Here is a 280,581-nt window from a genome sequence, read left to right as displayed (position 1 = left end):
TTTTACCGGGAGACCTGGGGGAACGCTGGGTGGTGGTAAATTTGTGTGAGCCCGGTGATGCCACTACTTTCCCACCCCAAAATGTGTGAAAAAATTGATTTTTTGAGCAAAAAATGAGGTTTGCAGGGGATTCTGGGTAAGGAAACGTTGGGGGATCCACGCAAGCCATACCTCCCTGGAAGCCGCCGGGTGTCTAGTTTTCAAAAATGCCTGGGTTTGGTAGGTTTCCCTAGATGGCCGCCGCGCACCGGGCCAAAAACCAAAGTGACCCCCCTTGCAAAACCAGGTGGTTTGGCGATAGGCCATCTTGATGTCGCCTCACTACGTTTGGGGCCCTTGCCTGCCGCGGGTACTTGGGCCTCCCACACAAGTGAGGCACCATTTTTACCGGGAGACCTGGGGGAACGCTGGGTGGTGGTAAATTTGTGTGAGCCCGGTGATGCCACTACTTTCCCACCCCAAAATGTGTGAAAAAAGTGATTTTTTGAGCAAAAATTGAGGTTTGCAGGGGATTCTGGGTAAGGAAACGTTGGGGGATCCACGCAAGCCATACCTCCCTGGAAGCCGCCGGGTGTCTAGTTTTCAAAAATGCCTGGGTTTGGTAGGTTTCCCTAGATGGCCGCCGCGCACCGGGCCAAAAACCAAAGTGACCCCCCTTGCAAAACCAGGTGGTTTGGCGATAGGCCATCTTGATGTCGCCTCACTACGTTTGGGGCCCTTGCCTGCCGCGGGTACTTGGGCCTCCCACACAAGTGAGGCACCATTTTTACCGGGAGACCTGGGGGAACGCTGGGTGGTGGTAAATTTGTGTGAGCCCGGTGATGCCACTACTTTCCCACCCCAAAATGTGTGAAAAAAGTGATTTTTTGAGCAAAAAATGAGGTTTGCAGGGGATTCTGGGTAAGGAAACGTTGGGGGATCCACGCAAGCCATACCTCCCTGGAAGCCGCCGGGTGTCTAGTTTTCAAAAATGCCTGGGTTTGCTAGGTTTCCCTAGATGGCCGCCGCGCACCGGGCCAAAAACCAAAGTGACCCCCCTTGCAAAACCAGGTGGTTTGGCGATAGGCCATCTTGATGGCGCCTCACTACGTTTGGGGCCCTTGCCTGCCGCGGGTACTTGGGCCTCCCACACAAGTGAGGCACCATTTTTACCGGGAGACCTGGGGGAACGCTCAGTGGTGGTAAATTTGTGTGAGCCCGGTGATGCCACTACTTTCCCACCCCAAAATGTGTGAAAAAAGTGATTTTTTGAGCAAAAATTGAGGTTTGCAGGGGATTCTGGGTAAGGAAACGTTGGGGGATCCACGCAAGCCATACCTCCCTGGAAGCCGCCGGGTGTCTAGTTTTCAAAAATGCCTGGGTTTGGTAGGTTTCCCTAGATGGCCGCCGCGCACCGGGCCAAAAACCAAAGTGACCCCCCTTGCAAAACCAGGTGGTTTGGCGATAGGCCATCTTGATGTCGCCTCACTACGTTTGGGGCCCTTGCCTGCCGCGGGTACTTGGGCCTCCCACACAAGTGAGGCACCATTTTTACCAGGAGACCTGGGGGAACGCTGGGTGGTGGTAAATTTGTGTGAGCCCGGTGATGCCACTACTTTCCCACCCCAAAATGTGTGAAAAAAGTGATTTTTTGAGCAAAAATTGAAGTTTGCAGGGGATTCTGGGTAAGGAAACGTTGGGGGATCCACGCAAGCCATACCTCCCTGGAAGCCGCCGGGTGTCTAGTTTTCAAAAATGCCTGGGTTTGGTAGGTTTCCCTAGATGGCCGCCGCGCACCGGGCCAAAAACCAAAGTGACCCCCCTTGCAAAACCAGGTGGTTTGGCGATAGGCCATCTTGATGTCGCCTCACTACGTTTGGGGCCCTTGCCTGCCGCGGGTACTTGGGCCTCCCACACAAGTGAGGCACCATTTTTACCGGGAGACCTGGGGGAACGCTGGGTGGTGGTAAATTTGTGTGAGCCCGGTGATGCCACTACTTTCCCACCCCAAAATGTGTGAAAAAAGTGATTTTTTGGGCAAAAAATGAGGATTGCAGGGGATTCTGGGTAAGGAAACGTTGGGGGATCCACGCAAGCCATACCTCCCTGGAAGCCGCCGGGTGTCTAGTTTTCAGAAATGCGTGGGTTGGAAAGGTTTCCCTAGATGGCCGCCGAGCCCTGGGCAAAAAACCAAAGTAACCCCCCTTGCAAAACCAGATTACCGATTGTTACTACAGCGTGAGAATTTAGGAATAATACTGCAAAGAAAATGTGGCAGACAATTTGAGGTTTACAGGACAATGGGGATAAAAAATATTTTTCAAATCACTAGAGAGACATCACCATGAACTCCCAAGGGTTTTCGACAATATCTACAGTTGGTGGGTTATTCTTACATGGAAAGTGTACCTTGGCAGAGAAACAAAAGACAAAGATTCCTGCACAACCATCTATTCCTCAAACACACACACATACTGGTTGGATTTGGCACGAGGGCGAGTCATGGTTCAGTGTATTAAATTTTATTAACAAGAGATTTCACAAAAATGAAATGCACTGTCAATAATTAAATTCACAAAAAACCAAACCAATGACTTGCAGCTCGTGAGCTGTAAAGCCACGTCAAGGCACCAACCGCTTTACAGGCCATTCACACACCTTTCATACGTGATACAAACAAGACCATTCGCACCACCAGGTACAAAAGCAACACAGTACAAAAATCACCAAAAAGGGACAAGGTACACCCTGCTTCAGAAAGACAAATATTACTGCACAGTCATCTAACACGCAAGCACACACACATACTGGTTGGATTTGGCACGAGGGTGAGTGATGGTTCAGTAGATAAAATTGTATTACCAAGTGATTTCACAAAACATGAAATGCACTGGTAATAATTGAAAGGGCAAGAAACTGAACCATTGACTCACAGCTCGTGAGCTGTAAAGCCACGACAAGGCACCAACCTCTTTACAGGCCATTCATACACCTTTCATACGTGTGAGACATACAAAACCATTCACACCGCCAGCCGCGGGCCCATCACATAACAAAACTCACACCAGCACACAGCGCCATTCAAGGGCCCATCACTTTCACACGCCCACAATCCAGACACAGCAACTACACAGACTGAAGGATTGCGTGGAGTGGCACTCAGCTAGCAGTGTGTGTAGTGACCAGCAGAAAGTCACTACTCACACACAGCCAGCCAAGCACCAGTCGACACACACCGCTAGCCAAACGCCAGTCCACGCACACCGCTAGCCAAGCGCCAGTCCAGGCACACCGCCATCCAATCGCCAGTCCAGGCACACCGGCAGCCAATCGCCAATCCACCTACACCGCCAGCCAAGCTCCAGTCCACGGACACCACCAGACAAGCACCATTCCACGCACACCGCCAGCCAAGCTCCAGTCCACACACACCACCAGACAAGCTCCAGTCCACGGACACCACCAGCCAAGCTCCAGTCCACGGACACCACCAGCCAAACACCAGTCCGCACACACCACCAGTCCACACACACCGCCAGCCAAGTACCAGTCCACGCACACCGCCAGCCAAGCACCATTCCACGCACACCACCAGCCAAGCACCATTCCACGCACACCGCCAGCCAAGCACCATTCCACGCACACCACCAGCCACGCACCAGTCCACGCACACCGCCAGCCAAGCACCATTCCACGCACACCACCAGCCACGCACCAGTCCACGCACACCGCCAGTCCATGCACACCGCCAGTCCACGCACACCGTCAGCCAAGCACCATTCCACGCACACCACCAACCAAGTGCCAGTCCACACACACCAACAGCCAAGCGCAAGCCTACACACACCGCCATCACATTTTGGATTTTTTTAGAAAAAAATAAAAACACAAACAAATTGCAAATAGATACAAATCTTCTAACAGAAAATCAGCAACTAAATACATTGCACTAACACCAACCTTGAAACAGAATCATATTTTCCAAAGAATACAGACCAGGCAGTTCACTTTACCACTCATGAATCTTCCCAGAAGTTTTTACGCGTGTGGTACGCTCGGAAACAAGCAGAGAGACACAGTGCAGGATGAGAGGGACAATCGGGGCAGTACATACGACTCTCCTTCCGCAAACCTCTTCGCCAACAGACTCTACATCTCCTACTGGGAAAATCTTTTGCGGGTGTGGGAGGAATGTGATCTGGAAAGTGGCGTTCTTTCAATCTAGCAACATCCTCCACCAGTCCAACTCTAGGAACACTTGCCTGTTCCACTACAACAAGGCTGCCTATTACAGACTCCTGAAACTTAGCAAAAGTCATCTTTGACTCAGGGCAAGAATCCTGGAACACAACAAAAGCATTAAACATTGCCAAGTGGAAAAGGTGGATAGCCAACTTCTTGTACCAAATGTAAGCCTTACGAAGAGCAGTGTAAGGTTCCAACCTCTGATCTACTCTGTCAACACCACCCATGTACCTATTATAGTCTAAAACACATACAGGTTTGCGCGCTTCAGCGACCTGACCCCAAACAGTCACAGGTGCAGTGCTTTCATCATGGATGGAAGTCAGCATGTAGACATCTCTCCTGTCTGTAAACTTCACAGCAAGAAGCTCCTGGCAACGCAACGCACTGCACTGTCCCCGCACAAGCTTTTGACAAACAAGTTCTTTCGGAAAACCTTTACGGTTACAGCGGACTGTGCCACAAGCAAAAGTGTCCACTTTGGCCAATTCCCTGAACAACCGTACACCAGTGTAGAAGTTATCTACATATAAATGGTGGCCTTTGTTAAAAAATCCTCTACCAAGTTCCCAAACAATTTTCTCAGTCACTCCAAAAGTGGACGGACAACCAGGGAGGTTAAACCTAGATTCCTTACCGGTGTACACCCTGAAATTAGAGACATATCCAGTCCTACTGTCACACAGCATATACAGCTTTATTCCATAGCGTGCCCTCTTACTAGGAATGTATTGCCTAAAAACCAAGCGGCCCTTGAACAACACCAAAGACTCATCCACTGCAATTTCTCTACCAGGGGCATAAATCTCAGAAAATCGATCAACAAAGTGATCAAGGACAGGCCTAATCTTAAAAAGACGGTCACAATCAGGGTGATCTCGTGGCAACGCTAAACCATTATCAACAAAGTGCATCATCCGAAGCAGAAGCAAATACCTGTCACGACTCATGACTGCCGGAAAAATAGACGTTGCCATCAAGGGACTGCTAGACCAATATGAAGCCAATGATGGCTTCCTTAGCAAGCCCATCAAAAAAGTTAAACCCAAGAACTTCTTCATCTCTTCAACATTTGTGGGAGTCCACCGGGTAGCTCTAGAGTGTGGCTTAAGACTGGCACTGTTGTCCCTCAAAAACTGTTCGGCATACAAATTAGTCTGCTCAACAATCTCTGCCAAAAACACATCGTCCATAAACAACTGAAAAAAATTTACAGGCAAAAAGTTCTCGGTATTCACTCTAGACCCTGGAACACCAGTAAACTCAGGAAATTCCGGCTGCACCATGCCAGGGGCAACCCAGAGGTCATCACTTTCAACGGGAAGACTTGCAGCCCCAGCCTGCAGCCCAGATGTCTCTTGCCGCACTACACCAACGGAAAGGCTTGCAGCCCCAGCCTGCAGCCCAGATGCCTCTTGCCGCACTACACCAACGGGAAGCCTTGCAGTCCCAGCCTGCAGCCCAGATGTCTCTTGCCGCACTACACCAACGGGAAGCCTTGCAGCCGCAGGCTGCAGCCCAGATGCCTCTTGCCGCACTATCGGCACATCAGTCTCCTCCTCTAACACAGGCACTTCATCCGCACTAAGAGTATCTTCATCATCCGATGACCCCATACGGAGAGAAAACTCACTGCCAGAATCGTCCCCTGCCCCCTCTCCCTCAGAAGCAGAGTCAGTCTCTGACCCAATATCAGAGGAAGACTCAAACAGCAAACCAACAACCTGCTGAGCAGTCATCCTGCGGCTAGCCATTATACCTACTAAGATAGAAGACTGCACAAACAAGTCAACAACAACCAACAATGTGCAAACCAAGTAAGTAAAGAAATGTGTACCTTATATCAATAAGATCAATGTACTCAAAAACTATACAATCCAAAATCAAAAGAGACAGCTGCACTCACCAGAAACAAACTCTGCAGTGACACAGCAAAGACCAACGATATCAAACTAGAAAGAAGAAAAAAAAACAAATTACTCACAAGACAACAAAATACACATCGTGCACCAATGCAAAAAGTTTTTGAAAGTCAAAAACCAAACATACTGCTATTATTACACCATTGTCAAAAAAAAACAGGCAGAGAAATCAAACACATTTGCATTGTACAAAAAAACAGTCTCTTACCAAACTACACAAACAGCAAAACCACCAGAACCAAAACGTCAACGTGAACAGAAGAAAAGCCTTCACCTAGAACAAAAAAGTAAACAAAAAAAACATTACAATTGGAAATCACAAAAAATATAACAATAAACATTATAACATGCCATGTCACTACCCAAATGGTCAATCGGTTTGTGTGCCAGGTCAGGCAGAAAACAGCAGGAAAAAAAAGGCTATTCAGTCCCGGGGCAGGTGAGCCAAATACATATAACAAATTGCACCCTGGAAGCGAGGGGTCACTTCTATTTCTAATTGAACTAATTCCCTGGTGTCTAGTGGGCTTTTCTGCCCCCAATGGGAGCAGAAACGGCAAAAAAATAAAACCGATCTGCCCACAGAGGGGGCAGAAAAGTCTTCAAAACATTTAGGGGCCCAAGGAAGCGACCCTTGCCCAAGGGGTCGCTTCCTACAATAATATTTATATCCCTGGTGTCTAGTGGGCTTTTCTGCCCCCCCCCTAGGAGCAGAAACGGACAGAAAGATGACCAATCTGCCCCCAGGGGGGGCAGAAAAGTATTCTAAATAATTAGGCCGCAAAGGAAGCGACCCTTGCCCAAGGGGTCGCTTCCTACATAAAGAAAAAGACATCCCTGGTGTCTAGTGGGCTTTTCTGCCCCCCCTGGGGGCAGAAACGGGCAGAAAGACGACCGATCTGCCCCCAGGGGGGGCAGAAAAGTCTTCAAATTATTGGGCCCCCCAAGGAAGCGACCCTTGCCTAAGGGGTCGCTTCCTACATAGCATAAACGACATCCCTGGTGTCTAGTGGGCTTTTCTGCCCCCCCTGGGGGCAGAAACGCGCAGAAAGCGGACCGATCTGCCCCCAGGGGGGGCAGAAAAGACTTCCAAAAATTTTGCCCCCAAGGAAGCGACCCTTGCCTAAGGGGTCGCTTCCTACATAGTAAAAACGACATCCCTGGTGTCTAGTGGGCTTTTCTGCCCCCCCTGGGGGCAGAAACGCGCAGAAAGCGGACCGATCTGCCCCCAGGGGGGGCAGAAAAGACTTCGCCAAATTTTTATCCCCAAGGAAGCGACCCTTGCCTAAGGGGTCGCTTCCCAAATTCGAAATACCAAATCCCTGGTGTCTAGTGGGGCATCCCTACTCCACGATCGCGACGCTGTGCGCGATCGTGGAGCAGGAATGCCTTGTATTGAGACATCGGGGGAGAGGAAATACTCTTTCCTCTCCCCCGATGCCTCAATACTACAGATTTCACCGCCGCGGCCCCCACCGGACTACAAAAACCTACCTCTGCTCCCTTGGACGCGCTGGAAGAAATGGATTCCAGCGCGTCCAACGCTTCCTGATGACGCCGGCGCGCGCTGTGCGCGCTGACGTCATCAGAAAGCGTGGGGGGGCTCGGGGGGGCTCGGGGGTGGCAGCGGAAGCTCTTCCGCTGCCACCCCCGTAAAGGGGGTGAAGATCGCTGCACAAGGGGGGGAGCGCCAGCGCTTCCCCCGGGGGCTGTCCTCATGACGGAACGGTTCCGTCATGAGCACAGCCCAACCGATGCTCATGACGGAACCGTTCCGTCATGAGCATCGAAGGGGTTAAATTGTAGAGGTCTTCAAGTCCATCTATTTTTTTTAAAATAATTTGGAAGTCATCTGTATAGTTGTAATGGGTAGGGTTGAATGATGTAATCATGTTTGGCAAGGAAGTTAGGTAGATGTTGAATAATAGAGGGGATATGATGGACCTCTTTGGGACGCAGGTGTTGTGTGTGAGAACCTGATATGAAAGGTGGTACCAACTAGTGGCGGCCGGCACAGGTAAGAGCAATGGGACGGGGGCCCGGCGGGGTGGGGAGGAAGTCGACAGACGACGGGTTAAAATGAAATAAATAAATAAAACCACTTACATTGCGCTCGCCACATCGCTGACTCCGGCGAGAGCAACGTGAGTGGTTTTATGTTTTTTTTAAATTGAATTTTAACTAACCCTTCCTCTGTCAACTCCCCCCCCCCCCCCCCCACCCAGCCCCTCCGCTCTTAGCTGGCTGTCACTTGTACCAACACTAGTTCACTATCACAGCTAAAAAGCAAAGAATTTAATGGGCACTCCATTCATGCCTTTTGTTGGAAACTGGGTTACTGGTTGAGGGGTTGAGACCCTACTCAAGCAGGAAACATGCCTTAGACCTGACAGCCTTACGGTGCTCCCCCCAACTTTCTGCTTACATCCTCCACTTTTCTGGTCTTGTGTTTGCTGGCCTTGGGACTCTGAGCACTTTACCCCTGCTAACCCGTGCTAAAGTACATGTGCTCTCTCCCTAAAACATGGTGACATTGGCCCATACCCGATTGGCATATTTAAATTCCTTATAAGACCCTAGTAAAGTGCACTACATGTGCCCAAGGCCTGTAAATTAAATGCTAAATAGTGGTCCTGCAGCACTGCTTGTGCCACCCACATAAGTAGTTCCTTAACCATGTCACTGGCATTCCACTTTAGAGCCTGTGTGTGCAGTTACACACTGCTATGTCGACCTAGGAAGTAAACCCTCTTGCCAGGCCTACACATTCCCTTTTTATACATATAGGTAAACCATAAGGTAGGCCCTGTATGATCAACAGGGCAGAGTGCGTTGTATTTAAAAGGCATGACATGTACTTTTAAACTTTACATGTCTTGGTAGAGAAAAACTCCCAATTCCATTTATCACTACTGCAAGGCACATCGCTCGCATAGGTTAACATTGGGATTACGTTATTACATCATATGAGTGTGATTTCCAATTGGGACAACATTTATACTTCAAGTTTGGTGTCCCTGGACTCCCAATTTAAAATCACAACTTAAGGTGAAGTTGGATGTTTAGTTGCAAATCTAAAGATGCCTCTTTTAGAAAGTGTGCCTTTTCCTTAAACTCTTCTGTGCCCTCTGCCGGTCTCCACTACACTTCTGTGGTGGGTGTGAGCTGGGCTTTGTGCTTTCCCTTTAGACAGCCACCAACCTTTGCTAATTTTTTACACTTTTTCTGGGTTTACTGCTTAAGGAATAGTTCAGTGAGTAAATTATAAAAACATTACAACAACTGCCTTTAACAGTACTTCCCGGATAGCCTTCTTTCCATCTCGCAGTGGATGTTTAACAAACAAATAAAGTTGAGCACCTTCAATGGATCAGTCTATGTCTGGATGGCCTCTATCAATACATAGTCTAACTCCCCTAGTACCCAGGCCAGAAATCATGGGATGACTTTTTTACTTCCATTAAACTCCAATCCTTACATTACTTAAATTGCCACATCTTATTTTTTGGTTTTCAAAACTTAGTACATATCCTCTATCACTTTCTTATTCCCTCAACAGAAATTGATATTCAAGCTATCATATCATCAAGGATTAACTATGAAAATGCCATCTATCTTGGCAACATACTCTTTCCATATGCTACACCTCATTCAAAGTACTACTGCCACATTGGTCGTTAGACTCCTAGCTAGACATCATTTCTCCACACATATCTTCATTGGCATCTAGCATCTAACAGGATTCTTTACAAGTCTTTTTGTCGGCCATAAAGTAATTCATAACTCTCAGTCACATTGAAAATCATTCTGTCTTCCACAAATGCCTGAAAACGTGGCTTTTCACTCTATAGTAATTGCCTCAAGGACGTTCGAATGTCATTCATGCTGGGTGCCACAAACTTGAAATAGTGGCCATTAAGTCTTTAACCCTTTACTGATTGCTTCACAGACACTAGAATATTCTGAACACTGGGCTGCCTTCCGAGGTTGCGGCATACTTTTTATGATCTCTACATTCATACAGGCTATCTTCATTTGTGTATGATGTGTTTCACATGAGCATAAGGGGCTAAGGTACCCACCTTATTTCCATGTTTTAGCCCTATAAAAACCCTCTTAATACGGGCATAAAACTGTTTAAAGTATGTCACTTTTGGGGCCATCCACTGCACAGTCTACCACACCCAGAACACCCTCACAATCATCAGCACAAAAGGGAATCCATCTTTCATTTAAAGCCAAATGCAAAGCATACAGAAGACTATTCTGAGTATGCACATAAATCAGGTTAGGTTTCACCTTCTCATTGTGGATCACTAGTGACATATATATTTGTAATTTTTTCAGATGTGGAAACATTCTGGCAACGCTTCAGAGCCTTTTGCATAATCCGAAAGATTGATAAAAGATTGTGGTTCATAATACATAGATTGCATCCTTACTGTAGAACAGAAGAATCCATTCTGCTTCTGTGAGATGCCACTGAGGCAACGGATCACTGACAGAATATCGAGGATGAAAATATCGACCTGCCAAAATATCGAGGAAAAAATATAGAATGCCAAAATATAGAATCCCTATCTACAAACAGGTAAGTACAAAAATATCGAATCCAAAATATCGTTGTAAAAAATATAGTTAGTCAAAATATCGAATTTTTTAAATGTCTTAAAAGTAATGTAAAATTAATGAAATAATACATATAATTAACTAAAACATACTTAAAAATACTTACATAACTTTAAAATAATAAATAATTAATGTAAGTTTAAAAAAACCATACATTTGTATTTTTTAATACATATATATATATTAACGTAATATTAATAAAAAATATTTTTAGCGTAGGATAGCGTAAGGGTGAAATGTACTATTCCCACTCCAGTGAGTGCAACAGTAGGGAAAGTGTTGGATAGCGGGAGGGTAAAAATTTCTATTCCCACTCCAGAGAGTGCAACAGTAGGGAAAGCGTTGGATAGCAGGAGGGTAAAAATTACTATTCCCACTCCAGAAAGTGCAACAGTAGGGAAAGCGTTGGATAGCGGGAGGGTAAATATTACTATTCCCACTCCAGAGAGTGCAACAGTAGGGAAAGCGTTGGATAGCGGGAGGGTAAAAACTACTATTCCCACTCCAGAGAGTGCAACAGTAGGGAAAGCGTTGGATAGCGGGAGGGTAAAAATTACTATTCCCACTCCAGTGAGTGCAACAGTAGGGAAAGTAATGAATTAATATTTTAATAAAAATAAATTATCAACACCAATAAAAAAGTTATTTAAATGAATTACCAATTACAAAATATTTAATAATTGATTAATTATAAATACCAATAAATATTATCTATTATAAATTAATTACCTATTAATAATTAATTAACAAACAATTAATTTTCATTACCAAAAATTATTTAAATAATAAAATACCAATAATAATTAATTGACAGTAAATTATCAATACACAATTATTTTCAATAATTAATTAATTACAATTAAATTACTTCCCACCCTATTCCCCTATAAACCCACAACTCGCTACGAATAATAAATTAATACAATTAACATAATTATCAATTAATCAATTAATTACCAATTAATACAAATTAATTACCAATCAATAATTAATTAACAATAAATTAATTATCAATACCAATAAATAAAAATAAATATTTACTTAATTACAATTAAATTACTTCCTACTCTATTCCGCTAAATACCCACATCCCGCTACAGAACTAAAACGCAAAATTAAATTAAAAATAATTAACAATTCCTAAAAATTACTATTTAATTTACTAGAATTAAATTACTTCCCACCCTATTCCCCTATAAACCCACTACAGAATTAAATTAAGCAAAAATTAAATAACATAAAATTCATTGATTTAAAAAAAATTAAACATACATTACAAAAACTAAAATCAACTTTTAACACATATACTAACATACAAAACACTTTAAAAAATTCGATGTTATAAAAAATTCGATAAATTTTAATGCCTATATTATGTACTTCGATATTTTGACAGTCGATATTACTTACCTGAATTTCGATATTATTAACCACTATATTATGTCCATTCAATATTTTGTCCATTCTATATTTTGTACTCGATATTATGTCCATTCTATATATTTTCTTCGATATTGAATCCAGTTACCGGGGCAACAGCAAGACATTATTTAAAAAACATAAAAAGTTGAATAGTACAGTTTACTTATCTGGAATTTGTTGTGACAGCTATAATGTACTGAGTTCCATCCTTGGAGGCTATGTGACTACAAAGGTGCCGATTACGATCCGGTAAAAATTTTCCCCGTACGACTCGTATCCGGTCTTTTTACCGTACGAATCGTACAAGTGCCGTACAAACTGCCAATCACGATTCGAATGGTAAAAAGTCCATACGAACTGCATTGGGAATTATTCCCCACACGTCCTCGGGTCGGAAAATGTGTCCGACACGTCCTCGGACGATTTACCGTACAAATGTGAAAAGTGAAGTCCGACCGAGGAATCACGATCCATCCCGTGCATCCGATGTTACAACCGTATGGAAAAAACACCGTCCGCACCGAACTCCCATAGCAACCATGGAGACGTGCCCGCATACGCGCCCAACACTCCCCCCAGCCCCCTAACGTCCGAGACGTACCCCCCGTGTATGTACACCCCCACCCGTGTATGTACACCCGTGTACGTGTCGTACCCCCCGTGTATGTACACCCGTGTACGTGTCGTACCCCCGTGTATGTACACCCGTGTACGTGTCGTACCCCCCGTGTATGTACACCCCTGTACGTGTCCTACCCCCGTGTATGTACACCCCTGTACGTGTCGTACCCCCCCTGCATGTACACCCCTGTACGTGTCCTACCCCCCCTGCATGTACACCCCTGTACGTGTCGTACCCCCCGTGTATGTACACCCCTGTACGTGTCGTACCCCCGTGTATGTACACCCGTGTACGTGTCGTACCCCCCGTGTATGTACACCCCTGTACGTGTCGTACCCCCGTGTATGTACACCCCTGTACGTGTCCTACCCCCCGTGTATGTACACCCCTGTACGTGTCCTACCCCTGTGTATGTACACCCCTGTACGTGTCATACCCCCGTGTATGTACACCCCTGTACGTGTCGTACCCCCCCTGCATGTACACCCCTGTACGTGTCCTACCCCCCCCTGCATGTACACCCCTGTACGTGTCGTACCCCCCGTGTATGTACACCCCTGTACGTGTCATACCCCCGTGTATGCACACCCCTGTACGTGTCGTACCCCCGTGTATGTACACCCCTGTACGTGTCGTACCCCCGTGTATGTACACCCCTGTACGTGTCCTACCCCCGTGTATGTACACCCCTGTACGTGTCGTACCCCCGTGTATGTACACCCCTGTACGTGTCGTACCCCCGTGTATGTACACCCCTGTACGTGTCGTACCCCCGTGTATGTACACCCCTGTACGTGTCGTACCCCCGTGTATGTACACCCCTGTACGTGTCCTACCCCCCCGCATGTACACCCCTGTATGTGTCGTACCCCCGTGTATGTACACCCCTGTACGTGTCGTACCCCCCGTGTATGTACACCCCTGTACGTGTCGTACCCCCGTGTATGTACACCCCTGTACGTGTCGTACCCCCGTGTATGTACACCCCTGTACGTGTCCTTCCCCCCTGCATGTACACCCCTGTATGTGTCCTACCCCCGTGTATGTACACCCCTGTACGTGTCCTACCCCCATGTATGTACACCCCTGTACGTGTCCTACCCCCGTGTATGTACACCTGTGTACGTGTCGTACCCCCGTGTATGTACACCCCTGTACGTGTCGTACCCCCGTGTATGTACACCCCTGTACGTGTCATACCCCCGTGTATGTACACCCCTGTACGTGTCCTACCCCCGTGTATGTACACCCCTGTACGTGTCATACCCCCCGTGTATGTACACCCCTGTACGTGTCGTACCCCCGTGTATGTACACCCCTGTACGTGTCGTACCCCCGTGTATGTACACCCCTGTACGTGTCGTACCCCCCGTGTATGTACACCCCTGTACGTGTCCTACCCCCCTGCATGTACACCCCTGTACGTGTATGTACACCCCTGTATGTCTCGTACCCCCGTGTATGTACACCCCTGTACGTGTCATACCCCCCGTGTATGTACACCCCTGTACGTGTCGTACCCCCACCTGTGTATGTGCACCCCTGTACATCAGAGTCGTACCCCCATCCGTGTATGTACACCCGTGTACGTCAGAGTCGCACCCCCACCACAACCTCCTAAGTACGGTGCGCACCCCAGGCCCCAACATCACAACCGCATGTACGAGTCGTACCAAGCCACACACAAGGACAGCACTGTACAACAAAATGGCCCATGTACACCCCGTACACACGCTAAAAACGCACGTACACAACCAGGACAAAACAAAACGACACAAGAATACACCAATCGAATGGCACAAAGCCACTAAACATGTCCAACAACCACTAAAACAACACATTCACTGACCTGCAACTGCCAAAAACAAACAGAGGCCCAAAACACCACCACTCCTTATAACACACCCACCCAAACTTCAAACACAGCCACACCCATCAATAGACCAATAAAAAGGGCCCACACACACAAACCATGAGCCTTTGCAACAGACTCGCTGCTGCCAGACTCCACAGACAACCCACAGCATCTGTCGCGATTACTCGACGAGGACCTGGGAACTACAACACCCAGAACACTCGGGGGCAAGGAGGAGGAACCCGCGTTCTACCAGGAAGTAGAAAAGGCCGCCTCGCCCACTAGGGGGCGCTTGACAATCTTTTCCTTGCTGTGCAGAGCCTCGTCTAAGAAGCTCGTTTCCCGGACGCCGCAGTATCCCCGAGCAGAATTACCCCGACAAGAAGCAGGTGGAGGAAACGGACCAGTGGTCGGACTTCTCCCTCCCCCTGACTCCAAGTTTCACCCAGCGCCGAGGCGCATAACCTCGGAGCAGAGCCTTGCTCCTTTCACCGCTCCCGTTGTGAGGAAACAGCGGGTGAGCGATACGCATCAGTCGAGATGCGGAACGCGCCTCCCGGGTGAGGCGTGAGGCTATCGTTTGGTTTACTGAAGTTTCCCCCTTTTGAACCCACGGTAAAGCTGTGTCGGAAACAGCTTGCGTTACTGTGGTTCATTCAGTTCCTCTGGACCAACTTATTTTACTCCTCAGAGGCGCGAGACAAGACGCTGGATTGTAGGGGGTTAAAGAACCCTCCCTTGTCCTCGCTCCTCGTCTACACCGCCGATCCATACCCACTCAAAGGGCACAGGAGCAGCGCAACTTCCTCGCCCTTGTGTAACCCGAAATTTGGCAGAAGCGGAAGACGCTCAATCCTTGCGGAATCACAGTGAGTCCATGGGCAGAGGGTGGGGGCTGGAGGAGGATAGGCTGAGACTCTCACCCTTTAACACCTTTCCCTTTCTCCTCCCTAGGGCTCTACCTGGGACACCCGTGTAGGACCTGTTGAGTGCCCCCCTGTCAATCCTCTCTCCTTCTCAAACTTCCTGTCCCCCTGTTTTCCCCCGTTGGTTCCCGTGCACTGAGTGGGCCTACTCGTCGCAGTGGGCGGGAGCTGAAGAGGGAAGGAAGGGATCAGCAACAATATATCCTCGTTCCTGCTGGCTGGCTCAGGTTAGTGGGTTGTGTACATACTCCCTCTGACACTCAGACCTAACGTGACAGCACCATACTACAAGCTTTACCACACCTTACACTTGCACACCTTCACACAACCACCTTCACAAACACCCCCTCATCACATTCACACACACACACACACCTGCACAACCACACCCACAACCTTCCACACCCCCCCCCCCATCCACCCCCACACCCCTCACCATGCCCACTAACAAGAATCCAAAGTTCAGTAACCAAGAGTTGGAGGTCCTTGTCGATGAAATCCTCAGAGTCGAGCCACACCTCTTTGGAACATTGGTCAGACAGACCAGCATGTCAGAAAAAACCGCCATGTGGCAGACCATCGTCGATGCTGTGAATGCTGTTGCGGACACCAGAAAGAGCAAGCAGGAATGCCAAGCCAGGTGGTACGATCTGCGGAGGAGGGTCCGAGCCAAGATGACGGATGAACACAACCAGGCCAACGTCACTGGAGGAGGGCCGTCCCGCAGACCCGTACACTACCATCCCTGGGAGGAGAGGGTGATGGGCATACTGCCGGTGGAGGCAGTCGAAGGATTAGGAGGACTCCGAGACCCGGGTGAGTACACAAACAACGCACCTCACATGGGGGGAACCTCATCCACAACCAAACTCACAAACAGGCACGCAACCACCCCAAGCTATCGCATGACTCAACCACACTCCATGAACACGCACATGCCACTGGCGCCACCATGCCCCATGCACCCAGCTGGACAATGTCAAGTCACAGGCCACAGAAGACACCAACACATGACACGATAAGCCGGATGGCGGGAGGGTGGGCCCCAAAAATCACATAGTGCAACTCAGAAGCAGACAACAATGCCCTCTGCCCATATGGCCTAGGTCACAGCCAGACAAACAGTGTGTGTCCACACAGGAAAGACTCGCCAGCAAATGGCGGATGCCTTGCATTAACACATGGGGGTGAAGGCACTGTTTTGCACATGACAGCAGCTAATGAACAGCCAACACTGTGAAAGAGTGGCAGCACACACCACCACAGCAGCAGCGCAGACACAGACACTACACCCAATGGGTGCCTTGAGATCAGAAACAAACTCACATCAACAAGCCAAGGGCCATTCAAAGATCTGCTAACAGTGTGTGCCCAGGAAGCTGGGCTGAGGTGACAGAGGGTGACACACAGAGGGAGGGAGAGGGGGACAGAGGGAGGGAGACACAGGGAGACGGACAGAGGGAGGAGGCTGACACACAGAGGGAGAGGGGGACAGAGAGGGAGGGAGAGGGGGACACAGAGGGAGGGAGACACAGGGAGACGGACAGAGGGAGGAGGCTGACACACAGAGGGAGGGAGAGGGGGACAGAGAGGGAGGGAGAGGGGGACACAGAGGGAGGGAGACACAGGGAGACGGACAGAGGGAGGAGGCTGACACACAGAGGGAGGGAGAGGGGGACACAGAGGGAGGGAGAGGGGGACACAGAGGGAGGGAGACGGACAGAGGGAGTAGGCTGACACACAGAGGGAGGGAGAGGGGGACACAGAGGGAGGGAGACACAGGGAGACGGACAGAGGGAGGAGGCTGACACACAGAGGGAGGGAGAGGGGGACACAGAGGGAGGGAGAGGGGGACACAGAGGGAGGGAGACACAGGGAGACGGACAGAGGGAGGAGGCTGACACACAGAGGGAGGGAGAGGGGGACACAGAGGGAGGGAGACACAGGGAGAGCAAATCAGCCTTGTGGTGTGTGGGAATGTCTGCTCGTCAGCAGGTGGACTGCGTGCATGTAGACAAGGGTGGCCAGTGCCAGAACCCCCCCTCTCCTCCATGGCAAAACACAGGGCCATGTCACAACCTGTGCACGAGCACAACAACAGCTACCTGCATTATCTAAGTGTGTGGAACCACTCCATATGCCCACGTACAGTGCAACAAGGAAGGCGCCAATGCATGGCTCGCCACACCTGCCCACTCCACTGCTGACTGCAGTCACACTTGACGCAGCAAGTAAGACTGTGCCACACATAGTTAAAGGCGCCAAAGTGGTGCCCAAGGGACACACCCATGCACAAGTGCACTGTGAGTGGAATGCAAGACAGATCCTAATTCCCAGAGGAAATGTTCCAACTTTGAAACTGATGAAACATGGATGTTGCATGGAACAAAATTAACATTGTCTCTCTCACACACAGGTCAACCTCGTGGTTCACCCCCCAACACTGGGGGGGAAGACTCACAGGACCCGGCTCTGCGGGAGGCCGATCCCACCGGCAGTGACGACTCTCACCACTCTGTGGACGACCCCGACCAACCTGGCCCCTCTGGTGTCCAACGACCTGCAGCACCTGCGTCAGGTACAACGGGGCCAACCACCACCCCCACTCCTGCCACATCCCAGGAGACACCCAGGATCCCTGCCCCACCACCACAAAGCAGCCAGGCTGGCCAGGAGGGACACGGTGTCCCGGGCACCCAGGAGGAGGCAGGCGACAACGCCAATGCCACCCCTCAGGGGTCCCGGAGACCCGATGTGCCCACAAGGGCAGGCCAGGTGCAAGTGGGCAGGGGTGGTGGGAGTGGAGGACGGCGGAGGCGCCAGCCTGACCAGTTGGCTGGGGATCCGGTATATTCCCATGTCCGAAACATCCTGGACACATACCGGCAGGACACCACGGGCATGGCCCAGGTTGTGTCCGTCCTCGAGGGGATCATGACCCAGCAGGCCCAGCAACATGCGGAGCTACATGCCTGTCTACTGCAACACCAACGGAGGATGGAGGACGGACAGGCTGAGCTCGTGACGGTGTACACAGGAATTCACAATACACTCCGTCGGATGGCCGACAACATGGGCAACCCTCCCTGTGCCAGAAGGCGTAGAACATCACCACCCACAGGGAGGGACCAGGAGGAGGAGGAAACATCCGATGGAGCATCCCAAACATCGTCGCGGCCTGCTTCTGAGGGTCCCCGCAGGAGGCCGGGTCGTCCACGGAAAGGACCGTGAGGGTCGGCGCTACATCACCATCTCCCAGGACAACTGGCCTGGCACCTGGCCTGTTAAATGGTAGCGGCAGTCGTAGTCGATAACCTTTCAAGTATTGCCCGGCGGTAATCGCCTCTTATACCATTCGATGCTAAACCAACAAAGAGTCAGGCGCTGGAGACTGGAAGGCAGGAAACAAGGTTTTATTCTCTCCGGAGGAGAACACATCAGGTCAGACAGCAAGGTATCGTAATGAGGTGCTCTAACCACATCTCTGAGGCCTGGCCTCTTATACACAGGTTTATGACTTTATTGCAGGCTTATCATACATGGCACATTCTTGAGGTCGCTTTGATACATGAAAGAACATCCTCAGAATCCCCACTTCAAGCTCGTTCCCACACATATCTACAGTGGAAGCCCCCACCCCACCCACAGTGGGAGATGGCTATCACACAGCTGGACATTCCGCCAATTCCCGGGGGTGTGTGCGACCGGTCGGGTCTCAGGGGGTGGGGGGGGGGGGGCCTTGATCTGCTGTAATCCCTTGGATGTGGGGTGTTTCCTTTACAGTAGGGGCAATAAACTGCATCCGCAGGGTTGGGTGATGGCCTGGGATCGGTTCGGACAATCGGGCGCGGAGGAAGGGGGTTATCAGAAAGGATGTATGACCATGTATGGGATGAAAAGGAAGTGTTGGTCAGGCACGGGGTGCGATTCCATGGCAGGGTTGCGCAGAAGGAGAGGTTTTACAGCCCATGTACGAGAGAGCGGGGGTGGCCAGCGCGCGGGGGATGTTCGCAGCGCCTGAGGGGTGCGCTGGTGATCGGTAATGAGCGGGGAGAGAGAGTGGGGTGCCTAAAATGGCTGTCGTACGTTTCCGGTGCGTGGCGCTGGGGAGAGGCAAGATGGCGCAGATAATGTTCAGTTGTAAACTAAATTTCCACAGTCCCACTGGAGCAACAGCATCACAGCATCAAGAGACATTCTCTGCCACATGGCCTTGCTGGTCACTGTCTGACAAATGTTGACAAAGACTGTGGCATGGACTCTGAGGATTTCCAATGGCAAGGACACCAACTCCCCCACTGAACTTTGGATTCCAAACTCCCGGAAAGCCCCTCACGTCATACCCCCCCCACCCCCCCCCACCCCCCCACAAAAATAAAAAGTCACACCATGAAGAGAAGATGCCTGCTGGTTGCATTATTACCTTACATGTGTATTGTAAAGTCTAAACATGCCTGAGTTCTCTTTTGACTTCAACCATCCACACCCTGGGGCCTGAGTCTGGCACAGGACACACGGGTCACAGTGTATTAGGCAAGACAGACATGGAGCACCATACACACCCGTGATGGGCCCAACCAGCTGAGGGGGTGGCCGCACAACCGTGCTGACAGACACATTGAGTACAGCAACAGTCATGCGCAGAGGTCAGGGATCCTGTCCAGTGTCCTGGGGGGCACCCAGGTATGTGTAGACAGGTGGCAGAACCATGTCCTGCAAGCTTGAGTCCGGTGGATGCAGAGAATGGGGGCCTGCCCAACGTTGGATGCATGGGGATGGCACATGTCACAATACCCACACAGTCATGGACATCATGCACAATACACACTCTCATCCCACACACACAGCTTGCATCTTGCTACTCGACACATAGACACATAGCCACTATCACGGAAAACCATGCCAGACATGCCGGATGCACCGTGGCAACACACCAGCATTGACTGAGAAGAGGCACTTTGGAGGCATAGGGACTCCTTTATTAGTCATGCATTCCGGAATGCAGAGGCAACTTGAAGTACACATGAACACTTCATGTGGAGTAACATGTGGGTCCAACACTGGCACCGCCCTTCTGCAGCACAAATGCGTGATAGCCATGGAACTGGCACACAATTGTCGGCTAACAGCTAAACACCCACAGCTGCTCACGGAGAGACTGCCATACACCATAGATCCGCTGATGTAGAAGTCCCACACCATGTCAAGCCAATGCAAACCGTATGTGTCCGAGGGCAGTGTTACACACATTGATGCCATAATCACAATCCACTATCCCATCACGGATGACTGTCAACAAGTCAGACCATCTATTCAGGTGTACACAGCTGCATGTCATGTGTACCCTGGTGATGCAACATGTCTGCAGAGGAACCAAACATCCACAGGGGCAGTGTGCCTACATCGTGAACAACTGCCACACCCAATACACCCCTGATGCATCCCTTACCCTAAGGAGACTTCCAAACTTGTCCGTGCGTGTAACGCTGAGTCAGCACACGATGACGTGTCCATGAGGAATAGCAGTGCCACAACAATGCAAGCAGCAGACGGCATGCGCAAGTACCTGGGGAAGAGAGACACACAAGAAGTCAGCCACAAAAAGCACAGCCACTTGCATGTGCATTTACTCGACACATGTATGGATGACAACATGCTAGGTCACAATTATGACTTGCGAAATACAACCATCACTGGCTCCATCACTCCAGTGACACATCCACACACACCTCTGACTCACGTGGCATACATGCAGATGGACACTCACATCGCAACACATGCCACACGGGGACCAATGCGTGCACACTCAGACACTGGTACTCACCACTAAGCAAAGAAGTCGCGTATGAGCCGAGTCCGGATGTCCTCTTGCGGCTCAACATCACTAGCCCCATTGCCAAGCCCTTTGTCCTCCACGGGTGGATGGTCCTCGTCATCTTGATCCAGGATGAGTGGCACAGCTTTCTCAACTGCCATGTTGTGCAGCATGCAGCAGACCATGAAGATTTTGCAGACCTTCGCAGGGGCATATGGGAGGGCGCCGCCGGTCTTGTGTAGGCACCTGAATCGGCTCTTCAGCAGGCCAAATGTCCTCTCTATCACTCGCCTTGTCCGGCCATGGGCGGTGTTGTAGCGGAGCTGGGCCGGCGTGATGGGGTTGCGGAGAGGTGTGATCAGCCATGGCATGTTGGGATAGCCAGCGTCCCTTACATGGGAAGCACATGAACATCGTTAGAACTGGAGAAGCGGTCGTGCCGGTGGTCTACGCAAAATACAGGACAGACAGACTGTACCCACCAACAACACATGCTCGTTCGTTGCGCAGCTGCGTCATCATTTCAGGCACCCTGCTACGCCTCATGATGTAGGCATCGTGTGCTGATCCTGGAAAACGAGCACAGACATGTGAAATCACCATGTTGGATAGACACACCACAAGGGCATTGATGGAGTGGTAGTGCTTGCGATTCCGGTACGCTACCTCCTGTGCCTGTGGTGGTACCAAAGCAACATGTGTCCCATCTATGGACCCAATGACATGGGGCATCCCTCCCAGGGCATAGAATCCACACTTGACCCCAGTCAACATTTCAGGGGTTGGGAAATGGATGAAGTCATCCAGGTGAATCAACATGGCCTTCAAGAAATCATGCAGCGCACGGCAGAACATGCTCTGGGACATGCCACCAACATGAGCTATGGTATTTTGAAAGGTACCCGTGGCTAGAAAATGTAGGGCTGCCATTACCTTCAGCTTGGGTGTCAGTGCCGTAGGATACCTGTGCAGCGGTTGCAGGTGTGGTGCCAGTCTCGCCGTCAACTCCAGAATCAACCGTTGGGGGAAGCGGTAGCACCGGATACGATCATTCTCCCGCATGGCAGCCAAGTCCGGAATTGCTCGGGCAAGAGGCAGCGCTCTGCAGTAATTTGGAAGTGACAAGGAAGAGTGAGTGCACCACAACAACAAATAATTTGTACTGAGCACATGTTAATCTGTCTATACACATATGCTACATACAGAGTCAGGTATGTGCCACATGCCCGGGACACGTATGGCTGCCAGGTGACACTCCTACCAAGAGCCAGCTACACACGGAGATTGAGAACCTCCACATGCCATGGCATGGGATTAGCTGTGTCCCAGTGCAAGTGAACAGCCAGACGCAAGACAGGAGTGACACCCACCCACACATCAGCAGAAGTAGGATGCCGATTGCAGAGACTGGTTGCGGAACACTAGAGCCACAGGTCACATGACATTACACTAGGACAGCCCACACACCTTGCCATGAAGGTGCACATGTCATGACTCACCACACATTCATAGAGAGGATGCAGACATGTCCTAGTTACGCTACTCCGTGTCCCATGCATACATACGCACCTCACATCCGATACCACATGTGGCATGGTGTGCGGAACAGTGTGCAATGTCAATCTACACACAGACACATGTTGGTTGCTGCAACAGCTGCAGCTTTTGAGGGTGCTCCAACATCAACCTAATGGGAAACCCCCACACATACATGACATAGTCACATCGTGCACCGTGGTTAGTGACAACTCAGGTGTGGTAACCCCTGTACCGGGCATCACGGGACACTTCCGTGTGTTGGTGTCCGTGCCATGCCAGTGTCGGTCATCCCAAGTGTGCAGTACGACATGCACACATGTCCAAGGAGTCAAGGGCATGCCTGGCACACATTGCACCGTCACACATAACATCTGTACACATCTCATCATACATCTGGTGCCTTCTCGACTCAGGAGTAATGTGCCACATCACAGCCTGTCACACCTGTGCCCCACACATGTAGTACTGCACAGAAAATGCCTTGATGTCCATCCATGGACAAGTATGTCCGCCCTATTCCTTCCTGTGTGCTGCCTGTCACCACAGTGATGCGTGAAAACCGCCGTACTGCTGCTATGAGGGCCTGTGTACGTTCCCATATCACTATGGGAGTGCTGCCGTATGTGTACCCATAGTGAAAGTGAGCGTACAGGCGTGTGTACGGTCCGTACCACTATGGGTGTCCTCGCGTATGCGTACTCGTACTGGTACGGCCCGTACACACGCCTGTACGTTCACTATCACTATGGGTGTCCTCGCGTATGCGTACCCATAGTGAAAGTGAGCGTACAGGCGTGTGTACGGGCCGTACCACTATGGGTGTCCTCGCGTATGCGTACTCGTACTGGTACGGCCCGTACACACGCCTGTACGCACACTATCACTACGAGTACGCGTACGCGAGGAAACCCATAGTGATAGTGAACGTACGCACGCGTGTACGGGCCGTTGCTATGCATTTGGGGTGCCCTAGGGGCCCGGAACGCACCGTACCTGTGGGTGAAGCTCAATTTTACATAGGGGACACATGAGGGACAAGTATTAAAGCCTACATGCATGCAGGTTGTCATGGAGACCAAGTTTCAAGTTTGAATTTGTTCTGGAAGGTGCACAGCAGAAGTCAGTTGGAATGAATCTACTTTGTTGCAATGTGTTTGTGGGGTTGACATCATGCTGAAGAAAAAAACACAATGAGAACCCACTGACTGTGCTAGGTTTGAAGGGATTGGAGCAAACATAGGATGCAAATGTGAGTGACCAATCACTCTATACTCCTGTGCATGAAACAGGCCAGCAAGGCAGATATAAGGCAGCAAGGTCCCATGAGGGAGCACTTGCCTGCACATATTTCCTATCTAACACACTGCTGCTGCTCGTGATTCCCTGGAACCATGTCAAGGTCTGTGGAGAGGTCACAGCCATTCACCCTGGAGGAGAACCTGGCATTGCTGGATGTGATCCTCCCACAGTACCCCCTGCTGTATGGCCGACCAGGGTATCAGGTGAGTGCAGAGCTACTAGCACAGACTGTGTCCCTTCTTTTGTGACAGTGACTTCTGCCATTGTGTCCAGGTGTGACACACATGCTATGTACTGTAGTGGGGGTCCCAGGGGGGGGGAATGCCTGATGTCTCCCAGCAGTGCCCAGAGACAGGAGGGGTGGGTGCAGAGTCCTCCCAGCAGTGCCCAGACATAGGAGGGGTGTGTGCAGAGTCCTCCCAGCAGTGCCCAGACATAGGAGGGGTGTGTGCAGAGTCCTCCCAGCAGTGCCCAGAGACAGGAGGGGTGGGTGCAGAGTCCTCCCAGCAGTGCCCAGACATAGGAGGGGTGTGTGCAGAGTCCTCCCAGCAGTGCCCAGAGACAGGAGGGGTGGGTGCAGAGTCCTCCCAGCAGTGCCCAGAGACAGGAGGGGTGGGTGTGATGCACAGTGTGAGCCTTGATAATTGATTGTGTATTTGCCCTCATTCCACCTGTGTACTTTCACTGGCACGTACTGCTTTTGCCCTTTCCCTGAGGAGTATGTCCCTATGGCAAAGGTGCAATGCGTTGGCTGCATGACATCCCTTGTTGTAACCAGCTAATTTGTTCCCATTTGTGTCTCTGTGACATGTTGCAGATGTATTGATGTAGTGTCACTTGTTCATCCTCACAGGTAGGCGCCTCTGCCAAGGAGCAGATCTGGCTGACCGCCGTCAGTGCCGTGAGGGGTGCGGATGGTCGGAGGCGGAGCCTGTCCCAGATGAGGAAACGCTGGCAGGATATCCGGTGCTGGATGCGGAGGATCGCACGGGTCCTGCTGGGGGACTCACCTGAGAGCCATAAGAACCGCGGGCGCCGCCGTCTCTCCCACATCCACAAGCGTGTGCTGGCGGTGGTATTTCCAGACTTGGACAGGCGCTTACAGGAGATGCAGCAGCAGGAAGGGGGTAGGTACATGTGTGTTTGTTGTGTTTCACCAGCATTTGTAAGTGCACTGTTCCATGGATGTACTACCAGGGTTTAATGGTGCTGTGCAGATCCTGTTACCCACAGTATTGCAGTGCTCTCCTGCCTCCCTTCCCCTCCTTGCAATGTTTTCCCTGGTCTGTGTGACGTCACTCCGTCACAAGGTTATGTAGCCTGGCACCTTCTCCGCGTGTACAATGCCTGCAGCATCATGTGTGGGGGTGGTGTGTAACATGTTTTGGGACCTTGCCTATGCCCTGTCCAGTTCTGGTCTTGTGGGTTCCATGTCAGTTGGCACTAATGCTGAGTCCAGACATGGGAGTTAGTCTCTCAAGTGTGAGGCCTTACAGCACGCATGTCCTATGTGGTGGCCTGTGACATGATGTGCATGAGTGTGCGGTACGCATAGTGCGGGGATGGTAGCGTGTGTTGCAGTCATTCCCATTCAGGAGCATGGAGTTGTGTGGCCACCACTGTCCCCAGGGGCATATTTTCCTAGGTATCATGTGTGTAGTCCGAATATGTTGACAATCTCTGTGTCTACAGCATAGGTTGTGCTCTGTGCCATTGTCCCCTGGCCAAATGTATATTGACGTGAAATGTAGTACAAGTGTCCACTGTACAGACTGACCTGATTTTCCTTGTTCATACTCACGGTGGACATTGCCTGTGTGTCTTGTTACAATCATCTGATGATGCTCATTTGTACATGATTATTTGGACAGGCGCACCTTGGGTATTTTGTGTGCAACCTTGATTTGTTGCATCCCATGTGTATTTCACCCAGACTAAGGGATGTAAGTGCTTCCTGTGTCTCCAAATAATAGTCTCATGTAGGGGGTGGGTGGTGCGGGCATGGCCTTCATGTCACAACCTGATATCTCCTTGCTAGGACTGGCCAGTGTGTGATGTTGCTCTGGACATGCACTCAAGGTGCAGTGGGCCAGTCATGGTGGGCATGTTTTCAGTTTAACCTATGCTGCATGTGCCTCTTGTTCCTGGATATGGTCCCTGCTCATCCATATTTCCTGCCACGCTGTGTGGTGCAGATGCAGTGCTGGATTGTCCCCAGGGCCGTGCTCCTCAGTCAAAATTCAATTCCATCTCATTTGCTATTGTGTCATGTTCTCCATAGTTTTTCGGTGGCATGGTGGGTCAAACAACTGTGTCTTGCATGCCCTACATATGTACCTTGTTTTGTAGATGTAACTCTTCTTTTGTTTCAGGCTATGCACTGTGACCTATGTAGATTGGACTCATGTGACATATGTATACAGGTGTATGATTAATTTCTGTCTCTTCACCCTGCCCACAGCATCGTCGGGGGACACGGAGGGAGACATGGGCACAGACGGATCAGAGGGACCGAGCACCAGTGCCAGCGGTGACATCGGGGCTGGCACATCAAGTGGGACAGAGGCGGAGGAGAGTGAACCCGGGGACCTGTCGACTGGCACAACAGAGTATGAAGCTGACGGGTCCGAGGATGATCTCTCCGAGTGGGCGGCGGCTGCACCAGCAGCTGACAGCGGCACTACATCTCGCCCCGCCCCCTCTATTGCCATCAGCCGCCTCCCACTTGCCCGTGTCCCTTCCCAGCGTGCCCGGTCACCACATGTCTCCTTCCTGCCAGGCACCGCACCCCCTGCCCCTGTCTCCACTGCTGCCGCCAATGCCGAGTCTGTGGACATCCAGCGGCAGTTGCAGGTTGGTCAGGCTGCGATCCTTAATGTCCTCCATGGCCACAGCCAAGTGCTGCACAACATGGGGCATACTTGGAGGGCATTCATTCATCACAGGCTGACCAACGCAGCTTGCTGAGGTCGATAGACTCGACACTGACTGCAGCAGTGGGTCTCCTGCAGCGCTACGTCCCACCCCCTACCCCTGCCCCATCCACACTTCCCACTCCCATGCCTGTCCCACGTACACCCAGACGTCAGCATGCACCCAACACAACACACACAGGCACCACACCAGCAGGGAAGGTCCACCGCACACCTCCTGACACGCACACACAGGGTGAAGTAGGCACACCCACTGGGTTGGGGGGCAAACGTGTAACACGCAGCCAGAGTGGGAGTCCGCATTCCACCCAATCCACTCCCTCCAAATCCCCTCCCCTCAGCTCTCCTGGCCACATCTCCCCCAAAGACTCCTTCATGGCCGCTCTGTCCCTGAGCCCCACAGTGACACCACCACGCAAGCGGTCAAGGAAGTCCTCGGTCAGGGTGGTTGATTCCCCCCCCTGTCTACACCCTCCCCCAGTGGCGCTGCGACCCATCCCTCTGACCCCCCCCCCCCCCTCCTTGGGGCCTGTGGTTCCTTCGGGTGCAGGGGATTCCCTGGAGGACCTTGCTAAGGTGTGCAGCGAGATCCTGGCCTCCGCCTTTGGCCCTGCCCCACCCCCTGTGGTGGAGTCCTCCATCCCTGCACCCACGACGCCTACCCTTCACCCTCCTGTCCCTGCGGTGCCTGTTTCTTCCCCCCCCACATGATGCCCTCACCCCTGTGGAAGACGACGGAATGTAACTGTGCAGGCAAGCTAGGGGACACGCATCCCACTGTGTCCCCCGTTCCAACTGTGACTTCTGGACTGCCCAATGGGCTTTGTAAATATTGAACTTTCTACGAACATACAAATTTTGATCATGCTGATTAAAGCCATTTTTGTTTCCTTTGAACACTACTGCTTTTCTGATATTGCTGTTGGTGGGGCTGCTACATGATTTTGGGTGGTGATCATGTGTTGGTTGTGTGGGAAATGTAGTAGTGTGCGGGTCATGGGGGGGACCCTGGGATATGTGTGCCATCACACGGTGTTAGGTAGGTTTCTGTGTTCATGTAAGCAGTTGCTGCATGGCGAAATTGTCCAAAGGTGTATTCCTTCCTCTGTGTACCCTGACATCTTCCCTGCAGGGTGTTCCCAATATTTCGCGCTGAGCTGTGTGTACATTAGCTGGGTGTGTGACAGACTCCTTCTACTTTGCACATGCATGCTGAGCGATGTCTTCACCTGGATCATTCGTGGCATTCTTGGTAGTCATTGTACTTGTGTATGTGGACTATTGACATGACTTCATGTGTACATGTTTTCTTTTCTGCGCTATGCATGCGTATACTCCCAGCCTCGCACACATGTGGTACATGTACTGCAGGGTCTTTGTGCACCTGACTGAACTTTGTGGGCATGGTATCTGTGGCTACTCCACCCTTTGCGTTCCATGGGCACTGCTGTGAGTGATAGGCACCCACCCCTCCTATGTCTGGGCACTGCTGGGAGGACTCTGCACCCACCACTCCTGTGTCTGGGCACTGCTGGGAGTGATAGGCACCCACCCCTCCTATGTCTGGGCACTGCTGGGCGTGATAGGCACCCACCCCTCATGTCTCTGGGCACTGCTGGGAGGACTCTGCACCCACCCCTCCTGTGTCCGGGCACTGCTGGGAGGACTCTGCACCCACCCCTCCTATGTCTGGGCACTGCTGGGAGTGATAGGCACCCACCCCTCCTATGTCTGGGCACTGCTGGGAGGACTCTACACCCACCCCTCCTGTGTCTGGGCACTGCTGGGAGGACTCTGCACCCACCCCTCCTGTGTCTGGGCACTGCTGGGAGGACTCTACACCCACCCCTCCTGTGTCTGGGCACTGCTGGGAGGACTCTGCACCCACCCCTCCTGTGTCTGGGCACTGCTGGGACGACTCTGCACACACCCCTCCTATGTCTGGGCACTGCTGGGAGGACTCTGCATCCACCCCTCCTGTGTCTGGGCACTGCTGGGAGGACTCTGCACCCACCCCTCCTGTCTCTGGGCACTGCTGGGAGGACTCTGCACCCACCCCTTCTGTGTCTGGGCACTGCTGGGAGGACTCTGCACCCACCCCTCCTGTGTCTGGGCACTGCTGGGAGGACTCTGCACCCACCCCTCCTGTCTCTGGGCACTGCTGGGAGGACTCTGCACCCACCCCTCCTATGTCTGGGCACTGCTGGGAGTGATAGGCACCCACCCCTCCTATGTCTGGGCACTGCTGGGAGTGATAGGCACCCACCCCTCCTATGTCTGGGCACTGCTGGGAGGACTCTGCACCCACCCCTCCTATGTCTGGGCACTGCTGGGAGTGATAGGCACCCACCCCTCCTATGTCTGGGCACTGCTGGGAGGACTCTGCACCCACCCCTCCTATGTCTGGGCACTGCTGGGAGGACTCTGCTACCCACCCCTCCTATGTCTGGGCACTGCTGGGAGTGATAGGCACCCACCCCTCCTATGTCTGGGCACTGCTGGGAGGACTCTGCACCCACCCCTCCTATGTCTGGGCACTGCTGGGAGTGATAGGCACCCACCCCTCCTATGTCTGGGCACTGCTGGGAGGACTCTGCACCCACCCCTCCTATGTCTGGGCACTGCTGGGAGTGATGGGCACCCACCCCTCCTATGTCTGGGTACTGCTGGAGGACTCTGCACCCACCCCTCCTATGTCTGGGAACTGCTGGGAGGACTCTGCACACCCCCCTCCTGTCTCTGGGCACTGCTGGGAGGACTCTGCACCCACCCCTCCTATGTCTGGGCACTGCTGGGAGTGATAGGCACCCACCCCTCCTATGTCTGGGCACTGCTGGGAGGACTCTGCACCCACCCCTCCTATGTCTGGGCACTGCTGGGAGGACTCTGCACACACCCCTCCTGTCTCTGGGCACTGCTGGGAGGACTCTGCACACACCCCTCCTATTTAACAATATGTACGCTTTGTCCATACACGTGTGTGGGTTCGCTCCATGGGGGTACGGGTCGTACTTACACTGTTGGGGTGGGAGTACGCTCCATACGTCCGCGGGTGAGGGTACGTGTCGTACTTACACTGTCGGGGTGGGGGGTACGCTCCATGCATACGCGGGTGGGGGGACGTGTCGTTCGTACTATGTTGGCATGGGGGGTACGCTCCTTGCATACACGGGTGAGGGTACGGGTCGTACATACACTGTTGGGGTGGGGGTACGCTCCATACGTACGCGGGTGAGGGTACGGGTCGTACATACACTGTTGGGGTGGGGGTACGCTCCATACGTATGCGGGTGAGGGTACGGGTCGTACTTACACTGTTGGGGAGGGGGTACGCTCCATACGTACGTGGGTGGGGGGACGTGTCGTACTTACACTGTTGGCATGGGGGGTACGCTCCTTGCATACGCGGGTGGGGGGACGTGTCGTACTTACACTGTTGGCATGGGGGGTACGCTCCTTGCATACGCGGGTGGGGGGACGTGTCGTACTTACACTGTTGGGGTGGGGGTACGCACCATTCGTACGCGGGTGAGGGTACGGGTCGTACTTACACTGTTGGGGTGGGGGTACGCTCCATACGTACGCGTGTGAGGGTACGGGTCGTACTTACACTGTTGGGGTGGGGGTACGCTCCATACGTACGCGGGGGAGGGTATGGGTTGTACTTACACTGTTGGGGTGGGGGTACGCTCCATACGTACGCGGGTGAGGGTACGGGTCGTACTTACACTGTTGGGGTGGGGGTATGCTCCATACGTACGCGGGTGGGGGGACGTGTCGTACTTACACTGTTGGCATGGGGGGTACGCTCCATGCATACGGGGTGGGGGTACAGTCCGTACATATCCGTCCCCACGCTATGTGATGCTTGTGCAGCCCGTACCCAGGCCTTTGCCACGTGGGTACGAGCCGTCCCGCCATTGTTGGGGTGACGTAGGTGTGGGCGTGGTACGACTCGTACCCACGCTCTTAAAGCGTGGGTACGGGACGTACCTGTCTGGTTGTGTTGCCGGTTCGCGTCGTCAAGAACTTCCGTTGTGGCGGTCGCTGGCTTAGCTGGACACGCCCCCACCCCCTCGTAGTGACCAGGGCCTGAGGGTCAAGTATGTCCAGGGCATGTGTGCTGTGTGACTATGGTGGGGGTTTTGTGGCCTGCCCTGGACCTGCCACCCCCTCCCCCTTTCCCCCCCTCCCTTTGTTGTTCTGATCTTCTGCGGCGTCTGCGTCGTAACCTGTAGAGGAGGTCGACTGCTATGAGGGCCGGGATGACACGTAGGTTCGGGTCCATGTCTGTCCGTCGCGTACGGGTACTCCTTGTTCGCGTCGTCCTGTCTGTCCGTCGCGTACTGGTACTCCTTGTTCGCGTCGTCCTGTCTGTCTGTCGCGTACTGGTACTCCTTGTTCGCGTCGTCCTGTCTGTCCGTCGCGTACTGGTACTCCTTGTTCGCGTCGTCCTGATTTCCCAGCAGTTTTTGGCAGCCGGAAAATATTCACCGTGCGGGATGACGTCGGTGCGAATCGTAATTCCTGGTTCGTGAATGGCAGGCTGCGTGCGTCCCGACGTCAGGTCGGCGCTTTCCCGGATCGCATTTGTATGTTTATTTTCGTCGGTCGGGGTTTTGTACGATTCGTACGGAAATGGTGTTTCCGTGCTAATCGTAATTCCATGTTGGTATATTTTGACGACCGGGTACGCGTCGGACGGAGAATATGCTCCGTCCGACGGTTCGTACCCGGTTTTTACAGGATCGTAATCGGCACCAAAATATCTAGAAAGCTTGAGGACAACTTTAGGCTCTGCACTGTAAGCTTTTAGTGATTAGGGATAGATGTTTCTTAGGGGAGTAACATGATATGCATATTAAAGAGCCATATGAAAATACTGCAACTACTAAATGAAGAACAGCCTACATCAGCCAGGGAACATTCATTTTATGTGCATTTCCTGAGTTTTATGCAACTGTAATATGGAGTATTTAATAAAGAGTAGTGCCAAATGCAGCTCCTCATTCATTCTGTAGGACACATAATAATGGAGCAGGGTGATTTCTCTTGAGTTGTTTCAGATACTGGGTGCAAATCCTATCAAGGTTCTGCATAAAGTGGAAGCCTTGCAGTTTCCACCGACGGCAGTAAACACATAAGATCAGATGACCGCAGAAGCATACGTAGTGAATACGTATTAAATAGGTATTCACTACATATGCTCCTGCAGCCATCTTCTGTGTTTACTTCTGGCCTCTGTGAGGTCAGGGCACCTTCGGAAAGCTTCCCAAAAGACCCTTTAAGAGTCAGCTGTAAGCGCTTTCACAGCTGACTTTTAAACGGGGCTTTTGAGAAGCTTCCTGTTTGACAGAGACAGATCGAGGCGACAGATAGAGGCAGAGAGATAGATAGAGGCAGAGAGACAGATAGATGCACAGAGACAGATAGAGGCAGAGACAGATAGAGGCAGAGACAGGAACAGACTGACAGAGGCAGAGGCAGATAGAGGCAGGGACAGACTGACAGAGGCAGATAGAGACAGACCGATACAGACAGCGAGAGAGACAGAGATAAAGGCAGGGACAGATAGAGGCAGGGACAGATAGAGGCAGGGACAGACAGAGACAGATAGAGGCAGAGAGATAGAGACAGACAGAGATAGAGACTGGGACAGACAGAGACAGGGACATGCAGAGACAGATAGAGGCGGAGACAGGGACAGGGACAGACAGATAGAGGCAGAGACAGACAGAGACAGGGAGACAGAGGGAGACAGAGACAGATAGAGGCTGAGACAGGGAGAGGCAGAGAGACAGAGAGTCGGAGAGGGAGATGGAGACGGAGGGAGACAGAGGGAGCGAGAGGGAGACAGAGAGAGAGGGAGACAGAGAGAGGGAGACAGTGGGAGACAATCAATCAATCAATCAAGGACATTTATAGAGCGCACTACTTACCCGTTGGGTCTCAAGGCGCTTAGGGGGGGGGGGGTGCCGTTACTGCTCGAACAGCCAGGTCTTGAGCTTCTTCCTGAAGGAGAGGTGGTCTTGGGTCAGGCGCAGGTCGGCCGGGAGGGAGTTCCAGGTCTTGGCAGCCAGGTAGGAGAAGGACCTTCCTCCTGTTGTCGCTCTACGGATGCGTGGGACGGTGGCGAGTGCGCGGCTGGCTGAACGGAGGTGGCGTTTGGGAGCGTAGAAGTTGATTCGGTTGTTGAGGTAGCTCGGGCCTTGGTCGTGTAGGGCTTTGTGTGCGTGGGTGAGGAGACGGAAGGTGATTCTTTTGTTGACGGGGAGCCAATGCAGGTCTCTCAGGTGTCCGGAGATGTGGCTGTTTCGTGGGATGTTGAGGATGAGTCTGGCTGAGGCGTTCTGGATCCGCTGGAGTCTCTTCTGGAGCTTGGCGGTGGTTCCGGCGTAGAGGGCGTTGCCGTAGTCCAGTCGGCTGGTGACGAGGGCCTGGGTGACGGTCTTCCTAGTCTCCGTGGGGATCCACCAGAAGATCTTCCGTAGCATGCGCAGGATGTTGAAGCACGCCGAGGAGACGGCGTTGACTTGTCTGGTCATGGAGAGGGAGGAGTCCTTGATGAAGCCCAGGTTGCGTGTGTGGTTTGTCGGTTTGGGTGCGGTGCCCAGGGCGGGGGGCCACCAGGAGTTGTCCCAGGCGGTGGGTGTGGAGCCCAGGATGAGGACCTCCGTCTTGTCTGAGTTCAGTTTCAGGCGGCTGGTCGTCATCCACTCGGCTACCTCCTTCATCCCTTCGTGCAGGTTGGCTCTGGCGGCGGCGGGGTCGTTGGTCAGGGAGAGGATCAGCTGGGTGTCGTCGGCGTAGGAGATTATGTTGAGGTTGTGTTGGTGTGCGATGGCCGCGAGGGGGCTCATGTAGACGTTGAAGAGGGTAGGGCTCAATGAGGATCCTTGAGGGACGCCGCAGATGACTTCGGTGGCCTATGACTTGTACGGTGGCAGGCGGACTCTGTGTTCTTCCGTCGAGGAAGGAGACGATCCATTCCAGTGCCTTCTCCTGGACTCCGACGTTGCTGAGGCGTTGCACTAGGGTGCGGTGGCAGACAGTGTCGAAGGCCGCGGAGAGGTCTAGGAGGATGAGGGCCGCTGTTTCTCCGTTGTCCAACAGGGCTCGGATGTCGTCGGTGGCGGCGATGAGGGCAGTCTCGGTGCTGTGGTTGGCTCGGAAGCCAGACTGCGAGGGGTCGAGGGATCCGTTTGTCTCGAGGAAGGCGGCCAGCTGTTTGTTGACGGTCTTCTCGATGACTTTGGCTGGAAACGGGAGTAGCGAGATGGGGCGGTAGTTCTTGAGTTCGGTGGGGTCTGCTGTAGGTTTCTTGAGTAGAGCGCTGAGTTCGGCGTGCTTCCAGCTCTCGGGGAAGGTGGCAGTGTCAAAGGAGGTGTTGATAATGTCCCGCAGGTGGGGTGCGATGACAGCGTCGGCCTTGTTGAAGACGTGGTGAGGGCAGGGGTCAGTCGGAGATCCGGAGTGGACGGAGTTCATCATGCGGGCGGTGTCTTCGGTGCTGATCGGAGTCCAGGCGCGGAGGGTGGTGGTGGGGGGCGTTGGTGCGGTCGTGGCGTGCGTCGGATGGGTGCTGAAGCTGTTGTGTATGTCCGCGATCTTGTTGTGGAAGTAGGAGGCGAGGGAGTTGCAGAGGTCTTGCGAAGGGGTGATGTCGTTGTTTCCGGCATTGGGGTTGGAGAGCTCTTTCACGATGTTGAAGAGTTCCTTGCAGTTGTGTGCGTTGTTGTCCAGCCGGTCCTTGAATGCAGTTTTCTTGGCGGCGCAGATCAGTTGGTGGTACTTCCGGGTGGCGAGTTTGAGGGCGGTCATGTTGTCCGGTGTAGGTTCCTTTCTCCAGACTTTCTTGAGGGCTCGGCAGTTCTTCTTGGAGCTCTTGAGTTCGTCGGTGAACCATGGGGCTTTCTTGCTGCCGGGTCTGCTGGGCGGGGTCCTCAGAGGGGCGAGTTCGTCCGCGCAGTTGCTGATCCACTTCGTGAGGTTGTCGGCGGCCTGGCTGGGGTTCGCTGAGCTGGCAGGAGGGTGCTGGCTCAGGGAAGCGGCGAGCTGGTCGGCTGTGATCTTGTTCCAGTTTCTTCTAGCAACCTGTTGCTGGTGGTGGTGGATCGTCGTTCTTCTGAAGGTGAAGTGGACGCAGCTGTGGTCCGTCCAGTGGAGTTCTGTGGCGTGGCTGAAGGCGATGTCTTTGCTGGATGAGAAGACGGCGTCGAGTGTGTGTCCGGCGAGGTGGGTGGGGGTGTTCACCAGTTGTTTGAGTCCAAGGTTGGCGAGGTTGTCGAGCAGGGTGCTGGTGTTGTGGTCGTTGTTGTTCTCCAGGTGGAAGTTGAGGTCCCCCAGGAGGATGTAGTCAGCGGAGGGGAGGGCATGCGGGCTGACGAAGTCGGCGATGTCCTCGCTGAATTGAGTGCGTGGTCCCGGGGGTCGGTATATCAGGGTGCCTCTGAGGGTGGTCTTCGGGTAGGTGTGGATCTGGAAGTGCAGGTGTTCGGCGGTTGTGAGGGTGTTGTCGGTGCTAGTCGTGATTCGGATGGTGTTCTTGTGGATGATGGCGATGCCTCCTCCCATCTGGTTGGCGGTGCGGTCTCTCCGAGTGATCTTGTAGCCCTCTGGGATGGCGATGGCGATGTCGGGCGCTGAAGAGGCGTTCATCCAGGTCTCCGTGATGAAGGCAACGTCAGGGGATGTGGCGTCTAGGAGGTTCCAGAGTTCGATGGCGTGTCTGTGGACGGAGCGGGTGTTGAGCAGGACGCACTTGAGGTGGTTGCTGCTGGTGTTCGGCTTGGCAGGTGCTGGTGCCGGGCAGGTCCGGATGCAGGTGAACTTGCAGGCGTGGCAGCTGAAGGGTCCGTGGGTGTGCTTCGGAGTAGCTCGGTAGCATCCCTGGGTCCCGCCGGTGTTGAGTGCGATGAGTGTAGCGGCGTCGTAGGACTGTCGGGTCGTCTTCCGTCGGTGGGGTCCAGGGGTCCTGGCACTGGGCGCGGTCCAGGCGCGGACGGGCGCAGACGGGCTTGCCTTTGGCGCGCCTTCGGCGCACAATCGGCGCGCCCGCTGCGCGTGACCGCTGCGCGTTCGCACGGTCGCCATATATGGCGAAGTGCGCGGGGAGGCGGAGCAGCTTGGAGGCGGGAGCGGGGAGGGTACAGAAGGCAAAAAGGGGCAGGGTTAGCGGCGGTGGCGGGAAGCGGGGAGGGAGGACGAACGGCAGCAAATAAACCGGCAAAACAGGAAGGAAATTACAATAACTAGAAAACAGGCAATACAAAAAGACAAAAACAATTTAAACACAGCAAAAACAACAGGGGCAGGACAGGCGAGCACGGACCACGCCGCTCGGGGGCAGGGGGCGTGGTCACGCGGCGGCAGCGAGGCAGTCAGGCAGGGAAGGCACACGCAGCAGCTGGTGGCCGTGCGGCGCGGGGGTGTCCCAGAACTAGGTCACACTCACCTGCGTCGCACGGTCGCCATATATGGCCAAGTGCGCGGGGGGCGGAGCAGCTGGGAGGCGGGAGCGGGGAGGGTACAGAAGGCAAAAAGGGGCGGGGTTAGCGGCGGTGGCGGGAAGCGGGGAGGGAGGACGAACGGCAGCAAATAAACCGGCAAAACAGGAAGGAAATTACAATAACTAGAAAACAGGCAATACAAAAAGACAAAAACAATTTAAACACAGCAAAAACAACAGGGGCAGGACAGGCGAGCATGGACCACGCCGCTCGGGGGCAGGGGGCGTGGTCACGCGGCGGCAGCGAGGCAGTCAGGGAGACAGGGAGATGGAGGGAGACAGACAGAGGGAGGGAGACAGAAGGAGAGAGATAGAAGGAGACAGACAGAGACACAGGGAGGGAGGGAGACGGTGGGAGGGAGAGAGAGAGAGGGAGACAGAGGGAGAGAGAGAGACTGAGAGAGGGAGACCGAGAGGGAGACAGAGAGGGAGGGAGACAGCGGGAGACAGAGAGGGAGACAGATGGAGACACAGAGGGAGACAGAGAGAGAGGGAGACAGAGAGGGAGAGAGGGAGGGTGACAGAGAGGGAGACGGGGGAGATAGACAGAGGGAGACAGAGGGAGGGAGACATACAGAGAGAGACCGAGAGAAGGAGATAGAGGGAGGGAGAGGGAGACAGGCAGAGGGAGACGTAGAGAGAGGAAGGGAGACGGAGAGGGAGACAGGGGGAGACAGAGGGAGACAGAGGGAGGGAGACAGACAGAGAGAGACAGAGGGGAGGAGATAGAGGGAGGGAGAGTCAGACAGAGGGAGACAGACAGAGGGAGGGAAACAGAGAGGGAGACGGGGGAGACAGACAGAGGGAGACAGAGGGAGGGAGACATACAGAGAGAGACACAGAGAAGGAGATAGAGGGAGGGAGAGGGAGACAGGCAGAGGGAGACGTAGAGAGAGGAAGAGAGAGACAGAGGGAGTCAGAGAGGGAGACGGGGAGACAGAGAGGGAGACAGGGGGAGACAGAGGGAGACAGACAGAGAGAGACAGAGGGGAGGAGATAGAGGGAGGGAGAGACAGACAGAGGGAGACAGACAGAGGGAGGGAGACAGAGGGAGGGAGACAGAGGGAGGGAAACAGAGGGAGAGAGAGAGGGAGACAGACTGAGGGAGACAGACTGAGGGAGACAGACTGAGGGAGACAGACTGAGGGAGACAGAATGAGGGAGACAGAGGGAGGAGGGCGACACAGAGGAAGGGAGTCCGAGAGAGGGAGACAGAGGGAGGGAGACAGAGAGATAAAGAGGGAGACAGAGGGAGGGAGGCAGAGAGAGAGGCAGACTGACAGAGGGAGACAGGACGTATGACAGAGGGAGACACAGAAAGGGAGAGGGAGAGAAGGAGGTAGAGCGAGAGAGGGAGAGAGAGAGAGAGAGAGAGAGAGATATGTGTATGCCGGGTCTGGTGGCTCAGTGGACGAATGCGTCCGCTGCAGGGGCCTGTGTTCAACCTCATGGTCACAGTTTTTTTACCCCCTAGCCCTGCCCCCCTTCCCACTGACCCCGCCTACACTGGTGCAGCCCTCGGCCACAAACCACACTGTAATTTGGCCTCCGAGAGAAAGTTTGTGAGCACCCATGGTATAGATGGAGGGGCCTATTAATAAAGGTGTTTTATTTTGAAGTAAATAAAGTAGTCCTGTTGTAAAGTTTTAGGTACTGTTACTGTTCCTTTGGCCAGCAAAAAAAATTAAAATGGGAATATTCAGGAAATATTTATATACAATAAAATGAGTGCAAATACAAGAAAGGACTGTGCTCTCTTTGTATTTCTACGAAAACGTAGTTGGAAATTTCGGGGACAATTCACGAAGGCATGCATGAGTATTTAAAAGAGTAGTGATGCAGTACAATCTCCCATACTCTTAAACACTTTTTACAATGAGCCCAACAGTATGTTTTTTACTGAGGTCTATTCACAAAGGCATTCTGTGGAACATAAAGTAGTTCTCCTGTAGTACTCTTTTACAAACTCACATGCATTGTCCCCAAATCATTTAGAATGCTAAAAAAATGGGAATATTCAGAGAATATTCATATACAACAATAGAAGTAGAAAGTACTTTGCCCTCTTCGGACATTTACTATCAAGGAGTAGGACATTTAATGGATATTCACAATTGCATGTAGAAGTACACAAAAGAGTATTCTTAGATGCTTTTGCGAATTGACCCCATTGAGTTTATTTTTTAGATAACTCAGCATTCTTAATTTCAATGTTTTAAAGATACTGCATGCTGATCTGAAAATTCAGCAACTTCCTAGGGGTAGCCATGTGAGTTGTTTCAGCACCAGAGTTATATGGTCATATTTGTTTGTGCCAGAGATCATTGTGCTGTCACATGTAGAGTAGCTTTGATAGGGCAGTTTATCTAGAAGGGATATGACCAGCGACTGGAAGGCTTGCTTGAGATCATCCTTTGAGATGAACATATAAACAGATTTAAGTAGTCTGTTGCAAGTGGGTGTCTTTTGCCATAGTTTTAACATGTAGGTCTGGATTCAAATTAGATAGAGTGAATCCAGAAAAAAATGGCATCATTATCGCTGGGCACTGACGTCATTTTGAACAATATTCCTGCCATGACAAAACTTTGTGGTTAATGATGAGCACTTCTTTTCTGAAGGATTTCAGTTTAAGTTTCCACCTAATTAGCCAGTCAAGTAATAGTCTAAGGCAATGGTTGATTAATTGGTGCAATTTGCATTGCTCAAAGATATAGATGTGTGTCTTCCATGATGGCTTGGTGGTACAAGATACACAGTGAGTTTAGGAATCATCCCAGAAGCTCAAGATGCACAGTGAAGTGGATGGGATCCAGGAGCAATCCATGCGGGATGCCACAGAGTAGAGAGGTACTCCAAGAGATCATCATTTACTTTGTTCACTTAGAATTGTTCTGCAAGCTATATCTTGAAGCATTGTTAGACCCTCTCACCTAATTCAAATCTGCATTAAGTTAAATATTTGATCACTAGACTCAAATACCATTAAGCGGTGTAAATAACGGGGGAGGTAGTTTCATCTTTATCTGGTCTCCAAACAAGGCTATTCATAATGTTGAATATAGGAGGTTCCATACTGTGAACTTCATGAAAGCCCGATTATGGACGGTGTAGGATTTTCCTTCTATATTGATTAACATTTTGGGGTCCACATTTCAAAAAGGATTTTAATATAAAATGAAGGCAGAACCTTTCCCAGAGTGGGTCTTACGATACCTTTTTTCAGAGATGTGTGTATTGATTATCATTTGATTGTTGTTTTACAATTTCACTTGTTCAAATCCTACCCCGTTTCCCCTCTAACACATTTGGGACACATCCATGCTATAAAAACCTGCATAAATAAATACATAAAGTCTCACTTGGGTACAAGGAATGAGCAGGATAACGTTTCTAACTTTGGAAGTACAAGGTCCAAAATAGAGTGTGAGAGTTTACAGGAATTAATAATTCATTCTATTGAATTAAGGATAGGCGGGATATAAAGAAGATACAGCTCTTTGTTGGCACTTTGGGGTTGAGATTATTGCCATCAGAGTGGGTTAACAGAGCGAGCAGTAGTGACAATCTTTTCTATTATGTCATGTAGTTTGTACCTTTCCATGTCTTGTACAACTTTCATTTGATAGTGATAGATTGTTGAGACTGGTGGGTGTTCCTTGATAAATTCAAGTAGATTTATGTGTATGTCAATGGCTGATTTATTTTGATCCTCTAGGTGTTGTGAGTATGTTAGCCTGGAATATTGGTCTATGGTCTTTTAGGTACTGAAACAGGGATGCTTTCTTCATTTATGTTCCAGGGAGTATATTGTGTGCCTCTGACGATCATTCTTTGGCCCTTATTTTAGTTCAATTATTTTCTGGGAAGCAAGGTTATCCATACTTGCAAGACTGAGGAGTGTAGGGACCAAGTAATTAAGATATACATGCATGTTCAATGAAAGCAAGTATTGACGCTCTAACTATCATGTGCAAGGATGCTGAAGTGATGATTTGGGGAATTTCTAACCTAAGCATATTTTGGTTTACATTGCATTTGGGTGATATTTTGTGGTGCACATGGAAAACAGATTTTGAAGATAATTAGACCAGTTTGCTGGAATGGGATTTTTGAATTGATACAGTTAGGCACAGAACAAATAAGCTTATACCCCTTATAATTGGTGGAGATTGTTGTCAATGAGGAAAGAGGCTAGGACATGATTTTGATTAAATTGTCAGTCTTGTTGTTCCAATGAAGTGTTAAGCCTCCTATTACTAGGCTCCAGTTCGATGTCAACAATTGTTTATTCATGTATTCAAGCAAATCCTCAATAAATACTTTGTTGTTTGATATTGTTCGAGATGGTGGTAAATATGTTTGCATTGATGTGGAAGACTGGACCATTCCATTCCTATTGTTATTGTTTTCCATTGTTATAAAATGCAGTTTGCAATACTCAGAATTAAATAAGACAACTTGAAGCTTTCTGTTCTGTTATATTTTAAGGTCATTTGGAATTGGACAGAAAGGAACTTCACGAGAGAGCCTGGGTAGTGCAAAACAGGTCAGCTTTAATCATTTGTTTTTTTTAAGTAAGATGCCTCAGAGTTTGCTGTGGGAGAATGGTGTTTGTCAAGGAGACATTTTCAGACAAACCAAGATGGTGCATATAGCCAGGTCTCTGAGGGCAAAGAAAAAGTGACAGAGATCTCACATCATTCCGTATAGGCTGTACATATTTGGAGGAGTGGCATTTGAAAGACAACAGACCTGTCAGATAACCCACATGGAATATGAGAGGTCTGCACAGTTACAGACTTCCCAAATCAATACACACACAAATGGCAATTATATTACAGTGAGGTTATTATACTCTAAGCGATTGTAGAAAATGTGGAATAGAATTATCATGGTACTGATGTAAATATTAGCAAATGCAAACAAAGTCAAAGTAAAAAGAATGAAACGTTAGTGAGTACCCAAGCCTGCATTTACCCTCAAATCTGGCGAGCTACATAAAACTTTCCCCCACACCTTAGTACAGCCCTTAAGTCTGGCCCCTGGATTAACACTGGGAAATATGTGTATGATGGGCACAGCTCCCAGGCATGTCAATGACCTCTCCTATCTCATATAGAGACTGCGTTACACAGTGTGCTGAATATGGTGGTTCCTGTTAAGGATGGAGCAGCAACTTGTTTGTGGGTTCAGGTGCCTAGTATCTAACTGTTATGTGAGAGAGCTAGTAATACCCTGGTTGGTAGCCTAGAGACCTGTTTCTGAGCAAGCTGATATAGCAACCACTTATGGTGGAGAGTTCTTGCAGGATCTCAGGTTAGAAGGCATTAATTTACTGCATGTTATTAGTTATTACCTATTACTATTTTTGTCCCTGTTGACAATCATCTTGATTCTTTTCTGTGAGAAAGCATTGTGATAGTTGCATTTAATCATGATGACATCATGCACACAACAAATACCATTAGGCTTCGGAGACTTAAATCTGCTAGGTAGGTGGTGGTAAGAACTATACAGTACAACATGAGTAATCGCGCATCATGTAGGGTTGGCATAACGAGGAAAGAAATCCCTCCCGGGGGTGGTGGCGGCAGACTGAAAACAAACCACAAGGAGGGTATATTATTTCTGTCATCTGTTAATTGTGAGTCTGTTAATTTTATTGGTATCTGGATTTTATTTATTCATTGTATGCAGTAGTGGCACTACTTCAAAGAGAATGCCTCTAAAGGACAGAGTGGTGTAGATACTGTTTAATGTTTAAAAACCCATAGTTTTATTTAAAGATTCAAGACCTGATTCACAAAGGTAAAAAACTTTCATGGAAGTTTACTATTTGTTGGTATTAAAAAACTACGAGTTTAATTTTACTAATAGTAATTTTAAGGCTGTGGACGCCTATCTTTTTATGTGCAGAGTCTTCTCATGAACACCAAATAAATTTAAACAAAAGTATAAGCCCTAAGTCAATTATTGCCCTGGTGAACAGATATGTAGAAACAATCTTACCACTTTTTAAAATAGATGTATTTACATAATATCTTCTGAAAGGGAGACATAGAATTTAGATCTGGCCGATATAGACTTGTATTAATTTTACTCTTAGGACATGTGCATATAACAAGTGTTGCACAGAGTAACCTCTCCCAACACCAGCATCTTCTCCCATAAGGAACCACCATTTATGTTGTTGTTTTCAAGCGTGAAACAGCACACAATTTGTATGGGTGAGGATGCATAATTGCTCCATAAACACTGTCGAGTCTGGCAGCCGTCACCCCCTCGGGAAGCTGAAACGTAAAGGTCCGGAGCAGGCTGGTGAAGAAGATGAAGAGTTCTATCCTCGCCAGCTTTTCTCCCAAACACACGCGATGCCCTGTGAGAGTGAAAAAGCAGTATACAGTTAGCTTGATCCACAGTTTAAAAAACAGAAGACGTAATGCAACCAAATTGCTACCTGCTGAAAAAGGCAAGAACGCCTCCCTTGTGACAAATTTCCCTTCCGGGTCGAGGAAATGGCTTGGATTGAATTGTTGGGGAGTCTCCCAGTAATCGGGATCATACAGAACAGAGGTTAGGTTGGTTAAAATAACAGTGCCCTGAAAAGAAAGACATATGTTTATCAGCTGAATCCCACTCCCAGAAGATTTCATGACATCATCCTACTAAATTGGTGTTCTCTTTGGTAAACTCATATCCACATTAAACCCTTCATATATGTCTCTTTCCCGCTTTACTTATTTTCTTCGTGACTTTCTCCCATACTATCATGTTGATAAAACAGAGACAGTGGATAGAAAGCGACTTTATCTGTAAGTTACTCTACATCTCAAGCTCCCTTCGTTATTTAAAAGTTCTGGACTATCCCAGCCCTCAGAAATGGTAATAAATAGTATGTTACAAATGACACATAAACATGCATAATACTATATATATTTTCACTGAAGAAAACTGAAGGTTAAAGTGACGTGATAGTTGCACAGTATAATAGTATCTTACTTTATATTTAAAAACCTTAGATATTCACTTAAAAACACAGTTTAAGGTAAGTTATAGTTAAATGAAAATATCAGTTAAGACATAACATTTTAAGGTAACAAAACAACTAACATTCACCAGTGACAGCTATCTCATGTAATTATAACTCGTGCCCTAAAGTAACTATAACTCGCTCAATTGCCATGCACAGTGTTGTTATCAATGATGATATTTCCAATGCCATTAGGGATGCAGTCATTGAACTTGTCATGAGTGATGTAATATGTGAGAAAAATATATGAGGGTACAAACCATGCATGGCAAGTGTGTGTGTTCAGTTAAAGATACACTCACCTAACTATAACATCCCTTTAACCTTTGGATTTTTTGTGAATTTCTTTTTTTCAGTGAATTTCAAAGTTTTAAAACAATGGAAAGTAAGAAATTATTACAATTTCTAAGTAAAATGTCACATAAAACCTTTGTTTTTTCCAGTTAATTTTTTTTTTTTTAGAGTAAAGTAAGATGTCCACTGCAATGCCTTGGCCGCAAGGTCTGGCTTCTGACCATGCCCTCCAGCCAAACCACCTGAAACCCTGCCATGCAAGGCCTTCGGTTGTACTTGGCCTCGTTTTTTGCACTCAACCCTGCTCTTTTTATTTTATTACTCTACAGATCTGTGGATCCACTACAAAGCTCCAAAAGGCCATGCCAGGCCTACAGTGGATCTATGGCCCCCATCAAAAACATTTTTAAAAAATGTGACCCTGGAAAGTTCCTCTGGGATTCCCCTCCCCACATGACCCAGGTGTTAGGGTACCCCTAACTTGCCCTCTTATATGTTACTTCGTTTTGTATGACTCAGGGACTGAGCCCCAAAGTCATATGCTGGCAGCCACAACTTTTCCTTTAAGTTGCAGCCAGCCAATCACAATGCATACTTAAGCTTGTCGATCCACAGCCGTGGCTCTAAGGTGGAACAGCTGTGTGAAATATACATATATTTAGAGCATTCATTACTCAAAAACTACTGAACGGATTTGCAGCAAATCAAAAAATCAAGAACTAGCTTTTCTGCCAAATTTGGTGTTCTTTTGTTCACCGTTTTTGTAGTATTGCTGATCAATTTTCCTATGGAAAATTGCATGGGAAAAATATATTTTGGGACCACTCCTTTTTCTCAGCTCCGTTGACGAATCACCCTGAAACTTTCCGGTATGAAGCTGAGGTGGATGAGACTTTCTTTTGGAAAGTTTCTTGAAGATCCGTCAAACAGCACCAAAGTTATAAGAAAACTAAAAGATTCCAGTTCCCAAGGAAACATGGTACTAACTACAACTACGCAGTGGGAACCTCCATTTGGTAACACACAGACACACACACACGCAGGCACGCACGCACGCACACACACACATATATATAAATACACACACACTTAAGCAAGCAAACACAAGACAGTTTGTGTTTTGCTGTGACATTTTTAAAGGTGCTATCCTTGGAAATGGGTGCAAGTGCACATGAAATAATTGCCAACCAAATGGGCTTGTAATAAAACATTACATTGATTTTGAAAGGTCTGGTCAACACACAACGGGATCATAGTACTGAGTTTGCAAAATGTAAATTCGAGCCCAGGAAGGGTCTTGGTGTCAAGATTAGATAGAGAGTTAGGTAGACAAGATGACCCCCTCATGAGCCTTATCTGCTGTGAAATTATGTGCATATTGAACAGCCAACTGAGCAAAAAATATGCACATTACTCTTTCTTCATGATGCGCATGGAGGTAGATCATTCAGTGCTATTTGTGTAACATGTGCTGGCCATCTTTTACATTTACTCAACCTTTTCAATCTGGTAGCCTTGGACAGGGGCCTCCTTCACACACACTCGTGGTACGCCCACAGCTGAAATGCTGCTGTAACGTTGAATCTCGTGGATAACAGCATTGGTGTACAGAAGCTTTTCCCGATCTGCATACAAGATCACAGAAGAGGATCCAAAAACAGCATCCAGTTCCTTCTGGACTCTGTCTGAAGAGAAACTTTAATGTTTCAGGCCACACAGAAAGCAAGAGGTTTGCAGAAAGCACAAAAACATTGGTATCAGATAACAAAGAGCCACTGAGGGAAGTCAACAGTTAATTCCTGTACATTCAGACCACCTAAATCTGAAGATTTTGTGAACATTTATTTGTCGCCCTAATTAAACCTTATGCAATACATAAGGAAGAATTGAACCATAGAGGGAAACCATTTTGTCAAAGGTCGTACCAACTGAAGAAGTTGCATGGATAGGGAATATTCTTCACTTTATGCAGGGAATACTACATATGGAGGAGAACCCATGAATGGACATCCTCCACCATAAACATGCTATGGCCCACACCTGCATTGGGATCACTGAGCAATGTCAATTTTGTACACATGGCAGTGGCCATCTTTGTCTAGAGTTTTTGTGAAGACTACAACGCTAGATGAATACACTAGTTTTAAGCTTCCTCCTACTTAGGTAATCTTTTAAGAACTTCGGGAGGAATTTGCCCTCAAATAACAAAGAACTGGTCGTGCCCTGCTAGACATGGAAAGCCTTTTGCTAGCTTCTTTCATGTAACCTTTCTCTGAAAATTGCAACTAAGCAATCGGAAACGCTTTGTTTTGAGCCATACTAAGGTAAACAGATCTTATGGAAACTGATCCTAATCAATGCAAAAATGCATAATCATGTTTTTAACTATTCTTATTTAGACTGCATTGCTGCAGCTTGTAATTGGTTTTATATAAAACAATGTGACACCTACTCAGTTATATTTGTGCAATATAAAAGTGAAAAGACCACATGAATAATAAATATGCAACCTGTGGATCCTCCTCCGGATTTAGCATTTCCTCCTGAAATTAAAGACATTTTCAATGCCAAATCAGGCTTCTAGGCCATTCATTTTGTGTCTTACTGCAAAGAAAATACAGCCGGAAGGAAGCTACCACTCTGACTAGAGTATCAATTCACTGCCAGATAATAAATTATAAATTGTGTTTCACCGCTGGTGGTGTGAAATTACCACTGGTGGTGTGCACCATCAACTGCACATACCATTTAGGGTCAAAAGAAAGCCAATAATATACAATATTTGCTTTGCTGGCACTGTTTCAAGCTAACCACAATATAAAAACTATTACCAGCAAAAAAGATGTAAAGTGCATGGCCAGGTGTAGCAACAGAAAATACTTCTCTATTGTCACGTAGGTATTTGGGCTTGCATCTATTCAACACTTTGAGTAACAGCAACGGGGTGCTAGCTTATTTTGTACCATATGACAGGTGAATTGTTTGGAGGCAAATAATATTTTCATGCATTTTCTGTTATAGCGCAGGTTTGCAAAGAGAAGTATTACACCATCATAGGACATGACTGAATATTGCGCTCTTATGTGAAGATGATTAATCTTTAATAAAAAACATAAGGACATTGACTACTTGGCTTTTCCTGTCCTCTGTTAGAATAGCTTTAGGTACTGGATGCAGGAAGTGGAATTAATGTTTCTACTAGTGGGCGTCCATGTGACAGGAAGTAGTGTTGTATGTTTTAGCACATTTGCTGCTGCCAGTGTGGGTCTTTACTAGAAGACAGGATCCATGGCTTGGGCAGCTAGACTGCAAAAAAACCTGAAAAGCCATCTTTTAAAAGTTTATCTAGACCAGTGACATATCCTGGGTCTTGGGCTTAACATTGTTTAACGATGAGACACCTTACATTTGTCTCTAGTCCAGGAGGTGCTGGAGCCGTCTAGTTTTATAGTGTATATTCTTAATTTAGTTCTAAGTGAAATCAAGTACTGTTTCTTTTTTTTAAAGTGAAAACATTGATTTATGAAGTTATATTAGGTCCTTTGCTGAGTTCCTAAACTTTCAATATCTCTGAGTAAACAGTGAACTGCCTCACTACCCTTGATGTCAAGTACTAAGGGTGTGTACTTGATGCTCAGTTTGAGTTAGGTTTGCCACCTGACCGTTGTTTAACCTGCGAGACCAGTATTTTAATGTCCAGGTCGGTACATAAATTAGCAAAATCGCCAAAAGCTGAGATTTGTTTCCCATATCAGTACATACTATAAACAGTAAGTATAACATAAAAACAGAATGAGCTCTGGCTGATAAGTAAAGTAAAAAAAGGCCGAAAAGCCAAGTTGAAAATGAATATAGGCAACTCTGTTTAAAGATCTATTTTAAGTATCTGGTCCGAGCCTTTGCAGAATGATAAAACGTGAACAAATGGCTGGTATTTTTCCCTGGGAAAGTTGGCAACCCTACTTGAGTCCAGTGGTAAGATGGTCCCACGACACCAGAGGAATTGCCACAACTGGAGTGTAGTTACCCGTCCTTCCAGCATTACCTTATAAACTGTAATAGATGTGCAATGCTATTGCCCACTGGCCCAGAAAAAAAACAGCCCAGCCTCTGTCCAATTCAAAGTACTTCGTGATCTGGTACAACAAGCCCCAACGTCTGCATTGTTGCTTGCCAATCACAAAAGAGGAATAGCACATCGAGCAAAGTGTGCCACCAACAGCACCGATGGTACGAAGAACCATAAGGTGCTTTGGATTCTCTACTCTTACGATAGCTGTGCATCCTAAAATAATGGCACAACAGCATCTGAAGTGGGTTGGTGTGCATTGCTGTTTTCAGTGAGAAAACAAGCAGTTTAGCTGCTGTGGTATGCACCTTGCCTTTGCCTACAGGTGTTCTACATTATGTATTTTTTTAGGTTTCACCAGGTGCTTGTGAAGTCTATCGTTAATATAACTCTTAAAAGTGGCTTACATCCCGCCCTTGCTTTTCACTGGTTCCTGTGCTTGTCACTTACTTTTCCTCCATTTCTATTGGCTGTAGCATACTATTTCCTGTTGTTGCTCGTGTGTTTCTCTTATCAGTCTCCCGAGGCCCAAGTACTGTTTAGATCCACTTTGCTGGAACTTCTTGGCAGCACCTCTGCGTGCTTCGAGCAGCACACTCACCAGTCCCCCTGGGGCTGAAGCAGGGACCCATTCTAGCGCTCCCTTATTAGCAACTCCTGAAGCACCAATTTTTTTCATGTTCTCATGCGGTGTGCTGATTTAAAACAGTGTCATAACGACCTGGGCTTTAGGTTTAGCCTGCACAGCCCTTATGCTGAGCTCCTTTGGTTTTTCCTCCGCCCTTTACCTAATCTCCCCATAGCTGCACCCATTTCAAGCATACTTGTCAGATGCATTTTTTTTTCCTTGTCCTTCCTGCTTTATAGTACCACCATTAACAGCACAATACATTGCCTTTCTAAATAAACAAGTCATAACACTTTAACAGAGTTTCAGCCCTCCCATTGCTTAACATTTGTTGGCTTCAATGTCTCTCTTATTTGCTGCCTTCTAATTGGCCGTGTGTCCCAGCTTCGCTTCCTCTTCTTTTGGCTGGAGCATAGACCAAGTAGCGATTGCTTTAGCTTAATTGCTGTCCTTCCACTGGCCATTCAAAGCTCTGTTTTACTGTTCCACCCACCCATCAAACAAGTCCTTTTTCCCTTTGAAATGAATGCCCATGCTGTATAACCACCTGTAAGCTGTGCTGCATGGCTAAAAGTAATGTTACAGAAAAAAGACTATGGTGCATCCAGCGTTAATGCACTTTTGGAAAAAAAAGCACATTTGCCCTGGCTGTGTTATAGCGCTTTCCTAAATTAGTTTTAGCATTACTGTAAATCATCTGTGCTGCTATACAGCATGGCTTCAATGCACAGCTAAATCTTACCTTGGATGTCAGGGTGGGCCACCATGTAGAGGAGGGCCCAATAAAGAGCAGTGGTGGTGGTCTCTGATCCTGCCAAGAAGAGGTCACCCACCACCTGGACTATGCTTTCCTCATCAAATGTAGACTGAGGGTCCACACTGGTCTAGAAGGAGAAATATTAAACAGAAATATTTTGATGAGTCACATGTAAAAGATCATATGCTGATGGTCCTATATAATTTATTTGAACATTTCAATAGTACTGCTGTAGTTACTTGATAATTTCTCATGGGGTGGCGTACAGTGGTGTGGAGTGGCGTAAAGTGAAGGAGATTAGAGTGGAGAAGAGTGGCACAGAGTGGAGTAGTGTAGAGTGGCTTGGAGTGGCATTGAGTAGGGTAGAGTGACAGAGAGTGCAGTAACATAGAGTGGAGTGTTGGAAAGTAGAGTGCAGTGGCGTGGAGTGCAGTTGTGCAGTGCTTAATTTGTGCTGGAGCTTTCCGGTGCTTAGCACCGGCACTTATTACTCAGGGCCGGGTCTATGAAATACCTGCCAATTCATATGATGATTGTCTCTCATTTTAGACCTTTATAACCGTGACAACAACCCCCCTGATGTTTCTCACCTGTGCGTAAACTTTTAAAAATTCGATGCTGCGCCGAGGTTGCCCTGAGACACAGACGCACACCACCAGAAACTGCGTGGGGCACTGCCTCAGCGTAACAGCCTGGCGACAGGTCCCGCAAACATAGTAGTGCAGTGCTAGTGCGTTACAAATGACCACTCACGCTTGCAAAACAAAATTAGCCCTCCCTCATTGGCGTTGAATCGAAAAGTCAGGTGTCCTGACTTGGACCAATGCAGACTGTAGCTACACTTTTCCCCGCCCCAGCATACTGCGCAGCTGCAGCTCAGTTGATCACAGCAAGCAGTGGTACGTACTCGGGACTCCTGAAGCTGCAGCAGGCCTCACGCTTCGAATTAATTAAAGGCAATGTTATGCCAGTAAGTATTGGTTTTGTAACACACTGCTAATAGTGTAAAGTAATGGAGCGTAAAATGTACCATGACTATTTTCTGTGAGATCACACGGTGGCAACGTGGGTCATGCTCACTGTATAAAACTCGTTAAAATCACATTCTCATTTGTGTGGGAAAAAGCAGTGACAGTGTGCGCGACCGCTGCGCCACAAACTTTTTAAACTTCGAAGCCTCCCCACAGCTTCCCGCCTTATCATGAGGCACACACACAAACTGCCTGTGACCAACCTGCCCCACGTCTTGGCTTTGGGCTCTATTCTTGCATAGCCACCTGGCCTGGAGGAGTTCAGTCTTTATTCTCTCATAGGCGCCAGGCCCCGTGTCAGGGAGCCTGGGCTCTATTCCTTCATAATCGCACAGCCCGGTGTCTAGTGCCCGGGCTCTGGTCCCTCATAGACGCCTGGCAGTTTTTTTAAAGTCAAGGCTCTGCCCTCTCATAACCCCTCCGGCTTCGAGGCTGGGCTTCGGCCTCCATTCCAGCGAAGGTGCCACGCCAGTGACTGCAGCCCGGGCTCTGGTCTCACAGAGCCGCAAGGTAACTAGGTTCGCACATAGCCGCCCAGGCCTGGTCTCCTACAGCCGCCGGGTCCAGCCCTATGATGTAGGGCTCTGTTCACCCACATCCGCCCAGCCCCCACCCGAGAACCGAGAGTCCGGAGAGCAGAGATGTAGCTCTCATTAGCAGGGGCAGTAAGTGCAGTGGCACCAGGACACAGAGGCCTGCGGGGCCTACCTGAGCCATTATTGCTGTGCTGTATAATTGAAACTGCAGCCAGGGCCCCCATTTCCATCCTTGCACGAGGGTCCATGACGCACTGGCCACGCCACTGCTCATTAGTGCAACAGGTGTAGGCACCCAGGTTCAAGAACGAAGGAGGGTATTTCTCTGTATATATGGTTGTATTTTACTATTGGGCACCTTCCCCGCTTCCTTTAAGGACCATTCCACGTCGCTGCACCACTGCTGGCGAGGGCTGCTGGCTGCCACAGCTTGAAGGAGACGGGTTAATGAGGGGCGGGAGCTCCCTTGTGGGGCACCTGTGAAAACAACCTCCGTCATGGGAGGCAACCGGGCCTATCTGTAGCAATCTGTCCTTCCCGGGGCAAGCATGGGTAAGAAGACACACTAACTCCCTCCCCCACCCGCCCAGGGGGCACTTAGTGGGACCAGAGTCAGAGCAGAAGGGAAAGGAATCGGCATTCAGCAGCGTCATGTGAAGCCGTGGGTGGTTGGGGGGCATTCTGTGGCGGGCCAGTGGTGCACAGATTTGACACCAAGCTGCTCGAAGCAGCACAGTCCTGTGAGGTTGTTACCCTGTCCAAAAAGTGTGACATCGTGTGCCAAAGAGCATCTTGTAGGCTGCAGTACACCCAATTTATGCAGCACAACGTTGATTAAATTATGCGACAAGAAATGGCAAATGACGCTGCATTGTGCGGCAGTGCCCACAATTTTATGTATAACTACCTGACTACCAGCTGAAATTTAATTAGAGGCAGTGAGACACCCTTGGACAATTATTAGGAAGCTGTTTTATTCACTGATGTGATGTGCCATGCTGTGAAGGACCCGCAAGACAGTCAAATGGCAGCACAGAAGGCGGTAGTAACGTAAGAGGGAGTTTGGCTGGTACGTTCCCCTTCTTAGGTTACTGTATCACTGCATCTTATGAAAATAACTAGAATCTGCAATTTTCATCTGCGATGAACCAGAGAACGGTGGCAGATTCGGAATCCCTCCATCTGTCCAAAAATAATTTAGATCTCTCTTTCTCCACACTGTGTGCACCTGGCTCAGTGAATATTTGCAACAGGCAGTCTACACATGCCTGCACAGGGCCAGCAGTATGGCAGAGTGACCATCACCATAGCACTGGGCGTTGACTTTGGGGGTTGGGGGTGCCATTTTCTCAAATATATGATGGAGTTAAAAGCACCTGCTACAGTGTTCCTTGCCTCCAGCAATTTTCTGGCAAAAATAAAAATGTTAATATAACTGGTGATTAATGGAGCTGATGGACAGAGAATCGAGCTTTGTCTAGTGGAAGTTTACTTTTGACTCATCATAAGGTAGCACAGAGGGTTTATGCTTCACAGCATGTGCACCATGCAGATCACAATGCACGTGTAACAAATAGTTCAGTGGGATACTGTTCTTGTGGGGGAGATCCGTTTATTACTTTCAGTCTATAAGTTTAAATACTAATATAGAATATTAAGCTACTACGTCTACCTGTCACCAAGAGCTGCATGTAGAAATGCATGTGAGAGGGTGCATTAAGGAGATGTGGGTGGGGGACAATAGAGTAAGTGGTGGAGCCAGAGGTGGAAGTGGGTGGAGCTGAGGAAGTGGGTGTGGCCTCCCCCCAAAAATGTGAACACCTGCACTTAATATTTTACAAATTAAGCACTGCAGTTGTGTAGAGTAGAGGAGAGTGGTGTAGATTGCAGTAGTGTAGAGTGCAGTGGCGTACAGTGGTGCACAGTAAAGGAAAGGATATATAGTGCATGGGGTAGACTGAAGTGGTGTAGAGTGGAGTGGATTACAGTGGAGTAGAGTGGAGTGGAGTAGAGTGTTGTGGAGTGGCAGAGTAGAGTGGCATAGAATAGAGTGGCGTAGAGTTAAGTGGGGTGGACTTAAATACATGAGGTAGACTGAAGTGGGGTACAATATAGTGGCACTAAGTAGAGCGGCATAGAGGAGCATCGAGTGGAGTAGACTGGAGTAGGATAGTGACAGAGCGGCACTGTGTGGAGTTGAGTGGCAAAGCATAGAGTAGAGTGGCAAAGATTGGAGTGCTATAGAGTGGAATGCCATAGAGTGATGTGGAGTGGCATAGATTAGAGTGGAGTGGCATAGAGTACAGTGGAGTGGCTTAGAGTGCAGTGGCATACAGTATAGTGGCATAGATTAGAGTGCAGTGGCGTAGAGTGGAGTGGCATGGAGTACACTGGTGCAGAGTAAAGCAGAATGGCGTACAGTGCAGCGCTGTAGAGTCATGTAGAGTGGTGTATAGTGCTCTGGGGTAGAGTGGAGTGGACTGGAGTAGAGTAGAGTGGACTGGAGTAGAGTAGAGTGCTGTACAGTAAAGTGGAGAAGAGTGACGTAGAGGGGAGTGGAGTACAATGGCTTGGAGCAGTGAAGAATAGAGTGCCTGGTGTAGAATGGCATAGAGTAGGCTGATGTACAGTGAAGTAGGGTACAGTGAAGTAGGGTAGAGTAGAGTGGCATAGAATGCAGTGGCACAGAGAAGAGTGTACAGCGATGTAGAATGCAGTGGCATAGAGTGCAGTGGAATCGAGTTGAGTGGTGAAAGGTAGAGTAGAGTGGCATACAGTGCCAATGCTATACAGTGCAGAGTAGAGTAGCGTATAGTGCACTGGGGTAGAGTGCAGTGGAGTAGAGTGCAGTACAGTAAAGTGGGGTAGAGTGGCGTGGAGTGGAGTGGAGTACAGCGGCTTGGAGTGGCATGGAGTGGAGTGGAGTGGCGTAGAGTAGACTGGCTTAGAGTGAAGTGCGGTACAGTAGAGTGGAGTAGAGTTGAGTGGAGTAGAGTGGCATAGAGGTCAGTGGCGCACAATAGAGTGCAATGACATAGCGTGCAGTGGAGTAGAGTGGCTTGGAGTGGAATAGAGAAAGTGACATTGAATACAGTGGGGTAAAGTAAAGTGGCATTGAGTGGGGTGGGGTAGAGTGGCATAGAGTGGCACTGTGTGGAGGGAGTGGCATCTCATAGAGTAGAGTGGCATAGAGTGGAGTGGGATAGAGTGGGGTGGCATGGAGTGGCATAGAGTAGAGTGAAGTGACATAGAGTTGAATGGACCTCCATAGAGTGTAGTGGCATAGACTGCACTGGCGTACAGTAGAGTGGTGCAGAGTACAGTGCAATGGTTTGGAGTGCAGTAGCATAGAGTAGAGTGGTGCAGAGTAAAGTAGAGTGGAATTCAATGCAGTGGTGTATAGTTGTGTGGCATAGCGTGGTGCAGAGTACAGTAGAGTGGCATATAATGTAGTAGGGTAGAGTGCAGTGGAGCAGAGTGGTGCAGAGTACAGTTGAGTGGCCTAGACTGCAGTGGCATAGAGTAGAGTGGTGTACAGTAAAGTGGCATAGAGTAGAGTGGTATAAAGTAGAGTGACGCAGAGTGCAGTAGCGTAGGGTAGAGTGCAATGGTGTAGAGTAGAGTGCTGCATAGGGCAGTAGTGTAGAGTGTAGTGGCATAGAGTAGAATGGTGCAGAACAGAGTAGAGTGGGTTAGAGTGCAGTATCTTAGAGTAGAGTGGTGCAGAGTAGAGTGGCATAGAGTGCAGTGGAATACAGTGTAGTGGTATAGTATTATGGAGTGGCGTAGAGTGGTGCAGAGTAGAGTGGCTTGGAGTGGCATAGAGTAGAGCGGTGTAGAGTGAAGTGGGGTAGAGTTAAGAAGGCTATAGTACCATGGCACAATTTAGTGTGTCGTAGACCTTTGACGTGAATAAGGTAGGGGTTGCTCTATTTTGGAAAATCCACCCATGCTCTTCCTCTCATGTCAGGAGTGTGAATTTTGTCAACTGCGCTCACCAACTAGGGATTTATAGACCCATGTTAGAATGAGAAAAGTAGAACTACAAGTTCCAAAATGCTTAGTGCTGTTATCAGTCATCATGATAGCCCACAGGGAGGTTACAGATATGCCTCTGCTCCACCTGTCTTGCAGCTTACCTTCTCTTCAGTCTCTAAAAGTGGTATTTACTTAGCCCACTTTAGGGATAGTTTGGTACAGACACCGCTATGGAAGGAAAATGCGATATTGAGCAGCACAATTTGCCATCATAAAAAAGAATGTAATAATTGTTTATGAGCAGAAAGAGTAGTTTGTCTGAAAACGTTGCCAAGTAGGATGACACTAGTTAGCTTTTTTTTGTTTAGATGCATTCAACACTTGCCACTTATGCCAGGGTGTCTGTTGGGTCCCACCTTTTGAATCTGCAGCCAGTTCCCCAGACTGTACTGGTGGTGTAATGCTAAATGATGGGCTCACCTGCAGAAAGCTGTGGGGAGCCCCTGAGACTCATGCATCTTGCATAGGACTTAGGTTCACCTGGAACTCTGAAGGGTGGCCCACTCCCTGCTCCTTAGGGGCTGCAGGGCCCCTATCACTCCCCAAGGTGTACATTTAATAAAACATGGCAACGCAATGTTGTTCACTGTTGTTGGTGATGTGCTCCACATGTAGTGTCCTGCTGCACTGGATGACGTGATGTGGGCTTTCATTAACAATCGTATTATGTTTTTGTCATTAGGGGGCACCATTTTCTCTATTATCCACTACTTGCTCCTCGGCCTAAGCGCAGCACCTGCTAGTGGGGAAGAGTGGCATTACCACTTGCAGCAAAAAAGCAGGGAAAAGTTCAATCGACCACCAGTTCTTAAAATTAATAGTAAATCTCTAAGGAGGAGAAGAGCTTCTTTACAGCTATCACAATACATATTTACATTACAGGTGCACGTCCCTGCTATTCCCATTGCTAGCAAAATAGATAATGGAAACAATACTATTGATCAACACTACAACAAACTGTAAAGAAGTTAATTTAGTGGTTCTGCTGCTAACAGAGAAGGAAACAGGATAATTCTGATATTACCAGTAGAAATGACTCAGTTGAGGGAGGTGAGAATGAGCAGAACTCCTTACCTTGGATAGCTGAGTCAGGTACAAATCAATGAAATCACGGGGTGCATCCTCCACCATGGTCTCCTGATGCATATTGATTTCCTGACGAATATACTTGTGTGTCTGTTTCCAGGCCTTCAGCGCCGTCTGGTGAGGGCCTGGTACACGACGCATCAATCCTGGGGCAAAATCATAGAGCTACGGCAGGGAGAGACAGATTGACACATATGGTTAGGAGCCGAGCTTTGTGAATTTTTAATTATGAATGCTATTGAATAATCTGCCATCTATAAGAACACTTAGGGATGTATGACATAAAGTATCTTGGGGCTCAAGGGTCTTTTGCATCCGCTTTTCTACCCTTGGAGCACTTTGTTATCACTGAATTATGGATAGGGCTCCCGGTTTTATGGTATTTATTTTCTTGACATTTCCGTCTGTATTTATCCATATTTATTTTTTTGCTAATTTTATCTGTATGTATCCATTTTTATTTCGGGTTTTGTGAGACAAATGAAGGAAAAATAGTACATTTCCACATTTATTTAAAAGATAAATGTAAGCTCTTATCTGAATGTATCACAGATTTCAATAATATAAATCCGACCGATTATAAATCAATGTACATATATGAAAATATGAACATTTTAGTATCAACATACTGAAGTTAAAGCCTCATAACAATAATGTATTTATTTGTTAACAGCTTACCTGTCAATCTACACAGCTATTGGCCTGACAGTCATGTCTGACAATATTTAGAATCACTCAGAAAAGAAACTAATTTCCGTGTTTATCCACATTTACATATAAAAACAGGAAAATAAATGGTTTTCTGTCTGTATTTATCTGTAAAAATCAGTGAAAACGGAAAACAAGGAGCCTTAATTATGAATCAAGTAAAGTACAAAAAATACACAAGCGAGATCCGAAGGGGATGTTTCCTTATATGCTTTGGTGTGACCCTTGCAAATTACAGAAACCCTCTGCTTCAGTGCCATATTACAAAGGGGATGGGGAGTCGGAGGCAAATAAGTTGCGGGGAAGCACACTGATTTTGCACCACATATGAGGTGCCATGCACTATGGACATCCACAAGGGTGCTTTCTGAGTATGGGTAACAAGGGTTCTATGCAATCTCTCAGCCATTCCCCCAGAGATGGGTAAAGACACACACACCTGCCTGTTGCGGCATCCCTCTCCCCTTGAAACCTAGTGAGGTCTGCACTAGTGCACACTATTAAGGGCGTGCCGCAGCGCAGGTCAAGAATGTGAGCCAATATGTAAGATGGCTGGTTGTATGACACAATATCGACCACCCAAATATTGATTTACCACAATATCACCCAAAAATATAATTGAACAAACCATCATCATACAGACAAACAAGACATACACAAATGCATCTGACAAAACTATAGCCATAAAAAATATTTGAAATACCATATCAAAAAGAGAAATATAGGAAAATAAATGTTATCATTAAGTATATACTAATATTTGACTATTCCAACAGCATTGACTACAAAAATATTGCTTAAATAATTAAAAAGGTTTAAACCTTTTAATTATGAACAGATAATTACCAAAATAACCAAACAGAAACAAAACTTTTTAAAAATATTACACATATGAAATAAAGACAAAATAAAATATAAATTATATTTAAAACCGTATTAACTCACTAAAGAACTACAAAAAATATAAATTTTACTAATGTAGCACATAAAAATAAAATGAAACGAATAAACTAACATAAATACAAACAACAATCACTAAACAAATAACAGAAATTTGTACAAACTTTAAATAATATTAACACATATAAATATACGTTATTGTTACACATGATCTTTAATGAGCATCCACCAAACAAGGAACAAACTGCCAAAAAAATAAGACTAAACTTAAACCTAAAACTATGTAATGAACAGATCTCTTAATTTTTTTTTAAAATAATATAAAAAGGGAGGAAAATGTACATAAACCTTGCAGCAAACATTCTACACCGGAACAAAGCCGACGTTCTGCTGGATTCTACATTCAGATTCAAGGAGCTACCCTACACAAAATTTAAATTCCACACACAAAAGTAAGTAAAATAAACCAAGTAACTAAAAATGTGATTTAACTCATTGTCTAACTCTTAAGGTAAAATAAACCACAAAAAAATCTTCCTGTTTTATCGCAAATCTGTAGCTGCCATTTCAACATTACAAACAAAAATGCTGGCCTGCCCTGCAAAAACACCAACTTTCAAAATGATTTGACTAGCAAGCTGAAAGAGTAAATACACATATTTGTTTTAAAAAAAAACCTCAAAACCTTAAAACTAACAAATAAAACAAAGAACCAAACATCCCTAAAACCAACACAACTATTGTTTTAAACACAAAAGTAAAATGAACTTTCTACATGAAACAGACAAACAAGCTCTACCTGACTCTCACCTCAGCAGAAATTAACAGAATAAAAAAGGTAGCACATTAAAAGGACAGCAACCATGTAAACATGAAATGTGAACAGTAAAATGCATATCAAATTGTTAACTTTAAATGTACTACATTTTAATCATCCATTAATATATTCTTCTAACATTGGCAGATATAATGTCAGACATAGCGATGTACATCACCTGCCAGAAACTCAAAAAATCATTAGTACGCATAGGATATGCAAAGAAGCCATGAGAGCACAACATCCAAAACATACTTTGGAGATGTACAAAATACTATGGTAATGCTTGTGATGGAAAAGCCACAATTAGGAATAATGTCGTAATTAACGTTGAAGAGCAAAACCACCCCCCAAATAGAACAGAGATAGAAGTTTGTTGCAAGAAAAATAAGCTCATAAATGTTCCTGAGCACACAATTTGGCAACCTCCAGGCATTCCCAATTTAAAAAGATTAATGGCATACACCAAAAAGGCCACAGAAGAAACCTCTTCTGCTCCCAAATGATACCAGGTCATATCTTTTTCTGAAAACCTAACCACTACATATACTGAAAAACCCTTTCTCCTGGACAATAATACAAATAATGACAGGAGAATAATCATACATGCAACAGCTCTCCCTGCAGCCTGCACAACATGGTGGATTACATCAGTAGTACCCAAGCTCTCCATTCCTTTAAATAGACCAGAGTTCAGAATCTTCAAAATTCCATAACTCGGTCTGTTGAGCCGATTTTTTTGATCTTGGGCTTACTTTGCGCCTGTCCTTTACATGGAGCATTTTATGGGGAGCTGGTTTTGCTGCACCAGGTCCCAGCCCTGGAGAGACCCTTCTACTACTGTCGGTCAAGGGCATTAGGTGGCTTCTCATTCCAGCCGTCTGATTCTGGTGTCATTGCCATCCAGATCCAGGGTCTTCATCTCTATCTCTTCCTGGTGCAGGGGTTTATAAGTGTGGGTGGAAAGTTCTAGATGCCAGGCACCCCTGACCAATCCTAGGATGCCACATTATCTCTCCACGCCTGTGCTAAACATCCTGCACATCATTTTGGGACAATCCAATAAAGCAGCATCAACTTTTCAATATAAATAGGGCCTGCGAGGGCCTCAGCTCCAACACTAGCAGCCAATACTGCCAGCTACCTTTCCATCAAAGCGTCAAAGGGGGGCTACCTCCTGTGTTGGCTCCTAATGTCTTGGCTTCCTCCTTGGTTCAGTGGACTAGGGCTGCCCCACCCTAGGTGCAGTGTGACAACTAATTATCAGATTCTGATATTCCTCTCCAACCCACCCTTCTCAGAAACTGAGTCAATCACAGATAATCCCTCTCTTTGTGTGGGGAGGCCTTTGTTCCCCCTGATGGGGAACAGAGTAAATAACGTGGCCCAGCAGGGGAATAAAAGTCCCGGAAACTGATTATGAAATGAGCTAAAGAAATGTGATTATTCTTGGCGACCCATAGGATGTACACATATATCATTAGAACTTACATATTCAAACTCAGCATGCATGTTTGTCCCAGTTCGACACCTCAGAGAACTGTGTAGGCCTCAGTGGACCAAAACAGCACATTTCACCTATTTGTGTGAAACAGTGAAGCACTAGAGATGTTCGAGTAAACCATAATGGCCTGCTGTGAATGCCCACTAATATAAGGCTAGTCCAGGTCAGCACCTAATCTGTCAGATTCCCTTCTGCACCAGGCTATCTGTGCACAATTACCAGGATGCGCATGACAGTAATCTCACATGTGCAGCGAGCACACTGGCCCAAATACATGTGCACAAATGTTAATCTGAAACCACCCCAGTACCCCATATCCTACCTGTGTGTCACACACTCCTTGCCACAAGTATTAAAACAAGTATTAAAAGTCCATCTCATCAGCATGTTTGTACAAATAATGTTCCAATGCTTAAACAGGATATGTTGTATTACTGTAAATGTCGTCATTGTTTTGTGTGCTTTAATACTCGTGCCAGTAAGGGGCTTCACTATGTGACTCATTTGTTTGTGCTGACTCTGATGACTCATTCTTTGATTGCCGTTGGCAGCAGGTGTCTGTTCTGGAACATGCTCAAATCAACTGCTGACCCTGATAACCTATTTGTTCTAACTCTGGTGACTCAATTGTAGTTTCCCATTAGCTGCAAGTGTGTTGTGTGGAACATGCTCAAATGACCTGCTGACCCTGAGGACTCATCTATTTGTGCTGACTTTGATGTCTTGATTACTAGGCAAAGGCGATATATACTACCACAACAAACCACTATATTAGTCTGCACCAACTACCCCTAGCTACATCGCTTTTACCCTCAAACCCCCAAATAATAACTTCAAAGTTGTCTTACCGTATCCGGAGACAAGCAACAAGGAACCATGACTGACAGGGAATGAAATCAGTTTACAATGATGTTAATAGACTAAAATATATAAGTAGTGATACAAAAAATGGCTGCTAAATGAAAATAAAAAAAGACTACGTTGTAATACAAATATATGAAATTTTAAAGAAATTCATGAATATATAAATATGTATGCGTTGTTAATTTTATTTTGAAGTATTTACAATTATGTAAAATATAATAAAGGTTTTACAATGTTTTGGTAAAATATATATATAATAACTAACAGTACTATTGAATCTATTTTCACAATATATTTATTAAAGTATATACATTCAGAAAATGTTTCGCTTTATGTGTTTAAACAAAAATGTATATGTTGAAGAAAAAATTTAAAGTGTGTGAAACAACATGTAACAATCTCAAAGGTGTTGGGCGCTGAAGACATCAGATTTACTATTCCCACTACAATCTAAACCACTTTGTTGAAGGTGCTGGGCACCTACATTGGACCAATTACTATTCCCACTCAAATGTAAACCACTTTGGGGAAGGTGTTGGAGACTGGAAGAGCTATATTTATTATTACCACTTTAATCTAAACCCCTTTGAGAAAAGTGTTGGGCATTGTAGGGGTTATACTTACTATTCCCACTCCCATATACACCACTTTGGGGAAGGTATGGGACACCTGTGTAATATTCTCACAGCATTCTGAACAACTTTATGGAAGGAGTTGGACACTAGAGGGGTGACGTATATTATTAGATTAAAATGATCTATTTCACTATTTCCACGACACTATAAACAAATTACAAAAAATGTCACCTAGTAAAAGGGTGATATTTGCTATAGTACCTCCAAGGTTAAATAATTTACAAAATTATTATTCGAATAAATTATATATACTAATCCAAATAAAAATGATTCATATTTTGGCAAAATATTATTTAAAAAAAAAAAGAAAATATAAATATAAAAACGAAAGAAATAATTTCTCAAACTAATTTATCTAATTTTAAAAATGATTTTACTTTTTTGTTTGTAAAATAAATTGGTATAATATTATGAGTAACCAATAATGCCAATTTGAAAATAGTACAAATCATTTACAAATTACTTCAATATAATTACATTAAAAAAACCTAAAGTTTCTCAAAAAAATACTTCTATAAAATATTGAAACATCCAAATAAAATACAACATTTAAAAACAAAATAAAAAATTGGAATCAAAACCAAATTGAAAACATACAAAAAACACAAAGACCTGGAGTGGGCGAGTGACTGATATGCTGCCTTAGTGGAATGTCTGAGATGCCTTAACTGGACCACTTATATTGATTGCCAAAGCCCATGTAGAACACGATAAACAAGAGAGACTACTAGCATGGCTTATACATCCAAAGCAATCAGGGATGACTTCACTTTCCACTCATGCTATACTTCATTCTATGAGGGTGTTAGGCTCACGACAATGGAAGACCTTAGTAACCTTTTCGATAATATAGCCCTTCCACACGTACCGGACATATACAAAAAAACACTTCAGTCCTCAATCTGAGAAGAAATCAGGAACGTAATTCTCTGTCTTCCCACAGGCCACACTCCATTGATTACGGTCTACCAACTGAATTTTATACAACATTTGCTCTCATCTCGGTTCCCAAATTCCACCAACTCTTTAACACTGCCAAACACCTAAGGGCCTTCCTGCCTGTTGTTTCTCTACTGAAACCTGGACGTGACCCATCGTGTCTATTATCATATAAACCAATCTTCCTTCTTTCTCCAGAAAGGTTATTGCAAGACCTAATCTGTTTGGAATGGAATGTGTTTATCCCAAGATGTAACACCTCTCTTAACATTAGACAGCTATATTCAATAATGGAGGAGGCGCCCCAGACATGTCTGATAGGAATGCCTGTCTCTTTACCTGTAACAGGCATTAACTAATTAATGTAGAGCCAAATGCTACAGGTCCTTTGACGTTTTGGATTCATCCCACAACTTCTAGGATGGACCCAATAAATGTATACTAACTACGCAGCCGGGGTAAAGACAGGACAACATATATCAGATCCTTTCGTAGGGACCGATTCACATAACTAATCTGAGACAAATACCTAAACTTGCTACTTTTGGTATTCACAGAATGCACTTACTACTTTTGGTTAAACTTACTAATTTTGATATTCACAGAAGGCATTTAGTAGTAGTAAACTAATTTACTACTACTAAACGCCTTCTGTGAATACCAAAAGTAGTAAGTTTAACCAAAAGTAGTAAGTGCATTCTGTGAATACCAAAAGTAGTAAGTTTAACCAAAAGTAGTCAGTGCATTCTGTGAATACCAAAAGTAGTAAGTATAGGATTTTGTCTCAGATTAGTTCTGTGAATCGGGCCCCCAGTGTCCAGGGGTACCCTTCAGGGATGCCCCCTGTCTTCTCTTCTAGTTGCTATAGCCTTTGAGCCTCTGGAAGCTAAGATGCAGGATCAAGTCAGAGAATGGGGCATACTCTTGTTCGACCGTGTGCACATCATCTTCCTCTATTGCGTTTGTATGATCCTTTGCTACCTGTTATAGAGGAATTCAGCGGCATATCAGGGCTGAACATCAATCATGATGAATCCCTTCTGTTTCTCTGTATGGAAAACCTCTGAGATTGAAACACCCAAATGGACACGGGAACCATACCGTGGCCCAAATACACATGCAAATACCTAGGCATTCAGATTTACCAAGAGCGATTGGATCTGCTACAGGGCAACCTAGGCAGGGTCATATGATCGTTGCGCTCTCAGATCTCGATTTGGACCTCCTTCCCGCTGTCCAAGGGGGGGGCGATTGCTGTCTTTAAAATGGTGATGCTACCCTGCCTTCTTTACTTTTTCACCAATCTCCCAGTTCTCGTCCCCCTCCCTGAAAATTTTGCAAACTTGATTCTCTGTTAATTGACTTTATGAGGGAAGGAGAGAAGACGGGAGGCGTTACCCAAATGAAAGCTTCCAACATCAGCAGGCGGCATGGGGGCATCATATTTTTCCCACAACTACCTGATGTCTGGGTTAGCTAAGGGAGACACAGGTACAGTTACGAGGGGGCTCGCCTCCACAGTATCCTACTACCTTGTGCAGTCCGTCAACGTTCCCATTCTCTTCACCTAAGCACAGCTCTGGGCTGTCTGAATCTGGGGTTTTAATGCTTTTTCCCACCATGCCAGTACTCTCCAGGTCTTTCCCTCCCTTTACCCATAGGACATTACATACTCACAGCCCGAACATTGTTGGCATTGGGAAAGCAGGGATTACCACACTACGGGATTTATTTTCTGACGGGAAGTGGGAAGCTCCTGAACATCCCAGAGCTACAAGAACAATGCAGCTGCTAATGGCACCTTTTTACTTTATGGCACCATTACATGAGCACTAACCACTCACTGGACTGTTAGACACAAGGAACCCAACACCAACCTTCCTCTCCATACGTTACATACCATAGGACACGCCACACGACTGGGATTCAGACTTACCCCTAGGTCATCTCAGAAATAAATGGGCGGTCTCCCTGGGAAAGACATTTAGCAACAGAGAATGGAAGAAATTCTAGAATATCACCATAAAGTCTTCAGGAATGCCCAATTTTACATGCATTCAATTTCCCATCTTGCACAAGCATACTGACCACAGATTATACACTTATACACCAGACTGCAATAGATACAAGACCTCGGTGCCATGTGTCTAAAGCCAAAGTGATTCACATGTTCTGGGCATGTCCAGCATTGCATTCATTCTGGGGATAGTGTTATTGGACATTACTCGCACTAACTACTGAGCGAACCGATATTTCCACTGTATCACACTGTCTGCTGGACCTGCTTTTTGGATTTAGATTAACTCTATTTATCAAATACCTGACACAATATACGAATAACATCGAGGGTACACAGGCACACACTTATGCACCAGGGGCGTAACACAGGCCCCTCAACATCCATTGCCATGGCAACACTGATCAGTGTGGGCCATCCAAAGCTGGATCCGCTGTGTTTTCCTGCCTGGACCACCAACCACATCATAGTGGGTACCAGGCAGGAGAAAAAGAAGAAGTGGAGGGAGAGCATTCTGAAGGACATAAGGGTCACTGATTTATCACTTTTCAAAAATAAATCACACTTTGGTGATTTATCTTAGGAAAATGGACATGGGTTTCTTCTTCGTGTGACTATTTAATGAGGGAGAAAGGAGCGCAGTCAAGCCTAATGAAATACATATTTCAAAATGGTGATCTATCTAGGAATTAGTGCTCAATGTTTGCAATCCATAATGAAGTCTTTTCCTGTGATGTCAGTTCCTGCTTGAATCATATGTTAAGGAGACATTAACAAGTGCTAGAGGCATAGCAATGGATTTGTTCCCTTATTCATCATGGCATTCAATACAGGTGCCACTATTTAGGTCCCTGAATTTTGCTCCGAGGAGCCCCTTTAGATTTTTCTGTGGATGCCTTTGTTTGGCTCTTTTTCTCTACCTTGATGACAGGAAGAGTTTGGTGCAGTGCTTACCGATTTTTGTATTACTCTTCATGCTCAATCAAGAGCTACATGATTGCAAAGGAGGATATTTGCCCTGTATGGCTTTTTCTTTCAAATGAGATCCTCTTCAGGGGACTCTCAATACTGTTCACTTGTATTAGTGCAGTGCACTATGGGTAATGGGAGGAGTCACCCTTTCTTTGGTCAAACAAGAAGGAAACTTGACATACATTCAGAGTTTAGTCCTTGACACTTGCAGGTTCTATCACTGCACTTGCAGCTATTCTCAAAGATTTGCAGGGGGAATTCTGCCTCATTATTACACAAGAAGCTGAATTGTTGCAAAGCCTTCAAAATAACCATTTGCAATGCAAAGAAGTAGTCTATTTGTCACAGCACAAATATAGGACTGAGTTGCACTGCACCGCTTTGCAAAAACAAAGCAAACAAACTGCACGTAAGATACCTTTTGCCTTTGCCAATGCTCATTTTTGCTCCTCAAATAGCTTGCGTGCAGGAAGAAACAGAGGCCATCTGGAATGATGTTTCTTGAAGCAAAATAAAAATCATTCAAAAATGGCAGCCATATATGCACATGCATACACTGCAGCTATATTGGATTTTTTTCTTTTGAAATATCATTCCAAGATGGCTGCCCTAAATGTGCGTACAGTGCAGCATCCATCTTTGAATGAGTTTCTGTAAAGTAGAAATAATCTGTACAGGATGGCTGCATGGACATGGCACATGCCAATAAATTAAAAGATAACGGATGTGTGGGATGCCAAGCAATTAGGTATGAGCAAGTGGACTAACAGCTGAATGAAGAGGTCAGTGTCACAAAAATAATATTTAAACAATGTAGAAAGCTTGAAGACAGTGGGGGTGGGGGGCAATTAGCAGAGTCACAAATGATGAAAAGCAAGTATCCGTAGTACAAAGCTGTTGAGCACTTGCAAAAAGACAATAAATAATAAAACGTCAGTGAGGTAAGTGATGCACTCCCATGGAGTGCTAGAAAAAATAAAATAGTCCCATTACGTCAGCAATGGAAGGATAAAACTTATCCAATCAAAAATGAAATAAAGTAATGTGCACCTGGTGTGAAAACTACATAAGAAAACAGAGGAAAGCCATTGAATGAGGAGAAGGGAACGGAGATAGACAAGAGAGCCATTCAATCAATAGTATGGGCCTGTTGCAGAGCAAACTCTGAGTATTGTAACGCTAAAGCTGTGTGCATGCAAATCCTAAAAAGAGAGAATCTAAAATGAAAAAACTGAATGAATGAATGAGTAGCCATTTGTGAAGCACGCAACTGCTTCACAAGAAGCATCCGGACGCCCTTTCCAGTTGGCAATCAGACACTTAAAGGAAAACAACTCTAAAAAAATGAAATTGAAGCATCTACTCCTAAAGTGGGTCAGTCTTGAATCACCATAAGCCTGGGGCCATATCTATGTGGCAGTATCTGCCACCAGGATCTCAGGGATTGGGCTCAAGTTCAGACTAGAGCAATACCTCAGTAAACCATCTTACTGCACCTTTATAAATTCATAGATATGTAAAGAAAGCTACAGATCAATGAGAACCTGACTAGATAATATTGCTTATCAGGGGAATTGATTCCTTATGCAAAGTTAGTATAGTGGTTTATTAAAGGTTGCCCAAGGAAGCCACGTAAGAATAACAGAATATGTATTTATTATACATAAATTGTACAGAATGGACCTAATCTTATGATCTGTGGAGGGTTTTACAAAGAATATCTCAAACATAAGCTGCTTTACACTGAACAGTTACATGTGTGGGTTGGTAATTAAAGAAAGGACCTGACAGAGAGAGGGGCAGGTAGAAACATGTAATTCAGACTCTACCGATATAGATCACTGTGCAGGTGGACTTTTACATACTACATATTTTGATCAAATGAAGTATGTTTATAATTTCAGGAACATGAAAATAAGATTATTTGCAGAGAATCACACAATGTTATTGGACATACACCAATGCCAGGATTAAATCTTTATTATCCAAGCTCCAAGATCTGCAGTTTAGCAGCTACACCACATTTCTGCTTGGTAAAGAAAGAAGATTAATAACAACTATCTAAAACCAAAGTAAGAAGGCATGACAAAACAGGTCTAACAAGTGATGTGGAAAACATGTCAGAAGAAAGTTTTGTTTCTAAACTGTCCATGTGACCTTTTTTTAAAGTAAGAGTAGATCCATTGCAATTGGTCCACAAAGGTGTCTGGACCCATGCAAGATTTTCAGGATATACTTGTGGAATACATTGATGTATAAATAAGAATCATGGACATGTCAATTATTGTCCTGTGTGTATACAGGGTTTGTTTAGAACAAACGTGGCCTAAAGGAAATTGAGAAATGTACCAGGTGAAAGCAAAGATGCAGCCAACCTGTGATTGGAGGGTTAGCTGGTATCTAAGAGTGAGAGGGAACTGTTACTGCATCATGATGTTGTATTGTTTTTTAAAGAAATGTGTCTGCAGGTGTGCCTGATGGATAGCGGGTGTTTTTTCAGATCCTGGGTGTGTAGATGGTGAAGTGCTTTTGCCGTTTTATTTCTTTTATGCCCTTCTTTGTATTTATTTTGATGATGTCCAGCTGCGGTTGTACTGAGAGCCACCGGAGATGGTGAGTCTGCCAGTCAGAAATGCAGGTGTGCTGGTCATGGTGGCTTTAAAGATGGTGTGGGCTGGGGCAAGCAGTGGGGTTCCATCAGGGTGGGACTGATATAGTCATATTTCTACAGGCCATTGATGCAGAGGAGGCCGGTGTGGAGTTTAAGAGGCTGTGAAACCATTGCCACCATCCAGATGCAAAAGTATGAAGGCTTAAACAGCTGTTCTGAAGTTACTTTCTGGGAGGAATGATTTCAGTTTCTTTAGTGATTCAGTAGCACTGACTTTGCAGGGGTTCAAAGAATTTTCCCCACCCATGAACCAATGTGAAGGGGTCACTGCCCCCCCGGAAATGAAAGGCCAACCCTGTAGTGCACATATTCATTGCCAACTTCTGGCGAAAACTCCAAGTTCCGCTTCTCCAGTCTATGCATTCACCTCCTACTGGACCACGAGAGATAAAGGACATTCCATGTATTTAGTATGAACATTCCTTCATGGTTCAGACATGATTGTTCTTATTTGTCTCCAGTCTGGAGGTGGTGTGATGGGTGGGCGGCACAAGCTAGGGCCATTACAGGCCTCGAGAAATCTACTCACCCACTTACAATGGCAAGTCAGATTTTATCTGGGCGAGCTGTTTTTAGGGCCTCCTGGCCCATTCTGGCGAGCTAACAAAGAACATGTGTTCTGTTCATTCAGAGAGTGAATGTGCTATAAAGATGTCTTTAAATATTTTATCTTGTCACATCTGCTCTGCGTTCAGAGAAAGGAGTCAAATGTCAGCTCGTCTTCTTTTAATTTGCTGCTTATTTGATCCTGGCTTTGGTGTTTACTTTTCTTTCTCTGACAGCAGAGTTATAATTTTGTAAAGTGAACTGTCTGACAAAGATGCTGTACGAAGAATGTGAAATGAAAGGGTGTAGGATGTCAGGTTGTATTCTAACACACATTTAAATAGCTTGTAAATGAACTGTAGAAACATTTCAAAATATATTTCAGTAGTTATGAAAGCATATTTTTCATTACTGCTTGATAAAAAAAGATTTTCTTAGGATGATAACAAATCAGTACACTTTACTTGGTGATGTGCAAATAAGAAATATTTTTGCTGAAACCCAGTTTCCACAGATTATTGCTTACACGCTATATTGTTTTTATCAGTAAGTATGCTTGTCTAGTGGGAAGGTTTGTGGCCATTCCAATGGAGAATGTGCTGCTTGTAAATGTCAGTGCACTACCATATAATTGTTTAGTAATATATTTATTAACAGTGAGTTTCTAAACATGAACTCAGAAACATTCCTGCCCCTGCCCCAAAGACAATGCTACTAGTGAACTAAGAGGCAAGTCAGGGGTCTTGTGTACCCTGTAAGTGGACTAAATTCTTATCATATATGGAGCAACATTTTAGTCTATTCAATCGAAAAGAGTTTTTTTTGTACAGCGGAAATGCTGCACTCACATATTTGAAGGTGCTGTCATTTATGATAATGAAGAAAAAAGGCAGCTCTGAAAAATACTTTTGCTGGGGATCATAGAAATTGAGACCGGCTTAGAGGTCAAGTACATGCCACTTAGATCGAGTAGATTATTCAAGTTACTGGACCTGCGGGTCTGGTAAAATTTTTAGGAGTTTTCTAGGCCTGCATCAGTAAAGATGTGTTTTCTGAAGAAATCTGTCAGATGCCTGGAGGCTGTAGCTGCACCAGGAGGCAAAACACTGGCTGGGGACACAGGAGATGTGCAGCCCAAGTTCTGTGTTTCCAGATTTGGATTTTGTGTCACAGCTAAGCATAATTTCTCCCATTTGTGCAAGAAATAAATGAATGCTGAGGGTGCTCATTTGTTTTGTAAGACTGACCCTTTTTTTATGCATATTGGTTCAAGACTTTTTGATTACATGGTTTTGGAAAATTGCCCTCGGGTCACTGCAGTCTTTTTGTCTTTTTCTGACCTCAACTTTGTTGGCTTTAGGACTCTGAGCACTTTACGATTGCTAACCAGTGCCAAAGTGCATGCGCTCTCTCCTCTAAACATTGTTTTATTAACTTATCCACAATCTGTATATTGGACTCTTTTAAAAAAAAATATCATTCCAAGATGGCTGCCCTGCATGTGCCTACAGTGCAGCATCCATCTTTGGATGAGTTTCTGTAAAGTAGAAGTAATCTTTACAGGATGGCTGCATGTACATGGCACATGCAAGTAAATGAAAAGATAACATATGTGTGGGATGCCAAGCAATTAGGGATGAGCAAGTGGACTAGCAGCTGAACGAAGATGTCAGTGTCACAAAAATATATATTTTTTAAATGTAGAAAACTTCAGGACTGTGGGGGGAGGGGCGTTTAGCACAGTCACAAATGATCAAAAGCAAGCCACCGTTGTACAAAGTTGTTGAGCCCTTGCAAAAAGAAAATAAATATATACAAAATAAAACGTCAGTGAGGTAAGTGATGCACTCCCATGGAAAGGTGAAAGAAAAACAAAACAAATAGTCCCATCACGTCAGCAATGGAAGGATAACGCTTATCCTATCAAAAATGAAATAGCAAAGTAATTAATGTGCTGCAGTTGTGGAAATGCAAAAACACTGGAATCAAGCTATCCTGGCTGAAGAGGGGTGAAACCCCGAAACCGGTCCTAGGATGCTTGTTTCCGGTCCAGGGAGGACCTGGCTTGGCAGTTCGGGCTGAACTGTTCCCATGAGGCACAGGGTCAAGACTGATTTGCATATGGCCAGGTCTAAACTGGGGTGGCATGGTGAGCAAAAGAATGATGGATTTAACCAAGATCTCTTGAATGGGGGTGAATGTCTTGATTTGTTCTGCATTCCGTACATCAATTGTGTGCCAGTTGTGGAAATAACACAAAAACACAGAGGAAAGCCATTGAATAAGGAGAAGGGAACTTAGCTAGACAACAGTCATTCAATCATGAGCACGGAGCTGACACATAGAAGCCTCTGTGTAATTTAACGCTAAAGCTGTGTGCATGCAAATCCTGAAAAGAGAGAATCTAAAATGAACAAATTCAATGAATAAATGAATGGCCATTTGTAACGTGTGCAACTGCTTCACAAGAAGCATCCAGACGCTCTTTCCATCTGCATGGGGCCATATCTATGACTAGAGCAATACCTCAATAAATCGTCTGACTCACCTTTATACATACATAGATATGTAAAGAAAGCTACATATCAATGAGAACCTGACTAGATAATATTGCTTATCAGGTGAATTGATTCCTGATGCAAAGTTAGTATAGTGGCTTATTAAAGGTTGCCCGAGGAGGCAACATAGAATGACAGAAAATCATCATCGAAGATTCTTTATCTGGTTTCATAACCATCAAAGTTACAAAACATCCATATGATACATATAATATATTTTGCTTCATTCCGTATCCTTGATGCATAAATACAATATAATAGATGATTAAAATCAAATCATAATACGTAATCCCGGCAGACCTCATGCAATGTAATTTCATTACTGTAATTTCAGTCGGAATATCAAAATAAACCCTCAAATAGATAATCTTATCTCTGCAATGCCTAAATTATTAATTAAAATTAACCCCAGGTTCCAAGATATATAAAACTTGTGATATGTTATACAGGGCAATGTTCGAAAAAGTGACTTTTAAAGATAATTGGCAGATAAATATTAGCTGTATAAACACAATTATATACATAATACATAAATACTTAAAATTGTTTCCACGGGACAAGCCATACACTAAAATGTTAAAACTTATAATGGTTTCAGAAACTTCTCCTGCTTTATACAAATATTAAACAAGAACCAACTCACAGAAAAACCAATCGGGCCAGATGTGTCAGTCGGTAATATTTGTTTCGCCTCTCTGAAATGTAGTGCCTCCAAGGATAAACAGATCAGGCGCAACCATTTTCTGTGCACACCACAGTATTTAGGACATGCAAACATAATATGGTCAAGAGCCGCAGAACTCATGCCACAAGCTGGACATGAATCGGACGAGAAATTTGTATTCCAATTTTTGCTGAGTGATCGAAGGGCCAAAGAGCCTGTTCTAAATCTAATAAACAAGCTCTCGGCCAACAGTGGTGTTATATTGCCCATATAGCTTTCAAAGCCAGGAGTAGGTTTAAATGCCAAGAACTGCTCGGTGAGGTGGCCCGAGTGCCCCTAGATATTATTTCATGCCACACTATGTTATGTTATGTTATTTATATTTATAAAGCGCACAGATGCCGCAGCCAAGTGGCGTCCCGGCGCTATAAAGGATCAGGTGACATAACACAAGACGCGTGGTACCCAGCCGCAAAAACCATTAAGCCAGAGGAAACAAAAATGTTTTCACAGCCTTTCTGAACGGCAGCAAATCAGGAATAGAACGAATACTAACAGGCAGTGTGTTCCAAAGGCTTGCTGCCAAAACACCAAATGAGCGGCCGCCCATCCTGGCTTTTCTGAAACGAGGGACATTAGCCAGAAATTGACCCGTTGATCGTAATGCTCTTGCAGGGGTATAGTAGGAGATGGTCTGAGCTAAAATGGGAGGAGAGGCAAACTTTAGGATTTTAAAAACCAGGCACAAGGCTTTGAACTTTATCCTTTATCCTCTGCCCGACAGGTAACCAATGAAGGTCCAGAATGGAACGCCTAGCTGAGCAGAATTTGGGCAAACCGACCAACATTCTGGCAGCCGCATTTTGCACACGCTGAAGGCGTGTAAGCTCTGCTTGGTTGGTGCCCAATAGAAGTGCACTGGCGTAATCCAATCTGGAAAGAATCATAGCTTGGACTATGAGTTGCCTAGTGGAGGCATCGAAAAATTTGAAGATGGGCCTAAGACTTTGAAGGGCACCAAAACAGGTACCAGCCACCTTTTTTGTATGAGGGGTAAATGATAGATTGGCATCAAGCCAGACCCCGAGGTTCTTTACCTGTGTCACCGGGATAGGGGCTTGGCCAAGCTCTGATGGCCACCAGTCGCCTTCCCAAAGATGAGCCTCTTTGCCCAAGACTAAGACTTCAGTCTTAGTGGCATTGAGTTGGAGGCGGTTATCCGTCCTCCAGCTTGCCACCTCCTTGAGGGCCCTCTGAAAATTGGAAGCATCCAACACAGTGTTCCCGTTTAGAGCAACCGCTAGCTGGGTGTCATCGGCGTAGGACACCATAGTTAGGCCCCATTTATTGGTGACCACAGTCTGCGGTTGCACATACAAATTAAACAGGGTCGGACTAAGTGCCGAACCCTGCGGGACTCCTTGGGAGATGTGGCGAGGAGTAGACTCATAGGGAGGTGTAAACACTTTAAAAGTGCGCTCAGCCAAAAATGAGCAAAACCAGTCTAGAGCTGCACCCTCCACTCCGGCTTCTCTTAACCGTTGAAGCAAAATCGGGTGGGAGACAGTGTCAAAGGCGGCACTGAGATCCAAAAGGATCAGTGCCGCTGTCTGTCCAGAGTCTAACATCCTCCGCAGGTGCTCAACCATAGCCAACAGAGCTGTCTCTGTGCTATGGCCAGCACGAAAGCCGTTCTGGGAGGGATCAAGAATGCCTGTATTTAGAAGGTGACCAGATAAAATATTATTGGCGTGAGCCTCAGCGATCTTAGAGATCCATGGAAGCAGAGAAATGGGCCGATAATGTTCTGGTTTTGTTGGATCTAGAGTAGGCTTTTTTAATATCGGCATAACCGTGGCTTGCTTCCATTTTATGGGTACCGTCCTAGATGTGAAAGATAACCTGATGAGATTATAAAGAGACGGGAAACAGATCTCGGCGGATTCCCTAAATTGTGCAGGTCTCAGAGGGTCCGCCGGAGAGCCCGATTTGACTTTCACAACTAAGGATTCAAACTCTTCCTGGGATGGCACAGGAATCACTGACAATGGACTGGAAATGACATGCATAGATCCTATGTTGTTATTAGATGTAATAAGAGGAGGAAAAGACCTATAGATCGCGTCCACTTTCTCCACAAAAAAAGATGCTAACTCTTCACAGTGGGCCAAAGAGCCATTCCCCATCACTGCGACTTTCTTATTGGGCAGATCTTTAAAAACCTTAAAGATTAGTTTAGTAGGGTTAGAACTGTTCTTAAATTCTAAGGAATAAAATGAGGCCCGTGCTTTACAGATAGCTCGGTGATACAGCTTAATGCTGGCCTGATATCCCTGTTTAAGAATGGGATCATATGCCTTGCGCCAAGCTCTTTCTGCCCTCTTACAGGCGACCTTAAGGAGCCTAAGGGAGTCGTCATACCATGGGCTTGAGTGGCCCGGCCGGATCTTACTCCAACCCGCTGGTATTAAAGTGTCTAATGCTTGGGTCAACCACTCGCAAAAGTGGTCATACCCGGAGGCGACGTCTGTAGGGAGTTCTGAAAGATGTTGTAGCAAAAGGTGGTGGAAATCTTCCAGATTCATATTCCTCCAAGGGCGTTTAAAAACGACGGGTATAGTACTTTTAAAAGGAGAGACAGTCGAAGTAATCCAGACTTCGACCAGATAGTGGTCTGTCTACACCATAGGTTTAGGCGGCGATACACTCACATTATACAGATTCGTCAGAAAGGGGTCCAGAATGTGACCCCCTACATGGGTCTGACAATTAATGTGCTGATATAATCGTAGCGCCTCAAGATCTGCAAGAAAACTACTCACCACAGAGGATTGAGGGGCATCCATGTGGAGATTAAGATCACCTATTATACTAAAGTTTGCTGATCTGAGGGCTAGAGAAGAGACCACCTCTGGAAGAGCAGTTCGAAAGGCAGCATCAGGGCCGGGGGGTCTGCAGATAACCAGACCGGAGAAGGTAAACTGTGGGGTCATCGAGATTGCAAAGTGAGCACTTTCGCAACCCGCTATACCTATGGCATTCCATGAACAAGGATAACATGTCTTAACCACGGCCGCAATCCCGCCACCTCTTGAGTTACGATGTAAGGTATACATAGTATAATCCATAGGTAGAGCAAGATTTATCGCCGCCGTGGCGTTGTCATGTAGCCATGTTTCCGTTAAGAAAAATATATCCGGTCTTTCATCTGTAAGTAGAGTAAAAACATCTAAATAATGGCAGACCAACGATCTCACATTCAGATGGAATATTTTAAATGTACTTTGCCGGTGAGAGACCGCAGAGCGGTCTACTACATTGAAAACACTTGGTGAGGGCTGTAGGGCCCTAATAGGCAGAGACAATGGGAGCTCAAACCTACACCGAGAACACTGAACAGGGCCGGAGAGAGGATCAAGGGCCCCATGCGCACATCCACCCAACCTCTTCCGAAAGCTAAGTAGGTAATTGGCCGCAAGCATAGTCAACCTCCAGAGAGTCCTGCCCTAGCCCTGCCTTAGCGCTGACGAGCGCAGACGGGCAGGACTCTGGCGTGACTCAGGCGCAGAAAAGGCGCTTCCGCTGCGCGTCACCGCTGCGCTAGAAAAGAGCCATCTAATATAGGCTAAACCCCCAATCGAGCACTAGAGCGCTCGGGAATGGTGGCTAGAGCATCCCTTCCCGCTCCAAGATGGCGCTCATAGAAACGAAGCAGCCCCGTGAGCCCGGACCCGCAAAATGGCGGTGAGTTTGTTAAATTTTACAGTGCAAGTATAGGCCAGGAGGTGGGTAAGAACAATTAAAACCGGGAAAAGAAAATAAAGCTAACAAAATACAACACGCGGCAGTTTAAAATTCCAAGAATTAGGCTTCGGCTACGGCGGAAGCACGCTGCAAGCTCCGTGGTACTCGCCCAGTGGACACCTTTTCCAGGCTGACCCGGCGAGTACAGGCGTCTAATATAGGCTAAACCCCCAATCGAGCACTAGAGCGCTCGGGAATGGTGGCTAGAGCGTCCCTTCCCGCTCCAAGATGGCGCTCATAGAAACGAAGCAGCCCCGTGAGCCCGGACCCGCAAAATAGCGGTGAGTTTGTTAAATTTTACAGTGCAAGTATAGGCCAGGAGGTGGGTAAGAACAATTAAAACCGGGAAAAGAAAATAAAGCAAACAAAATACAACACGCGGCAGTTTAAAATTCCAAGAATTAGGCTTCGGCTACTGCGGAAGCACGCTGCAAGCTCCGTGGTACTCGCCCAGTGGACACCTTTATCAGGCTGACCCGGCGAGTGCAGGCGTCTAATATAGGCTAAACCCCCAATCGAGCACTAGAGCGCTCGGGAATGGTGGCTAGAGCGTCCCTTCCCGCTCCAAGATGGCGCTCATAGAAACGAAGCAGCCCCGTGAGCCCGGACCCGCAAAATAGCGGTGAGTTTGTTAAATTTTACAGTGCAAGTATAGGCCAGGAGGTGGGTAAGAACAATTAAAACCGGGAAAAGAAAATAAAGCAAACAAAATACAACACGCGGCAGTTTAAAATTCCAAGAATTAGGTTTCGGCTACTGCGGAAGCACGCTGCAAGCTCCGTGGTACTCGCCCAGTGGACACCTTTTCCAGCCTAGAGACTAGTAGCTCGATTTTAAGACCTGCTTGTCCACCCTACTAGTAATTCAGGCAAGTCCCACATTCTGATCAAACCCAATTTTTTGCACCAGTCACAAACAAACCTTAACAAGGGTATTCTCAAGGCTCGATCCATATTCCTTACATCACTTAAGGAGTCTCTATATTCAGCTAATTCCGGAATAGGCCAGATACGGATCCAGATTAGTATTTATTATACATAATGGACTGATTGGGCCAAATCCATTATTTGTGGAGGGTTTTACAAAGAACATCTCAAACATAATCAATAAATCAATCACTAATTTGTAGAGCGCACTAATCACCCATGAGGGTCTCAAGGTGCTGAGCAGGGGAGGGGGTGCAGCTACTGCTCGAACAGCCAGGTCTTGAGAAGTCTCCAGAAGGTCAGTAGGTCCTGGGTCTGTCTCAGCTGTGTGGGGAGGGTGTTCCATGTCTTGGCCGCGAGGTAGGAGAAGGATCTGCCGCAGGACCTGTGGATGCGTGGAACAGTGGCGAGGGCGAGGTCGGTGGAGCGAAGCTGGCGGTTCGGGGTGTAGAAGATGAGAAACTTGTTGAGGTATGCTGGTTCGGTGTTGTGTAGTGCTTTGTGGGCGTGGGTGAGGAGCTTGAAGGTGATCCTCTTCTTGACTGGGAGCCAGTGCAGGTATTTCAGGTGGGCAGTGATGTGGGTGTGGCAGGGTATGTCGAGGATGAGGTGTGTGGAGGCGTTCTGTATGCGTTGGAGTCTCTTCTGGAGTTTGGCCGTGGTTCCTGCGTAGAGGGGGCGTTGCCGTAGTCCAGCCTGCTGCTGACGAGGGCCTGTGTGACCATACTTCTGGTTCCGGTGGGGATCCATCTGCAGATCTTGCAGAGCATGCGGAGGGTGTTGAAGCAGGTGGAGGAGACAGCTTTAAGTTACTGGGTCATTGAGAGCGATGAGTCCAGGATGACCCCAGGTTACGTGCGTGGTCGGTGGCTGTGGGTGCGGCTCCCAGGGTGGCTGGCCACCAAGAGTCGTCCCAGGCAGAGGGAGTGGATCCAAGGATGAGGACCTCTGTCTTGTCCGAGTTAAGTTTTAGGCGGCTTGTCTGCATCCAGCTGGCGACGGCCTTCATTCCTTCTTGGAGGTTGGTTTTGGCGGTGGCAAGGTTTTTGGTGAGTGAGAGGATCAGTTGAGTGTCGTCGGCGTAGGAGACAATGTTGAGGTAGTGCGAGCGGACGATGTTGGCGAGCGGTGCCATGTAGACGTTGAAGAGGGTAAGGCTTAGGATTGATTCTTGGGGCACACCGCAGATGACCTTGGTGGCTTCGGAACGGAAAGGCGGGAGGCGGAGCCTCTGGATTCTGTCGGTGAGGAAGGAGGTGATCCAGTCCAGGGCTTTGTCGCGTATTCCTGCGTCGTGTAGGCGTGTGCGTAGGATGTGGTGGCAGACGGTGTCGAAGGCGGCCGAGATGTCCAGGAGGATGAGGGCCGCAGTTTCGCCATTGTCCACTAGGGTCCTGATGTCGTCTGTGGCAGCGATGAGGGTGGTTTTGGTGCTGTGATTGCTGCGGAAACCAGATTGGGACGTGTCCAGGATGTTGTTCTCCTCGAGGAAGTGGGTCAGTTGCTTGTTGACGATCTTTTCAACGACTTTCGCCGGGAAAGGAAGAAGGGAGATGGGCCAGAAGTTCTTGAGGTCCTTTGGGTCCGCTGTGGGTTTCTTGAGTAGGACGTTGACCTCGGCGTGCTTCCAGCTTTCTGGGAAGGTGGCGGTCTCGAAGGAGCTGTTGATGATCTTCCGAAGTTGGGGTGCGATGCTGTGGTTTGCTTTGTTGAAGATGTGGTCAGGGCAGGGGTCGGTTGGTGAGCCGGAATGGATGGTGTTCATTGTCTTGATGGTGTCCTCGTCGTTGACGTGGGTCCAGGTGAGCAGGTTGTTGGTGAGGCTGGGAGGCATAGGGTCTGCAGTATTGTCGGCTGTAGGGAGGGTCTGGGTATTGAAGCTGTCGTGGATGTCTGCAATCTTGCGGTAAAAGAAGGTGGCTAGGGAGTTGCATAGGTCTTGCGATGGCGGGATGTCGTTGGATCTGGAGCTGGGGTTGGAGAGCTCCTTCACGATGTTGAAGAGTTCTTTGCTGTTGTGTGCGTTGTTGTCGATGCGTTCCTTGAAGGAGGTCCTTTTGGTGGCTTGGATCAGTTGGTGGTGCTTGCGGATGGCGTTCTTTAGGGCTGTGTGGTTTTCCGGTGTCTTTTCGTGGTGCCACTTTTTCTCGAGTCTTCGACAAGTCCACTTGGTTTCCTGGAGGTTGGTGGTGAACCAGCTGGCCTTTCTGTCGGTGTGTCTGTTTGAGAGTTTTTTGATCGGGGCGAGAGTGTTGGTGCAGTCGTCGATCCATTGCCTGAGGTTGCTGGCGGCTGTGTCAGTGTCACTGGTGTTTGTCGGTGAGTCTCGTGTGAGGGTGGTGATGAGCTGGTCTTCCGTGACCTTGTTCCAGCTGCAGTAAGGATTCCATAGCAGGTGGTGGTGCGCGGTAGATTTCTTGAAGGTGAAGTGGATGCAGCGGTGGTCGGTCCAGTGGAGTTCGTGGTGTGGCTGAAGGTGACGTGGTTGCTGGCTGAGAGGATGAGGTCGAGCGTGTGACTGGCGGTGTGGGTAGGGGTTGTGACGAGCTGTTTGAGTCCGAGGTTGGCGAGGTTATCGAGCAGAGCATTCTCGAGGTGGAAAATCAGGTCTCCCATGAGGATGTAGTCTGTGGACGCAAGAGCGTGCGTGCTGACGATGTCGGAGATGGCATCGGTGAACTGTGGCCAGGGACCGGGAGTCTGTAGACGAGTGTTCCTCTGAGAGTGGTGTTGGGGTCGGTGTGGATCTGGAAGTGCTGGTGTTCGGCGATGCTGGAGGTGTCTGTCGTGCAGGTTGAGACTCTGAGGGTATTCCTGTAGACGATGGCGATTCCTCCTCCTGGTTTGTTGGTGCGGTCCCTTCTGGTGATCTTGTATCCATCTGGGATGGCTATGGCGATGTTGGGTGCCGAGGAGGGGTTCATCCAGGTCTCTGTCAGGAACGCGATGTCCGGGAAGGCGGAGTCGAGTAGGTCCCAGAGTTCAATGGCGTGCTTGTGGACGGAGCGGGTGTTGAGTAGTATGCATCTGAGGTGGTTGCGTTCTGCTCTGACGGGTGGGGTGGGGCGTGCGGGTGTTCGGCGGCTGGTGAAGCTGCAGCCACGGCAGGTGAAGGGTCCGTGGGTGAGTGTCGGGATGGCCTGGGAGTAATTTGATGATCGTCCGGTGTTGAGTCCGCGGAGGAAGCCAGCGTCGTAGCGTCATCGGGTGTCGTGGCTCTGCGAGGGCCAGGGGGTCTGGTGCTGGGCACAATCCAGGCGTGGACGGGCACAGAAAGGGTTGCCTGAGGCACGCCTTTGGCGTGACCGTACATTGGTCTGCATTATATAGGGGAGGGGAGGGAGGCTCAGCTGGGAGGTGGGAGAATAGGCGCGGGTAGAGGGGCGGGCCGGGGCAGCAGTGGTGGGAACGGGGGAAGCGCGAGGGGGCAGGCACAGATGAGGAGGAAATCAGAGTGGCTAACAATAAAACAAGTGAAAATAGAACGAAGACAGATGCTGGAACACAGAATAGAAAACAAGTAAATACAATTAGACCAGGATCACAGGATCGCAAAACCTCCGAGGCAGCAGACTCGAACACCCAGGTATTTGGGCTCCGCAGGCAGCGATGAAGAGCAGGAGCTGTGGAGATAGTGCAGGCCTATGACCGAAGTCAAGGTCTCACAAGTGAGGTGCTATACACAAAACAGTAAGATGTGTGGTTCAGTAATTACAGAAAGAAGGACCTGTTCTAGAGGGACAGGTGGAAACATGTCATTAAGACAATACTAATATAGATCACTGTGCAGATGGACTTTTACATACCACATATTTAGATCAAATAAAGCATATTTATAATTTCAGGAACAGGGAAATAAGATAATTTGCAGAGAATCACACAATGTTTTTTGAACATGCACCAATGCCAGGATTAAATCTCCATACTTTGTGCTTCAAGGTCTGCGGTTACATTTTCTCTTGGTAAAGGAAGAAGATTGATAACAACCATCTGAAAACAAAGAAAGAGGGCATGACAAAACAGGTCTAATAAGTGATGTGAAAAACCTGTCAAAAGAAGGTTCTGTTTCTACACTGTCCATGCGGCCTTTTTCTAAAGTAGAAGTAAATCTGTTGTAATTAGTCCACAAAGGCGTCTGAACCCATTCCAGCTTTTCAGAATAGCCATGTGGAATTCATTGATATATGAATAAGAATCATGAACATTTAAATTATTCTCCTTTATGTGTACAATGTTTGTTTAGAAAATATGTGACCTAAAGGAAATAGAGAGATGTACCAGGTGATAGTAAAGATTCAGTCAACCTGTGATTGGAGTGTTAGGTGGTATCTAAGAATGAGAGGGAACGGTTACTGCATCATGATGTGTTGTTCTTTACAGAAATGTGTTTGTAGTTGTGCCTGGTAGGATAGGGGGTGTTGTTTCAGATCCTGGGTGTGTAGATGGTGAAGTTATTTTGCCTTTTTATTTCTTTTTTGGCCTTCTTCGTATTCATTTGATGATGTCCTGGCTGCGGGTGTACTGAGCGCCACCGGAGATGGTGAGTCTGCCAGTCAGAAATGCAGGTGTGCTGGTCAGGGTGGCTTTGAAGATGATGCATCTGGTTTTAAAGATGGTGTGGGCTGGGGCAAGCAATGGAGTTCCATCAGGGTGGGGCTGATACAGTCATATTTCTTCAGGCCATTTAAGCAGAGTTATGCGGCATATAAGAGGCCAGTGTGGAGTTTGAGAGGCTGTGAAACCCACCATTGCCACCATTCAGATGCAAAAGTATGAGGGCTTAAACAGCTGTTCTGAAGTTACTTTCTGGGAGGAATAATTTCAGTTTCTTTAGTGATTCGGTAGCAATGCCTTTACGGGGGCTCAAGGAATTTTCCCCACCCACGAACCAATGTGAAGGGGTCACTGCACCCTAGAGATGAAAGGCCAACCCTGTACTGCATATATTCATTGCTCACTGATGGAGAAAACTCCCAGTTCGGCTTCTCCAGTCTATGAATTCACCTCACATTGGACCACGATAGATAAAGGACATTCCATGTCTCTATTTTCACCAGGTATGAACATTCATTCATTCTTCGGACATGATTTTCCTTATTTGTCTCCAGTCTGGAGGTGGTGAGATGGGTGGGTGGCATAAACTAGTGCCATAACAGGCATTGAGAAATCTACTCACCCACTCGTAATAGCAAGTTAGATTTTATCAGGGTGAGCTATTTTTAGGGCCTCCTCGCTTATTCTGGCGAGCTAACAAAGAACAGGTGTTCTGTTCACTCATAGAGTGAATGTGCAATAAAGATGTCTTTAAGTGTTTTATCTTGTCACATCTGCTCTGCGTTCAGAGAAAGAAGTGTAATGTCAGCTCATGCCTTCTTTTCATTTGCTGCTTATTTTTTCCTGGCCATTGGTGTTTACTTTTCTTTCCTTTACTGTGGAGTTATAATTTTGTAAAGTGAGCTGTCTAACAATGATGCGGTACAAAGAATGTGAAATGAAAGGGTGTAGGATGTCACATTTTAGTCTAACACACATTTTAATAGCTGGCAAATTAACTTTAGAAACATTTCAAAATATATTTCAGTAGCTATGAAAGCACATGTTTGATTATAAAAAAGATTATATTAGGATGGAAACAAATAAGTACACTTTACTTGGTGAGGTGCAAATGATAAATATTTTTGCTGAAACCCAGTTTTCACAAATTATTGTCTACATACTATATTTGTATTGTTTATTAACAGTGAGTATTTAAACATGAACTGAGAAACATTCCTACCCCTGCCCCAATGACAATGCTACTGGTGAATTAAGAGGCAAGTTAGGGGTCCTGTGTACCCTAAATTTTGGCTAAATTCTTATTATACATGGAGTAAAATTGTAGTCTATTAAATCTGACAAGTTTTTTTGTAGAACAGAAATTCTGCACTCGCATATTTGAAGGTGCTCTCATATGTGATAATGAAGAAAAAGGCAGCTCTCTGAAATAAAATATTTGCCTAGGATCATACAAATTGAGACCAGTGTACGGGTCAAGTACATGCCACTTAGATCGAGTAGATTATTCAAATCACTAGACCCGCAGGTCTGGTAATTTTTAGGATTTTTCTAGAAATTCATCAACAAAGATGTGTTTTCTGAAGAAATCCGCCAGATGCCTGGAGGCTGTGGCTGCACCTCGAGGCAAGACACTGGCTGGGGACACAGGAGATGTTCAGCCAGAGTTCTGTGTTTCCAGGTTTGGATTTTTGTCACACAGCTAAGCATAATTTTCCCCATTTGTATTTGTAAATGACGTGTGAAGGTGCTTATGTTTTTTAAAACTCACTTATTTTTTTATGTATATTGGTTTTGCCTTCCTCCTACTCTTTTTGGGACCTCATCCTTGTTGGGCTCTGAGCACTTTACCATTGCTAACCAGTACTAAAGTGCATGTGCTCTTTCTTCTAAACATGGTCTCATAGACTTATACACAATCAGTATATTTACTTTATCTGTAAGACCCTAGTAGAGTGCATTAGTAGTGCCCAGGGCCTGTAAATTAAATGCTAACACTTATTGTACCACACACACAATTAGTCCTTTAAACATGTTTCAGGCGTGCCACTGTAGAGCCTGTGTATGCAGTTTACACTGCCATGTCAACTTGGCATTAAAAATCCCCTGCCAAGCCTTAAACTCCCCTTTTATTATACATAAATCACCCCTAACATAGGCCCTAGGTAGCCCAAGGGCAGGGTGCTGTGTAAGTAAAAGGTAGAAAAAGCAGTAATATGGCCTTTGGCTGACCAATACTGAGATTACTCTTATACATTCTACCATATATATCACACAGATTCAATCATGGAGGACTCAGTTACAAATGAAAAAGCAGTGTGCCAGCACAAAAAAAGGGTATTGAAAATATTATGTATCAATTTATTAAAAACATATAAGACAAGTTGAAAAATAGAAAATCATACATAATTCATTGTGTTCAAATAAAAAACATCACACTAAAACAAACTCAATTATAAAAACAAAGACGAGAGTATTAAAATACACAACACTTTGTGATAAAGGAACCATATCCGTATGGTGTAACGTTGGGGCTTGACCCTGATGTACAAAGAACAATCAGTATCTAGTGTGACAGCCCACTAAATGGATTATGATGCTAGTGCATCGACGCGTTTTGGTGGTGTTGGCTTGATTTCAACTATCTTTATCAAGACTAAAGATATTACTCTCTGATGATATAGCTACAATTAAGAACATAAAATTATTAAACATAAACATGAGCAACAATGATCTACAATAACAAGAAGATGCATATACAATATCATTCACATGATTAATCTGCAGAATTGCTTAAGTTGATATTCAATTTTTTTATTTTATTTAAAAAATATATATATTGAGCAACTAACCATATTCATGACATCACTGCTTTGAAAATTACCTCCGAATACCTCCATCAATCAATCTCACACTCACACATCAGCATAATCATTCAACAATACACTCACGGTCCCACCCGATAGGCAGAACACTGAAGACTCATACAAAAGTGGACTATGCCTCACCATAGGTATAATCTCATCAGGGTGCAAGAATCACTTCTATTCTGGAACTCCTTGTTGGGGAATGTAAAATGCTTCTCCCAGTACTGACATTTTAGCATTACAAACCTGAGTGGAGACCAAAACAGTGTATCTAAAAACCTGCATATTGCATTTTATAATAGCACTTTATTCTAATTCAGTGTTAGAGACCCTTCTTGTTATTAATTTGTTCCTATCTCACCTTTTGCATACGGTCAAGCGGAGTGAAGATAAAGCAACACAGCTGCCCTTGCTGCTCTTATTCAGTCACAGGATCTAAGACAAGGGGATATTGCACTGTTTATAAAAGGACTAATGGAAAATAAATTACTAGCCAGGTGATGGAAATAGCGACATACCTCCAAACCCATTGAAGGACAGCATCCGATGATGGCGGAAATATGCTTCTGGCTCAAAACTGTGTACTGCCGCATAGGATTTCTATATACCCTTCACTACATTGGGTCTGACACAAGAATCTAAAAAACAGAACTCCATTATAGGAAGGACAGTCCTATCTCAAGGCCCTACAGTATATAGACTCAAGGACAGCGTGTTGCATAGTTACTCACACTGTAATCTTTTAGTTGCTACCCAACAGCTCATGTAAAAAAAACATTCTCTTAAAGAGAATTAATAGAGACCTAATTTTCCATTATGCACCCTCTTGTGATATATCGACCTCTTCCCCTTGGTTTTGATTTCTATAAGCTGTATCTTCCATAGATACATCTCTCTAATGCCCCATTTTTTCAGGCGCCCACACTTTGTTTTTCCTGTGAATTTTAACATCTCCTAATATTGCATTGTGTCACATGTACAATCATTTCTGACACTGCAGCCAAAATGACATTGCATTTGTTTTTCTTAGTAAATGTAACGGCTTAAAAGTCTATCATGCAAGTGCAAATAGCCAGGGATGATATGGACTTTATTGGCCTAGAGGTATTGGTAAAGTGGGACACTATGCAGTGATTCTTTGACATGCTGTTAAGAAACCATTCATACAGTAAGGAAGAACTCTCTCCTTCATTGATTAGGGTTCATATACTGTCTAAGGGATTTGTGGGCTCTGCAGTGCAGGACACAGTAATTCATGTTGAGTTTTTGGCAGTTCTATTCTTAAACAACATAAATACTGTAATTCGTTTTGGCATTGTTCTCAAGAGAACAACTAAAAGTTTAAATCATAGATGTTTTCTAGAGGCTAGGTTGATGCTAATTGAATTATTCAGTGTTACATTTATTTCCACCTCATTCTTTGTTTTCTTCAAAGAGGCCTTCAAATCTAGCAAAACTTGCTGAGGTGAAGTTACAATTGTTTCCAGATTTTGGGGCACATGGATGCATGTTATTACATTTTTCTTACTCCATTAGCATTTCTTCTGCTTTTATTTTAGGCTCAAGTCATGTGTGGCACTCTGCATGCTTAGATTTCTGAGCCTATTCTTACGGCGATAAAAGCAGAACTACATGCCCCAGAATGCAACATGCTTTTGTATAAAGCGTTAGGACTGGGCGAAGGTATCACACAGGTCATGGATCTACTTGGCAGCAATGAGTGTTTTTGGCTACCTCAAATACATAGACTAACATGTTACTGCTAAGCATATTTCACTGTGGCTAGATAATAAGGCTCATGTAATCAGATTCTCTTGTGCACTGTAAGGGGACAGTGAAAAGCTAAAATCATTCTTCCTTTAAATTAGCATCAGTCAGACTGTTAACATAGAATCACAGGGGTTTCAAAGCAAGTGAGAGGGGTTGCTAAAGGGCTGCTTTTCACCCTCAGTGATTAAACCAACCGGTTACTGCTATTTCAAGATAATATGCTTTCAGACTTTGCTGTTTGTATTCAGTGGTTATTTATGCCTGTTATCATTCATTATATATATATACGTGTTTCACTATGATGTTTTCTATAAACGTTGATAAAAACAAATATTTCTAGGCCTACCTCTGGATCCAAAGTTTACTGTGGTCAACCGTTCCACCTTTTTCATGAGTGTCTAGCCTTGTAGATGGCTTTCCCACTTCCCTGTTTGTAAGTGTATGTCCAACTATGAGAAATGTGATGCAAAAAATGGTAGCTGAAATATGTTGTGGATTTTTGTAACAAGATGTTAATGACAGCAGCTTAGAGATTCATTGTGTAATGTTTTTGTAGACTGATGTTCAAGGAACTGTGGTGTGCTTTAAGCCTTTAAAGCTCCTTTTCTATATGTCCTGTGGAGTCCTCAGTACTATATAATTCCTGGTTGCATCATGTCCTGTGACATCCCTTAGGGTGATGTCCCTGAGTTCAACGGCTGTGCCCTGAAGCTCATCGCACCCTAAAAAAATTGGAAGTTGGCTCCCTTGGAGAGAGTGGTGATGAAAGGCCATCTTGGTTTTCTTGGAGATGTGTTCCTTAAAGATGACACCAGTTTCTAGAGTGAACCCAAGTGACTTTGTATTGGGTGAGAGTTGTGGTGAGAATCCATCCAGGTTCTTGACGTTGTTGGGCGAGTTGTTGCATGTTGTTTTTGGTGAATAGCAGTAATTCTGTTTTGGTGGGGCTAAGCTTCAGGTAGGTACTAGACACCTATCTCTAGGTGCAGTGTGTGCAGTGTTTTGAGGCATTGAATATGCAGAGCCTATGAGACTTTCAAATATGGTTGTGTGTCATCAGCGTACTGGTGAATTTTGAATCTGCTGTCAGTGAGTCTGAAGGGGCTCCAGGTGGAGGCTGAAATTCTGTCATGAATACTGGCTCATGGGATACGTTAGACATTCCAGGCCAATAGGAACACATCACAACCCTCTTCTTTGTATTAATTCCCCATAAAAAATAAAATCATAGTCCAAACGACAGTTACATACTCTATCTTTCAAGTTTTGTTGCATGCTTTGAGTGTGGCCAGACTACATTGCCATGCAAATGTTTGTGGCTTGTTGAATGATGTCATATTAGGTCTGAAAACCAAATCAGACATCAAGAAAACTAGGAATATTCTGAAATGACTATTATTGATGATTATTAGAGAAACAGAACTAGGTGAAGAGAACTCTGTCTCAACATTGGATGCTCCCTTTAACACAATTTTGGTGACTCATTAGGACAGGGGTCTTCAAACTTGGGGGGGGGGGGGGTGCTACGGGGACCTCAGGGGATCCCAGGGGAGGGCTCCAGGCTCTGGCCAAAAGAAGCGCTATGCTCTCTAATGGGAGGTCACTAACATCTTTTGTCATTTATATCCTAGCTGAGAGTATGTGTCAAAAGAGAAGGGACTCCAAATAGTCTTCAACACTCCCAGCCACCCACTGTGAATATTTTTAATAGATACAATTGAATAGAATAATTTTGAAAAATTCTGAGGGGGGGGGGGGGCGATTATATTTTTTTTCCCACTTAGTGGGGCGCGGCATTTTAAAGTTTGAAGACCACGGTCATAGGGTTTTAGTTGTACAGGTTAAGGAAGGCTGTTTGTCTCACCTTGCCATAGACGCTGCCCAAAAACCAGATGAGAAGATCGGTGGCATTGATCAGTTTGTGGAAGATCTCATCCTCAAGGGAAAAGCGGTGCCCAAAGGTCACAGATGAAATCACATTGGAGACACAGAGGGAAATCGGAGAGAATGGGTCCAGTGGGTTCCCTGTGACAAACAAGTTGGGAAACAGTCATGTGAAGTGAGAATGAACAAAGCCATTGCCAAAAGTGGTTGACATACAAAGTTACTTATCTCCGTAAATAAAAAAACAATCGCAGAATGTTTCTACTATGAATAATCGGTGCGACTAAAGGGGTCTTCAGTGCATTTACCATCAGAAAAGAGAGATTAATTTGTGTATTTGTATAGCATTTTAATCCGTTAAGTTAAATTAGTTAAAAATTCAATAAGAAACTATTAAAAAAATACAGGAACCAAATACATAATAATCATAAAAAGTTGGACATAAGTGGGTTTCCTACCCGGCATGAAAATATTAGGCATTTGCCTAATATCTAAACATTATCAATTTATCATATTACAGCTGATTTATCAACAGTAGTAAAAAGATACATGATGATGGATTAGCATAGCTTTATGTATGTATTTACATTTATAAAGCGCACTGTAACCCTACGGGCATCCTGGCGCTAAGACACAGTAAAAAGGGAAGGTAAAAAGTAGGCTGCAGAAACTAAGCCGGCCGGCCGGATACACTCTGGGGAAGAGCCAAGTCTTAACTTTCTTTTGGAACAGCAGCAGATCCTGTATTTGCCTCAATTCCGGGGGGAGACTATTCCATAAGCGGGCGGCTGCTACGCCGAACACTCGTCTCCCCATTGTAGATCTCTTAATCCTCGGGATGATTGCCAAATTAGCTGCCGAAGAATGCAGGCTACGTACAGGTCCATACCATCCAAACCTAACCTGAAGCGGTTTGGGTCCAAGTCCGTGAAGCGCTTTAAAGGCAATACACAAGGACTTGAACAATATCCTTTGTCTCACCGGGAGCCAATGCAGCTCAGCTAATGCCTGAGATGTTGATGACCCACGAGTTCTCATTAAGACAAGTTTTGCTGTTGTCGCCTGGATACTCTGGAGCCGCGAGATCAAATAACTCGGGGACTCCAGTAGCAGAGCATTACAGTATTCCAGGCAGCTGAGGACAACACTCCTAACCACTGTGCCTCTAACCTGAAGAGACAATAGTGGTAGTACCTTACGGAGTCCTCTGATGAGCGTATAGCAATTCCTGACTAATTTGTTTACATGCGATTCCAGGTTAAGCTTCTCATTAAAGCTGACCCCCAGATTGCGTACCATGCTCACGGGTACCAGAGGTGCATCTGTAGGGATAGGCCAGAAGTCAGATGGTAAAGCTGTCGGCACTCTGCCCACCCCACAGTGCAAAATCTCCGTTTTATCATTATTAAATTGCAGCACATTGTTTCTCAGCCATGTCACCATTTCACACATACACTTATGGAATGTTTCTTGGGAGTCCGCATGATTGCCTTCCAAGGACACAATCAGTTGAGTGTCATCGGCGTAATAAACCACACTTATATTGTTGGCTTTGATGACATCCAACATTGGCCGCATGTAAACATTAAATAAGATGGGACTAATTGAGGACACCTGAGGGACCCCATGCTAATTGAGGGTAAAGTCTGATTGAAAAGGAGGCAAAGCAACGTCCTGCCGTCCACCTGCCAAATCAGACTGAAACCATCGCAAGGCCATATCTGCCACCCCCTCTTCTTCCAGTCTTGCCAGTAAGGTGGCATTGTTTACCGTATCGAATGTGGCGGACAGGTCCAACAATATCAGCGTCGCAGATTGTCCCCTGTCCGCACGCATCCGAAGATTGTCCAACACGGTGACCAGTGCGGTCACAGTCCCATGGCCTGGACCAAAACCAAATTGATCTTCCCCCAGCTTATTATTACCTTCCAAAAAGCCGGAGAGTGCTCGGCTCACCAGGCGCTTCACTATCTTTACTGGATATGGTAAAAGGGAGATTGGTCTGTAGTTCCCATATATAATAACCACAGCTATAATGCCCAGCTGCTCACATCTTTATTGACAGTCAATAGGTTTGACACTTCTACAGAGAAAGGAGGGAAAGAAGGAAGTAAAGGAAAGAAATGAAGAGTAGGCAAAGCAATGTGACAGAGGAAACAGGACATGGGAGTATAGAAAGGAGCAGGGGAAGGAGTTGAGAGCAAGGAAGGAGGAGATAGGAAGGTGAAAAAGGAAGTGTAGGTTAAGAGGGGAAAATGTGTGTGTGTGTGGGTGTGTGTGTGTGAGTGTGTGTGTGTGTAGTCTGTGACTGTATAAATGCCTGAATGTGTGTTGTTTGTGTGCGCCTCTTATAGGTGTCCGCATACATGGGTGTCTTTCGTAATCTCGTCAGCACATGTGTATGTTCCTGTTTGTCTGCTGGCATGGTAGCCCACATCTGTGTCTCTCTTTGTGCATAAATACTGAAAGAAATGTGTTTTCTGTCTGCATGAGAGCAAGTGGGTTTTTTTGTATGTGGATTTTGGTATATGCACTACAATAGAGCCAGGCTCATAGTTTTGTCATTGCTTGTTTGCTTTTAGCATCCCAAGGTGATAGGCTACCTTTGTGGATCTGTTTTGTGTAATATTAACAGCTAGTGTAAGAACTGTTTTGACCAACATCATTATGTCATATGAAATTGACACAGTGCAATTTACTAAACCTTCGGACTTTAGTGCAGTAGACAAACAGATTGTGCCACTGGTCGTATGGACCTTTAGATAACAGCTGAAAGTGTATTTTGAGAGCTAATTTCAGTACAGCAAGTCAACATACAGTGCAACTGATTTGGCTGCACAATGACGACAGAGAGATGGTTTCCAAACCATGAAGGTTTATGATCATTAAGGTCAGATAATAAACAACTGGCGGCAGTCCCAAAAATAAGAAAGACACAAAGCGGAGAGCGTCGCTTCGCGTACAATGCCTCTAAATGATGGAATCTCTTGCCCCCTTGTATCCGCCCTGAACCAAATTACATGTCCTTTCGTAAGCAGTTAAAAACCTATTTGTTTCCCTAACACAGTTCGGAGTTGAAGCTGCACTGCTATTAGCGCTGGGATGCCCTCAGGTAGCCATGCACTCTAGAAATGCCTTTCATTCATTCATTAGAAAATTAGTAAATCATTTGTCAGTTAAGAATAACATTTAGTAAATGCTAATCAATCCAACACCGTATAATCCATGTAGCAGAAATCATTCAGATGGTAGAAAATGCAAAACAGAGAAATTATCAGTTCCATAATCTAAAAGTGCCTAAGAAGCATAGAAGAATTCGGTGTCAGGCTAAAGTGAGCCAATTAAAGGTTCAGGGCAGAGGAGAGCAAAAGCGTTCAAGAATCTGACTCAAGAACTAAGAATGCAGAGACTCAGGTAGCAGAGTTAAGGAAAGGTCTTCCCTTGGCAAAGTCAGGACAAGATATCCTAACAACTATTCCAAAACACACAGTTAAATGCAATTTGTTTCTCACAGAGCTTTTTCGCACCAACTCCTCTGTACTGGGACGACTCAGGTAGTGACATCTCTTGGAACAGGTAAACCTCCCTTGTTCCCATCATCGAACAAAAGCACACACAGCTGCATGACCTTGGATATATCATAGATCCAGACTGCATGGTACAGGAAGCACTTTATCCTCCTCACACATTGGTGTAAATCAGTGATACCCAAAGTACGGCCCAAGGGCCGCATGCGGCCCTCCTGACATTTACTTGTGGGCCTCTGGGCAGCAGCAGTATTGGGCTGCTGTTTACTCGACTCAGCACTAACATGAAAAAAATGTTACGTATACAGCAAGCACTTGTTTAAAGGTTTTTTGCAGTTAGGGAAAGAAAGTAACTAGGGGCCCGATTCACAAAAGTAATCTGAGACAAAATCCTAACTTTACCACTTTCAGTATTCACAAAGGGCATTTAGGAGTAGTAAAGTTAGGAATCCTAACTTTACTACTCCTAAATGCCCTTTGTGAATACCAAAGTCATAAAGTTAGGATTTTGTCTCAGTTAAACTTAAGTTTTGGTCTTAAGTTAACGAAAACTTAAGTTTAACTAAGACAAAATCCTAACTTTACGACTTTCGGTATTCACATAGGGCATTTGGGAGTAGTAAAGTTAGGATGCCTAACTTTACTACTCCTAAATGGCCTTTGTGAATACCAAAAGTCGTAAAGTTAAGATTTTGTCTCAGATTACTTTTGTGAATCGGGCCCTGAGCCCTTAACTTTAGGAACACCTTCATTTTTAAAGACAGCAAATGTGTATAAATATGATAGTCTTTTCAAAATTCAAAAAGTGTTTTTCATTGACCCGTAGAACTATTTCACCTTAGAAAATCTAATTATAGCAGTGCATTCAGAAGCATTTTTCTTAAAGCGATGTATTTCAAACATGAATTTAGAAACGTTGATGCTCCCCCCCACACTGACAACGTCATTAGTGATTACATCCAAGCACAGGAGATGGTTTTGAACAGCATTAATTTTGAAGTCATTATTTCGAGTTCCTACTTATGTGTGATAATTAAGAAAAAGTGGGGAAATTAAAATAAAACAATTATCCAGGGTCACACAATTTGGTCAGTGGAGAAGCCGGGTTTCATCCAAGGTTTTCTAGTTTCTCATTGCGTAATTGAGTTCAGCCACTAAATATACATGCTTTGCTTCCCCTACACCGACTTTACACCCCCGCTGGCATCAGTGCGGCCCTCAGTCACACCAAAGACCAAACTTTGTGGCCCTCGGGAAAGTGTTTGGGAGTACCCATGGTGTAAATCATAACTAACTGTCAATTAAAGTTATATACTCTAACTTCGTAAAGTAAACAACAAGCTCATCTTCTAACTAAGATTACTATCTTGCTCCAGCAATGAGAAGGAAAGCATGAAAGCACATTTCAAAATCAAAATTATGTTCAACAGTGAAAGACTTTTGAGCAGATGAGGCCTACTCGCAGTTAGGCCAATGTTAGGAGTACACATTTTGTTAACTTGAACATACTATAGGTTAAATGGTTGTACTTCAAATGCACAACATGTGGCTTATTTGTACATATTTATCCACATTGTAACTCACAGATTAACATATGATTATTCGACGAGCTGATTCAGATGCTAGCAAATGGGCTGATTCGGTGCTGTGTAAAGGATGGAAGCCAGGTTGGGTTCCATGCAGTAAGCTGTGATCCTTCAGATAGCTGGACGGCTGCCTATTCACATACTTTCTGATCTCTTTGCTCCTATCTGGGATGTATGTGCAGAACTACTGCACTTTTAGCATCTAACAGACTCCACCCTCTTTTGAGAGTAAAATATATAAAGCAAACCAATTTTGTAAAAGTATAGCCTTAATGGCTATCAGTTTCATATCAATAGCTAAAATAGCTCCAGCAGTGCAGGTTGCAAGCTTATCAACTAAGATAGAAGGCTTTCTGATATTTAAGTCATTCAAGACACTACCTACACAAGGTATCATAGTGCCAAAGATGTCTCCAACTATCTGTGAAGCCCTACTATGCTTAGCTCTACCATGAAATCTAACTTCTTGACTATTAATTCATGATATACTAGTGCTAAATTACAACTTCCCACCCAATTGGCAGAGAGTATAAAATAAACATTCTTTCCGCACACATAATACCCTGTAATGACAGGATCATTCCCGCAAATATTGGATCTGTATAACCAGAACTTCAAATTTGTGAGGATATTTCACTCAATCCTGTTTGAAAGTTATGAAAATCGCCTTTCTCCTAGTAAAACGTAACTTCCCTTGGTGTTAACAGTCTAAGCTCAGTTTTGGTTGTATTACAAGCATTTTGTATTTCTTCTCTTCCATTGCCCACTTATCTTGCCCAATGTTTCTCCCACATTTTGTCCTCTTCTCAATCTCTGCTCTCCTATCCTCCAGGACAACTTCTTGTTAATTGTACTTACCAGACAAGTTAAGTTTTGTCTATGTGCATGAGCAGTGTCAAGCTTAACTTGAAATCTGAAGAAGTGCCCTACAGTGTACTTTGCATTAGAATGGGGTTTAAATGTTTATACATAGCTCATAATTTGAAAATTAGTACGTGTGACCTTGATGATACAGCACAACAAGGTCTATACTACATAAAATACCATAAGTAAGGGAATGTGTTGGTAGATCATACCTTCCGCAACGGGTGTGATTAAGTGTGTGCATACATACCAATCCTTAGCCTGCATTAACCTAGTGTATTCATGTAAAGGTTGAAAAAGACATTAGAGGAAAAATTCCTCTGTGAAGCATCCCAATGCAAAATCTTCAGATCAAAACTATGGTGCTCTAGTACGTGTGGTGCGGTAGGCGTGGGGTTAGACTTAATAGGACTTGTTTCTGCAGGGGACTTAAACCGCTTACCAGACTAATCATGAAAATGATAATGACAACCAACACTATACCCACTGTTAATCAGCCTTGATCCTGCTCCCCATGGGAACAGTCCAGCCCGAACTGACAGGCCAGGTCCTCCCTAGAACGGAAAACAAGCATCTTAAGACAGGTTTTGGGGTATCACCCTGGCTAGCTTTAATTAGGGGTGGGCGGAATTTGCGGAATTAACCTTCGCAAATTATCGCGAAAATGTTTAAAATTATCGCAAACAAGCGGAAATATCGCGAAGATGCGGAAGTTTTTTTCCGGCATGTTCGCGAGATTTTCTGCATGGTTGCGGGTGCGGCCATCTTGTTTTGAGTTGTTCTCGCGGTGCATGATCGCGAGAAGAAAGACGTGATCGCGCGACGCATGACGTCACTGCGGGCGCGAACTGTCGCGAGACAGCGCAAATGGCTAAAAACAATACACCATCTCATGGAGAACGCGACCGGATCAAGAAAACTTGTCGGCGAACGCAGGGATTCAGGTAAGGCGATCGCGCGCGCGAGAGAATGTATTATTTTACAGCGCGAGCAAGAAACAAATTATCGCCAAGCTGCGGAAACCGGAATTTTTGACATTTTCGCGCTCTCCGCGGAACGCGAAAATGTCAAATTATCGCAATTTCCGCGAACGGAACGAAATTTTCGCCCAGGCCTAGCTTTAATCCAATGGCATAGCGAGCAAGGGACCCAAATCTGGGCATACCCTTCCCACTAATGGCGACTTATAGCAACACAAAAAGATGATGGCTGGAATGCTAAACACTGTCAAACATTCACCCCAATCCCAGATCTGAGTAAAATCCAATGTTTTTATGCCCACCATGCCACCCCAGCTTGGACCCAGCCATAGGCAAATCAGTCTTGACCCAGCTCCCCATGGGAACAGTCAAGCCCAAACTGCCAGGCCAGGTTCTTCCTGAACTTGACAACAAGCATCCTGGGGCCGGTTTCAGGGTACCAGCCCGGCTAGCTTGAATCCAGTGGCATAGCTTGGAACAAAGAAGCCAGGCTTATGTAAAGAGGCAATGTGTAAAGTATTTGTGACACACACACGCACGCACGCACACACACACACACACACACACAGACACACTGACACACACACACACAATATAGAAGTTGAGATATTGATTTTTAAAAGAATAAATGCAGTAAAGAACTCAGGAGTAAGTAGCGCAAAAAAGGTTATTGTAGATTGCGCTGGCCCGGGGCAAAGTCAAAGTTCGGGCCAACTGCGATGGAACTCCAGCCGGCTACAACACCCGCGCAGGCCCCGGTTAACAAAGTGCCTTTCCTGTTCACAAACCACGAGATGTGTCAATCTTCTCCGAACAGTGAAGGCAATGCATCAGTTCCGAAGTTTTCTGATGGAGTTGAGAGGTGTCGATTGATGTGCCAGATCCTGCCACACAGTCAAGGGGATGTGTTGATCCCACCAAGCTGCAGCAGTGGCAATACGCTGTCCGATGCGTCGATCTCGGGAGGCAAAGTGCTGGTTCTGATGCGATGCACCAATTTTACTCCCGCAACAGGGTCGATGCGCCAGTTATACTCGCAGACAGGGAATGCATCGAAATCCGTGATCCCAGTATCTGGGCCACTTTCAGTGAGCCAAGCACAGAACTAGGAGTAGAGAATTTGATTTCCCTAAGTCTCAACCAACAGTAAGCAAGCCAACAAGCACTTGGAGATCACTTGGAGTGAAGGCAGAGTCCAGCTCTCCTTCAGCAGAGTCAGAGCAGCAGGCAGTGGTAAAGTGCTCAGAGTCCTAAGGCCAACAAAAGGGGTTCCTCAAAAAGAGCAGGAGGAGGTAAAACATTTGGGGTGACCCTTCCGAGAGGGCCATTTTCCAACACCTACTCTTCTACAGGAGCATTGAGAGTTTCACAGTTCAATAAAGCTCCGTTCATTGATGCAGTTCACTTGTAGAGACAGTAATCAGAAAGTAAAAAATAAAATTAAGGAATCTTCACTGTGGTAGCCTTTGTCACGGTGGTTCTGCAGCCACTGGCCACTGACCATCCAAATCTTAAAAGATCGGATAAAGTAAAATTTTCTGCAAATTAAGTTCACTCCAGAGCTGAGTACCTTTGATTAGGCACCCTTATTCTCCTTAATCTTCTGACTACTGGGTGCTCATCTTCACTGTCATTCTGTTTGCTTGGCTCAGTCTTCAGTGACAGTCTGTGGGATGAGTTCCTCGGATACACTTGCTCTCAGTCTCTCACAGTGTCTTGGCTACCCTGCTCTTCTATGGTCTCTACTGGTCACACCGCTCTGTCCTTCCTCTGGATTGGGACTGTCATTCACTCCTCACAGGGCTGGTTCACTGTTGTTACACTTGGCTCATTCACCACAGACTCAGCACTTGTCTCAGCTTGTCTTTGAGACCCTTCTTCGCTTTGAGGCACTTGTTGACTTAGAGACACGCAAGTTCACTCTTCTCCCAATTCTGCTCCTTCTGGGAGGTCCGGACACTGATTTTGCAAATCAGTGGTTGCTTTCACAACATCTTTCCCACTGTGTCTTACACAATAAGGGTGGGAAGCCAGCACCCACTGAGGCAGACTGCTAAATTTGACTGCAGTGTTGGTGACCAGGATGACCTGGAAGGGGCCATGCCACTAGAGTTCTAGGCATGAACATGTTTCTATACCAGAACCCAGACTCCAGTGCTAAGGTTGTGGTATTGCTTCTGGCTGGGAAGAGCAGTTTCTGCTTCAACTTGGAGAGAGACGGAATGCACCACATCAGCCAGTCCTTTGCAGCAGTTGAGAATCATATCATCTGAAATATTCACAAACGCATTAGCAGGCACAGTAGGCAACCTCATGGCTCTCAGCATGAGGATCTCATGTGGTGACAATCCTGTTCGCAGATCAGGTGTTCTTTGAAGAATCATCAACCCCAGAGGTAAAGCATCTGGACACTTAAGGAATGTGGAGGCATACACTTAAGAAAGACGGGATTTCAGCATACCATTAATCTGTTCAACTACAATGCGGTCTCCGCTCCACTTGTAAGGCTACACACAGCATTTTCAAAGCCTTATTATTGAAATATTCAGTTCCATGGTCTGACTCAAGAGAAACTGGGAATCCAAAGCAAGGAATTAATTCAATCCGTAATTTATTTGGCTACAGTAAGACAGTAATTTCTCCTAGTTGGGTACTCCCCCACCTGGCGGGAGAAGATTCACATCACAACTAAAACGTATCACAATCCATTGCACACATGCATCTCTATGACATCTAACTGCATGCAATTAAAAGGACCTCCTGATCTCCCTAAATGATTCAGTATAACTGCTGTCCTTCTCCCTACATTTAACTGTTTACAAGTCATGCAGCAATGGCAAAGGTTCTCAGCCTTCACCTTGAAAGGTGGGTTAAACCAGTTCTGTTTAAACAAGGGTATCATCACATCCCTCCCTAGGTGTGCTGGGACCATGAAAATGTCTTACCATGGGTGACTTCAGGCTGTCTGGTAGAACAGGTCTTCTATCTCCGGAAACCCACATTTTATCCTCATTATTCAAGCAACCTGCTTTGAACCACATCTCTAGCTCACTCTCTGGTGCTACGTCCTGTAATCACTTAACATATTCCCTCTTATCAGGAACTGTCAACAACATGGTCATGGCAATCTCTTTCAGATTAATTTGAATACTCCCCATTAAAAGCAAAGGACCCATTATTGCAATTTTGAGCCACTTCATCAGTATACGGATTTCCAGCAGTGACAACATCATTTCCACTCCTGTGTGCTGTGCACTTCACAACTGCTATCATTTGCAAGGTCTCGAGCAGTCTATTACATATTGCCCATTCCTTATTTGGGACCAAGAAGATGTCATAATCTCTCTATGTGACCACAACTGCCCAAAGTTGTTGACCACACCAAAGACATACTAACTATCAGTGTAAATAGTAACTCTCAAGTGGTTTGAAACACAGCAAGTTCTAGTAAAAGTGACCAATTCAACTACCTGGCAGAGGTTACATCACACATCCAGAAAGCTTCCACTTCCCCTTCTAGGATGCAAGTGGCATTAGCAGCTCTCAAATTCCCCCATCATCTTTTAAACAAGAGGGGTGCACAAACAATACATAATCCGGCAATGCAAGTGAATCATCTCTGATGTCTGGCTTTGGTTGATGCCTTTAGGCAACTCGGCAACCCTGCTGCAACTGTGCAAGAGTGGATGAAAAATAAGTTGAAGGTCTTGCTGAATCAGCACGTGTTTATGTAAGCACTGAGAAAGCACACCCTTCACTGTCACTGTACTACAAAATTAACTACTTACTGTTATCTGGTATTCCTAGAGCTGGGTCATGGCAGAGACTTTCTTGCAGTTTTAGGAAGGCACCCATACTTTTGTCATCCCAATGTAGCGGATCAGAGACATCCTTGTTTATAAGCCATCTTAGAGGCTTTGCCAATAGGGAAAGGTTGGGTATCCATTGGTGACAGTTGCCCATCATACACATAAACATCCTGACTTCTCGCTGCATAGTTGTAGGGTTCATTTTCAAAATAGCATATATTCTCGCATGAGACACCTTCCTTGATCGTTTCTCAATATGATGTCCTAGAAACAGGATTTTTTCCTGACAGTATTACAACTTGCTTGGGTACACTTTATGTCCATTCTCAGCCAAATGATTCAACAAAGCGATAGTGTCTTGTATACATGCTTCTTGTGACATTGACGCCACTAATAGGTTGCTGATATACTGGTGTAGGATTGAAGTGCACTGTAACTTCAAGGTCGCCAGATTCTTTTTCAAGATCTGGTTGAAGATTGAAGGGCTCTCCGCATACCCTTGAAGAACTCAGCACCATGCAGAATTCTCTTTTGGAATCGGAACGCAAAGATAAACTGACTCTCTTCATGCAGCGTGAAGGAAAAGAATACTTTCCACAAATCAATCATTGAGAACCACTCAGCTTCACAGGGTATGTGAAACAGTATTAAGGCAGGATTCGCTACCATGGGACAACAATATTATTGATCTTTATTAGATCCTGAACTATTCTATATTTGCCATTAGGTTTCTGCAGGCCCTTGATCAAGGAACTGCATGGATCCCCAAGATCTCATTCAAAAGCTCTTGCTCTATCATGGACTCAATCCTCGGGTAATTTCAACAATCATGTCTGGGGAGAGATTGTGCTTGGGCATTTGGAGATACTCTGCATTTAGTTTGACTGACATTCGCACTGGTTTTACACCCTTTATGAATTATATATCCTTAACAGAGAAATCAGAGACTTCAGGTTTAACAGAATCTTTCGGGTAAAGTGGTAAATCCTCTGTGGTCATCATGGGACACAACCCAATAGTTGTTTCCTGCTTGGTCTATTTCAAGTCTACATCTTCACCATGTTTCATGAGCTCAGAACCCTCCAGTGTACAGTAGAACACACAATTCAGTTTGCAGAGTAAATTCCTGCCCAATAAATTGACTGGACTTGAATTGCACTAAAACTACGAACTAATGGTCCTTCTCAAAGGGAACTACCTTTACAGGAACTTTAGCTGACAGAGGGTTTACAATCTATTTATTTGTAACACCTACAACTTGGACTTGCTTTACAGAGAGGGGTGGGTTTGGAACTTCCACTGTCCTCACAGTAAAACTGGTAGAGCCAGTGTCGATAAAAAATGACTCTTGGTGGCCATTACCCTTGCCACCTACAAATTGACCACTCTGGTCTACCTCCAAAATGGCACCAAGCACGCAGCCTTACACCCCTCTCAGGCACCATCATTGTGATTGATCGGACCCATAGCCTCTGGAAATGTCGAAGACGAGGAACTGTAGGAGTAATTTATGTTTTAATAATTAATAATTAGTTGACCATTAATATTAATTCATCAATTGATAAATAATTAGGGAAATTGTTCATTTTAGTGTGTGGGTTGTGGTTTTATAGGGGTAACGTTTGGGAGTAAATACATTTTTATCTGTTTGAATTTGTTTTTTAATTATTAATATTTCTTTAATTGATTGTTTTTAATTTTGAACTGACTCCAGTGGGAATATTATTTTTTACCCCTCCGCTATCCAACACTTTTCCTATTGTTGCACTAACTGGAGTGGGTATAGTATTTTTTACCACTCTGCTATCCAACACTTTCCATACTGTTGCACTCACTGGAGTGGGAATAGTAATTTTTACCCCTCGCTATCCAACACTTTCTTTACTGTTGCACTCACTGGAGTGGGAATAGTCATTTTTATTCCTCCGCTATTCAACATTTTCTCTACTGTTGCACTAACTGGAGTGGGAATAGTAATTTTTACCCCTCCGCTCTCTAACCCTTTGCCTACTGTTGCACTCACTAGAGTGGAAAATGTAAGTTTAAAGACTTTCAAATAGTGTAATGTTTTAATTTATAATATAATTTTTTTTATTAGATTTTATGATATTGGTGTGTATATATATATATATATTTATTTGTACTTTTTTTTTATATATTTATAGCAATATAAAATAAACTAAAATTAATAGTTTATCAATTGTTTTAAAGTACATATATACATATACATATTACATTTTATATATGGATGTTAACATTTTTTTTATTATTTTTTTTGTTATATTTGTTAAAATGTATATTAAATCTAATTTATTTTTTAAGTTAATTTTATTATTTAATATATTTAATATTATGTTTATATATATACATATATATATTAAAATGGATATTTTGCACAACTATATTTTTTACATAAAATGTTGTTTCTCCATATTTTTGTACTTGCCGTTATAAATGTTGGATGTCGATATTTTTGACATCAATATTTATAACTCAATATTTTTGTATGGGGATATTCGAACCAGTTGGACTATTAGATAAGTGAACAATAAATTCTGCAGCTGCCCCTTGTAACTAGCATAAGCTTCAATAGTGCGTCAGGTTAACTTACATAGGAACAGAAGCCCCTATTCATTGTACCCATCTATGTATCTGGGATCCAGGTTTCCTTTGATAAACTCACCCAATTCTATATTTAAATGACTAACATCTAGGGGCCTTGGGGGAGTTTACGCTACAAGACTATCATTAATCTCCACTGTGGTTCCACTTCCACTTAGTGTTTCCTCTGACCGGGGTCATCCTCCAATACTAGAAGACCAGTAACACCCATTTGACTGAAGACGAGTAACACCCAGTTGACCAGCAACACAGGCTTTGAGAACACTACATGTGGATCAGGTGAAGCAGCACCTACTTGCTTACTTGGAACCCATACAATTGTTTGCGAAGTCGAGGCTGGGGTGAATGTAGTGATAACTGGGGTTCCTGCTGTCTGGGCTGAGACAACTGGTGGTACTATTTTATTTTAGTTTGGAACTAGTTAGTTGGTGCAGTCGCACTATTGTTGACAACTGGTTGATTTCCTCCAGCTAGTTGAACTACATTATATGGAGTTGGTCAGGCAGCCAGCAATCCTTCACCAGAATCACCATCAATACTTGCCTCGGACTGTGCATATGTATCGTTATCCTCTTGTGCTTTATTTTCCTCTCTTTGTTATTCGTTAATACAGGGTATGTCCTAACTCCCTCAATCATATCCCTTCTCCGTGCCAGTTGCTCATCATCCCACTTTGCATCTATCTATGAACTGTCCTTGTAGCTTCGATCTGAAGTTTCTCTTTGTCTTTGCATGTGCGGAATGATCCCATGCATTTAAATACTCGTACTGTGTAGGTCTAGTTGGGGACTTCATGTCATGGAGTACTTGGCTCAAAATGTCTATTATATTCAAGTTAAAGGTACCATATTGAAGGAATTGCAAAGACCCTCCTTTCCTCAGTAATCTTTTTCATTGTGAAAGCAAAATACATGTATGGAGCCCAACATTTGTCACCATGTCATGACAGGCACCCTTACATCACTTCTGAAGAAATCTCCCACGGCCTATCAAAATCAACAACTTAAATTCAAACAAGTAGCTGTTATCAGCGAATCACAATGTAATATGTAGTAGTATCAGTTTCCAATCTCAATGCACACTCTAGGCTGACCTTTCACAGCGCGGCACCTGCTGACACGATGACCAATCCCAGCGCAACACATACACACACCAACCAACCAATACCAGCATAGCACCCACTGACATAATCTGCAGCACCTCGCAGCAGCTCTCCCTCCTTCACAATTAGCTTTGAACAAACAATATTTTACAATGCGAAAACAAACAATGAATAACTTTTCCCTGTTCCACCAGTTGTGATTGGTCTGAGTTCCGGGGTTAAGCGCTCAGATGAGGAATGTGAGCGTGGGCATGGTCTCCACCCAGGCTGTAATGCACCCTGGGTGGAGACATGCAAAGGGCGCATGAATGTTTGGCTGGCCCCAGAGGGCCGGCCAAACATTCATGCACCCTTAGGAGGGTGCCACCACTCCTCTCCCATGCGCCGTCTAGCCCTGCCCTACAAAATTGCCCCAGCACAGAAAAATAAAATGATAATAAAATTGGGTTATTATCATTTTATTTTTCCTTTTTTGCCGTGCTGATAGGCAGTGGGGCGACGCTCTTCCGCCTTAGCGGAGGAGCCTCCCATGTGTTCCACTAAAGAAATTCAAACTTATCACTCACTCAAGGGGATAAATAGGGAATAATGCATTCCAGGCGATATCACACATACATGTGAAATCTCGACCAGTGAGAAATCACCCTGACTAGTGCAGCTTCTCCTCTGTGCTACAGGATTTACCAACACCAATCACTATTAGTATACTATCACACCAGTAGTTTAATAGTTCCCTACAAGTTCACTCGTACTCAGAGATACTGTTTCAGAGCTGTAAATCGAAGCGTGGGACCATGATTTCAAGTTTTCACCAGGTCCTGCTGTAATGGATTTACTGACTGTAAATTCACATGCATTTATATATGTTGTGATAATACCAGTCAGTACTTCTGTACCGAAAAAACACACATGCGCAGAAAATGCTTATCAGCAATAAATGGCATAAAAAAACTGTAAAAATCCAACTTTTAGTTGCCGTCTTTGTTCCCTTTGCCTCACAGAAGTGCTGTTTTTGTCTTTCATTAGAGAGAAACACTTTTTTGCAAAGTCTGCTTTCTGCTTCTCTTATATGCCACTGGATTCAAGCTGTCCTGGCTGAAGAGGGGTGAAACCCCGAAACCGGTCCTAGGATGCTTGTTTCCAGTCCAGGGAGGACCTGGCCTGGCAGTTCGGGCTGGACTGTTCCCATTGGGCACAGGGTTAAGACTGATTTGCATATGGCTGGATCCAAACTGGAATGGCATGGTGAGCAATAAAACGATGGATTTAGACCCAGATCTCTGCACTGGGGTGAATGTATGACATTGTTCTGCATTCTGTCCATCAATAGTTCTTTTTGCATTTGTCACCCCGAGTGGGACGGGTGTGCTCAGACGTGAGTCCCGTGCTCTCCATGCCACTGGAATCAAGCTATCCTGGCTGAAGAGGGGTGAAACCCCGAAACCGGTCCTAGGATGCTTGTTTCCAGTCCAGGGAGGACCTGGCTTGGCAGTTCGGGCTGGACTGTACCCATGAGGCACAGGGTCAAGACTGATTTGCATATGGCTGGATCCAAACTGGAATGGCATGGTGAGCAAAAGAACGATGGATTTAGGCCCAGATCTCTGTACTGGGGTGAATGTATGACATTGTTCAGCATTCTGTCCATCAATAGTTCTTTTCTCTTATATAGCTGCCATCTCTCACAAAGTGCTTCACTATGGGACTCCTAAATTCCCTGCTTGGAAACGCACTCTTTCAAGACGTATCAGCTCCCCTAGAGCTCAGAATTGCTGCTTTTAGAGCCGCCCAGATTTCACAAACAAAAAGAGCCCACTCCCACTCACTGGAAGTGCTACAAGGATCTGGAACTCTCTACCATTGGACATATGCACAAACGCCTCCTCTGTGGACCTCAAGAAGAGGGGAAATCTCTTTACTTCGAACAATACCTAATGCACTGACTGACCTTGATTATTTAATAAGAAGAGTTATGAAGTACTTACATGTCAGTGATTCTTCTGGTGCCCTTTTCTCTCTTTTTATATATTGACCTTTTTGGGATTTAGGGAGTGCCTTATCTCGACTAGTTGTTGATTTCGAAGTCAAGGGATGTCTTTTCGTACTTTAAATACCAGGCTAACTGTTTTTCCTGTTACGTGTTTTATTGTTTATCTCTACAGCGTGATGATACACCTGAGTCATGCATGCGCTTTATAAAACTATCAATAAATAAATTAATTAAGGTTGAGAAGTAGAATATGGGAGCAGATTAACCAAAAAGCCCATAGTGTCTATAAACATCTCTTGCCGGTGTAAATACAGGATCCTGGAAATCAGGACTATCATCATTGTAGCATGTGGAGAAGGAATAGAAGGTGGAAGAGAGCTGGTGGATTTGAAGAATATGGACAGTGTCCACCATACACTTTGCATATCTATGCTTGTATTCTTTATACATATTACTGTTCGATATGGGTGTAAGGTATAGAGAAAAACATTTAATGGAAGCAAGGAATTTGGGCTCCCCAACTTCTGGTTTTCTTGTTAAAATAGTTATTAATTGGGGTGAAGTGGGCTCCTATTTGCCCTGGGCACCGGTGCCACTGCACCTGCTGAACTAGTGATAGCTATTGCGCTGATGCCCACAAATATGAAATATTTACATTAAAAATGACATGCTCGTTGAAATTATGTTTCTAACATAAAATAGGATTTTAGCTAGTTGTTAAGTAATTTTTTTAAAAATCTTGGGGGCCTATTAGGATGGCAGGCGGACCTGAGTCCGCCCGCCTTCCTAGCGGGAACGGAACCACCCACCTGCCATACGACGGTCCTTCACCTCTGATCATGATGCGACCGCAGCGGTTGCATCCGATAGTTTAACATTGCGGCAGCAGCACCCGTCGCAATGGTAAAATGCCATGTTGTGCATTTCCATGCACAAGGTGGCGGGCACCGTGCGGTGCCTGCCACCTTGTGCATGGACATATAGGGGGTACCATAGGTACCCACCAAGTGCACGCCATACTCCTCTGGGGTCCCGCAACGGGCCCCCAAAGCAAATCCCCACCAGCCTTTCCATGGCGGCGAAAGGCCCTGAAATCTCAACATCCTAATATGGATGGCGGTGCCACCATTTTTGAGCCCCAGCTCTGCCCGGCTGGCAATCGTAACAATTGCCGACTGGCAGAAAAGTGGCGGATGGACTTTCCGTCCGCCGCGATACCCACCCCCATCGCAATGTGGCGGTGGGTAATTCACTTACGATGGCGTGACGGTTGCCTCCGCCGGCACGGCATTGGCTATCATTACGCCATCGTAATCAGCCCCCTAGTCTTTATATGATGTATGAGAATCTGTCCAACAAAGGAATGTATATATTCATGTAGAAACTCCACCATTATAAGAAGAAATTAATAAAAATCTCATGCAAAGCTTATTTCAATAAAAATGTAAATAAATTATTAATATCATTTGTCAAGGTAAATTCTTAATTATGGATATGTCACTGACATTACACATAATGTTTAATGTAACTTTAAATATCATAAATAAATAAATAATACATATTTATAAACATTTCCTGTTATTGCAGGTGACACAGCAGTAGAGGGCATAGAAGAGCCTGCTACAAACTCTGCCCCACTCTCTACTAGGAGATCAAAATGTCGGGCTTCCGCACAAATTTCTGCTACTTATCGGTCCACTGACACAACAATGACAATCACTCCACTTGCTGGAATTGCTATCACTAAAACTTAACCACAGTTTCAGTTGGCATTACTTCCACTGTAACAACCACTGCTTCCGTGTCCCATCAAGGTCACCCAGAAAGAAGAAAGAGGATCACCTACCAATGTCACTATGGCCCTTACCTTGCCAATGTAAATAACCCCCCTCCACAGTCAACAGCAGAAATGACCACGTAAGAAGGGGGACATGGTGGAAGAAGAAGATATACCAATGCCTGATGTACGGCATGATGTTTCTTCTGGTAGTCTTTTAGCGGAAGATGACACTCAAACACCAACAACAGTACCACGTTCAACTGACTGTAGCAGCTGCAACCTTAGAACTGATATTCCCCCAAATCTCTGCAATGGAGGTTGGTCATGAGCAGCTGCTAAACAATTCAATAAATCTACTGATGCCATAGTGAAGGTTGTCAATTAGCTAGAAAATCAGATCACCGCTGTTAAAACTGTCAGCCTTAAGGTGGTCTTCCCCCAAACGTTTTGGCTGCTTACCTCCTCTTTTTGCTGAATCTTTTTTTTGGCCCTAGGACTCTGAACACTTTCCTACTGCTGAACAGTGCTAAAGTGCATGTGCTTCTCCCCTAAACATGGAAGCATTGGTGTATACACAATTGGCATAATTAGTTTACCTGTAAGTCCCTTGAAAGTGTGTTACCATATACGTAAATCAAATGCTACTAGCGGGTCTGCAGCTCTGATTGTGCCTTTCACACAAGTAGCCTTTCAAACCTGTCTCACGCCTGCCTCTGCAGAGCCTCTGTGTGCTGTTTTACTGCCACTTGGCATTTAAACTTCCCTTTTATTACACATAAGTCACCACTAAGATAGGCCCTAGGTAGCCCATTGAGCAGGGTACCTTGTAACTAAAAGGTAGTACATGTACTTTTAACTTTTGCATGTCCTGGTAGTGAAAATCCCCTAAATATTTTTTTCACCACTGTGAGGCCTACTTCTATCATACTCTCATAACTTAACATTGGGAACTCCTTATTACACTTTTAAGCTGTAATTCCTGATTGGAAAGGAGTTGTTGTATTATGTTTTATATTTTTGGAATGGTTATGATAAATCCTCTTAAGTGGTAAAGTTGGATTTAACATTACTGTTTTAGAAATGCCACTTTTAGAGAGTGGATATTGCACTGCTCTTACAGCTCTGTGTGCCTACAGCCTGTCTCCAATACACGTCTGGGTGGGTGACAGCTACACTTTGTGCATTCCCTATAGACAACCACAAACACAGGAAGGTTAGGTGTTTCTGAGTGAGGAGCTGACACTTACATCTGAATGGGCAGTGCCCTGTCCCCAAACAAAGGGCAGATTACCCATTACTGATAGTCTGGAGCCAGGGCTGGGAAGAAAGGACTTCTATGCACTTTAAAGAACCTTCCTTCAAGTCACCCCCACTTCAAAGGCACAACTGGGTATATGTACTGGGTCTCTTGGAAAAAGGGGTAGCAAAAAGAAAGAAAGAAAGAAAGAAAAATGTGAGGAGAGAAAGAAAAGAAAGCAGGAAATAGACTGAAATAATAGAACGCAGAAATGAGAGACAGGTGGAAGGAAAGAAAATAAAGTATTAGCAAATGGAAGGAATTCAAGAAGAAAGACAGATGAGAAAAGAGGCAAATGAAGGACAGGAGGATGATACGACGAAAGGAAGGAACAAGAATGTATGTAAAAATGGAACTAAGGAAAGAAAAGATGGAAAGCAGGAAGGAATATTAAATATGAATATAATGAAGGACAGAAAGCACAAAAGACACGTAAAAGAAGAATGAACAGAACAAAAAAAATGGAAAAATGGAATGAGAGGAGAATAGAAAGTAGGAAAGAACGATGGAGAGAAAAAAGTAAAGAATAAATCAAAGAAGTATGTTAATGCTGGTAAATGTGCAGTTTTTGGCCACATTCTTTACAAACCATGCTGTAAAATGCATCATTCGAAAAGCTTTTTCCTCTGGGGAACAATGACCACTATCTCCTTAATATAAAGGGTTGAGATCTCTCACTTTGCTAGGACGGATGTATGATGTTACATCGCATTCCACTGTAATGCATGCCTTTACCACATATGTGTTACAACGTGAATGCCATTACAAAGCATGTATGCTAAAGGCATATGCATGGCAAAGGTTTCCCTGACCCCTACCCTAATCCCTAAGCCTGATTTCTGGTGCACCCCACCCCGGCCCCAACCCTTCTAAAAAAATACCCTTAGCCTGCCTTGAACCGTTAAACACTACCCTTGCTCAACCCCCCCCCTTCACCAGCCCTAAATCCTAAAACACTACCCCTGGGCGACACCCCGTTGGCCCCCAGCCTTTCTCCTACCCTAAACCCTGAAACACTAACCCTGCCTCCCGACCCCCAGTCCTTCTTTAAGCTAAACCCTTAAAATAGTAGTTCCCTGCCCCAGGCTCAATCCCCCTCACCTCTCTCCTCGTGCAGTCAGCTCGTCTGAGAGGCGGTGCGCATCATTGTGAGGAAGCAGAAGAGTCTCTCCGTTTCCTCTAACGATGTGGATTGCGTACCAACACGGCTATTACCACGCATATGCCCTTACTAATACACATATGCCTTTACCATACATGCCTTTACAATGAAATTAGTTCTAAAAGTATACGTAGTAAAAGCAATGTCTAGTAAAAAATGTGTAGTAAAGGCTATGCTTTGTAATGGGGCATGTGTTGTAATTGCATGCGTTGAAATGGCATGTGTGGAAACAGCTGCGTTGTAATGGCTGTTTCCTGCTAGGACATTTTTTGTTCCATGTGACTCAAAGTGGGGGTATTTCATTTTTATGGCTGACTCCTTGGAGAGAGTGCTGTTTATGTCTCAGGACAGGCCAGTTGTAGCACTGCAGGGTGACTCAGTCAAGGAGCCCACGCACGACTTTAAGCATTACCTGTTCCACATCTGCAGGCTGCCTATAACCATCACATTAGCCACTAGAAATTACATTTCAAGGTAGTGTCCTGTGGGTGTCCAAAAAAGTACAATGCCATACCACTCTGCTTTTTGTTTTGGACAAGAGAATGTCATTTCATTTCCCTTAGGCCCAAACTACTGTGAATTCATAATCATAAGAAATTCCCCAAAAATCATAAAAGGTATGATTTTGAATTTTCACATATGACTCTTTGTAATGCTAATGAATGCGACTTCAGTGATTTTCGGCCATGGATGCATCACTAGCTTTCTCATTTTTCTGGAAACAATGTCCCATTTATTTCCTGGTGGTATATGGTTTGGATGAACAAAAATTTATTTTTCGGTGCCACAAGCTACGTTGAACTCTACGCTAATTCATTCGAACATTTCCTTGTGCACCTACATTCAAACTTGTTCACCAGGGAAGCAGGGCTGCTTCTGTGCCTGCCCATAGTTTCTGGAGTTCTCATCCTGGGAACTTGCGCACTGAGTCATGTTGACGAAAATGTTTCCAAAAACATAAAACTTGGCTTTTTACCCATTATTTCTCTCTGCTTCCCACCTGTCGCTTTTCCATTTTCAGCTATGCTTCCATTCTGAGTGCCAAAAACCTTCAGTATTCATGCACTTTACAATTAACAAAAAATAAACAAATGCAGTGTAGGCCCTACTGTTGCACAAGTGTATCGTACAAAATATCATCAGTGATCCCACGCTCAACTTTTCATGGTATCACTGCCTAGAAGCCACAACTATTCAGTTTACACCACAACAATTGGAAAAGTAGTGTCCACTATATTATTTTGTTTCCAGCCCAAAAACAGGCAATCCAATGTTCACAAATATAACAATGATTAACAAAAAATGATATTCAGTTGTCAGGAGTCTTAAGAATGCGTCCAGTATCCAACTTTTATTGATTTTGAATACATAAAATGTTCCAGTCCGTCAAGTCAATGCGTTTCGTCTTCATGGGTAATAAATCCCATCGCATTTTTCTGCGACACTCGAGCCCTGGGGCACGAAGGCGGAGGATGATTTAGGGGGTACTACATTTGGGTCGGAAACAAAACAATATAGTGGACGCTCCTTTTCTAATTGTTGTGGCATTTTACAATTAATTTCATAACATATTATATTACACACCCATACATAAAGTTTACCTTTTGAGGCAGCAACTAAATCCAGAAGCTGTTGGGCTTCTTCTCGTATCCGCTCTTCCAGGCTTCTCTTGCCCATTCCCAGACTCCTCAGGGCGAAGATGCTGAACCGCCTCTGCTCCTTCCAGATGAGTCCATTAGATGAAATGATACCTGAACTCATTACACAGAAAGTAAGTTATAACATGTCAATGTCAAGCTGTACTTATGTGCATCAAGTGCTATTCATGCTATCAGTTGTTTATAGGCACAAGGTTGTCTTGCATAGAAAGATGTAACCTCACTGATCATTGACTTCCTAAATAATTGCACAGGTAGCTTTCTTGTAAAAGAACAACAATCCTGTCCCTGTTAGATGTGGACCACAGCTGCACCTTCTACACCTCTGGCTGCTGAACATCAAACATTCATCCCCCTGCTCTAATTTTCAGACATTTCTGTGGGATGATAGGCGCAAGTAAGGGCCTTGACCAGGAGTTTGTGCACGCCGTCCTGTTACAGACATAAAACCTTAGCAGGCACAGAGACAGGTGTGAGCCTTCCAGGACATACCTAAGCTACTGTTATTTAAAGATTTGTGGAGAGGGAGACACATTCCAAATCCCTCTGGTTCTAATCTTGTTGAATTATCAGGTCCCTTGCCTCAATTACAGACAGGGGAACTCAGGTGCAGTAGCGACTGCTACCGGAGAATAGTGGTGGGGCGGGGGATTAAAAAAACTAAAAGGGGGATAAAAGAAAGAAAATCCCACTTTCCTTCCCGGCGGCCGGCTACCCTCCCTCCTCTTCATCGAAGCAGGAAGCAACCAGACTTCTCCAGCCAATCGCAACGCTGCGTTAGAGCAGTGTTGTGATTGGTCATGCTCAGACGGGGACTGGGAGGCTGGCCATGTTCTCCACCCCGGCTGTGTATTACAGCCAGTGGAGAACATGCTAAGTCCACATGACAGTTTGGCCAGCCCGAGAAGGCCGGTCAAACCATCAAGCACACTTGGAAAGTGCCTACTACTCCCTCCCTGCTCTGCATAACCCTGTCCCGCCCGCACCTTTAAAGAGCCAATAGCGAAAAATAAAATTATTGCAATATTGCTATTATCATTTTATCTTTCCTGTGGGGCGATGTTCCTCCTCTTTAGCGGAGGAGCTGCCACTGCTCAGTTGGCTCTGCTATCAGAAACTACACACCCAGTAGCACATCTTCCAAAAGACCACCATGTTAGAAGGCATGCCCCATTTTTACTGGCCTCCATCCACCATGCTTGACCCAGCTGACATTTCAGGTTTGACAAAAGTGCTCCTCCTGGTGCTGTCCCAGGAACACTTTCAATAAATGATTCTTTCCAAGTAGTGTGGATGTCCACAGGATGGACAGAGGTGAGAGTCACTTCTACACCAGCATGTGGGTGTGATGTCCACCAAACTCAAACTAAGTGCATTGCTGATCTCCAAATTCTGAGACAGAGTGCATTTTTAGGTTTTTGAGGTCCTGCTGCCAGTACCCTGGTATGACTGAGGAAACCTCTGTCTCATCGGCAGAGGTAGGCTCACTGCATTTGAATATCACAGATGTTACAGCAGGACTATTTTCCCTTGATCATTTCCACTAGCGTGGAAAAAGTCTGTATCACAGGAATTCCATCATGGTATACAGTCATGGTGGAATTACTCTCCATAAAGTTGGTACTGAGAATGTATGCACGGAGTGGGCTGTCCACTTCGAGTACCCTATTAGAAGTGTCCACAACATTTTTAGGAGTTTTCTCTCAGCAATTCATCCTCATCTTTGTTCAGTTATGTGAGAGAACTTTGTCTAAATGTTTATCTGTAATGGACATGGTAACAGCGAAAAATGGTGACAGCACTACAACTCGAATTTGAGTGACTAGTCTACCACCACCTTCTGCTGTCCCTCAAACACAGACAGTTTTCTCAATGATGGTACTGGTGGTGACTCCACCATCTGAAAGGAGGCTATGACCTGTCCTGTAAATGGGGTAAGGGAACACAGAGGTAGGTGGACACAACACCAACAGTTTTTTGCAGATGTCAATGTTTTTTACAGATGTCGACTAGGGTAAAGACCGGTGGGTGCTCTTTTTCCTTCCTCATCCTGTTGAATGGAATAAACCCCCCCTGCATTTGAGGCAGGAGAGCTTTGAACACATTTTTAAAAAGAAGCTAAAAACATGGCTTCTCGCCCTGCAGTAGTTACTTGTTGCTTAGACTAGCACCAGTACACTCATAGGGGCATCTAATCACTCTATACATTCCGCTCATCATCATCATATCAAATCCCACCTGTAAATTAGACATACACCACTGTCCTTTAAGGCCCACTCACTTCTCCCTTATTTTAGCCTGACTGCAGGTTGTAGGCCACTTCTGCTTTGCACACATTACACACAGCACGTTGTTTTTGTGCCACAATGTTATTTTAGAAATTCACCAAACTTTCTTTAACATTCAGTTCATTCCCTGGGGCACAATCTGAACACTTTGTACAAGGTCAAACAATAACGGGCCCTGTTTTTGCTGTCAGTACCATAGCTTGTCATTTAGACACAATACGGAAAGACCAGCTGCTGTTTCCAAGTAGAGCATCTCTTATCATATACACGGAGATTTTCCCTTTACATTTAGAGTGGAGAATTCTTTCAGAAGGAAAAGCCCTGAGACTGAGGCTTTAGCAACTAAGACCTCCAATCTAGGTCGTAGCTCAGGAGGATTATCGATATTGACCTCAGTAACAACTATCGGAGAAACAATACCAGTAACTATTAAAATATCACCACCAAATGGTGTGCAGGCCATAAAAATAGCGTTGAAAATAGACAAACAAATACAGACAGTAATAATAATAAACATCTATTTACACCCAAACGGGAAGAAAAAAGCTATCTCAGAATTACCTGCTGAATTAGACAGGTTGATGGAAGAGGAAATAACGGACCATATAATTCTTGCCGGAGATTTTAATATGCACCTCATAGAAACGTCCCAAACCTCAGATTTTATACAAGAGATATCTGACGCTTGGGACATACCAATGCAAGTTTCTGGCCCTAAAATCAAAATTACTTACGGAGCTAAAAAACTTCTTCAGGAATTAGAGCATCGTAATATGAGGGCTCTGAATGGCCGCTTTAGCGAGGATCAACCACCGGCGGCAACTTTCCACACGACCAAAATTTCAACACACTTGGACTATACCTTTATGAGCCTAGGTCTTTTTAATAATATAACTGCATTTGAGATTGGAAGTAATGATCTTATTGATCATTTTCCCCAAGAGTTAACCCTGGGAGCAAATCCAACCGAGATATTTTTAGCAACTGCAGAAATAGCCCAAACTAGTACTATTAATCTCAAGCGAATAAGATGCAACTCGGAAAATATAGAGATAATAGCTGTAACCGCAAAACAACTCTATGCACAAACGGACGAAAAGAGTGGCAACCCTTTAGAACACTGGATCAATTTCACAAAATCTATCGGCGACACATTTCCAAATAAATTAAAGAAGAAGGAAAAGCCAGCCGCATATAATTCCAACAAATTAGTGAAATGCCCGGAGATCAAGAGATTGACCCGAATTATAAATCAAACATTGAAACAATTACGTAAACACCGATTTAATTGGCAACTGCAAAATACCTTGCGGCAAACAAGGAAAATATTAAAACAAAGGAGATGGGTAGCTAAGCAAGAGAAAGATCATAAAGCGTGGGCATTACTGTACTATGATGCAAAGCAAAAAAACAGTGCCAAATTTTGGCAAAAGGTTACAATGCTGCAGAGACCAGGACACCATGGGATAAGCTCCAACGTTACGGAAGCAGCATGGAATAATTATTTATTTAAACACTTTAACGATTCGGAACTAGTTGTGGAATCCCAGATAACAAGTGCAACAAGTAGTAATTTTGCCTTTATACTAGCCCCAGAGATTAGTAAAATAAAGACAAGCGAGGCAAAACACAAAATTCTCCATTTGCCAGAACAGAATAAAGAACAGTGGATTAAAACAAACACATTGAGCTCAACTGAAGTGAATCCCGACATAGAATTACAACTTATCAGGAAACAAATAGCCAAAGGTAGGAGATCAGGAGCACCTGGTCCTAATGGAATACCTCCAATGCTATTTAAACAAGATCCCGATTTCTGGAGTAAAGTTCTTGAGCCAGTTTATAGATACGCTCTAACATATACGAAATTACCAGATTCATGGAGGGGGTCAATTGTAAGCCCGATATATAAACTCGGGGTGGGCGGAATTTGCGAAAGTGACTTTCGCAAATTATCGCGAAAATGTAAAAAATCTCACAAAAAAAAAGCGGAAATATCGCGAAGATGCAGAAGTTTTTTTCCCGCACGTTCACGGTATTTTCTGCGTGGTCGCGACTCGCCAACTTACCCATGCGGTTGCTTGCGGGCGCGGCCATCTTGTTTTCACTCTTCTCGCGGTGCATGATCGCGAGAAGAAAGACGTGATCGCGCGACCAATGACATTACTGCGGGCGCGAACTGTAGCGAGACAGCGCAAATGGCTACCAACAATCCAACATCTCGTGGAGAGCGCGACCGGATCGGGAAAACTTGTCGGCGAACGCGGGGATTCAGGTAAGGCGATCGTGCGTGCGCGAGAATGTATTATTTTACAGCGCAAGCAAGAAACAAATTATCGCTAAGCTGCGGAATGCGGAAATTTTGACATTTTCGCGCTCTCCGCGGAACGCGAAAATGTCAAATTATCACAATTTCCGCGAGCGGAACGGAAATTTAGCCCAGGCCTAATATAAACAAGGAGGGCGCGATAATCCAAACAACTATCGGTTAATTGCCCTAATAGATGTAGAGGCCAAATATTATGCAGGGATCCTTCTAGAAGAACTTGGGCAGCTGAAAACAACATCATTCCTATAACGCAGACTGGTTTTCAAAAAGGCCAAGGAACGACAACGAACATCATGGCCCTGTCCATACTTATGGATGCCGCAAGAGAAAAAAACCATGCATTGTATCCCTGCTTCATAGACTATGCAGCAGCATTTGATCATGTGGACCGTAATACACTCTGGATCAAACTGCCAAAATGGGGGATTCCTTCCCCACTCTTGAACCAACTTAGACACCTATACACAGATACGTGGATTAGGATAAAACTAGGAGAAGGTTCGCGATTATCGAGAAGATTCCAACAAACAAAGGCCTTAAGCAAGGATGCATCCTTTCACCAGTATTATTTAACCTCTTTATGGCTGATTTGCCTGAAGAATTGGACAGATGTTCATCTCATGGTCCATCGCTAGGAGGAAAAACCTTGACAAACTTGCTCTACGCCGATGATTTAGTTTTACTCAGTTGCACTCCTATTGGCCTACAACGACTTCTGGATACAACCAATAGATTTTCAAAAAGAAACATCTTAAAAATAAATTATACAAAAACTAAGATTATGGCAGTTAATTACCACAAAAAGTTTACGCCAAGATGGTACCTTGATGGGCAAAGAATACAGCAAGCCACTTCCTATAAGTACCTGGGTATCCTCCTGGATCATAACAACTCATGCAAACCACAGCTGGAGACCTTAAGGAAAAAAGGGATGACAACCTGTTTGGCACTCAAACCATTGAAGAATCTGCTACCAGATCTCTCCCTGGAACCTTTTTTAAAAATATTGAGAGCCAAACTTCAGCCTACAATCTTATATGGGAGTGAACAAATGAGAGGGAGAGACGCCTTGACGTTAAATAATATAATAACAACCTCATATCGTTCGATATTCCAACTTCCTAGATATGTTTCTGCAGCCCAACTTCGACTGGAATTCGGTGTACAAAATCAAATAGTGGAGAGAATGGGAGCCTACGTAAAAAGCTGGCATAAAATCAGACTAGCTGAAAAAGGTACTTTAAACAACCTTTTATGGACAGAGATAACACGAACCAGCAAATCTCCAACTAACAAATATCTCAAAGATTCAATTGAGAAATTAGGTTTAGAGAACCTATGGAATACTTCAGCGTCCCATATTGTTTTAAAAAAACTAACAACAAAGGCAATAAGAAGCATCTCCCTCGCACTAGACAAGGAAGCACTATCAAGACGAGCTCATGGATGGACAGTTATTAACAACTATAAAAATGGCAATCCTCAAACCTATCTAAATCTAGGAATAAAGATGCATACAAAACAAACATTCCTGAAGTTAAGATTGGGGGTTGGACCCATAAAAGTTCTATTGCCGCCATGGAAAAGAACAGGACTAGACTGTAAATGTAGATTATGTGGACTGGGCGAAGAGAACATTATCCACATTATCTGCATATGTGACAAACTGAAAGACATAAGGGTATCTTTATTAAAGCCTTTTTTTATACAGCACGGTGTGAGGTCCTGCAGACAAGCAATACTTCTATGTTTCAATCCGACCGTCACTCAATTAAATTGTCGCCTTACAAAATTTCTGGATATTACAGAGAAAAGATTAAATATCTAAAAAGAATCCCAAATGGCTTAGGGAAACAGAGACTATTCCTCTGATGATGGACACATTTCTCCTATTCGCACATTTTAAGAATATTAACCTTTTCTCTTTTTGTATTGTATAATATCTTCTGATTTTTAGAATATTGTTTTTCTCATTTTATATGTACAAAAGTTATATTAATAAGAAATCGTGCTTTCTTTGTATGATCACCATATGCAATGATTTTAATTAATTATGCATAATAAATTTACTTACTTACTCCTGAGATGAACGTGCAAGCTTTGCGCAAGCTGCGTTGCAGATTACCTAACACATGACAGGTATGGGGAGCAGGTTTTAATCCCAGAGATCTTGAAATATTTGTGCCCACATAGTGAGGATAGGCTGAGGCAGATATATCAGTTACCATGATAGGACTTCTCATTATATTTAGTTTACTTGTAATGCTATTCACTTTGCTGGCATGCATATGTTTTCTAGTTGCAGCACAATTGCTTCATAATAGAGCATGATAGTTTCAATAAATATTATAAATATTGTAAACTTCCTCATGTCTTTCTTTTGTTTATTATTGACATGCATGAGTGAGAAAAGGAAAGGTGATGATCTGTTTCCATGGATCCCTGGAGAACTAGAGTGTTGTGTTCTGGGGTGCCAATTTACCTGTTACTCTGGGATTTTAAAGAGGGCAGGTAAGGCGCTATGAGCTAGTCGGATATGGGCCCATGGGTACTGATGGGGTATGGGGAATCAGTCCCTACATTCTGACATCCTGTGGTCCGAGGCATAGTTCTGTTTTCAAGGCAGAATCCCTGCACCACCACTCCCTTCGAGTTTTTGATTTTGAGAATGTTGTTTAATAGATTTATTATTAGGGTTTACAACTCAAAAAGACAACATATAAATAGGACATTCAAGAATCCCTTTTGGTGTTGATTATTGATTGTGCAAGATTGGGTAAGAGAACAAACTTTCTGTTTTCACTGGATGGCCCCTTTAAAGGTTAATTTATTCAAATTATTTTGCAACTAAGAATGTGCCATCCTTTGTATAAATACACTTTTGTGCCAACAGACAAATGTGTGAAGTTAGTTTTCAAACACCTTCATTCAACCTGGACAATGATGAATGTTTAAGAGTTTGTCTCACCAGGATAATGGATAAGTAAAAAAAACTTGTTGACCCTGGGGTTTTGTATGTTTCTCCATGCTGTGATTGTTGCAGACAAAGTTGTGATCTTCTGTGCTCTTTAATTAGTGGCATTTGGAAAAGCAAGAATAAGCCAGTTTCCTCTAATTCCATCTGTTAACAGCTGTTATGGATATTTCCCCCTCCACTGGCAGCAAAACCTTATCAGGGGTTTCAGGGCACAGCCCTGACTCCTGTGAGGCACCGTAAATGTTAAATATTTAACTGAACTGTGCTCACGAAAGCACGACTTTCAGGTTTCCATGAACACTGCCAGTGCTCAGGTCAGCCCTCTCTGCCTTGTCTCCAGGCTGCTGATGACAGGAGAGGTTATAAACAGAAAAAAAAGAGAGAGAGAGAAAGACTACTCGCTCATCTTTCCTTCGCTATATCTACCAAACAACAAGAGCAAGTACTTGTTTACCCAACATATGACCCTATGGAGTCTCTCAGTTACAGAATTGCAGGGGAGAACCTTCAGTTTTTTTAATAATAACCCTCATTCACTAACCTATTTGCTTCATCATTGGGTTCCCGCCCTGGAAGCCGAATGCCTCTGAGGTGTGCTTTGACGCCTGATTACAGCAAAGCTGGTTGTTTTTTCAGTGAAGTGAAAACATGCAAGTGATTTAAAAGAGGGGGTGAGGCATGATCCAACTATAGAGTGCAGTTTAAACACAACACTCAATGTGAATGCCTGGAATGGACATGTCTGAGGGGTGGGTATAGTTCAACTACAATACCCTCACACAGACACAATCCATATTATTTGGCAGACTCAGACGGCAAAGTATACCTGATTAAATGTGGCTATCAGGTCACACAATCAGTACATCCCTAAAGCCAATGAGAAGCCACACAGCAGCAGGGGCGGAATCTACAAGACTGTGTCAGCTTCCTTTAGGACTGTGCTTCCAGTCTTATCAAGAAGCTGGGAGAGGGACTGAGATGGGTCTTCCCCCTTTCCAACCTTCCAACCTGTTTGTAAACATAAGCAAGAGCTACGCATCTAGGTTTTAAGTGGTTTGTGTGAAAGGTGATGGTGTGACCATGTAGTATATGGGATAAAGTACCCACTGTGGTACATAAAAAAGATATTGCAAGCCACCTCAGAGTTCGTTTACCCTATAAAGGAACTCAGCCTTCGGCTTCGTCCCTCTATATGGTTATGGAACCCCTTTCATGGCAATGAAATATCCTTTTAAGTACAGCAGTTAGTACTTTGTCCCTTATATAATGGACCATTTGATAAGCTTCTACAGGGTACTTTCTTGCTATATCACGTATGGGACCTGCTGGCTCAAGCTCTGACACGTTGCTTCTCATGTGCTGTCAGCTTGAATTAATACTCTGTTTTTACTAATGTTTGGGGTGCATTAACTATATTGATTGGGACTAAATTTTTAAGTTACGTAGATGTGGAATTAGAAATAGCATATGATATATGTCAAGACAATGTAGTTGTAAATGGTATAGTGAATAGTATATTTTTTAAAGGTCGACATTTGAAGCACATTATAGTGACATACAATTGGTGGGGGAGTTTCGGTCAATTTCCGAATGCCCTTTGGATAATCATCTGAGCCTTCACTGGTTCTGCTTGCACTGAGTTTTAACTGCCTCTGGCAAAATTCACTATTTTCACTCTTTATGCTATGCACAATTATCAGTATAGCTTGTCTTTGCCATTGAGAAACACCTCTGGTACTTCTCTGAAACCCTTATCATCTGATAATGTACGCTTTGCAACCACTCTGAGGTCTATGACAAACTGAACTGGCCATAAACAATTATAAAATATGTATCGGAAAAATTCATTCACAAAGCAAACTTCATTATTGTCAGATAGGCCTATACGGACCAAATACTCCTCTGCTAAATAGCCTTTGTAGAATATTATTGGCTTACAAATGTATTTTATTAAATATATTGATTACCACTACTTTGTCAAGGTGAGTATATTATTTAGCTTTACCTCCACTTCATCTACCTAAACTAAATAACTATTATATTTGTCCATTCTACTTACCTAGCCTTACTCTGTTATGTATTGGTTAGGTACAAGTAGTTATTGTCATATAATATAATGCATGTGATTCCCTGGTGTGGTAAAGAATGTCCACATTCTTGTTGGGTTTAAGTTGTTCCTAACATAAAATATGGCATTGTTCACATTGATGAATATGCTCTATTGCTAATATCTGCACTAGTGATCTCATTTCACTTGGGTACTTTCTTGACTTCCCCTTGTGACTACTCTTGGGAATCTATAGTTCACGGGCAATGATATACTATGTTCATCTTACTGCTATGTCACAGGTATAATCAAATTCTAAATAAGGATTGTGTTTTTTCATAAGTATACAAACTGAGCATTCCTATGCCGCCTTGTTGTAGCCCTGTCCATTGGTGAAACCTTGATTTACTGTGTTAAATTATTAAATCTTTTGGAAATGGAAATGGATTATTTTTACCATGCCATGATGAGAACTAGAATTGTTAAAATTATAAGACTGCTTGAAGGCATCTGCACAACTCTCTAAGAGATACTGGAGGCATGCACATTAAACACATTCTGGACTACTTAGAAAGGTAACTTACACTTGTGTGCAAGTTACATGTGTTAGTTTATTCTTACACTTTGGAGTAACTTTTGGCTATTTACAAAATCCAAGTGCAAAGTTACTGAAAAGTGTAGACTTAGGCATCTCCACCCCCTGAAATAGGGGGTGGTGACAAATGTATTAGTGTAATTTACTATGGTCAAAAATAATTGGGGTAAGTCAAGCACCGCACATGCCAATCACTGACACTACAACACTCTCACACAGAAAATAATGGAAGTAGATACTTAAAATATAACCACACAGGAATTAATGTTAATATAAATTAAGTTATTTAAAATAGTTAAGAAAAAAATAAACATGATTTAATGTTAAAAATATGTCAAAAACAAAATATATTTATAATTTAAATATAAAACTTTTTAACAACCTTTTTGAATTTTAATGATACCCTCACATTAAGGTGCCGATTCCGATCCGGAAAAAAAAAATCCCGTACGAATCGTATCTGTATTTTTTTACGTACGAATCGTACAAGTCCCGTACAAACGGGCAAGTACGATTCGTACGTGGAAAATACACACGAATGACATCGGTAAAAGTCCACGACACGTCCCCGGACAGTTTTACGCACGATTCATAAAACTGAAGTCCGAGCGCACAAGTACGATCCATACCGTCCGTCCGAATACACAAACGCAGGTAATACGCTCCGTCCGAATATACAACCGCATGTAAAACGTCCCGTTCGGAGCAAACTGCGTACCACCCCTACCCTGGGCACACCTGGGCGAGGGGTACGAGTCGTACGGCCCCCCCCCAGCCTCCCACTCCTCCCGCGTACATCCGCAGCCTACCCCCAGCATCCCCCCCATGTCCGCGCCGTACCACCCCCGTATGTACGGTGCGTACCACCACCCCCCCTATGTACGGTGCGTACCACCACCCCCCGTATGTACGGTGCGTACCCCCCGTATGTACGATGCGTACCACCACCCCCCGTATGTACGGTGCGTACCCCCCGTATGTACGGTGCGTACCACCACCCCCCGTATGTACGGTGCGTACCCCCCGCATGTATGGTGCGTACCCCCAGCGCATAGCGCTGGGGGTACGCACCGTACATACGGGGGGTACGCACCGTACATACGGGGGGTACGCACCGTACATACGGGCGGGTGGTGGTACGCACCGTACATACGGGGGGTACGCACCGTACATACGGGGGGTGGTGGTACGCACCGTACATACAGGGGTACGCACCGTACATACGGGGGGGGTGGTGGTATGCACCGTACATACGGGGGTGGTACGCACCGTACATACAGGGGTACGCACCGTACATACAGGGGGTATGCACCGTACATACGGGGGGGTGGTGGTATGCACCGTACATACGGGGTGTACGCACCGTACATACGGGGGGTGGTGGTACACACCGTACATACGGGGGGGTGGTACGCACCGTACATACGGGGGGTACGCACCGTACATACGGGCGGGTGGTGGTACGCACCGTACATACGGGGGGTACGCACCGTACATACGGGGGGTGGTGGTACGCACCGTACATACAGGGGTACGCACCGTACATACGGGGGGGTGGTGGTATGCACCGTACATACGGGGGTGGTACGCACCGTACATACAGGGGTACGCACCGTACATACAGGGGGTACGCACCGTACATACGGGGGGGTGGTGGTATGCACCGTACATACGGGGTGTACGCACCGTACATACGGGGGGTGGTGGTACACACCGTACATACGGGGGGGTGGTACGCACCGTACATACGGGGGGTACGCACCGTACATACGGGGGTGGTGGTACGCACCGTACATACGGGGGGCACGCACCGTACATACGGGGGGTGGTGGTACGCACCGTACATACGGGGGGCTGGGGGTATGGCGTGGACATGGGGGGGATGCTGGGGTATGGTGCGGACGTGTAGGGATGGGGGTACGGTGCGTACCGGGCCCCCTTTTCGTTGTGCATCGTGGCGTACTTAGCTTTTCCGGCACTTTTTGGGTCCCGTAAAAATATTGCCCTGCGAAGTTCTGTGGGTACGAATCGTACTTGCTGGTCCGTAGAACGCTGCCTGACTCCGTCCGGACATCGCGTATGCGCCGTCCAGATTCAGATTTGTATGTATTTTTTGGCCGGTCGGTGTTTTTTACGACTCGTACGGAAATGGTATTTCCGTGCGAATCGTACTTGCGAGTTTGTAAGCTGTTTTTCCCAGGTACGAGTCGGACGGAAAAAACACTCCGTACGACCATTTGTACCCGGGTTTTACCGGATCGGAATCAGTACCTAAATTGTAATAAAACATAATTAAATCTATACAACATGTTAGTAATTACCAATGCATAATAAGAACTTATTTTTTAATTAAAACATCAGAAAAATATTTTTTCTTTTATTCAATATATTTAAATTATTTGAAGATTTCATTAAAAATTAGATTAATAGTGCTGCAGTATGTCTTCTTTTGCTTTACATATAAAATAAATATGTAGAATGCATTTACAATAATATTTAACAGACAAATATTTTTACAAACGCTTTCCAAGTTAGTAAACTGGTTTACTTTTTGTTATACTTTATAATATAGAGATCTCTCCCCTGACTGCTGAGGCTCGCTTATAATGTATAGTAAAAACTAACAAATAGTAAAATATTTTTATGTTAAATATCAATGTAAATTATTTGTACATATTTAGTTTAAATGTAGAATAAAAAAAAAATGCTACAGCACTGTTAACATAATTTTGAATTAAATCTTTCATTAATTTAAATAAGTTAAATTAAAATTATTTTGCTGAGGTTTTAATGATAAAATAAACTTCCACCTACATTTTTTAAATGTATTAATAATTATTGAAGGTGGTGTATACAATTAATTCAATGTAATTTAAATATATTTATTAAAGATTAATTGTACATTATTTTTTTTAATTTAAACAGAATATTAAAATATTGCATAATTAAATAATACATCTGTTTAACTTTTTTTTAATTTTAACACTAAATTATATTTATTTATATTTACTTAGTTTAATTAATTTAACATTATTTAGTACGAGTTTTGTTTTAAGTCATTTCCTTCATTACATTATGTGGGAGGGTGTTCAGTACCAGTGGTTGGCCATGTGTGGTGCTGGAGTAACTCCAGCTCTGAGCTGGAGTAATTTACTACTCTCGTGCGCCCCTTTTTGTCTGTAGTAACTTTAGAAGTGCATTTTGTGACTAGCAAATGATTACCCTTTAGGGGTTGAATGGCCTTATTTCCCTAAACTTCTCCCAAGCCCTCGCTAAACCCCACCTTATCTCCTCCTCCCATTTATTTGTAAGTATTCCTCATTTTCCAGCCACTCCCCTCTATCTCTCCCACATTTACTACTTCAACGTAACCTTATATGTGCAAGGACTCCGCAGTCGAGGGCAGAGACCACCGCACAGAAAAAAGATAGGAGAGGTGGGGACCGAACTGTTAGTAGTACTATTGTAGTACTACAAAAGAACAGAAAATGTGGTTTGTGAATAGGTCTGTTATAAAAATAAATACATATGGAAAAGCCATTAGTTCCTGTGAGGCAATTTTCATTTCCCTTTAAAGTAAACAAGCTACAGAAAATAAATGTAGTCAGGAACAAGGCATGCGCATCTAAACCATCTCTTTAAAATGTATTTCTCTGCATTAGCTATACATGCATTCTATCGAAAGAGGCTCACATCTTCTATGTCTCACTCACTAAGAGCAATTTAATTAATTGTATCTCATCTCTGCCACAGTTTTAGGATTGGCTGATGTCTTTTTTCTTGAGAGAGCTCGAGCGGTGGTATTTTACCACCTTAGACTGTGGTAAATGCTTGGTTGTCACCTTAGCTTTCAGTGAAAGTGTTGCTTTTGGTAGCAAATGTAGAATTATTTGTCGGTATCTCACTGAAACCAATACAGTAACATAACACAAAGCAAAATAACAATACAATGTTAACATAACAGGAAACAAGGCAAAATAGAGAATATAAAAGGTACAATACCCCAACAGCACAATACAATAATAGGGAACCGAAACATAACAGCATAAAAACTGGCACAACATATGACCTCAACAAAATGCATCACAAAGAATATGCAAACATATTCTTATCACATAATAACACCTATACTAATTTGCTTTTCATGATATAGTGGAACACAATGTTTGTACCAAGCACTACCCAACTTACCATTAAGGGATTGCAATAGCTCCAGTCGAAAATGTTTAGTGATCCCGCCCTTCGAGTCACGATGCATTCGCCTGGTGAAACCATCTCACACAAGCATCTCAATGCAAGGACTTCTGGCAGTATTGTGGGATTCATTAATGAGGGAATTCCATTGCCCTTGTTATATGGGTTTGTAACATGTTTCTAGATACAGTTCTATGTACAGTGCTATAGATGGGATTTATGTTTAAACAAGAGAGACTCTCTTGGAGAGCATGCTTGTGATTGATAAGTTAATTTAATTTCACCTCAATGCTGTGTCATCTGTTAAAGAGAAAGTCTTGCATCAATTAGAAATTTAGATTGTTCTTTACTTGAGAGCATGAGATAAGATGGTGAGACCTATTATGATATTATTCAAGTGGGCAGGATCACTGGGAGAATAACGGAAGTAAAAATATCTTCTGGACAAAATATTGTGTCACAAATATCGAGGACCAAAATATCGAGGAGCTAAGAGTAAATAGGTATGTATAGGTTTACTATTTTTAACTCCACACCTACATATCTAAAATATATATATATATTACCTACTGGCGGTCGCCAGTAGGTAGTTATAGTTAGGACCTATTTTCCATAGGAAATCCGCAACATTCTATTCCCAATAAGTCTGGCGCCAGTTGACGAATCCTCGCGAAATTTTCCAAACTTTTGGCCAGCTCCGCTCCGCTCCTATCCTGAAAGTTTTGTGGTGATTCGTCAAGTGGGGGCCGAGAAAAAAGGGGGGTCCCAAAACGCGTTTTCCCCATGCAATTTCCCATAGGATCTGTTGTCGCAGCTACAGCCCGAACTGCTGAACGGAATGACACCAAATTTGGCAAAGAGGTAGTCCTCAGTTCAGACTCGTGCCTTTTGCATAAATGGTGTGAATCAGTTCAGTAGTTCCTGAGAAAATTAGAGTTAAAAGTACATAAATATCTATGGCCGCAGAGGATCCGTGGACCGTACACGCACCGTACGCGCACCCTCCCCAAACCTAGCGCGCACCCTCCCGATCGCGCGCTGAATGCTAATTGGCTGTCGAGTGTCTCTCTACATTCGAAACCAGGAACTGTTGGCGGCCATTTTCTGCCTCGGTAGAAGCGAGGCTGAAGAAGCAAGGGGAATAAGTGTGTAAAACATATAAAGGGGGCAGAGTGGAAATACTCTGACCCTCTAGAGGTGCTTAGGGGGTCCCAGAAGGACCCCCTGGGGCCCCCCCCCTTTTTTTTTTAAACGGCGAAATGCGCGCACAGTGTGCACATCCTATCGCGTTGGGTACGCGGATCCACGGATTTTTTTTTTAAAAAGACAAGAAATCATTGGTTGCATGACTACTTTGTACACTGAAAGGTAGGGTGTATATTTCTGTTTTTTAAAGGTATGATTCTTATTGGTTAACAAAAACAGATTGTAAGGAACATTATATATGATTAGCTGATATGTTGAAAAGTGAAGCACACTTCCTCTCTTGTGTAGGAACATTGTGTGCTGAACTTCTGACCTGTGTGCTTAGTGCAGTGTTCCATGACCTGTTTCTATGGTAAGAGGCAGAAGGCAGATTGGGGGACGGGTTGAAATGTCTTTCAGTTGGAAAGGGTTGAAATGTTTAACCAATAGGAATGTGTGTTTGCTTTTGAGTTTATGTGTGAAGGATTGTGATTTGATGTTTACATGTATATGTGTGGAAAATGAAAGGGAAACTTTTCCATTTTTTGTTTTTGCTGAGAGGTGCACAGTGCAGAGGGGAACAGCCATTACAACGCGGTTATTACCACGCTGTGCAGTTACATCGCATGTGTTACAACGCATGCTATGTTACAACGCTATGCCATTAGAACGCAAGTCTGTACATCGACTTGCGCTAGATGGCGTGCTAACATTACAAATAGTGTAGTTTACTATCCCAACACCTTCCCTACTGTTAAGTGGACTGGAGTTGGAATAGTAAATTACACTTTTTTAATGTCAGCACGCCATCTAGCGCAAGTCGATGTAAAGACTTGCGTTCTAATGGCATAGCGTTGTAACATCGCATGCGTTGTAACGCATGCGATGTAACTGCACGCGTGGTAAAAACCCGCGTTGTAATATCATACATCCCAGTGCAGAGATTCTGTAAAAGAAAATATGGTGAGTGACTGATATACTTCTTAATCCACAAAAGAACTTGAAATAAGAGTTATTTAATTGTGATGTATGTAGACTATTTTGATTTTAATCAGACTAATGTATTTCTCCTGCTAAAGTGTAGGGAGTACTTTTTTTCTCTACAATCTTATTGACAGTGTGTGTGCATGTAGAAACCATTCTGTGATAAGCATTTGTGTTTTTCATGTGTTTGCAGACAGATAATTATGCTGTTTTTATATTTTGGTAGAATTAGAAACCAGTCATTGTTTATGAATTTGTGAAATGAGTTATGTTATGTTTCTATACTAAAATGTAGTACTACTTCTAGATGAAGAAATGTGTTTTGGTATAGTGCAAGGGATAGTGTTGTTTGTCTAGAATCACACAGTGATTCTGTGTGCATTTGGGAACCACTGTGAGAGAAACATTTGGTAACATCGTGTATTTGCTGACTGATAACTGTTTTAACCTGTCATGTTGTGAAGTTTTAGTAGCATTAGAAGACAGTTATGGCTTATGATTTGATTAAATGAGTCAGGCTTTGACAGAAAAGTGCAGTCCTGAAATATGTAGATTGTGTGCAGTTCCCTTACCACTTGCACTGTAGTGAATGAGTTTTGGTAAACTCCTAGCGTTAGTGGTGCTTGTCTAGAATCACAGTGAGTTATTGTGTATTTGGGAACCACTGTGAGAGAAGCATTTGGTAACATCGTGTATTTTTTAGCAGATAACTCTTTTAAAACCTGTCATGTTGTCAAGTTTTAGTAGCATTAGAAACTAGTCTTTGCTTATGCATTGATAAAATGAGTCAGGGTTTGACACTAAGGTGCAGTACCATGTACTATTCTGTTCACTGTGGCAGAACTGAAAATTTAAAAGTTTTACCTAAGCACTGTCCTAGAAGTAGTCTGATTATTTAGTCGGTTTCTAAGTACCAAATAGATTGCTTCAAATGTCTATGCAGTATGCATGTAGTGTTCTAACATACTATACACTTGTCTTTTACACCTTCAATTCCCTAGTCAGTATCCATACACTTACAGGAAACACCCTGTCACTCCCTTTGCAGTCCTCTAGAGACCCATTCAACAGCATGTACTAATCCATTCACTGTGCCAAAACCCAAACACTTATAAATTCACCAAGACACTCTCTTTCCAGTACTCTAATGATTCAGTCACTGCCTAAGTATTCATGCAGTGAGCCAGGTCTTAGCACATGGGACTTTTTCAAACCCCTATCCACTATGCATGCAGTCCTCTAACCACCTACACACTTGTCTTTCACACCTTCAATTCCCCAGTCAGTATCCATTCACTTCCAGCAAACACCCTGCCATTCCCGTTGCACTCCTCTAGTGACCCATTCAGCATCATGTACTAATCCATTCACTGCGCCAAACCCTAATAAATTCACCCAGGCACTCTCCTTGCAGTACTCTAATCATTCAGTCAGTACCCAAGTACTCATCCAGTGACCCAGGCCTTAGTATATGGACTGCTTCAAACAACTATCCACTATGCATGCAGTCCTCTAACCACCTACACAATTGTCTTTCATACCTTGAATTCCCTAGTCAGTATCCATAAACTTCCAGGAGACACCCTGTCACTCCCTTTGCAGTCTTCTAGTGACCCATTCAGCATCATGTACTAATCCATTCACTGTGCGAAAACTCAAACACTTATAAATTCACCAAGATATTATCTTTGCAGTACTCTAATCATTCAGTCAGTGCCTAAGTATTCATGCACTGAGCCAGGCCTTAGCACATGGACTGCTTGAAACCCTATGCACTATGCATGCAGTCTTCTAACCACCTAGACACTTGTCTTTCACACTTTCAATTTCCTAGTCAGTATCCATACAGTCCAGCAAACATCTGGTCACTGCCTTTGCACTCCTCTAATGACCCATTCAGTACCAAGTACTAATGCATTCCCTGTGCGAAAAGCCTAGCACTTATAAATTCACCTAGGCACTCTCCTTGCTGTACTCTAATCATTCAGTCAGAAACCAAGTAGTCATGCAGTGAGCCAGGCCTTAACACATGGACTGCTTTAAATGCCTATGCAGTATGGATGCAGTCCTCTAATCACCTACACAGTTGTGTTTCACACCTTCAATTCCCTAGTTAGTATTCATACTCTTCTAGCAAACACCCTGTCACTCACCCAGTGTGTCTCCTTATAGTACTGTAATCATTTAGTCAAGTCAAGTCAAGTCAAATAAGCTTTAATTCGGTTTGTATGAATACAACCATATAAGCTGAACAAAGTAATATACAATAAAATATCATGACACATAATTCAACAAAATCAAGGACAGATAATTATTCCTATACCAGCCCTAACTTGCACTGAGCGGTGAGACAAAAATAAAAAATACATCCATATATATACATGTTTAGAAATAGATAAGACATTGCAATATTGGGTCATTAGAACCAATTTTGTCAGTAGTTATCACCATATAGGTGGAGGAGACACTTAACACGGTAAAGTGACATATACAGCTACCTAGCAGTAATAAAATTACTAATACATAATCAGTTATGGGCTATGTAAAACACAATTTCCTAACCATAAAGCATTTGTTTCACTCCACAATAGGTGGCGACATCTTGTGCTGACAGAATAAACTAGGTATATGTGCAAAATAGATTGCTATCATAAAGTGGCTTGTGCATAGCAAAAATGGGTTCAACTCGTAATAGTAAAGTGACTTAGGCATATATACAAAAATAGATTATTATCATAAAATGACTTATACATAACTATAATATCAGAGCAAGGCACAGTTGGCATTAATCAAATAATTATATATTTCCTAGCAGCTCTGCATTTCAAAATGTATAGTGCTACATGGAAACAAATGTCCCAGCTCTGGAGAGAACAGAGTAGATTCATGGCATCTGCTGTTAAACGGATGTTATATTTTAAAAAGATCGGTTTCAGGTAAAATTTCCTCAGGAATGTATAAAATTTACAAAATAACAGAAAATGGCAACAACTTTGTTTGGAAATATTGTCACACGGGCATTCTGCACTAGAACCAGCCCCAATCACAGGGAATGATACGAGATGGTGTACGATGCCCAACCTTAAACGTACAAGAACAAATCGGTGCGATTTCCTGGTCACTTCCACCAAATATGACTGAAGACCTTTTTTAAGATTAAGCTGCCTATAAAACACAGAAGTCTTTTGGGTCTTATTCAGCTTGTTCCTTTCTTCTGTTTTATAAAGAAGGAATGTGTCTTTAATTTCCTTCTTAGAAGGTAATATGTCACAGACTGAATCTTTAGAGATCTTAATTCCGAATAAGATATTATACCAGAAAATAATATAATTCAGCCACTGAATACGGAAATGGAAGTCCAGCTTAAGACAGTCCTTAATTACAGACTGTGTGAACCCAGTTTCCTTTTTGTTCCATATTGAACGCCATAGTAATAAAGGGCGTAAAGCAGCCAAATCTGATAGATAATTAAGGCCAGTTTCTTGATGAATTAAATCAGATGAGGCTGCAACTGGTACACATGGCAGACATTTAAGGAAGGTATTTTCGTTTATTTGCAGTTGGGCCATAGGAGAATGGCCCCATAACCCAGCTCCATATAGGGCCGAGGAAACACATCTTGCGTTGTATATGGTTACCATATCTTTTATTCTGTAATCCCCTATTTTTGAGGCAAAACGGAAAATGCCATTGGAATTTCTAGTCATTTTGTGGCCAATATTTCCTTGCTCGTTAGACCATTTGCCATTAGCATCAAAACTGATGCCTAAATAGCAGAAGGTATCAACCGCTTGAATCTTCGAGCCTTCAAGAAAAAAGGACCGCGATGATTTGGATTTTTGCCCACATATCATAGTAAAAGTTTTTAGTTTATTAATCAGCAATTTCCTGTCATTAATAAAAACAGTAAAAACATCAATTAAACGTTGTAAACCCAGAGGGGTGCGTGAAATTAAGACGGCATCGTCCGCATATAACAATACGGACACAACAGTATTATCTATTTTGGGGGCATCAGCAGGGGTATTATTTAAAACCTCGGCAATTTGATTTATAAAAAGAGAAAATAAAAGGGGAGCCAATACACACCCTTGTCTGATACCTCTTCGCACTGTAAAAAAAGGGGTTCGCTCACCCATGGGTCCATAACGTACACTACATGAGAGTTTCTCATATATCCTAGCTAGGAAAAACACAATCTCCTTTGGGGCCCCTAATTCAAGTAATACTGACCAAAGGAGCGAATGGTCCACTAGGTCGAACGCACTGCTCAAATCAGCGAAACATAAAAACAAATTTCCCCCTTTTACCACTGTATATTTATTGATAAGTAGTTCCAAATTAACACATTGTTCTATGGTCCCAATGCCCTTCCTAAAACCGTATTGAACTGGAGTCAATATGTTGGATTCTTCGGCCCATATTTCCAATCTTTTTAAAAGCACCCTACTTAGCACTTTTATTGAAGAATCAAGTAATGAAATAGGGCGATAGTTGCATGCTTCAGAGCGCGAACCCTTTTTATAAAGTGGAACAATTAAAGATTCGGCCCAAGATAATGGAAAATTTCCTATAGCAGCAGCATTAAAAATTCTTGCAAGGATTGGTGCCCAGAGATCCATTTCATCCTTATATAGATCAATCGGAACACCATCCGGGCCGGGAGCCTTTCCCCCTTTGCTATTTAACAGTCCTTCACGCACCTCCTCAACGCTAATTGTTAGTGGTAATGGGGGCCATGTAAAATTATTTGTTAAAAGAGGAGAAGTTAAAACAATCTTTTCTGGATTAAAAATTTTTAAAAAGTGTTCAATCCATTCAGTGCAATTAACATGAGACATCAGCTCAGGAATATGATCCTCCTTTAGGAAAGGGCTATTTACAATTTCCCAAAAGAGTTTAATATTATTCAATTCACTTGCCATGGTTAGTTTGTCCCAGGCGTCTAATCTCAACGCCTTTTTTTGTGCTAGAACAGCTTGTTTGTAATCTTTGCGTAGTTTACAGACAAGAGATTGGTTGCGGGGTTTAGTCCTTAGTGCTAGTTTTAGATTAGATAAAATCTTGGAGCATTCGGAATCAAACCACTTCTTACCATCCTGTCTGGAACCTTTGGTATTCCTGGTTAAGATATTTCTTATCACATTATTAATATTAGCGAATTCCATACATAGCTTTCCAGGGGCAACTTCCTCGCTGAGGCAATAATTAATACTATCTCTGCATTTACCAATCACATCCCGTTGAATCTTCTGTGGGTCCAAGCCAACCCACTTTAATCTCCTACCATTCGGTCTAATAGGGAGGATATCACTGATTGTATGGGCCGTGCTAGTAATTCTATTTCCCCAAGCTAACAAAACTATGGAAATACTGTTGTGATCACTAACCACCTGTTTAGATATCCAAAGGTTCATATAAGGACAATTCTTAGAGTATAAGATGTGGTCTATGTTGCTGTTAGCTTCCCTACCAGTGAATGTGGGGCATTTAAGATGGCCCTCATTTATCGTACAATCCAACAGCTCAAGATCGAATTTGGCCATTAAAGTGTTGAGGGTTAAGCCATATTCACAATGTGGGAAATGCAACATGTCATCCTTTGTCCCATCAATGGTCGAATAAGTTTTCAAATAACCACAGGAATTAGTAAATGTGGTGGGGCATGCTTGAATGTTCAAATCACCAACCCACAAGACTACTGCCAGTTTATTAAATGTGTTTAGTAACCTGTCCAACTCCTTTTCCAATGGTTCTAGACAAACTCCTCTATCTTTCTGGAAATTATTATTGTAAAAATTTATTAGCACCAGGTCTTTACCTTGCGGGAAAGATAATCGTAAAACTTGACTATGATTGTCAATAGGTAGATAAGTTAAAACTTTGCAACCAATCAGTTTTGTGGAAATTAGCAACAATAGACCACCCTTCGCTCTACCCATTAAAGAGGGGGTCGCATTTACACAGTATGAGGTATAACCCTCTACTGAGATAGGTTCTGTACTCCATGTTTCTTGTAAGCACATTATATCAGTGCCACAAGTGATAAAATCTTGCCAGAAGGGCGTCCCTAATTTGTTTCTAAGACCTGCAATATTCCAAGTAGTCAATGTATACCCCTTTTGAGTTAATGTCCCATCATCATTAGTCAATTTTATAGATACGTCCGTACACAAAATAGACTTAACAGAAGTACCAGCTATTGGGATAACAGGCTCATTGGCACCATTAACCCCCGATAACTTGTTTATCAGAAATGAATCCGTACACAATCCTTCACTTGTCTCCTTTTGTATAGAAGTCAAGTTTGGTGTCCCTCTCCCCCCCATCAATAGTCTCGACAGATTTTATGTGTCAATCGGTGTCCTCCATTGAGGTCAGACATTGAAACCTATTATATAATGGTAGTGGAGGTAACAACTGATGGGTTGCCGGAGCCATTGTCGGCCAATTGTTACTCACATAATGAGTAATAGGTTTCATGGCATGATTATTAACTAGTGGATGTCTATAAAAGTAAGCGAGTGGCAACAACGTTGTGTTAAAATCCCAATGAGAGGGGGGGGGGGGCTCTGAGTAGGACTTTATGTGCCCAAAATGGCGACCTAAAACTAATAATGATACAGTCCGCGTTAAAGTTCTTAGTTGTGGGGCCTATCAATCCTACTCTTTGAGTGAGTAAGATCTGTTCTGCATATATGATTGGGAAACCACAATTATTAGTTAACCAATGAAGAGTTTTGTTTTTCAAGGTCTCATTGGTCTCAAATTGCCCTTCCCGTAGCCTGGAGACATTACAAAGGACCGCAACATACGCTCCACATTCTGGTGGTAGGTTCATTACAGATGGTACATTATCGCTTTTATAATCTACAAGGTGAAATGTGCTCTTAGGTTGGTCTAGTATTTGGGACCCATGTTTCCCAGTGCCTTCCCTTGGAGTTACACCTTTTTCCGTCGAAGCTTTATCTTTACCTTCGCTAGTCCCTACGTCAGGAGGGCGACCGTTGCTATTACCTGAACTTTCAGGTAAAGTACTTGGGGCACTTAGTTGTTTATCTACCCCCCTTGATCTTGCCTTGGCACCCTCAGATGCGAATGGGACAGGGACAGGGATAGGTGTAGGCGTGACCCTATTCTGATCAGGGTCAGGTATAGAGACAACTAATTGGGCTGGAATCGACTTAATTGGGCATAGAATTGACTGTACATGTTGATCAATAGAGCTAACCCTAGCTTCAAGGGCCCGAATATTCTCGTTAATTGGCCCTAGAAAAGTTGATACAAGTGCGTCCAGTCTTTCCCAAAAGCCGTCAGTACTGGCCTCATTGTTGATTCCATTTGGCTGGGCATTAGTAACATCTGACTGATCTTCACATAACTCCACTACAGGCAGATTTTGTACCGCTTTATAGTGGCGTCCATTTCCTTTACCCCTAGGTTTAGATACCTTCTGCTCTTTGTTATTTTGTTTTTGTTTACTTTTAGCCTTTTGTCCTCTTGTTTTGACTGGTGAGATAATAGCAGGGGATTGTGCAATAACGATAGGTGTCCCGATGGCACTGTTACCATCTACATCAGTAATATCATTGACAAAATGCTCTTCTTCACTCGAAACCTGCTTCTGGAGTACAGGAGTGATGGACAGTCTGCTTGCCGGAGGTGTGTGATCCAAAGTCAAAGAATGATTAGGGTTAGTTAACTCCGAGTTGATATTTGCTCCTGGCAGTTCAGGTAAACCAGCATAAGAAATCATTAACATGGAGTCATAAGAATTACCCAAAGTTGTGGATGGATTGTCAGGGAAGTGAGAGACGTCTTTCGGTAGACTCTATTGCTGAGGCAACTACCCCTATAGTCTTTTGCAGCATTCTATCAATTGCTGTTAAGCTTGGGAGAGGGTTGTTAGTTGATTTATTATGTCTGGTATTGGGTCGAGGTTGGATAGAATCATTTTTACCCATTGCAGTAAAGCGTGACAAACAGATATACTCTGGTAAGTAGCAACTCTTACCTCCACCACGGGTTCTACAGTGCGTTAAAGATAATGGGGGTGGCCCAGCCCTGCCTCTGTCTGCCCCTGACGGCCACAGACGGCCCGCCCTCTGCCCGGCGACGCCCGGCGAGCCTCGGTTGAAGTAGCGCCTCCGGGCGCGCTTTCCGCCGGATGTGGGCGGGTCTCCGAGTGGGTGCTGGGGGCTGTAGTCCTCCTCAACAGCGGCCTCCGTTGGTCAAGAGGCGGCGAGGGAGACTGCCAGCGAGAGTGCAGGAGGCGGAAGGGATTCTTCCCCTGAGTCCAGGAGCCTGGTAGGACTGCTGCGTGGTACTTTGTGCCCTTTAGTGCTGTGAATCCAATTGCGGTCCCCCGCTCCACCGGGGGAGCCTCGGTTGAAGTAGCGCCTCCGGGCGCGCTTTCCGCCGGATGTGGGCGGGTCTCCGAGTGGGTGCTGGGGGCTGTAGTCCTCCTCAACAGCGGCCTCCGTTGGTCAAGAGGCGGCGAGGGAGACTGCCAGCGAGAGTGCAGGAGGCGGCAGGGATTCTTCCCCTGAGTCCAGGAGCCTGGTAGGACTGCTGCGTGGTGCTTTGTGCCCTTTAGTGCTGTGAATCCAATTGCGGTCCCCCGCTCCACCGGGGGAGCCTCGGTTGAAGTAGCACCTCCGGGCGCGCTTTCTGCCGGATGTGGGCGGGTCTCCGAGTGGGTGCTGGGGGCTGTAGTCCTCCTCAACAGCGGCCTCCGTTGGTCAAGAGGCGGCGAGGGAGACTGCCAGCGAGAGTGCAGGAGGCGGCAGGGATTCTTCCCCTGAGTCCAGGAGCCTGGTAGGACTGCTGCGTGGTGCTTTGTGCCCTTTAGTGCTGTGAATCCAATTGCGTCAGTTAGCATGTAGAGTTTTAGTGAGGTAGGCTTTAGGGCATGAACTGTTTCAAAGTAGTATGCACTATGCATGTAGTGTTTTAACCATCGTCACACTTGTGGTTCAGGGACATAGTTTCTTAGTCAGTATTTATATAAAATGTGTTTGTACAGTAATGGAATAGTATAATTTTGAAAGTTATTAATATACATTTATTTGCGATTCTTTTTTACAGATACAGAACAGGAGTGTTTCTCATCTGTTTGCACTCTTCTCGTGCAAGATTGTTTGGATGAAGGGTCCTCATGTGCTTCATCATACTTGCCGTGCCGCAAGAGTATTTCTTGTTAGGATCCCCTCGTAACAGAACTCTTTTGAAAATCTTGTGCATGAGAAAGGTGGTATCGGTCTTTGTTTGCCCCTCGAGAAAAGTAGAACATTTCCACATCACTGAAGGAAAACGTGGGCGTGGTGCATCCTCCAAAAATTCAACTTTAGATTTGGTGAATATTTTATAGCGACATCATTTACAGTTTTTGTAAGTTAAAGTTAAAACATTTTGTTAGATGTGTGCATTTTATATTTCTGTGATTTGTATTTTGAGAATGGCATGTTGTTTTTTTTTTTAACAATCTTTGAGATTGTGTTTTTTTTGCCCGCTGTTAAGTGATGAGTACGATTGAAATCACTATTTTTAGTGAAATGTAATATATTCTGAGAACAGTAAAAAAGGCAAAAAAATTACTTTGTGGAAATTATGCTGTGTTGTATAAAATGTATTATTACATGTTATATTTTTTTTTCCTTTTCTTTCACAGATCCAAATTTTAAAATAAGCAATTTATATGAATTTATATTTGAATGAAAAACAGAAAAAAATGTATACCATTTTTTATTCCTATTACTGTGAAGGTAAGTTTAACTAAGTCTCAATCTGCAGAATGAAGAGGCCTGCAAGAAGCTACAAAGCTGAAACACGTTTCTAAAAACACTCTGTTTATGTAGTTTTGAAATCTGACCATAATCAGATGTCATGTGACCTGCAAAAAAAGAGATTTGAGGGGTTCATAATATTTCACCTTTTTAGCTGTTGAAGGACCGCAATCATTTCAATCATTCTTCTTTGAACATCTTTGCAGACAAAACTCTGTGCTTACCTTCTATCATTCGCAAGGAAATTTAAAAACGGAAATATGTCACTTTTTGTAACATAGTTATTGTGCAAGATACTCTTTTATATTTACAAAGAGAGGAAAAGGCACTCTGTGCACTTTTTATACTTCATGTAAATATAACCTCATCATGCACACCACTTTGTGTTGAAAGGGTGTTCTATAAGTGTTGTTGTGCATGATTGCACTTAATACTCATAGAACAAGACAGATGTCTAGATTTATCAGAAATCATAAATCTCGATATGTGTGTAAATGCTGCACCACTCTAAAATTGGTGTAGGAAAGCACAAAAAGGAGAATTGTTTTAATTTCTCCACATTTTTATATCTTCAATGCATGCTGAAATGCATTTTCTCATTGTTTTTGTGCAGGAAGGTGTGTCTTCCTGCAGAAAAACAAACAGCACATGACACAGATATCCTTGCGCTATGGTGCAAGGGTGCCTGTGTCACCACATGGCTGCAGTTTAAGCAGCCGTGCAGAGAGAAGCATAGATTTGCAACATATTTATGTACATATGTTGCATCCCTGTGCTTCGGAAGTACTAAAGCACACTGCAGTTAAAGAGGTTACTGTGTGATGCTGCTGCACTTCCTCATAGTTCTGCACTTAAACATTCACCATACGCTACTAATGCATTCATTCAGTCAATTACATACTACACATACATTCATCTAAACTAACACTAACAAAGACATTTAGCTCTTTTTTTAAACCAGGAAAGTTAGTTCTTACTTCTATAATTTTTTTGGGGTTTTCTGAACAACTTTTAAATTTTGGGGGTTTTTCTGCCAAAAAAAAACCAAAAAACAAAACAGGAGAAAGCAAACAATGAACTTCAGGGAACAATAAAAAAATAAACTAGCAAATGTGACTTTCTTGCCGGCAGCAGATCAGATTGATCGACTGCTCACCATAGCACAAAGTCTTATTGCAGTTGGTGCAGAGCACTTTTAAAAATTGAAATTGAGGACGGATGTCCAAGGTTTGGGCTGATGGATGCACTCTTGATGTGCTCGGCTGCGATGAGGTGGATGGCGCAGGAGCAGGAGTGTTTCTCATCCGTCGGCACTCTTCTCGTGCAAGATTGTTCGGATGAAGGGTCCTCATGTGCTTCATCATACTTGCCGTGCCGCAAGAGTATTTCTTGTTAGGATCCCCTCTCGATAGGACTCTTTTGCAAATCTTGCACGTGACCAAGGTGGCATTGGTCTTATTCTGACCCTCGGGAAAAGTAAAACATTTTCACACCACTGAAAACGTTTTTTGGGTGGTGCCTCCGGCAAAAATTCATCCTCAGAAGTATGAGGTGATGCCTGCTGCACTGAAGCCATTTTTGGTTGAAAAAAGTTAGAGCTAAGTGTAAACTTAGTCTAAAAAATCTTCTTCTCTCCAAAGAGATGGTGCTCTAAAGAAGGTCAAAGAAGAATGATTGAAATGGGTGGGGTCTTTCAATAGTTAGAAGAGGAAGTGTAATGAACCAATCAAATCTCTTTTTTTGTAGGTCACATGGGATCCGCGCACCCTGCGCTTACGCAGCACGCACCCAGCACGCATCCGCGAAATTCAATTAAAAAGAAATCTTGGATTAGATGTAAAAATATATTAGTTTTAAGACTAGTTTAGAGTTTGTCTTCAATTAATATTCACATGAAATACATATATATATGTTTTTTTAATGTGAAATATTTTGCGGGATCCGCGCACCCACCGCGCCATAGACGCCGATGACGCATCGCGGAAGCGCGTAAATGTCGCGTTACGTACATCGAACGTGTCGCGTATAGGCTGGGAGTCGCGTACCTGTCGCATTGCGATCGCGCACTAAACACATATCCAACTCGTACCATGCGCGGATGCTATCACGTAGGGATAGAGAACGGTGCGCATAGGGTGCGCGGATCCAAAAACATTGAAAAAAATATATAAAATACAGTTTTGAACATATAGTTAAAAATGTATTTTGAAAAATATAAAAAAAAATGTTTGTAAAACCCATTAAGTTCAAATAACATTTTTTAATTTTTAAAAGAATTAATTGAAAAATAAGTTTAAAAAATGGTGATAAAAAAGTATTTTAAAAAAAAGATCATTAATGAAATTGACACACTGAATTTGAAAAATATAGAAATCCAATCAAAATCATTAAACATGATATCTTCAGAGATAAGTTATAGATAGGAATTGGCATTTAAAAAACCTTTGAAATTCACTGAAAAAAACCATAGGTTTCATGCACGTTAAAGTTAGGAATTGGCATTTAAAAAACCTTAGAAATTCACTAAAAAAACCATACGTTTCAGGGGCGTTATAGTTAGCTGGACATTTCCCTCATACAAAACCCTAGAAATTCCCCCGTTTTAGTTAGTTCAGCTAACTATAACTCGCGCCCCCGCAATGCACTGCTGATGACGTCACATATTACATCACTCATGACATGGTCAGTGACTTCACTGATGACATCACTGATGACATCTCAAATGGCATCACTGATGATGTCATCCATGTGATATATTAGTGCATCTTCTCACACCCTAATATAACCTTTGATACAACGACTCAAAATTTCAGACGGCCATTTTTGAAAACCATAGATACTCCAATACCAATAACTACATACCCACTCATTGACTCTTAGGTCTACATACATCTCCACTCACTCACCTGTACAGTCACTCATACTCACAGTCACTCCGTACAGGACTATCATATGCATTTATACACCTATATAGACACTCACACACCGCCAATTATCCATTGAGGTACTGACACACCTAGTCAGTCATGCAAATAATTAATCACAGTCCAATTTACTCACCTATACAGTTAAACACACTCAAGTTCACTTACTCATAAAAATACTAACAAATTCTGACACTCACACAATTACTAATACAAGCACACACTCATCCATACAGGCACTTCCTCAATCACACACTCTCACATATAGATAGTTATATACTCTTACACACATATACACTGCGTTTCACATATGTAGTTACTGACACATGTACAACTGAGATATACATTCAATCACTAACACACTCATACATACACTCACCCAACCATACAGTCCATCACAGATGCACTCTTAAAACCATGCACCATAGAATCACCCACTCTCACATCTATGCACAGTCACACACACCCTACCCACACAAACACTCAGGCACCCATACAGATACTGAGACAACCAATGAATAACCCATATATACACATTCATATAGGTATTCACAAAACCATGCAGCCACTTATACACCAACACACAGACATATACAGACATTCACACAGTTTAGTCACTAGTCTGCAGTAAGATACATTTAATGACTCACTTATAGAGTCAGTTACGCACCTAGAAAATCATCCATTCACACACTTGTACACCCACTCATTCTTCAACAGGCCTTTCAATATATATATTAAACATATTAAAACTTTACAGAACCACAGACTCACTGGATGACGTAATCAGTGATGTCATCAGTGATGTCATTTGAGATGTCATCAGTGATGTCATTTGAGATGTCATCAGTGATGTCATCAGTGATGTCATCAGTGATGTCACTGACCATGTCATGAGTGATGTAATATGTGACGTCATCAGCAGTGCATTGCGGGGGCGCAAGTTATAGTTAGCTGAACTAACTATAACGGGGGAATTTCTAGGGTTTTGTATGAGGGAAATGTCCAGCTAACTATAACGCCCCTGAAACCTATGTTTTTTTTAATGAATATATATATAGATATATGTAGATATATATATATACATATTTCTATATATATATCGTCAAGATGCATATATGTGAAGTTATATATAATTAAACTTTACTTACCTATAGAAACTTACCTTCACAATATTTGTGTCCTTGATATTCTTGACACAATACTTTGTTACACAATATTTTTGTTTCCAATATTCTGTCTAAACTCCAAGTGGACGGCCTCCTTAAGTCTCTAGAACCTCTACTGAACTCATTAGTTCTAAAAAAAATATTGTACAGCTCCTGCACTAGTGGCCCTTAATGTGCATGGAGTAGTTATATCATCAATAAATACCTTTTTCTCGATTAAAGTCCTTAACATAGGGTGTATAGGGCCTGCCCGTAAATTCTTCAGAATGGGTGATCAGAGCATCCCTGCAGGCCTCATATCCATTCAACACCACCATAGGTTTGCTGCCTAACCACACAGTGAAGGTGTTCCCATATCTCTTTGCAATCTGTAAACACAAACGTAAATACAGAAATCTTGTGAACAATTTTGAAAGAAGTCGGGAGGAAGTAGGTCAGGTTGCAACAGATACAGAAACGAGGATCAGACCATGGCATGAAGATTTATTCAAAGTACCTGGTAGCCTGAGATGGTCATACACAAATGAAAATTGCTAATACAGTATGTCACATAACAACATTGGTAATCATTGCACAGCACCAATAAATGCCTATATTACTTATCAGTAATCTTCATTACTCCGATCCACATTCCTGGTTCCAGTATTCATTGTTGCAGTTGCGAAGCACCACATCACTCCAGACACTCATTCCAAGCAACTTTGTTCCATTTCCATCCTCATAAAAAATAAATAAGAGTGCAATACAAAGTCACCCTGATGTTACAACCATTGACTCACTCCAATACCCAACCAGTATGAGAATTAGAGTAATGGTATGAGTTACATAGAATCAGAGAAATGAAGATTACTGGAAGATTACTGGTAAGTGTTGGACTCTCTGCAGGATCACCCCCAAACTTGTTTCCCTGTTTTGATTAATTCATTTTTGTTAGCCTTAGAACTCTGTGCAATTTACCATTGCTAAACAGTGCTAAAGTGCTTGTGCTCACTTCCCTAAACATGGGTTAACTGGCTTACACCCAAATGACATATTTAATTTACTCATAACATAAGCCCCTTATAGAAGCCCACATACCTAGGGCCCGTAAATTAAATGCTACCAGAGGTCTACAACACTTACTGTGCCAATCACTTCCGTAGCACTTTAAAATATGCCCCAGGCTTGCCATTGCAGTTTTAAACAGTCAAGTTGACTTAGCATTTAAATCCCATTGCCAAGCCATAAACTCCCCTTTTATTGCATATAAGTTTCAAAGGTAGTCCATAGTGCAGGGTGCTGTGTAATTTAAAGGTTGAACATGTACTTTCAAGTTTACATGTTCGGCCTACCCCTCCCATAGAATAACATTAGGGATTCCTCATTGCATTTACTAAGCTGCAAATTCCCATTTGGAACAAGTAGCTATGTCATGTTTGGTACCTATGGAATTGTAAAGATAAACTTTCTTTAATGGTAAAGTCAGATTTTTATTACAATTTTGAAAATGCCCCTTTTAGAGTGTTGGCATTTTCCTGCTCTTAGGGCCACATGTATCAACCAATTTTGCGTTTGCAAACGGGTCAATTCGCAAAAAATCCTTTTACATGTATCAGAACCCATTTACCGAATCGTAAAAGGGGTTTGCGATTCGGTATTTGGAAGGGGCGTGTTTAGGGCATCCCTTCCAAATAGCGAATCCTAATGGTATGTATGAATTTTTTGTGACCATGAATGCGGTCGCAAAACATTTGCATTTTACCTCCTACTTCAAGTAGGTGGTAACCTATTCTCCTTTGGGAATGGTTGTAAAAACATTTTTTTAAAGTAATCACGGACATGGTGGTCTGCTGACCCCAACAGGCCACCATCCCCGTGATTTTAGCGAATCCTAGGGGGTCGCAAATTGCGATCTACCTCATTAATATTAATGAGGTAGGTTGATTTGTGACCCCTGGGAATCGTATATGAAACTCATGCAGTTTCATACATTGGAAATTGCGATTACCTAATTGTGATTCTCAGAAAATTGCAATTAGGCAATCACAATTTCCAAATGTTATACATTTGGCCCTTTGTCCTTTGTGCCTGCAGCCTGTCTTGGGTCACATGACTGGGTATAACTGACAGTTAGACTCCTCCCAAACAGTCATACAATAGAGGGATTAGGTGTGCCTGAATGAGCTATCTGCTGACAGGATGGGGGGCAGAGCTGTGCACAGCCCTACTTGAAACTGAATAGTTTGTGCTCCACCTTCACACAAAGGGCCTAACAGCCTCATATTGTCACTGCAGCCAGTTTGGAGCCAGGGAAGGGGAGGCAGGAAATTCTATTCACTTTAAAAGCCACTGAGAAGCTTCTCCCACATTCCCGAACCAAGGCACCAGGGTATAAAAGTAAGACCTCAGACACCAATGCTTCAGTTCACTACGGAACCTGTAGGAGGACTCTCAGAGAACTGCATGTTGCTGTGACCTGCTATGCACTCTGCCAGACTGCTTCTGTGCCTGAAAGGGCTCCTTTGTTGCCTGGAGCCTGCCTTGAACCCTCAGAGGCCAGCACTTTTGCTGAGACCTACATCTTCACCTGCACCCGGGACTACCAGAAGGGACTCCAGTGGCTAGTTTGTTGGCCTCCTTTTCAGAGCCAAAGGGACATAAAAGTCTCCTCCCATCCTGAACCGTAACCTGGCCCCAGTGTGAGTGAGTCCTCAAACCCCAAGAGGTGTACGACCAATCCTGGACCCTTGGTTGTTGAGCCAAAGTTGCCCGGATAGCCAATTTCCAAAAATGGAGGACTTAGACACGTTTTGCAAAAAACTGCTCTGAGAACCAAAAGGAGACCGAGACCAATCTAATCGCCTATACGCCGATCGGAATGACTTTGCGGCATCTCCCACTACGCTCTTCTCTTCTGCAGAAAGTTATTTTCAAAGGTCATTGGCCAAAGGGGTATCCGACCTCATGGAACTGTCTTTGGCTACAGCCCTCTGCCTCGTCCAGTTGGAGATTTTTCGACTTCCATTTAGAAGTCCAAATGTAGAAATCTTCACTGCGGATTCGACCTAAGACCATCCGACAACAACCTTCACTACTCAGTCACCTCCTCCAGTCTAGCCTTGATGAACTTTGCTTTCACAGACACTTTTTCTCAAAATGTCTTCAAAGCCCGAAAGTAAGCGCTGACCGGTCCCAATTCACTTTCAGTATCCGAACCACGCCCCATCGTGGGGTGCCATATTTTTCAACTTTGGCCGGTCTCACGCAACTAGATGTCCACAGTTGCCGCTTTGATCTTTTAGGTGCTAGTTTTCACTAAACACTTTAAAAATACATAACTCCGGTTCTACTGATTGGCCTTTTGTTGTTTTGGTGTCAAATAATTTAATAAAATGTACTCTATTTTTCTAAATTAGTTTGGAATTTTTCGTATGTTGTGTTTTCAATTTATTAGTGTTTGTTTGCTGAATAAATACTTTACACACTGCCTCTAAGTTAAGCCTGGCTGCTTTTTGTGCCAAGGTATCCCGTTTTATTTTTAAAAACCCTTTTTATTTACTTCATAACAAAACTCCAAACAGTGCAACAGTCCAGTACTTAGCTACACAGGGTTAAGCAAAGGTTAATTTAGTGACTTTTTGTTGTTCACCCTGCAGGAGATTGTGACTGTTGCTTGATCAGGGCACACTCCACTGTCAACCAACAACCCAATTGCTCATAGTAACTAACCTAGGCATTCCCGTGCTCATCCACATTTTTCATCACATTCCTCACCTTTGCAGGTTCACTAACGCAATTCTCTCATAAAGAAAAAACAGATATGTGCATGTCAGAAATCATGGCATATAAATAACTACTTATGACACATTTCCTGCCTTCAGAATCTAGCTTCAAAGTAGAAATGGACCAATCTTTGTCAAACCCATCCTGTAAAAACTGTAAGATGTTTTGTGGAGGATGTACAATAGGAGGTAAATCCCTATTTACACACCACTTTTAAAACAACGTCCAATGAGGACTATATGCCTATTTAATGGATTCGTTCTTTGATGCTTGATTGGAATCATATACAGAAAGATTCAGTTTTAACCTTCTAAGCCCTTCTCTTTCAATTTACACACCACCAAACTTAACTGCTTTAGAATTTGAATAGATAACAAAGGAAAAGGGTGCAAAGGAATAAACTAGTTTTGGCCCAGCACGATCTGCAGAAGGAGAAACCAATGCTTTCTTGGCCAGTACAGACACAATAAAACTACTTTCACCTCCTCCCTTCTGATCTTTGTGAAAAAGGTGTGGGATTGCGGGAATTGGAGGCAATGCATATAACAGATTTTTAGCTGTTTCCACATCAATGTATTCACCCCAAGGCGAGATGGTTCTAGTACCTCTAGAAAACTGAGGCTGGAGAGCATTCAGGTGATCCACAAACAGATCTAATGTGTTGCCAAACCTCCAACATAGCCTTTGAAAGGTCTGAAAAAATGATTTGGATTCCGAAATGAGGGGGGGGGGGGGTTATCCTATACAGAGTATCTGCCACCTGATTGTTCTTCTTTCCTATATGAAGGCCCTGAGTGACAGAAGAGTCAGTTCTGCCCCAAGGCAAATTGTTTGAACTAGTCAATTGAGAGTTGTTGATCCTGTGCCAAACTGCCTTTTCAGATAAAACTTGGCCATTGAGTTGTTTGGTTTGACTACCACATTCTACCATTGTATCTTCTTCTGAAAAAACTGAAGAGCCTCCCAAACTGCCATCAACTCTACAATTAAAGGGATACATTTACAAATGAAATGTCCAATGACCCTCGATTGATCTTGTTCCTGAAAATTCCCACCAAACCTTCTTGCTGGCGTCATGCTGACATCAGTGGTTAACACCACTGGCGATTCTTTGAGGCAGACTCCAAATATCACAGAATGCGAAGTACCAATGGTCCAAGATGCAGATGTGACCATGAAACCACAAACAAGCATGCTGCCTGCAAAAAAATGAGATTCAGAATCCAGCAGAAGGTAAAGCAAGTCTGAGCATATGTATGTACCTACAGCAAAACCTAACGTCTCCCCCAACTTGCAGAAATTGCCTCGCTGAATTGTGAGTCTGTCGTAGGAGAGTAGACAGCCTTTAAACCAGCTTGATCCTCCTCACCTGAGGAAGACAGGCCAATCCCATCTCCATACTGAACAGTTCCACCGGTGTATACTAGGCCCTATGATGGCTATAGAATCAATTTCATGGAATTCAGAAGAAATCCGAATGTCATTAATGTCGACACAATCTCCTAGATATTTAGGACTAGATCTCAAGTTTGAGAGACAATCAACAGATCCTCCAGATAAGGATGGGTTTGAATGTTTCTCTCATGAAGAACTGCAATTATTGGATCTAGAATCTTGGTAAACTCTCTAAGAGAGGCTTTCAATCCAAAGGGCAGAATGCAATACTGCCAATGTATCTTTCCCACATCAAATCTTGGGATTCTTTGATGGTTGTGACAGGACATGTAGATAAAGAAGATCTGAAGATCTGCTGGCGCCAAGTGCCTGAATGGCAATATGATGAAGAAAGCAGTCTGGCTCCCACAGAAATTCGTCAGTGCCCTGGGGCAAAGAGAGGCACATGAGGGACTGAGTTGTAGAAGGCCACATCCCACTAGCAGGCTATGCACTTGCATAAACATTTTGCTGCTCTACGTAGCCCTGTACTAAGAGAGCTCCTCAGCTGTCTCCTTGCACACAGCCTTCGGCACAACCCATCAGCTACAGCAAGGCCTGATAGGTTTATGCCCACACTGTGAGAAAGATGTACTGAGCCAGTCAATCACTGACACTAAGAAGCGCAACAAACGCTGTGAGTCTACTGCATGAGAAGGGGCCCCTAACAACTGTAAGAAGCTCACACCAGAGAGAAAAGGTTGCATCCCACCCATCACTCACTGTGAAACGTCACAGAGCATTCCATGCAGCAGACTGACATTCCAATATCGGCCAAGAGGCACAGTGAGTGCTCCCCTCTTCTTAAGCAAACAGTGCCACTGCACCAAGCCAAAGCCTGCATTCACTGCCAAAGAGAGACAGCACAAGAGAATCAGGGTGGCAAAGCATACAAAGCCACCCCTGCCAAGAGCCAACAGCAGTAGTCTGCTGCCCCAGAGACACCCAGGTACCATCTTAGGAGCTGGAAGAAGAGGGTGCTACTGCAGTGTGGCACAACTATTAATTTGGCTTAAGAAAGAAGGCGGCCATTAATTAATTGAGTTGCCTCTTCAGACACATTTAATGTGCTTGGTATAGGAAATATTGTTTTTAAAGAACTATTCCTGCACTCATCCCTTTCTTTGATTTAAGACTTGAGGTCCTGAAGCACTGATTGTACCACGCTCTTAAGTTGCCCTTTTAAACATGTCTCAGGTCTGCCATTGCAATCTGTGTATTTAACTGCCATTTTGACCTGGCAAAATAAACCTTTTAAAACACACAAGATGATGGACGGAGTGTTGCACATTGGCAAAACATTCACCCCCAGTCACAGATCTGGGTTTAATCCATCGTTATTTTGCTCACCACGCCACCCCAGTTCAGACATGGCCATATGCAAATCAGTCTTGACCCTGTGCCTCATGGGAACAGTCCAGCCCGAACTGCCAATCCATGTCTTCCCTGGACCGGAATCAAGCATCCTAGGACCGGTTTCGGGGTTTCACCCCTCTTCAGCAAGGATAGCTTGACTCCAGTGGCGTAGTGAGCACGGGACCCACGTCTGGGCATACCCTTCCCACATAGGGTGAACACAAGATGATGGACGGAATGTTGCACATTGGCAAAACATTCACCCCCCAGTCACAGATCTGGGTTTAAATAAACCTTTTTCAGACCAAAACCTTTGTTTTTAATATATATGTTGCCTCTAGGGTAGGCCCTAGACAGTCCATAGGCAGGGTGCATTGTATGTATGTTTAAGTTTTACATGTGCTGATAGTGAAAAACTCTTACACTTGATTTTTCATTATTGCAAGGCCTTACTCTCAAATAGGATAATATTGGAGTTACCTTCTAACATTAATTAAGCTGCACCTTCCAAATGGAAGAAGGTAAACAAATCATGTTTGGTGTCTTTGGAATTGTAATGAAAAATTCTCTTTTATTGTAAAGTTGGATTTTACATTATAATTTTGAAAATGCTACTTTTACAAAGCTAGCATTTTCCTTCTTAGCCACTTAGTCCCTATCTCTGGATCACATGACTGGGCATAGTAGGCAGTTACAATAGAGAGTTTGGGTGTGTCTGGGTGGACCATCACTGGCAGGATGAAAGAGCAGAACTGGGCACAGCCCTACTTAGACTTGAATAGTCTGTGTCCTGTCTTCACACAAAGGATTCCATACCCCCTGTAGTTAGTCTGGAGCCAGGTCAAGGGAGGCAGGAAACATGTGAACTTCTAAGTGGAACCTCTTGAAGCTTCTCCCACTTCAAAGAAAGCACCAGGTATAAATATTGGACCTCAGACACCAACTCTTCAGTACACTTATGGACCTGAGGAACACTCTGCCAGGAAGAAGGACTGCTGTGCTGCTGAAAAGACTACTACTCTGCTGGACTGCTGCCTTTAAGAACTGCTGCCTGCTGTGCTGACCTGCTACCCTCTTACCTAGGTAAGAAGGACTGGACCTGCAACCTGTACCCAGGACCACCAGAGTGACTCGGAGGGCCAGTCTCTTGTAACCAGCACTTGGACTCTGCAACTGTGAGTCCTATTCTGCCAAGTGGTGCCACCCTTAGTCCTGGACCCCTGGAATTGGTTGTAAAGGTGCGCTGCCAGCCCATCTGTGGATCTAGCAGAATCAACGCATCCGCTCTGCTGCGCAGCACAATCCCGAGTACAACGAACACATTGCCTCTGCTGCATGGACTTTCCCATCACCAGGACCTTGCATTGCAGTCTCGGCGCTCCTCAGAAGTGACACGTCGCCCTCGCTGCGCGAGGCTTCCTCGACGCCGTACTTCGCATTGCATGACCCTCATCGACGGGATCCTCGATAATGATGCAGGACCTTGCATTGCAGACATGCAGCTTCTCGGCTGTGCGACATATCCTCGACGTGTAACCTTGCAACGCTCTGCATACAGGATTTAAAATACTCTTGTTCAGTAAGCCTGTAGCTGGCACGCGCTCCAGCACGATTGGCTTAAATTTGTGAGTTTGTCCCGGTCGGGCATGACCAGCTATCCACAGCTGATGCTCTGTGCTTTTTGCCACTATTTTCACCTATCTCTTAAACATTGCATATCTCTCATTCTACTGATTGGATTTTTGCTGTTTTGGTCTAGTTTTATTTTTTTAAATAAACTCTTTTTTTCTAGTCCGCTGTAGGACCCCTTTTTTGGTGTGTTTTCACTTTATTACTGTTTGAAGTGTTGCACAAATATTTTACACATTGCCTGTGAGCGAAGCATGGCTGCTCTGTACCAAGCTTCCCGAGGTAAACTTCGGGTTTGCTTGTGACTTCCCCCTGACAAGGATTGTGATTCGTGCTTGAGTAGGATTCACCCCCTCAACCAGCAACCCAATTTCTTACATGCACAATACAGGAAAACAAAAAATTAAACTTGGGACTTGTGGGAAAGATTTTGCCCGCATTGCGACATTGATTTTGAAAAAGAAAACATTTCCGGTGTTTTTATCGTAAACATTTTCTGTAGCAGTACTGTGGAAAACCCATTGAAGTCCGCCGCACTGGAAAAGTAGTGTGATGAGCCTCAATGAGTTGTTGTCGGCCCTATGGCAGTTACAATCCATCAAATCCATGCATCCTGATGTATTGTCCAACAAGAATTAAATTTAATATTTACCCTAAAAGATCCACATTTTCCTTCAAATAGGATCATAATATGTGCACCGAGAATAGCGAAACTAAAATATCGATGGCACAGAATATCGAATCCAAATTATCGACAATTAAGTAAGTATAGTTTTTCTATATCTCACTCCACATATATCTACCTATGCGCTCTCTCTCTCTCTCTCTCTCTCTATCGCTCTCTCTATATGTATATATATATAAATATATATATATATAGATAGATAGATATATATTTATATATATTGTGTTTGGTATAGGAAATATATATATGTTTATCAGGCCGCCTTTGTTTCCTCTCCTCCAAGATTTACAAGGAAGAAGAACCTCCATGTAAACTCTGGAGGGGAGGAAACTCGTTATATGCTTGGCGGAATTGCGGCGCTCCCGCCAAGCATATTGCGGCCTCTGACCGCCGCTCCAACGGCCGTTCTCTGATTGAGCCAGCGGACCCAGGGCGGTCCCACCGCCCAACTCCTAATGGGGCGGTTGGACCGCGGTGCGACGTTGGCTGGATCCGCCACCACCGCTCCACCATGAGATAGGGCCCTTAATGTTTAAGATAAAACAAGTATGTTAAAATAATTTTTGGGGGAAGTAATACAAATCATACTGTACCTTGTGCCGGATTACTGACAAGAGTAACTAACAGGCAATAATAGTGCCAACGATTGGCCCTATCGCTTTCAATCTCAGAAGGAATGGAAGATGCATTAAAATCAAACCCGAGACATGGTAGTCACACATCCGGGAATCACATGCAAGCACATATGTGCAGCCCTAAACAAGCTCATCACCTGATGAGCAGACTGCAAAACATACTTCTGGCCATTCCATCAGACAGAAATGGCTTTATGAAAATGGAATTTAAATATTTCATGAGCACTTTGTCATTTAATAGATTTTAAGAATTGGCAGAGTGTCATACTCTTGACCTGACTTTCCAAAAACTGGTTCTAGTGTTATTTTTTAATCCTATAGAAACTGTTTTTTAGTTGTTGAATCACTCATTGCCCTTTCTGAAGATCTCAGTCAGTATCTTATGAACATATTCAAAATTCACTGAACAGTTTGTTGTAATGATATCTGGTTTGACTTACATGTTTACATATCGCTCTAGTTTCTTGTATTGTCTCTGAGGATCGCCCCACCCATTGATTAAAGTGCTAGCCGCGCCTCATATGTTTGACCTGTTAGCCCTCTCCAAAGTTCAGGTCTAGTGGCGACCCTGACACTGAAATACATAATATTTTCTGACATTGCTTTAAGAAATTTTAAAATGCCCCTTGAAAACACTGCAATACAATCACATTTGTAAGATGAAAGATTTTGGGGAAAGATTAAAGTTATAATAATAATAATATAATATATATAGAATATAATATTAATTATTAGTTATAATAAATCACCTGTTTTTGTTAGTGAAGACCCACTGACAAGGGGGTACACTGTGAACTCAATGGTGGTTAAAAGCTTTTTAAAATCATTATTAAATTTAATACATACATGCTAACCCTTGGGAAGAGATAAGCGGGAGATTTTGAAATAAAATCGGCGGAATTTCAATTTCCTTCTCAACTAACACTTGAAATAGGGGATTTTAGATTTTGTTTTTAAAGATAAAATAAAAGTTGTAATTTACCCGGTTAGGTCGGACTGGTGTTAGGTATGCTCACCTACTGATGCTTGTGTAGCACACACTGCCGCAGTCCTACAGCACTAAACTCCCCATTAAGAAAGGTGTTATGATACTATGTTTTTATCAGCATTGGAAGGATGAAATGCAGGTTTGGTCCAAACGAAATCTCAGTTTGTAAGCTAATGGTTACACCCACACCTATATAACCTGCACATCAATCTGCAGGGCTGTTTTATCAGCTAAATATTTTTTTTGGATTCTTGTTCATGTCTTGAAATCCAAATAGTTATTTTTAAAAAATAGTGTCACATTTACTTGGGCCCTTTCACCGAAACACACAAGAAGCCAGAATAAAAGCGAGACTGTTGTACAAGTCAGCCATCTGCTCAGGGTCACAAGGCGCGCTCTGTGCAATTTGCACCGTACCTGCATGAGGGTCTCGGGGTGCAGCTTAAACCCCAGGGTCCAAAGGTTACCGAGGATGGGGACAGGGGTTGGCCCGGGGGGCAGCCGGCCGCGTTTCCACATTACTTTCATAAACTGCAGAGTGACGAAAGCCAGAAGCAGAGCCACACAAAGTTCACCCAGGAGCAGGAGCGCCATCTTGACGCACCCTCTCGGGTACACCGGAGTATTCTCAAAACACAGAACCGATGACTGGCGGGATCGCTCCGAGGCCCGCCCACGTCCGTCCCCACGTTTTCTGCTGCTTGTTTGTGCTCCAGCACGGGTAGGCGCCAAGCTTGGCAGGTGGCACGTGCACTGGCATGACCCACTTAGCTCAAATATTGCAAAACTCTCAGATTGTGCACGTGCCTGCAGCTGAAAGCTTTGTTGATCTGTTGCAGTCACGGTTTGCCACCTGGCCTTCCCTTAGAGAAAAATACCAGCCTCCCCTCCTTTTGAGTATGGATGCCAATTCACCAAAATGGCATGGGTGGCTAAGTGACATCACATGCCCTTTAACCTTCACTTTCACTCACACACATGCTTACACATACACAAACATTCACGAGTACACACACCATCTCTTACATAATAAACACAGTCACACCTGCAAGCAAGCGCACAGCATACATTTAAAAGCATTCTTTTACTCACCTGCATGGGAAGGTCATATTCCAGCTAATTGTATTCCATTATTTTATTACACTAATAGTGAATAATGTAATATTATTAACAATCAGTGTCAGAGGCGCAACTAGAGCCAAGGGGGGGCTAAAATAAACAAGCATTGAAAATGCAATAGATCTCGCCTTTTTATTAAGTTAAACCCATTTGCTTTGTTATACAATACCATTAGCAAAGCAAATGGCTTTAACTTAATCAAAGGCGAGACCTATTGCATTTTCAATGCTTGTTAATTCATTGTCAGAGTATTTTTGAGCAAAAGTATATTGCATGCAAGCAAACATTTAGGAGCAGAGAAGAGGTAGATTTAGAAAAAAACTGGGGAAATCCTTATTTTTTTACTTTCAATGAAGTCGGTGTTTTTCTAAGTGAAAGTAAGATTACACACGAATTTTTGTACATACGAAAAAGAAAGAACAGACATTAGGAGTCCTATATATTGGCTGGGAAGGCATTTATTATATGCCTGTTTATGTGGACTTTTATAATTTTCTAACCCGAGTTCCTTAGTATGTATTCTTTCTCTGCATCCAAGTCATTTGGAATATGTCAAGAAACAATTCGAAGAGGCACCCACATCAAGCAATCTAGGATGCAGTACCTAGCTAGAGTCACATATTTATTGCCATCGTGAATTACATATTTCCATGAAAATGGAAAAACCTTTTGTAATCTCATTGTCACAGAACAGTAGTCAACATTGTCCAAAACATAACGATTGTATGATGAGCATCAAGGCTTGAAGTGGGTGGGTCTAGCTGGTGCTCAGCACCAATAGTTCTATAAAGCTGATGCTGAGACGGGTCACCATCGGGCTCTCCATTTTTGCCCTCACCCTCAGGATGAAAAAATAAATCTTAACTCTGCAACAGTGCCACCCTTCACTGCCTTTGGTGTTATTTCATAGAGACTCGTTATAGTTTTTTCACAGTCTCACCATTTCAGAACTGAAGGATTTTCAATATGTTATACTACGAAGCCATGGTTTTTGCTTATTTATGTTATGCAACTAACAACCATTGACAAAGCCAATAGTACAGGCTTGTTGTATCTGTAATGTTACTTACTGCATTATATACCTGGATGCAATGACAAAAGTAGAAATATACCTGTTGGGCGGCACACTAAGCTAAGCATAGATTTTCTGCTTATGAGTTTTTAAGCCACGCCTTTAATTATATAGGACACGCCCCTTTGAGAGACCCTCCAGTTTTTTCATCCCACTTAAAGCCCTGGTGAGCACGTATAAGAGTACTTCATAAAGGAATCAATGAACAGAACAAATGAATAATAACATTAGGAATCCCCTTAACTTTAGACACTTAAAAAAACTAATATTAGAAAAAAAACACTTTAAAACGTGTTCTCTGGCTGTGTTAATGTCCCCCGACTGATAAACAACAAAGACAGAAAAAACATGTAAAAAAGGACTATACAACGTCCTATTTCAGCATAGTGCTCGGCCCTTCGCAGAATATTAGAATATGAACAAACGGGCGGTAGTTTTATCTCAGAAGGGTGAGGAGAGAAGGGAGGACACGTGCTCACAGGGGGGCCACTGTTCTGATGCTCTGAAGCAATCACCAGTCTGGACCTGCTCTGTCTGAGGAAAGCCTAGCCCAGGCGGCGGGCTTTACCCTGATTGGCCTGCCTTGTTGGCATGGAGACCGCGCTAAGTAGCCTGCCCCTAGCTGGTCGACTGTTGACTGTCACTAGTCTGTCTGTCAGTGCTTGTGCAGAGCATGGTGCGTCAACGGTCAGACGAGTAGAGAGCTTCCCCCATGGCCGCTGGACAAGTACCGACTCCCACACCCCAGCTCAAGTTAACGTCCCGTCCGAGACAAACGGGAATATCCCAGTCCCGCAAAACCCATTGCCAGACTCCTGGACAGGCGGCATTAGCAGCCGCATGTAACCTGCCTGGCAGCCATGGGTAGCCACGAAGGGTAAGGCGCTGCTCTGACTGAAAGGCTGTGCTGGGGAGGGGTAACGTCATGGGGGAAAGATATTGGGCCATGTAGGGTTGTCAAAGCAGCAAACTGGGTGGCAGCCTTTAACAAGCATTTGCCGCGCGGCAGTAAAAGTAACGCCGCGCGGCCGTAAAAGCGAAAGTGATCGCGATCGTTTTGAAAGCGAAAGTGATCGCGATCGCGATGACGCGCTAAAGCATGAGTTTTCAAAGTGCTGCTGAAGGCTGGCAGTTCGTGCGTACACGCTTGCGTGAACGCAAGCACTAGGCCAGCCAGCAGCACTTTGAAAACTCACTTCCAAAATGTCTCTCCGAGCCAGCGCATGCGCTGGGCTAAGCGAGACCTGATCGCGATTGTGATGACGCGCTAAAGCATGAGTTTTCAAAGTGCTGCTGAATGCTGGCGGATCACGCGTGCACGCTCGCGTGAACGCAAGCGCTAGGCCAGCCAGCAGCACTTTGAAAACTCACCTCCAAAATGTCTCTCCGAGCCAGCGCATTCGCTGGGCTCAGCGAGACCTAAAAAATAAAATGTCGGGGGTTGCTAATTCCAACAGCAATGGGCAGAGTGGAGATGCAGGGGCTCTAAAAAGGGGTGAAAAAACAACAAAGCCTCATTACCAAGCAAATGGTCTTTTAAAGACCTGTGAATTATTCGGGTGCGGCTGTGTGTGTCCCCGAGAAGCTGTCTCAGCTGGGCTGGCACACATTACCGGGGGTGAAGCCCTTTGAGCCCAATGGGTGATGCGCGCCTGATCAGTGTAATAAAAAAAATACTGAAAACAAGTAGAGTGCAGCCGCAACACACTTCTTTAAGGATGAGCTGTGTCTTTGTTCCTGGCACTGATTTTGCCATCGCTAAGCCAGGGGTCACAAAGGGCAAGCCAGGCGTCCCAGCTGCACCCTCTGATGACCCTTCAGTGACACTCATGATTTTGAGATTTTCTAAGGCCACAAGCTCATTCTTGAATAAAAACTTGTATAAAATGACCACTATTCTGTTTTAGCATGTCAAGTATTTATTTATTTCGAAGTTTTATATAGTACTGACCCGACTGGAAGGTATCAGAGCGCTTTACATCAGTTACAGAGCAGAACAAAACAAAGCAAAACATAATACAATAAAGCGGGGAATTCCGAATAAGAATATTAATAATGTCAGTGATGAAGAGTTCCATTTCGGGGTCTGGTTGACAGGAGGAGTGAGGTGTCTACTTCAGCACTCCGACTGCTCCTATCGGTTCGCTAGGGATCGATCGAGGAATAGGATTTTGAGCTGACTTTTGAATTTAGCGAAGGAGGGAATAGTTCTGATGTGGGGGAATGGAGTTCCAGATTTTGGGCGCATTTCCGGAAAAGGACCTGGCCGTGGTTTTTTGTTTTCGTGAATTCAGCGGGATGAGTAGTAGGGTGTTAGAGCTTCTGAGGTTCCTGGTCTGACCTGCTTTTTTGAGCTTGGCAGCCAGATATTCGGGTTTGCCTGTGTGTAGGGTTTTGTGTGTGAGGCAGGCTGTTCTGAAGTTCGCCCGCGTTTCTACCGGTAGCCACTTGAGTTCTTTGAGTGCAGGTGAGAGGTGATCAAATTTCCTTATTCTGGTGACCATTCTGGTAGCCGCGTTGAGAGTTGTTTTCAGAGGCGCAAGATGTGTTTTAGCTATTCCCGAGAGGACTGCATTTCGATAGTCTAATCTTGACAGCACCAATGATTGGGTGGCTTGTTTGAGATCTCTGGGCGGAATGAAAGGCTTTATTTTGTTCAGTAACTTCAGGTTGCTTAAGGCGCTCTTAGCCGAGTTCTTAATGTGTTTGGTCATGTCCAGTTTTGGGTCTAGCGTGATGCCTAATGATTTAACCGAGTCAGCCAGGGTGAGGTTCCCATTGAGCGCATCGATAGCTTTTAGCCAATCGACCATTTGTGGGTTCTCTTCTTTGTTCGATATGAGGAGTAGTTCGGTTTTGTCCGGATTCAGTTTTAAGTGGTTACTTGACAGCAAAAGTTGCACTTCCCTCAGTATGTCGTTGAGTCTTTGAATGTCTTTAACAGAGGAGATTTCCAAGTAAATTTGAGTATCATCAGCATATAGGTGGAAGGGAATGTTATCTTTTTTGAGTAGGGTGGTGAGGGGTTCCATGTAAATGTTGAAGAGTTGAGGGGAGAGCACTGACCCTTGGGGAACTCCCCTATTGACTGGGTGAAGGTCGGACTCAAAGCTTTTGATTTTGATTCTCTGGGAGCAATTGTGTAGGAATGAGGAGAACCATTTGAGGACCACCTCGTCTAGTTCGGCCCTTTCTTCGAGAGCCTTGATGAGAAGTTTGTGATCTACTGTGTCGAATGCTGCCGATAGGTCTAGCAGAATGAGGAGTCAACATTGGTCTGAGTCAAGTGATTTGTGGATATCATTGATGATGTTGAGGATCGCGGTTTCTGTGCTGCAGCCTTTCCTAAATCCCGACTGATGGGAGTCAAGGAGGTTGATACTGTCCAAGTGTTGAGTTAATTGTTGGAGTACACATCTTTCTAGGATTTTGGATAGAAGAGGAAGGTTGGAGACGGGTCTGAAGTTATTCAAATCGTTTATATCCAGGCCAGGTTTTTTCAGCAGTGCGGTGACTTGTCCCACTTTGAGGCAGTCTGGAACAATTCCGCTTTTTAGGGAGCTGTTTATAATCTTTCACCAGAGTGGGGCTAAGGAGAGTTTCAGCTTTTTGGTCAGTTGCGCGGGTAGAGGGTCTAGGACGTGAGATGAAGGCTTGGAGGTGGAGATCAGTTTGACGATCTCCTCTTCTGGGATGGGATGGAAGACTGACCAGGGTTTAGTGTGGGGTAAGGGAGCACTACCAAACACTCCAGACGGGCTGCTATTGGAAAGGGGGGCGCTATTGATGTCCAGTGAGCGCTCAATCTTGGAAATCTTGTCATTGAAGAAGTTGGCGCAAAGTTCTTAGGATGCCTGCCCTAGGGACGTAGCGGGTTTGGAGGTTTGTTGTCTGATGATATTAAAGAGCTCCTTGGGTCTGTTTTTTGCAATATCCAGTGCGGAGTGGAAAACTGTGGATTTTTTGTTCTTGATGTGACTGTTGTACTTCTTCCGGACTTTTCTGAGTTGATCGTTGTGGATGGTAGTAGGATTGTTCCTCCATCGTCTTTCAGTGGCTCTTAATTGTCTCCTTTCCTCGTTGATGTATGAGTCGAACCGTGATCTGGACGGAATAGCTCGGCTTTTTTTAAATTTCAGGTCTTCTTGACTGTTTCTGTTTTGTTTAATAAAACTTCAGGAATAACAGATGACCACTCTGGCCAACACGGTCAGATCGCACGGACATAACATCCTCTCCTAAGCCTACGACACCCAGCTCATTCTCTCGCCCCAGAGCCAACTTCCAACGATGATGATGAACGTTGCCGAGTGGATGAAGGACAACTGTCTCAAGCTCAACGCGGACAAGACGAAAGTCCTCTTCGTCGGGAACAACACCTCGCCTTGGAACAATGCATGGCGGCCTGCTGAATTTGGTCCAAGCCTCGCTCATACAGACCACACCTGCAACCTCAGCATCATCTTGGACAGCAAGCTATCGATTAAAAAACTGATAAACGCTGTCTCATCTGCCTTCTTCCCCTACTCTACCCATGCTTCACAAGATCTTCAGATGACTCCCAGTCAGCGCCAGAAAGACCATCACACAGGCCCCCGTCACCAGCAGACGGGAATATGGGAGCACACGCTACGTAGGAATCACCGTACGTCTCATGAAGAGACTACAAATAATACAAAACTCAGTGGGAAGACTCATCCTCGATCTCCCCAGACGTACCCACATCACACCACACCTCCAGAAGCTACACTGGTTCCCAACCCAGAAGAGATGGCAGTTCAAAATGCAGATCCAGGCACGCAAAGTCTTGCACAATGAAGGACCATCATACATCAACAAACAAATGACCTTTCCCCAACCAACCTGACACCTGCAAGCCACCTTCCTCTTCCTCACAGCCACTCCACAGATCTGTTGAATCATCAGCGGAGGATGCTCCTTCTCCCACTTGGCAGCCAAGGCCTGGAATGACCTTCCCCTCCACCAGACAACTACCTCACCCTCCAGGAATTCAGGAAGGGGCTCAAAACCTGGCTGTTCAACTGACCAGATCATCGCAAAACAGCAAGAAAACTCCAGCACCTCGAGACCCTCACAGGTGATTTGCTGCACTTTACAAATACTGATTGATTGAGATTAGACACTTCTAAAATACTTTCGAGGTGGTTTCTTCTAGCATTTGTTGTTTGAAGTTTAAATTTAAAAAAAAGTGTGAAAGCTCAGAATTTTGCTAATTTTCATATCATCTCTACAAGCCCTGACATAAACATGACAGCCATGTCTGTAAATAACTTGCCAGGTGACAATCTTATCAGTCCTCACTGATACACATGGGACTATTAGTAACATATCAAGAGCGTTGACTTCTCAGCCGTACTTTAATCAATCAATCAATAAAACTTTATTCGATTTTTATGATAAAAATCATACAAGTATGCATGGCAAAAAACATAATGTCAACAACAACGCAAACAAGATATAAAACATACTTGAGTTAAAAATACGTCAACAAGTAATTTAAATTGAAAAAGACCGAAACACATAGACAGCCACGAACAGAATATCAAACAAGGCAGTAAACAAGACTAGGTCCTGGAAGCATAGCTCTAGTGACTTGCATTAAGAACCCCAGCCAGAAACAAAGAGACAAAAAACCACTGTTTAGGGGTAGCTAATAATTGCAAATATAAATATGCAGATCTGATCTGTCTAAAATCCATAGATATCAGGAGAGGCCTTAAATATCTTTGAGGTAAAGTAGAGAATTTTGGTAAAATGAGTACTAAATGCATGGTATCACACACAGAGGTGCTATCGCAACTGCAAGGAGGCAGCTTGGATGGGTTAAACCAGCCCTCTTTCGGAAACATTAACTGATGGAATATATCCAGACTGAAATAAGTCAAAAGGTGACGATGATGGTTGGACATATCCAAAAGTAGGTAAAGCTCAATCCCGCTGAAAGATTTAACCATTATATACTTGTGCATCGACTGCTTCAGTAAATCAGACCTCTCCCGTTCTGATGCCACCTTCAGGGAGAAAGCCTCCTTAACCCAAGCAAGATCTTTTTCTCAATGCCCTCGGGATCAGAAAATAGGCCTGTTCCCCCTAAGTCATTGACAGATGTCTTGATATATTGTAACCATGGAATCTGAGAAACATTATCCAGTGACAAGCAGTCCTGAAGAATAAGCGTGTTTATTTGGTGCCCCTCCTTGTACCATACAGAACACCAAAGTAAAAGCAGTAGAAGATGAGTAAACTCTGTAATAAAATTAATTCCCACTTCTTCATGTGTAATTGCAGCAGAGATTCCCTGTTCCACAGCCAACAAACTCCTCAAAAACTTATTTTCAGTTACCTGGACATGGTCAATAGATACGTACCCCCAAATCTCACACCAAAAGTGACCGTGGGAATACATTTGGCCTCATATATGTCTAGCAGGAGTTTTGTAGACCTGTGCCCAAGGTTCAACCAAAATCATAAAGCCTGTAAGTTGATAATGTCATAGCATTTAAGAAAACGGATCCACTCAGGATCCCACGATTCCCCCTGAGCAACTGCTTTATTCCAACTCAAGACTTTTAACACTCTCATAGTAGTACTTAAACTAACAGTAGTGATAGTGACAGTTCCGTTTCCTAGTCAATCTTGCTCGTTCAGCCCGTTTAAGGGCTAGAATCGATTGCTCAGAGAAATAGGCTGTTTCGGTGGCTGAGGAGTAGTGGAGGCAAGCACCAGCATTTGGACCAGATTAGTCTCCCTCTGATAAACCTCCCTCCCCATTGGAGGTTTGTAGAAGAAACCAAGTGGTAACACTGTAATTCTACTAAGGGAGGGTGGATTAAGCATAGAGTCCCTCAAAAAAGAGACTACCCTGTAAAGACTAGCAACATTTACCACAATACAATCCCCTTCATAAGCCTTAGGAGTATTCCCAATCCAGCCTAGTCTTCTTATCGTGTTTATTTCTCCAAACAACCACTGGCTGTTAAGGTTAGGAAACCTCACCACTAACCAATGAACCACCTTGTTTTTAACTTGCCTATACAATTCTAATTCAGCATGTTTTAAAGGTGGTACATTAGCCAAAACTAATACATAGGGTGTGCATGTTAGAGGGAGTTGAATGATGACATAATTGGGGGTAGGGCCCAAGGGAATTCTAAATTGTGCTTGCGAGTTGTTCCTCCATCTTCAGGCCTCCTGGTATCCTACGTGGCAGTTCAAGGAAGAATTGTCTACTTCCCTTCCATTGGCGACCCTTGTAGATGATACCTGGGGGGGTGTTGAGGTTGTCAAGGGGTGACTGGGGTCACTGAAACTGCTATTCACCGGCCTGAGCCCCTTAACCTGAGCTGGAATATGGGATGAATGTGTTACTTTAATCCTAGTTGCTATGGGGAGGATGCCAGGCCCTACAGAGGGGGGGAAATACTAAGGGTGATCCCTTCAGAACAGATCCTTCCAACTGTTCATGTAGTGTCCCAAACACTTTTCCTAAAGTACCCACCATTTCTTCCAACTTAGCAACTCTCAGATTGAGGGTATCAAGCACAGCCAGAATATTACTATTACCTTTTGGAGGAGTTCCTGTGACATACAGTTCCCTAATGCTGCCAACAGAGCCCCCCTTTTCCCTCCACTTGCCTTTTGCTTCCCCGAGCTCTGATCTTGCAAAGATATCCCTCTCTTGTTTTTTGTCCTCACTCCTCCTCCCTCCCCACTAGTTTTGGTTATTCTTTGAGTTACACCACGACCTTGCAGGCCAGTAGCGGGAAGTTTATCCTGAGTTTCAGAGAGGTCAAGGTGAGTGTGGCAAGGAAAGGGGGATTTCGTCTGACCAGACGGAACAATAACGTGGCCATTTGAGGAATGTTCTACCACCAATGTGGAAGAGTCCGCAGCCTGTTGAGTTTGAATAAGTTGCTCTTCCACACTAGAGATTTCCCCTGTAAGTGTGTCCCCGCGTTATTTAAAAATGACAAAATGGCGCTATTTGTTCTGGGCGGTTTGCCCATCACATTAACCGCCTCCACTCTGCTTTTCCCCATTATAACTATATAAACTACCTATAGACTACAAACTCTCTAGAAAACTAATACAAATGAATACACACAGTACTGAGCCGCGGAGGCGTGAAGAGAAGAAACAGTTCATTCGTAGCTGAATCACAAACGGCCTGCCAAGATCTCGCGGCGAGGGTCGCTAGTTGAATAATAACATTAATAGTAATAACAAAGGAAACTCGCTATAACCAACAACACGGATGACAAACGTTCAGATCGATAAAACAGTCTGGAGAAGTAGTACTGCTCCTTTGGTCTACCAACAGTCAATGGTAACAAGCATTGGTAAATGCATTAGGTTTCACCTATGTGATTAATAATAAGCTGTTTTTTGTTGTAAGTTGTACAATATGTTACAGAGAGCCTGTTAAAGTGTTATGACTTGTTTTTGTACACAAAGTCAATATATTTTGCTGTTGCTAGTGGTATAGTGTGGGAAAGTAATAGCAACATTTTGAAAAATGAAATGAAAGAGGGAAATATTAGAATTCATTGATGTAATAGCACTTTTAGGTGTTTAGAGGAGTTCTGACAACTATTGGGCTTCAGCCCCCAGAGCTTTTGGCCCCGGTGCCACTGCATCTTCTGCATCATTCAAATCAAGCCCCTTTTAACTGCAAGATAACTGCAATTGTGTCTGCCATTATAGTAGCAAACTATAGCAGTATTAGCTATTGCAGTATGGCGCCAGGGCTCATCTTTAGGGTCAATTGCCTTGTTTTCAAATAAAATGTTTATTTCATGCTGCCCCTCTTTGCAGTATAGATTATGAGCTGTAAAGAGCCGCATGCAAAAAATGGTTTGCTCTGCTGCTAACACACTTGCATGTACCTATGACTAATTAGAAGGCCAACCGGAGGCATTTGAGTTTGAAATGTACTTTTAATGTCCCCAGTGAACTTTCTGCTTTAGTGGTGTGTAATATTGAGCGATCACTTCGACAGCTTCGAAAGAAATTTAGGGTGGTGACAAAGAAAGCGATGAAGGATTCTTGTTTCCCCTACAAGACATGTTTCAGATTGTAGACAAATCTAATTCTTATGTGAAAACCTTCACTTGAGAAAGCCTCTTTCCAGCCCACATTAATCTCTCACCTTGATGCACGTTGACAATGATTGTGATGGTTTGCTGTGTTCTCCGCATGTTTGTTGCTAGCACGCATTCTATTTGCATTGCCACTTGGAAGCATTATCTGTGTGAAATATTCTGTGTCTGCATGCCTTGGGACGTTACCTAGACATGGGTGGATTGTTGGCTAGAAGTAAGGCAGACATTTAACACTAAGCAGAGATTCACTTTCACATGTAGTTGTAATGGCGTACCAAGGGGGGGAGGGGCAGCAGCCACTCTTTCATTGAGCCGCTGCAGGTGGCGAACACAGAGACCGCCAGCACCCCCGCTCTTTCATGCAGCTGCCGTGGGCAGCAAACGCAGGGACCGCCAGCACCCCCGCTCTTTCATGCGGCCGCCGCGAGTGGCAAATGCAGTGACCGCCACAGGCAGAATAAGGGCTAGCTACGCCACTGTGTAGTTGTGTACAAGGAAAGCCGGCAAGAGAGAGGATGTGACCTTTCTAGCTTTTACAACGTCACTGCAAGAGCAAAGTCATGACCTTTTATAGAAGGTTTCACTCACCCAACCAAAGACTAGAGTAAACAAATACAGAAAAGTCATGTTACAAATGAATGCACAGACTTTTGTTTGAAGTCCTATTTAGTAGCATTACCAGCCCTTGCAGCCTTTTAAAACAACAAGCAGTGCTGTACTAAGGAACTGGGAACCAGGTTCAAGTCCTGCATCTGATCAACATCCTGTGAGTCTTGACAAATCACAGAAATCCCCATATCTAAAAAAATATTCTGACCTTTTGTAATGTAACTGGTGCCCATATGAAGCACTCCAGAGACAGTGAGCTGAGTTTGTAGTATGTAAACTGTAAAAAAAAAAAAACAACTGAAATGCTGTGTAAAAACCAACTCACATCCTGGCACTGCTGCTTCCACAGTCCACACCGAGTGGTGACTGGGAAAGTCAATGGAGGATTTAATTTATGTGTACATTTATGGTGTAGTCAGTGCGGATGAATTCCAATGGAATAGAAGTGGGGGATGTTTCAGCACCCCCAAAAACAAACGTGCAAATAGCCCTGCTGCAGTTCAAAGGTGAATGGGAATAAAGATGTCTTCAAATTTTACTTTTATCTTGTCACATTTGCTGTGTGTTGAAAGACAAAGGTCAAATGTCAGACTATGTCTGCAGACAAATTGCGGCTTCTGTTTTTCAAGGAGATTGGTGTTAACTTTTTCTTGAGTGTAAAGTGATTGGATTCGTAAAGTGAACTGTGGGACAATCTTGCTGTGAGAAAGAAAACTCTATAGAATTAATTGTTTTTCAAACATACAACAAAATCTAAATAAATAATAATGGGCTCAGGGAAGTTAAAACATGGAAATGGAGGTTGGTTAATAGTCATTAAGGGACCAGCAATGCCAAGTTACCCGGCTCAGTGCATGGTGTACTGCTCCAGTCCAGGCTTTTTTCTATGAATTCTGGCACTTGTTTATTCCATGATAAACAAGCATTGGCATAGCCAATAGGTCTCGCCTTTGGGACCTTATAAGTGTTTAGCCATGCAACAGTTGCATAACTAAATACTTATAAGGTCCCAAAAGCGAGACCTATTGGCTATGCAAAGCGGCCGTGCGGCCGCGAAAGTAAAAGTGATTGCAATCACGATCAAACATCAAAGCGGCCGTGTGGCCGCTAAAGTGAAAGTAATCGCGGTAAAGCGCGGCGCGCGCGCCCGCGCACATGCACTGTAGCTCCAGGCTGGCCTGGTAGCACTTTTTGGAGCCCTCTCAATAAGTCTCGCCAGACCAGCGCATGCGCTGGGTCAGGCGAGACCTAAAAAGGACTACAAATCCCATTACAACACGTAACCTAGAACTGCACAAGTCGTGGTTCTCTAGCAGCAGTAGTCAATTTGAGGCAAAGAGTATTTAGGGAGCAGCTACAGAGGTGTTGTTGTTCCCCAAATTTATTCAGCACATTCTTTGAGGAGCATCCAGGAAGTGGGGAAAGTTTTTCCGTTTGTTTCAAGAGTGAAGTAGGAGATCTTTTTAGGAAATAAAGTGTAACCATAGATGGCCTTTCATAATTCCTATCCTGGATATTTTGGATATAAAATAACAGTTTGAAAGGATATATCTTATGCAAGCCATCTCATTTTTTATTTTTGAAAATCCAACAGCAACAAATAAGACATCAGTCATGTACATTATAGGTTTGTACTGGTCAAAGCCTTCCTGTTTGGCCTTTAATAGTTATAAGTCCACATAGGGCATGATCATTATTACACTTTACAACAACAACACATACCTATGGTAGGATATTTGTGTTCTTCCTACCTCCATCTTCCCCACAGGATGATCACCACAAGAGACTTGTGCTTACTTTCCAGCCTTGGTGCACACCACTGCAAACAATATCATTTGATCAGATCCTCACTCACCTCCCCTCCTCTCTGATGACTCTGTCAGCAAACATAGCCAGAGAGGGGCTCACATGTCTTTAGGCCGTGAGCCTCCGGGAGCATCTCTGCATATGTTTCTAGCTGTTCATTGCAATATATTACATTTGACAGCCATACCTTGCAAATGGAGGCCTACGCCATCTGAGAATGTGAGATGACTTGTCGTTTAGCTAACAGCAGCGCTGAGACTGCAAATTTTGTAGTCATGTGATGTACTGATTCCAGGTGTGTAACACATGCCCCTGCAGCCTGTGTGCAGCAGAGGGCCCCTAACCCTTCTAGGGGCCCTCACAACATCAGAGAGCCCCCATTCAGCCCAAGTTCAATGAATATCTGTGAAATATAGTAATCTCAGGACCCTCTATTCATATTCGGCAAGGGGGCCACATCCCTCAGCGTTATGCCACTGTGGACTTCACCCATCCCACCAACTTTCTCCATGGTGTAAGGTTACTGACCATATCATTCATCTTTAACCAGGTGTCCAACACCTCCCACCAGAATTCCCACAGCCTAGGACAGCCCCATGCCAGATGCAGGATTCCTGTATCTGTAGCATCACCTCTTTCACAGTGTGAGTAAGACCCCGTTTCCATAATACGGATGGGGTGTGGAAGAATCTATGAAGGAAGTGGCAGTGACAGAGTTGAAGCCTCATATTTGGGTAAAGCAACCCAGATTGGGAGCAACAACATTCCCATACCTCCTCGGCCAGTGGCACTTGCAAGTCACCATTGCACCCATCCTTTGAGGGTGCTCCATGTACTGGGTCCGCTCTTTGCATTGAACTGTAAAGGTCTGACTCCGCTTAACCTCTGAGATCGGTGGATTCCAGGGTGGTATGGCCGTCGGCTTTTAGGGCACTGACCTTTGGAGCCTTACCTGTTTTTTGTTGACTAAAGCAAACAAAAAAACTAAGATGAAAGATAAAAAGCCCGCAGCACCTGTATTCCCTGTAAATGTTTGCAAATATTTTTCTCTCCTACTGGCACTATAATTATCGCAGGAATGTAAATAGCTTTGACACAGGAGACGGCAATTGTCTTGCAAAAATGTATATGTATCCTTTTTAAAAATGAAAATATTTCAAGCTAGAGGGATCAACACAAGCAGTAAGCAAGCTGTGAAAAAGCAACACGTTTTGCTACTTTTAAAGAGCCCCTTTGCAATCCCATGTAAGGCTCCATTCATTTCTTTCTGAAGTGGGTCCAGCATCTTGAGGAATGTATTGAAACCTATGAGTCACAGACAAATCTTTGTAGGAGTAAGCTGTTGTACCCTACGCTGTTAGGGGAGGAATCAATCAGAAGTAATTCAGTTCAATTTTGCATGAAGGGTTTAAGGTGTACAAAGGCAGAAGGATTTCTGGCATAGCAAAGAAACTGAGGATGTAAGCTATAGGCAGAAATACTATATATAGTGCTCCAGTCCAGGACAGACAGTTTAAACATGTGAGTCTGAGTGTACGGATCATATAAACTTTGAGAACCCGAGCCTGCTGTGTGTTAAGTCTAGGACTGCCCCTTTTAAACATATCCTGGAGCATCCAAGCTTGGTACAGGGTTTGCACACGGCACAAGGGGGGTTGTCGCAGGCACCTTCTTTAGTACAAGTCTTATTTCATTATCTTCCTTTACTGCATTGAAGGTTGTTTCCCTCACTCACTAAAAATGAGGTATTTGACATTGGCTGAGATCAGTCGAATTTATACCTTATTTTGTTACCTAACCAGTTGTAGGTTATTTGTACAGCACTGCGGAGCAACCACAGATACTAAAGATCAAACCAAAAGCACCAGAGCGCACCTAATGAATGTTACTTCTATTCTACGCGACAGAAGGACCGGATACACACGTTTGTGGGACTCGAGAGAGTTATAAGATGGAACTTAACAAGGTTCCGCAAATTGAGACCGTATGTTACTAATGGAATACTAAAAAACATTGACATTAAAAGGAAATTCAACTACAAATAAAACTAATTACCAAGGAAACAACTGTGATATGAGACAAGTTAACAGGACATCATGTATATGACTGCTAATTATAAGGTGTTTGAACTGGTTAATGTCGTGAGAACAATTCTTTTGAAACAGCGAGCCTTGAGGAAGCCCGTTTGGGCGAAACGCGCGTCGGCTGCTGTGTTTTGAAAAGGAATAAAGATTGATTTTTGGATATCTACGACTACGTACATGATCTTGGGACTTATAATTGTGGCATCTGTCCTGGAATTGGATCAGATTATTTATGGTGACGGTGTGGAATGCATGTAGAATAGAAGTAACATTCATTAGGCGTGCTCTGGTGCCTTTGGTTTGATTTGATATCTGGACTGTACTGATAAGTCCAGTAATTTGATACTTAAGATGGATGAGTATCTGGCACCGAGGAAGCACCCAAAATTAAGAAAAAGTGATTGATATATGCTTTAATCATGCAACAACCCAGGAGACTTAATGATGTGCAGATCGTTCTATAGCATATCCATCTTAGCTTGATATATAAAAAACAGATACTAAAGATACCTGCCACTAATATCCCATGTTTTTTTCTGGGTATTTGTGTATGAGGCCACTGCCACCTAGCTTCGTCTCTTCCGGATTTGAGAAAGGAACTCAAGATCTGGCTCTTCAACTGATCCCAGCAAGATCTCAGCTCCTGAATGCCCGACTGGGTGATTAGCTGTGCTTTACACATCCGAGTTGGTTGATCGATTGAGGTACATACACTGTATGTATTTGTGCAACAGAGTAAAGGAGGCCTGTGGTTTCCATTTTGGATGCCTACCCCTTCTCCCTCCATCAATCCCCCCACCTCTGCCAAGCCTATTCATATGCACAAGATGGGGATGAGGTTGTTTTCCCAGACGGTGAAGCGATTTGCTGACATGTCTGAAGTAGGAGGGAGTAGACAGGGCTTCCATAGAAATTTGAATAGGTCCTTTTGCAAGAAGGGCAGCTGATACGTCTTCCTGTAGCACAGACACTTGTTTGATAACAATGCTGAAGGTCTGGACTGCAGTCTTTATTCTTCAGAGTGAGAAGGGTCTTTTAAGTGAGGCCTGACTTGTGTCTCTTTTCCTGATCCCGGTCTGTGTGGCTGTTGATACCCACAAGCGGAAAGTTTACAGCTCTTTGCGCTCCTGTTGGGGGTCCTCCAAGCTGGGGTCTAACGTCCTGTGACGAGAGTCACTATGCACATAGGCTATGTCTGCAGAGCAGGCTGGAGACGGCTAAGGCAATTGGAAAAGAAAACAAGCATTGGCAATGTTAATAGGTCTGGCTTTAAAGGAATGTTTTATGGTAATGTAAAGCATTACAAGTAGATAGCATGGGAATGGATATGTATTTGTGTGGAAGCAAAGAACTGTAGAATAATATTGGTATAGATTAAATGGTCAAGTGATAGTTGCACTGCTAAGCAAGACCTAAACAACCATGTAGGTACATGAGTGCCCTCCTCCCATCTGTGCCACTGCCACAGAAAAACACCATAAATCACCTAGTTATCTTTGACTTGTGTGCTCCTGCACGGTCAAGCTCAGGCAGGTGGATAAATAATGATCACAATGGTGTGGAAGGCAAGGTCTTTTTTTCTTGAAGCACACAACTTCTGCCCAATCACAGCATGTATGCCTGGTTCCCAACATGTGGGCGGAGCCAATGACCCTCTCAATGATGCTCACAGAATTGTGTGCCAACAGTTGCGCTGTCTAGCCAGGCTATAACCACCCTAAACCAGCTCTCTGTATCTAAAATATAATCATGTTTTTCTGTGCATATACTGTAATAACCCATGAAGGACCAGCCTGAATTTTTTTTTAACCTGAGACCAAACACAGGTTTCTTACGTGGCTGATTGAATCCACTAGCAGATCCAGCTAGGAGCAGTGGCGTCTTAACACATGGGTAAGAAAGCCCGAGCTAGTTTGTATATCGGGGCAGGTATGCCATTGGGCCCTAGAGCCCTGCCATTGGGCCCTAGAGCCCCATCATTTTTCATTGCTATGATGTTCTTCGTTATCTCTCGTTCTGTAATTGCGGTCCCTTGGATGATCTCAAGGCCTGCTTCCTGCACACTCTTGATGAGGAGTTCAGCGTTTTGGGTTGCATTCAAGGCATTCTTAATGGTGGGTTTGTCTTCTGTAGGATCTTTTGTGTACAATCTTTTCACGTATGTCTCCCACACATTTCCTGCTACGCCATTCTATTTTGTTCGACTTTGAGTATCCAAATGATTAATATATCTCCATAATTTAGAGTGTTTTTTTTCTTTCATCAAGGAGAACACATTTAGCCATTTCTCTTCGTTCAGCTTTCTATCGCACTCCCATGCTTTCTTCCTGTAGGCTATCCTCAGAGCGGCTATAGGACTCGCTTCCGACAATTCTTTTTTGATCAAACGGTTCCTGAGGACTTGTTTGCAGTCCGTAAAGCCCTTCAAAGTACGTGGCGAGTGCAGTGAGGATCTTAGTCTGGATCTCTTCTTTTTATGCTGGGCCTCCCCCAAATTCTGCTGTAGGTCTGTAATGAGGGCTTTCCACTGACTTATTACCTGCAGCGTAGATCCGGACCCCGGGCTTGCTTCTCTCTTTACTACCCACTCCAACAGTTCAGTTCCCAAGTTGGTGGTCCATTTTATTCTTTGGAGGACTCTAGGTTGCTCTTCTCCCGTGCGTTTGCCTAGTACTTGCTGAAGAGCTACCGGTTGCGGTGCTAATTGGAGGGAGGCGCTCAAAGGCCTGTGGCCGCTTTCTCCTCTGTCATCAACTGCAAAGTCACCTAGCCTTTCGGCCAGCCTCTCGTTGAGTAAGATATAATTGATTGTGGATACGTTCCTAAAGGTGGCTTGGGGGCGCCACAATGGGGAGTGTATTTTATTTATGAGATGTGTTGATCATAGCTTAGAATTTTTGAGCAGGGAAAGAAGGAGCCTTGCCTTATCCTCACATCTGTGCCAGTCTAGTGCCTTGTCCAAGCCTCTCGTATTGAAGTCTCCGGCGATCACCACGTAATGATGTTCAAATTTGATTAGTACTTCCTCCAGCGTGCTGGTGAAGGTATTCATAAAAGCTTGTGTTTGACTTTGCACTGGGTTGATATAGAAGTTTATTAGCAACAGGCAAAAAGGGTGGCAATTCACCCTGTTCCCCTTACTCCCATGCTGGAGTGGGTGGAAGAAAAATGACAATCACATACTAATAGATAACGTATGGCTGAAAACCCCTTTAAGTAACTATGCGCCTGCTTTAGATCTCAGCGGACGGATTACTCCATCACAACGGTGACCGATATCCCGTCCACAAAAATATAAATCCCATAGGATATAATGAGATTTCTATTTCCGCAGACAGGATATCTGTCACCGTTGTGACGGAGTAACTAGTCCGCCGAGATCTAAATCAAGTGCTAAGTTATACATACTTTTAGCAAAATAAAATAGTCTTGGCTAAAACAGACCTAAAAAAGCAAATAGAAGGAAAGAATGAAATAAAGAAGGCAGAAGGAAATAAAGAAAAATGAAAGAAGGCAAAAAGGAAAGATGAAAGAAAAAAAGGAAAGAAGTTAAAGAAGAAAGAAAAAAATTGGAAAAAAGTACGAAGGAAAAATGGAAAGAAGGAAATAAAACAGGAAAAAGGCAAAAGAGAAAAGAAGTAAGGAAAGAAAGAAAAATGGAAAGAGAAGAACGAGAAGAAAAGAAAGAAGACAAAAAGATAGAAAGATGGAAAGGAAGAAGGAAAGAAAGAAAGGAAAGAGAAAGAAGATGTTAGCGTTGGATTGGTTTACAGAAAGGTCCCACTCTTAGGACTCCAGCACACCCTAGAGCCACTGTAGCCTGCACTACACAAATTTACTAGAAAAAACTTGTTACGGTTTCAGCGTGATCCTTTATCAGATCAACATACCACAGCTGCCTTCTATTGCCCCCTAACACTTCCTGTGATGGAGACTCCAGATATGGTAACAAGCCTCAAATATACCTGGAAGATAGCAGCAGGAGTTAATACTTAAAGAAACAAGTCAGATGCACACACTTATAAAAATACAAATAAATGCATAGCAGAGGGCCTGCATTTGGCCCAAAAACAGGATACGAGAGCAGCTGGTCAGTTGCATTCATCAGATAGAAGCCCAAACAATGCCCCAGCAGTAAGCGTCACACTAGATAACACACATAACACACCCGGCCAACTGGATCACCTCAGAATGGGACCCAGAAGAACCAAGTCCTGTGCACACGTTTTAGGTTGATGATTATAGTGTGAAAACCACTATTAAAGAACTTTTCTTGCAGAAATAAAGAAGGTCGACATCAGGATTATCTTTTTTTATATCAATCCAGATCAATGTAGAAAGAAAAACCAGCCGACACCTGTTTCGTCACAACGTGGTACAATTGTGACTCTTCAGGGCTGTAGTATAGGAAATCTGTAGTGCGAGAGTCGCAGTACCGGTGATAATTCCAACCCGGTAAGGACACGGGTATATCGATAGAATGGACAGGCGGGAAGGGTGAAGGTCGTCCTTCCCCGTGGTCTCAGTTGTAAACTGAAAACACGGGCGAACGGACGTGTAAGTCCGTGTAATGGGGAGATCTATGCTCCTTGGTTTCGGCGGGTGGTTGTCACGTCTCAATTTCCTGGGTACTATATCTACAGTGTGGGTTCTGACCTACACACTCGCAGGGGTTGTTTTGTTTGGGTTTGTTTCCCCTGACCTGTCAGCACCGTACTCATTTTTCGCATCTTTAATTTCTTTGCGTACTCGCTTGAGCGCCATTACTTCCTGTCCTTAATCCAAACCCTCCACCGAACCAGTATATCAGAATGGGACCTCCCGTTGGAATTTATGGCCCCTTCTATAAGAGAAGGATCAAGCATCTAACCACGCAATTTATGGCCCACTGTACCAGTATTTCCTACCCGAAGTGGCAGTTGCGGCCGGCATGACTCACGGGTGGGGGGTCACGCGGGGATGGGGGGGGGGGATTAATTTAATCAAATTTATAAAAAATTTAAAAACTTGCCTTCGTTTCCGGTCCCGCGTCGCGTCTCCTGCTCTCTCTCTGCGCACAGGAAGCAGAAGCAGGCAGCCTCCCTCTCCTCCCCTAAGCCAATCACAATGCTGCAAGTGGCTAAGATGCCATCCGAACCGGCGTCTATGGGAAAGCCGTTTTTCCCATGCAGGCTGCATGTAGCCTACATGGAGAAAACGGGAGAGTGCTTATGACTGGTTTGGTCGGCCAATAACATTGGCCTAGCCACTCCTCACCGACCCGCCCAATCAAACCCTTCTTCTGCTTTCTCACAGTGCGAGAAGCAGAAACATAAAATGGTATTTACACCACTTTATGTTTCTGCTTCTCGCACTGCGAGAAAGCAGTAGGGCGACGCTCCTCCGCCCACGTGGAGGAGCAGCTGCTGCAAAGTGGGACAGGCTTAACTTTATTGCACACATTGTTCAGTATAAAACATGCCATGTACCTGACGTAAATTGAATTGCAGCACACAACTGTAAGAGATGTGGCTGCTATTCCAGTCCGTTATTGTTTAATTAAACGTACACTGTTCCTGATTGCCAAGCCTCCCTGTTCTCTTTTTTGATAATCAGAACCTGCTTGAATAAAGGGAAAAAAGGAAAAAGGAGAAAAGTTAAAAGTATTGGATACTAAAACCCAAATTACACCCCATCAATGTTTAAATAAAATTGTTACAAGTGTGCTGCAAATTAAACAAGTTAAAGATGTTTTCTTCCTGGGCAAAATGTATTAAAGAGCCATTGGAGAAACTGAGTCCAGGGTCACAGTATGATATGCTGTGATACAGCTGCAGTGAGATAAGAAAAGAGGGGCACCTAAAAGGTATTTACAACAGCATCCCAGGAAGCAAGAACTGATAAAGCTGGAATGTACCCTGTACTCACTTCAAAGGCGTTCGACTGTCAGGTCAGCCAACCCTAAAGAAAAGATAAGGGAAAAACAAAAAACACTACCAGCCTTTCACATCCATATGTGGAACAGCAAAATAGTCAAAGTGAAGTTAGCCAGTGGCTGAAATAGGCTGCCCTATTGCCTTATGCTCTAAGCAGGGCTTTTTTTTTTGGTTTTTTTTTTAACTCTTTATTTAACGTTTCATGTCATACAGTGAATCAGCATTACACACTTATCCGGATACTGGCAATATAGGCGAATGGAAAAGACAGTAATAACAAATCATAGCACATTTTACATTCCAAGCACTTACAAGTGGCAGCCCAGCGCCATCCCCTCCGGAGCCTCCTCCAATGTCCCATCCTGGCCTGCAGAGAACCATTCCCCCCCGGCAAATACCTGTACAGCCGCCCCCATCATATAGAGCGCCTCCGCAGGCACACAGTCGTGCCGCCCTATCCCCACCAGTGGAGTACCCACACGGGTCATAGCGGCAATGTAGCAGCGCGTCGCGTGGGAGCAAAAACGCAAGGCAGCCATCAGGGGGACCCCCAGAGCCAGCAGCGTCCACCCCTCCCCTCCACGGATTGGACGACCCTCCCCAGAAGAACCTGCACTACATGCATTTCCCCTAGCCAGAGCCACCCGCCGGCGAGTCCGCCCCCCGTGGAGCAGACGGCGATCGCTGGGCGCAGTGCGCCGCTAGGTACTGTGACAGAGGCCCCCAGATGTCGGGGGGACGGGACTTGGGTGGGAGCAACTCTGAATACAACAGAACATTCTCCTGACAAGTAACCATATCCCGCAGCCATTCCTTAAATTTGGGCCGCCTCCCCCGCCCCCATCGGCACGCTATGCGGCGCTTAGCGAGCAGCAGCGCGCAGGTAACGAAACGGCGATCCGGCTTCGGCACATCCCGAGTGTACCCCAGAAGAGCCTGTAAGGGAGAGGGCGGCAGCGGGGATCCCAGCATCTCCCCCAGGGCCTCGTACACCTGATCCCAATATTCATCTATGCTGGGGCAAGTCCAGGCCAGGTGTAAGAAGTCCGCTCCAGGAGAATGACACCTGTCGCAGCGATCGTCATCGCGTAGATGGAATCTATGCATCTGAACCGGAGTACAGTAGAGGCGATGGAGGAACTTGTAATGGATGATGCGGAACCTACTACTAGACGAGATCATTTCAGTCTGCAAACAGCAGAACCCCCACTGGTCGTCCGTGAGCGCAGTGCCGATCTCGGCCTCCCAGCCCGCACGGGACCGCAGCACCAGCCCCCCATCCCGGTCATATATCCCCCGATACAGTGAAGAGACCATATGCGAAGGCGAAGGGGAAGCAAGCATGTTATGAAACGGTTCCAGAACTGGAGGTTCATCCGGATATGCCGGCAACAATTTCTGTAGCCCACTACGGAGGCGAATGAAGGCAAAAGTTTCCAGGGGGTAGGGACAACGTCTCCGTAGAGGAGCGGGAGATCGCGAAATCTACCTGCATGAAAGAGGTCACCCCAGTTCGCAAACCCCATCTTCAGTTTTATTCTCCGGAACATTTCTTCTCCTAAGAGCGGAAGAGCCGGATGATACACCAGGGGCATCAATGGGGAGTAGAGGAACGACGACCCCAGACGGTCCGCGATCGCACCCCAAGCATGCGCCGTGGCCTGCACAGGGTTGCGATCCGCACGGGACGATGGCACCGCTGCGAGAACTGCCCCCTCAAGCGGCACCGGATCCGCCAACCAGTGCTCCACCGCCGTCTGCGGCATGAAGGGCGAAGGTCGATACCAATAGTACGCATAGTGCGCCTGAGCGCAGTGATAGTAAAGTGTAAAGTCCGGTATATCGAAGCCGCCCTGCCCATATGGCCGTGTAAGGACCGACCACCTGAGCCGAGGTCTCTTCCCCCCCCCCCCACACCAATCGGATAAGCTCCGATCTTAATTCCCGGAAGAAGTAGCCTCCCGGGTGAAACGGAATGTTGAGGAAGAGGTAGAGCAGCTTGGGGAGTATGACCATCTTTATAAGGGAAACTCGGCCAGCCATGGTCAGTGGTAGGGTCAGCCACCGGGCTACATGCGAGCGTATGGCCTCGAGCGCCCTGCCGTAGTTCATGCGCAGCACCTCCTGCCGGTCCCTGGAGACCCATACTCCCAGGTATTTCACGCTCTCGTTGCACCACTCCAGCGGATAATCAAGTGGAATTTTCTCTATACCATTCGTGAGGGGGAAGACCGCGGATTTACCCAAATTAATGTGAATTCCCGAGTAGAGCGCAAAGCGAACAAACTCTCTAAGGATGGGGTTCAGATTCTCCCGCGGATGCTTAACGTAGAGTGTGAGGTCATCTGCATAGAGTGACAGTAGGACTTGCCGCTGCTGGCATCGCAGGGATGCCGCGAGATAGTTCTGCCGGAGTCGGGACGCCAGGGGCTCCATCGCCAGCGCAAAAAGAAGATGCGACAGCGGGCATCCCTGTCGAGTACCCCTAGTCACCAGGAATGGAGCTGAGACTCGGCCATTAATAAGAATCCTCGCCTTGGGGCTACAGTATAGGATCTGAATCCATCTAGAAAACGCCACAGGCATACCCATGTTTTGGAGGATCAAGTGGAGGTAATCCCATTCGACCGAATCAAACGCCTTGGTGGCGTCCAGAAAAACCGCCACCAGGGCTAGAGAGGAGTCCGCGTTGTTCAATACAGAGAAAAGCGTCCGCAAAATGTGGGAGGTGGAGCGGCCTGGAATGAAACCCGCCTGGTCTGGCAGTATCAAACCCCCGATCAGGAGATTGACCCGGTTCGCTAGCACTTTGGCCAGGATCTTCACATCGCTGTTAATGAGAGAGAGAGGTCGGTACGAGTCACAGCTGTCCGGGGGCTTTCCCGGCTTAAGGAGAGAGACGATGAGCGTCTCCGACATGCTGGGTGGGAGGGAGCCAGTCTCGTTAGCCTCCTCAAATACCTCCCGCAGAACCGCCGCGAGCGGGTCGATGAAGGTTTTATAGTACTCGATTGGGAAGCCGTCCAGGCCTGGGGATTTTCCCGACGCAGTCTGCATTATGGCTTCTTTGATCTTATCCAGGCCTATAGGGGCCGCCAGTAGCTCACGCTGGGCATTCGACAACCATCCAAGGGTAAGCTCAGACAGGTATTCGGTCATCTCCAGGGGCGCTACCCGTTGAGATGTATACAAGGCGGAGTAATGAGACACGAAGGTGGACAGTATGGAGGGTGTGTCGCGCTGCATAGTGCCATCCGGGGCCTTGACCTCCAATATGTGATTAGTGCCGCGGTGTGAGCGGACCGCCCCCGCCAAAAACCTGCCAGGGCGCTCCCCCTCTCCATACGCGCGCGCTTTAAAATGCATACCGCGGAAACGCACTTCCCTCTCAGCCGCAGTCTTGAACTCAGTCAGCTTAGTGCGGTAGTCTAATTGGATCACGGGATCCCGCATAAAGGCAGGGTCAGTTTCCAGCGCCTGAAGAGCTTGTTCCAAGGCTGTCAGCTCCGCGCGAAGCGAGCGCAGCACGCCCGAGCCCTTAGAAATACACACACCCCGCATGGTGGCCTTAAAGGCCTCCCATACTGTTGCCACTCTGTCCACCGTCCCCCGATTACGGTCGATGAACTCTGTGATCTCCTGGCCCATCTCAAATTCAAACAGTTCATCCAATAGGATGTGAGGCTGCATGCGCCACGGAAGCGGATCCCCTACCAGGCCGGACCGGGCCAGGGTAAGGAGCACAGGCGCGTGATCGGAGTAGGTGCGAGGCAAGTGTCCCGCCCCCAAGAGAGAGGTCCCCAGTGTCCTCGACAGGAGCAGGTAATCCAACCGAGCCCAAGTGGAGTGCAACATCGACCAGTGCGTGCCCTCTCTAGCACCCGGGTGCATGTAGCGCCATGCATCGAGCAACGAGTGATGCGCCATGAGGTCCAGAATATAAGCCTGGGAGCGAGGATGATGCGCCGCGCCCGCATTAGAACGGTCCAGGGCAGGATCAAGTGTGACATTAAAGTCCCCTCCCCAAATCAGGTGTGTGGAACCTATCTCCAAGATGACTTCCCATGAGGCAATGAAGTGTGCAGGACCATCCACGTTAGGCCCGTAAGAGGAGACAAGTGTAACAGTAGCATTACCCATCCGTCCCCACACCACACAGAAGCGGCCCTCGGAATCAAGTCTATCCCCCAGGTGTATAAACGGGGTGTGTTTTTTGACAAGGATGGCCACTCCCCTGGAGTACGTGGAGTAGGAAGAAAAGAGACTATATGTAGCCCACCGTGACGCGAATGTAGGCGCCCTATGGGGGTCCGTGTGGGTTTCCTGCAAGAATGCTATGTGTATGCAGTGGCGTTCCAGATAACCTAGGACCTGGCGGCGCTTGCGCGGGTCTCCCAGCCCCCTGATATTCCACGTCAAGACATTAATCTTACTGTGCGGATCCTGCTGCACCCCCCGCTCCCCCAGCAACGTTACTCGTGGAGACCCCATTTATTAATCCCAGGTAGACCCCGCAGACTGTCCCCCACGCCCCGCAGGCCAGCCCACCCAGTAACGGGGAAATGCCAAGCACCCTCCCTCAGGCCCCAGTTCCCAGAGCAGCTGAGCTGTAGCCCAGATAGCAGACAGTGCATGTGCCAGTATTTAAGTGTGCTGTCACGGATATAAATCTCCCCCCACCCGGCCCGTCCGGCTCTCCCAACGCGCCGGAGGGAACCTGCCCCAAACATCAGTCCCCTGAAACAACCCCCAGCCCCCATCCCACCCCCACCCACCGCAGCAGCCCAATCCTGCCGGAATCTAGACTCCCTCCCCTCCCTTTCAACGAACATAACAATGGAATTGGGGTATACCCTCAACAGGAGCCACTAGGGTGCCAGACCTACCCTCCCCAATCCCCTCTTTGCACCCACCGCACCAGCACCCCTGCGGGTGTGGAGTCTACGTGGGACAGGGGGGGGGAGTGCCAGGGCGAAACAGGTCATCCATGTCCGGTCCAAAACGGCATAAGCAGTGGACAACGGCCCAAGCAGGGTCCCAGAAAGTAGTATCTGCCAACTCCCCTGTCACGGAGGACGAGGTCAAAAGGCAAAGGCAGTCCCCTCTAGGACAGAAGTGATCCCCCCATACATACAGTCACGCCATGGCAACGGCCCAATACCTAATCCAGCAAGTAGAGAGGAACAGGAGCAATGAGGGGCAAGGCAATGCTCACCTTGGAGAAGAGACAGTCGTAGGTGGAAAGAGACACAAAAGTAACCAGGACAGCAGTACTCATCCTTCTGTCGCATCCAGCGGAGAGCCAGAGCCCGACTGCGCCCCAGGGCTACGACGCTGTGATGCCGCAGAGGGCTGCTCCCGCAGGAAGTCCTCCACCTGCTGTGGGTTACTGAAAAACAGGGGCTTGCCATGAAGAGTGATCTTGAGTTTGGCAGGGTACTGCATGGCATATGGTATGTCTCGTTGTTGCAGCTTCTTCTTTACGCCGGCAAACTTGCGACGAGCATCTTGCACCGCCTGGGTAAAGTCCGGGTAAAAGGAAATGGTGACATTCTCATGCAGGATCGGCTGCTTCTCCCTGGCGATCCCTATAGTTGAGAAATTTGATGATGACTGGGCGCGGCGGGGCCCCAGGGACCGGCCGCGGCCCCAAGGATCAGTGGGCGCGCTCCACCACCAGCTGCGGAGAAAAGGAGTCTCGGCCAAATTTGTCAATGAGCAGACGCTCGATGAAGTCCTCCATGCGGCCCCCCCCGCTGGACTCCGCTAGGCCGACCAGGCGAACGTTGTTCCGTCGGGAACGCGCCTCTAAATCTTCATTTTTGTCAGCGATGACCTTAAGCAGCCGGTCCATCTGCGACAGCTTGGCCGCGCCAGTCACAGCGCCATCCTCCAGCTCCGAAATGCGCCCCTCTGCCTCCTTCAGACGCTCCCCATGCTGATCCAGCCGGTGCACCACCGCCTCCAGTCGCGTGTTCATATTGTCGATTTTGGCGTCGATTGAGGTGAGGCTCTTCTGCATGCTTAGAAGGATCGTCTTCCATTCCACCTCCTCCTCCTCACCGGGGTCCCGCTCTCCGCCATCCCCCGGCGGCGCCCTCCTTTTCTTCTTAGAGGGGTTAAATTGGAGCGTCGACTGCTTCGCATCCGACTTGCCCATGGCAGCCGCCGGCGAGGGCCCAAGTCGCCCAGTATCTAGCCCACACAGCAGCGTCTACGGTCTGTACCAGGGCTCGCTCCAAGTGTCCAGCTGTGACGGGGCCCCCCCAGTCGTCCAGCCCCCCGCAGACCACCAGGGGCACACAGGTCAACGAGGCCCCCACACGCGTCGCTCAGCCCCACACAAGAGCTAGCCTCACCTCAACGGCCTTCTCAGCGCCAGAGCCACGACTTCTCGCACCAGGGGTCTCAGGGTCCAGGCCAAGCGGGGCCCCCGGGTCACTCCACCGGCGTCTCTCAGCGCAGAATCAAGGGCAACGGCCACCGACCCCAGTCCGCTCCCCAAGGCAACACGGGAGATCTCCGCTCTTAGCTCCCCAGCAGAAGGCAGATCCAAGGGAGCGCACAACAGCTCCCAGGCGCGTCAGCCGGGCAGGCGAGTGAAAGGCAGGCCCTCCGCTGAAGGCGCCGAGGTTGCGCGATCGCACCTCAGGAATCCAGCACGTCCACCGACTCAAGGAGCCACCAGCAGAGTCAGCGCGAAGGGAGGGGGGGACCAGTCCAGCCCTGGACAGTCAGCAGGGGGCCAGCGACGTCAGCCACGACCAGTGTCCTGATCTGGGCCCAGAAGGCCCCGCGAATCCCCAGGCTCGCGCCGGCAGAGGCCGCCGCACGTCAGCTCCGCCCTGAATGCCGCTCCGCGCCCTCCGGCGGCCGCAGTCGATATCTCCGTCACCCGGTCACATATGCCCTTCAAACTCGCTCCAGGCGGTCCCGCTTGGCTACGCTGCCCATTTGTGGCGTTACAGTATGGATTATCGGCCCGGAGGATGGTGTTGCAGGATGTGGTTTCGCCCGGCCGGCGAGAGCCTCACTAAAGTGCGGCCATGACGGTCCAGCGCCACCTAGCGCCCCCCCCCCCCCCCTCTAAGCAGGGCTTTAAGTGGGCCGGGTCTCACCGGGTCTGAGCACCGGCAGTTTTTTAAAGGGGGCCTCGAAACGGGTCTCTATCGGGCTCTGATTTGTGTCCTGGCACAGGCGGTCGGTTTTTTACCGGACTGTAGTGACAGCAGCAGACACATCGATGTGCGCTGCTCACACTGCACACTTCTCACAAGTGGAGAAGTTACAGCATGATGGTACTTGTGTATCTTATATCTGGATGCAATGACAGCCAGCACACTATGCTAAGCACAGATTTTTAGCTTACGTGTTTTCAAGCCACGCCCTTAATTACATTAACCACGCCCCTTTGAAAGCCCCGCCCCCCCCCAGTTTGTTCATCCCACTTAAAGCGCTGGCTCTAAGGTTCGGAACCAAAATTTGAAGTTTTAGTATATTATACGCAACATTTTAGAAAAAGGAAAAAAGGTCAAGACCTAAAAACATTCAGCGGCAGGCACGTGCACTATCTGAGAGAGTGTCAATGTTTGCACTGAGTGGCACATTCCAAAGGCACGTGCCACCTGCGAAGCGTGCCGCCTCCCTGTGCTGGAGCACAAACAAGTAGTAAAGTGATGCGGAAGACGGGCGGGCCGCGCAGCGATACCCAGAGTAACCGGTTCTGCCCTTTGACAAAATTGCACAGAGCGCGCCTTGTGACCCTGAGCAGAATGCTGACCTGCGCAACAGTCTCACTTTTATTCCGGCTTCTTGTGTTTTCAGGGAAACGAGGCAAGCGAATGTGACACTAACCATTGGCTTGAGATTCTGTTTGGACCAACCCCGCATTTCATCCTACCAATGTTGAAATAGTTTCAAACACCTTTCTTAACTGGGAGTTTAGCTCCGCAGGACTGTGCAGTGTGTGTTAAATAAGAACCAGCAGGCGACCATACCTACAGCAGTCCGACCTAAGCGAATAAATTACGAATTTCATTTTATCTTTAACAACAGAATACAAACAAAAACATTGGGCGTCCGCAGACATTTTTGCGGGGGGGTAGGAATGTTAACGTCTCCCCTGTTTTCTGACTGCTTTCTCCATTCTCCTGCTTTTGTCCCGTTTTTTTACTGCTTCCTCCTTCCATTTTTCGGAGTATTTTCTCATGCTTTTGCCTTATTTTTACTGCTTTTTCCTTCCTTTCCACTCCCCCCGTTTTTGTGACTGCTTTCTCCTGCATTTGCCATGTTTTTTCTGCTTTTTCCTTAGTCTCCCCTATTGTTCTGACAGTTTTTTCCTGCTTTTGCCCTGTTTTTTACTGCGTTTTCCTTCCTCGTCTCCCCCCCTCCCCCCCCCCATTTTTCTGACTCTTTCTGCCCTGATTTTTACCTTCCTCTCCTAGAAGTCTCCTTCTGTTTTCTACCACGTTTCAGAAATTAAAGAAAACCAGGCAGGGGTTGCTGTAAAACATACAGGCTGTCAAAAAGACCTAAAACTTAAAGTTTTTAATAGTTTTAAATCAATCTTGGCCTAACGGCTAGGGCGCTCAACCTCGGACCTGGGGAACTGGGTTCGAGTCTCGGTAACGACGCTGAACATCCTGTGATTCTGGGCAAATCACTTAATGTCCCCGTGCCTAACAAAAAATTAATGTGTGTCCTCATGTAATTCAACTGGTGCTATGTAAAGCGCTCTGATACCCGATTGGATTCGGGTCAAGTTTGCGCTATATAAAACTCTGCAAAAAAAAAAAAAAAAGATCTGAACGCGATGCGCAGGACAGCGAGACTGCCTCTCTCTGAACTCTGTCTCCGTCTGAGTGGAGAGGAGCCTGCGCAGTGTGCACTTGCTGGGGGCTAAGCAGGGCGGGGACAGGTCAGTGTTGGACCATGATTGGTCCAGCTCTCGATTTGCATCATGTCAGGCAATTAGGCGATGTGGTAGTCAGCTATCATTGGTAGCGCGCAGCTACCCAATGACAGTACTGCCTGCCTCTCCTGCTCGCAATGCCGCCTGAGCCTCCTGGTGGCTGCCTCATATGATTGGTAGCTGAGCGCTATTCTAAGTGTCATTGGTAGTACCGTAGCGCTCAACTACCAATGACATGAGTCATGGGAAGAAATAATAACTAAACAAGCATTTGCAATGCAATAGGTCTCGCATTTATAGGAGTTTGAGCTATTGGCATTGTAAATGACAATGCTTTTTATTTAAGTTTGTTTTAAAACATAAATAAAAGGCACTGTCATTTATAATGCCAATAGCTCAAACTCGTATAACTGTGAGACCTATTGCATTGCAAATGCTTGTTAGAGGGGGAGTCTTAGGCTGTGGTGCGCATGTTTGAAGTCACTGTGAGCAGCCAACTCGAAGGTGCAGGCTGCAGACTCATCTTCTGGTGTATATGTAAACGTAGTGGGGCCGCTGCCCCTCTTTACATTATTGAAAGTTGACCATGTTTTCTGTCCCCCACATACAGATCTTCGGTGCGGTTCGCAACAATTTATCTGAAACAACCATGCTAAAAGTTACATACCCACCTGAAAAGCTACATTCAGAAACACATTGTCATTTACAATGCCAATAGTAAATGCGAGACCTATTGGATTACAAATGCTTGTTTTAACTAGGCACCGAAGAAGTGTGGTACGTAGCGCTAAATAAAAAATAAAAAACACGTTTTTTTAATCTGCTCCACTCTCCAAAGACCGGCAGACTGTGCACACAAATGAAATCCTCCATAAACTTATTTTCAACACCTGCGGAGCTCCTCTCTCGTCTGTCCTCGGCGGTGATTGGCAGAGACGAAGAAAACAATTAGCATGTGATCTAAGCAAACTGAGGCAATGTGTTCGCATGAAGCGCTTAGACCGCAGCCGAGCAGATCTGTGTTCTCAGCCAAGATCAAAAGAAACTGGATGTGAGAGGAAACAATCGACAAGAAATAGGCACACTTGGCGGAATTGTCAGTAAATTGTTATTATGTGTCGCTTCAGCGAAAGTGAAATTTCCGACAAACCTCATTCAAATCAGCAGTTTCTTTTTATGCAAATCCATGTGGCCTGGTTTTGCTTGCTGAATGTACACACGGATGCCACCGCCCGGACTAACGCACAGATGTGCCGCTTCACAAGAAAAAACAGTGCAACGAAGACAGCCCAGCTCAAATGTCGATCGTTTCAGAGAAGCCCTTGTCTGTGTGTTTTCTTTCCTGTAAAGGTCACGATGTGGCCTTAGCAAATTGGTGTTAGATTTTCTGGCATTCATGGAGGGAGGAAGGGAGGCGGCCGTGCGGCCGCGAATGTGAAAGTTATCGCGATCGCGATCAAACATCAAAGCGGAAAGTGAAAGAAAACAAGTGCTTTCAGGCTGCCAAATGGTGCGCGCGCCCGTCGCACATGCACTGTATTCGGAGGCCTGAAAGCACTCGTTTGCACTTCCAAAACTCGCTTACTATAAGTCTCGCCAGAGCAGCGCTAAAGCGCTGTCTCAGGCGAGACCTAAAAAGAGAAAGCAGATAAAACATCTTGGCAGTAGTGGCGCCCGAGTCACTTCAAACTGCGAATAGTTTGGACAACTAAAAAGTCGCAGGAGCGCAGTTCATTTCAATTTCACGTCAGTGTCACTGAGTCACGGTGGAAGGGAAGCAAAAATATACTTTAGAATGCATCGGCCGGAATTGGGGTTTTGATGTTATCCTTTAAAAGTCTAATGTTCGTCTCCTAAACAATATCCCGGCCCGAGCACTTTAAACAGCACCCATCAATGTTTTAGTAGATTCCCTTAAATGTGCACCAGTGGCAGAAATTCAGGGAGACTTTCGAAATCGTAAACTTATGCAAGTTAGCTTTTATTCCCGCCAAATAAACTTTAGCCGCGTAAAATGTACTGTTTCCCCCAGGTGCATTCATAAAAGCTTTGCGTTATTATTAATCTGTTTAGCGACGTAAAATGTTTTCATTGGTTGAAATGTAACAAACGATTAATGGCCGTGCTACCGGTGGAGTCGAGGCAGAGTCCAGTTCAGATGCTTCTCCGCTTCTTTTGAATGTAGCGCTGCATACTTCACTTCTGCAGTTTCTAAGCGGTGTACATAACAGATGCGACAATCTCACATTTTATGTCCGTTAATTTACCGATCTCGGAAGGAAGGTCGAGGTGCCCTGGCAGATTTCACCTCGCAGACTCCAGAACACCGCATTTGTCAGCTGCGAGAGTTAGGCTGATAAGCGCAAGAGAAACGAACAGGTGCCTCGAGTAGCAAGTGCGACTGTAGAAAGAGAAAAAGGGTGTTGTAACTGCAAATCCACAAAGGAGCTGTGTGAGTGGCTGTAAAAAGTAGTGGCAATATTTAGGATAAAAATTAAAGTAATGGGGCTCCGTTCCCATTAGTCTCTGTTCACTTCCACCTTAGCCCATCTATCTTCTAGAAAGGTTCGCCTAAAAAGCTAACTACGTACAAATGAGTAAAGCCAATTTCTAGAAATTTTCTTAGCACTCTAAAAATTAACAGACTATACGATGAAAACGGAAACTACTCACTTTGGGCCGTTCCGAGTTCACCTGTACATTTTTTTTTCAAATGTACAAGTTTATTTTTCACTGACAATTCGGCTGTGTTGTTTCAGACAACAAGGAATCGCCTGGGATAGCTGTGTTTCCATCCACACGACCAGGGAGTGACCCTATACAGGGCCTGTGCGACAGGGTCTTTCTCCACTTCGCTTCACAAAACTCTCTGATGGGGCCGACGCAAGAGCTCTCTTTGGCAGTGACGTCAGAGTGGTCCATTGTATACACCTCAATAAAATAGCCTTCAAATTCAGACTACCAGCGCACACGTGCCATTATATGCCTGGAGGAAGTCACCATAAATCTGCTCAATTGCATAGAACAGGGCCAGTCCTAGGATATGTGGGGCCCCGGGCAGAATAGGAAGATGTGAGGCCCTTAAGCAGATACGACGCGGGATCAGATCGGGCCGGCTAAGAAAGTTATTTTTTCTCCTTTAAATTAAAATTACCCCCCGCCCCCACAGTTAACCGCTAATAACCATTAACAAAACGCAGCCGTGGCTGACTCATGCCGGCCGCGACTGGGTTTTGTTAATGGTTTTAGCAGTTTAAGCTAAATGAGTAACTACAATAAATGATTTTACTTTCACCTTGTTGTTTTGACCAATAAGTAGGTCCTTCACACACACTTGCATAGAATAACAACTGCAATGCAGGACCATTGCTCTTTGTGCTCTGCAGAGAGGCCATATTTTGAATGGTCATGTAATCTGAACACTTTTTTGACCCACAGACAGGCACAGTGTGAAAGTTGTACTGCCTGCAGCCTCAACTCCAAAGTGCTCAACTGTAGCATGTTATAAACACCTGGAGACGACTCATTACAAAGTGTGCATCATCCAAGAGTGTGCTGTGAAATAAAATACACAAACACACATGCTGGAAATAGCTAGCACTCTTGGGGAATGCAAGATTCAGTAAAGCATGGGAAATATAAACAGGAACAAAATTACTGCCATGGATTACCCTAACAGTTGGACCACTGGAATTATGTGGCAGGAGAGGGTTTAAATTATGTGGCAGGGTGCGTAAATTATGTGGCAAGAAATAGTATTACTTCATTTTTTTACCATTTTTAAACTTGGTAACACTGTTTGGGCACTGGTTGCACCCCATTAGTACCAATTTGACACCCAAATTGAGCAGTGGGAAACAGAAAGATGGCTATAACAGCTTTTTAAAGGGCATTCCCACATGCGGCAAGACGTGTCGCTGCATTTTTAGTAACTTTTGAACCGTTTGAGATAGAAAGCAATTTTGTTGTTAAAATCTGTAGATTATGCAGCAGCTGATGGATTATGTTGCAAATGCATCAAATGCATAATCATGCAGAAATAGCCGCCACAGCACAATCGCATAATTCCAGTAGCCCTGCCTAACATGCAGCATCAGACTGTGACAGAAAATAGGCCTCTGTACCAAAATAAAAGGGGCCCCCATTAGGGAGTTAGTTAGCTTGAAAAGTGTCCCATGTTTGCAAACTAGCATAGTTTTCAACTTGTGAACACATGCTGTATACGTTTTTTGTAAGGTATGGAAGACTGCACTGATTTGAGTTTGCTGCAGGCAATGTTTGCTTTATTATCTAAAAATTAACACTAAAAACCGTCTCACTTGATGATAAAGCAGGTCAACAACTAGCCAAAAAAATGGCCTACATACTGACCTGAGAGCAGGGCTTTAAGCGGGTTGAAAAAACCTGTCATTGCTGCCAGATAAATATTACAAGAAGTAAAATTACACCTAGAACAAGCCAGTACTATTGGCTTTGTCAGTGGTTATTAGTTGCATAAGATGAATAAGCCACATCTACAGCTTCCTTGTATATAATATTGAAAATGCCCCAGTTCTGACATGATGAGACTGTGAAAGAACTATAACGAGTCTCACTGAAGGTGCATTAAAGTCAGCGAAGGGTGGCACTGCTGCAGAGTTAAGATTTGTTTTTTCCCTCTGAGGGTGTGGGCAAAAATGGAGAGCGGGCCCATCTCATCGCCTGCTTTTCAGAACTTGCATTCATTGTGCAGACACTGGATCAATGTTTTTGCAGGCAAAGTTAAGGACATGAATATAGGGCCCCTTTTCAATGTCCATTTTAATTTACTACCGGGTCTAAGACTCGAGTGACCCAGCAGACTTTAAACCCCGCTCCATCCACTTTTGCCTGCGGATTCTGCTCCTCTGCGTGCACCTCTTGCCTCGATGCCGCACACACACCTGTCTGCCCACCCACTGCATTCCATTTGTCTTGCCCCTTTCATTCGCCTCTCTGCTCTCTTTCCACTTGTCCTCGGTGAGCAGTTTCCATTGTGATGCGCCGCCATCGCCACTCTTTCCTTTGCTGTGCCCCTGTAGGATATTCTGGGCCTCATGTAGGTAGCCAAATACCGGTCGGTAACGGCCGATTTTCGGTAAATATGCCGTTACCGACCGGTAGTCAGACAAGTGAGATGTAGGAGTCCAAAAACCAATTTTCGGTAAATATGAGGCGGTAAATACCGATTCATATTTACCGAATTCCAAAATACCGAATCAGAGTTACCGAATACATAATTAACGAATCGGTAAATATGAAGTGGTAAATATGAAGTGGTAAAAATGAAAATGACATGTAGGAGCACTCGGTAATTAAGAAATCCAAGAAAATCGGTAAATTAGAGTCGGTAATTAACACGGAGTGAAAGCAGGTGGTAACCATCAACAATGCATATTAGCAATCCCAAAATGCTACAGCGTGGACAACATGGCCGCTATGTACGTCATTGCAAGGCGCCTACGTCTACAGGCAGCAGGACTGAGGGCGTGGCGACGGGAGGAACAAATCTACAGACAGCGCATCACACTATTCCAGCTGACTGATGCAGAGATACATGAGAGGTACAGGCTAGACCCCGAAACCATCATGGACTTAATCAGGGACCTACAGCCACTCCTGGACCATCCAATAAGAAGGGCGCACGCCATACCCCCACATGTGCAGGTGCTCTGCAGCCTACATCTGCTGGCATCCGGCAGTTATCAGGTGGTGATAGCTGCGGTGGGTGGGGTATCCCAGAGTTGCCTGTCACGTTTCTTCAGGAAGTTCCTGGATGCCATGATGCAGAGAATGCACCACTACATAAGCTTCCCAAACACACAGGCTGCACTGCAGAAAACAAAAACAGACTTTTATCACATGGCACAGTTCCCCCATGTCATCGGCTGTATTGATGGTACACACATCCCAATCTGTCCACCAGCTGATACAGAGCACATCTACAGGAACAGGAAGTCCACCCACTCCATCAATGTGCAGGTGATCTGTGATGCAGGGAACATCATCACAGATATTGTTGCAAAGTTTCCTGGGAGCACCCACGACTCTTACATCTTCCAGAATAGTGGGATCTACACACGACTGAGTGCCGGAGAATTCGGAGAGGGATACCTGCTAGGTAAGTAACAGTGACGCCCCTTGAAACCTGCAAATCATAGTGTATAGAGGCATGTTACTGATGGTTCCCTTTTACTCATCCAGGCGACAGTGCATATGCATGCCGGTCATTCATCCTCACTCCCTACCTACACCCAGCAACCCAGAGTGAGAGACGATACAACGTGGCACATAAAACAACACGCAATGTGGTGGAGCGCACGTTTGGACTACTGAAGAGCAGGTTCCGCTGCCTGCACAAGAGCGGAGGCGCACGCCAGTACAAACCCATCACCTGCTGCAAGATTATTGCCACTTGTGCAATGCTGCACAACCTTGCCACGAAAAAAGGTACAGATGTGGAACTGACATATTTTGAGGACAACGAGGATGAGTCAGGCCAGCCAGAGGGCAACGCAGCTAGAGTGCCAACTGCAACCGATGGGAGAGAGAGACGGGCAGATATCACATGCAACTATTTCTGAGTAAGTAAGGGGACACAGCGAGTTGTGAGAAGTCCTGACGTAGTTTTAATGTGGCACCACGCCATGAACACATGAACAGGCCAATCTGGCAATATACCATCTATACAAGGAGTATGTCCAGGGTTACGTCACCCAATGGGAAGTGGCTAAGCAGGGCTACATCAATGTTTGCGCATACGCGCTGCAGTGGTGGATTGCACGGCCTGTGCATCCTCACTAGAGCCAACCCCAAGCCGCCTGCTGCTCCTGCGTGCTTCTGGGACGGGGGGTGTGATGCTGCTGCTGGTGTCGATGCTCTCCGCAGCATCCCCTGCAGCAGTTGTCGACGCCTGACTAGTCAATAGCACCCCTAGTGCACTTGTCACCTGCACCATCCCCCGAGACAGGTCGCTGCAGCACTGTGTTAGGCCCTCCTGCATCGTCACAGAGCGCCGGCACAGTAGAGAAGTCGCAGTTGCCAGACGGTTGAGTGCCCTGCTGGTAGTGTCCCTTCTCTGGCGTTCCCGGCGCCGTGCTTTGATGTCAGCATCTAATTTGCTGCACAACTGCTGGATTGACTGGGACATGTCCCGAATGCCCGCAGCCATGCCGCTAATGTTGGTGTCCATGTTGACTAATGTTGTCGTCATCACCCGCATGTGCCTCTGGACTGACATGACTGCCTTTGATTGCAGGCGCTGTTGCTTCAACATTTGGCCCTCGAGCCCCAAGAAGACACCATGGCCGTCAGTGGGTGCTGGTGGACTCTGGACACGCGACCTGCGGCGCCCTCTTGCTTCCGTCTGTGCTGCCTGTGAGGTGTGGGGCACAGTGGCATGGCTCCCTTCCTGGGGCCCGGTGCGGTCTTCTGGGCCCATGCTGTCGTCTGACGAGGTGTCTAAGGCTCGTAGCCTGGCTGCTGGACGCCTCCTCATTCTCACACCTGCAAGCGGAGATGTGGCCGGTGAATCGAACATGAGTGGCGATGCTGGCTCTGGTGGTGGTGATGCTGGCTCTCGGTGAGGTGATGCTGGCTCTGTGTGCGGCGAGGCTGGCTGTGTTGGTGGTGCGGCTGCCAGTGGGCCTGCTCCCTGGTCTGAACTGGTGCTGGCTAGAGGTGATTTATGTGGCCGGTGTGCCGTCTCTCCTGCAGCATGCCCTGTCCTGCATGATGTCACATCTGTGGACAGAAATACAACATTGGCTCAGTGTCCCCGAAGGGCTGCATTGCAAGCGTCACAATAAATCATTTCACATTCCAATATGTCCCCTGTCTCCTTGTGCCTCGAGTGCGTGACATGCCTTGTTGCCCTGTAACATTTACGTCATGGTTAGTGTTGCCCTGACTACATCTCCCGGAATGCATTGCCTGTCTGCACTGACACGTGTGGACTGCAGTGTGATTCTCGTTTCACAATGGGGGATGTGGGATAGGGGTAGGGGGGGCTGCATTGCTGTGCTTTCGTCTTACCTTGTTGTGTGGCGGCTCTGGCAGAGCTGTCGGCGTCCCCAAGACCCACGACGCTCTCTTGCTCGATTGTGGCCGCCACCAGCTCCTCCAGTTCGGTGAGGGCAGGTGCCCTGTTGGTTCCACCTCCGGTCTGGCTGGCCTCCTTCTGGATGTCGCCCATCTTCCTCTTGGTTACAATCCGGAGGTCATACCAGCGCTTTTTGAGGACCTCAATGTCCCTGTGGGTCACTCCCACAGCATTGACTTGCGCCTGGATGGCCAGCCATATGTTGCGCTTTTCAGCCTCAGGCACTTGCAGGGATTGCCTTCCAAACAGCTTCTGGTGCTGCTTCACCACCTCCTCCACCAGCACCTGGAGTTCCTTGGGGCTAAATTTCAGCTTCCTCCTCCTTTCCCCTCCGTCTTTCTGTGTTCTCTGGCTGGACATGCTGTTCGTTTACCCGCTCGCACATGCAACGGCTCCCTGCCTCTCCTCTGCACTCCAAGCTTCTCCAGGGTCGGCTAATTATGTACACCTGCCTGGGTGTGGCCACTTCGGCTAATTATGTACACCTGCCGGGGTGTGGGCACTTCCTGGTTGGGTGGGCTGTCGTTGCACTGGATTAGCTGTTTCGTCAAGTCATGTGATTTGATTTACCGAATCCGTACATACCGAATCGGTATTTTCCGATTCGGTAAATACCACCTCGGTATTTACCGATTCGGTGAATAACACCTCGGTATTTACCGAATCGGTAAATACCACCTCGGTATTTACCGATTCGGTGAATTCCGAATCGTGATTACCGAATGTTACCGAATCGGTAACTGTTACCGAATTTTTACCTACATATAACTTACCGATTCTAATTTACCGATTCGGTACGGCTCGGTATTTACGAACCGGTAAAATTTATTTACCTACATGAGGCCCTCTGTCTTTTATTCGTACAGGGGCAGGGCCCCTTCACAGGCATGGGCACTCAAATGACCTGTCTGATTGCTGTCATCAACATGCAGATGCAGCCATTAGCCCCACAGAGACGGGCCAGCAGGGGAGATTGATTCAAAAAAGAAAACATATAAACTCTCAGGGGGCCCCCTGGGCCTAGAACTTCTGATGTCTTTAAAGGTGCGAGGCCCCACAGCTGCGAGCAGGCGCGGGGCCCTGAGCAGCTGCCCATGCCTAGCTCCGGCCCTGGGATAGAATAGCAGTGAAGTGCCACCCTGAGCCCCGGGGGTATCATATAGAGTAGCCTGACAATCACGTGCCCAAGTTGTGTCATCCAAAGGACACTTAATGTCGTTATATGACCATGTAAAGTACCAGCCCAATCATAACCAACATTTTGGATGGCTGCATCAGTACGGCCCGCACCGGACCAGAGATACGGGGGGGGGGGGGGGGGGGGGTATGCGCCCCTCCTTGCCCCCCTGCGGACGCCCTTGAACAAAACAAGCATTTGCAATGCAATTGGTCGCGCCTTTGGGACCTTATATGTAGCTATACAGCACATTAGCCTGGGTGTTGAAACATCTACTGTTCTTTAACATGGAAATAAAGTAAGCACCAAACTCCATGACACGTCAGGTATGGGAACACATGGAGAGAAATATTGCCTTTCAGCTGGAAATGGTATAGTCCAAAACTCTGTTTTTAATATAAAAGCAGGGTCTTCGGTGGTCATATCACTAAGAATACAAGATTTTAAAAAAATATTATTGTCCACGGGTGCTCGTGGAAAGACAATATCTATGGACTGGAATCTAGAGAGTGCTAAAGTGATTCTGGTATTTTACTAAGCTTTGCTGCCAACGGGACATTTTCGGAAAGACCAAGTCAAACGGCAATAACCCATCATCATCTCACTGTGCAGATAGTTGAACATTACCTATTGAGGAGGGTTAACGTCAAATAAACTGTAAAAATAAATTCTAAACTTTCTTTCGGATCTCAGTGGCAAGCAACTAATCTACGAGTCGCCCACGCACTAGTCACTCGAATATCATGTAAACTGTGTCGCCCCTCTGTTCAGGCGCCAATTCATAAACTGCTGCTGTGCACGTGCAATCAATCCCTGATGTTGTGCTAAAAAGAGACTAGAAAGTTATCAGGCCAGCCCCCCCTGTAGCAGGTCCGCGCGTTCCTCTTTTGGCAACCCTCAAATTTTCACTCTCGCCCCACGTGCACTGGACCTTGTGCTCAGCATCACGGCCGCGTCGGTGGCGACGGAAATACACATCTGTGCACCGCGGTCCAGGTAGACGCCAGCCAGCAGCATTCACTCACTCCGGCACCATGGAGATGAATGGAACGGTACACATCCCAGGAGCTCTCTGCAAAGGACAGAGCAGGGGCAGCAAGAGGGGTTCACCCCTGAAAATATGGGGGCAAGCTTTGAGGATAATAGCCCTCCATCGACCCCGAAGTGCGAGTCTACTGAGGAAAGGGTATCGATTCATTTCATGAACCCACAATCGAAATCCGCTGATCACCCATTCACCCTCTCTCTGCGCCGCATGCTGTCACGTTTAGATGAACGCATCTTAGGGGAGTGCCTTGAGCCACCGTTGCCGGAGTGGGGTGGATGCCCGGGAGGGGAGCGATGAATGAAGGAGGGTGGCCGAGGCTGTGTGCAGGGTGGAAAGCTGGCTGGCAGCACCACTGGTCAAGCTAGCGGGAGCTGCTCAGTGAATCACTGCTGCATCAGCAGGATTCCCACGCGCCTCCTGTCAGCACCAACAGCAACCCTCGGGGCCTCAGGAGCTGTGCTGTCACTCACCCCCTCCAGCATAGCACCCCTTTCCAAATTTAGTCTCTCCCCCTGGTACCCCCGTCGTTGAGCGGAGTGATAGCCAGCCAGACGTCTTCTGCTGATCTTGGGAGTGATGGGAGCAGAGGAGATGAGATAGAGAAGGAGTGTGTGTACACCAGAGGCGCAACTAGAGCCAAATTTCGGGGGGGGGGGCTAAGAAAAATTTCGGGGGGGGCTGAATCTTTAACCCCTTCAGTGCCCATGACGAGCTGGACTCGTCATGGGCCGCGGTTGCGCTGTGCCCATGACGAGTCCAGCTCGTCATAGACCCCGCCTGCTAATGCAACGGCCGGCACAGGGCGGGGAAAGGGGCGGGCACTGAAGGGGTTAAAACATAGCCAGAGTGGAGCTGCAGGGGCTCTTAGAAGGGGTGAAACAACAGCAAGGCCTCATTAACATGCAAATGGTCTTACCTGTGAAGTGCTCAGGTGCGGCTGTGTGTGCGCCGGGAAGGTGTCTCATCCCGGGCTGCCACACACGACGGGGGGGGGCTGAAGCCCTGTGAGTCCAATGGGTGTTGCGCGACTGGTGTACACCGAGTCGATGCGCTAGAAGAACGGACAATATTGAGCGCAATAAGTTAAATTAGATAGCCGCTGGAACCCGGTTCATTTCACTGCACCTTAAAAAAAAAAAACCTAGTCCACAGTGCAAATACAAAATAAACTTTGTAAGAGTATAGTTTCCCATTAAGGGATGGAATTGATAGTCTACTCGTGCAACATATGTATTAAAATGACAGTTTAATGAGCCGTGGCAGTTCGTGCATGTCTGCATTCTTCTAGCAGAAAACTTACTGTGCGCTCACCCGTGAAATGGTATGGGCCACTCTCACAAACAGCTCAAAACCAAGAGCACTTTATTGGAGTGGGACCTAGCCAAATTTACTTCAACAGACATATTGCAAAGTAGGAAAACATATCGAAATATTGAATAACAGTCACGAAACGTCTGGGCGACTGACTAAGGCCATGAGTCAGCAGAGCGGGCCTGTGCGGGATGAAGGGGAAGTGGCAATGGCTGTCATGCAAGGCATCACACGCATGTCAAATGTAAATGACAGCGCACTACTTTAAAAACAAGCACTTGCAATGCAATAGAACTCGCATTTACGTAAGTCCTATTGCATTTGAAACAAGAGTGCTGGCGGGGAAAAAGGCACAAACAGGAGTGCGGGGGGGGGGTGGGGATGGGCCGAGAATCACAGACTGCGGGAGGGGAGGAGGGAGCCACAGGAACAAAATAGTGTTGAAAGTAATGGGGCCAGTAGCCATGGAAGTATACAAATGACGACATGGCTGTCAGGAGGAGGGATTAACAAGGCTAAATCCAATGGGAAGGCAGCATTTAGGACCTAAGCCAATCAAAAAGATGGGCGGAAAGTGGGCAGAGCTTCCAGGAAGCTTCCACGCTATAGTGTATACTGCATGCTTCGCAAAGCGAGCAACGCATGCGCTGCAATGCTAGGCGAGACCTAAAAACACCTATTTCGAGTGTTATTTAGAAGGGGAATTAAAAACTCCACAGATTGTTTTCTCAATCTCCCGTTTACCTATTCCTGAGTGTTACCATGTTTGTATTAATTACAATTTAATTAGGCTTTTAATCACCATGGTGTTCACAGTGCACCCCCTTGTCAGGTGGTCTTCACTAACAACAATAACAGGTGATTATTATAATAATTAACTAACAACTTCAATCTTTCTCCCAACCCTTCTTTCTTGCAAATGTAATTGTAATGTCGTGTTTTAATCTGTACTTTAACATTTCGTATAGGAGTGTTACAAAAATATATTTTTAAAGTATTTCAGTGTTACCTGTAATGCAATAATTGTAAGATGGCCATTGACAGTTAAGAGTGGCCACGGCCGAATATTCGTTTACATAGATGTAATCTAGTGTTATTTCTGGCATGTCGCATTACGCTTTTTAGACGAAATTCTTAAATTTACACCCAAGGCCAACTGGCCATAAGGGCAACGGTTGTTTTACCGGCAGGCAGGAAGGGGAGGGGGCCCGTTTTGTTACAGGGGGGCAGTTTTGTTGGGGGACAGTAACCTCCCCGTGTTTTGAAATATGGTATAGTTTTAAAAGCACCCTCTGCAGAGTTCCTTGTATATACAGCTATTGTCAGCGACAATAAAAGTGTCAAGATATCTCTGGTGATTAATCTTCCTGCTGGAGTGTGCTGGAGGTTTGTCTAGTGGCTGTTTTGACTCCTCTAAGGTAGCACAGAGGGTTAATAAGCCTGCTGCAAAGAATGTGTACCGCAGGTCACAGAAGTGTATTTTATGTGCATAGTTCTATGGGTTACTGGTTTTGTGGTTTTATGTTAGTATATCTGACTATATTGCACAACATGTGGTCTTTAGAACAAAGAGCAGACACACCTTATAGAAGCCAGTCCTAATGAGATTAACAGGATGTATTCAGTATTGTGACGTCTGCGTTAGGGACAGATTCCTCTTCTCATTTCAACCTCCTCCTGTGGGTCTCAGGATGAGAGAAGAGGTGTAAGGTTCAAGCTTTCCCCCTGGCTTCCTTAGGTTGTCACAACTTGTGAAGTTGTGTGTAAGGTGTGCTTTTTATTTTTTAAATTTCAACATCCATAGCGAGGTAAAAGACCAAGGGAGATGGGGTATAGAGATAAGACTCCTGGCATTCTTTCAGGAAATTCAAGGAAGGAGGGAGAGAAATCCTGACAGCGGTGGGGAAGAGTGGCAGGATGCCAGGTATGTGCTATTTATATATATATTTAGTGGAAGGGGAGGTAGGGGCGAGGCAATAGTCTGGTCTAAAAGACAGCAATAAAGACAAATAGCGCCTGATTTAGACTTTGGCAGATGGGATACTCCATCACAAACATGGCCGATATCCCGTCCGCCATATTCCGAGTACATTACGTCCTATGGCACTTGTAATACAGCACAGGATATGCATCACGTTTGTGACAAAGTGTCTCATCCACCAAAGTCAAATTCGGACCCATGATTTGGTAATCATCGTGGGAAATACCCCATACAATATTGTGCGTAGGTAGGTATCAACAAGGGGTGTTTTCGAGCTTGCGGTTTCGGCTTTCATTGTCTGTGATGCCACATGAATCCCCCAGCAGAAAACAAGTCCATTGTTCATACCTACCCAGCTATATATTCCGAAGCTTAAGTGAGAACATCTCCATTCCCATGTACAAAAAAGGATAATTTACTAAAACTTTAAAAAAATGCATAATCCTCAATTATTTGGTAAGAGCTCAACTGGAGGAACAGGAAAATCTACATTTTATCCCTGAAGGAGGCTTGCCAAAGGTGAAGCAGAGGAGATGAAGAAAGCGGTCTTACAAAAACAAATATTGTTTTGGGCTCTGGATTTTCGCTGGCTATAGAGTTGCATGAGCCCATGAGAACAGCAAGACATCTTGAATCCACACACTAGCCCAGATCACTGCCTTCTCCATATGTACCTCTCGCTGCCACCACCAAGGCCAATGTCCACTTCTGCATGACTGGTGTTGCCAACTGGACGCAAGACAACTGCCTCAGACTCAAATCAGACAAGATGGAATTCCTGATCTTTGGGAACCCCGCATCACTGTGGGACAACTCTTGGTGGTCCTTGTAACCTGGGACCCCTGCCCACCCCCACGGACCAACCTCACATAATCTTGGCCAGCAAACTCACCATGAAGAGCCAGATCAGCACTGTCTCCTCTACATGCTTCCTCACCCTCCGCTTGCAGCGAAAGTTCTTCAAATGGCTCCCAGTCTCCACCAGACAAACTGTCACTCAAGTCCTCGTCACCAGCTGCCTTGACTATGGCAACCCTGTTTATACCGAAATTAAATCACAACTCCTGAAGAGCCTTCAGACATTCCAGAACTCGGCATCCAGGCTCATCCTTGACCTCCCCAGACAGACCCACATCACCCTCCACCGTAAAAAACTCCACTGGCTGCCTGTCCACAAGAGATGCCAATTCACAATTATGACACACACGTACAGAGCCCTCCACAACCAAGGACCAGTGTACATCAAACACCACCTGAGCTTCCAACTACCCGCAAGACCCCTCTGCTCCGCCTAGCTCTTCCTCACTCATACACTTCATCTGCTGCAGCACCAGTGGAGATCACTCATTTCCCATCTTGCCGTTAAGTCCTGGAAAGCCTACCCATCCACCTTTGGACCATCCCTTCCCTTCAGGAGTTCAGAAGGGGACTCCTGTCCTGGCTTTTTGACTGAAGCTTCTGAGAAGCCTGGACCTACCGCCTGGATACCCACACCAGTGATTAGTGCGCTTTGCAAATCCTGTATGATTGATTGACTCCAAACCAAAACACTCTGCCCTAATCCAATCTGCTCAACTCCAGTCCAAAACAATCTGCTCCAAAACAATCTGCCTCAGTCAAATCCAGCAATCAAAAACAATCTGCCTCACTGCAAAACATTCTGCTCCATTCCCATCCAGAACAATCTGCCCCACTCCAACCTGTCCCCGCCCAAATAATCTCCCACACTCCAATCTGCCCTAATCCAAAACAATCAGCCCCACTCCAGTCCAAACCAATCTTCCCTACCCCAATCCAAAACAATCTGCCCCACTCCAATCTACACCACTCCAATACAAAACAATCTGTCTCACTGCAACCCAAAACAATCTGCCCCACTCTAATCCAAAACAATATGCCCCACTCCAATCAAAAAAAATCTGGCCCACTCCAATCCAAAACAATCTGCCCCAATCCAAAACAATCGGCCCCACTCCAATCCAAAACAATCTGCCCCACTCTAATCCAAAACAATCTGCCTTACTCCAATCCAAAACAAAATGCCTCACCCCAATCCAAAACAATCTGCCCCACTCCAATCCAAAATAATCTGCCTACTCCAATCTGCCCCACTCCAATCCAAACTAGTCTTCCCCACTTCAAATCTATTAGCCCCTCTCCAATTCAAAACAATCTGCCTCACTCCAATCCAAAAGAATGTGCTCCACTCCAATCCAAAACAATGTGCCCCACTCCAATCTAAAACAATCTGCCCCACTCCAATCCAAAACAATCTGCCCCACTCCAATCCAAAACAATCTGCCCACTCCAATCCAAAACAATCTGCCCCACTCCAATCCAAAACAGTCTGCCAAAACCCAATCTACCCCACTCCAATCCAAAACAACCTGCCTCACTCTAGTCCAAAACAATCTGCTCCACTGCAGTCTGAAATAATCTGCTCCACTCCAATCCAAAACTATCTGCCCCACTCCAATCCAAAACAATGTGCCCCACCCCAATCCGAAACAGTCTGCCCCGCTCCAATCCACCTCATTCCAATTCCAATCCAATCGGTTTCTCTCCAATATGCCCCAATCCATCCAATCCACCTCACTTCACCCCAATTCAATCCATCTCACCCCAATCCAATCTACTCAACTCATTCCAGTCCGCCCCACTCCAATCCACCTCATCGCAATCCAATCCACCTCAGCTAAATCCAATCCACCTCAGCTAAATCCAATTCACCTCACCCCAATCCAATCCATCTCATCCTAAACAAACCACCCCACTCGATCCCAAACCACCTCACTCGATCCCAAACCACCCCACTCCATCCCAAACCACCCCACTCCATCCCAAACCACCTTACTCGATCCCAAACCACCCCACTCCACCCCAAACCAACCCACTCCATCCCTATTCCTCCCATTCCAATCCTCCCCACCACACACCAATCCAGCTCAATCCAATATACTCCACTTCAATCCACCTCACACAAATCCAATCCACCACACTCCAATTCAATCCACCACAATCCACCCCACTCCAATCCGCCACTCTTCAGTCAGATCCACCCCACTCCAGTCCATACCACTCCAGTTCAATCCACCCATTCCAGTCCAACCCACTCTGCTCCAATCCAACCCACTCCACTCCATTCCAACCCAACCCACTCCAATCCAAACCAATCCACCCACTTAAATCCATTCCACCCCATTCTAATCCACCCACTCCAGTCCAATCCATGGCAACCCAATCCACCCATCCCGCCCCACTCCAATCCATCCCACTCCAATCTAATCCATCTTAATCTACTCAGTTAAAATCCACTCCAGTCCACATGAATCCACCCCACTCCAAACCACCTTAATCCACCCCACCTCACCCCTCTTCAATCCAATCCACCGCACTCCAATCCACCCCGCCCCACACAATTCAACCCACCTCACTCCAGTCCAACCCACCCCATTTAGTCCAGTCCAGTCAAATCCACGCCACTCCAATTCACCCCACTCCAGTCAAATCCAATACACCCCATTCCAATCTACCCAAATTGAATCCACCCCACTCAATACAATCTACCCCACTCAATCAAATCCAATCCACCCCACTCCAGTCCACCCCACTTCAATTTACCCCACTCAATCCAATCCAGCCCACTCAATCCAATTCACCTCTTTAAATGCAATTCACCCTTTTCAATCCAATTCACCCCTCTTAAACCAATTCACCCCTCTCAATCCAATTCACCCCACTCAATCCAATTCACACTGCTCAATCCAATTCACCCCACTCCAATCCATTCCACTCTACCCCAATCCTTCCCACCTCAGTTCAGTCCACTCCACTCCACCCTACCCTGATCCAATCTGTCCAGCCCATCCCACTCCATCCCACCCATCCCATCCCAATCCAATCCACGCACCCCACTCCAATACATCCCACTCCAATCCAGTTCAGCTTAATCCACCCCACTCCAGTCTGTTCCAGTCCATCTTAATCTACCCCACTCCAATCAAATCCACCCCATCCACACAAGTCCAATCCAACCCACCCCAGTACAATCCACCTAACTCCAGTTCATTTCTCCCCTTTTAAATCTAATCCAATCCACTCCAAGCTACCTTAATCCACCCCACCCCAATCAAATCCACCCCACACCAATCCAATACACCCCACTCCAATCCTCCCTTTCCACTCCAGTCCAACCCACCCTATCCAGTACAAACCACCCCACTCAAATCCAGGCCACTCCACTCTAATCCACCCCACTACAACCCACTCCCCAAAATCCACCCCATTCCAATCCACCCCACCCCTCCTCAATCCAATTCACCCACCCCAATCCAGTCTAAACATCTCAAATCAATCCCCCATTCCAGTTCACCTCACTACACTCCCGTTCAATCCACCCACTCAATCCAATCCGCCCAAACCGGTCCACCCCACTCCAGCCCAACCCACCCCAGTCAATCCTATCCACTCCACTCCACTCAATCCAATTCACCTCTCCTCACCTCATTCCAACCCAACTCACCCCAATCCAACCCACCTCACCCCAATCCAACCTACCCCACCCCAACCCAATCCAATCCAATCCAATCCAATCCAATCCATGCCACTCCAGTTGACCCATGTCCAATCCACCCCACTCTAATCCACCACAATCCACCCAAATCCACCCCACTCCAATTCATCCCACTCCGCTCAGTCTACCCCACTCTACCACAGTTCAATCCACCCCACTCTACTCCAATCCAATCCGCCCCACTACCTCAATGCACTCCAACACACTCCTGCCTCAGTCAATCCACCCCACTCTACTCCAAGCTACCTCACTACCTCAATCCACACTACCCTACTCCACCCCACCCTACTCTACACCACTGCCCTCTACGACACTTTCTGCAACTGAATAATTGAACTCTACTCGCCTCTACTCAACTCTTGACACTCTACACCCCTACTCCACTCTGGAACTCTGAACTTGAACAAATCCACTCCGAGACGCTCTACTCCCCCCCTCCACTCTACAACACTCTACTCCCGTACTCCATTCTACAGCACTACACGCCACTAACTTTTATCCATGCTGAACAGCTGCCACACTGGTGTACAACATCACAAAAACATATTACCAAAGCCAATAGTTCTTGTGTAGGCGAGACCTGTTTGCTTTGCCAGTGCTTGTTTGTTTTGCGAGTGCATGGTCCCACCCGGGCACCCCTAATGGCTCATTGGTTTGAAGCAGCTTGGGGAGTCCATCCATGGCTGCCCCTGCAGGCTCTTCACCTCAATCATTTGTAGAGTGCACTAACCACCTGTGAGGGTCTCAAGGCGCTGGGGGGGGGGGGGGGGGGGGGTTAGGGGTGCAGCTACTGCTCGAACAACCAGGTCTTGAGAAGTCTCCTGAAGGTCAGCAGGTTCTGGGTCTGTCGCAGATGGGTGAGGAGGGTGTTCCATGTCTTGGCGGCGAGGTAGGAAAAAGATCTCCCGCCTGTAGTTGTCCTGTGGAAGTGTGGAAAAGTGGCGAAGGTGAGGTCAGCGGAGCGAAGCTGGCGGTTCAGGCTGTAGAAGGTGAGTCGTTTGTTGAAGTATGCTGGGCCGGCGTTGTGGAGTGCTTTGTGAGCGTGGGTGAGGAGCTTGAAGGTGATCCTCTTGTTGACTGGGAACCAGTGCAGGTTTCTCTGGTGGGCCGTGATGTGAGTGTGGCAGGGGATGTCGAGGATAAGGCGTGCGGAGGCGTTCTGTATGCGTTGTAGTCTTTTCTGGAGTTTGTCCATGGTTCCTGCATAGAGGGCATTGCCGTAGTCCAACCTGCTGCTGACGAGGGCCTGGGTGACCGTCCTTCTGGTTTCGGTGGGGATCCATCTGTAGATCTTAGGAAGCAGGCGGAGGGTGTTGAAGCAGGAGGAAGAGACGGCGTTGACTTGCTGGGTCATTGAGAGCGATGAGTGTAGGATGAACCCCAGGTTGCGTGCGTGGTCGGTGGGTTGCGGTGAGGTTCCCAGAGCGGCCAACCACCAAGAGACATCCCAGGTGGAGGGGGTGCAGCCTAGGATGAGGACCTCTGTCTTGTCTGAGTTAAGTTTCAAGCGACTGTCCTTCATCCAGTCGGCGACGGCCTTCATTCCTTCGTGGAAGGTGGTTTTGGCGGTGGCGGGGTCCTTGGTAAGTGGGAGGATCAGCTGGGTGTCGTCGGCGTAGGAGATGATGTTGAGGTTGTGTGAGCAGACGATGTTGGCGAGCGGTGCCATGTAGATGTGGAAAAGGGTTGAGCTGAGGGATGATCCTTGGGGCACGCTGCAGGAGATCTTGATGGCTTCAGATCGGAATGGGGGAGGCGAACCCTTTGGGTTCTGTTGGTTAGGAAGAAGGTGATCCAGTCCAGGGCTGCTTTGTCGCGGATCCCTGTGTCGTGGAGGTGTGTGCGTATGGTGTGGTGGCAGGAGGTTGGTGAGGTTGAGGGGTGGTGGGTCTGTGGTGGCGGTGGCTGTCGGGAGGGTCTGGGTGTTGAAGCTGTCGTGGATGTCTGCAATCTTGCGGTGAAAGAAGGTGGCTAGGGAGTCGCAGAGGTCTTGCGATGGTGGGATGTCATTGGAGCTGGGGTTGGAGAGTTGCTTCACGATGTTGAAGAGCTCTTTGCTGTTGTGTGTGTTGTTGTCAATGCGTTCCTTGAAGGAGGTCCTTTTGCTGGCTCTAATGAGTTGGTGGTGCTTGCGGCTGGCGTTCTTGAGGGCTGGGTGGTTGTCCGGTGTCTGTTCTTGGCGCCACCTTTTCTCGAGTCTTTGGCAAGCCCGCTTGGATTCCTGGAGGTCGGTAGTGAACCAGCTGGCCTTTCTGTCGGTGCGTCTGTCGGTGTGTTTTGTGATTGGGGCGAGAGTGTTGGCACAGTCGTCGATCCATTGTCTGAGGTTGCGGGCGGCTGTGTCGGCGTCGGTGGTGTCAGGTGGTGGGTCTCGGGCGAGGGTGGCGATGAGCTGGTCTTCGTTGACCTTGTTCCAGCTGCGGTAGGGGATCTGTTGCTGGTGGTGGTGCGTGGTGGGTTTCTTGAAGGTGAAGTGGACGCAGTGGTGGTCGGTCCAGTGGAGTTCGGTGGTGTGGCTGAAGGTGACGTGGTCACTGGCGGAGAAGATGGGGTTGAGCGTGTGCCCGACTGAGTGGGTGGCACTCCCACTTCGCCACTTACATTGGTGGCTCAGAGAGGGGGTCCTAGGCCCCCATAGACACAAACTTACAAGACAGTGTACTTGCAGAAGACTGGTTCTACTGGTTCCCTGCACCAGCTGTCCTCCTGGTCTTTGTCTCTGGTGCTCCTCTCCCCTTTTTGGGTGCAGAAGTCCATATCTTTTCCCCAACTGTCCCTCAGAGGGTATAAGGGGACCAGACCCGCTGGCCCTTGGTGAGACCCACTGGGGTCAACTGGGGCAGAGTACATAGTCCTTTATGGATCAGGGGGCTTGTCCTTCCAGTTGTCAATGGCTGTTGCTGCAGTCGCAGTCCCAGTGAAAAGCACAAATGCACTCTCTGTCCCTTCTGCAAAAGTTTTTAAAGCAGGTGGAAGGTTCTAGAAGCCAGGCACCTCTGGCCAATCCTAGGGTGCCACATCACCTCTCCACCGTTCTCCCAACCCTCCTGCACAACATGCGGGAACAGTCCAAGATGGCACCATCCAAAAGTCACTGGTCACATCACCTCTGGGAGCCTTCATTCCTCCCCTCCCTGACATCACTGTCTGGGCCTTTTCCAGCAAAGCTTCATAGAGGGGCTACCTCCTGATTTGGCTCGAGGCCCCTGGGCTTCCTCCTTAGGTCAGTGGGCCTGGGCCATTTCCAGGCCTGGTACAGAGTGACAGCTAATTAACAGATGCAGATTTGTTTCACCACCCCTTCCTGCTCAAGAGCTGAGGAAAGCACCGTCAATTACTTCTTTTGTGTGGTGAGGCCTTTGTTCCCTCTGTTAGGAAGCAGAGTAATAAACTTGGCCGAGCATGGTGTCCGTCTGGACCAGCAGGACGGTCCCCTCTGCACCAGGTTACCTATCCACAGTTACCGGGCTGTGCACAACATTAGTCTCACATGCACAGCCCATATACGTGTGCACACACGTGTTTACATGTAACAAGCCTAGTGCTCCTTACCCTAGCTGTATTGCAGCGGCATTATTTTGAAAGGCAGACACTGGCGGAAAAAACATGCAGTCCTCTTACCGTGTGATTACAGTGGGTCAGACGGGTGTGCTGAGTCGACCCACTGTAAAAAGGTCACCACTGAGTGATCAAAAAGTGAAAAATCTGTGCATGCTAAATGGACGCAACCCCTTCTGCAAAAAAATCCCTCAGTAATAGCTTGGCTACAGTGAGTGCATCACAATGCCTAGTTGGGAAAGCTTGGATCCATTTGCTAAATAAATATAACACAAACCATTACAGGGTGCTATCTCTACAAAATCTACTTGTGATCTTGAGAAAAAGATCACAAGACTTATAGGGCCATATGTAGGTAATTTCAATTTACCGATTCCTAAATACCGAATTTTACCGATTCGGTATTTAAGAATCGGTAAATAGAATGTAGGTAAACAATTGGTAAATTTTACCAATTCGGTAATATTGGTCCAGCTCTCGATTTGCATCATGTCAGGCAATTAGGCGATGTGGTAGTCAGCTATCATTGGTAGCGCGCAGCTACCCAATGACAGTACTGCCTGCCTCGCCTGCTCGCAATGCCGCCTGAGCCTCCTGGTGGCTGCCTCATATGATTGGTAGCTGAGCGCTATTCTAAGTGTCATTGGTAGTACCGTTGCGCTCAACTACCAATGACATGAGTCATGGGAAGAAATAATAACTAAACAAGCATTTGCAATGCAATAGGTCTCGCATTTATAGGAGTTTGAGCTATTGGCATTGTAAATGACAATGCTTTTTATTTAAGTTTGTTTTAAAACATAAATAAAAGGCACTGTCATTTATAATGCCAATAGCTCAAACTCGTATAACTGCGAGACCTATTGCATTGCAAATGCTTGTTAGAGGGGGAGTCTTAGGCTGTGGTGCGCATGTTTGAAGTCACTGTGAGCAGCCACCTCGAAGGTGCAGGCTGCAGACTCATCTTCTGGTGTATATGTAAACGTAGTGGGGCTGCTGCCCCTCTTTACATTATTGAAAGTTGACCATGTTTTCTGTCCCCCACATACAGATCTTCGGTGCGGTTCGCAACAATTTATCTGAAACAACCATGCTAAAAGTTACACACCCACCTGAAAAGCTAAATTCAGAAACACATTGTCATTTACAATGCCAATAGTAAATGCGAGACCTATTGGATTACAAATGCTTGTTTTAACTAGGCACCGAAGAAGTGTGGTACGTAGCGCTAAATAAAAAATAAAAAACACGTTTTTTTAATCTGCTCCACTCTCCAAAGACCGGCAGACTGTGCACACAAATGAAATCCTCCATAAAATTATTTTCAACACCTGCGGAGCTCCTCTCTCGTCTGTCCTCGGCGGTGATTGGCAGAGACGAAGAAAACAATTAGCATGTGATCTAAGCAAACTGAGGCAATGTGTTCGCATGAAGCGCTTAGACCGCAGCCGAGCAGATCTGTGTTCTCAGCCAAGATCAAAAGAAACTGGATGTGAGAGGAAACAATCGACAAGAAATAGGCACACTTGGCGGAATTGTCAGTAAATTGTTATTATGTGTCGCTTCAGCGAAAGTGAAATTTCCGACAAACCTCATTCAAATCAGCAGTTTCTTTTTATGCAAATCCATGTGGCCTGGTTTTGCTTGCTGAATGTACACACGGATGCCACCGCCCGGACTAACGCACAGATGTGCCGCTTCACAAGAAAAAACAGTGCAACGAAGACAGCCCAGCTCAAATGTCGATCGTTTCAGAGAAGCCCTTGTCTGTGTGTTTTCTTTCCTGTAAAGGTCACGATGTGGCCTTAGCAAATTGGTGTTAGATTTTCTGGCATTCATGGAGGGAGGAAGGGAGGCGGCCGCGAATGTGAAAGTTATCGCGATCAAACATCAAAGCGGCCGCAAAAGTGAAAGAAAACGAGTGCTTTCAGGCTGCCAAATGGTGCGCGCGCCCGGCGCACATGCACTGTATTCAGGGGCCTGAAAGCACTCGTTTGCACTTCCAAAACTCGCTTACTATAAGTCTCGCCAGAGCAGCGCTAAAGCGCTGTCTCAGGCGAGACCTAAAAAGAGAAAGCAGATAAAACATCTTGGCAGTAGTGGCGCCCGAGTCACTTCAAACTGCATATAGTTCGGACAAATAAAAAGTCGCAGGAGCGCAGTTCATTTCAATTTCACGTCAGTGTCACTGAGTCACGGTGGAAGGGAAGCAAAAATATACTTTAGAATGCATCGGCCAGAATTGGGGTTTTGATGTTATCCTTTAAAAGTCTAATGTTCGTCTCCTAAACAATATCCCCGCCCGAGCACTTTAAACAGCGCCCATCAATGTTTTAGTCGATTCTCTTAAATGTGCACCAGTGGCAGAAATTCAGGGAGACTTTCGAAATCGTATACTTATGCAAGTTAGCTTTTATTCCCGCCAAATAAACTTTAGCCGCGTAAAATGTACTGTTTCCCCCAGGTGCATTCATAAAAGCTTTGCGTTATTATTAATCTGTTTAGCGACGTAAAATGTTTTCATTGGTTGAAATGTAACAAACGATTAATGGCCGTGCTACCGGTGGAGTCGAGGCAGAGTCCAGTTCAGATGCTTCTCCGCTTCTTTTGAATGTAGCGCTGCATACTTCACTTCTGCAGTTTCTAAGCGGTGTACATAACAGATGCGACAATCTCACATTTTATGTCCGTTAATTTACCGATCTCGGAAGGAAGGTCGAGGTGCCCTGGCAGATTTCACCTCGCAGACTCCAGAACACCGCATTTGTTAGCTGCGAGAGTTAGGCTGATAAGCGCAAGAGAAACGAACAGGTGCCTCGAGTAGCAAGTGCGACTGTAGAAAGAGAAAAAGGGTGTTGTAACTGCAAATCCACAAAGGAGCTGTGTGAGTGGCTGTAAAAAGTAGTGGCAATATTTAGGATAAAAATTAAAGTAATGGGGCTCCGTTCCCATTAGTCTCTGTTCGCTTCCACCTTAGCCCATCTATCTTCTAGAAAGGTTCGCCTAAAAAACTAACTACGTACAAATGAGTAAAGCCAATTTCTAGAAATTTTCTTAGCACTCTAAAAATTAACAGACTATACGATGAAAACGGAAACTACTCACTTTGGGCCGTTCCGAGTTCACCTGTACATTTTTTTTTCAAATGTACAAGTTTATTTTTCACTGACAATTCGGCTGTGTTGTTTCAGACAACAAGGAATCGCCTGGGATAGCTGTGTTTACATCCACATGAGCAGGGAGTGACCCTAAACAGGGCCTGTGCGACAGGGTCTTTCTCCACTTCGCTTCATAAAACTCTCTGATGGGGCCGACGCAAGAGCTCTCTTTGGCAGTGACGTCAGAGTGGTCCATTGTATACACCTCAATAAAATAGCCTTCAAATTCAGACTACCAGCGCACACGTGCCATTATATGCCTGGAGGAAGTCACCATAAATCTGCTCAATTGCATAGAACAGGGCCAGTCCTAGGATATGTGGGGCCCCGGGCAGAATAGGAAGATGTGAGGCCCTTAAGCAGATACGACGCGGGATCAGATCGGGCCGGCTAAGAAAGTTATTTTTTCTCCTTTAAATTAAAATTACCCCCCGCCCCCACAGTTAACCGCTAATAACCATTAACAAAACGCAGCCGCGGCTGACTCATGCCGGCCGCGACTGGGTTTTGTTAATGGTTTTAGCAGTTTAAGCTAAATGAGTAACTACAATAAATGATTTTACTTTCACCTTGTTGTTTTGACCAATAAGTAGGTCCTTCACACACACTTGCATAGAATAACAACTGCAATGCAGGACCATTGCTCTTTGTGCTCTGCAGAGAGGCCATATTTTGAATGGTCATGTAATCTGAACACTTTTTTGACCCACAGACAGGCACAGTGTGAAAGTTGTACTGCCTGCAGCCTCAACTCCAAAGTGCTCAACTGTAGCATGTTATAAACACCTGGAGACGACTCATTACAAAGTGTGCATCATCCAAGAGTGTGCTGTGAAATAAAATACACAAACACACATGCTGGAAATAGCTAGCACTCTTGGGGAATGCAAGATTCAGTAAAGCATGGGAAATATAAACAGGAACAAAATTACTGCCATGGATTACCCTAACAGTTGGACCACTGGAATTATGTGGCAGGAGAGGGTTTAAATTATGTGGCAGGGTGCGTAAATTATGTGGCAAGAAATAGTATTACTTCATTTTTTTACCATTTTTAAACTTGGTAACACTGTTTGGGCACTGGTTGCACCCCATTAGTACCAATTTGACACCCAAATTGAGCAGTGGGAAACAGAAAGATGGCTATAACAGCTTTTTAAAGGGCATTCCCACATGCGGCAAGACGTGTCGCTGCATTTTTAGTAACTTTTGAACCGTTTGAGATAGAAAGCAATTTTGTTGTTAAAATCTGTAGATTATGCAGCAGCTGATGGATTATGTTGCAAATGCATCAAATGCATAATCATGCAGAAATAGCCGCCACAGCACAATCGCATAATTCCAGTAGCCCTGCCTAACATGCAGCATCAGACTGTGACAGAAAATAGGCCTCTGTACCAAAATAAAAGGGGCCCCCATTAGGGAGTTAGTTAGCTTGAAAAGTGTCCCATGTTTGCAAACTAGCATAGTTTTCAACTTGTGAACACATGCTGTATACGTTTTTTGTAAGGTATGGAAGACTGCACTGATTTGAGTTTGCTGCAGGCAATGTTTGCTTTATTATCTAAAAATTAACACTAAAAACCGTCTCACTTGATGATAAAGCAGGTCAACAACTAGCCAAAAAAATGGCCTACATACTGACCTGAGAGCAGGGCTTTAAGCGGGTTGAAAAAACCTGTCATTGCTGCCAGATAAATATTACAAGAAGTAAAATTACACCTAGAACAAGCCAGTACTATTGGCTTTGTCAGTGGTTATTAGTTGCATAAGATGAATAAGCCACATCTACAGCTTCCTTGTATATAATATTGAAAATGCCCCAGTTCTGACATGATGAGACTGTGAAAGAACTATAACGAGTCTCACTGAAGGTGCATTAAAGTCAGCGAAGGGTGGCACTGCTGCAGAGTTAAGATTTGTTTTTTCCCTCTGAGGGTGTGGGCAAAAATGGAGAGCGGGCCCATCTCATCGCCTGCTTTTCAGAACTTGCATTCATTGTGCAGACACTGGATCAATGTTTTTGCAGGCAAAGTTAAGGACATGAATATAGGGCCCCTTTTCAATGTCCATTTTAATTTACTACCGGGTCTAAGACTCGAGTGACCCAGCAGACTTTAAACCCCGCTCCATCCACTTTTGCCTGCGGATTCTGCTCCTCTGCGTGCACCTCTTGCCTCGATGCCGCACACACACCTGTCTGCCCACCCACTGCATTCCATTTGTCTTGCCCCTTTCATTCGCCTCTCTGCTCTCTTTCCACTTGTCCTCGGTGAGCAGTTTCCATTGTGATGCGCCGCCATCGCCACTCTTTCCTTTGCTGTGCCCCTGTAGGATATTCTGGGCCTCATGTAGGTAGCCAAATACCGGTCGGTAACGGCCGATTTTCGGTAAATATGCCGTTACCGACCGGTAGTCAGACAAGTGAGATGTAGGAGTCCAAAAACCAATTTTCGGTAAATATGAGGCGGTAAATACCGATTCATATTTACCGAATTCCAAAATACCGAATCAGAGTTACCGAATACATAATTAACGAATCGGTAAATATGAAGTGGTAAATATGAAGTGGTAAAAATGAAAATGACATGTAGGAGCACTCGGTAATTAAGAAATCCAAGAAAATCGGTAAATTAGAGTCGGTAATTAACACGGAGTGAAAGCAGGTGGTAACCATCAACAATGCATATTAGCAATCCCAAAATGCTACAGCGTGGACAACATGGCCGCTATGTACGTCATTGCAAGGCGCCTACGTCTACAGGCAGCAGGACTGAGGGCGTGGCGACGGGAGGAACAAATCTACAGACAGCGCATCACACTATTCCAGCTGACTGATGCAGAGATACATGAGAGGTACAGGCTAGACCCCGAAACCATCATGGACTTAATCAGGGACCTACAGCCACTCCTGGACCATCCAATAAGAAGGGCGCACGCCATACCCCCACATGTGCAGGTGCTCTGCAGCCTACATCTGCTGGCATCCGGCAGTTATCAGGTGGTGATAGCTGCGGTGGGTGGGGTATCCCAGAGTTGCCTGTCACGTTTCTTCAGGAAGTTCCTGGATGCCATGATGCAGAGAATGCACCACTACATAAGCTTCCCAAACACACAGGCTGCACTGCAGAAAACAAAAACAGACTTTTATCACATGGCACAGTTCCCCCATGTCATCGGCTGTATTGATGGTACACACATCCCAATCTGTCCACCAGCTGATACAGAGCACATCTACAGGAACAGGAAGTCCACCCACTCCATCAATGTGCAGGTGATCTGTGATGCAGGGAACATCATCACAGATATTGTTGCAAAGTTTCCTGGGAGCACCCACGACTCTTACATCTTCCAGAATAGTGGGATCTACACACGACTGAGTGCCGGAGAATTCGGAGAGGGATACCTGCTAGGTAAGTAACAGTGACGCCCCTTGAAACCTGCAAATCATAGTGTATAGAGGCATGTTACTGATGGTTCCCTTTTACTCATCCAGGCGACAGTGCATATGCATGCCGGTCATTCATCCTCACTCCCTACCTACACCCAGCAACCCAGAGTGAGAGACGATACAACGTGGCACATAAAACAACACGCAATGTGGTGGAGCGCACGTTTGGACTACTGAAGAGCAGGTTCCGCTGCCTGCACAAGAGCGGAGGCGCACGCCAGTACAAACCCATCACCTGCTGCAAGATTATTGCCACTTGTGCAATGCTGCACAACCTTGCCACGAAAAAAGGTACAGATGTGGAACTGACATATTTTGAGGACAACGAGGATGAGTCAGGCCAGCCAGAGGGCAACGCAGCTAGAGTGCCAACTGCAACCGATGGGAGAGAGAGACGGGCAGATATCTCATGCAACTATTTCTGAGTAAGTAAGGGGACACAGCGAGTTGTGAGAAGTCCTGACGTAGTTTTAATGTGGCACCACGCCATGAACACATGAACAGGCCAATCTGGCAATATACCATCTATACAAGGAGTATGTCCAGGGTTACGTCACCCAATGGGAAGTGGCTAAGCAGGGCTACATCAATGTTTGCGCATACGCGCTGCAGTGGTGGATTGCACGGCCTGTGCATCCTCACTAGAGCCAACCCCAAGCCGCCTGCTGCTCCTGCGTGCTTCTGGGACGGGGGGTGTGATGCTGCTGCTGGTGTCGATGCTCTCCGCAGCATCCCCTGCAGCAGTTGTCGACGCCTGACTAGTCAATAGCACCCCTAGTGCACTTGTCACCTGCACCATCCCCCGAGACAGGTCGCTGCAGCACTGTGTTAGGCCCTCCTGCATCGTCACAGAGCGCCGGCACAGTAGAGAAGTCGCAGTTGCCAGACGGTTGAGTGCCCTGCTGGTAGTGTCCCTTCTCTGGCGTTCCCGGCGCCGTGCTTTGATGTCAGCATCTAATTTGCTGCACAACTGCTGGATTGACTGGGACATGTCCCGAATGCCCGCAGCCATGCCGCTAATGTTGGTGTCCATGTTGACTAATGTTGTCGTCATCACCCGCATGTGCCTCTGGACTGACATGACTGCCTTTGATTGCAGGCGCTGTTGCTTCAACATTTGGCCCTCGAGCCCCAAGAAGACACCATGGCCGTCAGTGGGTGCTGGTGGACTCTGGACACGCGACCTGCGGCGCCCTCTTGCTTCCGTCTGTGCTGCCTGTGAGGTGTGGGGCACAGTGGCATGGCTCCCTTCCTGGGGCCCGGTGCGGTCTTCTGGGCCCATGCTGTCGTCTGACGAGGTGTCTAAGGCTCGTAGCCTGGCTGCTGGACGCCTCCTCATTCTCACACCTGCAAGCGGAGATGTGGCCGGTGAATCGAACATGAGTGGCGATGCTGGCTCTGGTGGTGGTGATGCTGGCTCTCGGTGAGGTGATGCTGGCTCTGTGTGCGGCGAGGCTGGCTGTGTTGGTGGTGCGGCTGCCAGTGGGTCTGCTCCCTGGTCTGAACTGGTGCTGGCTAGAGGTGATTTATGTGGCCGGTGTGCCGTCTCTCCTGCAGCATGCCCTGTCCTGCATGATGTCACATCTGTGGACAGAAATACAACATTGGCTCAGTGTCCCCGAAGGGCTGCATTGCAAGCGTCACAATAAATCATTTCACATTCCAATATGTCCCCTGTCTCCTTGTGCCTCGAGTGCGTGACATGCCTTGTTGCCCTGTAACATTTACGTCATGGTTAGTGTTGCCCTGACTACATCTCCCGGAATGCATTGCCTGTCTGCACTGACACGTGTGGACTGCAGTGTGATTCTCGTTTCACAATGGGGGATGTGGGATAGGGGTAGGGGGGGCTACATTGCTGTGCTTTCGTCTTACCTTGTTGTGTGGCGGCTCTGGCAGAGCTGTCGGCGTCCCCAAGACCCACGACGCTCTCTTGCTCGATTGTGGCCGCCACCAGCTCCTCCAGTTCGGTGAGGGCAGGTGCCCTGTTGGTTCCACCTCCGGTCTGGCTGGCCTCCTTCTGGATGTCGCCCATCTTCCTCTTGGTTACAATCCGGAGGTCATACCAGCGCTTTTTGAGGACCTCAATGTCCCTGTGGGTCACTCCCACAGCATTGACTTGCGCCTGGATGGCCAGCCATATGTTGCGCTTTTCAGCCTCAGGCACTTGCAGGGATTGCCTTCCAAACAGCTTCTGGTGCTGCTTCACCACCTCCTCCACCAGCACCTGGAGTTCCTTGGGGCTAAATTTCAGCTTCCTCCTCCTTTCCCCTCCGTCTTTCTGTGTTCTCTGGCTGGACATGCTGTTCGTTTACCCGCTCGCACATGCAACGGCTCCCTGCCTCTCCTCTGCACTCCAAGCTTCTCCAGGGTCGGCTAATTATGTACACCTGCCTGGGTGTGGCCACTTCGGCTAATTATGTACACCTGCCGGGGTGTGGGCACTTCCTGGTTGGGTGGGCTGTCGTTGCACTGGATTAGCTGTTTCGTCAAGTCATGTGATTTGATTTACCGAATCCGTACATACCGAATCGGTATTTTCCGATTCGGTAAATACCACCTCGGTATTTACCGATTCGGTGAATAACACCTCGGTATTTACCGAATCGGTAAATACCACCTCGGTATTTACCGATTCGGTGAATTCCGAATCGTGATTACCGAATGTTACCGAATCGGTAACTGTTACCGAATTTTTACCTACATATAACTTACCGATTCTAATTTACCGATTCGGTACGGCTCGGTATTTACGAACCGGTAAAATTTATTTACCTACATGAGGCCCTCTGTCTTTTATTCGTACAGGGGCAGGGCCCCTTCACAGGCATGGGCACTCAAATGACCTGTCTGATTGCTGTCATCAACATGCAGATGCAGCCATTAGCCCCACAGAGACGGGCCAGCAGGGGAGATTGATTCAAAAAAGAAAACATATAAACTCTCAGGGGGCCCCCTGGGCCTAGAACTTCTGATGTCTTTAAAGGTGCGAGGCCCCACAGCTGCGAGCAGGCGCGGGGCCCTGAGCAGCTGCCCATGCCTAGCTCCGGCCCTGGGATAGAATAGCAGTGAAGTGCCACCCTGAGCCCCGGGGGTATCATATAGAGTAGCCTGACAATCACGTGCCCAAGTTGTGTCATCCAAAGGACACTTAATGTCGTTATATGACCATGTAAAGTACCAGCCCAATCATAACCAACATTTTGGATGGCTGCATCAGTACGGCCCGCACCGGACCAGAGATACGGGGGGGGGGGGGGGGGGGGGGGTATGCGCCCCTCCTTGCCCCCCTGCGGACGCCCTTGAACAAAACAAGCATTTGCAATGCAATTGGTCGCACCTTTGGGACCTTATATGTAGCTATACAGCACATTAGCCTGGGTGTTGAAACATCTACTGTTCTTTAACATGGAAATAAAGTAAGCACCAAACTCCATGACACGTCAGGTATGGGAACACATGGAGAGAAATATTGCCTTTCAGCTGGAAATGGTATAGTCCAAAACTCTGTTTTTAATATAAAAGCAGGGTCTTCGGTGGTCATATCACTAAGAATACAAGATTTTAAAAAAATATTATTGTCCACGGGTGCTCGTGGAAAGACAATATCTATGGACTGGAATCTAGAGAGTGCTAAAGTGATTCTGGTATTTTACTAAGCTTTGCTGCCAACGGGACATTTTCGGAAAGACCAAGTCAAACGGCAATAACCCATCATCATCTCACTGTGCAGATAGTTGAACATTACCTATTGAGGAGGGTTAACGTCAAATAAACTGTAAAAATAAATTCTAAACTTTCTTTCGGATCTCAGTGGCAAGCAACTAATCTACGAGTCGCCCACGCACTAGTCACTCGAATATCATGTAAACTGTGTCGCCCCTCTGTTCAGGCGCCAATTCATAAACTGCTGCTGTGCACGTGCAATCAATCCCTGATGTTGTGCTAAAAAGAGACTAGAAAGTTATCAGGCCAGCCCCCCCTGTAGCAGGTCCGCGCGTTCCTCTTTTGGCAACCCTCAAATTTTCACTCTCGCCCCACGTGCACTGGACCTTGTGCTCAGCATCACGGCCGCGTCGGTGGCGACGGAAATACACATCTGTGCACCGCGGTCCAGGTAGACGCCAGCCAGCAGCATTCACTCACTCCGGCACCATGGAGATGAATGGAACGGTACACATCCCAGGAGCTCTCTGCAAAGGACAGAGCAGGGGCAGCAAGAGGGGTTCACCCCTGAAAATATGGGGGCAAGCTTTGAGGATAATAGCCCTCCATCGACCCCGAAGTGCGAGTCTACTGAGGAAAGGGTATCGATTCATTTCATGAACCCACAATCGAAATCCGCTGATCACCCATTCACCCTCTCTCTGCGCCGCATGCTGTCACGTTTAGATGAACGCATCTTAGGGGAGTGCCTTGAGCCACCGTTGCCGGAGTGGGGTGGATGCCCGGGAGGGGAGCGATGAATGAAGGAGGGTGGCCGAGGCTGTGTGCAGGGTGGAAAGCTGGCTGGCAGCACCACTGGTCAAGCCAGCGGGAGCTGCTCAGTGAATCACTGCTGCATCAGCAGGATTCCCACGCGCCTCCTGTCAGCACCAACAGCAACCCTCGGGCCTCAGGAGCTGTGCTGTCACTCACCCCCTCCAGCATAGCACCCCTTTCCAAATTTAGTCTCTCCCCCTGGTACCCCCGTCGTTGAGCGGAGTGATAGCCAGCCAGACGTCTTCTGCTGATCTTGGGAGTGATGGGAGCAGAGGAGATGAGATAGAGAAGGAGTGTGTGTACACCAGAGGCGCAACTAGAGCCAAATTTCGGGGGGGGGGGGCTAAGAAAAATTTCGGGGGGGGCTGAATCTTTAACCCCTTCAGTGCCCATGACGAGCTGGACTCGTCATGGGCCGCGGTTGCGCTGTGCCCATGACGAGTCCAGCTCGTCATAGACCCCGCCTGCTAATGCAACGGCCGGCACAGGGCGGGGAAAGGGGCGGGCACTGAAGGGGTTAAAACATAGCCAGAGTGGAGCTGCAGGGGCTCTTAGAAGGGGTGAAACAACAGCAAGGCCTCATTAACATGCAAATGGTCTTACCTGTGAAGTGCTCAGGTGCGGCTGTGTGTGCGCCGGGAAGGTGTCTCATCCCGGGCTGCCACACACGACGGGGGGGGGCTGAAGCCCTGTGAGTCCAATGGGTGTTGCGCGACTGGTGTACACCGAGTCGATGCGCTAGAAGAACGGACAATATTGAGCGCAATAAGTTAAATTAGATAGCCGCTGGAACCCGGTTCATTTCACTGCACCTTAAAAAAAAAAAACCTAGTCCACAGTGCAAATACAAAATAAACTTTGTAAGAGTATAGTTTCCCATTAAGGGATGGAATTGATAGTCTACTCGTGCAACATATGTATTAAAATGACAGTTTAATGAGCCGTGGCAGTTCGTGCATGTCTGCATTCTTCTAGCAGAAAACTTACTGTGCGCTCACCCGTGAAATGGTATGGGCCACTCTCACAAACAGCTCAAAACCAAGAGCACTTTATTGGAGTGGGACCTAGCCAAATTTACTTCAACAGACATATTGCAAAGTAGGAAAACATATCGAAATATTGAATAACAGTCACGAAACGTCTGGGCGACTGACTAAGGCCATGAGTCAGCAGAGCGGGCCTGTGCGGGATGAAGGGGAAGTGGCAATGGCTGTCATGCAAGGCATCACACGCATGTCAAATGTAAATGACAGCGCACTACTTTAAAAACAAGCACTTGCAATGCAATAGAACTCGCATTTACGTAAGTCCTATTGCATTTGAAACAAGAGTGCTGGCGGGGAAAAAGGCACAAACAGGAGTGCGGGGGGGGGGTGGGGATGGGCCGAGAATCACAGACTGCGGGAGGGGAGGAGGGAGCCACAGGAACAAAATAGTGTTGAAAGTAATGGGGCCAGTAGCCATGGAAGTATACAAATGACGACATGGCTGTCAGGAGGAGGGATTAACAAGGCTAAATCCAATGGGAAGGCAGCATTTAGGACCTAAGCCAATCAAAAAGATGGGCGGAAAGTGGGCAGAGCTTCCAGGAAGCTTCCACGCTATAGTGTATACTGCATGCTTCGCAAAGCGAGCAACGCATGCGCTGCAATGCTAGGCGAGACCTAAAAACACCTATTTCGAGTGTTATTTAGAAGGGGAATTAAAAACTCCACAGATTGTTTTCTCAATCTCCCGTTTACCTATTCCTGAGTGTTACCATGTTTGTATTAATTACAATTTAATTAGGCTTTTAATCACCATGGTGTTCACAGTGCACCCCCTTGTCAGGTGGTCTTCACTAACAACAATAACAGGTGATTATTATTATAATTAACTAACAACTTCAATCTTTCTCCCAACCCTTCTTTCTTGCAAATGTAATTGTAATGTCGTGTTTTAATCTGTACTTTAACATTTCGTATAGGAGTGTTACAAAAATATATTTTTAAAGTATTTCAGTGTTACCTGTAATGCAATAATTGTAAGATGGCCATTGACAGTTAAGAGTGGCCACGGCCGAATATTCGTTTACATAGATGTAATCTAGTGTTATTTCTGGCATGTCGCATTACGCTTTTTAGACGAAATTCTTAAATTTACACCCAAGGCCAACTGGCCATAAGGGCAACGGTTGTTTTACCGGCAGGCAGGAAGGGGAGGGGGCCCGTTTTGTTACAGGGGGGCGGTTTTGTTGGGGGACAGTAACCTCCCCGTGTTTTGAAATATGGTATAGTTTTAAAAGCACCCTCTGCAGAGTTCCTTGTATATACAGCTATTGTCAGCGACAATAAAAGTGTCAAGATATCTCTGGTGATTAATCTTCCTGCTGGAGTGTGCTGGAGGTTTGTCTAGTGGCTGTTTTGACTCCTCTAAGGTAGCACAGAGGGTTAATAAGCCTGCTGCAAAGAATGTGTACCGCAGGTCACAGAAGTGTATTTTATGTGCATAGTTCTATGGGTTACTGGTTTTGTGGTTTTATGTTAGTATATCTGACTATATTGCACAACATGTGGTCTTTAGAACAAAGAGCAGACACACCTTATAGAAGCCAGTCCTAATGAGATTAACAGGATGTATTCAGTATTGTGACGTCTGCGTTAGGGACAGATTCCTCTTCTCATTTCAACCTCCTCCTGTGGGTCTCAGGATGAGAGAAGAGGTGTAAGGTTCAAGCTTTCCCCCTGGCTTCCTTAGGTTGTCACAACTTGTGAAGTTGTGTGTAAGGTGTGCTTTTTATTTTTTAAATTTCAACATCCATAGCGAGGTAAAAGACCAAGGGAGATGGGGTATAGAGATAAGACTCCTGGCATTCTTTCAGGAAATTCAAGGAAGGAGGGAGAGAAATCCTGACAGCGGTGGGGAAGAGTGGCAGGATGCCAGGTATGTGCTATTTATATATATATTTAGTGGAAGGGGAGGTAGGGGCGAGGCAATAGTCTGGTCTAAAAGACAGCAATAAAGACAAATAGCGCCTGATTTAGACTTTGGCAGATGGGATACTCCATCACAAACATGGCCGATATCCCGTCCGCCATATTCCGAGTACATTACGTCCTATGGCACTTGTAATACAGCACAGGATATGCATCACGTTTGTGACAAAGTGTCTCATCCACCAAAGTCAAATTCGGACCCATGATTTGGTAATCATCGTGGGAAATACCCCATACAATATTGTGCGTAGGTAGGTATCAACAAGGGGTGTTTTCGAGCTTGCGGTTTCGGCTTTCATTGTCTGTGATGCCACATGAATCCCCCAGCAGAAAACAAGTCCATTGTTCATACCTACCCAGCTATATATTCCGAAGCTTAAGTGAGAACATCTCCATTCCCATGTACAAAAAAGGATAATTTACTAAAACTTTAAAAAAATGCATAATCCTCAATTATTTGGTAAGAGCTCAACTGGAGGAACAGGAAAATCTACATTTTATCCCTGAAGGAGGCTTGCCAAAGGTGAAGCAGAGGAGATGAAGAAAGCGGTCTTACAAAAACAAATATTGTTTTGGGCTCTGGATTTTCGCTGGCTATAGAGTTGCATGAGCCCATGAGAACAGCAAGACATCTTGAATCCACACACTAGCCCAGATCACTGCCTTCTCCATATGTACCTCTCGCTGCCACCACCAAGGCCAATGTCCACTTCTGCATGACTGGTGTTGCCAACTGGACGCAAGACAACTGCCTCAGACTCAAATCAGACAAGATGGAATTCCTGATCTTTGGGAACCCCGCATCACTGTGGGACAACTCTTGGTGGTCCTTGTAACCTGGGACCCCTGCCCACCCCCACGGACCAACCTCACATAATCTTGGCCAGCAAACTCACCATGAAGAGCCAGATCAGCACTGTCTCCTCTACATGCTTCCTCACCCTCCGCTTGCAGCGAAAGTTCTTCAAATGGCTCCCAGTCTCCACCAGACAAACTGTCACTCAAGTCCTCGTCACCAGCTGCCTTGACTATGGCAACCCTGTTTATACCGAAATTAAATCACAACTCCTGAAGAGCCTTCAGACATTCCAGAACTCGGCATCCAGGCTCATCCTTGACCTCCCCAGACAGACCCACATCACCCTCCACCGTAAAAAACTCCACTGGCTGCCTGTCCACAAGAGATGCCAATTCACAATTATGACACACACGTACAGAGCCCTCCACAACCAAGGACCAGTGTACATCAAACACCACCTGAGCTTCCAACTACCCGCAAGACCCCTCTGCTCCGCCTAGCTCTTCCTCACTCATACACTTCATCTGCTGCAGCACCAGTGGAGATCACTCATTTCCCATCTTGCCGTTAAGTCCTGGAAAGCCTACCCATCCACCTTTGGACCATCCCTTCCCTTCAGGAGTTCAGAAGGGGACTCCTGTCCTGGCTTTTTGACTGAAGCTTCTGAGAAGCCTGGACCTACCGCCTGGATACCCACACCAGCGATTAGTGCGCTTTGCAAATCCTGTATGATTGATTGACTCCAAACCAAAACACTCTGCCCTAATCCAATCTGCTCAACTCCAGTCCAAAACAATCTGCTCCAAAACAATCTGCCTCAGTCAAATCCAGCAATCAAAAACAATCTGCCTCACTGCAAAACATTCTGCTCCATTCCCATCCAGAACAATCTGCCCCACTCCAACCTGTCCCCGCCCAAATAATCTCCCACACTCCAATCTGCCCTAATCCAAAACAATCAGCCCCACTCCAGTCCAAACCAATCTTCCCTACCCCAATCCAAAACAATCTGCCCCACTCCAATCTACACCACTCCAATACAAAACAATCTGTCTCACTGCAACCCAAAACAATCTGCCCCACTCTAATCCAAAACAATATGCCCCACTCCAATCAAAAAAAATCTGGCCCACTCCAATCCAAAACAATCTGCCCCAATCCAAAACAATCGGCCCCACTCCAATCCAAAACAATCTGCCCCACTCTAATCCAAAACAATCTGCCTTACTCCAATCCAAAACAAAATGCCTCACCCCAATCCAAAACAATCTGCCCCACTCCAATCCAAAATAATCTGCCTACTCCAATCTGCCCCACTCCAATCCAAACTAGTCTTCCCCACTTCAAATCTATTAGCCCCTCTCCAATTCAAAACAATCTGCCTCACTCCAATCCAAAAGAATGTGCTCCACTCCAATCCAAAACAATGTGCCCCACTCCAATCTAAAACAATCTGCCCCACTCCAATCCAAAACAATCTGCCCCACTCCAATCCAAAACAATCTGCCCACTCCAATCCAAAACAATCTGCCCCACTCCAATCCAAAACAGTCTGCCAAAACCCAATCTACCCCACTCCAATCCAAAACAACCTGCCTCACTCTAGTCCAAAACAATCTGCTCCACTGCAGTCTGAAATAATCTGCTCCACTCCAATCCAAAACTATCTGCCCCACTCCAATCCAAAACAATGTGCCCCACCCCAATCCGAAACAGTCTGCCCCGCTCCAATCCACCTCATTCCAATTCCAATCCAATCGGTTTCTCTCCAATATGCCCCAATCCATCCAATCCACCTCACTTCACCCCAATTCAATCCATCTCACCCCAATCCAATCTACTCAACTCATTCCAGTCCGCCCCACTCCAATCCACCTCATCGCAATCCAATCCACCTCAGCTAAATCCAATCCACCTCAGCTAAATCCAATTCACCTCACCCCAATCCAATCCATCTCATCCTAAACAAACCACCCCACTCGATCCCAAACCACCTCACTCGATCCCAAACCACCCCACTCCATCCCAAACCACCCCACTCCATCCCAAACCACCCCACTCGATCCCAAACCACCCCACTCCACCCCAAACCAACCCACTCCATCCCTATTCCTCCCATTCCAATCCTCCCCACCACACACCAATCCAGCTCAATCCAATATACTCCACTTCAATCCACCTCACACAAATCCAATCCACCACACTCCAATTCAATCCACCACAATCCACCCCACTCCAATCCGCCACTCTTCAGTCAGATCCACCCCACTCCAGTCCATACCACTCCAGTTCAATCCACCCATTCCAGTCCAACCCACTCTGCTCCAATCCAACCCACTCCACTCCATTCCAACCCAACCCACTCCAATCCAAACCAATCCACCCACTTAAATCCATTCCACCCCATTCTAATCCACCCACTCCAGTCCAATCCATGGCAACCCAATCCACCCATCCCGCCCCACTCCAATCCATCCCACTCCAATCTAATCCATCTTAATCTACTCAGTTAAAATCCACTCCAGTCCACATGAATCCACCCCACTCCAAACCACCTTAATCCACCCCACCTCACCCCTCTTCAATCCAATCCACCGCACTCCAATCCACCCCGCCCCACACAATTCAACCCACCTCACTCCAGTCCAACCCACCCCATTTAGTCCAGTCCAGTCAAATCCACGCCACTCCAATTCACCCCACTCCAGTCAAATCCAATACACCCCATTCCAATCTACCCAAATTGAATCCACCCCACTCAATACAATCTACCCCACTCAATCAAATCCAATCCACCCCACTCCAGTCCACCCCACTTCAATTTACCCCACTCAATCCAATCCAGCCCACTCAATCCAATTCACCTCTTTAAATGCAATTCACCCTTTTCAATCCAATTCACCCCTCTTAAACCAATTCACCCCTCTCAATCCAATTCACCCCACTCAATCCAATTCACACTGCTCAATCCAATTCACCCCACTCCAATTCATTCCACTCTACCCCAATCCTTCCCACCTCAGTTCAGTCCACTCCACTCCACCCTACCCTGATCCAATCTGTCCAGCCCATCCCACTCCATCCCACCCATCCCATCCCAATCCAATCCACGCACCCCACTCCAATACATCCCACTCCAATCCAGTTCAGCTTAATCCACCCCACTCCAGTCTGTTCCAGTCCATCTTAAACTACCCCACTCCAATCAAATCCACCCCATCCACACAAGTCCAATCCAACCCACCCCAGTACAATCCACCTAACTCCAGTTCATTTCTCCCCTTTTAAATCTAATCCAATCCACTCCAAGCTACCTTAATCCACCCCACCCCAATCAAATCCACCCCACACCAATCCAATACACCCCACTCCAATCCTCCCTTTCCACTCCAGTCCAACCCACCCTATCCAGTACAAACCACCCCACTCAAATCCAGGCCACTCCACTCTAATCCACCCCACTACAACCCACTCCCCAAAATCCACCCCATTCCAATCCACCCCACCCCTCCTCAATCCAATTCACCCACCCCAATCCAGTCTAAACATCTCAAATCAATCCCCCATTCCAGTTCACCTCACTACACTCCCGTTCAATCCACCCACTCAATCCAATCCGCCCAAACCGGTCCACCCCACTCCAGCCCAACCCACCCCAGTCAATCCTATCCACTCCACTCCACTCAATCCAATTCACCTCTCCTCACCTCATTCCAACCCAACTCACCCCAATCCAACCCACCTCACCCCAATCCAACCTACCCCACCCCAACCCAATCCAATCCAATCCAATCCAATCCAATCCATGCCACTCCAGTTGACCCATGTCCAATCCACCCCACTCTAATCCACCACAATCCACCCAAATCCACCCCACTCCAATTCATCCCACTCCGCTCAGTCTACCCCACTCTACCACAGTTCAATCCACCCCACTCTACTCCAATCCAATCCGCCCCACTACCTCAATGCACTCCAACACACTCCTGCCTCAGTCAATCCACCCCACTCTACTCCAAGCTACCTCACTACCTCAATCCACACTACCCTACTCCACCCCACCCTACTCTACACCACTGCCCTCTACGACACTTTCTGCAACTGAATAATTGAACTCTACTCGCCTCTACTCAACTCTTGACACTCTACACCCCTACTCCACTCTGGAACTCTGAACTTGAACAAATCCACTCCGAGACGCTCTACTCCCCCCCTCCACTCTACAACACTCTACTCCCGTACTCCATTCTACAGCACTACACGCCACTAACTTTTATCCATGCTGAACAGCTGCCACACTGGTGTACAACATCACAAAAACATATTACCAAAGCCAATAGTTCTTGTGTAGGCGAGACCTGTTTGCTTTGCCAGTGCTTGTTTGTTTTGCGAGTGCATGGTCCCACCCGGGCACCCCTAATGGCTCATTGGTTTGAAGCAGCTTGGGGAGTCCATCCATGGCTGCCCCTGCAGGCTCTTCACCTCAATCATTTGTAGAGTGCACTAACCACCTGTGAGGGTCTCAAGGCGCTGGGGGGGGGGGGGGGGGGGGGGTTAGGGGTGCAGCTACTGCTCGAACAACCAGGTCTTGAGAAGTCTCCTGAAGGTCAGCAGGTTCTGGGTCTGTCGCAGATGGGTGAGGAGGGTGTTCCATGTCTTGGCGGCGAGGTAGGAAAAAGATCTCCCGCCTGTAGTTGTCCTGTGGAAGTGTGGAAAAGTGGCGAAGGTGAGGTCAGCGGAGCGAAGCTGGCGGTTCAGGCTGTAGAAGGTGAGTCGTTTGTTGAAGTATGCTGGGCCGGCGTTGTGGAGTGCTTTGTGAGCGTGGGTGAGGAGCTTGAAGGTGATCCTCTTGTTGACTGGGAACCAGTGCAGGTTTCTCTGGTGGGCCGTGATGTGAGTGTGGCAGGGGATGTCGAGGATAAGGCGTGCGGAGGCGTTCTGTATGCGTTGTAGTCTTTTCTGGAGTTTGTCCATGGTTCCTGCATAGAGGGCATTGCCGTAGTCCAACCTGCTGCTGACGAGGGCCTGGGTGACCGTCCTTCTGGTTTCGGTGGGGATCCATCTGTAGATCTTAGGAAGCAGGCGGAGGGTGTTGAAGCAGGAGGAAGAGACGGCGTTGACTTGCTGGGTCATTGAGAGCGATGAGTGTAGGATGAACCCCAGGTTGCGTGCGTGGTCGGTGGGTTGCGGTGAGGTTCCCAGAGCGGCCAACCACCAAGAGACATCCCAGGTGGAGGGGGTGCAGCCTAGGATGAGGACCTCTGTCTTGTCTGAGTTAAGTTTCAAGCGACTGTCCTTCATCCAGTCGGCGACGGCCTTCATTCCTTCGTGGAAGGTGGTTTTGGCGGTGGCGGGGTCCTTGGTAAGTGGGAGGATCAGCTGGGTGTCGTCGGCGTAGGAGATGATGTTGAGGTTGTGTGAGCAGACGATGTTGGCGAGCGGTGCCATGTAGATGTGGAAAAGGGTTGAGCTGAGGGATGATCCTTGGGGCACGCTGCAGGAGATCTTGATGGCTTCAGATCGGAATGGGGGAGGCGAACCCTTTGGGTTCTGTTGGTTAGGAAGAAGGTGATCCAGTCCAGGGCTGCTTTGTCGCGGATCCCTGTGTCGTGGAGGTGTGTGCGTATGGTGTGGTGGCAGGAGGTTGGTGAGGTTGAGGGGTGGTGGGTCTGTGGTGGCGGTGGCTGTCGGGAGGGTCTGGGTGTTGAAGCTGTCGTGGATGTCTGCAATCTTGCGGTGAAAGAAGGTGGCTAGGGAGTCGCAGAGGTCTTGCGATGGTGGGATGTCATTGGAGCTGGGGTTGGAGAGTTGCTTCACGATGTTGAAGAGCTCTTTGCTGTTGTGTGTGTTGTTGTCAATGCGTTCCTTGAAGGAGGTCCTTTTGCTGGCTCTAATGAGTTGGTGGTGCTTGCGGCTGGCGTTCTTGAGGGCTGGGTGGTTGTCCGGTGTCTGTTCTTGGCGCCACCTTTTCTCGAGTCTTTGGCAAGCCCGCTTGGATTCCTGGAGGTCGGTAGTGAACCAGCTGGCCTTTCTGTCGGTGCGTCTGTCGGTGTGTTTTGTGATTGGGGCGAGAGTGTTGGCACAGTCGTCGATCCATTGTCTGAGGTTGCGGGCGGCTGTGTCGGCGTCGGTGGTGTCAGGTGGTGGGTCTCGGGCGAGGGTGGCGATGAGCTGGTCTTCGTTGACCTTGTTCCAGCTGCGGTAGGGGATCTGTTGCTGGTGGTGGTGCGTGGTGGGTTTCTTGAAGGTGAAGTGGACGCAGTGGTGGTCGGTCCAGTGGAGTTCGGTGGTGTGGCTGAAGGTGACGTGGTCACTGGCGGAGAAGATGGGGTTGAGCGTGTGCCCGACTGAGTGGGTGGCACTCCCACTTCGCCACTTACATTGGTGGCTCAGAGAGGGGGTCCTAGGCCCCCATAGACACAAACTTACAAGACAGTGTACTTGCAGAAGACTGGTTCTACTGGTTCCCTGCACCAGCTGTCCTCCTGGTCTTTGTCTCTGGTGCTCCTCTCCCCTTTTTGGGTGCAGAAGTCCATATCTTTTCCCCAACTGTCCCTCAGAGGGTATAAGGGGACCAGACCCGCTGGCCCTTGGTGAGACCCACTGGGGTCAACTGGGGCAGAGTACATAGTCCTTTATGGATCAGGGGGCTTGTCCTTCCAGTTGTCAATGGCTGTTGCTGCAGTCGCAGTCCCAGTGAAAAGCACAAATGCACTCTCTGTCCCTTCTGCAAAAGTTTTTTAAAGCAGGTGGAAGGTTCTAGAAGCCAGGCACCTCTGGCCAATCCTAGGGTGCCACATCACCTCTCCACCGTTCTCCCAACCCTCCTGCACAACATGCGGGAACAGTCCAAGATGGCACCATCCAAAAGTCACTGGTCACATCACCTCTGGGAGCCTTCATTCCTCCCCTCCCTGACATCACTGTCTGGGCCTTTTCCAGCAAAGCTTCATAGAGGGGCCACCTCCTGATTTGGCTCGAGGCCCCTGGGCTTCCTCCTTAGGTCAGTGGGCCTGGGCCATTTCCAGGCCTGGTACAGAGTGACAGCTAATTAACAGATGCAGATTTGTTTCACCACCCCTTCCTGCTCAAGAGCTGAGGAAAGCACCGTCAATTACTTCTTTTGTGTGGTGAGGCCTTTGTTCCCTCTGTTAGGAAGCAGAGTAATAAACTTGGCCGAGCATGGTGTCCGTCTGGACCAGCAGGACGGTCCCCTCTGCACCAGGTTACCTATCCACAGTTACCGGGCTGTGCACAACATTAGTCTCACATGCACAGCCCATATACGTGTGCACACACGTGTTTACATGTAACAAGCCTAGTGCTCCTTACCCTAGCTGTATTGCAGCGGCATTATTTTGAAAGGCAGACACTGGCGGAAAAAACATGCAGTCCTCTTACCGTGTGATTACAGTGGGTCAGACGGGTGTGCTGAGTCGACCCACTGTAAAAAGGTCACCACTGAGTGATCAAAAAGTGAAAAATCTGTGCATGCTAAATGGACGCAACCCCTTCTGCAAAAAAATCCCTCAGTAATAGCTTGGCTACAGTGAGTGCATCACAATGCCTAGTTGGGAAAGCTTGGATCCATTTGCTAAATAAATATAACACAAACCATTACAGGGTGCTATCTCTACAAAATCTACTTGTGATCTTGAGAAAAAGATCACAAGACTTATAGGGCCATATGTAGGTAATTTCAATTTACCGATTCCTAAATACCGAATTTTACCGATTCGGTATTTAAGAATCGGTAAATAGAATGTAGGTAAACAATTGGTAAATTTTACCAATTCGGTAATATTGGTCCAGCTCTCGATTTGCATCATGTCAGGCAATTAGGCGATGTGGTAGTCAGCTATCATTGGTAGCGCGCAGCTACCCAATGACAGTACTGCCTGCCTCGCCTGCTCGCAATGCCGCCTGAGCCTCCTGGTGGCTGCCTCATATGATTGGTAGCTGAGCGCTATTCTAAGTGTCATTGGTAGTACCGTTGCGCTCAACTACCAATGACATGAGTCATGGGAAGAAATAATAACTAAACAAGCATTTGCAATGCAATAGGTCTCGCATTTATAGGAGTTTGAGCTATTGGCATTGTAAATGACAATGCTTTTTATTTAAGTTTGTTTTAAAACATAAATAAAAGGCACTGTCATTTATAATGCCAATAGCTCAAACTCGTATAACTGCGAGACCTATTGCATTGCAAATGCTTGTTAGAGGGGGAGTCTTAGGCTGTGGTGCGCATGTTTGAAGTCACTGTGAGCAGCCACCTCGAAGGTGCAGGCTGCAGACTCATCTTCTGGTGTATATGTAAACGTAGTGGGGCTGCTGCCCCTCTTTACATTATTGAAAGTTGACCATGTTTTCTGTCCCCCACATACAGATCTTCGGTGCGGTTCGCAACAATTTATCTGAAACAACCATGCTAAAAGTTACACACCCACCTGAAAAGCTAAATTCAGAAACACATTGTCATTTACAATGCCAATAGTAAATGCGAGACCTATTGGATTACAAATGCTTGTTTTAACTAGGCACCGAAGAAGTGTGGTACGTAGCGCTAAATAAAAAATAAAAAACACGTTTTTTTAATCTGCTCCACTCTCCAAAGACCGGCAGACTGTGCACACAAATGAAATCCTCCATAAAATTATTTTCAACACCTGCGGAGCTCCTCTCTCGTCTGTCCTCGGCGGTGATTGGCAGAGACGAAGAAAACAATTAGCATGTGATCTAAGCAAACTGAGGCAATGTGTTCGCATGAAGCGCTTAGACCGCAGCCGAGCAGATCTGTGTTCTCAGCCAAGATCAAAAGAAACTGGATGTGAGAGGAAACAATCGACAAGAAATAGGCACACTTGGCGGAATTGTCAGTAAATTGTTATTATGTGTCGCTTCAGCGAAAGTGAAATTTCCGACAAACCTCATTCAAATCAGCAGTTTCTTTTTATGCAAATCCATGTGGCCTGGTTTTGCTTGCTGAATGTACACACGGATGCCACCGCCCGGACTAACGCACAGATGTGCCGCTTCACAAGAAAAAACAGTGCAACGAAGACAGCCCAGCTCAAATGTCGATCGTTTCAGAGAAGCCCTTGTCTGTGTGTTTTCTTTCCTGTAAAGGTCACGATGTGGCCTTAGCAAATTGGTGTTAGATTTTCTGGCATTCATGGAGGGAGGAAGGGAGGCGGCCGTGCGGCCGCAAATGTGAAAGTTATCGCGATCAAACATCAAAGCGGCCGCAAAAGTGAAAGAAAACGAGTGCTTTCAGGCTGCCAAATGGTGCGCGCGCCCGGCGCACATGCACTGTATTCGGAGGCCTGAAAGCACTCGTTTGCACTTCCAAAACTCGCTTACTATAAGTCTCGCCAGAGCAGCGCTAAAGCGCTGTCTCAGGCGAGACCTAAAAAGAGAAAGCAGATAAAACATCTTGGCAGTAGTGGCGCCCGAGTCACTTCAAACTGCATATAGTTCGGACAAATAAAAAGTCGCAGGAGCGCAGTTCATTTCAATTTCACGTCAGTGTCACTGAGTCACGGTGGAAGGGAAGCAAAAATATACTTTAGAATGCATCGGCCAGAATTGGGGTTTTGATGTTATCCTTTAAAAGTCTAATGTTCGTCTCCTAAACAATATCCCCGCCCGAGCACTTTAAACAGCGCCCATCAATGTTTTAGTCGATTCTCTTAAATGTGCACCAGTGGCAGAAATTCAGGGAGACTTTCGAAATCGTATACTTATGCAAGTTAGCTTTTATTCCCGCCAAATAAACTTTAGCCGCGTAAAATGTACTGTTTCCCCCAGGTGCATTCATAAAAGCTTTGCGTTATTATTAATCTGTTTAGCGACGTAAAATGTTTTCATTGGTTGAAATGTAACAAACGATTAATGGCCGTGCTACCGGTGGAGTCGAGGCAGAGTCCAGTTCAGATGCTTCTCCGCTTCTTTTGAATGTAGCGCTGCATACTTCACTTCTGCAGTTTCTAAGCGGTGTACATAACAGATGCGACAATCTCACATTTTATGTCCGTTAATTTACCGATCTCGGAAGGAAGGTCGAGGTGCCCTGGCAGATTTCACCTCGCAGACTCCAGAACACCGCATTTGTTAGCTGCGAGAGTTAGGCTGATAAGCGCAAGAGAAACGAACAGGTGCCTCGAGTAGCAAGTGCGACTGTAGAAAGAGAAAAAGGGTGTTGTAACTGCAAATCCACAAAGGAGCTGTGTGAGTGGCTGTAAAAAGTAGTGGCAATATTTAGGATAAAAATTAAAGTAATGGGGCTCCGTTCCCATTAGTCTCTGTTCGCTTCCACCTTAGCCCATCTATCTTCTAGAAAGGTTCGCCTAAAAAACTAACTACGTACAAATGAGTAAAGCCAATTTCTAGAAATTTTCTTAGCACTCTAAAAATTAACAGACTATACGATGAAAACGGAAACTACTCACTTTGGGCCGTTCCGAGTTCACCTGTACATTTTTTTTTCAAATGTACAAGTTTATTTTTCACTGACAATTCGGCTGTGTTGTTTCAGACAACAAGGAATCGCCTGGGATAGCTGTGTTTACATCCACATGAGCAGGGAGTGACCCTAAACAGGGCCTGTGCGACAGGGTCTTTCTCCACTTCGCTTCATAAAACTCTCTGATGGGGCCGACGCAAGAGCTCTCTTTGGCAGTGACGTCAGAGTGGTCCATTGTATACACCTCAATAAAATAGCCTTCAAATTCAGACTACCAGCGCACACGTGCCATTATATGCCTGGAGGAAGTCACCATAAATCTGCTCAATTGCATAGAACAGGGCCAGTCCTAGGATATGTGGGGCCCCGGGCAGAATAGGAAGATGTGAGGCCCTTAAGCAGATACGACGCGGGATCAGATCGGGCCGGCTAAGAAAGTTATTTTTTCTCCTTTAAATTAAAATTACCCCCCGCCCCCACAGTTAACCGCTAATAACCATTAACAAAACGCAGCCGCGGCTGACTCATGCCGGCCGCGACTGGGTTTTGTTAATGGTTTTAGCAGTTTAAGCTAAATGAGTAACTACAATAAATGATTTTACTTTCACCTTGTTGTTTTGACCAATAAGTAGGTCCTTCACACACACTTGCATAGAATAACAACTGCAATGCAGGACCATTGCTCTTTGTGCTCTGCAGAGAGGCCATATTTTGAATGGTCATGTAATCTGAACACCTTTTTGACCCACAGACAGGCACAGTGTGAAAGTTGTACTGCCTGCAGCCTCAACTCCAAAGTGCTCAACTGTAGCCTGTTATAAACACCTGGAGACGACTCATTACAAAGTGTGCATCATCCAAGAGTGTGCTGTGAAATAAAATACACAAACACACATGCTGGAAATAGCTAGCACTCTTGGGGAATGCAAGATTCAGTAAAGCATGGGAAATATAAACAGGAACAAAATTACTGCCATGGATTACCCTAACAGTAGGACCACTGGAATTATGTGGCAGGAGAGGGTTTAAATTATGTGGCAGGGTGCGTAAATTATGTGCAAGAAATAGTATTACTTCATTTTTTTACCATTTTTAAACTTGGTAACACTGTTTGGGCACTGGTTGCACCCCATTAGTACCAATTTGACACCCAAATTGAGCAGTGGGAAACAGAAAGATGGCTATAACAGCTTTTTAAAGGGCCTTCACACATGCGGCAAGACGTGTCGCTGCATTTTTAGTAACTTTTGAACCGTTTGAGATAGAAAGCAATTTTGTTGTTAAAATCTGTAGATTATGCAGCAGCTGATGGATTATGTTGCAAATGCATCAAATGTATAATCATGCAGAAATAGCCGCCACCGCACAATCGCATAATTCCAGTAGCCCTGCCTACCATGCAGCATCAGACTGTGACAGAAAATAGGCCTCTGTACCAAAATAAAAGGGGCCCCCATTAGGGAGTTAGTTAGCTTGAAAAGTGTCCCATGTTTGCAAACTAGCGTAGTTTTCAACTTGTGAACACATGCTGTATACGTTTTTTGTAAGGTATGGAAGACTGCACTGATTTGAGTTTGCTGCAGGCAATGTTTGCTTTATTATCTAAAAATCAACACTAAAAACCGTCTCACTTGATGATAAAGCAGGTCAACAACTAGCCAAAAAAATGGCCTACATACTGACCTGAGAGCAGGGCTTTAAGCGGGTTGAAAAAACCTGTCATTGCTGCCAGATAAATATTACAACAAGTAAAATTACACCTAGAACAAGCCAGTACTATTGGCTTTGTCAGTGGTTATTAGTTGCATAAGATGAATAAGCCACATCTACAGCTTCCTTGTATATAATATTGAAAATGCCCCAGTTCTGACATGATGAGACTGTGAAAGAACTATAACGAGTCTCACTGAAGGTGCATTAAAGTCAGCGAAGGGTGGCACTGCTGCAGAGTTAAGATTTGTTTTTTCCCTCTGAGGGTGTGGGCAAAAATGGAGAGCGGGCCCATCTCATCGCCTGCTTTTCAGAACTTGCATTCATTGTGCAGACACTGGATCAATGTTTTTGCAGGCAAAGTTAAGGACATGAATATAGGGCCCCTTTTCAATGTCCATTTTAATTTACTACGGGGTCTAAGACTCGAGTGACCCAGCAGACTTTAAACCCCGCTCCATCCACTTTTGCCTGCGGATTCTGCTCCTCTGCGTGCACCTCTTGCCTCGATGCCGCACACACACCTATCTGCCCCCCACTGTATTCCATTTGTCTTGCCCCTTTCATTCGCCTCTCTGCTCTCTTTCCACTTGTCCTCGGTGAGCAGTTTCCATTGTGATGCGCCGCCATCGCCACTCTTTCCTTTGCTGTGCCCCTGTAGGATATTCTGTCTTTTATTCGTACAGGGGCAGGGCCCCTTCACAGGCATGGGCACTCAAATGACCTGTCTGATTGCTGTCATCAACATGCAGATGCAGCCATTAGCCCCACAGAGACGGTCCAGCAGGGGAGATTGATTCAAAAAAGAAAACATATAAACTCTCAGGGGGCCCCCTGGGCCTAGAACTTCTGATGTCTTTAAAGGTGCGAGGCCCCACAGCTGCGAGCAGGCGCGGGGCCCTGGGCAGCTGCCCATGCCTAGCTCCGGCCCTGGGATAGAATAGCAGTGAAGTGCCACCCTGAGCTCCGGGGGTATCATGCGGAGTAGCCTGACAATCACGTGCCCAGGTTGTGTCATCCAAAGGACACTTAATGTCGTTATATGACCTTGTAAAGTGCCAGCCCAAACATAACCAACATTTTGGATGGCTGCACCAGTACGGCCCGCACCGAACCAGAGATCCGGGGGGGAGGGGGCATGCGCCCCTCCTTGCCCCCCTGCGGACGCCCTTGAACAAAACAAGCATTTACAATGCAATTGGTCGCGCCTTTGGGACCTTATATGTAGCTATACAGCACATTAGCCTGGGTGCTGAAACATCTACTGTTCTTTAACATGGAAATAAAGTAAGCACCAAACTGCGTGACACGCCAGGTATGGGAACACATGGAGAGAAATATTGCCTTTCAGCGGAAAATGGTGCAGTCTAAAGCTCTGTTTTTAATATAAAAGCAGGGCCTTCGGTGGTCATATCACTGAAAATACAAGATTTAAAAAAAATATTATTGTCCACGGGTGCTCGTGGAAAGACAATATCTATGGACTGGAATCTAGAGAATGCTAAAGTGATTCTGGTATTTTACTAAGCTTTGCTGCCAACGGGACATTTTCGGAAAGACCAAGTCAAACGGCAATAACCCATGATCATCTCACTGTGCAGATAGCTGAACATTACCTATTGAGGAGGGTTAACGTCAAATAAACTGTAAAAATAAATTCTAAACTTTCTTTCGGATCTCAGTGGCAAGCAACTAATCTACGAGTCGCCCACGCACTAGTCACTCGAATATCATGTAAACTGTGTCGCCCCTCTGTTCAGGCGCCAATTCATGAACTGCTGCTGTGCACGTGCAATCAATCCCTGATGTTGTGCTAAAAAGAGACTAGAAAGTTATCAGGCCTGCCCCCCCTGTAGCAGGTCCGCGCGTTCCTCTTTTGGCAACCCTCAAATTTTCACTCTCGCCCCACGTGCACTGGACCTTGTGCTCAGCATCACGGCCGCGTCGGTGGCGACGGAAATACACATCTGTGCACCGCGGTCCAGGTAGACGCCAGCCAGCAGCATTCACTCACTCCGGCACCATGGAGATGAATGGAACGGTACACATCCCAGGAGCTCTCTGCAAAGGACAGAGCAGGGGCAGCAAGAGGGGTTCGCCCCTGAAAATATGGGGGCAAGCTTTGAGGATAATAGCCCTCCATCGACCCCGAAGTGCGAGTCTACTGAGGAAAGGGTATCGATTCATTTCATGAACCCACAATCGAAATCCGCTGATCACCCATTCACCCTCTCTCTGCGCCGCATGCTGTCACGTTTAGATGAACGCATCTTAGGGGAGTGCCTTGAGCCACCGTTGCCGGAGTGGGGTGGATGCCAGGGAGGGGAGCGATGAATGAAGGAGGGTGGCCGAGGCTGTGTGCAGGGTGGAAAGCTGGCTGGCAGCACCACTGGTCAAGCCAGCGGGAGCTGCTCAGTGAATCACTGCTGCATCAGCAGGATTCCCACGCGCCTCCTGTCAGCACCAACAGCAACCCTCGGGGCCTCAGGAGCTGTGCTGTCACTCACCCCCTCCAGCATAGCACCCCTTTCCAAATTTAGTCTCTCCCCCTGGTACCCCCGTCGTTGAGCGGAGTGATAGCCAGCCAGACGTCTTCTGCTGATCTTGGGAGTGATGGGAGCAGAGGAGATGAGATAGAGAAGGAGTGTGTGTACACCAGAGGCGCAACTAGAGCCAAATTTCGGGGGGGGGGCTAAGAAAAATTTCGGGGGGGGGGCTGAATCTTTAAGCCATAGCCAGAGTGGAGCTGCAGGGGCTCTTAGAAGGGGTGAAACAACAGCAAGGCCTCATTAACATGCAAATGGTCTTACCTGTGAAGTGCTCAGGTGCGGCTGTGTGTGCGCCGGGAAGGTGTCTCATCCCGGGCTGCCACACACGACGGGGGGGGGGGGGGGGGCTGAAGCCCTGTGAGTCCAATGGGTGTTGCGCGACTGGTGTACACCGAGTCGATGCGCTAGAAGAACGGACAATATTGAGCGCAATAAGTTAAATTAGATAGCCGCTGGAACCCGGTTCATTTCACTGCACCTTAAAAAAAAAAAACCTAGTCCACAGTGCAAATACAAAATAAACTTTGTAAGAGTATAGTTTCCCATTAAGGGATGGAATTGATAGTCTACTCGTGCAACATATGTATTAAAATGACAGTTTAATGAGCCGTGGCAGTTCGTGCATGTCTGCATTCTTCTAGCAGAAAACTTACTGTGCGCTCACCCGTGAAATGGTATGGGCCACTCTCACAAACAGCTCAAAACGAAGAGCACTTTATTGGAGTGGGACCTAGCCAAATTTACTTCAACAGACATATTGCAAAGTAGGAAAACATATCGAAATATTGAATAACAGTCACGAAACGTCTGGGCGACTGACTAAGGCCATGAGTCAGCAGAGCGGGCCTGTGCGGGATGAAGGGGAAGTGGCAATGGCTGTCATGCAAGGCATCACACGCATGTCAAATGTAAATGACAGCGCACTACTTTAAAAACAAGCACTTGCAATGCAATAGAACTCGCATTTACGTAAGTCCTATTGCATTTGAAACAAGAGTGCTGGCGGGGAAAAAGGCACAAACAGGAGTGCAGGGGGGGGGGGGTGGGGATGGGCCGAGAATCACAGACTGCGGGAGGGGAGGAGGGAGCCACAGGAACAAAATAGTGTTAAAAGTAATGGGGCCAGTAGCCATGGAAGTATACAAATGACGACATGGCTGTCAGGAGGAGGGATTAACAAGGCTAAATCCAATGGGAAGGCAGCATTTAGGACCTAAGCCAATCAAAAAGATGGGCGGAAAGTGGGCAGAGCTTCCAGGAAGCTTCCACGCTATAGTGTATACTGCATGCTTCGCAAAGCGAGCAACGCATGCGCTGCAATGCTAGGCGAGACCTAAAAACACCTATTTCGAGTGTTATTTAGAAGGGGAATTAAAAACTCCACAGATTGTTTTCTCAATCTCCCGTTTACCTATTCCTGAGTGTTACCATGTTTGTATTAATTACAATTTAATTAGGCTTTTAACCACCATGGTGTTCACAGTGCACCCCCTTGTCAGGTGGTCTTCACTAACAACAATAACAGGTGATTATTATTATAATTAACTAACAACTTCAATCTTTCTCCCAACCCTTCTTTCTTGCAAATGTAATTGTAATGTCGTGTTTTAATCTGTACTTTAACATTTCGTATAGGAGTGTTACAAAAATATATTTTTAAAGTATTTCAGTGTTACCTGTAATGCAATAATTGTAAGATGGCCATTGACAGTTAAGAGTGGCCACGGCCGAATATTCGTTTACATAGATGTAATCTAGTGTTATTTCTGGCATGTCGCATTACGCTTTTTAGACGAAATTCTTAAATTTACACCCAAGGCCAACTGGCCATAAGGGCAACGGTTGTTTTACCGGCAGGCAGGAAGGGGAGGGGGCCCGTTTTGTTACAGGGGGGCAGTTTTGTTGGGGGACAGTAACCTCCCCGTGTTTTGAAATATGGTATAGTTTTAAAAGCACCCTCTGCAGAGTTCCTTGTATATACAGCTATTGTCAGCGACAATAAAAGTGTCAAGATATCTCTGGTGATTAATCTTCCTGCTGGAGTGTGCTGGAGGTTTGTCTAGTGGCTGTTTTGACTCCTCTAAGGTAGCACAGAGGGTTAATAAGCCTGCTGCAAAGAATGTGTACCGCAGGTCACAGAAGTGTATTTTATGCGCATAGTTCTATGGGTTACTGGTTTTGTGGTTTTATGTTAGTATATCTGACTATATTGCACAACATGTGGTCTTTAGAACAAAGAGCAGACACACCTTATAGAAGCCAGTCCTAATGAGATTAACAGGATGTATTCAGTATTGTGACGTCTGCGTTAGGGACAGATTCCTCCTCTCATTTCAACCTCCTCCTGTGGGTCTCAGGATGAGAGAAGAGGTGTAAGGTTCAAGCTTTCCCCCTGGCTTCCTTAGGTTGTCACAACTTGTGAAGTTGTGTGTAAGGTGTGCTTTTTATTTTGTAAATTTCAACATCCATAGCGAGGTAAAAGACCAAGGGATATGGGGTATAGAGATAAGACTCCTGGCATTCTTTCAGGAAATTCAAGGAAGGAGGGAGAGAAATCCTGACAGCGGTGGGGAAGAGTGGCAGGATGCCAGGTATGTGCTATTTATATATATATTTAGTGGAAGGGGAGGTAGGGGCGAGGCAATAGTCTGGTCTAAAAGACAGCAATAAAGACAAATAGCGCCTGATTTAGACTTTGGCAGATGGGATACTCCATCACAAACATGGCCGATATCCCGTCCGCCATATTCCGAGTACATTACGTCCTATGGCACTTGTAATACAGCACAGGATATGCATCACGTTTGTGACAAAGTGTCTCATCCACCAAAGTCAAATTCGGACCCATGATTTGGTAATCATCGTGGGAAATACCCCATACAATATTGTGCGTAGGTAGGTATCAACAAGGGGTGTTTTCGAGCTTGCGGTTTCGGCTTTCATTGTCTGTGATGCCACATGAATCCCCCAGCAGAAAACAAGTCCATTGTTCATACCTACCCAGCTATATATTCCGAAGCTTAAGTGAGAACATCTCCATTCCCATGTACAAAAAAGGATAATTTACTAAAACTTTAAAAAAATGCATAATCCTCAATTATTTGGTAAGAGCTCAACTGGAGGAACAGGAAAATCTACATTTTATCCCTGAAGGAGGCTTGCCAAAGGTGAAGCAGAGGAGATGAAGAAAGCGGTCTTACAAAAACAAATATTGTTTTGGGCTCTGGAATTTCGCTGGCTATAGAGTTGCATGAGCCCATGAGAACAGCAAGACATCTTGAATCCACACACTAGCCCAGATCACTGCCTTCTCCATATGTACCTCTCGCTGCCACCACCAAGGCCAATGTCCACTTCTGCATGACTGGTGTTGCTCAACTGGATGCAAGACAACTGCCTCAGACTCAAATCAGACAAGATGGAATTCCTGATCTTTGGGAACCCCGCATCACTGTGGGACAACTCTTGGTGGTCCTTGTAACCTGGGACCCCTGCCCACCCCCACGGACCAACCTCACATAATCTTGGCCAGCAAACTCACCATGAAGAGCCAGATCAGCACTGTCTCCTCTACATGCTTCCTCACCCTCCGCTTGCAGCGAAAGTTCTTCAAATGGCTCCCAGTCTCCACCAGACAAACTGTCACTCAAGTCCTCGTCACCAGCTGCCTTGACTATGGCAACCCTGTTTATACCGAAATTAAATCACAACTCCTGAAGAGCCTTCAGACATTCCAGAACTCGGCATCCAGGCTCATCCTTGACCTCCCCAGACAGACCCACATCACCCTCCACCGTAAAAAACTCCACTGGCTGCCTGTCCACAAGAGATGCCAATTCACAATTATGACACACACGTACAGAGCCCTCCACAACCAAGGACCAGTGTACATCAAACACCACCTGAGCTTCCAACTACCCGCAAGACCCCTCTGCTCCGCCTAGCTCTTCCTCACTCATACACTTCATCTGCTGCAGCACCAGTGGAGATCACTCATTTCCCATCTTGCCGTTAAGTCCTGGAAAGCCTACCCATCCACCTTTGGACCATCCCTTCCCTTCAGGAGTTCAGAAGGGGACTCCTGTCCTGGCTTTTTGACTGAAGCTTCTGAGAAGCCTGGACCTACCGCCTGGATACCCACACCAGCGATTAGTGCGCTTTGCAAATCCTGTATGATTGATTGACTCCAAACCAAAACACTCTGCCCTAATCCAATCTGCTCAACTCCAGTCCAAAACAATCTGCTCCAAAACAATCTGCCTCAGTCAAATCCAGCAATCAAAAACAATCCGCCTCACTGCAAAACAATCTGCTCATTCCCATCCAGAACAATCTGCCCCACTCCAACCTGTCCCCGCCCAAATAATCTCCCACACTCCAATCTGCCCTAATCCAAAACAATCAGCCCCACTCCAGTCCAAACCAATCTTCCCTACCCCAATCCAAAACAATCTGCCCCACTCCAATCTACACCACTCCAATACAAAACAATCTGTCTCACTGCAACCCAAAACAATCTGCCCCACTCTAATCCAAAACAATATGCCCCACTCCAATCAAAAAAAATCTGCCCCACTCCAATCCAAAACAATCTGCCCCACTCCAATCCAAAACAATCTGCCCACTCCAATCCAAAACAATCTGCCCCACTCCAATCCAAAACAGTCTGCCAAAACCCAATCTACCCCACTCCAATCCAAAACAACCTGCCTCACTCTAGTCCAAAACTATCTGCCCCACTCCAATCCAAAACAATGTGCCCCACCCCAATCCGAAACAGTCTGCCCCGCTCCAATCCACCTCATTCCAATTCCAATCCAATCGGTTTCTCTCCAATATGCCCCAATCCATCCAATCCACCTCACTTCACCCCAATTCAATCCATCTCACCCCAATCCAATCTACTCAACTCATTCCAGTCCGCCCCACTCCAATCCACCTCATCGCAATCCAATCCACCTCAGCTAAATCCAATCCACCTCAGCTAAATCCAATTCACCTCACCCCAATCCAATCCATCTCATCCTAAACAAACCACCCCACTCGATCCCAAACCACCCCACTCGATCCCAAACCACCCCACTCCATCCCAAACCACCCCACTCCATCCCAAACCACCCCACTCGATCCCAAACCACCCCACTCCACCCCAAACCAACCCACTCCATCCCTATTCCTCCCATTCCAATCCTCCCCACCACACACCAATCCAGCTCAATCCAATATACTCCACTTCAATCCACCTCACACAAATCCAATCCACCACACTCCAATTCAATCCACCACAATCCACCCCACTCCAATCCGCCACTCTTCAGTCAGATCCACCCCACTCCAGTCCATACCACTCCAGTTCAATCCACACATTCCAGTCCAACCCACTCTGCTCCAATCCAACCCACTCCACTCCATTCCAACCCAACCCACTCCAATCCAAACCAATCCACCCACTTAAATCCATTCCACCCCATTCTAATCCACCCACTCCAGTCCAATCCATGGCAACCCAATCCACCCATCCCGCCCCACTCCAATCCATCCCACTCCAATCTAATCCATCTTAATCTACTCAGTTAAAATCCACTCCAGTCCACATGAATCCACCCCACTCCAAACCACCTTAATCCACCCCACCTCACCCCTCTTCAATCCAATCCACCGCACTCCAATCCACCCCGCCCCACACAATTCAACCCACCTCACTCCAGTCCAACCCACCCCATTTAGTCCAGTCCAGTCAAATCCACGCCACTCCAATTCACCCCACTCCAGTCAAATCCAATACACCCCATTCCAATCTACCCAAATTGAATCCACCCCACTCAATACAATCTACCCCACTCAATCAAATCCAATCCACCCCACTCCAGTCCACCCCACTTCAATCTACCCCACTCAATCCAATCCAGCCCACTCAATCCAATTCACCTCTCTAAATGCAATTCACCCTTTTCAATCCAATTCACCCCTCTTAAACCAATTCACCCCTCTCAATCCAATTCACCCCACTCAATCCAATTCACACTGCTCAATCCAATTCACCCCACTCCAATCCATTCCACTCTACCCCAATCCTTCCCACCTCAGTTCAGTCCACTCCACTCCACCCTACCCTGATCCAATCTGTCCAGCCCATCCCACTCCATCCCACCCATCCCATCCCAATCCAATCCACGCACCCCACTCCAATACATCCCACTCCAATCCAGTTCAGCTTAATCCACCCCACTCCAGTCTGTTCCAGTCCATCTTAATCTACCCCACTCCAATCAAATCCACCCCATCCACACAAGTCCAATCCAACCCACCCCAGTACAATCCACCTAACTCCAGTTCATTTCTCCCCTTTTAAATCTAATCCAATCCACTCCAAGCTACCTTAATCCACCCCACCCCAATCAAATCCACCCCACACCAATCCAATACACCCCACTCCAATCCTCCCTTTCCACTCCAGTCCAATCCACCCTATCCAGTACAAACCACCCCACTCAAATCCAGGCCACTCCACTCTAATCCACCCCACTACAACCCACTCCCCAAAATCCACCCCATTCCAATCCACCCCACCCCTCCTCAATCCAATTCACCCACCCCAATCCAGTCTAAACATCTCAAATCAATCCCCCATTCCAGTTCACCTCACTACACTCCCGTTCAATCCACCCACTCAATCCAATCCGCCCAAACCGGTCCACCCCACTCCAGCCCAACCCACCCCAGTCAATCCTATCCACTCCACTCCACTCAATCCAATTCACCTCTCCTCACCTCATTCCAACCCAACTCACCCCAATCCAACCCACCTCACCCCAATCCAACCTACCCCACCCCAACCCAATCCAATCCAATCCAATCCATGCCACTCCAGTTGACCCATGTCCAATCCACCCCACTCTAATCCACCACAATCCACCCAAATCCACCCCACTCCAATTCATCCCACTCCGCTCAGTCTACCCCACTCTACCACAGTTCAATCCACCCCACTCTACTCCAATCCAATCCGCCCCACTACCTCAATGCACTCCAACACACTCCTGCCTCAGTCAATCCACCCCACTCTACTCCAAGCTACCTCACTACCTCAATCCACACTACCCTACTCCACCCCACCCTACTCTACACCACTGCCCTCTACGACACTTTCTGCAACTGAATAATTGAACTCTACTCGCCTCTACTCAACTCTTGACACTCTACACCCCTACTCCACTCTGGAACTCTGAACTTGAACAAATCCACTCCGAGACGCTCTACTCCCCCCCTCCACTCTACAACACTCTACTCCCGTACTCCATTCTACAGCACTACACGCCACTAACTTTTATCCATGCTGAACAGCTGCCACACTGGTGTACAACATCACAAAAACATATTACCAAAGCCAATAGTTCTTGTGTAGGCGAGACCTGTTTGCTTTGCCAGTGCTTGTTTGTTTTGCGAGTGCATGGTCCCACCCGGGCACCCCTAATGGCTCATTGGTTTGAAGCAGCTTGGGGAGTCCATCCATGGCTGCCCCTGCAGGCTCTTCACTTCAATCATTTGTAGAGTGCACTAACCACCTGTGAGGGTCTCAAGGCGCTGGGGGGGGGGGTTAGGGGTGCAGCTACTGCTCGAACAACCAGGTCTTGAGAAGTCTCCTGAAGGTCAGCAGGTTCTGGGTCTGTCGCAGATGGGTGAGGAGGGTGTTCCATGTCTTGGCGGCGAGGTAGGAAAAAGATCTCCCGCCTGTAGTTGTCCTGTGGAAGTGTGGAAAAGTGGCTAGGGTGAGGTCAGCGGAGCGAAGCTGGCGGTTCAGGCTGTAGAAGGTGAGTCGTTTGTTGAAGTATGCTGGGCCGGCGTTGTGGAGTGCTTTGTGAGCGTGGGTGAGGAGCTTGAAGGTGATCCTCTTGTTGACTGGGAACCAGTGCAGGTTTCTCTGGTGGGCCGTGATGTGAGTGTGGCAGGGGATGTCGAGGATAAGGCGTGCGGAGGCGTTCTGTATGCGTTGTAGTCTTTTCTGGAGTTTGTCCATGGTTCCTGCATAGAGGGCATTGCCGTAGTCCAACCTGCTGCTGACGAGGGCCTGGGTGACCGTCCTTCTGGTTTCGGTGGGGATCCATCTGTAGATCTTAGGAAGCAGGCGGAGGGTGTTGAAGCAGGAGGAAGAGACGGCGTTGACTTGCTGGGTCATTGAGAGCGATGAGTGTAGGATGAACCCCAGGTTGCGTGCGTGGTCGGTGGGTTGCGGTGAGGTTCCCAGAGCGGCCAACCACCAAGAGACATCCCAGGTGGAGGGGGTGCAGCCTAGGATGAGGACCTCTGTCTTGTCTGAGTTAAGTTTCAAGCGACTGTCCTTCATCCAGTCGGCGACGGCCTTCATTCCTTCGTGGAAGGTGGTTTTGGCGGTGGCGGGGTCCTTGGTAAGTGGGAGGATCAGCTGGGTGTCGTCGGCGTAGGAGATGATGTTGAGGTTGTGTGAGCCGACGATGTTGGCGAGCGGTGCCATGTAGATGTGGAAAAGGGTTGAGCTGAGGGATGATCCTTGGGGCACGCTGCAGGAGATCTTGATGGCTTCAGATCGGAATGGGGGAGGCGAACCCTTTGGGTTCTGTTGGTTAGGAAGAAGGTGATCCAGTCCAGGGCTGCTTTGTCGCGGATCCCTGTGTCGTGGAGGTGTGTGCGTATGGTGTGGTGGCAGGAGGTTGGTGAGGTTGAGGGGTGGTGGGTCTGTGGTGGCGGTGGCTGTCGGGAGGGTCTGGGTGTTGAAGCTGTCGTGGATGTCTGCAATCTTGCGGTGAAAGAAGGTGGCTAGGGAGTCGCAGAGGTCTTGCGATGGTGGGATGTCATTGGAGCTGGGGTTGGAGAGTTGCTTCACGATGTTGAAGAGCTCTTTGCTGTTGTGTGTGTTGTTGTCAATGCGTTCCTTGAAGGAGGTCCTTTTGCTGGCTCTAATGAGTTGGTGGTGCTTGCGGCTGGCGTTCTTGAGGGCTGGGTGGTTGTCCGGTGTCTGTTCTTGGCGCCACCTTTTCTCGAGTCTTTGGCAAGCCCGCTTGGATTCCTGGAGGTCGGTAGTGAACCAGCTGGCCTTTCTGTCGGTGCGTCTGTCGGTGTGTTTTGTGATTGGGGCGAGAGTGTTGGCACAGTCGTCGATCCATTGTCTGAGGTTGCGGGCGGCTGTGTCGGCGTCGGTGGTGTCAGGTGGTGGGTCTCGGGCGAGGGTGGCGATGAGCTGGTCTTCGTTGACCTTGTTCCAGCTGCGGTAGGGGATCTGTTGCTGGTGGTGGTGCGTGGTGGGTTTCTTGAAGGTGAAGTGGACGCAGTGGTGGTCGGTCCAGTGGAGTTCGGTGGTGTGGCTGAAGGTGACGTGGTCACTGGCGGAGAAGATGGGGTTGAGCGTGTGCCCGACTGAGTGGGTGGCACTCCCACTTCGCCACTTAACATTGGTGGCTCAGAGAGGGGGTCCTAGGCCCCCATAGACACAATCTTACAAGACAGTGTACTTGCAGAAGACTGGTTCTACTGGTTCCCTGCACCAGCTGTCCTCCTGGTCTTTGTCTCTGGTGCTCCTCTCCCCTTTTTGGGTGCAGAAGTCCATATCTTTTCCCCAACTGTCCCTCCGAGGGTATAAGGGGACCAGACCCGCTGGCCCTTGGTGAGACCCACTGGCACTGGGGTCAACTGGGGCAGAGTACATAGTCCTTTATGGATCAGGGGGCTTGTCCTTCCAGTTGTCAATGGCTGTTGCTGCAGTCGCAGTCCCAGTGAAAAGCACAAATGCACTCTCTGTCCCTTCTGCAAAAGTTGTTTAAAGCAGGTGGAAGGTTCTAGAAGCCAGGCACCTCTGCCCAATCCTAGGGTGCCACATCACCTCTCCACCGTTCTCCCAACCCTCCTGCACAACATGCGGGAACAGTCCAAGATGGCACCATCCAAAAGTCACTGGTCACATCACCTCTGGGAGCCTTCATTCCTCCCCTCCCTGACATCACTGTCTGGGCCTTTTCCAGCAAAGCTTCATAGAGGGGCCACCTCCTGATTTGGCTCGAGGCCCCTGGGCTTCCTCCTTAGGTCAGTGGGCCTGGGCCATTTCCAGGCCTGGTACAGAGTGACAGCTAATTAACAGATGCAGATTTGTTTCACCACCCCTTCCTGCTCAAGAGCTGAGGAAAGCACCGTCAATTACTTCTTTTGTGTGGTGAGGCCTTTGTTCCCTCTGTTAGGGAGCAGAGTAATAAACTTGGCCGAGCATGGTGTCCGTCTGGACCAGCAGGACGGTCCCCTCTGCACCAGGTTACCTATCCACAGTTACCGGGCTGTGCACAACATTAGTCTCACATGCACAGCCCATATACGTGTGCACACACGTGTTTACATGTAACAAGCCAAGTGCTCCTTACCCTAGCTGTATTGCAGCGGCATTATTTTGAAAGGCAGACACTGGCGGAAAAAACATGCAGTCCTCTTACCGTGTGATTACAGTGGGTCAGACGGGTGTGCTGAGTCGACCCACTGTAAAAAGGTCACCACTGAGTGATCAAAAAGTGAAAAATCTGTGCATGCTAAATGGACGCAACCCCTTCTGCAAAAAAATCCCTCAGTAATAGCTTGGCTACAGTGAGTGCATCACAATGCCTAGTTGGGAAAGCTTGGATCCATTTGCTAAATAAATATAACACAAACCATTACAGGGTGCTATCTCTACAAAATCTACTTGTGATCTTGAGAAAAAGATCACAAGACTTATAGGGCCATATGTAGGTAATTTCAATTTACCGATTCCTAAATACCGAATTTTACCGATTCGGTATTTAAGAATCGGTAAATAGAATGTAGGTAAACAATTGGTAAATTTTACCAATTCGGTAATATTGGTCCAGCTCTCGATTTGCATCATGTCAGGCAATTAGGCGATGTGGTAGTCAGCTATCATTGGTAGCGCGCAGCTACCCAATGACAGTACTGCCTGCCTCGCCTGCTCGCAATGCCGCCTGAGCCTCCTGGTGGCTGCCTCATATGATTGGTAGCTGAGCGCTATTCTAAGTGTCATTGGTAGTACCGTTGCGCTCAACTACCAATGACATGAGTCATGGGAAGAAATAATAACTAAACAAGCATTTGCAATGCAATAGGTCTCGCATTTATAGGAGTTTGAGCTATTGGCATTGTAAATGACAATGCTTTTTATTTAAGTTTGTTTTAAAACATAAATAAAAGGCACTGTCATTTATAATGCCAATAGCTCAAACTCGTATAACTGCGAGACCTATTGCATTGCAAATGCTTGTTAGAGGGGGAGTCTTAGGCTGTGGTGCGCATGTTTGAAGTCACTGTGAGCAGCCACCTCGAAGGTGCAGGCTGCAGACTCATCTTCTGGTGTATATGTAAACGTAGTGGGGCTGCTGCCCCTCTTTACATTATTGAAAGTTGACCATGTTTTCTGTCCCCCACATACAGATCTTCGGTGCGGTTCGCAACAATTTATCTGAAACAACCATGCTAAAAGTTACACACCCACCTGAAAAGCTAAATTCAGAAACACATTGTCATTTACAATGCCAATAGTAAATGCGAGACCTATTGGATTACAAATGCTTGTTTTAACTAGGCACCGAAGAAGTGTGGTACGTAGCGCTAAATAAAAAATAAAAAACACGTTTTTTTAATCTGCTCCACTCTCCAAAGACCGGCAGACTGTGCACACAAATGAAATCCTCCATAAAATTATTTTCAACACCTGCGGAGCTCCTCTCTCGTCTGTCCTCGGCGGTGATTGGCAGAGACGAAGAAAACAATTAGCATGTGATCTAAGCAAACTGAGGCAATGTGTTCGCATGAAGCGCTTAGACCGCAGCCGAGCAGATCTGTGTTCTCAGCCAAGATCAAAAGAAACTGGATGTGAGAGGAAACAATCGACAAGAAATAGGCACACTTGGCGGAATTGTCAGTAAATTGTTATTATGTGTCGCTTCAGCGAAAGTGAAATTTCCGACAAACCTCATTCAAATCAGCAGTTTCTTTTTATGCAAATCCATGTGGCCTGGTTTTGCTTGCTGAATGTACACACGGATGCCACCGCCCGGACTAACGCACAGATGTGCCGCTTCACAAGAAAAAACAGTGCAACGAAGACAGCCCAGCTCAAATGTCGATCGTTTCAGAGAAGCCCTTGTCTGTGTGTTTTCTTTCCTGTAAAGGTCACGATGTGGCCTTAGCAAATTGGTGTTAGATTTTCTGGCATTCATGGAGGGAGGAAGGGAGGCGGCCGTGCGGCCGCAAATGTGAAAGTTATCGCGATCAAACATCAAAGCGGCCGCAAAAGTGAAAGAAAACGAGTGCTTTCAGGCTGCCAAATGGTGCGCGCGCCCGGCGCACATGCACTGTATTCGGAGGCCTGAAAGCACTCGTTTGCACTTCCAAAACTCGCTTACTATAAGTCTCGCCAGAGCAGCGCTAAAGCGCTGTCTCAGGCGAGACCTAAAAAGAGAAAGCAGATAAAACATCTTGGCAGTAGTGGCGCCCGAGTCACTTCAAACTGCATATAGTTCGGACAAATAAAAAGTCGCAGGAGCGCAGTTCATTTCAATTTCACGTCAGTGTCACTGAGTCACGGTGGAAGGGAAGCAAAAATATACTTTAGAATGCATCGGCCAGAATTGGGGTTTTGATGTTATCCTTTAAAAGTCTAATGTTCGTCTCCTAAACAATATCCCCGCCCGAGCACTTTAAACAGCGCCCATCAATGTTTTAGTCGATTCTCTTAAATGTGCACCAGTGGCAGAAATTCAGGGAGACTTTCGAAATCGTATACTTATGCAAGTTAGCTTTTATTCCCGCCAAATAAACTTTAGCCGCGTAAAATGTACTGTTTCCCCCAGGTGCATTCATAAAAGCTTTGCGTTATTATTAATCTGTTTAGCGACGTAAAATGTTTTCATTGGTTGAAATGTAACAAACGATTAATGGCCGTGCTACCGGTGGAGTCGAGGCAGAGTCCAGTTCAGATGCTTCTCCGCTTCTTTTGAATGTAGCGCTGCATACTTCACTTCTGCAGTTTCTAAGCGGTGTACATAACAGATGCGACAATCTCACATTTTATGTCCGTTAATTTACCGATCTCGGAAGGAAGGTCGAGGTGCCCTGGCAGATTTCACCTCGCAGACTCCAGAACACCGCATTTGTTAGCTGCGAGAGTTAGGCTGATAAGCGCAAGAGAAACGAACAGGTGCCTCGAGTAGCAAGTGCGACTGTAGAAAGAGAAAAAGGGTGTTGTAACTGCAAATCCACAAAGGAGCTGTGTGAGTGGCTGTAAAAAGTAGTGGCAATATTTAGGATAAAAATTAAAGTAATGGGGCTCCGTTCCCATTAGTCTCTGTTCGCTTCCACCTTAGCCCATCTATCTTCTAGAAAGGTTCGCCTAAAAAACTAACTACGTACAAATGAGTAAAGCCAATTTCTAGAAATTTTCTTAGCACTCTAAAAATTAACAGACTATACGATGAAAACGGAAACTACTCACTTTGGGCCGTTCCGAGTTCACCTGTACATTTTATTTTCAAATGTACAAGTTTATTTTTCACTGACAATTCGGCTGTGTTGTTTCAGACAACAAGGAATCGCCTGGGATAGCTGTGTTTACATCCACATGAGCAGGGAGTGACCCTAAACAGGGCCTGTGCGACAGGGTCTTTCTCCACTTCGCTTCATAAAACTCTCTGATGGGGCCGACGCAAGAGCTCTCTTTGGCAGTGACGTCAGAGTGGTCCATTGTATACACCTCAATAAAATAGCCTTCAAATTCAGACTACCAGCGCACACGTGCCATTATATGCCTGGAGGAAGTCACCATAAATCTGCTCAATTGCATAGAACAGGGCCAGTCCTAGGATATGTGGGGCCCCGGGCAGAATAGGAAGATGTGAGGCCCTTAAGCAGATACGACGCGGGATCAGATCGGGCCGGCTAAGAAAGTTATTTTTTCTCCTTTAAATTAAAATTACCCCCCGCCCCCACAGTTAACCGCTAATAACCATTAACAAAACGCAGCCGCGGCTGACTCATGCCGGCCGCGACTGGGTTTTGTTAATGGTTTTAGCAGTTTAAGCTAAATGAGTAACTACAATAAATGATTTTACTTTCACCTTGTTGTTTTGACCAATAAGTAGGTCCTTCACACACACTTGCATAGAATAACAACTGCAATGCAGGACCATTGCTCTTTGTGCTCTGCAGAGAGGCCATATTTTGAATGGTCATGTAATCTGAACACCTTTTTGACCCACAGACAGGCACAGTGTGAAAGTTGTACTGCCTGCAGCCTCAACTCCAAAGTGCTCAACTGTAGCCTGTTATAAACACCTGGAGACGACTCATTACAAAGTGTGCATCATCCAAGAGTGTGCTGTGAAATAAAATACACAAACACACATGCTGGAAATAGCTAGCACTCTTGGGGAATGCAAGATTCAGTAAAGCATGGGAAATATAAACAGGAACAAAATTACTGCCATGGATTACCCTAACAGTAGGACCACTGGAATTATGTGGCAGGAGAGGGTTTAAATTATGTGGCAGGGTGCGTAAATTATGTGCAAGAAATAGTATTACTTCATTTTTTTACCATTTTTAAACTTGGTAACACTGTTTGGGCACTGGTTGCACCCCATTAGTACCAATTTGACACCCAAATTGAGCAGTGGGAAACAGAAAGATGGCTATAACAGCTTTTTAAAGGGCCTTCACACATGCGGCAAGACGTGTCGCTGCATTTTTAGTAACTTTTGAACCGTTTGAGATAGAAAGCAATTTTGTTGTTAAAATCTGTAGATTATGCAGCAGCTGATGGATTATGTTGCAAATGCATCAAATGTATAATCATGCAGAAATAGCCGCCACCGCACAATCGCATAATTCCAGTAGCCCTGCCTACCATGCAGCATCAGACTGTGACAGAAAATAGGCCTCTGTACCAAAATAAAAGGGGCCCCCATTAGGGAGTTAGTTAGCTTGAAAAGTGTCCCATGTTTGCAAACTAGCGTAGTTTTCAACTTGTGAACACATGCTGTATACGTTTTTTGTAAGGTATGGAAGACTGCACTGATTTGAGTTTGCTGCAGGCAATGTTTGCTTTATTATCTAAAAATCAACACTAAAAACCGTCTCACTTGATGATAAAGCAGGTCAACAACTAGCCAAAAAAATGGCCTACATACTGACCTGAGAGCAGGGCTTTAAGCGGGTTGAAAAAACCTGTCATTGCTGCCAGATAAATATTACAACAAGTAAAATTACACCTAGAACAAGCCAGTACTATTGGCTTTGTCAGTGGTTATTAGTTGCATAAGATGAATAAGCCACATCTACAGCTTCCTTGTATATAATATTGAAAATGCCCCAGTTCTGACATGATGAGACTGTGAAAGAACTATAACGAGTCTCACTGAAGGTGCATTAAAGTCAGCGAAGGGTGGCACTGCTGCAGAGTTAAGATTTGTTTTTTCCCTCTGAGGGTGTGGGCAAAAATGGAGAGCGGGCCCATCTCATCGCCTGCTTTTCAGAACTTGCATTCATTGTGCAAACACTGGATCAATGTTTTTGCAGGCAAAGTTAAGGACATGAATATAGGGCCCCTTTTCAATGTCCATTTTAATTTACTACGGGGTCTAAGACTCGAGTGACCCAGCAGACTTTAAACCCCGCTCCATCCACTTTTGCCTGCGGATTCTGCTCCTCTGCGTGCACCTCTTGCCTCGATGCCGCACACACACCTATCTGCCCCCCACTGTATTCCATTTGTCTTGCCCCTTTCATTCGCCTCTCTGCTCTCTTTCCACTTGTCCTCGGTGAGCAGTTTCCATTGTGATGCGCCGCCATCGCCACTCTTTCCTTTGCTGTGCCCCTGTAGGATATTCTGTCTTTTATTCGTACAGGGGCAGGGCCCCTTCACAGGCATGGGCACTCAAATGACCTGTCTGATTGCTGTCATCAACATGCAGATGCAGCCATTAGCCCCACAGAGACGGTCCAGCAGGGGAGATTGATTCAAAAAAGAAAACATATAAACTCTCAGGGGGCCCCCTGGGCCTAGAACTTCTGATGTCTTTAAAGGTGCGAGGCCCCACAGCTGCGAGCAGGCGCGGGGCCCTGGGCAGCTGCCCATGCCTAGCTCCGGCCCTGGGATAGAATAGCAGTGAAGTGCCACCCTGAGCTCCGGGGGTATCATGCGGAGTAGCCTGACAATCACGTGCCCAGGTTGTGTCATCCAAAGGACACTTAATGTCGTTATATGACCTTGTAAAGTGCCAGCCCAAACATAACCAACATTTTGGATGGCTGCACCAGTACGGCCCGCACCGAACCAGAGATCCGGGGGGGAGGGGGCATGCGCCCCTCCTTGCCCCCCTGCGGACGCCCTTGAACAAAACAAGCATTTACAATGCAATTGGTCGCGCCTTTGGGACCTTATATGTAGCTATACAGCACATTAGCCTGGGTGCTGAAACATCTACTGTTCTTTAACATGGAAATAAAGTAAGCACCAAACTGCGTGACACGCCAGGTATGGGAACACATGGAGAGAAATATTGCCTTTCAGCGGAAAATGGTGCAGTCTAAAGCTCTGTTTTTAATATAAAAGCAGGGCCTTCGGTGGTCATATCACTGAAAATACAAGATTTAAAAAAAATATTATTGTCCACGGGTGCTCGTGGAAAGACAATATCTATGGACTGGAATCTAGAGAATGCTAAAGTGATTCTGGTATTTTACTAAGCTTTGCTGCCAACGGGACATTTTCGGAAAGACCAAGTCAAACGGCAATAACCCATGATCATCTCACTGTGCAGATAGCTGAACATTACCTATTGAGGAGGGTTAACGTCAAATAAACTGTAAAAATAAATTCTAAACTTTCTTTCGGATCTCAGTGGCAAGCAACTAATCTACGAGTCGCCCACGCACTAGTCACTCGAATATCATGTAAACTGTGTCGCCCCTCTGTTCAGGCGCCAATTCATGAACTGCTGCTGTGCACGTGCAATCAATCCCTGATGTTGTGCTAAAAAGAGACTAGAAAGTTATCAGGCCTGCCCCCCCTGTAGCAGGTCCGCGCGTTCCTCTTTTGGCAACCCTCAAATTTTCACTCTCGCCCCACGTGCACTGGACCTTGTGCTCAGCATCACGGCCGCGTCGGTGGCGACGGAAATACACATCTGTGCACCGCGGTCCAGGTAGACGCCAGCCAGCAGCATTCACTCACTCCGGCACCATGGAGATGAATGGAACGGTACACATCCCAGGAGCTCTCTGCAAAGGACAGAGCAGGGGCAGCAAGAGGGGTTCGCCCCTGAAAATATGGGGGCAAGCTTTGAGGATAATAGCCCTCCATCGACCCCGAAGTGCGAGTCTACTGAGGAAAGGGTATCGATTCATTTCATGAACCCACAATCGAAATCCGCTGATCACCCATTCACCCTCTCTCTGCGCCGCATGCTGTCACGTTTAGATGAACGCATCTTAGGGGAGTGCCTTGAGCCACCGTTGCCGGAGTGGGGTGGATGCCAGGGAGGGGAGCGATGAATGAAGGAGGGTGGCCGAGGCTGTGTGCAGGGTGGAAAGCTGGCTGGCAGCACCACTGGTCAAGCCAGCGGGAGCTGCTCAGTGAATCACTGCTGCATCAGCAGGATTCCCACGCGCCTCCTGTCAGCACCAACAGCAACCCTCGGGGCCTCAGGAGCTGTGCTGTCACTCACCCCCTCCAGCATAGCACCCCTTTCCAAATTTAGTCTCTCCCCCTGGTACCCCCGTCGTTGAGCGGAGTGATAGCCAGCCAGACGTCTTCTGCTGATCTTGGGAGTGATGGGAGCAGAGGAGATGAGATAGAGAAGGAGTGTGTGTACACCAGAGGCGCAACTAGAGCCAAATTTCGGGGGGGGGGGCTAAGAAAAATTTCGGGGGGGGGCTGAATCTTTAAGCCATAGCCAGAGTGGAGCTGCAGGGGCTCTTAGAAGGGGTGAAACAACAGCAAGGCCTCATTAACATGCAAATGGTCTTACCTGTGAAGTGCTCAGGTGCGGCTGTGTGTGCGCCGGGAAGGTGTCTCATCCCGGGCTGCCACACACGACGGGGGGGGGGGGGGGGGGCTGAAGCCCTGTGAGTCCAATGGGTGTTGCGCGACTGGTGTACACCGAGTCGATGCGCTAGAAGAACGGACAATATTGAGCGCAATAAGTTAAATTAGATAGCCGCTGGAACCCGGTTCATTTCACTGCACCTTAAAAAAAAAAAACCTAGTCCACAGTGCAAATACAAAATAAACTTTGTAAGAGTATAGTTTCCCATTAAGGGATGGAATTGATAGTCTACTCGTGCAACATATGTATTAAAATGACAGTTTAATGAGCCGTGGCAGTTCGTGCATGTCTGCATTCTTCTAGCAGAAAACTTACTGTGCGCTCACCCGTGAAATGGTATGGGCCACTCTCACAAACAGCTCAAAACGAAGAGCACTTTATTGGAGTGGGACCTAGCCAAATTTACTTCAACAGACATATTGCAAAGTAGGAAAACATATCGAAATATTGAATAACAGTCACGAAACGTCTGGGCGACTGACTAAGGCCATGAGTCAGCAGAGCGGGCCTGTGCGGGATGAAGGGGAAGTGGCAATGGCTGTCATGCAAGGCATCACACGCATGTCAAATGTAAATGACAGCGCACTACTTTAAAAACAAGCACTTGCAATGCAATAGAACTCGCATTTACGTAAGTCCTATTGCATTTGAAACAAGAGTGCTGGCGGGGAAAAAGGCACAAACAGGAGTGCAGGGGGGGGGGGGTGGGGATGGGCCGAGAATCACAGACTGCGGGAGGGGAGGAGGGAGCCACAGGAACAAAATAGTGTTGAAAGTAATGGGGCCAGTAGCCATGGAAGTATACAAATGACGACATGGCTGTCAGGAGGAGGGATTAACAAGGCTAAATCCAATGGGAAGGCAGCATTTAGGACCTAAGCCAATCAAAAAGATGGGCGGAAAGTGGGCAGAGCTTCCAGGAAGCTTCCACGCTATAGTGTATACTGCATGCTTCGCAAAGCGAGCAACGCATGCGCTGCAATGCTAGGCGAGACCTAAAAACACCTATTTCGAGTGTTATTTAGAAGGGGAATTAAAAACTCCACAGATTGTTTTCTCAATCTCCCGTTTACCTATTCCTGAGTGTTACCATGTTTGTATTAATTACAATTTAATTAGGCTTTTAACCACCATGGTGTTCACAGTGCACCCCCTTGTCAGGTGGTCTTCACTAACAACAATAACAGGTGATTATTATTATAATTAACTAACAACTTCAATCTTTCTCCCAACCCTTCTTTCTTGCAAATGTAATTGTAATGTCGTGTTTTAATCTGTACTTTAACATTTCGTATAGGAGTGTTACAAAAATATATTTTTAAAGTATTTCAGTGTTACCTGTAATGCAATAATTGTAAGATGGCCATTGACAGTTAAGAGTGGCCACGGCCGAATATTCGTTTACATAGATGTAATCTAGTGTTATTTCTGGCATGTCGCATTACGCTTTTTAGACGAAATTCTTAAATTTACACCCAAGGCCAACTGGCCATAAGGGCAACGGTTGTTTTACCGGCAGGCAGGAAGGGGAGGGGGCCCGTTTTGTTACAGGGGGGCAGTTTTGTTGGGGGACAGTAACCTCCCCGTGTTTTGAAATATGGTATAGTTTTAAAAGCACCCTCTGCAGAGTTCCTTGTATATACAGCTATTGTCAGCGACAATAAAAGTGTCAAGATATCTCTGGTGATTAATCTTCCTGCTGGAGTGTGCTGGAGGTTTGTCTAGTGGCTGTTTTGACTCCTCTAAGGTAGCACAGAGGGTTAATAAGCCTGCTGCAAAGAATGTGTACCGCAGGTCACAGAAGTGTATTTTATGCGCATAGTTCTATGGGTTACTGGTTTTGTGGTTTTATGTTAGTATATCTGACTATATTGCACAACATGTGGTCTTTAGAACAAAGAGCAGACACACCTTATAGAAGCCAGTCCTAATGAGATTAACAGGATGTATTCAGTATTGTGACGTCTGCGTTAGGGACAGATTCCTCCTCTCATTTCAACCTCCTCCTGTGGGTCTCAGGATGAGAGAAGAGGTGTAAGGTTCAAGCTTTCCCCCTGGCTTCCTTAGGTTGTCACAACTTGTGAAGTTGTGTGTAAGGTGTGCTTTTTATTTTGTAAATTTCAACATCCATAGCGAGGTAAAAGACCAAGGGAGATGGGGTATAGAGATAAGACTCCTGGCATTCTTTCAGGAAATTCAAGGAAGGAGGGAGAGAAATCCTGACAGCGGTGGGGAAGAGTGGCAGGATGCCAGGTATGTGCTATTTATATATATATTTAGTGGAAGGGGAGGTAGGGGCGAGGCAATAGTCTGGTCTAAAAGACAGCAATAAAGACAAATAGCGCCTGATTTAGACTTTGGCAGATGGGATACTCCATCACAAACATGGCCGATATCCCGTCCGCCATATTCCGAGTACATTACGTCCTATGGCACTTGTAATACAGCACAGGATATGCATCACGTTTGTGACAAAGTGTCTCATCCACCAAAGTCAAATTCGGACCCATGATTTGGTAATCATCGTGGGAAATACCCCATACAATATTGTGCGTAGGTAGGTATCAACAAGGGGTGTTTTCGAGCTTGCGGTTTCGGCTTTCATTGTCTGTGATGCCACATGAATCCCCCAGCAGAAAACAAGTCCATTGTTCATACCTACCCAGCTATATATTCCGAAGCTTAAGTGAGAACATCTCCATTCCCATGTACAAAAAAGGATAATTTACTAAAACTTTAAAAAAATGCATAATCCTCAATTATTTGGTAAGAGCTCAACTGGAGGAACAGGAAAATCTACATTTTATCCCTGAAGGAGGCTTGCCAAAGGTGAAGCAGAGGAGATGAAGAAAGCGGTCTTACAAAAACAAATATTGTTTTGGGCTCTGGAATTTCGCTGGCTATAGAGTTGCATGAGCCCATGAGAACAGCAAGACATCTTGAATCCACACACTAGCCCAGATCACTGCCTTCTCCATATGTACCTCTCGCTGCCACCACCAAGGCCAATGTCCACTTCTGCATGACTGGTGTTGCTCAACTGGATGCAAGACAACTGCCTCAGACTCAAATCAGACAAGATGGAATTCCTGATCTTTGGGAACCCCGCATCACTGTGGGACAACTCTTGGTGGTCCTTGTAACCTGGGACCCCTGCCCACCCCCACGGACCAACCTCACATAATCTTGGCCAGCAAACTCACCATGAAGAGCCAGATCAGCACTGTCTCCTCTACATGCTTCCTCACCCTCCGCTTGCAGCGAAAGTTCTTCAAATGGCTCCCAGTCTCCACCAGACAAACTGTCACTCAAGTCCTCGTCACCAGCTGCCTTGACTATGGCAACCCTGTTTATACCGAAATTAAATCACAACTCCTGAAGAGCCTTCAGACATTCCAGAACTCGGCATCCAGGCTCATCCTTGACCTCCCCAGACAGACCCACATCACCCTCCACCGTAAAAAACTCCACTGGCTGCCTGTCCACAAGAGATGCCAATTCACAATTATGACACACACGTACAGAGCCCTCCACAACCAAGGACCAGTGTACATCAAACACCACCTGAGCTTCCAACTACCCGCAAGACCCCTCTGCTCCGCCTAGCTCTTCCTCACTCATACACTTCATCTGCTGCAGCACCAGTGGAGATCACTCATTTCCCATCTTGCCGTTAAGTCCTGGAAAGCCTACCCATCCACCTTTGGACCATCCCTTCCCTTCAGGAGTTCAGAAGGGGACTCCTGTCCTGGCTTTTTGACTGAAGCTTCTGAGAAGCCTGGACCTACCGCCTGGATACCCACACCAGCGATTAGTGCGCTTTGCAAATCCTGTATGATTGATTGACTCCAAACCAAAACACTCTGCCCTAATCCAATCTGCTCAACTCCAGTCCAAAACAATCTGCTCCAAAACAATCTGCCTCAGTCAAATCCAGCAATCAAAAACAATCCGCCTCACTGCAAAACAATCTGCTCATTCCCATCCAGAACAATCTGCCCCACTCCAACCTGTCCCCGCCCAAATAATCTCCCACACTCCAATCTGCCCTAATCCAAAACAATCAGCCCCACTCCAGTCCAAACCAATCTTCCCTACCCCAATCCAAAACAATCTGCCCCACTCCAATCTACACCACTCCAATACAAAACAATCTGTCTCACTGCAACCCAAAACAATCTGCCCCACTCTAATCCAAAACAATATGCCCCACTCCAATCAAAAAAAATCTGCCCCACTCCAATCCAAAACAATCTGCCCCACTCCAATCCAAAACAATCTGCCCACTCCAATCCAAAACAATCTGCCCCACTCCAATCCAAAACAGTCTGCCAAAACCCAATCTACCCCACTCCAATCCAAAACAACCTGCCTCACTCTAGTCCAAAACTATCTGCCCCACTCCAATCCAAAACAATGTGCCCCACCCCAATCCGAAACAGTCTGCCCCGCTCCAATCCACCTCATTCCAATTCCAATCCAATCGGTTTCTCTCCAATATGCCCCAATCCATCCAATCCACCTCACTTCACCCCAATTCAATCCATCTCACCCCAATCCAATCTACTCAACTCATTCCAGTCCGCCCCACTCCAATCCACCTCATCGCAATCCAATCCACCTCAGCTAAATCCAATCCACCTCAGCTAAATCCAATTCACCTCACCCCAATCCAATCCATCTCATCCTAAACAAACCACCCCACTCGATCCCAAACCACCCCACTCGATCCCAAACCACCCCACTCCATCCCAAACCACCCCACTCCATCCCAAACCACCCCACTCGATCCCAAACCACCCCACTCCACCCCAAACCAACCCACTCCATCCCTATTCCTCCCATTCCAATCCTCCCCACCACACACCAATCCAGCTCAATCCAATATACTCCACTTCAATCCACCTCACACAAATCCAATCCACCACACTCCAATTCAATCCACCACAATCCACCCCACTCCAATCCGCCACTCTTCAGTCAGATCCACCCCACTCCAGTCCATACCACTCCAGTTCAATCCACCCATTCCAGTCCAACCCACTCTGCTCCAATCCAACCCACTCCACTCCATTCCAACCCAACCCACTCCAATCCAAACCAATCCACCCACTTAAATCCATTCCACCCCATTCTAATCCACCCACTCCAGTCCAATCCATGGCAACCCAATCCACCCATCCCGCCCCACTCCAATCCATCCCACTCCAATCTAATCCATCTTAATCTACTCAGTTAAAATCCACTCCAGTCCACATGAATCCACCCCACTCCAAACCACCTTAATCCACCCCACCTCACCCCTCTTCAATCCAATCCACCGCACTCCAATCCACCCCGCCCCACACAATTCAACCCACCTCACTCCAGTCCAACCCACCCCATTTAGTCCAGTCCAGTCAAATCCACGCCACTCCAATTCACCCCACTCCAGTCAAATCCAATAACCCCCATTCCAATCTACCCAAATTGAATCCACCCCACTCAATACAATCTACCCCACTCAATCAAATCCAATCCACCCCACTCCAGTCCACCCCACTTCAATCTACCCCACTCAATCCAATCCAGCCCACTCAATCCAATTCACCTCTCTAAATGCAATTCACCCTTTTCAATCCAATTCACCCCTCTTAAACCAATTCACCCCTCTCAATCCAATTCACCCCACTCAATCCAATTCACACTGCTCAATCCAATTCACCCCACTCCAATCCATTCCACTCTACCCCAATCCTTCCCACCTCAGTTCAGTCCACTCCACTCCACCCTACCCTGATCCAATCTGTCCAGCCCATCCCACTCCATCCCACCCATCCCATCCCAATCCAATCCACGCACCCCACTCCAATACATCCCACTCCAATCCAGTTCAGCTTAATCCACCCCACTCCAGTCTGTTCCAGTCCATCTTAATCTACCCCACTCCAATCAAATCCACCCCATCCACACAAGTCCAATCCAACCCACCCCAGTACAATCCACCTAACTCCAGTTCATTTCTCCCCTTTTAAATCTAATCCAATCCACTCCAAGCTACCTTAATCCACCCCACCCCAATCAAATCCACCCCACACCAATCCAATACACCCCACTCCAATCCTCCCTTTCCACTCCAGTCCAATCCACCCTATCCAGTACAAACCACCCCACTCAAATCCAGGCCACTCCACTCTAATCCACCCCACTACAACCCACTCCCCAAAATCCACCCCATTCCAATCCACCCCACCCCTCCTCAATCCAATTCACCCACCCCAATCCAGTCTAAACATCTCAAATCAATCCCCCATTCCAGTTCACCTCACTACACTCCCGTTCAATCCACCCACTCAATCCAATCCGCCCAAACCGGTCCACCCCACTCCAGCCCAACCCACCCCAGTCAATCCTATCCACTCCACTCCACTCAATCCAATTCACCTCTCCTCACCTCATTCCAACCCAACTCACCCCAATCCAACCCACCTCACCCCAATCCAACCTACCCCACCCCAACCCAATCCAATCCAATCCAATCCATGCCACTCCAGTTGACCCATGTCCAATCCACCCCACTCTAATCCACCACAATCCACCCAAATCCACCCCACTCCAATTCATCCCACTCCGCTCAGTCTACCCCACTCTACCACAGTTCAATCCACCCCACTCTACTCCAATCCAATCCGCCCCACTACCTCAATGCACTCCAACACACTCCTGCCTCAGTCAATCCACCCCACTCTACTCCAAGCTACCTCACTACCTCAATCCACACTACCCTACTCCACCCCACCCTACTCTACACCACTGCCCTCTACGACACTTTCTGCAACTGAATAATTGAACTCTACTCGCCTCTACTCAACTCTTGACACTCTACACCCCTACTCCACTCTGGAACTCTGAACTTGAACAAATCCACTCCGAGACGCTCTACTCCCCCCCTCCACTCTACAACACTCTACTCCCGTACTCCATTCTACAGCACTACACGCCACTAACTTTTATCCATGCTGAACAGCTGCCACACTGGTGTACAACATCACAAAAACATATTACCAAAGCCAATAGTTCTTGTGTAGGCGAGACCTGTTTGCTTTGCCAGTGCTTGTTTGTTTTGCGAGTGCATGGTCCCACCCGGGCACCCCTAATGGCTCATTGGTTTGAAGCAGCTTGGGGAGTCCATCCATGGCTGCCCCTGCAGGCTCTTCACTTCAATCATTTGTAGAGTGCACTAACCACCTGTGAGGGTCTCAAGGCGCTGGGGGGGGGGGGTTAGGGGTGCAGCTACTGCTCGAACAACCAGGTCTTGAGAAGTCTCCTGAAGGTCAGCAGGTTCTGGGTCTGTCGCAGATGGGTGAGGAGGGTGTTCCATGTCTTGGCGGCGAGGTAGGAAAAAGATCTCCCGCCTGTAGTTGTCCTGTGGAAGTGTGGAAAAGTGGCTAGGGTGAGGTCAGCGGAGCGAAGCTGGCGGTTCAGGCTGTAGAAGGTGAGTCGTTTGTTGAAGTATGCTGGGCCGGCGTTGTGGAGTGCTTTGTGAGCGTGGGTGAGGAGCTTGAAGGTGATCCTCTTGTTGACTGGGAACCAGTGCAGGTTTCTCTGGTGGGCCGTGATGTGAGTGTGGCAGGGGATGTCGAGGATAAGGCGTGCGGAGGCGTTCTGTATGCGTTGTAGTCTTTTCTGGAGTTTGTCCATGGTTCCTGCATAGAGGGCATTGCCGTAGTCCAACCTGCTGCTGACGAGGGCCTGGGTGACCGTCCTTCTGGTTTCGGTGGGGATCCATCTGTAGATCTTAGGAAGCAGGCGGAGGGTGTTGAAGCAGGAGGAAGAGACGGCGTTGACTTGCTGGGTCATTGAGAGCGATGAGTGTAGGATGAACCCCAGGTTGCGTGCGTGGTCGGTGGGTTGCGGTGAGGTTCCCAGAGCGGCCAACCACCAAGAGACATCCCAGGTGGAGGGGGTGCAGCCTAGGATGAGGACCTCTGTCTTGTCTGAGTTAAGTTTCAAGCGACTGTCCTTCATCCAGTCGGCGACGGCCTTCATTCCTTCGTGGAAGGTGGTTTTGGCGGTGGCGGGGTCCTTGGTAAGTGGGAGGATCAGCTGGGTGTCGTCGGCGTAGGAGATGATGTTGAGGTTGTGTGAGCCGACGATGTTGGCGAGCGGTGCCATGTAGATGTGGAAAAGGGTTGAGCTGAGGGATGATCCTTGGGGCACGCTGCAGGAGATCTTGATGGCTTCAGATCGGAATGGGGGAGGCGAACCCTTTGGGTTCTGTTGGTTAGGAAGAAGGTGATCCAGTCCAGGGCTGCTTTGTCGCGGATCCCTGTGTCGTGGAGGTGTGTGCGTATGGTGTGGTGGCAGGAGGTTGGTGAGGTTGAGGGGTGGTGGGTCTGTGGTGGCGGTGGCTGTCGGGAGGGTCTGGGTGTTGAAGCTGTCGTGGATGTCTGCAATCTTGCGGTGAAAGAAGGTGGCTAGGGAGTCGCAGAGGTCTTGCGATGGTGGGATGTCATTGGAGCTGGGGTTGGAGAGTTGCTTCACGATGTTGAAGAGCTCTTTGCTGTTGTGTGTGTTGTTGTCAATGCGTTCCTTGAAGGAGGTCCTTTTGCTGGCTCTAATGAGTTGGTGGTGCTTGCGGCTGGCGTTCTTGAGGGCTGGGTGGTTGTCCGGTGTCTGTTCTTGGCGCCACCTTTTCTCGAGTCTTTGGCAAGCCCGCTTGGATTCCTGGAGGTCGGTAGTGAACCAGCTGGCCTTTCTGTCGGTGCGTCTGTCGGTGTGTTTTGTGATTGGGGCGAGAGTGTTGGCACAGTCGTCGATCCATTGTCTGAGGTTGCGGGCGGCTGTGTCGGCGTCGGTGGTGTCAGGTGGTGGGTCTCGGGCGAGGGTGGCGATGAGCTGGTCTTCGTTGACCTTGTTCCAGCTGCGGTAGGGGATCTGTTGCTGGTGGTGGTGCGTGGTGGGTTTCTTGAAGGTGAAGTGGACGCAGTGGTGGTCGGTCCAGTGGAGTTCGGTGGTGTGGCTGAAGGTGACGTGGTCACTGGCGGAGAAGATGGGGTTGAGCGTGTGCCCGACTGAGTGGGTGGCACTCCCACTTCGCCACTTAACATTGGTGGCTCAGAGAGGGGGTCCTAGGCCCCCATAGACACAATCTTACAAGACAGTGTACTTGCAGAAGACTGGTTCTACTGGTTCCCTGCACCAGCTGTCCTCCTGGTCTTTGTCTCTGGTGCTCCTCTCCCCTTTTTGGGTGCAGAAGTCCATATCTTTTCCCCAACTGTCCCTCAGAGGGTATAAGGGGACCAGACCCGCTGGCCCTTGGTGAGACCCACTGGCACTGGGGTCAACTGGGGCAGAGTACATAGTCCTTTATGGATCAGGGGGCTTGTCCTTCCAGTTGTCAATGGCTGTTGCTGCAGTCGCAGTCCCAGTGAAAAGCACAAATGCACTCTCTGTCCCTTCTGCAAAAGTTGTTTAAAGCAGGTGGAAGGTTCTAGAAGCCAGGCACCTCTGCCCAATCCTAGGGTGCCACATCACCTCTCCACCGTTCTCCCAACCCTCCTGCACAACATGCGGGAACAGTCCAAGATGGCACCATCCAAAAGTCACTGGTCACATCACCTCTGGGAGCCTTCATTCCTCCCCTCCCTGACATCACTGTCTGGGCCTTTTCCAGCAAAGCTTCATAGAGGGGCCACCTCCTGATTTGGCTCGAGGCCCCTGGGCTTCCTCCTTAGGTCAGTGGGCCTGGGCCATTTCCAGGCCTGGTACAGAGTGACAGCTAATTAACAGATGCAGATTTGTTTCACCACCCCTTCCTGCTCAAGAGCTGAGGAAAGCACCGTCAATTACTTCTTTTGTGTGGTGAGGCCTTTGTTCCCTCTGTTAGGGAGCAGAGTAATAAACTTGGCCGAGCATGGTGTCCGTCTGGACCAGCAGGACGGTCCCCTCTGCACCAGGTTACCTATCCACAGTTACCGGGCTGTGCACAACATTAGTCTCACATGCACAGCCCATATACGTGTGCACACACGTGTTTACATGTAACAAGCCAAGTGCTCCTTACCCTAGCTGTATTGCAGCGGCATTATTTTGAAAGGCAGACACTGGCGGAAAAAACATGCAGTCCTCTTACCGTGTGATTACAGTGGGTCAGACGGGTGTGCTGAGTCGACCCACTGTAAAAAGGTCACCACTGAGTGATCAAAAAGTGAAAAATCTGTGCATGCTAAATGGACGCAACCCCTTCTGCAAAAAAATCCCTCAGTAATAGCTTGGCTACAGTGAGTGCATCACAATGCCTAGTTGGGAAAGCTTGGATCCATTTGCTAAATAAATATAACACAAACCATTACAGGGTGCTATCTCTACAAAATCTACTTGTGATCTTGAGAAAAAGATCACAAGACTTATAGGGCCATATGTAGGTAATTTCAATTTACCGATTCCTAAATACCGAATTTTACCGATTCGGTATTTAAGAATCGGTAAATAGAATGTAGGTAAACAATTGGTAAATTTTACCAATTCGGTAATATTCGTTATTACCGATTCGGTATTTACCGAATCGGTAATAAGGAATACCTTCCCATTCATTCCTATGGGCCTGGAGGCCCATAGGAATGAATGGGAAGCCATTCACTATTACCGATTTGGTAAATACCGAATTGGTAATAGGGCGAGCATATTCAAGGGTGGCAGGGTGTCACATTGACACCCTGTTGCACCCTTGAATCGTGCATGTAAGTCTGCCACATGGCACTTTTAAAAAAAAGCACAAAATTGCTTTTTAAAAGGTATTCGGTATTTACCACCAACTTGTAGTTGGTGGTAAATAACAAATCCTTAAACCAAAAATGCACTCACTTGAGTGCTCCCTACATAGGATTTAAGGATTCGGTAATTTACCGATTCCTTAAATTAAGGAATCGGTAGTATCTTACCGATTTCTTAAAATAACGAATCGGTAAATTACCGAATCCTTAAATCCAGCCTCCTACATCGCAAAGGGCTAAATACCGGTCGGTAACGGGAAATTTACTGATTTTTGGCCGTTACCGACCTGTATTAGCCCACCTACATATGGCCCATAGTCACTCTTGTCTTTTTTCCAACATTTACCTGTTGGCAGATGATATATCTCTGACACAGCTTCTCTTTACTTATCCTAAAATGAGGATTAAACCAATACTTTTTAAACATGGCAGTCATGCCATCACATTCTACATGTGAAGATTTGTGACTGTATCTTTCCATCTGCAATAGCAATGAATCTGGCATCCCAACCCTCCTATCTCTTGACTTCCAAAGATCATCCTTGCTTGATAACTTCCTGCTTTTTCCCAACACTTTCTCTTTTCAAGTCTTTCAACCCATCAAATGTTAGAACTAACACTGACAAAGAGCTTTTTAGGTCAGACCTAGGCAGTGTTGGTACTGTGTCTTCGTGACATGTTGTATACACTTTGTGCGCTTACATCCCGCCCATTGCCTTTTGATTCAACCCTTCAATTGTACTTTAAAAATGCTTGCATGCTAGTGGTGAATCCTTCCTCTTTGTGCGTTCTTCTTGTGTTTTGTTTCCACCCATGGAGCACCGCTGAAGTACTGGTATCTTTAGGCTTCAGTGTTTATGTTTGTTTTGTGAGACTATTTTTTTCTTTCTTTCCTTCTCGTGTTTTCGGTGGGCGCATGTTCAGCTTCTGCACACGTCGCTGCATGTATTTTATTGCATCTTTGATCTCGCTCCCTTCCCCTTTTGTTGCTGCCATTCTTCCCACACCTCCAGCTCCGTTGCTTGTTTTTCTAGCGGAGATTTAATATTCCTGCCTCACACATATGCACTTCTGCAACAGTTTGCTCGGTGCTGTGTTGCGTGGCAACAAGTTTTGAGCAGGTTTTGTATGCAGTGCTACCCATTAGACCCCGGGTCAGGCTGGGAGTCCGGCCTTACTTGTGCACACAAATAGCATCATCACAGGTTTCTAAACCCCCTTTGTCTTGGAGGGCATGCAGCAGCAGCACAGAGCCCACGTTTTCATGCCTGCACCTTTTTCTCTATTGTCTATTCAAAATCTATAAACGGGATAGAGAGGACGAGGGCTGCCCGTCGCTCCGGTTTGAAAATGGAACACCTATTTTCAAGTTTCAAAAGGCGATTAAAGAGCCTTGGAAGTGAATAGAAGGGCCTGGTGAGGAGACGGGAGGCCCCTTGGAGTCACCTTCTCATTCTCACAAAGAGAACAACATGGAACCCCGTGCGCCTTAAATAGATGACCGGGTGGAAGCCCCACAACGGCTACACACAGATTTTCCAGTTAGTCCCGAGGAAGACCCCACTAAGACGGTTATAATACCGCATTTTTTCAGGGGTCGAAACGTAGACGCTTTATTGTCAAGTGTTGATGATCACCCAGGATACCAAACCAATAATTTCATTAATCACCTACTGGGCTGCTATTTCTTTTTTCTTCTTTCAAAATTTCGCACTGTGTTTAAATATAATTTTTCTATGTAGTATATGTCCATGTATTTTGTGGAATGTTTTGTGACATGTAAATATTTTAATGTTTGTGCACATATAAGTCCTAAATGTTAGTTCAGAAGAACTATTCTGTGTGTATGTAAATATATGTATTGCAATACGTTTACACTGATTTTTCAAAAAAACAGATACACATATATCGTTGAATATAAGACAAGAGTTTTGCGCTTTTTGGTTTGGACATAAGGTCTCGTTTTCTCATTTGTTGACTGGGCTCATCCATTTGGAGAGACATGATTGTAAAACGTTCTTTAGAACCACTTTTTCACATATATTCAAATTCCACAGCAGTTAAGGTTGGCGGTGTGGAAGTTGAAAGGGAAGTGCTTATAAGGTTAGATGTTTCTTTTTCTTTACCTAATTCCATTCAAGCCTCAAGGAAGGATTCCACTAGATGACCCTATAGTCCTCATTGGGCCTTATTTTCAAAGAGGTGTGGGGATAGGTATTTATCTCCTAGTCTTCATCCTTCACAAGACATCTTGCCATTTTTACAGGGTGGGTTGGACAAACATTGGCCCATTTTTTGCTTTGAAGGTACAATGGGCAGCCAGTAAAAGCCTTTAATACTCAATGGGAGGCTCTGCTTGAAATTGAAAAGTTGGTCTTTCTGTTGTTTTAAATGTTTTCTAGTTCTGAGACCTATAATGAGTATGTTCCCTGAATGGGATAGTTTTATTTGTTTTGGATACCTTAAGGAAAGTTCCTTTTGAGCCTTCAGAGGTTTTCCTTTAAATTTCTGACCTTGAAGATTGTCCGTCTTGTGGCCATAGTGGTGGCTAGATGGATAGGAGAGTTAACTCCATTAATGTTCTGTCATCCTTATATCAGAATTATTTAAATAGCATTGTGCTAAGCTTGGGGCTGGAAATTTGTTCCAAAGGTAAATTTGACATTTCAAAATTCACAGAAGATAATTCTTCCAGGTTTGTCTTCCTACAATGATGGATTGCATGAGAAATTCCTTGATGTCCTCAAGGCAGCTAAAAAATACCTTTCCAGAATGGCTGACTATAGAAAGTGTAATTGATTGTTTATAAATTTTGTTCAGGCTACAGAGGTGAGATAGCTTCCCTTTCAACATTAAGCTAATAATCTTAATTTTCTATGTGGAATCTGGTCCTGAGCTGCTGCTGGTGTGTTTCAGGCTCACTATACCAGAGGGATGGCTGCATCATGTGGAAAATGGGGTGGGGGGGGGAGGGGTACTTCAATCATTTATATTTTTGCAGCAGCGACTTGTGTTAGGCAATCTACTTTTGTTACTCAGTGTAGGTTAAATGTGTCCCAGGGATCAGAATCACGTTCAGGTACAAAGATTCTGAAGGCAAGACATGTACCATAAATAGTTGTGCATATAGCGATTTCGTGGATATGTATATAAATGTTTGTCATGATTTCTGGCATGTGCGCATCTTTTTTTCTTTATGATGGAATTGCTTTGGTGTACCTGCCGCGGTGTGGAACGGGAAGAAGAATGTGGATGAGTATGGTATTACCAAGATTACTTGCTGGTAAATTTCATTACCCTGATTCAATCTTCCTCGTCTCATTACTCAAGTTCTCAACCTGGTTGGGTAGTGTAAGAAAATGCCTATTTTTACATGATCACCCCCAGAGTTGTGGACTGATGCTGCTGGTTTCTAAACTTTGAATGTGCACTGAGTCCTGCCAAACAAGCCTCAGTGCCATTGGTCTGACCCTTTTTAAAAAAAATAGTTTTATATAACGCAAACTTGACCCGAGACATCGGGTATCAGAGCGCTTAACATGAGCACCAGTTTTGCTACGGAAGGACACATTCATGTTTGTTAGGCACAGGGAGATTAAGTGATTTGCCCAGAATCACAGGATGTTGAGCGTCATTGCTGAGACTCGAACCCAGTTCCCCAGCTTCGAAGTCGACCGCTCTAGCCGTAAGGCTACATCCTCTCCTCATACCCTTAAAATGTGTATGTCTGATTGGTTCACCCACATTTGGCATAAGTAAACTCACTTATAAGTCCATAATATATGGTCCGAGGGATGCACAGGGCCTGTAAATAACATTTTCCCTCATCAATTGTGTCACCTATTCTGCCACCTCAAGTGTGACAAGGTAAAATATGACTTCCGTATACTCACAAAAGGGAGATGAAGAGTCTCTAAATCCAAGAAAATCTTCTTATGCAGTAAAATATTTCACAAAAGGTGCTTGACTGCACAGAGTAAACTTACAGCAACTACCGTAGGTACTGACTTGCAATACTCACTAAGGTCCGTAGGTAGGCAAAAGATATTGGAAGGTTCATCCATCCACTCTCTTTGAAAAGTTGATTTGTACTTCATCTTCAGACAGAGTGGATAGATGAACCATTGTGCTTCATCGAACATCCTCCCCAAACCTTCTTTTCACCATTTCAATGGTACCCGTTAATAAAAGGAGCTTCAGGGTTTACCCTTAGGTATTTTTACTACTTGATCCCTGCTTAAGTTCAGAATAAAAATTAAATAATAACTCCCTATGATGTTGAATCCACCACAGTGGTATTCACCTACTCCGGTGTCGGGAGGATGCCAATGAGGAAGCATGCCACGTTAAGTTATGAGTGACGCGCCCTCTCCAATATCTTTTTGGATACCTCTGGTCTATTGTGAGTATTGCAAATCAGTACCTAAGAAGGTCACTGTAAGTTTAAACTCTGCATTCAAGCACCTTTTGTAATATCATCAGGACATTACACCCAGCCTGCCAATGCTGGCTGTCAGAGACAGTCCAAATCTTCCTTGTTAGGTCTCGCCTAGCGATGCAGCACATGCGCTGCTCGCTTGGTGAGATGTATTGTTGTCGATTTTTCTTCTGAAGGGGGACAGGAGATATGCACGCGTCGGACAGGAGATGTGCACGTGTACGTGCACGCCTACGGCTTGTGGCGTTTCTGCAGTAAAGCACGCATGGCGCGCTTTTACTTTCCCTCCCTCCCCCCGTCGGCTCCAGATCATCTCGGAAGCTCCCAGGGACCCTGCACGGCATCAGCAGTCTCGGAGTTGGAGCCGCGGCGATATGGAACGTTCCATGACATGTGACTCGAGTGCTCCGGATGGGATAGGCGTGTCCCTGCTGTCTTCCCGTACCTCTGGAGGCTGACAGACATCAGTAAGTAGTGCTGCTGGTAATGTGGGACAGTAATCACTAATTTTTATACTGCAATGTAATAAACAGGAACTTGCAGTGCCGTTAGCGACCCATGCTACATTTCAAAGTGTAAGAGCGTCATCACCAGTTCCCGTGGGGCCATGACTCAGGGGGCAATGGAAGTGGGTCGTACAGTCTGGTCTCTGTCTGTATGTTTCGTTGTCTAATCCAGTCCTTTTTCTCACTATGGTTCCTCTCACTCTTCTTTGTGCCGTATATTTTTCTGCGTCCTCATTTTACCTCTGTTATCCAATTCCTTCCTCTGTTTTCCTCTCTTTTCGTCCCATTATTTCCTTGATTACGTCTCGTCTTTGGCTCCTTTTTTTTTGCTTCTTTTATTAATCCCTGTCTCACTTCTCTCTGTTGTGCGGTCGCTGTCAAGAAGCTTCATTCTCCTTTTTTCCATCAAACTCCTCCTGTGCTTTGTGCTGCCTCCCAACCCCGGCTGCTCTTTACTCTTCCCTTTTCATCTCCCTCTTTTTAGTGCCCATCCCTACTAGAGGTGGTGGCGAACCGCGGGGAGCCAGTCGCGACCCACGCTACATTCCAAAGTGTAAGAGCATCATCACCAGTTCCCGTGCCTCCGGGGCCATGACTCAGGGGGCAAAGGAAGTGGGTCATACAGTCTGGTCTCTGCCGGTATGTTTCGCTGTCTAATCCAGTTTTTCTTCTCACCATGGTTCCTCTTACTCTCCTTTGTGCCGTATATTTCTCTGCGTCTTCCTTATACCTCTGTTATCCAATTCCTTCCTCTGTTTTCCTCTCTTTTTGTCCCATTATTTCCTTGATTACGTCTCGTCTTTGGCTCCATTTTTTTTGCTTCTTTTATTAATCCCTGTCTCACTTCTCTCTGTTGTGCGGTCGCTGTCAAGAAGCTTCATTCTCCTTTTTTCCATCAAACTACTCCTGTGCTTTGTGCTGCCTCCCAACCCCGGCTGCTCTTTTCTCTTCCCTTTTCATCTCCCTCTTTTTAGTGCCCATCCCTAGTAGAGGTGCTGGCGAACCGCGGGGTGCCAGTCCTCTGGTCTGTAGAAATATTGCATTGGGGAAATAGCGAAAGTGAGTCCTAGACAGGAAGTGACACACTGAACTGCAGGCAGATAGCACCCATTCTCTAGCCTATTGCATGACTTCCCTTTCGGCCAAACTGCCTATACAGCAGCACACTAACATGTCCGTCAGTAAGTCATACTGGAAACTCTTAAACAAGCATTTGCAATGAAATAGGTCTCGCATTTACGCGAGTTTGAGCTATTAACATTGCAAATAACAATGCCTTTTATTTTTGTTTTTGTTTTTAAAACATATAAATAAAAGGCAGTGTCATTTACAATTCCAATACCTTAAACTTGCGTAAATGCAAGACCTATTGCATTGCAAATGCTTGTTTATATATGTCACCTTAAAAGCAGGCCTATCTAGACCTAAGGCAGGGTGCAGTACAGTAAATCCCCCAAATTGTTATTTTTGCTGGAGAAAGTCAAGTAGCTTCATTGGCAAGTACAGGGTTACACATGACAACTCAGCTGTGCTAACTTTTAAACTGGACTACTAAAGTTGGTACCAAGGTCTCAAAAGAATCATTGAATTAAACCTGACTTGATGCCCAAGTCACATTTAATGTAACTTTTAAGTAAGTGGTAATTTCAGAAAGCTTCTACACTGTTGCCCAAAGTCTTCCACTGTCCGCTTGCAGTTGGTGGCCATGAGACAGCCTTCTGCCGTCCTGGGGGGAGGTGTAAACGACTCTAAGGAAGGAACACAAAAGGGACTACTGTTGAGAGGTGTTCCACCCAGGAAGGTCAAATGGGATGTGAGCCCAAAAGGTGAGCTGCAAAGGGGAAGCCGCCTTTCAACGGCAAATAGTGGTCACCTACAAGAGGGGCTGCTCTTTTGTTCTGGTAGACTGGTTCGTGTCAGAGACAGAGAGGGGAAGAGGCCAAAGCTATTTTCCCGTGGACGTAAAGCGATGTGGTAGCCACACCTCTAGGGTGGACTACCAAGCTTCTCACACTGAGAGTGGAGTTCTGACATCTTGGGAGTGGGCAAAAGTTTACGTTCGGGGATAGCTAGATGCTGCACTTTGCAGGAAGTCATCATCGGGTGGGAGGGGACCTGGTAGCCCATTGAAGATACACATAGCCTCCCCTGAGGGCATGTTGTAGGCATAAAATTAGCAACCCTGGCACCCAGACCTCATATCACGTCTGCAATGGGTGAGTGGACCCAAGAAGGACTGCCCTACTGTTTCTTGGAATGGGCAAAGAGAGGCTGCACCAAAGACTGGACTGCACCTGATGCTCCTGAACTAGCAAAGAGAGGACTGTCACTGCTATGCTATCTCCAGTTAAAGATGTCCTCGAACACCAGAATGAAGGAGTCACTACAGCAATCAGTTGAGTGGCTTCCTATTTCAGCTACAGGTCCACAAAAGCTGAAGAAGCCTGCCTTGGCAAGTTGGTAGCCACAATCATTTGACCGGCACTGACCTCAGAAGTGAAGCTTGGGAGATTGGGTCATAGCACTTAAAAGTTAGAACCGCGTTTGCTGGAGCCGGGACAGTTGTAGGAGTGTAGTTAGGTCACTCAAGACGGACACTAGCCTCAATTAAAGGGAACCGCTGATTTCACTGGAACTGAACACCAGTCGACTAGTGGCAACTGGGTTTTGACGGACTTCACCAGGACTTTGAGGGACATTAACCCCTGAGGCCAAAGCACCCCTCTGTGTTTGGGGAGTGTGAGGTGGCCAGGAAGACCCCCCCATCACTGGATGTGCATCCTCAGTATCCTGAATGTCTTGCATCAGGACCACTCCATTGAAATCTATGGTGGTTTGCCCATAGAACTTGGAACCGGACTGGAGACTTCTTTGACTGTAAGGTAACTGTCAAGCCTTATTGGCCCCCTGTTACTTGCATTCTGTGGAATTTGGTCATTGGACGCCATTTTTAGCGTCCTAGTGGTGCTTCCTAGACGCTGCCTACCTTATTTAAGGCGGTGCTTTTAGCGGGTCTGCCTTGACAAGCTGTACTGGATACCAGCGCTTAGCTGTACCGCTGATCTGCGCATTAAGCTCCGCGCAATGCGCGCTTTGTTTGCCTAATTTTAAAACATCCCGTTATTGCATTTGTTTGTTAATTTACATTCTCCCCTGGTTTTAATTCCTGGGCTGCCCTCCTATCGGTCCTCTTACCTGCATCATAATTCTGTCAACCACCCCTGCTAGAGCGGGTCCTGTCCCTGGGGTCGGTTCGCTGTGAATTCGGCGGCCATCTTGGATTGGGAGCTGTGGGGGAGGACATTGGACGCCATCTTTAGCGTCCTAGTGGCGCTTCCTAGACGCTGCCTACCTTATTTCAGCCAGTCCTTTCAGCGCGCAGTGGTGACGTGCAGCGGGAGCGCCTTCCCTGCGCCTGAGTCGTGCCAGAGTCCTGCCCGTCTGCGCTCGTCCGCGCCGAGGCAGGGCCCGAGGCGGCCCGTACAGCCATTCGGTGTGGCGGTATTGCGACTGTGTGGACTTGGCAATGCTGCTATATACGCGTAAGGAGCTGCTGAGGCTCCGCGCTACTCCGCACTGTGCCCAAGCTCATTTATATGCTCTCTTGGGTCCTTATCAATGCCAGGAGTGCGTATTTAGTTTGCCAACTCCTGTTCCTATCGTCAGTCTTAGGGTAGCTTCCTGTGAGTGCCCAGACCGGCATACCATACCTCGACCAACTCCACAGACCTCTCATGACTTTAAGATCTGTCATCTTAATGTGAGGTCGTTGGTTAAGCATCATCTGGACATCCATACCCTACTTATGGAAGAAAGCCCCGATATTCTTTTTATGTCGGAGACATGGCTACATGATGATGCTGTGGCCGTGATCAACCTAGCCCTCCCGGTGGAGTATGTGATGTATACGCATAATCGTAACTCTCGAGGTGGCGGCATAGCGGCCGTGGTTAAATCATGCTATTCATGCCTATGGACGGTCTCGGACATAGTCGGCTGCGAAAGTGTTCATTTTCGCATTTCCGTTAGTCCACACTTTACCTTTTCTGGACTACTTATTTACCGCCCACCAGGTCCAGACGCGGCTTTTAGAGCTGCTCTTCCTGAAGCTGTTAGTGCTTTAGTGCTAAAGGCTGCAATTTTAGCATTTTAGGTAATTTAAATTTGCATCTGGATGCTCTTCACTCTCCTGCGGTTTGTAGCGTCATTGCTGATCTGGAAGCTCTTCAGCTATTTCAGCTGATTAAGGACAGCTCTCATATTGGTGGGCATATTTTAGATCCCTTTTTCACCAATCTATCTACGGTGAAAGTCTTGCCTCCCAGGCCTATGGCCTGGACTGATCACCATCTAATTGAACTGAATCTTCGGATCGTTGACCCTCCTCTTAGAGCAGCGGCGCCTGTGTCTTTTAGACGCCCCTGGAATAAGCTAAATTTAGCTGATTTCCATCAGCTTCTTAGTCTACATCCTTTGGACTCTTTTACTGACATTGCGGCGGGCTATTATCACTTTTGTAGCTGGCTGACGAGTGCCCTAGACCGCCTGATTCCCATCAGGAAGTGTAAGCGCCGATGTACCGGACCTAGCCCTTGGTATGACGACTCACTTTGGCTTCTAAGGAAATCCTGCAAGCAAGCTGAGTGAGTCTGGCGCAAGTCATATCAGCCTGGTCTAAAATCACTGTACCTCGCCAAGATAAAAATCTATCATAGGGCGATCTGTAAAGCCCGTGCCGCTTATTTTTCACGCGAAATTAGCTTGAGCTCTAATCCCACTAAGCTAATATTCAAGGTACTCAAGGATCTCACCGCAAGTAGAGCTCCAGCTGCTAATATTTGCTCAGTCAGTCATTGTGAAGACCTGGCAGCCTTTTTTGTGGAAAAGGTGGAAGTTATCTATCGTTCTTTCCCTAGCTTGTCTATCTGCCCAGAGAAACGGGCTCCTGACTCGGAAATTACCATGGGTTTGTGTTCCTTTCCTGAACTTTCGTTGCATGAATTTGATAAGATCGCAGGAAAAGTCAAATCGGGATCCCCTATGGATCCTCTTCGACCTGCTCAATTCAGGGAATCGGCATCACTCTGCTTCCCTTTGCTCTGCGAGCTTGTTAACCTATCTTTGAAGTCGGGCTCCGTTCCGGACAGTTGGAAATAGGCACAGGTTATGCCTATCTTGAAAAAACCCGCTCTTGATCCTTTAAAGTTCGAGAACTATCGCCCCATTTCCCTTCTTCCGTGGGTGGCGAAATTGACCGAGGCCTATGTTAACACCATCCTTTGCAATCATATCCATTCTGCTAATATTTTAGATCCTTCGCAGAATGGTTTACGGCCCGGCCATAGCACTGAGACCGCGCTTCTTTCTATGGTTGAATATCTGCGAACTTTGGTCGACTCTGGTCAAACGGCGGCTCTAGTACTTTTAGACCTCAGTGCCGCGTTCGACACCGTCTCCCACTCAATTTTATTACAGCGCCTGGTTGAGGTTGGTGTCGATCATGTGGCACTTGACTGGTTCCGATCGTTTTTATCTGGTCGGACTTTTAGGGTCGTTACCCCTCCCTACCAGTCTGAGCCCCATTCCATCACTCAGGGTGTTCCACAGGGATCGGCCCTTAGCCCCACACTTTTTAATATCTATGTCCAGCCGTTGGCTGCAGTCATCAAGCGTTGTAATCTGACTATGGTGTCTTATGCTGTTGACACGCAGCTAGCGGTTGCGATTAGTGGGGCATCCGACCTAGAAGCCACCAACTTCTGCGAGGGAATTAGGTCTGTGGCCCGCTGGTTGACAGATAACTGCTTGCAATTAAATGCAAAAAAAAACGAGGTGTTGATCGTTGGCAAGCAGAGTTAAGCCTGGGGAGATCGTTGGTGGCCATCTGAGCTTGGCCCTACCCCCCTTCCTGTCACTGAGGTAAAGAATCTCGGCATTTGGCTAGATTCCAAACTTAGTTTTGTTTCTTATACTAAGAAAACTGCTGCCACTTGCTTCGGGATTCTGCGTAGACTCAGACCTATCTTTAAATTCTTCAATGCTCCAACCAGACAGCTTATTGTACAAGCTACTATTCTGTCTCGGTTGGATTATGCAAGCTCCCTTTTGCTCGGAGCCAATCAGGCCAAACTCTGTAGACTCCAACGTGTTCAAAATGCTGCTGCTAGAGCCCTGGTCGGCCTGCCTAGATCATGCTCAGCTAAAAGAACTATTTTTGGTCTTCATAGAATTAAGTTTAAGTCTCTTTGTCTCGCGTTCAAGATCTTGAAATATTCTTCCCCTCCAATTCTCGAACAGCTTATTTTACCATATGTACCATTGCGGTCCCTAAGATCTTCAGGCTCGCATCTGGCTACAGTTCCACGCTTTAAAAGGGCTCGGGCCGGTGGCCGCTCTTTTAGTGTACTTGCTGCCAAGCTGTGGAATTCACTTCCTGCCCATATCCGCGCCATTGACGAACTTTTGACCTTCAGGAAGGCCGTCAAGACCTATCTGTTCTCATTGGATGCTTAGGTCTGACTTGGTTCTTTTCTTTGAATTGCTGTATGCCGGTTTTTTTGTTCAAGAAGCGCCGGGACGCCTCTTTGCTGGGGCAGCTGTGCGCTATATAAAACCAGGTAACATAACATAACATGACATAACAAAGCGGGCCGGCATAGCCGAAGACAACTTTACAAAAGTTTTCAAAGTACCTGTGGTAGCTGACAATGCTTGTTTGCAATTTGAGTGAAAAGCAGTGATTTACCATGTGCTTAATAATTCACATCTATAGAATCCACTGCTGGATTGTTTTCATTTTGGTGTCTATAAATTCCTACAAATAAGATCTATTTTTACAAATTGGTGTTGCATATCCTTTGTATATTGTTTTTGTTTTTTATTCAGCTGTTTTGGTACTTCTAAATGCTTTGCACTTGTTGCTTTGTTAAAGCCTGAGTGCTTCAAGCCACTGTTATCCAGGAAAGAGCTAAGGTTTTACAAATGAGCCTGACTGGACCCAAGATGGTTTTGTTAGGTCACAAAACCATACCATATAATTTGGGGGAATGCTTGTCACATAAGGGTGACTTGGGATTGCATGGATACTCTGACACTGGAACATACAGAATTCTGCTTATTTTCAATATGTTTCCAAAAGATTAGTCCACGCATTTTATTTTCATTTATTTTCACCACTACACGTTTTGTGGATCATCATGATTGGAAAGTGCATAGGTTGAAACACATCTAGCAGCCAACTCATGTTTTGTCTATTTTTTCAAGGCTGCAAAAGTCAGAATTGCTCTTATGTTTCAGAATATGATGTATTTTTCGATACATTACACTGGAGTTTTCCTAACACTTTCTGTGTCTTGGTATAGATTTTCTCCTCTTTTAGTCTGCTTTGATGATGGTGCTTAATGACAGTTCGTTATCTATTTTCTAACCTCATGCCTTTTTAGTGTCCAGGCAGTTTGTTTCAGGGATATAAAGATACCTTCTTACATGCTTACCTTCTTAAGGTTAGTAATATTAGAGGGAAGCCTCATTCTTTATGTAAACTCCAGTTTAGTTCAGAGTAGAATGGGATAATAAATATTAATACTCGTTTTATCTTATCATGGCTTAACCTAGAGATTAGCTGAATTTGTAGGCTTTTTACTACAAGAGACGGAAGCGTCACTTTTATACATGGGTGAGAGGTAAGAGGATTCTTCATAGGGATTGTATGGTTGAACCCCTTTATTATTTCTCCGTTGTTTTGGCTGTGTCCCCGAACCGGTTTTGCGTTTTTGTTATTTTTTGTCACTATGAAGGGTGCAAATAGGATCTCTTGATATGTTTGACTTGACAACTGCCAGAGAGCTTTGAGGTATTACCTTTATGAATACACCTTAAACTCGGTTATAATTTTCCGTAGGCGACTAGGGGTGCACTTCACCTTTTTTAAGAATTCTATCAGGGCATTTGGACTTTAGAATCCTCTTTTATCCACATATTGGTATGACATATGCACGAGTTGCATGATGGGCACATTTCTGTCCTTCCCCAGGCTATTGGTCTTTCATTTTCTTTTGCTCACTGTTTTTAACTATCTGACTTAGTTACACTTTTACATTGAACTGTGTTTCATGTCTAGGGACTTTTTGTTCTTGCCTGAGTTTTTGTAGACATATAATACGATTGGATTTATACTTATGTCTATTAGATCAAGTATGAATTCCACTATGTATCTTGTTAATATTGAAGCCTTGAAAAAGTGTTTTTCTAGACAAAACACGTGTTGGCTGCTAGATGTGTTTGAACTTATGTTCTTTCCAATCAAGGTTATCCACAACACTTGAAGTGTTGAAAATTAAGGACAAAGAAAATGCAAAGATGATCTTTTAGAAAAATATCTGAGTTCTGTATGCACTAGTGTCCTAGAGTACCAACCAGATGAATGACCATAGGATTTAGCGCCTCGTAATTTGGGACAAATTGCGAATCCTAAATTGTGAGGAGCTAAATTCAATGTACAACAGTGTCTCAGACACTGTTTGCGATTTCCAATGGGGTCGCAAATTGCGAGGCTCATGAATATTAATGAGCCACTTGCAATTTGCAAGGCCATTGGGAATGGCTGGCTTTCCCTGGGATGGTGGCCTGCTGGGCTCAGCAGACCACCATGTCTGGGACTGCTTTTCAATAAAGCAGTTTTTTTTTATAAATGCATCCCGTTTTCTTTAAAGGAAAACGGGATGCATTTAAAAAAAAAGAAAAAGAAACGTTTTTCTTTAGTTTTTTAAGGGCAGCCAGTGGTCCCTGGGACCACTGCCTGCCCTTAGAAAATCTTTTTAGAGGTTGTCACAATGGGGAAGGGGTCCTCTGGGGACCCCTTCCAATTTTCGACTGCATTACTTGCCTCTAGAAGGGGGTGGTAATTTGCGAGTGTTTTACGACCGCAATTACGGTTGCAAAACATTCATACATGGCTTGTGAGTTGCTATTAGGAAGGGAATGCCGCTTCCTAATAGTGAGTCGCATTACACTATTTTGCGAGTCACAAATTATTTGTGACTCGCAAAATTGTGTAAGAACATGGTCCAGACTAAAATTGCATGCGCAAACCCATTTGCGCATGCAATTTTAAGTCATGCATCTGGCCCAATGTGTTTTGATACTAGTTTACACTTATGTTCAATGAAAATCATCCCAAGCTATTAATATTATTAGTGGTTTCATAATAACCATCATTAGTGGCCACCATAAGCAAGATTGCTAAACTGTGATTACTTCAGTGGCTCAGGAAGGGTTGCTAGCAGTAATGTAAAAAAGGCCTCTTGTACCAAGATTATAGTATTAGTAAAAAGCCTGCCCCCCTTCAACTACACATGATTTACACTCAAATATCAGCTTTAAAAATAGTTTTGTAATTCAAAAAAACATTAGCTTACAAGGTCTGAAAATACACTCATTGTCATCTCGAATACACACTTTCAATTTTGGTAAACATAAATTAATTCAACCAAGCAAAATCACATTTAGTCAGTTGGGAGGAAAACAGGAGAATTCTTTACCTGTAGCTGGAGAGATACCAGTAGTTACTCATTGGAGAAGCGTGGTTTAGAGCACCTTTTCTAAAAATATTTTGCATCATGGACTTCCAATTGTATGCTGATTTACTGAAACTTACTTTGTTGATCTCAATGGATGAATGTTAGAACTGGGGCTCTCTAGTTGGCAGAGGTAGGTGCCTTTGACCAAATAGGGAGCCTTGCTTCTAGTCAGGGTAAGGGGGTACACTCCTAAAATAACCCCTGCTCACCCCTTGGTAGCTTGGCATGAGCAGACAGGCTTATCTCAGAGGCAGTGTGTGAAGCATTTGTGAACACATACAGTAACTCAGTGACAATACTACAGATGGACACCACACAAGTTGTTGTATAAAAATAAGTATTTTTATATAGATGTAACACAAGACCACAAATGACAAAAATCCACAATACTGTACTTTAAAAATGGTAGAATTAGCTTAGTTCTCTTAAGATGTCAAATGCGACACTTTAAGTTCAATGTACCTTTGGATGTGTAACGCTATATAACAAAAGTGTTGCAGGGAAGGTGATGTGTCGGTTCCTTATACGCAAGAACGGTGATGCGTCGGGTCCCTACTGATGCGTAGGGGATGCTTCGGTTCTTCTCGGCGTGGGGAGGTGATGCGTCAGTTTCTTACTGCGCTTCCGTGGCGATGCGGACCGCAACGCCGTGATGCGATGAAGATCCGGTGCAATGAAACAAAATGGCGTCTTCTTCTTGATGCAACACAATGCGTGCATGCCCGACGGCCGTGCGGCAACTCAACAATTCTTCTGAGCCGCGACAGGCCCTGCGTCACTCTTCCTGGTGATGCGGCGGCATCTGATGCGACGTCGATCCTCTTTTCCGGAGATGCGAGGCGCTTCGGCAAAGATGAGACAATTGCAGCGGTGAAATGCTTTCCCAGAGATGCGACGACAGTGGCTGCGGCAGCGACACGCTTCTCCGATGATCCGGCGGCGTCTGGTGCGACGTGGATCCTCTTCTCCGGCGATGCGAGGCGCTTTCGCGTTGTGAAGCGACAGCGGCAGTTCGGCGACACGCTTTTTCTTCATGAGTCGCGCTTCCAGCTCCTTGCGACACGCAGTCCCTCAGAAAGCCCACCACAACTGCAGGCACTTTCATAGAACTCTTGGGGAGCTGGTGGCTGAAGTCTGTTGTCCCTGCGACTTCAGCAGGAGGCAAGCTCTTTCTCAAGCCCTTGGAGCTCCTTCACAAGTTGAATGAAAGTAGCACAAAGTCCTTTCTCCTCTATTTGGCAGTCAAGCAACCACTGCAGGCCAATCACTCACTCTTAGGGATAGTCTCTTCTCAGTCTCTCTGGTTCCTCTCCTCAGCAAAGGTTTCTTCTTGTTTCCCAAAAGTGATCTACAGTTCTGGGGTCTGGGTCCCCCCTTTTATTCTCATTTTCTCTTTGTTCTCTGAAGGCAGAGGCCTTTGCCTAGTCCAAACCAGTTCTGGTCAGTCCTGGAGCACTTTGTTGACAAGACTCCTTCTTTCCTTTCACAGTGTAGACCAGGGACATCAGACAAACAACAGGAGGTGGAGCCAGCATTGTGGAGGGAAGGCACAGCCCTATTCAGGTCCCAGGTGCAACTCCTCCCACCCATCTACATGCAGATCTCTCTATTCAGCCCTGTGCTGCCTCATCCTGTCTCCTGGAACCCCCCAGCCCCTGTCTCTCAAACTCCAGACAAGGAATACACAACCTAGCAGAGGCAGGCTTGGATAGTTAGGCAAGAAAATTCCTACTTTCTAAAGGTGGTATTTTCAAACACAGAATGTTAAAACCAACTTCACTAAAAGATGTATTTTATCATTCTGAGTTCAGGCATACTAAACTCGAATTTCTACCTAGTTCCCTGAGCCAGTTAGGATTATAAGATGTTATAATCAAACTGCCCATTCTGGCCAATGGGGAACAGATAACCTTGCAATAGTGAAACAACGAAAATGGCTGTCATTCACTATCAGGACATGCCACACACATCAGGGCATGTCCTACCTTTTACTTACAATGCACCCTGTCATTGGGACTACAATAGGGGTGTCTGATATGAAAAAACGGGAAGGTTTAGGGACTAGCAAGTGGGTGCACTTGCCCAGTCAGCATGGCAGTCACAGACTGCACACAGGCCCTGCAATGGCAGACCTGAGACACACTTTACAAGCTGCTTCTGTGGGTGGCACAACCAGTGCTGCAAGCCCACTAGCAGCATTTGATTTACAAGCCCTGGGCACACGAATGCACTGTACTAGGGTCTGACAAGTAAACCAAATCAGCCAATCATGGAGTCATTAATTCATACATCGATTTACCAAAGAGAGCATATGCACTTTAGCACTGATCAGCAGTGGTAAAGTGCCCAGAGTCATAAAACAGCCAACAACAGGTCAGAAAGAAATACCGGAGGAAAGCAAAAAGTTCAGGGATGACCCTGCAAAAAGGGCCCAGTCCAACAATGAGGGATTATTCAATACCACTGCTGCAAAAAATAATGTGATTCCTCCTATTGCTTAGGATTGCATTATTATTTAATAGTTAAAGGGATCAGTATTGTGCAATAGAAATGGAACAAAGTTTATTGAGATGAGTGCCTGGAGTGAGGCGGGACCTCACAACTGCAACAGTGAGTAGAGGGACCAGGAATGTGGATCAGAGTAATGAAGATTACTGGTAGGTAATCCCGGCATTCATTGGTATTATGTACAACAATGGTTACCAACGTTTTGTACGAGTCACACTGTATTAGCAGTTTTCATTTGTAAAAGACATTTTCAGGCAACGCAGTTCTTTTAACAAATCTTCATGCCATGGTCTTATAATCGTCTCTGTTGCAACAGCACTTTCTGTTTCCTGCTATATACCTGACAGACATCTTTTCAACTGCCCGAAGTCTTTTTTTTTTTTTTACCTCTGTGTTTACAGATTGCAAAGACACATGGGAACACCTTCACTGTGTGGTTATTCAACAAACCTATGGTGGTGTTTAATGGATATGAAACCTGCAGGGATGCTCTGATCACCCATTCTGAAGCATTTACGGGCAGGCCTATTACCCCCTCCTTTAAAGACTTTAAAGGCGAAAAAGGTATCATTGTTTGAAATCACTACTGCATGTGCAACAAGGCTCCTACTACAAGAGGTCCAAAATAGGTTTTAGAACTAATAAGCTCCTTAGTGGCTATAGCGACTTAAAGTGGCTGCCGTACTTTGCTGATGTCATAATAGGTCTCGCCCTCCATTTATTTATTTATTATTGAGTTTTGTATAACGTTGACTTGACCCGAAGGCATCAGAGTGCTTCACGGAGTTTGCGCAGCAGCAGCAGGATATGTGTGCAGTAGCAGCAATTACATGAAAAGCAAATAACAGTACTTTCTAACAATATAAAATGGGTATACAATAGACAGTGGGGTATGTGTACGGTATAGCAGCTACTACACGAGCGACATCGAGAGTTCATAGGGATATATAGTAACCATATACAAAGAGATATACTAATAGACAGTAGGATATGGAAACAATGTAGTTCTGAGGTAGATATGGAGGGAGTTGGGGTGGTGGGGAGAGTGGAGTCACAATTTTGGGTACTCCAGTTTAGGAGGAGGGTACGGGGAGGAAGCGCTAGGCCATTCGGATCGTTTAGAGAGGGGGGGGTTAAGGTATTTATTGAGTAGAAGAAGTTTAAGTTTCTTCTTGAAAGGAGGGAATGAGTGATTCTTGTAGGTCCTGAGGTAACAAGTTCCAAATTCGGGAGCATTCCTGGAGAAGGAGCAGGTGCACGATTTTACTTTCTTGAATTTGGGCAGTATCAGAATCAAACTGTTGGAACTTCGAAGGGGTCTCTTTTAGCTAACGTTTGACAGTTTGTTTGCAAGGTAAACTGGTTTTCCCAAGCAGAGAGCTTTGTGGGTTATGCAAGCAATTTTGACTATAGATCTTGCCTCAATTTAGAGCTAGTTGAGTTTATTAAGAGCTGGAGTGATGTAGTCGAAGCGACTGCCCCCTGATAGAAGTCTGGCTACAGCATGGAGTGTGGTTTTCAAAGGAGCTAAGTGAGTTTTTGTGGCACCCGTGGTCCAGTTTGGAGGGGACCAAGGATTGT

General features: G+C 46.1%; 1 protein-coding gene across 1 annotated transcript; it reads right to left on the bottom strand.

Annotated features, from left to right (window-relative positions):
• Positions 1–41,230: 41,230 nt before the first annotated feature.
• LOC146786151 (cytochrome P450 2J2-like) lies at positions 41,231–151,799 on the bottom strand. Its single transcript, XM_085635654.1, has 9 exons — positions 151,527–151,799; positions 140,826–140,988; positions 110,087–110,236; positions 87,747–87,907; positions 56,155–56,331; positions 49,461–49,602; positions 45,519–45,706; positions 43,155–43,296; positions 41,231–43,073 (listed from the first exon to the last, which is right to left on the bottom strand). The coding sequence occupies exons 1-9, from the start codon at positions 151,701–151,703 to the stop codon at positions 42,880–42,882; spliced, it is 1,494 nt and encodes a 497-aa protein (XP_085491780.1). The 5' UTR covers positions 151,704–151,799; the 3' UTR covers positions 41,231–42,879.
• Positions 151,800–280,581: the final 128,782 nt, after the last annotated feature.

The sequence above is a fragment of the Triturus cristatus genome, chromosome 11 (assembly GCF_964204655.1).
Source record: "Triturus cristatus chromosome 11, aTriCri1.1, whole genome shotgun sequence".
Lineage (NCBI taxonomy): Eukaryota > Metazoa > Chordata > Amphibia > Caudata > Salamandridae > Triturus > Triturus cristatus.
This window is presented reverse-complemented; position numbering and strand designations above follow the sequence as displayed.

Excerpts from the sequence above, each read along its gene's own strand:
- LOC146786151 (XM_085635654.1), bottom strand. The coding sequence starts at position 151,703 with ATGGCGCTCCTGCTCCTGGGTGAACTTTGTGTGGCTCTGCTTCTGGCT. Across the intron at positions 45,707-49,460 it reads GGCCCACCCTGACATCCAAG|ACAGAGTCCAGAAGGAACTG; the intron begins GTAAGATTTAGC and ends GTTTCTCTTCAG. Across the intron at positions 43,074-43,154 it reads GTTCTTGCCTTTTTCAGCAG|GGCATCGCGTGTGTTTGGGA; the intron begins GTAGCAATTTGG and ends TCACTCTCACAG.